Genomic DNA, 242,083 nt, shown 5'->3' with positions numbered 1-242,083 from the left:
TGCGTACGGTTCTGCCACAAATTCGTCTCCGCCCCAGAGCTGATGGAGCAGTCAATGCCGTAGTTTGGTATATGCACCAACCAGTTACAGTTGTCTTGCCGTAACGTGGCTCTGGACGACCGGCCTGAGACAAGTCATCAGTGCTGCCTTGCTGTAAATATATGGTAAACGTATAAGTTTTTATGAGCATTACTCGGCTAAAATATAATTATGTACCGACCACATTAAATGATTATTAGTATCATCCTCCTTGAAAATACCGCTAACAAATCACATTGTTCGCCGTGAAGGTAGACTACGTATGGTGAATCACGACCTTAAAGTCAAGAGATGACTTTATAAGTATGCATTGAAACTTGCATGATTCAAATTCATGATAACTATATTTATTTTGAAGTTCATATGAAAAACATTTACGTTTTTCTGTTATATATATCGCATTTATATGTAAATTGAATAAATAGTGTTTAAATAAATACATATAGTTAGAATGGAGTACGTTTTGGTTCTTATAACCATTTTACAGTTTGTCATTGGGGTCTATCTTCCTACCTACATTTTTCGATGTACAAAAGGTGACATTGTAACCAGGTTGTACTGTACACTTCAGTTATCAGTGACGTTGACATGCAGTTACACCACAATGGTGGCACTGTAACCAGGTTGTACTGTACACTTCACTTTATCACCGACGTTCACATGCAATTACACCAGAATGGTGGCACTGTAACCGGGTTGTACTATACACTTCAATTTATCACCGACGTTCACATGCTATTACACCAGCGGACATATTATCTCGTTGTGATTACACAACACTTGAGACGTGTTGCCAGCAGTGTTATACCCTTCATGTCATGGACAACCTGGTGGTATAGTATTGTATTCCATACACAGAGAAATTGATTCTTGGTTTGTTTAGTTGACAACCGCTGGGAGCAGGTATGTGCTATTGTGCGAATGCATGTTGTTTCTGCAGTTTTGAAATTAATATCAGAATTATGGTGAAACTGACGAGGTCGTTGAAGATGTTGACGTTGAGGCGAGATTTGTATCACAGGAAGGTGTCTGTACTGGAGGCGTGCTTTATGGGCCCGAGGAAAAATAGACAATGAACAGTAAGAGATTTCCTGTCATACATAATTCTACCACAGCGCAAACACGACAATGCCCTATTTTGGGAGTGACACCATATAAAGAATGACTTCCTGAAGGCGAATGTTGACACTCTGCATAATTACACCGTGTATGATGCGCATTATGACATTTTGACATTTATTTGTTTGTTTGCTGGTGATCGACTTAATCGACGAAATTAAAATTACAGCAGCCATTCACTTATTTATAACCATGGTAAACGTGTTTTTTTCAATTGTTTTTGCGTCTGTGTTAGTTTGTTTTTAAAGTCTTAAACAGCAATATGACCGCGACCTGTAAACAATCACTGATAGTATCAGACGTGGAATCTCACACTGAGGCATTGCGTGCCAGTCTTGATGGAAGGCTTGTTCCAGGCAGTAGCATATTGTTATTGGAGGATGTCTCTGGCGTAATCTGCGACCCATAATGTCCCAAACGTCTCTATGGAATTGAGATCTGGACTTCTGGGGGGCAAGGTAGTGTTGCTCGGGGTCTTGACATAAGAAATCACCAACGGCACGTGAACGATATGGTCTAGAATTATCGTCCGTGAAGACGAGCTTTAAGTTCTGAAAATGGTCATTGAAATGTGGAACAACAACCCTGTCTAGGATGTCAGTGTTGTTTCGTTGTCCATTGAGATTTATTTCTGTAGTCACAAGGGAAAGATTACAAGATTATAATAAACTAGATGAAACGATAAATCGATCCACTACGGACAAATGTTGGTGGAAATTAGTCAATGATTACGTGAAGAGAAATAAAAACAACTATATTTTTCCGCCGTTGATTTTCAATGATTTCGTAAGCGATGATTTACAAGATATAACTGATTCTCTAAATGATTATTTCACTCTGCAGTCGCGAGTAGAAAATCCGGATTCAACACCCACCAATACCAATATAAAGACAATCAATAGTCTATCAGAAATTAATCTTATTAACAGTGAAGTATATGATATCTTAATGAGTGTTAATGCTGTGAAAGCAACCAGCCCCGACGGCATTGGAAATAGAATTCTTAAATTAATCGCTGTCAGTATTTCACCCCCTTTTAACGGGACTTTTTAATCTATCACTTCAACAACGAGTATTCCCGGCAGTTTGGAAAGAAGCAAGCGTTATACCGATTCACAAAAAGGGAAGTGTAAATGATTGTACAAATTACAGACAAGTAGCCTTAACTAGTTGTGTATCTAAAATATTTGAGCGATGTATATTCAAACATGTTTTCAACTATCTTAGAGGCAATAACATCTTATCCAATTTACAGTCAGGTTTCATCCCAGGGGGACTCTTGCGTGAATCAGTTGACATATTTGTATTATTTCATAGCCAAGGCAATGGACGAAGGTAAGGAAATACGTGAAGTATTTTGCGATATCAGCAAAGCTTTTGATCGAGTATGGCACAAAGGTCTCGTGCAAAAGCTAAAATCATGTGGAATCGATGGTTCACTATTACAATGGTTTAAAAGTTATTTAGAATATCGATCCCAGCGTGTAGTCATAAATGGTTATAGTTCTAATATTAAACCGGTAAAAGCTGGCGTCCCGCAGGGTTCTGTTCTAGGACCACTTCTGTTTTTGGTCTACATAAATGATATTGCTGAAGGCAGTGACAGTAATATACGATTATTTGCAGATGATACTTCTATCTATGTAATAATAGATGACCCTTACGTAGAGGCGTTTAGTCTCAATAATGATCTACTAAAAATAGCAAACTGGGCAAAAACCTGGAAAATCGATTTCAACCCATCTAAAACTAAAACAGTCTTATTCAGTAGGAAATCAAATTCAAATCCTCACCCAAGCTTGTTTTTCAACGACGTTCGAATTGAAGAAACTTTGAGCCATAAACATTTAGGTATAACTCTTCAAAACGATTGTACATGGGATATACATATAAACGATATCGTTAAGAGAGTCAGCCCCATGATATATTGCTTAAGAAGCCTTAAATATCAACTAACGACAAACACCCAGAATCGTATGTATTCGTCGTTTATACTTCCGATCTTTGACTACTAAAGCCATATTTATGACAATTGCACTTAGACGCGTTACGTACGATATGTGGAGCTGTTCGCGGCACCAGTCACGATAAAATCTACGCTAAAACATCCTCTGTTTCTCTTCGCGAAAGAAGAAGAATAGCTAAACTAATCACATTTTTCAAAATGTATCGTAACAGATTACCCCACTATCTAAACGAACTCGTCCCTCCCTTCGTCTCTCAAGTCAGTAACTATCCCTTACGTAACGCATCGCATTTGCTCTATATGACAATTCATTTCTACCGGACGCTGTAAGTTTATGGAATGCTTTACCGCAAAATATTAAACCTCTTACAGACATCAATGATTTTAAATCTACTTTAAGTCATAGAGCTAAAGACATTCATTTCGATCCAAATATAGGTTCAAGAGTTTGTCAAATCCTCCACTGTACCTTAAGGTTAGGATGTAGCGATCTCAACGCTGACAAACACAACAGACATATATCAGAGAGAGCAGATTGTTTGTGTGGCCACCCTACTGAAGATGCACGTCATTATTTCTTTGTATGTCCAAGATTTGATGCTGAAAGAATAAATAAATTTTATTATACCAATGGCTTTTCATTAGAAACAATCTTATACGGAACGTCTTCCATGGACCCACAAATTCAATCACATATCTTAAAATCAGTCCATCTATTTATGATTGAAACTAGGCGCTTTAACTGAGCAAGTCATACACTAAAACCTATAATTCTCAAAGCTATACTACTATGGATCCCGACTGCAGATGCCATGAATGCATACAACCATCATGATTTTAAGTTTCCGACTACTTGTCATACCATCTACTTTCATTTTAGATAGCATCTTTTCTTGTCATGATACTGTTTCATATATCTATGTATATTGGAGCGGTCTTCATATAAGTTCTTTCGAGCTTGTTGACCAATCCAGATCATGAAAATTCTGTCTTTGCTTTTTCATGAAATAAATATTTTTAAACCACAAGATTACAGTGATTTGAGAGATACCACCACACCATCAATGAAACCTTGCCAACGCTACTTGCTCAAAGATAGTCAGTTGTGCATTTTCCTGTTTTAACATGGTACTTGAAATGAACAGATGAAGTCTGAGTCTTATTCTGAGAAGGGTTGTATCCTGTTTGGGAAGTGTCGACCTCAAGGCTGGCGGCCCTTAATGCCAATAGTGAGGTGATGTGTTGTGGCCTGCTGGCGCTTTCTGGTGTCAGGCAATAACCCTCAATGACATGCCAGTATTCCGCATACCATTAGTGTGCCATCTTTGATCAGTTGTCAGTTGAGGAGACCTCATCTTTGCTTGTCAAGCATGAAATCAATTTATTTTCAAAGTTATCAAACTGTAAGAACAGTTTACTGAAACTTGGTGTTTGCTTAATAACGGCCACACCTATTGAACGTGGCTATATGGGAGTTAAAAATCATAGGCGTTGCGATACTTCTTTCCATGTGTATATTTGTTAATAATTATTCTGTAAACATATGTAGCTCTCTACACTAGGGATAGTGTTTGCTAACATAAGTAGTCAGTTATAGGCATAGAATGACGAATTCTCCACGATACGCCATGACCTGAACTTGTCTTCATGCAGATCCAAATGGGACAAGAAAACTCATAACGTTATCGACATATCCCTGGACGGCCAAAATGTTTTCGGCCATCTTTGAATCGGATATAATAACTGAATGCTATCTCGACAAATTACTATTTTGTTTTACCAAATATTGTGCAACTACGGCTATTGATGTTCATCGCACCCACAATTCAACAGTCTGTTCATTAAGATACTGTCTTGGGCGTTAGCATGAGCTTACCTCCAGCACCCTATGTCGTGTCATACAGTTGGGACGCAGGTCAAGCGTCCAGAGGGAAGGGCGTTCTGACTCCGGTACTGTATTCATTACAGTCAGTCCTTCAGAACTCTCATTCCATCTTAATAAACTGCCTTAATTCCGAGGAGATGACGTCAACATTTATTCCATGAATTAAGCTTGAAAGTCTTGTGTGAAGAATAATCAGATAACATGTGATACCTTCGCTAAATGACTGACACATTTCTGATATTTTTACAAATGATGTCTATATTCTAGTCAATGTTCTCATAGAAAACTCTCTATACTAATACCGGTATCTGCCTACACATTTTCTGTTACTTTGACTTACGTCACTGCCTATGATGCAAAGAAGCCAGATTTTTGCATTTCGTTCTCAGTAATTTCCAGGCAGTGAAGTATAGGTTCGTGGCATTTTCGAAAACTAGATCCGGACTAGGTTGATGTACAAGGTCACAAAGAAGTGGTCATTTTAGCAGTTCTTCCAAAAGTCGGGATAGGAGTCTGGGAAGTTATTATGGGGATTTCTTCATTTCTACCAAAGTACAGATTTCTTGTGTCTGGTGTTCCTTCACATGAGCTCCCAAACCCTGGACTGTAGCTTCAGTAAAGAGGCCAATGAGGATGGTCCAGGGGAAAACCTGACCACACATGTTCCCGATTTGAGTCTATCTACTGTTTTGAACAGTAGCCTTGTTCAATATGTCATATCTTGAAGGGGACACCGCCCTCTTGGAGATATCCACCATGTGAATGACTGTTTCGTTTGGAATAAAGGTTTAACATCTGGAGTAACTGTTGCGGTCCCGAATAGAGATCCCATACATATCTCAAATCAAGGCCTGATATATACAATGCACTGTGTTGGCGTGAGTTCTGGCTTATCTAAGTGAATCAGAAATCACAGGTGTGTCATACCTCGTTAGGATGAGAAAGCCACTATAACTCGGTGCGCCTAGTGGCAGCAAGAGTTGTATACTCCCCAGGGAGTTGAGATTGCTAATACGATCTGCAGTTGATATTGACATCCAATGGTCGAGGGGAAAAAATACCAGCGCCTTGAGCATGCACTAGTGCGTGGATATGTGCGCTATATAAATATCCTATAATAATATAATAATACCTTGAGACAGGAGTGCTGGTCTCTAACTAGTAGATTCTTGATTGACAGAGAGAAGATATCGTGTGTTGATCGAAAAGAACATTTTGATTGGTTAATAGCATAGATATACAGGATGCCTGTCTCCCTGACGACAAGCTGAGCCAAGGTTTTTGACATATTCCATCTTAAACTTTGGTGGAGGTATTAGAAATCTACAAGTTGGAAAATGACACTTTTTATGGATGACAACTTCCAACCGGACCACCTCAACCTGCAACACCAAGCAGTACAGCTCACCATGGAAACAGAAAGCCACCGCCAATTACCCTTCCTCGATGTTCAACTCGACCATAGTTCATGACATCATCCACACTACCGTCTACCACAAACCCCCTCACACGGACCAGTACGTCCCTTACATGATAAACTACCATCATCAGGCCAAACAAGCCAGCATTGCCACCCTCACCCGAGGAGTCATGGCCATCTGCATTTCGGACAGTCTCAGCGATAATATTCAGTATCTCAACCCTTATCACCCTCAGTGGATATCTCAAAATCCCTCGCTAACCAGCAAAAGGTTCCCGTTTCCAAACCAGCCCAGACATCAATGCTCATCAGCATCCCACACCAAGGCCTCACCAGTCACCAGATCAGCAGACAGCTGTCCACAATAGCCAACATAGACGTCACTTTAACTTCCGATAGAACACTGGAAAACATGTTAAATGCCAACAGTAAAGGTCACACACTCCCCACCAAACCCCAGGATATGTGTGCATGAAATATCATGCAACTGTAACGACAATTACATTGGAGAGATTTAACCGACCACATCCACCAGAATAAAAGAAAACAATACCTGTGTTGAAACATGTCATGAAATCTGCCCTTTCGGAAATCTCAAAAAGATTCCGGATTTCCATGTTTCCTGGCCACAAAGAAAGATGAACAGAGACCAAGGCATCTACCTTCCATTGTGTCCTGTGTCACATCATCCTCCACTATGCGCCTGTTGAATGCTAGTGTCACAATAGCCAGCTCCTTGTCATCCCCTCACCTTCAGTAAATCAAACTCCTGTTAACACTCTTCATCATTATATTATTATCTTAAAGCATTATTCCTATCCCATTAGCTTCTTTGGCATTCTAGAAGTAGAGGAGATGAAGAAATGAGAATTTTTTATGGATATACAGCTTGTCTTGCTTGACAATGACATTAGAATCTTTGTCGAAACGTCGCATATGCAGAATAAAGAAGTTTGCTATCCAGAAAATTGTCCTCATTCTTCGTTCCCATTGGCTTTGTCGTTATATTGTTAGCTCTGTACATTAATCATATCCCGTTGGCTTAGAGTCGTTATAGTGTTAACTTTGTACATCAGTCACATCCCATTGGCTTTGTCGTTATAGTGTAAGTTTTGTACATTAATCTCACGTTGTTTCGTGTAAACATATCATGATATGAATATATATTCACACACTTAACATCCTACTGATGAAAAAAGAAGGTCTGAAACGTCATGATAAAGAATAAAAGATGTTGCTATCCCTGAAAAAGGTATCCTGTATTTATGATCAATCTCATTTCGGAAGAAATAATGGAGAACAAAACCTGTTTGCATCAACCCGAGAAGGTCGTAGACAGTAAAACATTGGTGAAACCCTGTTCGGCAGCGTTTTCTGTCTCCTCGAGCACCTGATCTATAACCTCAGCAATAGACCGATCCAGTCTGTCAATCAAAACTGGCGCATGCGTCAAATTTGGCCAATCAGCAGGCCAGGCGCGCTGTGTGGATTTGTCGGACTTATTTCCGGGGGTCAAACGGTGCCTCCGAAGCGATGTGCTTCGAATTATGCCATTTACACTCGCTATATTTATTACATATTGCTGCGATTTGATGTGTACCTTTAACAAACCATTACGGTCAAGACAACACAAATGGAGGCGGATCAAGAAACGCGATAGGCCTAACGATCAGTTAAATGTCTGCACCGTCGTTCAGGAAACCTACATCTGCCTGCTGATGAGAATTTGCACGAATTTCCACACTTTTGCACATGTGCAAAATCATTACCAACTGATGACAACAAATAGCAGTTTCAGAAGTTGCAAGTGTTATAAACACGGACAATTATCGTAACTACAATTTTGTTTTTGCTTAACGTGTTTAGTCACTACTAGGCATTGAGTTGGTACGCCATAAAGCTCAAATGAGACAGGCGAGAAAGCCGTGACACAATGTAAACAAATCTCCATTTCGGTTACGGTCAACCGAAATAGCAAAACTTGTAACATGAAAGAACAATGTGGCGGATATTGTCCCCTTCGTTCTTAGATATTCTTCAATTTGTCATACATTTTAGGATGTTTTAAATTTCATAAGCACAATCTGAAGGCCTACAGTATCTTGTTAACAGAGCAAAATATTCCAGGAGTAATATTTTTTATTCAAACGGAAATATTGTCAGTGTCAGCAGTTGCCTATCATGCAATATCCAAGTATCAAACTTAATTCATATGAGTGCCTATAAAACCATCAAACTTAATTCATATGAGTGCCTATAAAACCATGCTTTAAATATTTCAGCTTTTTTATAAAGAGTTGCATGGGACTTTGAATTGAATTACCTTCCTCCATGTTGATCGAATACGAAAACTTTGTGAGAAGAATAGTGATCGACTTTCTGGAGTATTGAACGGAGTGAAATAAAGTGTATATCTTAATTATGAGAACATTATTAGAAGTTTTGTTACCACATAAATGATTCACATATAATGGTACATTTTAGGAGTAATATTACAACTGTAATTTTGATTAATTCACTGGAAATGATAGCAAGGTATGTTTTAAGAATCTTGCTTTTTTTTGGCAAACGTGGAAGGGTAATACAATTAATAATAATCTTATCAATAATAAATAATTATTTAATTGATTGACATATCAGATTATTATGATTTTAAGGCAGAACTAGGCAAACAAACACCATACATATCATGGCAGGACAATCACTTGGTATTAACTTAGTTTCTTGGCTCCTGCTTTTAGATGTTTTTTTCAAATACTACATTTACTAATAAGATAATTCTGAAAGTGATTGCTAGTATCATAACTCATTAAAGTTATTTCAACATCCAGAGAATTTGAAAAAGCAAAGGCTACGTTTTGGTCAAACCCTGGTCATGCATTATCCAGTCCTGCAGGGCCTAGATTTTCGAAGCTCTCTTAACGCGTAGATAGTCGGAAGTGCCATGCATTAACATTAACTTACGACTATCTAAGCGCTATTGTATTGACTAAAAGCTTTGAACATAGGATATATTCTTTGCACCTTATTTACACTAGTAGTTGGCAGTTAAACGTCTCTGATGAAAAAACAATAGATCTACATTTGTATTTTGTGTAACATTCTATTTCAATGCTAGTTAATTGTTCGGATAACTGTGGATCCTCTGTTCCAAGATTTTGCATCACATGTTTCCTATTTCTTGAAGATGGCGTAGCTAGTGTACAGGTGCAGACTGTATCTTGGATCTTTTTTGTGTTCTGATGCTGTGACATACCTGTACATAAACGCTGGCAGTTCATTAAGTCCAGTATTGTGGAAGTTTGTATGTAAATTAGGATTCAACAACAAAGTACATATAGAAAAGTAAAATAGAAATGATTAAAAAAATGATTTCCTTATATTCAGTGTCAGTTTATCATGGTGTAAAGATTTTGAAGAGAGAAACTTTACTGAGAATTGCTGCAGATCAGCTGTTAAATATTTGCGTCTGGGTATGTCCAGATCTAGATACATCCATGGAAACATACTGTTTACAAGCCCAATTACGTTTACAGATTTCCAAATGTGATTGATTTGTTTACATTAATTATATACAGACAAATAAGATGCATGAAATAGTACACGGGAAATATTTTCTGCTTTTTATTTACCATTCTCTTAATTCATTAAAAGATAAAAACCCATGTTTTCAGATTATTGAACTAAATTTGAACAACGCCAACGGATAAGTAAAGCGCCACGCGCAGTGTTGATTATCTATTTATAGATATCAAAACGATCTGCAACATGAACATGTGGTTGTGTTCACGAGTTTTATAAAATTATAAACTCAAACAACAAAATTTCAGTTACCCTTCCCCTGCTAATATCTGTGACGGAGGTGAATTGCCAGATAGATTAATTGATTCGAAAGAAACTACGCTTCCTACAGTCTCAGCAGCTAGTCGAGACGATTTTTCATCGGGCATTTAACTCATTTTCACTCGCCGGCTGCAATCTGCCAGCTATAATATATTAAAAATCACATACGTATAACTTGCCTCTTTAAATAACATTCACAAACGACGGATACCAAAGTATCACAAGCAGAATTCATCAACAACGTTCGCAATCGCGTAACGTTTCGCCGGCGGTGACGCCATTGTGATTAGTCAGTGGTTGTACCCCATAACGTCAAAAACGAAGTGGGCGGGGCTTATCGGCCGGGACTGGATCGGTCTATTAGATCCAAGATGGACTTATTCATAGTTTCCTTGATGCGATCTGGTGGAACGTCACCATTGCTAAGTCTCATTCAAGTAATCAATGGAGGTTGTTGTGGCTGTATATGAAGCTGAACAAAAGGGATCGCTATTGAGTACGTCGAAGCCATGGTAGATCGTAAGGTGGTCGAAGAGCCCATGCGGGAATGGTATGGCTGTCGGTTTGAACCCTCATAGAAGAAGATAAGTGCGAGCAGTTTGATCGGTCCGTGTGGTGGCACTTGTCTCAACGGAGACCGTTTAGGACCACTACGGGTAGAAGGATGGTGTGGTGATTCTGCACTGCGGCTGCCAGAGTCGTATATGTTGATGTGGAATGTTCCTGACACTTCTAGATTGTTTGATTGAGTGGTTGACATTGCTAGGAAATCATGGAGACGGGCCAGTTGAAGATGAGTGAGTGAGTATGGTTTTACGCCATTTTTAGCAATATTCCAGCAATATCAAGGCACCAGAAATGGGCTTCACCAAGACACAATATACCCATGTCGGAAATCAAACCCGGATCTTCGAGCGTCAAGGTGAAGTTCATCTGTTCTCAATATTTTGTATGGCCCCATGAGAGTCCAGAATTTCAGATTAACCAAACAGATTACGAATTGTGGACCTGGGAATGTCACACAGTCTTCCTGTAGTGCTTGTGCCAACTGTTGGAGGTTCTGGTGGTGTTGCTGACTTAATCGCGGACGTTGATCAGGAGCATGACATTAATGTTTGATTGGGGTTGGATATGGAGGCACAGAAGGCCATGTCATTACTCAAAAGGGCTGTTGTCAGTCTTGCCGTGCGAGGTTGTCGGATTGAAAACGTTTGCTTGATGCATAATGGGATGGGTGTGGGGCCGAAGAATTTCAACTGTGTAACATTGTGCCGTTAAATTGCCATGGGCGTGTACCAAGTCTCTTGAACTACCAGTATGGGAGATGACGGTCTACATCATTACACTCGTGCCACCAAACCTGTCCACTTCCTGTATGCATTAACGTTCCCAACGACGACTGTAAACACAACGTTTACCGTCTGTACGGAGAAGCAGATGCGGGGTATCTTTTTGTCTCAAAGACGCAAAGCAACCTGATTAGAATGGACACTTTACCATTACAAATACCTAGTACAGACACCCGTGAAGGTGCGGGTTAGAATTGATCTTCAGTAACCCATGCTTGTCGTACGAGGCGACTAACGGGTTCGGGTGGTCAGGCTCGCTGGCGGGGATGACACATTTCATCGTATCCCAATTGCGTAGATCGATGTTCATGCTGTTGATCCCTGGATTGTCTGGTCCAGACCCGATTATTAACAGACCGCCGCCATATAGCTGGACTATTGCTGAGTGCGGCGTAAAGCTAAACTCGCTCACTCACCTAGTACAGAGACTGTGAGACCTTTCCAGTGCCGACTTTTTGTGTTTCACAGTATCAGCATTATACCTCCTACTTATGTTGAGGTAATCTGACATGCGACAGAGATACACCTGGAAAAAGGTTAAGAACCTCGGTAATTTTGCAAAGTTGTACGTTTTGACCAACATCAGTAGTGTGCACGCGCAGTACGTTGGTAAAGCTGCATGGGTTTCTGTAAGATCATGTCCTGACTACAAGGCAAGAAAGTCGGTTTACTTCAACGTTTTAAGAATGGACATAGCACAACACACAACTCATCTGGTTTAGCTCAAAATGATATCTGTTACAAGTATGGAGCCAGAGAGATGAGGCAAGATGACGTGTATGTGATCTGACAAAAAACGTTTATTTGTAACTGGAAACGGTGTACAATCAATATTTAGTGTAACCTCCATGTGCGTGTAGAGTAGCTGCCTGTACCCTATGTCGCAAACACAAGTCAGTCATCGTATCCGTTGCACAGGAAACTGTCAAAAAGCTGCTTCCAGCTCACGCAGATTTTGAACAGGTGATACACGTGCTTGTATCCCTCTAGATAATGTCCCGAATATGCTTCAGGACATTCAGGTCTGGACTCATGTCGGGCCACGGAAGGTGAGGCACTACATTATTCTAAATGAAAGGTGTCACTGCGCGAGAAAGATGGGATTAGCGTTGGCATCCATAAATACAGATCTTAGCAAGAGGAAAATTATCAAAATAAGGGACAATAACTGGATCCAGCACTTCCTAGATATACTGATCCTCCGTCAAATTCCCACGCATTGTCAGCGTCCAGAAGGGTCCATTAGTTACACGAAGAAGGAATCGTCTTTCATCAGGCCAATTGATTCTCCTCAAAGTCCTCAAGTTTTCATCAAACTAAACGTGCTTGCTGGTGACGATCGCTCTAAAGAGGACGTTTGATTACCATTCTAGAATTTGTACTCGACTCACCTTAGGTGATTCCGGACTGTTCTCGAAGAGACCCGGCAGAATGGTAACCAGTGGTGCTTCAGTTAGTGCTTGTGGCGAATGGTTGTCGAGTGAGCCTCAATAGAGCCTTGTCTTCACGATCTGGGTCGTCCAGAACGTGGGCTATCCTTCACCTCAGTGGTCTCTGTGAATTTTCTGCCCCAACGACTGACAACAGTTACTGTCTTGTGGACATTCATTAACGAACCAATTGCCTTAAAGGACATACCGGAGTTACGCATTCCAATAGTTTGCCATCTCTGGCCATCTGATAATCTTCCAGAAATTGAACACAGTTCTGTTTGCGGTCTGTTATGGGTGCTTAACGTTTCCCCCAGGTGTATAGACCCGTGAAGATCCGTTTAGAATTGATCTTCAGTAACCCATGCTTGACGTAAGAGGCGACTAATAACTGGGTCAGGCTCGCTGAATCGTATCCCAGTTGCGTAGATCGATTGCTCATGCTGTTGATCACTGGATTGTCTGGCCCAGACTCGATTATTTACAGACCGCCGCCATATAGCTGGAATATTGCTGCGTAAAACTAAACTCACTCACTCACCCCGTGTGTACACTTGCAATAACAAACTCATTGAAGCACATGGTACCATGCAGTTTTGTATAAGTTTGTTGGGGTAATAATAGGATCTCATTCATTGTTGGGGTAATAATAGGATCTCATTCATTGTTGGGGTTATAATAGGATCTCATTCATTGTTGGGGTAATAATAGGATCTCATTCATTGTTGGGGTAATAATAGGATCTCAATCATTGTTGGGGTAATAATAGGATCTCATTGTTAATAATAGGGGTTATAATAGGATCTCATCATTGTTGGGGTAATAATAGGATCTCATTCATTGTTGGGGTAATAATAGGATCTCATTCATTGTTGGGGTAATAATAGGATCTCATTCATTGTTGGGGTAATAATAGGATCTCATTCATTGTTGGGGTAATAATAGGATCTCATTCATTGTTGGGGTAATAATAGGATCTCATTCATTGTTGGGGTAATAATAGGATCTCATTCATTGTTGGGGTAATAATAGGATCTCATTCATTGTTGGGGTAATAATAGGATCTCATTCATTGTTGGGGTAATAATAGGATCTCATTCATTGGATCTCATTCATTGTTGGGGTAATAATAGGATCTCATTCATTGTTGGGGTAATAATAGGATCTCATTCATTGTTGGGGTAATAATAGGATCCCATTCATTGTTGGGGTAATAATAGGATCTCATTCATTGTTTTATAATAGGATCTCATTCATTGTTTGGGTAATAATAGGATCTCATTCATTGTTGGGGTAATAATAGGATCTCATTCATTGTTGGGGTAATAATAGGATCTGATTCATTTTTGGATAGGTAATAATAGGATCTCACTTGTGAAAGAGGCATTCATGTTCCACTACGGACTACCAGTTCCTTATGCATTAGCTTATGTACCTATGGTGTAACCGGTGATAACAATGTCATAATTATTTATATTGATGGATAAACAGTTTGAATAGGTTATATCAAATACTTGTCAAAAAAACATGCGATCATATTCACCTGTGTAGAATTCAAAGGTAGTTAGTTGTTCATTTAAGTCCATGTAAGTTTTGGTTTTCACTCCTCTCACCTTAGCTAAGCCATATTTTATATTGATGCAAGGTCATTCCAGTCTTTTGTTTATGAGGCAAAAACAGTGAATGGACATCTTGTTGTATAAAAGTAATTATATACTGAACAAAAAAAGAAACCATGTTACTTTATGTCCCTAACATACCCATATGGAACAAAGTGGGTTGCAAGTGGATAAATCTGGTTTAGGGACGTGATGAGTGAGTGAGTGAGTGAGTTTAGTTTCCAGCTATATGGCTGTAAATAATCGAAGCAATATTCCAGCAATATCACGGGAACCGGGACACCAGAAATGGACTTCTTATCACAAGATAGTCGCTTGTGCCCATGTGGGGAATCGAACCGGGTTTGGTTTAGGGACGGATGAGTGAGTGAGAGTGAGTGAAGCTAAGTTTAGTTTTACGCGCTTTAACCAATATTCCAGCTAGGCTACCCTACGGAGGGGACACCAGAAATAGACTTAACACTTTGTGCCCATGTGGGGAATCGAACCCGGGTTTGTGATGAGCTTAAACTGAAACAGGATTGAGCTTACACTGAAACAGGTGTGCTTGGTGCACCCTCCAGTCAACAGGAGCGAGATGGGATCACTTTTTTATTTCACATGGACTTGTCATCTGTATTGGAGCTTGTTCAGTGCCATGTCAATACCTGCATTTTGCAGAAAATTCCATGTCAAAACAGCCGTGTGTGGAGTCGCACCGCCATGTTGGAACTGGAAGCCTGGACTATGAGCAGCCATGAGCAGCACCTGCTCCGGGACAACAACCGGTCATGATACCCGCTGCATTGAGGTTCCCACGAATTACGAGACGACGTGAGTGCACATTCCTGCAGAAAGCTCCCGAAGCCATTACATTATGGCCACTTAAATCGATCAACTTCTTCTACGTAACGCTGGGCACTCTTCCATTGCCAAATCAGTGTAAAATGTAATTCATCGCTAAACACAACCCTCTTCCATTGTCCCTGGTGCAATTGTGCCCAGAGTGGAGGTCCATAACAGTTTGCTGGTGTCACAATCAGCCCCAAGTCGGGTGCAAAAATGGGCAGCAAGGAAGCAACCGGTTTGTAAACGGTTCCAAGACCCCTAAACTGTGCGATACTGGTTGACAATGAGGTTGTAAAACAATTATGCAAATCACGTAGCTGAATTTGGTTGTTCTCAGCATCTTACGTCACGCATTGAGATGCTGTACCCATTTGATGCACAATTGATGCTAAGGTTGTGAATTGTCAACTGCTCTTCACAGCCAGTAGCATGCCATTTGTAAGGCATGGCATGATAATTGTTTATCTCTCACGGATAGTTAACATGTTGTGTGTGTTCGCCGTCCCACCACGATACCGCTCGTGAAATGAGCAGATGCGTCACGTCACCCATATTAACTACCTTGTACCAGCCATTTTCAAAATAATTCAATTCTTCAAATGTGAAGTTTCTTTACTGTTCATGAGGCTGCTGAGCTATTGATAAACAATACAAGTCCCATCATCATCATTATTTCTTTATTGCTGCATATGGTGATATCAGCATATATCCTCAGCTTGTACTGTGTACTGTGTGATACATGATTCTAAACGTTAGTGTTGTACATAACCAGCATGGCGAATATATAGGTGCACCTCAACACCAGCTACCATGTGACAATCTAGACTCTCCAAGTGTACCCCACATGCTAGACTCATGTCACCCTATAGGTCACCTCAACACCAGCTACCATGTGACAATCTAGACTCTCCAAGTGTACCCCACATGCTAGACTCATGTCACCCTATAGGTCACCTCAACACCAGCTACCATGTGACAATCCAGACGTGCGTCTTCACACAGGTGCACCTCAAAACTACCTAACTTGTCACTAAACTGTCAAATGGTTTAAACAACAAATTCGTAACAAATTCATAATGCATAATCCAATTAACTTTAAAAACTTTAAAAAGACAATTGCTCTTAAAAGCTATGTACATGAACAAATTATTGCATTTTCTGTATGTTTCAATATAGAGATAATATCCTCTGTAGCAGCGTTGTGGACTCCCTGGTAGGTGACACTCGCCTTCCTCTACTGGAGGCAGACTGAACACTTTGAGACAGCATCCTGACTCCTCCACAACCTCATCTAATTATCACACCCATCTTTACATCTTCAGTAAGTAGTATGGGTGTACATGTGAACTTTAAAATACATGCACCATGACACACTTTCTGCAGATCTATGTTCTTATAAATAATCCAAACTTAACCATTTAAAAATGTAATAAATTAACTTCATGGAATCCTTCAAAAGTACAAAAATCAATAAACAGATACCAGTTTTTGCTTTGACTGGAATGTGTAACTAGTCCAAGTTCACACTTGTTCCACCCTAACAAGAGTTACACTGTCTGCAGCTACGCAACTACAAAATATAATAGTGATTACCAACTGAGAAACTGAACAGTCCATCAGATTTAAGAACATGTTATTCTCCAGGAAGAAGGACAAGCAGCTTTTGAAATCCACTGCAACATGTTGATGGAGATGTGGAAAACCCCTAATCCTACACAATGTAGTTTGAGATTCACATCTCATCTGTTTGTTCATTTGGTTTATTACAGTTTGAACATATGAAAGAAATAGCACAAACAAGTCATGTTTATTACCCTTATACAAGCCAACCCAGCTGTCACAAAATATGGAACCTGCTTTTTTACTCAATCTAAGATCCAAGTGTATCTATTCTTTCCACCAGGTGAGGGTACAAGGACTTTGGTAACACACACAATGAATTAGGTTGGTGGGTACACTTCATTTATTAGCTGTCACTAGTTCTTAATCATATCTACTTTGGCCTGTTTCTGTAACTCTCCAACAAAAGCTTAGTCATCCATGATGGAGCTCCACACATGATAACTGTCAACATCAAAACATGATCAGTGATTTGTAACAAATGTCTCTGACTTGAGACCAATACAATGATATACTTAATCCTGTCATTTTGGTCCCCAAAATAAACAACAACGATCACAACCAATCAGTAAAACTGATCGCGAGGACGTGGCCCGTCACAACCAATTGGTAAAACTGACCATGACAATTGGATGGACCTCCACAAGAAGACATATACCAAGTCATGCCAGTTTGGCTTAAGACAAGTTCCTTAGGCAGATATTACTTAAAACATATTGACAATAACAATTGCAGCCTCACAAATCCTCGATCAGAAACAAAGCATTTTCAACCAGATGTTCCTTTGCTTTCATAACCTCCAAGAAGAATTTGTCTTTGCCAGATGTACTCAGCTCATTCCCTACCAGGGAAGGACGAGAAGCTGACCTTGTTCTTAGAAGGTAACGGTCGTTCCACCATGTGACCAAAACATATTGGGTACATATGACATACAGCAGTTAATAACCGAGTACACTGTATATACAGCTACATGCATAATAAGTACTGTATTCCTTTATATTTTTACACCAAAAAATATATTCTTAGGTATGAAAATACATGCCCAGCATAAATGACAATTCACTGAAAGTAAAATAAATCTGATTAATATGTACAGCAAAAGGCAACATGGTTTGCATACTCCAATCTACTGTCAGACTTGTATGAAGTAAAATATAATATGCATTCATTTATGATTGACAAAGAATTCCTGTGTCTTCCATCTTCAGAGTATCATTCTAAACTAGAAGCCAAATTCTTAAATGCACAATTGAAAGCCCAGTGTGTATGTATTGTTTGTATTATGGATGGTACATATATATGTATGTAGGTGCTGAGGTACAGGCAGTAATCTACAATATATACACAAAGGATCCATCCACAGACACCATTTCTGTATTCTCAAAGCCAATTGTAGGCACAAGTATCGCAATATCCTGTTATGCTCCCATTTCAACCAATATACTCCAGTTACACAAACAAATGTGCCACCAGACATTCTCCACTTAGACAATCCACACAGTGTAGCCTACATACTGACTGATACATGGACCAATGTGCCACCAGACTTCTCCACTCAGACACACAATCCACACAGTGTAGCCTACATACTGACTGATACATGGACCAATGTGCCACCAGACTTCTCCACTCAGACACACAATCCACAGTGTAGCCTACATACTGATACATGGACCAATGTGCCACCAGACATTCTCCACTCAGACAATCCACACAGTGTAGCCTACATACTGATACATGGACCAATGTGCCACCAGACATTCTCCACTCAGACACACAATCCACTCAGTGTAGCCTACATACTGATACATGGACCAATGTGCCACCAGACATTCTCCACTCAGACACACAATCCACACAGTGTAGCCTACATACTGATACATGGACCAATGTGCCACCAGACATTCTCCACTCAGACACACAATCCACACAGTGTAGCCTACATACTGATACATGGACCAATGTGCCACCAGACTTCTCCACTCAGACACACAATCCACTCAGTGTAGCCTACATACTGATACATGGACCAATGTGCCACCAGACTTCTCCACTCAGACACACAATCCACTCAGTGTAGCCTACATACTGATACATGGACCAATGTGCCACCAGACTTATAGACTAGTGAAACAAAGAAAACAAAAACTGTAATGTGGAGGGCAATAAAATAAATCTAGAAACAATATTTCAAAGCAATTGTTGCAAAATCATAGTGATGACGTATCTTCTATGCATTCTGACTGTTATTGAAATACATGGATACTGTAAATAAACAAATCATGCTCTATCATTATAGCATGTAGAATATTGCAAAATATGTACATCCTATTTTTTATACATGGGCATGCCAACCAGCCAACTCTAACTTCTGTACCACTTGGTGCATTAAGTACACCTCTGTATCATCTGGTCATCAGGTACATTCCTGTATGATCTAGTCATCAGGTACACTCCTGTATCTTCTAGTCATCAGGTACACTCCTGTATCATCTAGTCATCAGGTACACTCCTGTATCATCTAGTCATCAGGTACACTCCTGTATCATCTGGTCATCAGGTACATTCCTGTATCATCTAGTCATCAGGTACACTCCTGTATCATCTAGTCATCAGGTACACTCCTGTATCATCTAGTCATCAGGTACACTCCTGTATCATCTAGTCATCAGGTACACTCCTGTACCACCTGGTGCATCAGGTACTCTCCTGTATCATCTAGTCATCAGGTACACTCCTGTACCATCTAGTCATCAGGTACACTCCTGTACCACCTGGTGCATCAGGTACGCTCCTGTATCATCTAGTCATCAGGTACACCCCAGTATCATCTAGTCATCAGGTACACTCCTGTACCACCTGGTGCATCAGGTACACTCCTGTATCATCTAGTCATCAGGTACACTCCTGTATCATCTAGTCATCAGGTACACTCCTGTATCATCTAGTCATCAGGTACACTCCTGTATCATCTAGTCATTAGGTACACTCCTGTATCATCTAGTCATCAGGTACACTCCTGTACCATCTAGTCATCAGGTACACTCCTGTACCACCTGGTGCATCAGGTACACTCTTGTATCATCTAGTCATCAGGTACACTCCTGTATCATCTAGTCATCAGGTACACTCCTGTATCATCTAGTCATCAGGTACACTCCTGTATCATCTAGTCATTAGGTACACTCCTGTATCATCTAGTCATCAGGTACACTCCTGTATCATCTGGTGCATCAGATTAACCATACCATGTTTCCATTCAGGTAACTGATTCATCAGGTACACCAATGCAATGTACAGTATTTACAATACTGGTTATGACCACTCAAGCTCCAATGTTATTCTACAAAGTTTATAACAGGAACTTAAGAAACAGCCATGTTATTCTTTTAGAGATTTATGAACAAAGAATTGCAGTTTTTTTCTCTCTAATCCATCCAGATTTACTGCAGTTAAATTTGTGGACTTCTATATGCAACAGAGAAACATTACAAGTGACTAACTCCACCCTTACACCCAGAGATAAGGAACAATCCATGATTACATCATATACTATACCCATATGATCTGGTAGCCGGAGAAAGCTAGGACAAAGTCAGACCAGCCAAGCATGCTGCACCATTGACGGCAAATACAGGGATACCTAGGTGTCTTCTGATGTTATCTGATTACATACAGAGTGTGTGGAACATTATGAGGACTATAATTGATTGTGTAGAACTCAGTGTCTAAATGGTGATGATTAACAGCTGCAGTATTGTAACCTTGGGAAGGATCATGACCCTTGGATGCAGGGACTCTCCATCGGGGCAACAGTCGTTCAGGTACATAGACAACTTCCCAGTGAAGACACAGTTTCTCTCTGGGAGTTATCAAGATAGTTGAGTCAAACTGCAACAGTTAAACTTTGCTGAATTTCAGGCCAGCTGCAATAAATCAAGGAAAACACATTACTAACATACTCCAATGTTTAGTACGGTCAGCAGTCTGAATGATCGTTAATTGTGTTTATTTTGTAACTTTTAACTGTTAAACAAGCACGCAACATCATTGTATTATTACTTAAATAGAAACGAAACGTAAAAGCATACAGAACTACATACTTACACATATATAAGAGAAAATACAAAACTTCACTGACATAACACAAACAAAAAAGGTATGTGGTATCAAACATGCATTAAAGAATAACAACTAAAGTGAACTTCCAATTACAGATCAATACAAAACGTTTAATAGAGTGACAGAGTAAGAATGTTGGAGCTACATGCCCTGCTCTGCTAGCCAGTACACATGCCACAGTCAGCCAGAAGGGTTAGATGCTATGGACATTGTTGGCACCACTCTGGACACTCAATTCGTCAAGGTTAAGAGAGTATGGAACAATGTAGGAAACTTCACATTGCTAAACTACTCTCCTTGCAGGAAGAACTGAGTAAATATATTAGAAGTTAGCGGTATGAACACTAAAATCTGGCTACACAGCTTGCTTAATCATCGATAATAGTGACATTACACACTTGGTTATTGTACAGTTGATTAATTCATTACTGATACTGGTCATTGTTAAATATTAGATACACACAAGCACACATCTGCAGAACTCATTTAGTTACAAGAGACAAGCTCTTTACTGAAAAAGTCTAATGAAACAGAAAATATGAACTAAACCAGAGCACTGCAGATAAAACTGAACAGATGGATACAGAAAAGTATTCTGTTATTTATCCACCATCTGGACTGGGATAGGGATGAAGTGCTGGAGTTAAAGAGGACAGAGGATTAGCGGAGTGACACACAGGTATGAATGGCTACAGAGGATGGCCACATGATTTACCCTGCACTGACTGTGGTAATGCTCACGGCTTGCACACCAGGCTAAAACTTGCCCATGTATGCAATACCTTCATCGTTGCTGTAGCAGTTGGGGCAATGCAGCTTGTTGACACGGACCCGAACATCAGCACCTTCACTGCCGTTCCCCAGCGGCGTGTGACACACGCAGCATTTAAAACACTGCACATGGTACGACAGACCCAGGGACTCGATGATCATTGCTGCACCGAATCCTAAGTCAGGGAAAAGATACAAGAGTTGAGTGTCATGCTAACTCAGTGACTATTCAAGTAGTCCATGCATCTAGACCGACAAAATGAAAAAGACCTTCCAAAATAATCTGACTAGAGGATGGTAAACTAGACAAGATGACTAGATACCTATACTCATAATTGACACCTTGCACCAACTAAACCATTGATACCTTGAACCCTCTAAATGATTGACACCTTGAACCAACTAAACCATTGAAACCTTGAACCCTCTCAATGATTGACACCTTGAACCAACTAAACCATTGATACCTTGAACCCTCTTAAAGATCACATATACCCTCCGGGGTACAAATACATAAATCACTAACTGGCATCGTTATATATGAAACTCCGTCATTAAAACTACTCATTTCGACCTTTAATTGACTTAAATCGACCTTTTTGACAACAGTGCACAATTCCCACCCGCGAACGAAATTTCAACCAATCAGAGCGGCGCGTCTCTGTGACGTCATATGAGGAATAGCTTTGAGGGCCGATGCAAATTCATCTACATTTTAAGGGGTAAATTATCTTGTTTACAGGCTTGTATAAACCTGAAATCGTGACAATTGTTGTGGAAAATGAAAGCTATATGTTCTCACAATCTACTGTCATTTAATTTTGTCTCCTGCTTTGCCTAGTTTCTGAGTTACAACTTGTTTTCATAGACGATTCTGTCAAAATCGATTGGTGTCGTTAGGCCCTATTTGTATAATGACTGATCCAATTTGATCCCATTTCTGCGTTTTTTTACCTCGATATTTAATCATGTCATGTAAAAATATGTTTGTATTCTCAAAACAGTGTCGGCCCATAAGTTTTCACAAGCAATACAGCAATTAACACTCCCTTGTTGTAACCCGTATTAGGTAGTATAAACCTACACATGTTATTTGTCATCATTCACTTGATGGTCAGTTAATGAATTTATAACAGGTATAATTAGTGGTAACACACTTAGATTACCCGACAAAGGTTCCCATTTGGCATTTTCTTGTGTCTGGAGTAAATATTCAACATTATAAACATCGATCAAAGGATTAACTGATAACACACTGATTGATTAATTACTTTTATCTTACACAGCGGAATTGTCAAAAGGTAGTGTTTATGTATGTAGATTTACTAATCTATACTGAATACACTCTGCCGTGTCGGTGTCTGCGTAAAAACAACGTCCTTCTTTCAAAGGATTAACCGGCAGTACATTGATTGATTGCCCATTATTGGCTAACTAAATTACTGTTTTTAAAGAAAGGCGGACATTATGCCATGTGTGCTATCTTGGGTGACCAATGAGACTATACACCAATACCTGAAAAGATTTATCACTTTTTCGTATATTAAACTGTTAAAAGACACATCATTTGGAACAGTTTTGTGGATATTGATGGATACATTCCTCAAACAAGGTAATGGCCTGATATTGTTCCTATAACTTTAATCTGTTTTAATTTTAATATTTGCATTTTGTTTTTATTCATTTGTCGAGCATTCAACAGAATCATTGTTTTCGCCGCGAAGTATAATGAGACAGACAACATACACTAGGTGTGTGTGCGAATTATGATTCACATTGGCAAACTATAAAATGTCTAGATATTACAGTTCTGTTATAAATTCACTATAAGTATCAGCAGATCGCCTGCTTTTTATTTAGTTTCAAAATGCATACAAGTATGATAAAAACTAATTAGGATTATAAGCCAAATATAAAGACGCATTACTGACTAGTATCTACATACTGGTGAGTGCACGCTAACCACGAATGTAGCAAGAAATTTATCGTGGCAGTTTTGTGACTTCGACCCCCCACCTCGCCTCCGTGGAAGAAATCGTTATGTTATAAGTTGTGTCATGCAAAATCCATTTGGTTATGATTCCAATACATATTTAACTACGAGTAGAAAGTAGTTTTGATTTTGTAACTTGATGAAAACAAACTATAATCTCATTAATTCTAACAGACTTTACGATTTTCAAAAATGGCGGCGCCCTGTCGGGAACATCTGCCAGTCTGAGGATAAATGCTATTTAGGTTTGTTTCACCGAGTTACAAAATCAAAACTACTTTCTACTGGTAGTAAAATATGTATTTTATTGATGGCCAATTGGATTTTGCATGACATAGCGTATAACATAACAATTTCTCCTGGCAGCGAGGTGGGTGTCAATATAATACTACTTACAATATTATTGTTACTTCGACCACAATCTCACTTCCGAGGAACAAATCGTTATGTTACAAGTTGTGTCATGGAAAATCTTAATGATTGACACCTTGAACCAACTAAACCAGTGATACCTTGAACCCTCTTAATGATTGACACCTTGAACCAACTAAACCATTGATACCTTGAACCCTCTCAATGATTGACACCTTGAACCAACTAAACCATTGATACCTTGAACCCTCTCAATGACTGACACTTTGAACCAACTAAACCATTGATACCTTGAACCCTCTCAATGATTGACACCTTGCACCAACTTAACCATTGATACCTTGAACCCTCTTAATGATTGAAACCTTGAACCAACTGAACCATTGATACCTTGAACCCTCTTAATGATTGAAACCTTGAACCAACTGAACCATTGATACCTTGAACCCTCTTAATGACTGACACCTTGAACCAACTAAACCATTGATACCTTGAACCCTCTCAATCATTGACACCTTGAACCAATTGAACCATTGATACCTTGAACCCTCTTAATGACTGACACCTTGAACCAACTAAACCATTGATACCTTGAACCCTCTTAATGATTGACACCTTGAACCAACTAAACCACTGACACCTTGAACCAACTTTATGATGATATCCTGACACACGTTGAGGCTTTACACCTTCAACAATTCAATGTTTTTTACCTTGAACCTGCTGCTGAACGCTATCATTGACATAAATGTTCAGCTTTCTGACCACATACGGTAAATATTGTTTCATATCTTAATGTGTAAATTTTCTTTTCAAAATCAAACTATTTACAAAAACATGAAGCACAAACAGATCATGACACTGGTTACTGGTGCAGTAGGTCAAGGCGAGAAAAGCATATTGATCATTCAAGAAAAACAGATGTACCTAATTCCTGGTTACAGTGAGAGCACTGTTGTCTGCCACTCAGAGCTGTAGAGGAATCGGACTTCTGCGGGGGAGGTGGAGCTCGGCTCGATGGTGGTATCTGCATTTCTTGACCTTGTTGGTCCCTGTAACGTGGGCTGTTGTAGCCATATGATGTTGGCATGGTGTGTGACAATGATGGGCCTTGGTTAGGGTATTGATTGTAAGACCCGCCCAGATCCTGTGAGTAGTTGCTTCCAGTAGAACCACGGGCACCTGCAGTTTTCTGCAGCAGAGTCTGGCGAATAGCAGCTGGCATGCTTCCTTCAGAAGGATGTGGTTCAAAAGAGGTGTTTAAAATTGGAGACTGTCTCCTTTCCATAGATGGTTCACCTCTCCACCGATTATCTGTTGTGGGCTTGATGGGACCACTAAACTGTGTTTGTGGGGGTTGCCTGGTTTGAGATTTAGGATCCTGGTTGGCTAGTCTCCTCCTCTCTGCTTCCTCAAATAACCAATGTTCTTGTGGGGTAGAATATTGCTTTCTCATGATATCAGAATGTCTTGATGATGGAAAACTTCGGGTATTATGTTGCATATTTTGTTCACTGCCAATCCAATCATGTGATGATCTGAATTTTGGTTTGGGCACAGCATTGAGAGAACGCAATTGCTCCCTGGATGGAGTGGGACGTTTGATTGGCCCTGAGCCTGTGGGACTGTTTGGAGGAGTTGTATTTGGACGAGTCTGTAAAGGCGTTGGCTTCCTGTTCATGGCTAGCATATCTTCTCGTGAGAAGGTCGACTTGCCACTGACATCAGTTGCCATCTTGACATGGCCTTGCTGCCAAGGTTTGGGCTCGACCACCACAGTGGTGGAGTACTGAGGCGCTGTCTGGTTACGCATCTTCTCTGGGCGTTTCTGTGTGATTGTAGACTGATAGGAAGGGGAGGCCTCCCTCACCTGTGACACTGGTGCTTCGAATCGGATGACATCAGCAGCATGCTGCTCTGCAGAAGCCCTCATCAGCTGCAACTGCTCCTGCTCGTGGTGAAATCTCTCCTGCTCCTGTCTTAGATACTCCTCCTTTTGACGAAGCTGTTCCTGTAACCAAAATATTTAAAACTTCAAACATCTGCATTTCACTGGATATACCCTTATAAATGACTCATACCATTTGCTTCACTCTCCCTTAAAACGAGATACCATGGAAACATCCTGTGTAATGTTCCCCTTGGTCTATGTGAATCTTCTTACCTTAGCTTTTTGAATACTAGAGAAACAACTTCTAACTTGAGTTCTCTGCAACAACTGTTTGTACATGGAGCTCATCATTGGTACTGATGGAACCGGAATTTGATCTTTAGAATCTTCCCACAATGACTAGAACCATGAAATATGGAGCGGAACTAGTGTAATCTGATATGAACTTCTTCCATCTGTGCAACATTCTTTCCTGGTCCCTGGTAAAACCATTGGAGCCTTATGAAGGATATATCTTCAGTGTCCGTTGACATAATAATCTCCTCTAAGGACACAAATGACTGGGACGATGACCTAAAGTTTCCGGTCTCATCTTGTGCATCTTGATTGACTGTACTGCAAACATGCTGCAGTGTCCAGGGACAGACGAACATAAAGGGTTTAGGTCCCAGTCTCATACAATAAGATTACATATAGACCAGTTTTTCAAGTAAACCATGGATCATAATTAAGATGAAAAATAAATTTATTTAAGTGCCAACTTGGAAAAATATTCAGAACACATGATGCATAACAGGCTTAAAGTGGTAATCCAAAGATAACTTTGTGCACAAACTTTCTCATATTTGCAGGATGGCTTGAATTAGAAAAGACAGAAAATTTTCCCCAACCATCCCATTTTGCTAAAATAGAGAGAGTGACAGTGGCTGGTCACGTGGGAAGCCGATGTCCAAGCACAGTAGTGGGGTGCACTCAGGGTGAGATGTTTTACTGTTATTGGAGAATATAACACAGCATGTTTCCACTGTATCTTGCGTTATGGGAGAGAGAAACAAATAGCATGAGTCAGGATGAGGAAGAATCTAATCCTTATATACATCAGTATTTCCACTCAGCAAATCTGTCATCATCAGCTGCCTGATGGTTCAGAATATGCTCACCTCCTGCTCTCTAAGTAATGCTTCTTTCTCTCTGAATCTTCTGTCTTCCTCTTCTTCTCTCATCCTTTCTTCTTCTCTTATTTTCCTCCTTTCTTCCTCTCGAATTGCATCCACATCGACCAATGCTGCATAAATCATCACAAATATCAGTTACATGCATGGATTACTTCCTACTTCTAATCCCCACACAGTGAGGACAACAAACCCACCCTAACTTCACACGGTATGTGCTTTGTTTGATGAAGTCCTCAACAAATGCTAAACACAATAATATTTACCTCAAAATATAAAAGTGGCACTTTCTGTTTCAAAGTATTGCCATGAATGTACGTGTAAAAGTTCATAATTCACCTAGTTTCTTAACCTTTTCCATTGTAATGAATTTCTGACCAGGAATGCATGGTGCTAGCAGGCAAAACAAGTGGTGTATCTTACGTGGCTCGTATAGGGCTGCCTGCTGGGTGGGGTGGACATACATGTCCCCCGACAACCCTGGCTGGTTCATGTTCACCTGGAAGCTGTAGGTGGGCTGGGACCTGGAACAGGGAATGTACAAACATACTGCTGATACTTTTACACAGCTACATAATCTTAGTCATCTTAAGGTTTGTATAAATAGTCATAGCCCATAAGTTCAGTTGGAGTAACAATGCCCACGGCATGATATCAGATGGTTTAGATGGTTTCATTAGTCCAATATTCCTCCAATACTGTTTTATCTTGGAAATACACAACCACAAGCAAAGCTGCAATGCACTATGGTGGCGTGTGGTCCTGTGCATAGAGCTCAGGTCACAAATCAGGTGAAGTTAAGCAACCTTGGACGCGGGGAGTCCTTGGATGGGTGACCATGTTTGGCAGCTTGACTTATGCAAGTTTCTAGGGCTTCAGTCCTGCCCCACAATGAAGCACATGCGAAAAAATGTGGTCTCACTTTAGACAAGTGAGTTTGTTCAAAATTGCCTCTGTACACCAAGCAGAATATGGATAGGTCATATGACTATAACCAGCTAGCGCCTAACAGGCAGCTTGGCTTATCCGTGGTTATAATGTGCTGTGCTATTCATTGTTAGCCCTATACCTTGTGTGGAGTTTGGCTCTATATAAATGGACACATTATTATTATTATTCCTTGCCATTACTGGTCCCATGATTTGGATAAGACACTCACTCTTCATCACCTCTGTTCCTAGGGTCAATCACTAAAACACCTGGATGACCTTGACCCTGGGATTGACCTTGACTTTGTATTTGGAATGACATGGTTGACCTAGTTTTTTCAGCAGGCACTGAGTCAGGAGTGTTGCTGTTCTGCTCATAGAGCTGCATGGTGTCCCCGGCATGTCGGGCTTCGTACTCTGGACCTGTCTCTGCTGCTGACTGCTGCAGGTGCTGTTGCCGTAGCCTGCGTTCCTGTCGCCGCTCCTCTGTCACTCGCATCCGCCGCATCTCTGGCTCTAACATCTGCTGCTCCTGGAACACAAACAAGAGGTTAACTCAGACTGGAATAAACGAGACAACAGAGTCCAAGGCCAACAAGTTGTCTGGTTTCACTAGAGACATGTCCACGTTGTTTAAAGTAAGTCATGCAGGATTTCCATTACATTAGAATGTGTCAAATAATTTGCAAGACAAACTGTAAGTGAAATATTTACAGGAGTGATAGTACCAGTTGGCATAGGTACCTGTTCTTCTCGTTGCTGAGCGATCTCCTGGGCTCGTCTGATGTCACTCTCATATTCCTGCCGCAGGAGAGTCTGAGAGGCAGTAAACATCTCCTGAAGGAAAGCACATCACCATGGCACCAGGAGGATAGTATCAATACATCTCTGCCCCTAAAATCCTTCCCTTCACAACCAGCAGTGGTCACATTTATTTTGAATAGTAACAAAATACTATTTCGGTATTAAGCCATTCTTCAGCATCATGCTATCAATTCCTGGCACATACAGTGTGGTCCCCTGGGCCCATCTCCTCACAGACAATTAACTCATTGTACTTGGGAACCCTTGCCTAACTGGGACCTTACACATAAGGGATTTATCAGTTCCATATCCAGAACATTAAAGATTGACCAGCATATATTCATAGTTTCATATTTATTAATGCTTGTATATATTTTGACTTTATGTGGTCAAATGTACAAGAGTTTACCTTTGGGACTTCCACCTCCCTCTGTTTGGAGTCAGGTTGCTGCAAAACAACAGGAGGTTAGTACAAACTCATTCCCGCAAGCCAGCCATTAGTAAAGACAACAGTCATCACAGTGCTACAACTGGCTAGTAACTCCAAACCTGGACCAACAGACTCAATGTTCTGTTGTATTTGTCAGTATTCATATTACACCAATAGGATCACAGTGCCACCCAGGTCAGAGTTCACAGCAGACAAATTAACAACAAGTTTGCATTGACCATTTAACCAGAACGAACGTCTTGTGTTCTGACTACTGTGAACAACTGCCTACAGTCAACATCCCGGTGGGCTACCAGCCAAGGGAAGTAACCCAACCTGCTACATGCACACATCAGGTCAGGTGTGGGGTTAGCTTGCAATGGTGACAAAGACTAAAATCAAGGCTACTGCAAACATGTGCATGCTTGAAACACAACAACATGGGGATGAGGGTAGGCGACTTTAGGGTCAATACACAAGTTCCAAGGAATACCTGTGGAACACTTTACTGGAAACAGCGACAATGACCACAAATGCTCTCACTAGTTGATTTGTATGCTTTCTGAGGGTATCGGGGTTTTTTGTTGGGTCAAGAAAGTGGGGAGAATAATGATATCAATGCCATAAGCTTTGGCACTTTGATGAGGCCAAATTTTGAACTTGCTATCTTTTGCCCAATCATCTACTGACATATTTATGTCAAGTTGACTATCATATTTTATAAATGATATTTTTTTTTAAAATGCAATGTGTAGTCCTCTCAAAATATGTTTGTCTGTACATATACAGTGTCTTGGCAGGAAACAAATATGAATAACTTTTGATATTTTTTTCCATTTTGAAGCATATAGGGTTGGCAAAATGGCTATCCAACAAGTAAAGAAATAATGGCCTGATTTTCAAACAATTAATGCAGGAATTCAACACATCATGCAAAGGAAGGATCAACCCAAGTGTCATGTATGTCCTACCTGTCTCAGGTCTTCCTGCATCTGACTCCACTCTTCTTGCTTTCTCTGGTCTTCAAATCGTCGCCGTGGTGATGGGACCGGTGGTTCTGGCTGTGAGGATGCAAAGTCCCTGGCTGTTCTCTCTAGAACCAGATCGTCCTTGGGTCTGGTATCATCTGCCGCCAACTTGCTGTCCATCCATGGCAGTGTTGAGCTGAGACGCTTGTCAGGTGACTTCTCTCTCTCAAAGGTATACTCTGACTGTGGTCTCTGTCTCTGCCACTTCCTCAAGATGGCTGGTGGACCAACATCATCTGTCCCAGAACCATCAGGTCCTGCCTGGCTTCGTCTCTCCACCTCGTACCCAGTATCAGCTGTCAAGGAAAAGCAACATCAGTACCTCATTCTTCTTGGCCAAATAGCACAAATACCACAACACTCCATTCTTGACAGAGCAATCCCTGAAATGAACCATACCTGATAGAATGCTAAACATAAAATGTTCTTTGAAAAAACCTGAAAAACTTTAACTGTCATATTCAAACACAAATAGCCCAGTTGTCAGTTACAAAGTCTTAGCCTTTGTCCATCAACATACTGTAAAACGTAACACTATATATTCATCGGGTTAAATGTAAGGAAAATTACAATTTTGTAATGTGGCATTTAATATGGCAAAAGGTAAAGTTATGCAATTATGGTGTTGCCATGGCTGTGGATTCAGTCCACATAAAAATATGTTATATGCTTATAGAAATCCAAGAATTAATAGTCACAATAAACATGTGTGGAAAGATGAGCTAAGTTGTTTCCCAGCTGTGAGTGCTTTTGCACCATGTATGGTTTACCCAACAACTGGTTAGAATTGCTGACAGCAAAGAGGACATCTGATGAATATCTAAAGGTACATTTACACTTCAAGTATACAAGTTCCATGAAATTCAGACCTCACAAGATCTCTGATCTACAGTTTGGTACTCCTTATATTACCTCTGGACTCATTATATTACCCACATGGTGTAAAATTAAAGGCAAGTTTGAAAAGCCAAAAGTTGTGAACATTGTCCAAGTTTCTGTTTGGCTAAAAAAAAACATCCAAAATGTAGCCATATTCAATTCTATGTTGATAAAGTGCCGCAAAGACAAAAGTTATATTTCAAAGTTCAATATAAGGTAAAAGAAATAATGTGAAACATTTTAAATGAAAAGTTACTTGTGTTGTGTGGCAAAAAGAAATTTTCCACCTTGACCACAAAATACCAATGAGAGGTTAACATGTAGACAAAGGGGCATAACTCTGCTTTGCTTCACTGTAAACAACTCCGTCATCTCTGCGGTGAGCGAGTACCATGACTCATGACAATACAATCTACTATATTCTTGTTCATGTGTACCAACCAGTGAAGGGTTAGAATGAACCTCCAGTAACCCATGCTTGTCATGAGAGGCGACTAACTGGATCGGGTGGTCAGGCTCGCTGGCTTGGTTGACACATGTCATCGTATCCCAATTGCGCAGATCGATGCTCATGCTGTTGATCACTGGATTGTCTGGTCCAGACTGGATTATTTACAGACAGCCGCCATACAGCTGGAATATTGCTGAGTGCGGCATAAAACTAAATTCAATCTCTCACTTACTTATGTGTACCAAAAATGTTCCCCAACAGTTATCCACACATAAAACTAGGCTTTCACATCCTTCCTTTCCCGGACACTGACTGAATGTCAATCAAAATATCTGAAATATACTTCAACTTTGGTAAATAGTAACGAAGAATGTTTCATAAAACACATCCTAATGTATAGAAAACGGTATAACAACTAACAACAATTCATATTTCTTGGCATTGAAATTTTGATTAAAAGAAGAAAATGTTCTTTTGACCCACCCTGATCCCATCACCCCTCCCCCGACTCCCCAAACAAAAGCAGATCACGACCCACCATACCTAAGTAAACAAAAGTAGATCACGATCGACACCAAACCACCCAAACAAAAGCATATCACAACCCACCCCAACCCACACCCAAACACAAGCAGATCACTTAACCACCCCGACCCACCAACACACACCTAAACAAACACAAAGCAGATCACGAACCACCCCCACCCGCCAACACACACCCAAACACAAGCAGATCACGAACCACCACACCCACCTACACACACAAAACACAAGCAGATCACGAAACCACCCCACCCACCAACACACATCCAAACACAAGCAGATCATGAACCAACCCGACCCACCAACACACACCCAAACACAAGCAGATCATGACCCACCCACGACCCACCAACACACACCCAAAACACAAGCAGATCATGAACCACCCCGACCCACCAACACACACCCAAACACAAGCAGATCATGACCCACACTCCACCTTACCCACCAACACACACCCAAACACAAGCAGATCATGAACCACCCCCAACCAATACCACAAAAACCAAACACAAGCAGATCATGAACCACCCCGACCCAACACACACCCAAACACAAGCAGATCATGACCCACCAACACACACCCAAACACAAGCAGATCACGATCAATATCGACCCACCAACACACACCCAAACACAAGCAGATCATGATCAATATCGACCCACCAACACACACCCAAACACAAGCAGATCATGAACCACCCCGACCCACCAACACACACCCAAACACAAGCAGATCACAATCAATATCGACCCACCAACACACACCCAAACACAAGCAGATCACGATCAATATCGACCCACCAACACACACCCAAACACAAGCAGATCATGACCCACCCCGACCCACCAACACACACCCAAACACAAGCAGATCACGATCAACATCGACCCACCAACACACACCCAAACACAAGCAGATCATGAACCACCCGACCCACCAACACACACCCAAACACAAGCAGATCACGATCAACATCGACCCACCAACACACACCCAAACACAAGCAGATCATGAACCACCCCGACCCACCAACACACACCCAAACACAAGCAGATCACGATCCACATCGACCCACCAATACCCATCTCAAATGGCGTAGGAATCTACAAAAAGTGACATCATGCAATAAAGAAGATGTTATGGATCCATAAAGTTGTGTGGTTCGTTAAACACTTAAAAGTTCAATAATGTGGCCTTATTTCAACATATGTCCATGTTTTGACTTGCTTACCTGCTGCTGCTGGCTTGGTGTCCGTCGCTGTGTTTCCACTCCCCTGCACCCCCCTCTCTCGTCTCATGGTGATGGTTGGTCGCGTCAGGACCTCCTTGTCTGTTCGGTGGCTGGTGTATGGCTCAGCGGCCAGCTGACTTGGGCTGGGGGACTCCTGATGGATGGGTTCAAAACTCTCAGACTCCTAAGAAACACAATACTCTATCTTGAAAATTTATACAGTATTATTCTGAAATGTCTTTGCTCAATGGCAGCAATCTGTGATCATTTCCACAAGCTTAGCTTCAAAGCAAAACTGACTGAAGCAAAACTGAACTATTGCTAGAAAATAATTTTGTCACATATGAAACATTTCACTGACATATGCTTACTGCATTTAAATTAAATCTCTCTGAATACTACAACAATAAAATATTTGTAAAGGGTCAAAGGGCATAGAAGTGGAAGTGACATGATGTAGAGATGACAGCATTATTTATCTGATGGGTTACCTCATCTTAATAGAACATGTCTAATGTATAGACATGTATAGTCTTTATCAATAAGCCTTGACAGATAGGGGGGTCAGATGTCACTGACCCCCCCTTTCTCCACCTTGAACAGGTGTCTGGCTCCTCAACCTCCCCCATGTTTGGATGTCTTGCCCCCCTATCTCCACCTTGAACAGGTGTCTGGCTCCTCAACCTCCCCCATGTTTAGATGTCTGGCCCCCCAATCTCCACCTTGAACAGGTGTCTGGCTCCGCAATCTCCCCATGTTGAGATATCTGTCTTCTTCATCTCCACCTTGAACAGGTGTCTGCCCCCTCTATCTCCCCCATGATTAGATATTAGTTCCCTCTGTCTACATCTTGTACATCTTGTACATCTGACCCCTATCTATCTCCACCTACAAGTATCTGCCTACCTTGTACACATGGTGTCTATCTGCTGGATCCTGCACCTCCTCCTGCTGTGAAGGCTGTCCATAGTCCAGCTGGTCCATGATCCACTGTCTCTCCTCATCCAGAGCACTGGCCACTGGGTTACTGTTCACTGCTGCACGGAAATCTTCCTGCAACATACAAATCAATCATGTTCAAGCTAATGAGACAAATCGGGGGTTCTGGGCATTTCTGAAAATGATGACAGATAGGCAAAAGGCTGACCTTGTAACCAAGTACATGCAATATGGGCATAGTGGTGACAAGAAGAATCTGGTGAGCGTTGATGATATTGAGTGAGGGAGTGAGTTGGGTTTTACGCTGCTTTTAGCAATACACCATCAATATCACAGCATAGGGTCACCACAAATGGGCTTCACTTGATAGTACCGGTTTACCTGAGATGTGGTGGAGTCTCTGCTGTCATAGGAAGTGTGTCCCTCAAGACTGGGGTCCTCTCTGTGGACTGCACGACTCGCTGATCGCTCCATTGACTCAAACTCATCATCACTAGATAAACATTCATCTTCATCATCTGAAACAGTAAAGGCAGTGATAAAAAACATTAGACATTTTTTGTATCGAGGGTTCATAAAACACATAATGAATCAAGACCAAGTATCTACCAGACGGTGTATTCTACCCAGCTACTTTGTCACGTTTTGCAACCATACAATGAAATTGAATACTTCTGGAGCACTTCTTTAACACTTCTATACTGAAAACAGATGCATTTGGTCATGGAACATGTGGACACCTTGCTGCATACATACCATTAATCCCCAGGAAGCGCTTGACCCTGAGCTCCAGCTGGCCTGACTTGACCGCATCTTGAATCAGCTTGGAAACCTCCTCATTGGTCCTGCTGGAAATATCACATTTGTTGATGGCCAGGATCTCATCTCTGGCCATAACCTCACAAACATCCGCAGCACTTCCTGTAAGGGAGACAATCCACACTGTTAGTACATTTCTGCACAGTGACTAGTTGTCTGCAGGTAGGTATACATAGCAAGGAACACATTTACGGAAAGATGGAGGTTATTAGAGACATTACAAGATCACATCACTTCTACCTGACAGATAAACATCCTCTACTGCACTAGCCCTTATGTGTTCTTCCTGTACAGTTCCAGGTTACAAGATAATTACAGCATACAGTCACACCCTGCTGTGTCCAAGCTGAAGGCACCTATATACATACTTCATGTTATCCAAGGTTCGATAATACCATAACATGACAAGTAAATATGCAATATGCAGGGACTAAGGTTTTACTTTAAGATAAGCATATGGTTGACACATCAAAGTTTGACAACAGTGTTTGACTGTACCTCCAACTACTGAAGAATGTAACTGTATCATGAGCCATGACTATAATGGTTGCTGTATAGAAGCAGGACAATTCAAACACACAACACATCATAGCACTATAGAGAACTTCACTGGCACAGCTAGACTAACAACTAGTCTCTGAAGTGAACATATTTTACTGAAAACAGTTCATAGTAAAAAAAAAATATATAATGAAAAGGAGCCCTGAGACTTTCTTCATTTTCAGAAGCTGAGTAAATCTAGACTTGCCACATTTTCTAGACTTGCGTGGCCTTTCTAGGATATATTTGCTTCAGGGTCTGTATGACAGACTATGGCACAGCAAACAAGGAGCAATGAACAATGCTGTGTTCCCTGACGGGGTGGGAAGGGGGCGTGGCGGAACTGTCATGTACTTTGTTGTAGTTGCTGCTGACAGTACATCTGATATACCAACATGTCAACATGTTTACATGGGAGAGTCACTTGCAGCCATTAATGTTGTTCTCATATATACATCAGGGAGAATTATAGACTATACCAAGTTGTTAAAATTATGAGTAAGAAAGTATCTTTTGTTACATATTTATACTGTAATAACGTCAATAGATTCTACCCTAGGAAGTAGAATTTAATGATGATCAACTGGCCGACGTGAGAGATTGTATTGACCTCTGAAGGTTAAGTATGTCAGTGTGAGAAACAAACATGTCCGTGTGCATCAGTATGAACATCTACAGTTAGTACTTGAGTCAAAGAACAAAGAAGTGCTGAAAACATTTCACTTTGTGATGGAAACATGTTAGAACTGTGCATATACCAGTCAGGATTCTACATTCAGATACCACAGGGCATTTCTGAAAACAGGTATTATTCATAAAGTGTTGCTAAACGGAATGAAAGTCGTGAGTGGAGTACCCTCTGCCAACATGCCTTGCTGATGGGTACAGAAGTGCTCATTCGTTTCTGTGGTTTCACGTGGTATTTTTGTATAGTAAGCAAGGAAGCAGAACTGAAGGTGACCATTCAGTTCATGTGATCTGATGAAGAGCAAATGTGTCCCTCAGCTCACAGACAGGTGACATGGTGTTAAATAGTACATGAATCTACGCTAAGTTTAATCAGATACTGTGAGCAAGTACACCTGAGCAAGTACACATGAGCAAGTACACCTGAGCAAGTGCACCTGAGCAAGTGCACCTGAGCAAGTACACCTGAACAAGCAAGTACACCTGAGCAAGTACACCTGAGCAAGTACACCTGAGCAAGTACACCTGAGCAAGTGCACCTGAGGAAGTGCACCTGAGCAAGTACACCTGAACAAGTGCACCTGAGGAAGTACACCTGAGCAAGTACACCTGAGCAAGTACACCTGAACAAGTGCACCTGAGGAAGTACACCTGAGCAAGTACACCTGAGCAAGTGCACCTGAGCAAGTGCACCTGAGCAAGTACACCTGAACAAGTGCACCTGAGCAAGTACACCTGAGCAAGTACACCTGAGCAAGTACACCTGAACAAGTGCACCTGAGCAAGTACACCTGAGCAAGTGCACCTGAACAAGTACACCTGAGCAAGTACACCTGAGCAAGTGCACCTGAACAAGTGCACCTGAGGAAGTACACCTGAACAAGTACACCTGAACAAGTACACCTGAGCAAGTACACCTGAGCAAGTACACCTGAGCAAGTACACCTGAGGAAGTACACCTGAGCAAGTACACCTGAACAAGTACACCTGAACAAGTACACCTGAGCAAGTGCACCTGAGGAAGTGCACCTGAGCAAGTACACCTGAGCAAGTGCACCTGACACCTGACAAGTAAGAACAAGTACACCTGAGCAAGTACACCTGTACACCTGAGCAAGTGCACCTGAGGAAGTACACCTGAACAAGTACACCTGAGGAAGTACACCTGAACAAGTACACCTGAACAAGTACACCTGAACAAGTACACCTGAGCAAGTGCACCTGAGGAAGTACACCTGAGCAAGTACACCTGAACAAGTACACCTGAGGAAGTACACCTCATCCAATCCCCTACCTGACATGAGTTGGATGTAACTTTCTGGTGGCAAGAGAAACTAAGAGACCACAAATTCAATCAATTTTCACAAAAGGACGGAGATAACCAAAATTATCATGTTTAATAAGGTTATCATAATAACTTTCAAATCATTTTGTTTAGTTGTATTTAAGTCAATCATTATTTCTACATTCCTTTCTTTGCCTGTCGTATGTTGTTGTTCTTGACAACTTATATTCTGAATAGTCTGCAACTGACTTCCAACCAACAGAGTCAGTGTCTTCGGGACAACTGAGGTTGAGTGAGTGAGTGAAGTTAGTTTTACGCCACTTTTAGCAATATTCCAGCAATATCATGGCGGGGGACACCAGAAATGTGCTTCACGTATTGTAGACATGTGGGGAATCGAACCTGGGTCTTCAGTGTGACGAGCGAATGCTTTAACCACTAGGCTACCCTACCGCCCCAGAACAGTTGAGAACTAAGGACACAAAGGTCCTCATGTGTGCTTCAGTATCATCTAATGCCCATGATGACCTTTGTTTAGTATGCCTGACATTTGTGTGCATGTTCATTGCAATACATCAGTAGACAGAGCATAGTATGCTGCTGGCTGGATGCTGCTCAAGTGCTTGGACTACATCACATTTCAAAACACAGTGAGTTTAATGCCTTGATGTCAACACCTATTTTCAGCTCAAAGATGACAGAATAATCTCAGAATGATTCTTCTATGTGGGAACAAATATTAAGGAAAACATCCTACCAATTTTGGTACAGCAGTGTCTGAGATGATATTCTAATTATGACCATCTACACAAAGTTTCTGCTTGAACACTGTAATATTGTTAAAGCTGTCATTTGCGTTCTGATTAGCCGATTTGGTAATATGTTACTGCTTTCATTTCCAAATGACTAAAAAATTAGTACATTTGAATCATGATAAAGTTATTAAGCCTGGTATTAATACTATTTTTCAGTATCAAACACGCCAACAAGACAATACCTCCATCTTCCACAATCACTGCACAAATGCCTTATTTCAATCAGATTTCAATTCAACTCACATTTTCACAACTGTATTTTCTAGCTTGCAAAAAGCAAATGTTGGAGTCTGGTGGTAGCATTTATCAATGTCATCATATTTGTCTTTATTTATTTTGATAATTGTTTTCTATAGATTATTGTTGACTACAAATTGTCAAATTTAACGATAAACCCTTTTTTGAAATGAAAGATATGGATGTATCAGGAAAATGGTTACTATTTTCTTTTGTTATCTGACTTGAAAAAAGTGAATATTCTTTTCAAAATCATAACTGTATTGAACTATCAGTCACTGGATACGTAACACCATTTGAACAAAATTCTGGTAATTTGCCTGGACATTTGACGTCTGAACTCCTGTCTGTGACTAGGACGCAATCTGGGACCCAATAATGTGTAATGTAGTGTTAGAAGAAGAATGCAAGTTGGAAAACTTCAGAAGGTTCATAGGTGAGCAACAGAAAATTGCAACTGCACACATTTTACTAATACGATATGATACACACCTGGGCCACTATCTGTGGAAATGAACAGAACACTAAATCCATTTACTGATTCGAGAGCTGTAGTCAGGCAACAAAGTAATGCATAAATATTTGATCTAACAAACTATGTGTCAATAGGGCTAAGTATGAGACCTCTATTGAACAGAATGGAATTTGATGTTCATCATCATCATCATCATCATCATCATCATCATCCATGAACATTTGTTGGCTAGATAGTCAATGGGTGTAGCAGACATGAGGCTGTGCATGCAGCAATGTAGCTGCATCTGCAATAGTGTAGCTGTATCTGCAATAGTGTAGCCGTATCTGCAATAGTGTACCAGTATCTACAATAGTGTACCAGTATCTGCAATAGTGTACCAGTATCTACAATAGTGAAGCTGTATCTGCAATAGTGTAGCTGTATCTGCAATAGTGTACCAGTATCTACAATAGTGTACCAGTATCTACAATAGTGTAGCTGTATCTGCAATAGTGTAGCTGTATCTGCAATAGTGTAGCTGTATCTGCAATAGTGTATCCGTATCTGCAATAGTGTAGCTGTATCTACAATAGTGTAGCTGTATCTGCAATAGTGTAGCTGTATCTGCAATAGTGTAGCTGTATCTGCAATAGTGTAGCTGTATCTGCAATAGTGTACCAGTATCTGCAATTGTGTAGCTGTATCTACAATAGTGTAGCTGTATCTACAATAGTGTAGCTGTATCTGCAATAGTGTAGCTGTATCTCAGTATCTACAATAGTGTAGCTGTATCTGCAATAGTGTACCAGTATATGCAATAGTGTACCAGTATCTGCAATAGTGTATCTGTGTCTGCAATAGTGTACCAGGATCTGCAATAGTGTAGCTGTATCTGCAATAGTGTATCTGTATCTGCAATAGTGTACCAGTATCTGCAATAGTGTATCTCTATCTGCAATAGTGTAGCTGTATCTGCAATAGTGTACCAGTATCTGCAATAGTGTACCAGTATCTGCAATAGTGTATCTGTATCTGCAATAGTGTACCACTATCTGCAATAGTGTAGCTGTATATGCAATAGTAGCTGTAGCTGCAATCTGTAGCTGTATCTGTGTAGCTGTATCTGCAATAGTGTATCTGTATCTGCAATAGTGTACCAGTATCTGCAATAGTGTATCTCTATCTGCAATAGTGTACCAGTATCTGCTATAGTGTATCTGTATCTGCAATAGTGTAGCTGTATCTGCAATAGTGTAGCTGTATCTGCAATAGTGTAGCTGTATCTGCAATAGTGTAGCTGTATCTGCAATAGTGTACCAGTATCTGCAATAGTGTATATGTATCTGCTATAGTGTAGCTGTATCTGCTATAGAGTATCTGTATCTGCAATCTGCAATACCAGTATCTCTGCAATAGTGTACCAGTATCTGCAATAGTGTATCTGTATCTGCAATAGTGTACCACTATCTGCAATAGTGTAGCTGTATCTGCAATAGTGTAGCTGTATCTGCAATAGTGTAGCAGTATCTGCAATAGTGTAGCTGTATCTGCAATAGTGTAGCTGTATCTGCAATAGTGTAGCTACCAGTATCTGCAATAGTGTAGCTGTATCTGCAATAGTGTAGCCATCTAGTGTATCTGCAATAGTGTAGCTGTATCTGCAATAGTGTATCCATCCGCAATAGTGTACCAGTATCTGCAATAGTGTACCTGTATCTGCAATAGTGTAGCAGTATTTGCAATAGTGTAGCCAGTATCTGCAATAGTGTAGCTAGCTGCATCTGCAATAGTGTACCAGTATCTGCAATAGTGTAGCTGTATCTGCAATAGTGTACCAGTATCTGCAATAGTGTAGCTGTAGTGTATCTGTATCTGCAATAGTGTAGCAGTATCTGCAATAATAGTGTAGTTGTATCTCCGCAATAGTGTACCAGTTTTTGCAATAGCGCACTAGCATTTGCAATAGTGTACCAGTTTCTACAATAGCCGCTGTATCTGACTGAGTGTAGCTGTATCTGCAATAGTGTAGCAGTATCCAGCAATAGTGTAGTGTAGCTGTATCAGTGAAATAGTGTAGCTGCTGTATCTGCAATAGTGTAGCTGTATCTGCAAATAGTGTAGCTGTATCTGCAATAGTGTGTACCGCAGTAGCGTTTTGCATCTGCAATAGCGTACCAGTTTTTGCAATAGTGTACCAGTATTTGCAATAGTGTACCAGTATCTACAATAGTGTAGCTGTATCTGAAATAGTGTAGCTGTATCTGCAATAGTGTAGCTGTATCTGCAATAGTGTAGCTGTATCTGCAATAGTGTAGCAGTATCTGCAATAGTGTAGTTGTATCTGCAATAGTGTACCAGTTTTTGCAATAGCGTACCAGTTTTGCAATAGCGTACCAGTATTTGCAATAGTGTACCAGTATCTTACAATAGTGTAGCTGTATCTGCAATAGTGTAGCTGTATCTGCAATAGTGTAGCTGTATCTGCAATAGTGTAGCTGTATCTGCAATAGTGTAGCTGTATCTACAATAGTGTAGCTGTATCTGCAATAGTGTAGCTGTATCTCAGTATCTCCAATAGTGTAGCTGTATCTGCAATAGGGTTGCTGTATCTGCAATAGTGTAGCAGTATCTGCAATAGTGTATCTGTATTTGCAATAGTGAACAGCTGTATCTGCAATAGTGTACCAGTATCTGCAATAGTGTAGCAGTATCTGCAATAGTGTACCAGTATTTGCAATAGTGAACCACTATCCGCAATAGTGTAGCTGTATCTGCAATAGTGTAGCAGTATCTGCAATAGTGTAGCAGTATCTGCAATAGTGTAGCAGTATCTGCAATAGTGTAACTGTATCTGCAATAGTGTAACTGTATCTGCAATAATGTAGCAGTATCTACAATAGTGTAGCTGTATCTACAATAATGTAGCTGTATCTACAATAGTGTAACTGTATCTGCAATAATGTAGCTGTATCTATCTATCATACCAAATTTCACAACAATACTTCCAGACGTGGCTGAAAACCTATTCAATAAGAAAGCACTGGGACCATAAATGAAATCCCAGCAAATACAGCAATTTCTGGATATACCACTGCATACATGATATGTGCGAGGTAGCACCTGAAGAAAATACCATCAAGTACAGCAATGTCTGGATATACAACTGCATACATGATATGTGCGAGGTAGCACCAGAAGAAAATACCATCAAGTACAGCCACAAGTGTCTGTTGCTTGCCTCACATTTTTCTGGAATATCATTTTAGATCTTGACAAAATGATGTCAAAAAGGCAGGAGCTCCTGTACAACAAATAACATCGCTGCATGTATACATGAAATTACATGTAGTCTGATGGATAACGGACCCATCAGAAAGACAAAATGTCACAAAGCATGCAACGATGTAAAGTGTCCTGAGGTATACCAGACAAAGCATCGCACTTTTTTCTTTTCTAAATACACATAAAAAACACTTAGTAATTGGAACAAGTGATATATTCAGTCATGAAGCTATGGCTGCCATGTTTGAAACTAAACCAGAATTCTATGAGCAAATCTATAAGATATCATCAGTGTGATAATAGTCACAAAATGTAAGCTTAATGACCAAATAACAGATTCCATAAATGTCACAAACGCTATAGAACTAGACAATATGAGTATGTAAAGGTCAAAGGGTGTAGCTTGTGTAGCGGCCATAAAATTTCCGAGTCCCATGCTGGGATTCCAACCACGGACCTTCTAATCCGACTGACTGACTGACTGACTGAGTTTGGTTTTACGCCGCTTTTAGCAATATTCCAGCAACATCACGGCAGGGGACAGCAGAAATGGGCTTCACACATTGTACCCATGTGGGGATTCGAACCCGGGACTTCGGCGTGACGAGCCAACGCTTTAACCATTAGGCTACCCCACCGCCCCCTTCTAATCCGGAGTTGGACGCCTTGTCCACATGACCAAAGAGGTTAACCCCGTCAGCAAGCTGACAAGGTAAGGATGTCATCTGTGGGATGACTCCACGCCCTGCTACATAGTCCCCCGTCAACAGAAGGCACGTCCCGAGCCGCATAGTTGGGTACTGAGACTTATTTTGCTCAAATTTGATATGAACGTGCTCAGCCCCACGTTGGGCGCCAATGAAGGGGCCATAAGTCCCGTCCTGGGATTCGAACCACGGACCTTCTGATCAGAAGTCGGATGCCTTTTCCACATGACTAAAGAGGTTAACCCAGTCAGGAAGCTGACAAGGTAAGGATGGCATCTGTGGGATGACTCCACACCCTGCTACACTTGGAAAATAACATTGAGGGGTTTCAGGCTGTGGCTTACAAAACATCTAAAAGATAAATGGTTTATGTTGGATGGTCAGACAAAGAATAACTGGCAAATCTCATACCATTAGCTCATTGCCCTTAACAGTTCAGGTAAGCTAAAATACACTCAAGGAATGCATTCAGACTATCTTTTGAGCATACCACACAATTACTGCATGTAATATTTCACAGTAATACAACTAAAACTTCTCCAGCAATAGGCACTGCTGGCATTTTTAATGAAAGTTGATGTGACATGAGTAATCTTTAAAGATATCATTGTTGGGACCATCTGTGGGGGGCAATGGTATAGGTCTTGAAGAAGAGTTGTGTAAACTGATCAAGAGCAAGTGCCAGTTCACAAGGTCACAAGGTACACACAAGGTCATCACCATCTTCAAGAGCACTACTGAGGAGCATCACAGCTATCCTCTGTCAAAGTGATCTGGGTGCCCATGACAACTTCCACATTTTGTGTGCGACAAAATAGCGGCACTGTCCATGTTGCTATTGCAGTCATATCTAAACTCAGATTGGATCCTCTTAAAAAACATTCAGGTGTCATCATTGGTGTCAAACAAGCATGTGAAGGTTCAGCCTCATTGGTCAAGTGGTTTCAGAGCCATGACATAAGCCTGCTTGACTTTAACTCATGTGAGCTGGAACACACACAGGTCGCCCTAACCTCATGGTACTTACCTAGCGTGATCTTCTGCACAGTAACTGGCTGTTGGGTATCTACTCCTCCACATATTGTAAATCCAAAACCTTTTTCACTATTTGGTTTCTGACTAATTTTGATATTTTTCTCTGTATAGTCCTGCAAAACAAAAAATGTCATGATAATTCACAATTTAATAATCAAAAGGCAACACAGAAGAATTTATGTCTTGAACACTGAATTACAAATCCAAGTCATTGATTTGAGTGAACGGGGGATTTAAAAGTGTTCCCATTATATTACAGCGTGCCATGTTAAAGGACAGGTTGAAGCCCACTGGGTAACAAGTTTGAGAATATGAAGATGACAATGACATTCTTCCCTGCGGACTGAGGTCGGATGTTATTCTCTACTTGCAGGAGAAAGCTCACACACTCACAAATTGCGATATAAGTGCAACAACTTTTAACGCCATGTTCAACCCCATTTGGTGTTGACACACGTGTTAGAATTGTAGAGACAAAACTCAGTTAAAGAGCAGTAAATCCACCTGAAGTCATCTGTCCTGCTGTGTTGTCTAAGGGACTTCAACTTTGCCCCTGTAATCTTGGCTTGTTTAGCATCAGCTTGTTAGCAATACCAATAACAAAGAAAATGAAAGAATGCGGTTTTCCTGTACTGCAGGGAACAACTGACCTTATCTCAATCCAAGTATTTGCTACAGCTATGAATTAATTGTCCCTGTAACTTCCCAAAACCACTCTTCCATAATACTCACCATTCGGTCAATACAAGGTCACAATCATACTCACCATTCAGACAATACAAGGTCACAAACATACTGACCACTCAGACAATACAAGGTCACAAACATACAATTCAAATCACAATCATACTCACCATTCACTCAATACAAGGTCACAATCATACTCACCATTCAGACAATACAAGGTCACAATCATACTCACTATATAGACAATACAAGGTCACAATCACACTGACCACTCAGACAATACAAAGTCACAATCATTATCACCATTCACACAATACAAGGTCACAATATCATACTCACCATTCACACAATACAAGGTCACAATATCATACTCACCATTCAGACTACACAAGGTCACAATCACACTGACCACTCAGACAATACAAGGTCACAATCATACTCACCATTCAGACAATACAAGGTCACAATATCATACTCACCATTCAGACTATACACGGTCACAATCACACGGACCACTCAGACTATACAAGGTCACAATCATACTCACCATTCACACAATACAAGGTCACAATCACACTGACCACTCAGACAATACAAGGTCACAATCATACTCACCATACAGACTTTATATGGACACAATATCATACTCACCATTCAGACAATACAAGGTCACAATATCATACTCACCATTCACACAATACAAGGTCACAATCATACAGATCGTTCAGACAATATCAAGTCAAGTCCACAGAACGTCTTATAAAATGCACACATGAAACTGTAACATTTTGTAGAAGTAGCCAAACATGTGATTATTATGGCATGCCGCACAATTATAACAATATTTTGTCCACCAAAATTAACTGGCCAAAAAAAGTTAAAACAATTTCGAACATTCTGATTCGTCCATTGGATTCTGTTGTTTTGCAGGTTTCCATCATGATACTGACGGGATCTACCAAGGCATAGAAACTTGTAGGTCTCGCTCTACAAAATCTTCAACTTGGTTCTTCTTTGTGTTTTGATGTCAGCCACCATCACTGTGTTGTCTGGGGACATATTGATCCACATTATGAGTGATAACAGGTCCTTCCAGAAATCATGTACACTGTAGATTGCAATCATGTTGAGGCAACTGACAGCCCCTCTGGTGGTTGCCAGAAATCTTGTGTTTTCTTATATTGTCCGTATGAGCTCCACAATCAAAGCATCATGGTAAACATTCAAATGTTGGAATTACCGGTGGATTGCACATCATGTCTTTCTCTCAGCATGTCCATCTAGAGAAATCATTGAATGGCATTGGAGTCAAAGGAGGGATGGTGTATCTCCAAACCTGAATCGTGAGCCTTGTAGCAGCATCTACCAATAGAGTGTTGCTGGACCATTTTGCCACATCTGCGATCCTGTGTAGCTGGAATCTGGTGTTGCTATAAAGATAGACTGAGCTGTATCCAATGTGAGCAGGTAAAGCGTGTGACATAAAGATAAACTGAGCTGTAACCCAAGTGAGCAGGTAAAGCGTGTGACATAAAGATAGACTGAGCTGTAACCCAAGTGAGCAGGTAAAGTGTGTGACATAAAGATAGACTGAGCTGTAACCCAAGTGAGCAGGTAAACCGCGAATGCTGTCATCGTCATACTTATTGTGCCTCAGGTCCGTAGGGCCATGCTAGGTGGCCGTATTCCGATGCCTTGGTATGGAGGCCAAGTGAAGTAGTTCTTAAACTCATATATAATGAGAACAAAAGGTTGAGATCCAGTTCAACTTTTATTCAGTATATACAAGGAAGTAATAACGCGAATGCGGAACCGTCCCTCATCTGCGTTGTTTGGCCGATGTAAGCTGCTGAGCCAGAACAAGAGGTCCGAACTGGTGTAGTCCGTGACAGAAAACTCTCGCAGGTAATGTGAAGAGAAGACTGTATCAGAATGCCAGAAGCAACCTTCCATGATAGCAGTCAAGGAGCAGTTGCTATGGAAGGCCATCGTCGAGGCTAGTGCACGAGTCTCATGAGGATTGGAGGCGGCAGGAGGAGGCAACCCTGCAATGGTGTAGGCTCGCAGGATCGTGGCACGCATCCAGAAGGCCAATGTGGTCCGGGAAACCTCAGTTCTTGAAGCGTTCGACAAGGGTATGAAGAGGCGCTTCCATACCAAGAATGGTGGACAACGGGGGAATGGTAAACATCCGGTCCGGTTGCCCTGGCTTCCATCAGGCCCAAGAATGGTGGACAACGGGGGAATGGTAAACATCCGGTCCGGTTGCCCTGGCAGTTGGTTTTTCGCAATGAAGTCCCAGCGGAGACCCTGGAAAGCCTTTTCACGCTTCTTCCACTCGAACCGCACCCGATTGACATCAAGCGCATGCAATTCAGATATATGAGCAGCGGTAGCCAAAGCCACCAAGAAGAATGTCTTGAATGTCACTTGTTCGAAGTCCTTGTCTTCTAAAGGTTCATAGTCTGTAGAAATCATATGACGAAGGACGATAGACAGATACCAGGCCGGAGGTCTGAACTTCAGAGAGTCTATAGGAGAGTAGTAGACTCTGCAACTCGGGAACAGTGGAAATCTTCGTGCCCGTGGTGGTAGCCAAAACCGAGTTAATAGCGGCTAAGTAGGTAGCTAACGAAGTACCCTTGATTTTCTTAGTAGTGCGGAGATGCTAGAGAAACTCAGCAACGACCTGAGCCGAGGTGGAAGTGGGAGATGCTATTCCCCTAAGCTTGCAATAGTCTTCAAACTTCTTCCACTTGTTGTTGTACAAGGAACAGGTCGAAGAACAATGCGCTGAATCGATAGCTGTGGGTACTCTGCGAGAGTAGCCCTTAGCTATGAGAGACCCTGAAGATGCGCCAAACGTGTGATTGAGGGTCTGAGGTGACCCATGGCGCAGTTCTGAGTGAGAGTGAAGAAGTAGGTCGTCCCGGTTGGGAAGAGGTACTGGGTTTGGCTCTGCCAGGCTTCTTAGGTTGACGAACCAACTTCTCGCTGGCCAGAAGGGTGCGACCAAAAGCAGTAGTATGTTGCTGGTGGCCAATAGTTTCTGTATTACTGTTGGTAGCAGAGCTGGAGGGGGGAACGCGTAGGCATTGAGACCCTCCAATGAATTGTCTGATTGGATCAACAGACTGGTTGATTGAAGCTCTGTTGCCCAATGTGAGATGGCTTGAATTACCGCCTTGAATTGCAGCTCATTTATATGAAGTACCCGTTCGTCGGATGACCACAGCCCGGCCACTTGGTGATCGAGGAAGTGAGCTCCCCAACCCATGAGGGATACATCGACGAATAGGTGATGAGTCGGTGCAAAGGGCATCATAGAGACTCTGGCGCACCATTGAAGAGCCACCATTGAAGGACTGGACGAAGCGGATCTGGAAGGCAAATTAGTTCCTTGGGGTTGACGGCCTGAAGGTACGGGCGTAGAAATCGCTGTATCGGCCGAAGTTGGAGCTGGCCTCTGTACGTTAAGACTTCAGCTGACGTCAGAAGGCCCAGTAGCTCCTGCCACTGTCATAAGGTTCTCGTCTGAGATAGTGCTGGAGGAATGCATTGGTGAATCTTTATCCACCTGTCGTGAGGTACGAACATCATTCCCTGACGAGTGTCGAACAGTGCTCCGATGAATTGGAGTTTCTGAGTCGGTATTTGTTCTGATTTCGCGATGTTCAACAGCCACCCTAACTGTCTGAGCAGCGTGGTGGTGAACTGTAGCTGGCGAAGCAATACGATCGGATCCTGTTGAGCCTGGATGCAATCGTCTATGTAGCTTTCGGAGGTGATCCCTTGAAAGTGGAGGAAGCTCGTTATGGGCTTGGTAATTCGTGTAAAAAGACACGGGGCCCTGGAAATTCCAAATGGTAGGACTTTCCATTGGTAGTGATTCTCGTTGAACACGAAGCGAAGGTACTTCCAGGTGTTCTGGATGTATTGGTACGTGAAGATAAGCATCCTGAAGATCTAGGCTGATGAGGAAGTCTCCCTTCTTCAGGATTGTGCGTAAAAGGTTGATCGACACCATCCTGAAGTGAGGCGGTGGAAGCAGGAATCGTGCATTGAACAACTTCATATTGAAGATGAGCCAGAGTTTGTTGGAATTTTTCTTTGGAACCAAGAAGATGGGGGAGTAGAATCCTGGAGTGACGGGCGATGGACCTAAGAGCTCTATCGCGAGTCTAATAGCGTACCTATTGTGGATTGCAGAGTCTGAAGCTGGTCCACAGGATATGAGCGATGAGCCGGATGCAACGTCAGAGGTGGACTGCCAATAAGGGGTACCTGATAGCCGTGAAGTGGCAGGTTGGTGACATACGGTGACGACGGATGGTCCAATTCAGGGTGAAGATCTGCAATCTCCCGCCTACCAGAGTGTTGTAAATCGGAACGACTGGGAGCGGGAGGTCCCAGTCATGCGATTGTCTCAGGCCGTCACTGCTTACCAGCGCTGGTCCCTGGGCAAGAGTTGGTCCTGGGGGGGGCAACGGGAGGAACCACCACGGCCAGATCTGTTTCCTCTGCCATAACTTTGAGTGGATGCACCACAAAAAAGATTGCGTAAATCGGATTGGTAGGGGTGAACTGTGCAGTTCGACGCTGTTTTAATGAGTCCTGGAGCTGTGACTTCTGTATCTTTAACAGTTCCATCAAGACTTGAAAGTGGGTTTCTTTATCAACTTTATTAGATACTTCTTGGATGCTACCATTGAAGAGGGAGTCAGTAAGCCATGGCTGGCAAAACAGTTCTGTTTTAATTCCTTCTACCTACGAATTAAGGACAGATTCTCTGCTCCCAGATATAATCCTTCTATCTCTCATGTCCATGGCCTAACAAAAATCTCTACGGCTCCAACAGTTGATGAGGATATTGGAACCCTGTGTGGCAAACGAGCTGCGTCGCCCTACCTTATTGAGGACCAAGAGTTGGCTCACATGGATTCACCCATAAGAGACTGTAGGCCTATTAGTGGTATCAGAGCAATGATCACCCTAACGCCGGTCAGAGGAACTGTATCGAGATCTCGACGTGGTAAGTACCGAAGTAGGTTGGTAAGCCGGTGATCTGGATTCCCTAGTATGGCTAGGTGATCCGGTATGATATGAAGAACTAGTCCGGGTCGCTGTCGTTCTAGTTGTTGATCTGGTTCTGATTGGAGCTCTGGTTCGACCATCTGAATAGGATCGGCCATGAGATGTGGATCTGTACTGTGATCCCGATTGGTCAATGGCTCTGTAAGGTGATCTAGATCGTATAGGTGACCTGGGTTGGTAAGATGTGGATCGTGAAGGTAATCTAGATCATAGTGGTGATCTAAAATGATGTGGCGATCTGGATCGGGGATTAGGTGACGAAACCTTAAGTGTTGATTCATGATGAACGTCCCCCATGGGGAGACAGTTGCCTGGTTGAACGCAGTTGGCCAGGCTCCACACAAACTGAGACAGTAGAGGGGATATGTACCGTTGATCTGGAAGATGATAGTGTCGATCTAAGGTCCCCTGGTAGTGTAGATGGGACAGGCAACGAAGAATTATCGATCACAACCAGCCGCAGGTGACGCTATGGAAGGAGGTGATTGATGCGTACGTAATAGGTGCCGAACGTCCTCAGATAAGTAAGAATCTGATGAAGCGTCCATAAAATCCTCTTGAACCACAGATCGCTCTCTTGCGTGAAGGTACGATTTTCTGTCGCTGTAACTTCATACGCTTGGCGGGAGTGGGATCAGATTCTGTTGATTTCCTGTCCCTATCGGCAATTCTCCGGGCCTTAAAATCCTCATCTTTTAGTGAATTACACTTGCCACATCGTTCGTTCCAGTTACATTGTCCAATACAGTCACTGCAAGACGAGTGAGGGTCGAGGGACGAATAATTCGTCTTGCATTGAGCACAAACTTTCCTGTTCCTTGACTGATTATCAGTTTTCCCCATGATGTTAGGGTGAAATAATGTCCCTAATATACAGCACGTCCACACAGTCGTGCGACAAGAAAGAGAATGATCATTCAAGGTAGTCACGTGGGCAATTAGTGGAGCATGCTGCAAGCTTTATTAGGAACTAGAAAGCTAATTAAGGAGAGCAGCATGGAGTGCACGGGCAAATGGACAAGGAGGCCTATGGAAAAAAGTTTACAGTCGTTCCACTAAAAGTCGAAGCAAGAGAGAGAGGTGCAAGTCGTGAGATAGGATAAGTTTAAAAATATGACTTGTATCTAATTTACGATAAAAAAGTGGAAGAAAATGTGTTTAGTTTATTTTGCTAACTCTCTTTACACACTGGCCACACTTTCAGACTAATCTCACCAGACTGGCCACACTTTCAGACTAATCTCACCAGACTGGCCACACATTCAGACTAATCTCACCAGACTGGTCACACATTCAGACTAATATCATCAGACTGGCCACACTTTCAGACTAATCTCACCAGACTGGCCACACTTTCAGACTAATCTCACCAGACTGGCCACACATTCAGACTAATCTCATCAGACTGGCCACACATTCAGACTAATCTCATCAGACTGGCCACACTTTCAGACTAATCTCATCAGACTGGCCACACATTCAGACTAATCTCACCAGACTGGCCACACTTTCAGACTAATCTCACCAGACTGGCCACACATTGACTAATCTCACCAGACTGGCCACACATTCAGACTAATCTCAAGACCTTTTACTCATACACATTCACCACATGTCGTTACTTCAACGTGACAATTCACTGATGTTAAATACCAGCAGCATCTGTTGACAATCGACAACAAGACACACGATGACTGGGTACGATAACACGCAAACAAACAAGTAACTGAGCCAACCAATTCAAACTCAATGTCGTTGTATCTGAAACATATGTCCTATGTTTAATGACGGGATTTGGACCACCATCATTCCACTTCTAAGTGAAGTCACACACTTTATTCACATGTCCATTGAACTAACTAATTTGCATCCGGTGCATTGACTGTAACAATAAAGTTATCAAACACAAATGTAAACTCACCCGGCCCGATTTCCGTAAGCTTCCATACACATTTTTGTAGTGGTGGTCGATGTATGTCCATAAATCCGTTTTGGGACTCCACTGCCGTTATCCATGGCAGCTCTTTCACCACCATTTTCATAACTCCGTGAAAATTTAGTCTCCATGGTAGAAGCACTTTCACTCACATTACTTTGCCCAAATCGAGAATCACCCCCAACATTGCCAACAGATCTCCTGTGAAAGCTGTTCTCACTGTCTGATATCCTTGAGGAGTGCACTGGTTCTGGATAATTATCTCTGTCTAAACTTTCAAATGATTCTAGACGAGATTTCACATCCACTTTGTATCAACTGTGGAAGATCGAGATTTTGGCTGTTGTTCGCTTTGTTCAAACCTGTGTCTGATATCATTGATTTTGTTGGATCTGGGTGTAGATTCCAGGTTATTGCGTGAATTCTGTTTTGAAACACTTTCCCTAACTTCCCAATCTCTGTTATCTGGTAAAAACTGGCTCTCCATGGACTGCCTGTTACTGGGACTTGGTTTACTTATGGGAGACGTTTCAGGCACATCAAAAGGATCCTCAAGCATTCCATTCTTATTGTCCACGGACTGATTGTTGTTATTGTCTTCACTGGCATCTTCATTGTCCTTTGCCCAGTCAGGCACTGTGGAACTATACTGCAATCCCTGGAAACAGAAAATATTGGCAAAAATATGAATCAACAAATCAAATCAAATCAAATATGCGAATTTTTACTCACAATTTGACTCCCTATTTCAGTATGCTAGTTTTGGTGCACTCACTATTGTAGCACTGTCACTGGTGGTGAAGGCAGAATCCTGTCGTGTGCTCACATCACTCTCATCTTCATTCTCTTCTACAGGGTAGAAACTTCTTACATTCGAACTCTTACGCCGCTCTCTGCAAAATCAAGTAGTATAAAATGAAACCTTTCATTTGTACTACTCAAACATCAATCATCTGGCATAATAATTGACAAAACAGACCTTGAATTACTGCTGCACCTGACAGAAAGCTTTAGTCAAGACTCCCAAATTTACACATTCTTCCAAAATAGCAACACACAAGTGATGTTGATGCATGACATTTCAAATATTTTTCAAAATTAGTGTTTGCTTCTTATAACTTTGTCATTAATGTGTACATGGAACGAATGCACAATGCAGAAACTTTAATGCACGTTTACGTTCGAAGGTGTCAACTTGCATGAAAATGTCATGGAGAAAAAGTGGTTCATGCCATAATATGCACTGCGCAGTTCTGAGGAATCATGGGCAGTGACATTGGCAATATTTGGCTGTTTTGCTTTTGGACAATCATTGGCATTTTGCAGCTAAATGAAAACATATAGTTATGCCGCGACTCACTGCTGTAAATCGGAACATTGCAATTGGATGTCTGGAGGCTGGGGAGTCTCAACCTGCCAGTGCACGTCACCTCAGTGTTCACCAGAGTAATATCAGTCATTTATGGGACCGATATCAACAAACCAATTCTACGCATGATCAGCCAGCGCAGGATAGGTACATTCAGGTACATTCAGGTAAATCATGTGCGGAGTCGAACTGTCACAGCAGCTGCAACTGCAAGTGCAGTGCCCGGTTTAAGGAGAGTGTCGGCGCAAACCATTATGAGAAGCTGGACTTGGACATACATCCTTCTTGTGACACCTGACAGGAAGGTTTGGTCTAGACACCCAACACACATCCTTCTTGTGACACCTGACAGGAAGGTTTGGTCTTGACACCCAACACACATCCTTCTAGTGACACCTGACAGGAAGGTTTGGTCTAGACACCCAACATACATCCTTCTTGTGACACCTGACAGGAAGGTTTGGTCTACACACCCAACACACATCCTTCTTGTGACGACTGACAGGAAGATTTGGTCTTGACACCCAACATACATCCTTCTTGTGACACCTGACAGGAAGGTTTGGTCTACACACCCAACACACATCCTTCTTGTGACGACTGACAGGAAGGTTTGGTCTGGACACCCAACATACATCCTTCTTGTGACACCTGACAGGAAGGTTTGGTCTAGACACCCAACATACATCCTTCTTGTGACACCTGACAGGAAGGTTAGGTCTAGACACCCAACACACATCCTTCTAGTGACACCTGACAGGAAGGTTTGGTCTAGACACCCAACATACATCCTTCTTGTGACACCTGACAGGAAGGTTTGGTCTAGACACCCAACACACATCCTTCTTGTGACACCTGACAGGAAGGTTTGGTCTAGACACCCAACATACATCCTTCTTGTGACACCTGACAGGAAGGTTTGGTCTAGACACCCAACACACATCCTTCTTGTGACACCTGACAGGAAGGTTTGGTCTAGACACCCAACACACATCCTTCTTGTGACACCTGACAGGAAGGTTTGGTCTAGACACCCAACATACATCCTTCTTGTGACACCTGACAGGAAGGTTTGGTTTGGTCTAGACACCCAACACACATCCCTTCTTGTGACACCTGACAGGAAGGTTTGGTCTAGACACCCAACATACATCCTTCTTGTGACACCTGACAGGAAGGTTTGGTCTAGACACCCAACAGACACCCAACATACATCCTTCTTGTGACACCTGACAGGAAGGTTTGGTCTAGACACCCACCAACATACATCCTTCTTGTGACACCTGACAGGAAGGTTTGGTCTAGACACCCAACATACAACATGACATCCTTCTTCTTGTGACACCTGACAGGAAGGTTTGGTCTAGACACCCAACATACATCCTTCTTGTGACACCTGACAGGAAGGTTTGGTCTAGACACCCAACATACATCCTTCTTGTGACACCTGACAGGAAGGTTTGGTCTAGACACCCAACATACATCCTTCTTGTGACACCTGACAGGAAGGTTTGGTCTAGACACCCAACATACATCCTTCTTGTGACACCTGACAGGAAGGTTTGGTCTAGACACCCAACATACATCCTTCTTGTGACACCTGACAGGAAGGGAAGGTTTGGTCTAGACACCCAACATACATCCTTCTTGTGTGACACCTGACAGGAAGATTTGGTCTAGACACCCAACATCATCCTTCTTGTGAGACACTAGACACCCAACATACATCCTTCTAGTGACACCTGACAGGAAGGTTTGGTCTAGACACCCAACATACATCCTTCTTGTGACACCTGACAGGAAGGTTTGGTCTAGACACCCAACACACATCCTTCTAGTGACACCTGACAGGAAGGTTTGGTCTTGACACCAACTGTGACTCACCTCTCTTGCTGAATCTGGCTGAAGGTCTTTGTCTGTAGAGTTGTCTTCACCTCCCCTTCCTTGTCCTTAGTGAGTTCCTCCAGGTCCTCCTTCATCTGATATGCCTGATGGGACTGGCTCTTCCTGCGGGTCTTCCAGCTGCTTAGGTTCTGTAATCATCAAAGTCATGGCTCTACATCACCAAGGCTAACAAATCAATCACAGGCACACTTTCAACAAATACTTTTAAAAACAATTTATGAAACACTGAGGCACCAAAACAAAAAATAGAAAACTGCTGTACAATCCTCAATCATAGTTATCAGAAAGTTATTTTAGCACTAATTTTTAGTATCATGCAACACTCATACTAAAACACATTCCTTTCTGTGAGTCACTCAAGTTACACTTACTGACTGCCAGTCATCTTCTTCCTTGTCAACAACCACAGGAATCTTGTACTCCTTCTGAGTGGCAGCGACCTTCATTTGCTCCTCTGCTTTCTTGGCCAAGTCTGTCGGTTTCTGCTTGACAAACTGCAGTGGATCAGCGGTGGAAGAGCTTGTCCGGCGGTGGGGCCTGGTGGGATAGTTCTCAGTGCTCCCTGATGACTGCCGTGAGTGGCTGCCATGGTAGGATCCATCTAGACTGTCATTGGATGAGGACCTTCTGTGGTATGACCCTTGTGACAGATCAGGGCTACTTCGGTACATGCTGTTTTGTCGGTCATCTGAATACATGCCTTCACCCGTCTTGTTGAGCGCAGACTGGCTTCCATAGCGCACTGGCATGTTGTCAAACACTTGTTCATCTAGGCTATCTTCAGAACCTTTTTCATAGGATTCATAAGAACTGTCTCTATGATGGCGGTTTTCTTGTTCTTGTCTATTCCCACGAGAATTTCCTTCATGAGACCCGTAGTACTGCAATATTCATTAGACTCCCATGAACAAGAAGAGTCCCGTCTGAAATGATCATCCAATATAATGTCCTTGGAGTGATGATGCACCAGAGGTGCAAAGGCAGTGAAGTCTAGATGTGGTCCTTGGAATGACTGGTTTACAACTTTGCCTAGCCAGTATACAGTGATAGCAACCTGCAAGATACATAGGAACACAGTTACTATTATTTCATCTTTATTCAACACTACAGAGTTGTACCTTCTGGAAGTAACATTACACATGTAACACAACTTGATCCTCAGCAAGTCAAGTGTTTATGGCTTTATCAACCCTGTGAATTTAAAGAGAAAGGATAGCAGCTATGTATGAATTAGATCAGAATTCTGAGACGAACACTACAGATTGGTACTTTCTTGCAAACTTTTAACTATATTTGTGGAAGTCATTGTGGTTTCTAACAAAGGAGTAAACATTTGCTACAAAGAAAAGAAACATAATTTTGCTTTCACTTTGAGGCAAGTGAATTCACTGTTCCTGACACATCAAGTGCATATATGATAAGTATCTTGTAGTTTTTACAGATAGCATCTGTAAGGGAAATACCACACCCTCTGGTACAACCATAGCCCAAACAGTGTACGCCAGACACGAGCCCATGCTCACTCACACCCACAAATTCCCTCATTAACTTGTCTGTTTGTGTGAGAGTATATCCAGGAATAAACCCATCTACTATCCCCTACGTCATCTGCCATCCACCCAATAGTCCAGCTCCCACCTGTAACAAGCATGGATACTGAGTGGCCACCTCGCCCTGGTGAAACACGTCCGGCATGTGACAGTGAGCCAACCCACACTCATCAGGTCCATGTATGATATGGGCGGAGAAGAAACAACAGCTAGTGACCCAGTCACATACAGAACAGTCGCATACCGGTACTTTCTGAAATCTGACATTGAGCACATACACCCGAGATAATGAAATACCAAGCATTGTAACGAGACTGTAAACTAATCAGAGCCCATCACAGTCCACAACAACAAGTTGTGTCCATGATGCTAAGCGTGAATACCCTTCAGACGCACCTCCTCATCACCACAAAAGCAAGGTACATGGATGTACGAATGAACACTCTCACCTGCTGCACACCACGGACAAGAAGCAATGTCTATACACGGCAGCCAGCCTTCACTTCCCTATTTACTCTGGGCATGGTTTCAGCAATGTGTGCCACATGTCCCGTCCTTCAACACTTGCAGTCACCCCATACACCAGCCCCCAACAAACTCTCACCGTCCTGCATACCTCCATAAGGATACTCTTCACATCGCAATATTGGACGTTCTCCGTGTACAACAACGTCAGTGTGAACACAAATATCTCCACTACCTTCCAGCAAAATACTTTAAAATGTTACAAAACTATATCAAAATATTCATCAAATAGTTATTAAACATGAATATTTTCAAATCTACACAATGAATATTATGTGGCTTATGAAATCAACAAAGAAAGATTTGTGTATTGGAAAATGTTGCCAACAGTACCCCAAAGAGGATCTCAATAGACACAATGGGATGTGACTCCACTGAGGGCAAACATCACACAGCATTGCAGCTTGCACATACAAACAACTTTAGCTTAAAATCTACAAAAATCTACAAAAATATCTAACATCAACCGAATATTTGTCGCTCCCCTAAAATACCAGTTTACCAGCTACCCCCATGTGTTTGCAAGTAGCTAGCAGCAGTGAAAACATGACAAACCATATTTTGCAGGGAGAGTGAATTTTGTCAATTATTGTTGTGGCCATTGTGATTCTAACCAGATGTACCAACATTGCACAGAGGCACACCGATCGCTGGCAAAACAGCCAGCAAACAAGGTTGTGCCAAGACAAGCTAGTCAAAAAACTTCCACATTTAAATGGTTCAAGTTTGCACCTTGCGAACTCCATATTTGAATTCCTGTTTGATCATCATTGCCAGTGTTTGACAGCTGTGACAACCTGACATTCCTGGCTGAAGAGGGTGGTTACAGTCATACAAGACTTACATCACTAAAAGCATTTCAAACACATCAGCCAATATACAAATTACAAATCTACATATTTCCTGATTAATGAAGTTTTCTTTTAAACACTTAGTAAGGTGAAGATGAGTTATTTAGCTTTTTCTTGTGCATGTGTTTTGTGTCCATTTAAAAGCTGGCATGGATGACTTTATCCATTTCAAGATAGTTCAGAATTATTATGACTGAAATAGTTAGGGCATGTGTCACATGCATATGGCTCTCTAAATTGTGAGCAACCTTGTAATCAACTCCAACTTTGACTGAATCAGCAATGGTACCTCTCAGAGTAGCTTGTCAGTCTGTCATCCTAGCAAGACCCATTATGGCTATTGAACAGAACAATTTGAGCCATGCAGCAATCATGTACCTGAGCTAGCAGCACTGAAGCAAATCACTGTCCACCTCCGATATCTGTCCTCAGCTGGCTGCTGGTAGGCTATCACTGCTGGTTACTAGGTCACTATGATCTGCAGGGACTGACCTCACTCATAGCGCTTATCACACTCAATAATACACAGGTATGCTAGAAATTTAATTTCTCTTTCTCCTTACCCGCCTTGTCCCTCACAGAAACCTCTGTTGGAAGTTTAAACAGGATGACTCACCCTCACCATATATTTCACGTACAAGGCTTGCACATCGCACAATCAAGAGACATTGCTAGGAGTGATCTCATGTTGACAATGCAGTGCCCACACCTCTTGCAGTATATCACCTGTGTGGGTTGTGTGTACCTAGTGTGAGCACATACTGCTTGTAAGAATCGACATAGTACATGGCTGCTACCCGAGAAAAGCCATGTAAATAAACTTAACATGGTAGTAAAAGTAGAACATGTACATATCATACTGTAATTACTTGTGTTAAGCATTTGGGTAGTCATCATGGTCAATGTAACTGGAATACCCAGTTGGTCTGCTCCGGCCTGAAATGTGGGTGTGGCCATAGATGATATTAATGAACACAGTGACTGTATACTGACTGACTGACTGAGTTTGGTTTTACGCCGCTTTTAGTAATATTCCAGCAACATCACGACGGGGGACACTAGAAATGGGCACAGTGACTGTATAAGTAAACACCACCTTTCATATACAGGCAAACAATATTACATGAAAAGGAAAAGGAATGACAATACCCCAAAACACAATGTTATATCTAATTGAATGTTTCCTGTTGAATATTTTGTGAAAAATAAGTGGGTGTTTAAACCCTCAATGTGCAAAGAAAAAACACTAAGAGTCACCGATGAGTGCCCCTGCCTTGGTGTCACCGACGTGCGCCCCTGTCTTGGTGTCACCGATGTGTCCCCCTGTCTTGGTGACACCGATGTGTCCCCCTGTCTTGATGTCACCCATGTGTCCCCTGCCTTGGTTTCACCCATGTGTCCCCTGTGTGTCACCCCTGCCTTGGTGTCACCCATGTGTCCCCCTGCCTTGGTGTCACCCATGTGTCCCCTGCCTTGGTGTCACCCATGTGTCCCCTGCCTTGGTGTCACCAACGGTGTCACCCATGTGTCCCCTGCCTTGGTGTCACCCATGTGTCCCCTGCCTTGGTGTCACACCAATGTGTCCCCCTGTCTTGGTGTCACCCATGTGTCCCCTGCCTTTGTGTCACCCGCGCAGTGTCCCCCTGCCTTGATGTCACCCATGTGTTCCCCTGCCTTGGTGGTGTCACCATTCGTATCAATGTGCCTTGTGTCAGACACTGTCAACCCCTGCCTTGGTGTCAATTGTGCCTTCGCCCACTGTCCCCATGGTCAATGTAACGCGGGTGTCCCCCTGTCACACATGTCACAGATGTGTTCCCCATGCCCTAAATTTTACCACTCAGTATCAACATGTCCAGACACTGTCAGGAATTGTACTGACCCTGCTTTCATTATCAATGTAACATGTCACACACTGTCAACATACAGGAATGTACTGACCCACTTTCGTATCAATGTAACATGTCACACACTGTCAACATACAGGAATTGTACTGACCCACTCGTATCAATGTAACATGTCACACACTGTCAACACACAGGAATTGTACTGACCCACTCGTATCAATGTAACATGTCACACACTGTCAACATACAGGAATTGTACTGACCCACTCGTATCAATGTAACATGTCACACACTGTCAACATACAGGAATTATACTGACCCACTCGTATCAATGTAACATGTCAGACACTGTCAACACACAGGAATTGTACTGACCCACTCGTATCAATGTAACATGTCACACACTGTCAACACACAGGAACTGTACTGACCCACTCGTATCAATGTAACATGTTACACACTGTCAACACACAGGAACTTTACTGACCCACTTGTATCAATGTAACATGTCAGACACTGTCAACACACAGGAATAGTACTGACCCACATGTATCAATGTAACATGTCACACACTGTCAACACACAGGAACTTTACTGACCCACATGTATCAATGTAACATGTCAGACACTGTCAACACACAGGAATTGTACTGACCCACTTGTATCAATGTAACATGTCAGACACTGTCAACATACAGGAATTGTACTGACCCACTCGTATCAATGTAACATGTCAGACACTGTCAACACACAGGAATTGTACTGACCCACTCGTATCAATGTAACATGTCACACACTGTCAACACACAGGAATTGTACTGACCCACTCATATCAATGTAACATGTCAGACACTGTCAACACACAGGAATTGTACTGACCCACTCATTATCAATGTAACATGTCACACACTGTCAACACACAGGAATTGTACTGACCCACTCGTATCAATTTACTAACAATGTAACATGTCACACACTGTCAATACAGGAATCGTACTGACCAATCACTCGTATCAATGTCATGTCACACACTGTCAACATACAGGAATTATACTGACCCACTCGTATCAATGTAACATGTCAGACACTGTCAACATACAGGAATTGTACTGACCCACTCGTATCAATGTAACATGTCACAAACTGTCAATACACAGGAATTGTACTGACCCACTCCTATCAATGTAACATGTCACACACTGTCAACATACAGGAATTGTACGGGCCCACTCGTATCAATGTAACATGTCAGACACTGTCAACACACAGGAATTGTACTGACCCACTTGTATCAATGTAACATGTCACACATTGTCAACACACAGGAACTGTACTGACCCACTTGTATCAATGTAACATGTCACACACTGTCAACACACAGGAACTGTACTGACCCACTCGTATCAATGTAACATGTTACACACTGTCAACACACAGGAACTTTACTGACCCACTTTCGGATCAATGTAACCTGTCAGACACTGTCAACACACAGGATTAGTACTGACCCACATGTATCAATGTAACATGTCACACACTGTCAACACACAGGAACTTTACTGACCCACATGTATCAATGTAACATGTCAGACACTGTCAACACACAGGAATTGTACTGACCCACTTGTATCAATGTAACATGTCAGACACTGTCAACATACAGGAATTGTACTGACCCACTCGTATCAATGTAACATGTCAGACACTGTCAACATACAGGAATTGTACTGACCCACTCGTATCAATGTAACATGTCACACACTGTCAACACACAGGAATTGTACTGACCCACTTTCATATCAATGTAACATGTCAGACACTGTCAACATACAGGAATCGTGTCAACACACAGGAACTGACTGACCCACTCGTATCAATGTAACATGTCAGACACTGTCAACACACAGGAATTGTACTGACCCACTTGTATCAATGTAACATGTCAGACACTGTCAACACACAGGAACTTTACTGACCCACATGTATCAATGTAACATGTCACACACTGTCAACACACAGGAATTGTACTGACCCACTTGTATCAATGTAACATGTCAGACACTGTCAACACACAGGAATTGTACTGACCCACTTGTATCAATGTAACATGTCATACACAGTACAACACACAGGAATTGTACTGACCCACTTGTATCAATGTAACATGTCAGACACTGTCAACACACAGGAACTGTACTGACCCACTTGTATCAATGTAACATGTCACACACTGTCAACACACAGGAATTGTACTGACCCACATGTATCAATGTAACATGTCACACACTGTCAACACACAGGAACTTTACTGACCCACATGTATCAATGTAACATGTCACACACTGTCAACACACAGGAATTGTAAAATTGACCTGTCACTTTGTATCAATGTCAATGTAACATGTCAGACACTGTCAACATACAGGAATTGTACTGACCCACTTGTATCAATGTAACCTGTCAGTCACTGTCAACACACAGGAATTGTACTGACCCACTCGTATCAATGTAACATGTCACACATTGTCAACACACAGGAATTGTACTGACCCACTTGCATCAATGTAACATGTCAGACACTGTCAACACACAGGAATTGTACTGACCCACTTGTATCAATGTAACATGTCACACACTGTCAACACACAGGAACTTTACTGACCCACATGTATCAATGTAACATGTCAGACACTGTCAACACACAGGAATTGTACTGACCCACTTGTATCAATGTAACATGTCACACACAGTACAACACACAGGAATTGTACTGGCCCACTTGTATCAATGTAACATGTCACACACTGTCAACACACAGGAATTGTACTGACCCACTTGTATCAATGTAACATGTCACACACTGTCAACACACAGGAACTTTACTGACCCACATGTATCAATGTAACATGTCAGACACTGTCAACATACAGGAATTGTACTGACCCACTTGTATCAATGTAACATGTCAGACACAGTACAACACACAGGAATTGTACTGACCCACTTGTATCAATTTAACATGTCAGACACTGTCAACACACAGGAATTGTGCTGACCCACATGTATCAATGTAACATGTCAGACACTGTCAACACACAGGAATTGTACTGACCCACTTGTATCAATGTAACATGTCAGACACTGTCAACACACAGGAATTGTACTGACCCACTTGTATCAATGTAACATGTCAGACACTGTCAACACACAGGAACTTTACTGACCCACTCATCATCTCCTCCATAATCTAACCACATACATGTTTCTTGTCTACAGTACTGGTTGATATATTGACAAGAGTGAATAGCCCTGTAGATCAATAAGCAGATAATCACCTATTTCCTAAACTGCTGGACTTCAGTTTACTATAAAGAGAAGCAAAGCAGAAATTATAGGGCCTTGGAAACCTGCTCAGCTGGACATGATGTTGAGGCTGGCTTAAGGAAAAGCTGGTGTTTCCTACAATCTCCATTACAGTCAATGAGAGGTTCGCATGCAGGGGCACCTGACACTCACTGTTAAGATGTTATCAGACTCACATTAGACTCTGTGATTGTATCACTGCCAACAGAACCTCACCTTTCATTCATGGATACTGATGAGGAAACATCAGCTTGAAATATATATGTTTGAAGGACAATACCACTCACTGTGAATCTCGGGACATTGTTTTGACTGGAACACACTTAATGTAGATGACAAAAAAACCAGTAAGTGTCTCACTGACAATAAGAAACATGCAGCATTTCAAAACTAAACGGTGCAGGATATTCTCCTCCTGTTCTTTATCACTCAAGTCTCCCTCCTTCAAAAGACCAAATATTGAAAACACATTTAGTGATTAATTTGAATAAATTTTAATGAAGAGCTCAAGAATGAACAACCATAAGTCAGTGAGTACTGGAACATACACTTCCAGAGAATTGATATATCATAACTAACACACCATGTCAATACTCTACAAGAAATGTAACATATTTTCACATTACTGTCATTTAAAATATGCCTGATTTATCAGAAATAAAACACAAAATCACAGTAATTAAATGCAAATTACTGTCTGTAAAGTGTTCCTTCTTGACTATCTATTTGCCCCAGTCATGAAAGAGAAGACATCTTCTATGATTGGGAAACAGATGAACTGAGATACCCTTTTCCATCTTCTGTATAAACACCCAAGACATTACAGATTGGTCATAACATATCAGCTTTGTGCACAGAGCAAAAGGCTTCCAAGATGACATTTCCAGTGAACTTTTATTGAAATATTCTTCTGTTTGATATTCTGGGGAAGATGGTCAGGATCTGGGGTTTTAAGGAAAAAGAATAGTCACCAAAAATGCTAAAAAATATATTTATGATTCAGACTGGTGAAAAGCTCCAACTAAAAAATATCTAATCACCATACAAAATCCCATACCTCTCCCCATCCCTCCACAGATATCAGTGACAGACAGTCCTTTAGGGAGTAAACAAATCTAAAGATTGTTATTCAATATGGAACGAGTGGGTGAACAGCATGTATACCGGCATCAACCATATCATGGCAGTGTAAGTGGAGAATCTGAAACAGGCAGCCTGGACCTGGCGAAGCAGGGAGTATTTCCTGCAACAGTCAATGTCATCGGTATGCAGTGGTGGTTCAAACACTTGTCTCTATGTTTCATGTGCTTTAAAATGGCTGGTTCAGATATTGGTGAAGTGGGAGGTTGGGTGACTCTCCATGTTTCATATATTTTTGTACCCGCTGGTTCAGATATTGGTGGAGTGGGAGGTTGGGTGACTCTCCATGTTTCATATATTTTTGTACCCGCTGGTTCAGATATTGGTGGAGTGGGAGGTTGGGTGACTCTCCATGTTTCATATATTTTTGTACCCGCTGGTTCAGATATTGGTGGAGTGGGAGGTTGGGTGACTCTCCATGTTTCATATATTTTTGTACCCGCTGGTTCAGATATTGGTGGAGTGGGAGGTTGGGTGACTCTCCATGTTTCATATATTTTTGTACCCGCTGGTTCAGATATTGGTGGAGTGGGAGGTTGGGTGACTCTCCATGTTTCAAATGTTTTTATACCCACTGGTTCAGATATTGGTGAAGTGGGAGGTTGCTTGACTCTCCATGTTTCAAATGTTTACATTTTTCACTGTAATGCAATTAGTATTTTGATATTAATTGCAGTATTAAAAAAATAGCAAGCTTGTGAAATCAATCCAACACACACCAATCAAAACCATTTCTTTTACTCTGTCTTTAAAGGATATTCATGAGAAATGTTCATTTTCCCATTAACATTAAGTATACAACTACTTTGATAGCATTTCTATCATGCGAGTGAAAAACTCCATCCGATTGAATGGTTTTTGAAGAATTGTCTCACCTTAAGATAAACGAGAATAGGAGCAGAGGCAGTACCTTGTAACAGGGCAATCTCTAGTCTGATGGGTTCCTCGTACTTCCACCAATGATGACACAATCACACCACTTTGTGTAATGACGACCAACACTGTGCCTCCCACACTGTTTCAATTAAGGTGTGGACACGCCATTACTCAAAGTCATGTCATTTAACTGCAGCACAACCGTGTAAGGTTGTTCGATAGCTTTTCTCTACCCTTTTGTTTCTGCTGGATGTTTAGACACAGAGCCCTATCTGGGTTAGCGCTACCTCCACTGCAACATACTGCAAGGATGACCTACTGGGGCACTGGTAATATACACCAACACTTGTACTACGAATTGGAACAGTTTGTACACATGAAGACGTCTTTGTCAACATTAATGCCAAGTTCCCAGGCACTAATGCATCACAACATCACAATTCATTGTAAAGACAATCTATTATTAGCTTATGCAATTTCTACAACACCAATTATAGATTTTTAAGTATTCTTATCATCTTTACCTTATAACCATGCCATATTTAACACAGTGTGAAGCCTTCATTAAACCTGCCATTTCATAGCTTTCATAAAATGCTGGAGAAGCCTGGTTTAGATGTGGACTTCTGTAAATGTTCTGACAAAAAATGGTGAAGTATTGACAACTTCTTCTTATTCATATATTTTTGTTGTCATACCTACCAATATTCAAACATGACATCAATGTCATCTATGTCATACATATTCAAACATGACATCAATGTTATCTATGTCATACCTGTCATGACATCAATGTTATCTATGTCATACCTAAATATTCAAACATGACATCAATGTTATCTATGTCATACCTACCAACATCAATGTTATCTATGGCATACCTACATGAAACATGACATCAATGTTATCTATGTCATACCTACCAATATTCAAACATGACATCAATGTTATCTATGTCATACCTACCAATATTCAAACATGACATCAATGTTATCTATGTCATACGTACCAATATTCAAACATGACATCAATGTTATCTATGTCATGCCTACCAATATTCAAACATGACACCAATGTCATCTGTGTCATACCTACCAATATTCAAACATGACATCAATGTTATCTATGTCATACCTACCAATATTCAAACATGACATCAATGTTATCTATAGTACTACCCTACATACTTCATATACCACCGGCAATAACTGGAATATTGCTGAGTGCAGCCACTTTCACTTTTTACATTTGATATTTAGAGATGTTTGTAGAATTCATAAAGCTTCCCTGTGTCATAGAAAACATCTAAATATATAGCAGTTAGCTTGCCCCTCCTAATCATTGTATGTATTGAGATCTGATCAGTCCAGCATATATTACATGCGGCCACAAGCACCTGTTATTCCTCCAGGCAGACAGGCTCAGTTACAAGAACCTGGACAGTTATGGCCACCCAACGACCCCAGGGATGAATGTAGAAATGTGCCAGGTGAGAAACATGAACACCACCTGCATTCAGTGATCAAAGCATAATGTTGAGAGACTGCGAAGTTTAAACATTCAGGAAAGTATGTTGTCAAAACATATATCTCAATGTGAAGTTTAAACATTCAGGAAAGTATGTCGTCAAAACATTATCTCAATGTGAAGTTTAAACATTCAGGAAAGTATGTCGTCAAAACATTATCTCAATGTGAAGTTTAAACATTCAGGAAAGTATGTTGTCAAAACATTATCTCAATGTGAAGTTTAAACATTCAGGAAAGTATGTCGTCAAAACATTATCACAATGTGAAGTTTAAACATTCAGGAAAGTATGTTGTCAAAACATTATCTCAATGTGAAGTTTAAACATTCAGGAAAGTATGTTGTCAAAACATTATCTCAATATAAAGTTTAAACATTCAGGAAAGTATGTTGTCCAAACATTATCTCAATGTGAAGTTTAAACATTCAGGAAAGTATGTTGTCAAAACATTATCTCAATGTGGAGTTTAAACATTCAGGAAAGTATGTTGTCCAAACATTATCTCAATGTGAAGTTTAAACATTCAGGAAGGTATGTCGTCAAAACATTATCTCAATGTGGAGTTTAAACATTCAGGAAAGTATGTCGTCAAAACATTATCTCAATGTGAAGTTTAAACATTCAGGAAAGTATGTTGTCAAAACATTATCTCAATGTGAAGTTTAAACATTCAGGAAAGTATGTTGTCAAAACATTATCTCAATGTGAAGTTTAAACATTCAGGAAAGTATGTTGTCAAAACATTATCTCAATGTGGAGTTTAAACATTCAGGAATGTATGTCGGCAGTCTGTAAACCTGACTGTGATCAACACAATCAATACCACCCCTCATCCAACTAAGTTGCCGCACTGACATACAGACACAACACAAAGTCCACCCCCACCCTACTCGATAGCCGTACTGACATACAGACACAACACAAAGTCCATCCCCACCCTACTCGATAGCCATACTGACATACAGACACAACACAAAGTCCATCCCCACCCTTCTCGATAGCCATACTGACATACAGACACAACACAAAGTCCATCCCCACCCTACTCGATAGCCATACTGACATACAGACACAACATAAAGTCCATCCCCACCCTACTCGATAAGCCATACTGACATACAGACACAACACAAAGTCCATCCCCACCCTACTTGATAGCCATACTGACACACACAACACAAAGTCCACCCCCACCCTACTCCAGATAGCCATACATACAGACACAACACAAAGTCCATCCCCACCCTACTCGATAGTCATACTGACATACAGGACACCACATTAAGTCCATCCCCACCCTACTCGATGACATACAGACAAATCCAACTCCACATACAGACACAACACAAAGTCCACCCCACCCTACTCAGTTGCTGATAGACATACATACATACAGACACAACACAGTCCATCCCCACCCTACTCGATAGCCATGTGCTGACATACAGACACCACATTAAGTCCATCCCCCTACTCGATACTCAGTACTGACATACAGACACAACACAAAGTCCATCCCCATCCTACTCGATAGCCATATTGACATACAGACACAACACAAAGTCCATCCCCACCCTACTCGATAGCCATACTTGACATACAGACACAACACAAAGTCCATCCCCACCCTACTCAATAGCCATACTGACATACAGACACAACACGAAGTCCATCCCCACCCTACTCAGTTGCTGACATACAGACACAACATAAAGTCCATCCCCACCCTACTCAATTGCTGACATACAGACAACAGTCCCCAGCCAGGTGTACGCTCATGACTCAAGAACCAGGCTGCCTACATACCAAACATTCCACTGTCAAAATCAATAACGCTGCTAACCTCAACAAATGTCACTACCTGAAACGGACAGTCTGTGCACATTGTCAAAACAATATTCCAGTTATCCGACATGAGGATGAACTACACAAGTACAATAATAAACACACTTACATTTCTCAGTCGACGATCGGCTACTTGTTTCAGCTGGTCAGAGCTGCAAAGAGACAACAGAATAAAACATTAATTAAACATAAAAGCAAACCTGCTTCATAGGTAAACAAGCTAGAAGGCATAAAACACTGGACTAAAAGTTTGGAGTTGACAGGAGTACATATTGTGAGACTTGAGTAAAGCTACCTGTGGAGAGCGTGTATGGGACAGTATTGCGTGCCCCTTATGACGACAAGGTATGCATATAGAAAACCATAAACACACAAGCCCCTCACTATAAGGCCCCACTCGGAACACAGACAGGGTCACCAGGTTCCTGACTACTGACAGAACACCTGGGGACAATCACAACAAATTCTACCTTTTCTTATGCCATTATTTCAGCTGCAGCGTATAAAACTGACAAAACTTCACTGTGTTAATTGTACCTTATGTGGGGAAGTTTTTGTGACAAGCAATGTATAAGGTGACCTAGTTTTGCTTGTTGGACCAAACAAGGAGGAGAAAATGTGAAATGGTGAGGGACAGCTGGTGGGGGGATGGGGGTAGGGGGAGTCTGGGGGCAGTTTGGGGGTGGAGCTGGGTAAAGTCTCACTATGGATGTAATCAAAATACAACATGATATCTGTGATCAGAGTCTAGAAATAAATAAGCAAATAAGCTCAACTGATGCAAACCCAACCTGTAGAACACATGCACAGTATGAAATGTGGCAAAGATTATAGATATGCACTGCAGTGACCTGCCTGGGTGTATTTACTGAGTTTATCACACCACTTAAGGGGCCATGTAGGAATATTGGGTCTGATGATGTGAGATACTTCAGCCTGTTGACAACACTTAATGATATCACAGCCAGGCCAATATGGCCACTACTGAGGCTGTACATGAACAATAAACAGGAAATTCTCACCTGTCCCCGGCATCTTTATATAAGTGGACAGGTAGCATATTTCTCACACACAATGCCACATCATAATGTTTACTTACACTGTAGTTAAACTGAAAGCCATATCGTTTTACTCACCAAAGTACTTGTGATAGTAATGAATTCATTACTTCAGTATGTAAGATGACCCTACCTATGGAGAGTGTTCAATGAAAGCGAGACAGGAGAATGGTGACAATTGGTTGTTCATATATTTACATTGGATAAAACATCCATTAATAACATAAAGAAAAATATATGTACAGATCCATATATAAACAATATTTCAACTGAAACACATATCCCCAATTTCTCAGATATTTTTTGCAATGTCTAATTAAAGTGGCAGGTACTCTAGCAGCCTGGGGGGCAGCTGAAGAAACCAATCCCCCAACATCACTCAGCAGCGTAACAATTGTCATTAAGGTGTAACAATCAACCTGGCCTCAAAATTGCAACTAATGATTCATTTATTAAATCTGTCACTTTTCACAATGACTAAAAACACTTACACTCGCGTAACATTGATTCGTGGATATAAGGGAAGTGCGTCAAAGTTCACAGTTTAAATGCATGATTTCAGTTTGTATACGCACTGATTGTTTTATTCTTGATTCAGCGAATTGAAAATGCCGAATATTCCACTTGTGAATGAAACGTTTGTTTACAGAAGTCATTTGCAATCATTACCGTTCCCATTCGTGTGCCCACAAAATGTGATGTCACCTTGTTTCGTGGATTACGTAGTCGGTTACTATATACTCTATAGCACTCTTGCTTGACAACGGTATAAGAATCCATACCGAAACATCGCATCATATGTAATAAAAGAAGTTGTTATCCACACACAATCTTACTTTCTTACTATATACCACTATGTATGACATCCCACTGCAGTAAGTATTGACACCAAGGAAAGCAGACACTGAGAAGTGAGAAGGTTGGAGCTAACTGTATCTTTTTTACTTGACATTTTGTAAAAATAAAATGGGGCTATTTATCTCAATGCTCGACAATTACATTTAGTGTACCTGTGTGTAATGCAGAGATTCGGAACGTTTTTGTCAGTGAGGCGTGGCATTGTATGTACAACAAAAGTACTGCTTCGTGACGTCAGTCGAGACTTAATTTTCGAGCTGGCGTGATAATTTCCGCGATCCACGAATCAAGGTTATCCACGAATTTAGGTTACGGCTCTGGGCCTCGTTCCTCAACACGATCGTAGCGCTAAGATGATCGTAACTCCCATCCTTTAACATAGACTTACGACTGTTGTAGCGCTACAATCGCTCTGAGGAACGGGGCCCTGTGCTACATTTCAAATGACCATATATTATCGACAGAATTAGAATTATAAACTATTTTTCGCAATGTTTTTTTTTTTAAATAAAAAGGATTCTTGGAGAAATGCTTCGGCAACAGGTCCACATCAAAGTTGTCAATGAGCAAAGAATTAAAACGATGACTTTTGCGGAAATAATTAAACAAATTGAATAAACTAATGAATAAAATCAACAACTGTACTCATAAAAGTTGTCAAAATGTACTAAAAATTACTATTTCCATCTCTTTTTGTGCGATCATGTAAGTACAGACAGTGACATCTCAGCTTTCAGCGCATCGGACTTCACGCTTAATGCTAAAATATTTGCATGAAGCATTATTGTCACAAGCCATAACCTAGCACGATACATCCTCTAAGTTCCATAATATATGCATAGGTGGTGATTGTTTGCTTAAAACGTTCAGAATAGCATGATTTTACCCCAAACTTTTGTCTAAATCTTAAGTTTTCGTTTACGAGGAATGGATACCATTGCTGTAATATGATTGGCTGCATTAGGTGCATGATTTTGACCAGTCATGATCCTTATAGCAGACTGTGGCGAAAAGGCGTCATTAGAAACCAATATTTATCTAATAAAATCGCTTCTTAAAACCACAGACAGGTTACGTGACTCTGTCGCCAGAGCACTGCAGTGACGTCATATGAGGAACGATTTTCAGTTAGTTGTATAGAAAGTGTGTAGCACGCTCATCATTTTGATGATTTCTCGACATCAACGACGACATGCCGAATCGTTGCTTTGTCGTCAATTGCTCCTAGGGGTCGGGTGATGGTGTCACCATGCACAGATTTCCACAGGACCCCGCAGTTCGTGCTAAATGGGTTATGTTTGTGAGTGCTAAGCGAGCATTGTGGAAGCCTGAAACGATATCTTACTTGTGTTCAGATCGCTTCACGGAAGTTAAAGAATCAAAACTACTTACTAGTTGTAGTAAAATATGTATATGATTGATGACCATAAAGATTTTCCATGACACAACTTGTGACATAGCGATTTCTTCCTCGAAGTGAGGTTGTGGTCAAGTAACAATAATATTGTAAGTAGTATTATATTGACACCCACCTAAGCTGCCAGGAGAGAAATTGTTTTGTTATACGCTATGTCATGCAAAATCCTATTGGCCATCAATAAAATACATATTTTACTACCAGTAGAAAGTAGTTTGATTTTGTAACTCGGTGAAACAAACCTAAATACCATTTATCCTCAGACTGGCAGATGTTCCCGACAGGGCCCGCCATTTTAATAATCAAAAATCTGTTAGAATTAATGAGATTATAGTTTGTTTTCATCAAGTTACAAAATCAAAACTACTTTCTACTCGTAGTTAAATATGTATTGGAATCATAACCAAACGGATTTTGCATGACACAACTTATAACATAACGATTTCTTCCACGGAAGCGAGGTGGGGGTCGAAGTCACAATACTGCGCGATAAATTTCTTGCTACATTCCCATGGTTAATGTCCACTCACCAGTATGTAGATACTAGTCAATGTGCGTCTTTATATTTGGTCTTATAATCCTAATTAGTTTATTATCATACTCGTATGCATTTTGACACTAAATAAAAAGCAGACGATCTGCTGATACTTATAGTGAATTTATAACAGAACTGTAATATCTAGACATTTTATAGTTTGCCAATGTGAATCATAATTCGCACACACACCCTAGTGCATGTTGTCTGTCTCATTATACTTCACGTCAAAAACAATGATTCTGTTGAATGTTACGACAAATGAATAAAAACAAAATGCAAATATTAAAATTAAAACAGATTAAAGTTATAGGAACAATATCAGGCCATTACCTTGTTTGAGGAATGTATCCATCAATATCCACAAAACTGTTCCAAATGATGTGTCTTTTAACAGTTTAATATACGAAAAAGTTATAAATCTTTTCAGGCATTGGTGTATAGTCTCATTGATCACCCAAGATAGCACACCTGGCAACTAATTGCATAATGTCCGCCTTACTTTAAAAACAGTAATTTAGTTAGCCAATAATGGGCAATCAATCAATGTATTGCCGGTTAATCCTTTGAAAGAAGGACGTTGTTTTACGCAGACACCGACCACGACAGAGTGTATTCAGTATAGATTAGTAAATCTACATACATAAACACTACCTTTTGACAATTCCGCTGTGTAAGATAAAAGTAATTAATCAATCAGCGTGTTATCGGTTAATCCTTTGATCGATGTTTATAATGTTGAATATTTACTCCAGACACAAGAAATGCCAAATGGGAACCTTTGTCGGGTAATCTAAGTGTGTTACCACTAATTATACCTGTTATAAATTCATTAACTGACCATCAAGTGAATGATGACAAATAACGTGTAGGTTTATACCACCTAACACGGATTACAACAAGGGAGTATTAATTGCTATATTGCATGTTAAAACTTATGGGCCGACACTGTTTTGAGAATACAAACATATTTTTACATGACATGATTAAATATCGAGGTAAAAAAACACAGAAATGAGATCAATTTGGATCAGTCATTATACAAATAGGGCCTAACGACACCAATCGATTTTGACAGAATCGTCTATGAAAACAAGTTGTAACTTGGAAACTAGGCAAAGCAGGAGACAAAATTAAATGACAGTAGATTGTGAGAACATATAGCTTTCATTTTCCACAACAATTGTCACGGTTTCAGGTTTATACAAACCTGTAAACAAGATAATTTAACCCCTAAAATGTAGATAATTCTGCATCGGCCCTCAAAGTTATTCCTCATATGACGTCACAGAGGCGCGCCGCTCTGATTGGTTGAAATTTGAGAATTGGGTGAGAATTGTGCACTGTTGTCAAAAAGGTCGATTTAAGTCAATTAAAGGTCGAAATGAGTAGTTTTAATGACGGGGTTTCATTTATAACGATGCCAGTTAGTGATTTATGTATTTGTACCCCCCTAGGGTTTATGTGACCTTTAAGGTGTAACAATCAATCAGCAGCACCAACGCACACAGGGCCCCATTAACAATCAACCAGCAGCACCAACGCACACAGGGCCTCATTAAGGTGTAACAATCAACCAGCAGCACCAACGCACACAGGGCCTCATTAAGGTGTAACAATCAATCAGCAGCACCAACCCACACAGGGCCTCATTAAGGTGTAACAATCAACCAGCAGCACCAACGCACACAGGGCCTCATTAAGGTGTAACAATCAACCAGCAGCACCAACACACACACAGGGCCTCATTAAGGTGTAACAATCAATCAGCAGCACCAACGCACACAGGGCCTCATTAAGGTGTAACAATCAACCAGCAGCACCAACGCACACAGGGCCTCATTAAGGTGTAACAATCAACCAGCAGCACCAACACACACAGGGCCTCATTAAGGTGTAACAATCAATCAGCAGCACCAACGCACACAGGGCCTCATTAAGGTGTAACAATCAATCAGCAGCACCAATGCACACAGGGCCTCATTAAGGTGTAACAATCAACCAGCAGCACCAACCCACACAGGGCCTCATTAAGGTGTAACAATCAACCAGCAGCACCAACCCACACAGGGCCTCATTAAGGTGTAACAATCAACCAGCAGCACCAACGCACACAGGGCCTCATTAAGGTGTAACAATCAATCCAAGTAATCCATAATTACACAAATTCACCTCATGGAATATTTATAGTGCAGGCAGTGTGGTGCAGACTGCAGACAGCAGTAGAGTCGAAGCACATTCCAGACATACCGATGTTCGTTTAGCCTTGTTATTGCTGTGTTCAATAGTATTGATTTCAAATAAAGCAAGGAAGGCACCTGACAGCCCAGCTAGACAGGACTATATGGTATTTACACAGTCAAACTGTCAAGCTGTACTCCTGTGTGCTGAGGCCTTAAACATAGGTGTGTGTGATTAGCCAGTGTAGCAGGCAATATGTACTGGCAGCATGGAAGGCACATCAATATTCATCAAAGGTGTGCTGCTCTTCCAGTGTCTACATGCAAAGAAAGATATATTACATTCTATCAATATCTTATTTGGACAGTTCAGTAAGTATAACAGACAACTCACAGAAAGTCAACTGATTTTGTTCACGATGAGTATATAGAAGCAAACAGACTTTGTATGAATTCTAGCGTTCCAATCAATAAAGCACTCATAAACTTTCAACAAATATTTCAAAAGACAAATGTCACCATTTATATAGAAAACAGTATTTCAATGGAACTTTCTGTTTCAAGTTAAGAAATCAAGGAACTTTATTCATTAAAAACCAGCAATATTAATCAAAGATATTTGTATGCCATTTGGCAAAACTGGAAACTGAAGAGAAAACCATGAGAATGTCAGCCCTGGATATCACCAGGAGCTTCTTATCATTGGTAACCCACACTCTCAGTATTTTAGCCATATTTTAGCCAGCGATACTAAAGGCCTAGATTTACAAGTAGTTAATAGGTACATGGTCTATAAAGCCCTGTGATAACAATGAATAATGTTCCATGAGACAACAAGTAATAGAGAGTATCCATCATTTAACAAATGTCTATGGTAAATCATTCAAACTTTGATGTCTGTCCTTTCTTGAGACACAGGGTGGCTAGTAGGGACAGCATTGTGTATCATGATGTTGAGGTATGGGTAATTTTCCCATGTCAATACTAGTCAGTATTATGTATATCGATACTAAATAGAACAGAAATGTTTACATTTACTGAGATTATGATTATTAAGATAGGAAGGCATAAAAAAGCCTAGTACATAGTCAGCATTGAGCTGCAGGTCTAGACGTCAATCAATATACAGCAGCAGGAATGTATCAGTACAACTATCAGCATATATAGATGCTTCAGAGTCAGCATTGAGCTGCAGGTCTAGACCTCTATCAATATACAGCAGCAGGAATGTATCAGTACATCTATCAGTATATATAGATGCTTCAGAGTCAGCATTGAGCTGCAGGTCTAGATGTCTATCAATATACAGCAGCAGTAATGTATCAGTACATCTACCAGTATATCTAGATGCTTCAGAGTCAGCACTGAGCTGCAGGTCTAGATGTCTATCAATATACAGCAGCAGTAATGTATCAGAATATCTACCAGTATATATAGATGCTTCAGAGTCAGCATTGAGCTGCAGGTCTAGATGTCTATCAATATACAGCAGCAGTAATGTATCAGTACATCTACCACTATATCTAGATGCTTCAGAGTCAGCACTGAGCTGCAGGTCTAGATGTCTATCAATATACAGCAGCAGTAATGTATCAGAATATCTATCAGTATATCTAGATGCTTCAGAGTCAGCATTGAGCTGCAGGTCTAGATGTCTATCAATATACAGCAGCAGTAATGTATCAGTATATCTATCAGTATATCTAGATGCTTCAGAGTCAGCATTGAGCTGCAGGTCTAGATGTCTATCAATATACAGCAGCAGTAATGTATCAGTATATCTATCAGTATATCTAGATGCTTCAGAGTCAGCATTGAGCTGCAGGTCTGGACATCTATCAATATACAGCAGCAGGAATGTATCAGAATATCTATCAGTATATCTAGATGCTTCAGAGTCAGCACTGAGCTGCAGGTCTAGATGTCTATCAATATACAGCAGCAGTAATGTATCAGAATATCTATCAGTATATCTAGCTATAGATGCTTCAGAGTCAGCACTGAGCTGCAGGTCTAGATGTCTATCAATATACAGCAGCAGTAATGTATCAGTATATCTATCAGTATATCTAGATGCTTCAGAGTCAGCACTGAGCTGCAGGTCTAGGTGTCTATCAATATACAGCAGCAGTAATGTATCAGAATATCTATCAGTATATCTAGCTATAGATGCTTCAGAGTCAGCATTGAGCTGCAGGTCTAGATGTCTATCAATATACAGCAGCAGTAATGTATCAGAATATCTATCAGTATATCTAGCTATAGATGCTTCAGAGTCAGCATTGAGCTGCAGGTCTAGATGTCTATCAATATACAGCAGCAGTAATGTATCAGAATATCTATCAGTATATCTAGCTATAGATGCTTCAGAGTCAGCATTGAGCTGCAGGTCTAGATGTCTATCAATATACAGCAGCAGTAATGTATCAGAATATCTATCAGTATATCTAGCTATAGATGCTTCAGAGTCAGCACTGAGCTGCAGGTCTAGATGTCTATCAATATACAGCAGCAGTAATGTATCAGAATATCTATCAGTATATCTAGCTATAGATGCTTCAGAGGCAGCACATCAAAACTATAATTATGAAGACAACCTAGTGGTAAATACACCGACATCTTAAAAAAAATACAGTCTGTACCAGTCAGCTGACTCTACCAGGGAACCAACAGTGTCCCCAGTCAGCTGACTCTACCAGGAAACCAACAGTGTCTCCAGTCTGCTGATTGAATCAGGGAACAAACAGTGTCTCCAGTCAGCTGACTCTACCAAGGAAACCAACAGTGTCTCCAGTCAGCTGACTACCAGGGAACGAACAGTGTCTCCAGTCAGCTGACTACCAGGGAACCAACAGTGTCTCAAGTCAGCTGATTCTACCTTTTGAAACAATGGCTAATACATGGTCATCATATATTTCTCAATAAGGAAATTGAAATAATTCAAAATAACTCATAATGTATGAAGTACTTACTGATATAAATATACCATAAAAGTATGAACTTGAAATACATAATTGTCTATCTTGAAATTTGGTTATTGGAGCAGGGTTGAGTGAAGCAGCCACAGTCCCAGCCCTTCCCCATCCTTGACAGTCTGCTGCCCCTGCCCCACCCCTTGTCCTGCCCATGTTTTATTAGTCTTGAAATACCTAGTCCCCTGCCACTGCCCAGTCTTGCCTTAGTCTTGAAATGCCTTATTCCACTGCTCCTGCCCCAGCCCTTGAATCAGTTCTGTTCCTTAGTCCCCTGTGCCATCCCTCAAGTCTCATCCCTTGCTCCTTGCCACAGATTTGAAATCCCTAGCCGACCTACCCGAAATGAAACCAGTCCCCCCCCCCCATCCCCACCCCTTCTCCCTGCTGGCCTACATGTGTAGACCTGGTGACTCATCTTGCAACCATTCAGGTGGAAGAAAACATGGGCAAATATGTCCTGGTCTTATCAGCTTGAATGACCGGATCATTACAAGGCAAGGCTATGTATCTGCCACCCTTATACCAATGCAAGCTTTATACAGGCTTCTGTCAACCGTACAGCAGGATTTGTACTCATCACTAAATAATGCTTAGATAGAAAGATATCAGTAAGCATCATGAAACTCTATAAGTGTTTCTGCTCTTATGAACACATAACATTTGTGTGCATGAAGCAAGAGTTACCGCAGAATAATGGACCAATCCGATGCAGATCTGCATGTGAACAGATATGCCCTGAATGGAGGCAGATACAGTACAGTTCCCCAATCAGTTCATTTTAATCTCCCCCACACTCACTGGCATCCACCACCTTCATGCCATTGTGGGGAAAACGTTCAATAATAACTCAGGAGATATCTCTCCCATATGTGAGTGAGTGAGTATGGTTTTAGGCTGCTTTTAGAAATATCGAGCAATATCACGGCGACGGACACCAGAAATTGGCTTCACACATTGTACACACATGGGGAATTGCAAACCCTGATGTTCAGCGTGACAAAGGGAATGTGTCTTACATCTGAGTGAGCATAAATACATGTATATCAAATAAATGCATAAAAATGATCTTAATTACATACAAACGTACAAAAGCATGAGAATGGAGAACATTAATGGTTATTCGAGAAAGAAATTGATAATGGTACAAAAGACATTTTATAACGCTTGTATTTGCACGTCGGTACATTCATTATACCAACGGCCAGAGGATAAAAGTTCATAACATTCATGTAAAACATGAGAGAGATCAGTCGTAATTTTATAGCTAAATCTAGAGCCCCTCCTCCATGAAGTTCACCTATTCTCTCAAAGATATGATTAGTAATTTCCTCGCCTTGTTTTATAATCTGGTTTAGTTTGTTTCATAATGACAGGATTATTTGCTGGTCTATTTCTTTGAAAGTCAATGATAAGTTTCTTTTGTTTTAGACACAATGTTCCAAAAGGTTTTCATTACACCACTTAACAAAAACATATATCTTCTTTGTGTGTGTACTTATTGTCAAAGAGTGGACTCTTGATTGCTTTTTCATCAGCAAACCTGAATCTAGAACAGTTAGGTTAGCACAAGAACTGAAAAGTATTGGAGACAATGCACATCCTTGTGGAGCACCGCTATTAACAGATACAGTCTGAGAATGAGTGCAGTTTGACATACTGACAACACATTAACCGCCAGGCTACTACACCACCACTCCTCTCCAATATGTTAACATATTTCCAGCTAGCGTTTGGTATGAGGGTTGCCAAAAAGTAATCCATTAAAGCTTTCTGTGTATTTTAAGTGATGATCAGATAAGACAAGGCATGAAAAGAACAATGAAAGAGTTTTAGATGGAAACTATCACTGGGGAAACCAGAGCAGCGAAAGACCTAAATGTTACTTAGATAAACTAGTGTTACCGAGTATGTTCCTGGAATTCTGAATCATCAACACATGACTTGATTGGTGTGACCGTGTATGGGTGACCACTGTAACACATGACTTACTTGGTAGGAACGGGTATGGGGAATCTTGGTGACTCATGACTTACTTGGTATGAAGGTGTATGGGTTATGTTCGTGACACATTACTTACTTGGTAGCAATGTGTATGGGTAATCTTGGTGACACATGACTTACTTGGTAGGAATGTGTATGGGTTATCTTGGTGACACATGACTTACTTATTTGTTATTACCTGGGTATACACAATTACAACCGTATTATGTCCTATACATGTTATTACCTGAATATACACTACACCTGCATTATGTCCTATACTTATTATTACCTGGGTATACACAATTACAACCGCATTATGTCCTATACTTGTTATTACCTGGGTATACACAACTACATCTGCATTATGTCCTATACTTATTGTTACCTGGGTATACACAACTACACCTGCATTATGTCCTATACTTGTTATTACCTGGGTATACAAAACTACATCTGCATAATGTCCTATACTTGTTATTTTCTCGGTATACACAACTACACCTGCATAAAGTCCTATACTTGTTATTACCTGGGTATACAAAACTACACCTGCATTATGTCCTATAATTATTATTACCTGGGTATACAAAACCACTACTGCATAATGTCCTATACTTGTTATTTTCTCGGCATACACAACTACAACTACACCTGCATAATGTACTATACTTATTATTTTCTCGCTATACACAACTACATCTGCATCATGTCCTATACTTCTTATTACCTGAGTATACAAAACTACACCTGCATTATGTGCTATACCTGTTATTTCCTGGGTATACACAACTACATCTGCATTATGTCCTATACTTGTTATTACCTGGGTATACACAACCACACCCGCATAATGTCCTATAGCTGTAAGTATGCAGGTATTCAAATGCACTCTGTCCTTCAAACTGGTGTATATCTATCGCCATGTTTGTACACATGAATGTGTCAGGTCCCTGGAATGCAGACTTTGACACATGTGTGTCACTGTAAATAAGCACTGCACACATGAATGGGTAATGAGGACTGTCCACTATTACCTGCTGGCTATCACTTCTTGTATGTAGTCTATACTTAGCATATATCTAAAGGAAACAACAGGCAACTGTTTCATAAAGATGTTCATTGACAGGTGAAATGACTAACAAAACACTGTGTAAGCACAAACTTGTATATAGAATGTTCCATATGCCGAAGTAAGTATTGATGATTGATATTAATAATCGTGAATCACCCAAGTTGTCTTGTTACTGTGATTCAATTGACTTAAGGCAAATATTGTGGAGAGTATAGTAAATACTAAAACAGTTTAGAAAGAATTTCACATCAGACATGTGAAACAGCAAAACAGGATGTGACCATGTTGTGTTCCGGCCACTCTCACTGAGGTACATATCGCTGGGGAAATGTCCCTGACTACTGTCCAAATATTTACCCACAAACAATAGATTATTGCAACAGACATGGCTTAGTTCACTGTCAACATATTCTTGGAGATCTGTCACTTTGACACAAAACACAACATCTACCGGCACACACCTGGTGTGGATTTCCATACAGACATCCCTTTACTACACATCTACCTGTATACACCTGCTGCAGATTTCCATACAGATATCCCTTCACTACACATCTACCTGTATACACCTGGTGCAGATTTCCATACAGACATCCCTTCACTACACATCTACCTGCATACACCTGGTGTAGATTTCCACACAGATACTTCCCTTCACTACACATCTACCTGTATACACCTGGTGTAGATTTCCATACAGATAATTCCTATCACTACACATCTACCTGCATACACCTGGTGTAGATTTCCATACAGATACTTCCCTTCACTACACATCTACCTGTATACACCTGGTGTAGATTTCCATACAGATACTTCCCATCACTACACATCTACCTGCATACACCTGGTGTAGATTTCCATACAGATAATTCCCTTCACTACACATCTACCTGCATACACCTGGTGTAGATTTCCATACAGATACTTCCCTTCACTACACATCTACCTGCATACACCTGGTGTAGATTTCCATACAGACATCCCTTCACTACACATCTACCTGCATACACCTGGTGTAGATTTCCATACAGATACTTCCCTTCACTACACATCTACCTGCATACACCTGTTGTAGATTTCCATACAGATATCCCTCCCATCACTACACATCTACCTACATGCACCTGGTGTAGATTTCCATACAGATAATTCCCATCACTAAACATCTACCTGCATGCACCTGGTGTAGATTTCCATACAGATACTTCCCATCACTACACATCTACCTGCATGCACCTGGTGTAGATTTCCATACAGATAATTCCCATCACTACACATCTACCTGTATACACCTGTTGCAGATTTCCATACAGATAATTCCCATCACTACACATCTACCTGCATACACCTGGTGTAGATTTCCATACAGATACTTCCCATCACTACACATCTACCTGCATACACCTGGTGTAGATTTCCATACAGATAATTCCCATCACTAAACATCTACCTGCAGGTAGATATGTAGTGAAAGGAAGTATCCTTACCTTATCCGTATGGAAATCTGCAACAGGTGTCAGTTGCTATGTTAACCTTCATTACACTTGCAGTTACCTTAATAACACATGGACAGACTGTTGCCAAGTTAACCTTCACAACACTTGCAGTTACCTGTTACCTTATCTGTATGGAAATCTGCAACAGCTGTATGCAGGTAGATGTGTAGTGATGGGAGGTCCCATCTTCATATTCATATCATGATGACAGAGTCACCAACCTTGTGTAACCTTCAGAATTCTGCCAACTGTCATGGTATCTTTCATGGCACTGACAGATGCCATGTTACCATAATAACACAGTGAGTTCATTAATAAGGTGTTTCGCCATTTGTAGTAATATTCCAACAATATCATGGCGGGGGGCACCAGAAATGGGCTTCACACATTGTACCCATGTGGGGAATCTAATGCAGATCTAAACACTCGGCTACCCAACCACCCCTAGACACACAGTTGCAATGTTAACCTTCACGACACTTGCAGTTACCTTAATAACACAGTGACAGACAGTTGCTATGTTAACCTTCATTACACTTGCAGTTACCTTAATAACACAGTGACAGACAGTTGCTATGTTAACCATTCACGACACTTGCAGTTACCTTAATAACACAGTGACAGACAGTTGCCATGTTAACCTTCACGACACTTGCACTTACCTTAATAACACAGTGACAGACAGTTGCCATGTTAACCTTCACGACACTTGCACTTACCTTAATAACACAGTGACAGACAGTTGCTATGTTAACCTTCATTACACTTGCAGTTACCTTAATAACACAGTGACAGACAATTGCCATGTTAACCTTTATTACATTTGCAGTTACCTTAATAACACAGTGACAGACAGTTGCTATGTTAACCTTCACGACACTTGCAGTTACCTTAATAACACAGTGACAGACAGTTGCTATGTTAACCTTCACGACACTTGCAGTTACCTTAATAACACAGTGACAGACAGTTGCTATGTTAACCTTCATTACACTTGCAGTTACCTTAATAACACAGTGACAGACAGTTGCTATGTTAACCTTCATTACACTTGCAGTTACCTTAATAACACAATGACAGACAGTTGCTATGTTAACCTTCACGACACTTGCAGTTACCTTAATAACACAGTGACAGACAATTTCCATGTTAACCTTCATTACACTTGCAGTTACCTTAATAACACTGTGCCAGACAGTTGCCATGTTAACCTTCATTACACTTGCAGTTACCTTAATAACACAGTGACAGACAGTTGCTATGTTAACCTTCATTACACTTGCAGTTACCTTAATAACACAGTGACAGACAATTGCCATGTTAACCTTCATTACACTTGCAGTTACCTTAATAACACAATGACAGACAGTTGCCATGTTAACCTTCACGACACTTGCAGTTACCTTAATAACACAGTGACAGACAGTTGCCATGTTAACCTTCATTACACTTGCAGTTACCTTAATAACACAGTGACAGACAGTTGCTATGTTAACCTTCATTACACTTGCAGTTACCTTAATAACACAGTGACAGACAGTTGCTATGTGATTCTTCATTACACTTGCAGTTACCTTAATAACACAGTGACAGACAGTTGCTATGTCAACCTTCATTACACTTGCAGTTACCTTAATAACACAGTGACAGACAATTGCCATGTTAACCTTCATTACACTTGCAGTTACCTTAATAACACAATGACAGACAGTTGCTATGTTAACCTTCACGACACTTGCACTTACCTTAATAACACAGTGACAGACAATTGCCATGTTAACCTTCATTACACTTGCAGTTACCTTAATAACACTGTGACAGACAGTTGCCATGTTAACCTTCATTACACTTGCAGTTACCTTAATAACACAGTGACAGACAATTGCCATGTTAACCTTCATTACACTTGCAGTTACCTTACCACCCCTAGACAAGTGCCAGACAGTTGCAATGTTAACCTTCACGACACTTGCAGTTACCTTAATAACACAGTGACAGACAGTTGCCATGTTAACCTTCACGGCACTTGCAGTTACCTTAATAACACAGTGCCAGACAGTTGCCATGACAAACTATAAAACACTAACAGTTGCGATTGTAACCCTTATTCTTTTGTGACAGATATCATAGATAGTTGCTGTGGTAACTCAAAGACAGAGCACACGTCAATCTACAGTTAGATTTTTCACCAGACCTGGAATACAATCATAAGCTTAACCTCCTTGATATAATGAATTATGATGAATCATGAATACCAACAGGAGATAGTGTTGCTCAGTAGCAACAGGTTCGAACTTGAAAAAGTATTCAATATGTGAAGGATTGTTTACATGGCTATCCAATAATTGATATGAAGGCTTGATTAATGAAGCAGAAAAAGCTGGGCACATACCATGAGCATGATCAATACTGTACTCACCAGTGTCACTGGGAGAACCTCATACTGTCAACTGTCATAGCAAACCATATAAAAATACTAAGACTAAAACACATCAACATGATTGAGGCTTTCCATATCTGACATGGTCTAGATCTCTTGTATTTCAGCTCTTGGTGACTCTACCAAGATAATGACACTGTTATATCTGACATGGTCTATGTCTCTTGTATATTACAGCTCTTGGTGACTCTACCAAGACAATGACACTGTTATATCTGACATGGTCTAGATCTCTTGTATTACAGCTCTTGGTGACTCTACCAAGATAATGACACTGTTATATCTGACATGGTCTAGATCTCTTGTATACTACAGCTCTTGGTGACTCTACCAAGACAATGACACTGTTATATCTGACATGGTCTAGATCTCTTGTATTACAGCTCTTGGTGACTCTACCAAGACAATGACACTGTTATATCTGACATGGTCTAGATCTCTTGTATTACTGCAGCTCTTGGTGACTCTACCAAGATAATGACACTGTCTATATCTGACACCAAGACAATGGTCTACATGGTCTATCTCTTGTATATTACAGCTCTTGGTGACTCTACCAAGACAATGACACTGTTATATCTGACATGGTCTAGATCTCTTGTATTACAGCTCTTGGTGACTCTACCAAGATAATGACACTGTTATATCTGACATGGTCTAGATCTCTTGTATTATTACAGCTCTTGGTGACTCTACCAAGATAATGACACTGTTATATCTGACATGGTCTAGATCTCTTGTATTACAAGCTCTTGGTGACTCTACCAAGATAATGACACTGTTATATCTGACATGGTCTAGATCTCTTGTATTACAGCTCTTGGTGACTCTACCAAGATAATGACACTGTTATATCTGACATGGTCTAGATCTTTGTATTTCAGCTCTTGGTGACTCTACCAAGATAATGACACTGTCATATCTGACAGGGTCTAGATCTTTTGTATTACAGCTCTTGGTGACTCTACCAAGATAATGACACTGTCATATCTGACATGGTCTAGATCTTTTGTATTACAGCTCTTGGTGACTCTACCAAGATAATGACACTGTTACTCCTGACAAGGTCAACGTGTCTTGTACTCACTCTGCTATTGCTCTCTGTGATAAGTCTTCAAGATCAGCAACATCAAATAAATGTGTGTCTTGGAGGCCAAAATGGTTCTTCAAAGAGGTCAAGAACACATTGAGGTTGTCCTGTAATGAAACAAAAGGAAATTGATAAATGATAAGAACAAACTATTGCCGTGACTTGATGGTCACAGCTCACTCTCCAATGTGGACTCCAAAGTTCATATGTCAAATGTAGTGCTTTCAGTTGAGTTTTTGAGCACCATAGCTCAGATAACCAACACATCCTCAGGTTGTCAAGGGTCAAGCTGATAGCGTGGCCTGGAAATCTTAAACTATTTTCTCAGTTACTGCATGGTTTGACAACAGTTAAACACGAAAACATTGGATTATTTATGACACAAATTGTAGTAAGGGGTATAGGGTGGACATGTCTATTTGTACCAGTAAAAAAAGCTCACCCACTAAGATGACACAATTTAACATGGACACCCCATTCAGAAACAGAAAACTGATTCAGGGCCAATCAGATCTTATTCTAACCTCTTAATGCCAAATACCAGGCTGGAAAACTACAAGTACCATCGTTACATCCTTTGTATGACATGATGACTGATATTATGTTCCTTGTGCAGACACTCTATCCCGGAGGCGATCTATACACTTCACATGTAGATACTACAACATTACTGTCTCACTGAATATGACGAAGTGTCTGTGATGCAGGATATGTTTTTCATATGAATGAATTTTTGTGGGGATAAACCCACACTCTTTGCATATTGAAGTCTCTTACCTGACTTGTCTTGGCCATTGAAACTCATAATAAATTGATCAAAAGAGCTGAAGTATTTGAAGGTGTCACATGTGCACTATACAACACTAAAGCTGTTTGACATTGCTGATGCATGGAGGTTTATACAACACTAAAGCTGTTTGACATTGCTGATGCATGGAGGTTAGAATGAATCAAACCTGAACTTATGTTCATAGCAGTATGTATGTGTGTATACATACACTCATGGAAACGAATAAGGGAACACATGAAAGTACAAGTGTTCCTTTCTTTATTTCCAGAATTTCACTCACAGTGCCATTTATTCCTTGTAAAGACACCTGGAAAAGAATAAAGGAACATTGTACGTTCATGTGTTCCCTTATTCGTTTCCATGAGTATATATAATTATACCAACAGGACCTAATGTCCTTAACATAAGGCATGACTTCCATTTTTCTCCTTGTTAACTCTACCTGCACCCAAGTGATGACACCTATTTCTGTACACCTGACTGGCTTGTTAACTCTCCCTGCACCAAGTGATGACACCTATTTCTATACACCTGACTGGCTTCTTAATTCTACCTGCACCAAGTGATGACACCTATTTCTATACACCTGACTGGCTTGTTAACTCTACCTGCACCAAGTGATGACACCTATTTCTATACACCTGACTGGCTTGTTAACTCTACCTGCACCAAGTGATGACACCTATTTCTATACACTAAACTGGCTTCTTAATTCTACCTGCACCCAAGTGATGACACCTATTTCTGTACACCTGACTGGCTTCTTAACTCTACCTGCATCCAAGTGATGACACCTATTTCTGTACACCTGACTGGCTTGTTAACTCTACCTGCACCAAGTGATGACCCCTATTTCTGTACACTTGACTGGCTTGTTAACTCTACCTGCAATCAAGTGATGACCCCTATTTCTGTACACCTGACTGGCTTGTTAACTCTACCTGCACCCAAGTGATGACACCTATTTCTGTACACCTGACTGGCTTGTTAACTCTACCTGCAACCAAGTGATGACACCTATTTCTGTACACTTGACTGGCTTGTTAACTCTACCTGCAATCAAGTGATGACCCCTATTTCTGTACACCTGACTGGCTTCTTAACTCTACCTGCACCCAAGTGATGACACCTATTTCTGTACACCTGACTGTCTTGTTACTTGAGTGAGATTTCCCATGAATGAACAGTCATGTACAACAAAGACACTAGAAACTTTGAAACCTGTTCACAAATGTCTGTCAAGTGATATTTGTTTAGTGTTTTACTAATCATTCACACTATTCTACTCTTTCTTTTCACCATGAGCATCCAACCTCTAAATGACGACAAACTGTTCAGATTGTTCTGGAGCAAGTGACATGTATTTGAAGATAATCTGTGACACATCACCCTCATGAGAATGTTGTCTACTACCGTTCACCTGAAGGTTGTCAGTAAGGTCAGGCTGTTGTCTAATGGAGGCCCACTTACATGACATTCTCTCAAATACTTAAAACTAAAACCACAGCATGGAAAGGTTCAGGTAATATATTCCCTTACATGACATTCTCACAAATACTTAAAACTAAAACCACAGCCTGGAAAGGTTCAGGTAATATATTCCAGCCTTAATGAATCTGTGAATCCAGTATGTGAATGAGTATGAAAAACATGCAGAAAATCTGCAACAGCAGTAACTGAATTAAACAATGTATGTCCCACACACCCCACCTATGGTACATTACGCTGCACTCGGACAGCAATGAGAGTATGTAAAATATCCTTATCAGTTGAAAAACAATGTCATTCAAAAACGAACTATTTCATTGTGAAACAAAAGCATTCTTTTCCACTCAATTCAAACGTGTAACATATGACAATATGATTGATGGCAGTACCCCATGGCAAACTATAGAATATACCCATGGTACATGACACAACACACACACGGTTCATTACACAACACCATGGTACATGACACAACACACACGGTACATGACACAACACACAAAGTACATTACACAACACACACGGTAAATTTCACAACACACACATGGTACATTACACAACACACAGTACATTACACAACACACACATGGTAAATTACACAACACACACACGGTACATTACACAACACACACATGGTACATTACACAACACACACATGGTACATTACACAACACCATGGTACATGACACAACACACACACGGTACATTACACAACACACAAAGTACATTACACAAACACACACGGTAAATTTCACAACACACATGGTACATTACACAACACACAGTACATTACACAACACACAGTACATTACACAACACACACATGGTACATTACACAACACACACGGTACATTACACAACACCATAGTACATGACACAACACACACACGGTACATCACACAACACACACATGGTACATTACACAACACACACATGGTACATTACACAACACACACATGGTACATTACACAACACACACATAGGTACATGACACAACACACACATCACACAACACAAGGTACATTACACAACACACACATGGTACATTACACACACACATGGTACATTACACAACACACACACGGTACATTACACATGGTACATTACACACACACATGGTACATTACACAACACACACATGGTACATTACACATTACACAACACACACACAAGGTACATTACACAACACACACAAGGTACATTACACAACACACACATGGTACATTACACAACACACACATGGTACATTACACAACACACATGGTACATCACACAACACACATGGTACATTACACAACACACACATGGTACATTACACAACACACACATGGTACATTACACAACACACACATGGTACATTACACAACACACACATGGTACATTACACAACACACACATGGTACATCACACAACACACACATGGTACATTACACAACACACATGGTACATGACACAACACACACATGGTACATTACAACAACACACACATGGTACATTACACAACACACATGGTACATTACACAACACACACACACATGGTACATTACACAACACACACAGGTACATTACACAACACACACACACACACATGGTACATTACACAACACACACACACGGTACATGACACAACACACACAGCACATTACACAACACACTGACATTACACAACACACACACGACGGTACATCACACAACACACACGGTACATGACAACACACACAGTACATTACTGAACACACACATGGTACATTACACAACACATGGTACATCACACAACACACATGGTACATTACACAACACACACAGTACATTACACAACACACATGGTACATCACACAACACACACATGGTACATTACACAACACACAGCACATTACTGAACACACACACACGGTACATTACTGAACACACACACACATGGTACATACATGGTACATCACACACACATACACACACACGGTACATTACAGAACAGATACACACATGGTACATATCACACACACACATACACGGTACAGTACAGAACAGATACACACATGGTACATGGTAATAGTAGGAGGTATAAAGTACAGGTTTTCTGCTTTTAGCCACATAAGCACATTCAGTCACCAAGACAATCTATGACTCTCCTAAACTCCACAGGGAATACATACATATTGCCATGTTGCTTGGGCACATCACCAGATACTGTCACAATGACTCCCTTCTGTATGTTACATCGAATAATGAACTTGGTTATCTCCCTTGGTCATGTATACATGTGGTGGCCAAAGCATATGAAACCACCAGCTGGGCCTATACAAGAAAAGTCAATATTTCCATGACACACCAGATGTAGCTGGAATGCATGGTATGTGCTTAGGTCAACATCCATGTCATAGAAACAAAACAAAGACACACGATGGATGATTAGAAGAGCTCTTACATATTATTTCTGTATCATTCCTCACCACACTATACATCCAGTGGACATGCGAGGTAGTGTATCATGGCAAGCTTGTTGCTTGTGTTCTCACTTCACTTTTATACCGTCTGTGGGCATCATGGGTAAGACTTGGCCTCCAGTATAACCAAATGAAAGGAGGATTGGATGCTCTGATTTGTGACTGATTGTATACCAATATTTCCAGATGGTTCGAATCAATTCTGTATCTTTAATCTATTCACCCTCTAATGCATCACAGCCTCAGTGTTCTGCTAATAATCATGCAGTGACACCAACGTGTTTGTTGTAGCAAAGCCCATGGACCTACATACAGTACTGAGTATACCTTTCAATACAACAACCTCAGGTACTCATCTCCATGGCTGTCACTAACAGTCATTAGTTACAGCTAAACATGCCAGAGTTGCTAATACCTCAATGTGTCCCACAATCTCTTGGGGCAAACTATGAATCTTTAAGCATTTAATCAATTCCTAAGGACAAAATCATGTATGTTTTGATCTCCTCTCAACACAAGCATAGACAGGGTGGGAGTCAAGGGTGCAATATCATCAGCCCTCTAACTTAGCTCCGAAGCGGACATGTTTCAGTTTCCTAGTGAAACAGTCATGATCAGCAATCTTTAATCATTTTGACTTGAAATTCTGTTTAAATCACTATAGTAATCTCAACTCACATAATCATATTGCAAAGGCATCTTAACGAATGCTGGCTCAAGACTGCCAGTGAAACACAGAGGAGTCAATGGAAAATACATATTTGTTGAATATTAATGAATCTAGTTTTACATATCTAGTTGTCCGTGACAACTACAGTCAATGACTACAGTGAAGATGCTGACATCAACTGTGGAATGTTTACGCCCTATTTGTTGTCCTAATACACAGCCTTTGCTTGCAAGTAAATCTCTATGCTATAATGTAGCTGGGAAATATGGTAGTCCTCACAACAAGCTTTATGTCAACTGTTGGAAAGAACAAGAGGCAACTGGGTCAGGAGAGGACATATCTGCCAGGTGTCAACACAAGATGAAACATACAATATATGGCTGGCATGCTGTGCTGGCCACTGTCCAGGGAGGGATCAGTCGGACAGCCACATTCCCACAGCTGTGGCAGAAGTGACGGAGGCACATACTTGTCTGTTAGCCATATCAGTAGGCAGACATGCTACAGCAGTGACGGAGGCACATACCTGTCTGTTAGCCATATCAGTAGGCAGACATGCTACAGCAGTGACGGAGGCACATACCTGTCTGTTAGCCATATAAGTAGGCAGACATGCTACAGCAGTGACGGAGGCACATACCTGTCTGTTAGCCATATCAGTAGGCAGACATGCTACAGCAGTGACGGAGGCACATACCTGTCTGTTAGCCATATCAGTAGGCAGACATGCTACAGCAGTGACGGAGACACATACCTGTCTGTTAGCCATATCAGTAGGCAGACATGCTACAGCAGTGACGGAGGCACATACCTGTCTGTTAGCCATATAAGTAGGCAGACATGCTACAGCAGTGACGGAGGCACATACCTGTCTGTTAGCCATATCAGTAGGCAGACATGCTACAGCAGTGACGGAGGCACATACCTGTCTGTTAGCCATATCAGTAGGCAGACATGCTACAGCAGTGACGGAGGCACATACCTGTCTGTTAGCCATATCAGTAGGCAGACATGCTACAGCAGTGACGGAGGCACATACCTGTCTGTTAGCCATATCAGTAGGCAGACATGCTACAGCAGTGACGGAGGCACATACCTGTCTGTTAGCCATATAAGTAGGCAGACATGCTACAGCAGTGACGGAGGCACATACCTGTCTGTTAGCCATATCAGTAGGCAGACATGCTACAGCAGTGACGGAGGCACATACCTGTCTGTTAGCCATCATAATAATAATAATAATAATAAATGCATATTTATAATGCGCCCTTCCACACCCTAAGGCATGCTCAAAGCGCTTACAGAATATTTACACTGGAGTGTTTACAGATGAAGTTATACATAATATACTGAGAAAAGGTGTGTTTTAAGTCTGGACTTAAAATGTCAATTGTGGCAGAGCTTTTAAGGGCACATGGGAGAGAGTTCCAGAGCACAGGCGTAAGAGAATGATCGGTGTCCGAAGGATTTCAGTTTGTAGGATGGGATAACCAGTCGGTTTTGTGTGTTTGAGCGCAAGTTGCGGCGGGGGACATACACGGATGTAGGAGTTCAGACAAGTAGGAGGAGCCAAACCATGGAGGCACTTGTAACGTCAGACAGAGGATCTTAAAGTCAATTCTGGCCCTAACTGGTAGCCAATGCAGTTCTTTCAACACTGGTGTTATATGGGAACGCTTTAGAAGTCTTGCTGATGATGCGGGCGAAGTATTTTGGATCTTCTGAAGCTTATCAAGGAGTTTAGAACTGAGGCCCGAAAGGATGCTGTTACAGTAATCAAGCCTAGATGTAACAAGAGCTCGAACAAGGGGCTTGAGTTGCAGCAGTTGTCAGGTATTGCCGAATGTTACCAATGGATCTTAGGTGAAAGTAGCAGGTCCTGCTCAGGACGGTTAACATGAGCATCCAGAGTCAAGGAAGAGTCGATGTGGACACCCAAGTCCTTAACCACATCAGAGAATCTGACGCCAGAGTCTGCGACTGTAAGGGTGTCGGTTTTGACCTTGCTGAGTTGTTGCTTTGTACCAATGAGAACTGCTTCTGTTTTGTGTCATTAAGTTTAAGCATGTTTCCTGTCATCCAGCACTTGATGTCCTGCGTATATTCAGCTTGCACTGAAGAGACGTAGATAGATCTGACAGATGAAATGCTTTCAGGAGCTGGGTGTCATCAGCGTAGGCAGACATGCTACAGCAGTGACGGAGGCACATACCTGTCTGTTAGCCATATCTGTAGGCAGACATGCTACAGCAGTGACGGAGGCACATACCTGTCTGTTAGCCATATCAGTAGGCAGACATGCTACAGCAGTGACGGAGACACATACCCGTCTGTTAGCCATATCAGTAGGCAGACATGCTACAGCAGTGACGGAGGCACATACCCGTCTGTTAGCCATATCAGTAGGCAGACATGCTACAGCAGTGACGGAGGCACATACCTGTCTGTTAGCCATATCAGTAGGCAGACATGCTACAGCAGTGACGGAGGCACATACCTGTCTGTTAGCCATATCAGTAGGCAGACATGCTACAGCAGTGACGGAGGCACATACCTGTCTGTTAGCCATATCAGTAGGCAGACATGCTACAGCAGTGACGGAGGCACATACCTGTCTGTTAGCCATATCAGTAGGCAGACATGCTACAGCAGTGACGGAGGCACATACTCTGTCTGTTAGCCATATCAGTAGGCAGACATGCTACAGCAGTGACGGAGGCACAAACCTGTCTGTTAGCCATATCAGTAGGCAGACATGCTACAGCAGTGACGGAGGCACATACCTGTCTGTTAGCCATATCAGTAGGCAGACATGCTACAGCAGTGACGGAGGCACATACCTGTCTGTTAGCCATATCAGTAGGCAGACATGCTACAGCAGTGACGGAGGCACAAACCTGTCTGTTAGCCATATCAGTAGGCAGACATGCTACAGCAGTGACGGAGGCACATACCTGTCTGTTAGCCATATCAGTAGGCAGACATGCTACAGCAGTGACGGAGGCACATACCTGTCTGTTAGCCATATAAGTAGGCAGACATGCTACAGCAGTGACGGAGGCACATACCTGTCTGTTAGCCATATCAGTAGGCAGACATGCTACAGCAGTGATGGAGGCACATACCTGTCTGTTAGCCATATCTGTAGGCAGACATGCTACAGCAGTGACGGAGACACATACCTGTCTGTTAGCCATATCTCTAGGCAGACATGCTACAGCAGTGACGGGAGGCACATACCTGTCTGTTAGCCATATCAGTAGGTAGACATGCTACAGCAGTGACAGAGACACATACCTGTCTGTTAGCCATATCAGTAGGCAGACATGCTACAGCAGTGACGGAGGCACATACCTGTCTGTTAGCCATATCAGTAGGCAGACATGCTACAGCAGTGACGGAGGCACATACCTGTCTGTTAGCCATATCAGTAGGTAGACATGCTACAGCAGTGACGGAGGCACATACCTGTCTGTTAGCCATATAAGTAGGCAGACATGCTACAGCAGTGACGGAGACACATACTTGTCTGTTAGCCATATCAGTAGGCAGACATGCTACAGCAGTGACGGAGACACATACTTGTCTGTGAGCCATATCAGTAGGCAGACATGCTACAGCAGTGACGGAGACACATACCTGTCTGTGAGCCATATCAGTAGGCAGACATGCTACAGCAGTGATGGAGACACATACCTGTCTGTGAGCCATATCAGTAGGCAGACATGCTACAGCAGTGATGGAGGCACATACCTGTCTGTGAGCCATATCAGTAGGCAGACATGCTACAGCAGTGACGGAGACACATACTTGTCTGTGAGCCATATCAGTAGGCAGACATGCTACAGCAGTGATGGAGACACATACCTGTCTGTGAGCCATATCAGTAGGCAGACATGCTACAGCAGTGACGGAGACACATACTTGTCTGTGAGCCATATCAGTAGGCAGACATGCTACAGCAGTGACGGAGACACATACTTGTCTGTGAGCCATATCTGTAGGCAGACATGCTACAGCAGTGACGGAGACACATACTTGTCTGTGAGCCATATCAGTAGGCAGACATGCTACAGCAGTGACGGAGACACATACCTGTCTGTTAGCCATATCAGTAGGCAGACATGCTACAGCAGTGACGGAGGCACATACCTGTCTGTTAGCCATATCAGTAGGCAGACATGCTACAGCAGTGACGGAGACACATACCTGTCTGTTAGCCATATCAGTAGGCAGACATGCTACAGCAGTGACGGAGACACATACCTGTCTGTTAGCCATATCAGTAGGCAGACATGCTACAGCAGTGACGGAGACACATACCTGTCTGTTAGCCATATCAGTAGGCAGACATGCTACAGCAGTGATGGAGGCACATACCTGTCTGTTAGCCATATCTGTAGGCAGACATGCTACAGCAGTGACGGAGGCACAAACCTGTCTGTTAGCCATATCAGTAGGCAGACAAGCTACAGCAGTGAAAGCATCCACTGTCCTCAACTGGAGGCAGGTGGAGGAAACCTCACACAATCAAAGGAAACCATCTATCGATAGGTGAAGTCCTACAAAAGCATGTCACTAACATAACAGTGTAATACACACTTGCCATCAATGGAAACAGTTTTTGGGGGGTAACGACAATCTTATTTCCAAGTACTACAGGGACAACTATCTCCTGTTGCTTAAACTGCCACTTACAACCTTTCAGCAGCCTAGTCAGCTTCCTAGTCAGCTTCCCATCACATTCTTCTGCCACATACAGTTACAGATAAGGGGTGGTGTTAGCCTCTCACCTGGTCACTATGGACATCTTAGGTCCATATCTGGACAGCATTAGTAAATCTCCCATAAGCATAATAGTAATTTCTTTCTGTACATGAGATCTCTTTTGCATTGGTGAGAACATCTGCAAAGAATTTCTTTAGAGAAAATTTAAAAAATTAAAAGTTTATAAAAATAATGAAATTACAGACAACATACATCTGATTATAGCAATATACTCATTATGCAAGTGCTTGTGTAATGTTTACATTAAGACAGCAGCTGACCCCCAGGGCAGGTTTTTGACCCCTGCCGTGGCTCACATTCAACAGGCCTTCCCCATTCCTCTGGTGGAAGAAAGGGCAGATTAAAGGAAGGTCTTTGCTAGGAACAGATGAGAGATTACAAAGCCAGTCAAGACATCAGTGTAAATGTTCAAGTATGTTTTACAAATGAATTTAACCATAATGTAACTATAATGTAGCCATATATCTATTTGCAATTCTACTTGTATTCTCTACACTTTCTAAATACAAAAAAAAAGGAATTTAACCAATTCTGAAAAAGGAAGCACTGGTAGATTTGTGCCACACAATGTACTTCTACACAACATGGTATTATATGATTTCCCCCAGTCTGCAGCGTATCACTGGATTAATTGTACACATTCTACAATGTCTCACTGGAATATTCTACAAAGTGGTATTAACGATTTCACTACTGCTATTTTGTATTACTGGGTTAATTTGACAAACAAGGTGGTACTAACGATTTCACTTATTCCATACTGTATGACTCAAGGTGTGATGTCATTGATGTACAGCAGATTAACAGCTTCAGGGACAGACAATCATAGACCAAGAATTACTTTGTCAAGATGACTGTTATCACAAGCCTTAATTGACACAGAATTACTAAGTTTAGATAGTTTGTCAATCAGCCTAGAGAATATAAAGTTAACAGCTTGAGCATAAAATGTCATGTAAAAATAATTAACAAGTAAAATAATGTAACAAGTAAAATAAAATAATGTAACAAGTAAAATAATGTAACTAGTAAAATAATGTAACTAGTAAATGTAACAAGTAAAATAATGTAACAAGTAAAATAATCTCCATACATCATGTTTGTATCCAGGGGAAGATATACAAACCTGTAATATTATGACAGAGTGTATCGATGTACACTTGAGGGATACAAGTCTATAAGTAACCAATAATCACAACTTCTGACAAGCGAAATGCCGAAGCATGAGCTATGGAAGCAGTAAACAGTGTGAGATACACCACACCCAGGGTGTTCACCTCGCTATTATTATATGTAGGATCATAATACCATGGTTGATTGTCAAACTGCTGTACCAAGATCTGATTTTGTTCAAGTCTTTGACATGATGGGTTCAAGGCTAGTAAAATACACCTGGGCTCACCTGTACATGGAAGATTGACACTGGTATGGGGAGGGTGAGCACAGTCTCACTGCTTCCTATCCTACACCTATTGATTGTCACACACTGACTGAGGCCTGATAGCTACAGAACCATGCTTACAACATACCTTGGTCTTTTTCCCCCTCACCATGTAACAGTCAGCACATATACATCAATATACAGCTCAGAATTTACAGCACACTGTCACAGTCAGGGCTGCACTACACTCTAGTGTACACTTTCATAGTCAGATCAACATTTAGACACTGAGGCACATTGTCACAGTCAGATCAACATTTAGACACTGGGGCACATTGTCACAGTCAGATCAACATTTAGACACTGGGGCACATTGTCACAGTCAGATCAACATTTAGACACTGGGGCACATTGTCACAGTCAGAGCAACATTTAGACACTGGGGCACATGGTCACAGTCAGATCAACATTTAGACACTGGGGCACATTGTCACAGTCAGAGAGCAACATTTAGACACTGGGGCACATGGTCACAGTCACAGAGAGCAACATTTAGACACTGGGGCACATTGTCACAGTCAGAGCAACATTTAGACACTGGGGCACATGGTCACAGTCAGATCAACATTTAGACACTGGGGCACATTGTCACAGTCAGAGCAACATTTAGACACTGGGGCACATGGTCACAGTCAGATCAACATTTAGACACTGGGGCACATTGTCACAGTCAGAGCAACATTTAGACACTGGAACACTGTCACAGTCTGTAACCACACATATCTGCTGTTCCCCTTATTTATATCATAATTCAAACTTAGGCATGTGTTTTCAATATTTTAGAGTGTTTCATTCCTAAACAGATATATATGTCACATCTATAGACAGATAGATGTGAGGCAGGAATATCTACATCAACACCGACATGTCACATCTACACACAGCAAGATGTGAGGCAGGAATATCTACATCAACACCGACATGTCACATCTACACACAGCAAGATGTGAGGCAGGAATATCTACATCAACACCGACATGTCACATCTACACACAGCAAGATGTGAGGAATATCTAGGACATGTCATATCTACATCAATATCTACATCAACACCGACATGTCACATCTACACACAGCAAGATGTGAGGCAGGAATATCTACATCAACACCGACATGTCACATCTACACACAGCAAGATGTGAGGCAGGAATATCTACATCAACACCGACATGTCACATCTACACACAGCAAGATGTGAGGCAGGAATATCTACATCAACACCGACATGTCACATCTACACACAGCAAGATGTGAGGCAGGAATATCTACATCAACACCAACATGTCACATCTACACACAGCAAGATGTGAGGCAGGTGTGATGTGAAAGCTAACATATATGCCAGTGCTCACTTCAAGTGGTATAACATCTGCAATGATGCGGGCAGGCCCCTACCTGTCACACAGAGACTGTCCAGCCAGCTGACAACAGCATCCATAACCTATAGTCAGACCCAGGCCCAGTGGTCAAGCCATGACAAATCACCACCACTATTTACAGTGATCAGGTGAACTGAAGTAGTGATGACAAAACAAAGAGCCTCACCTGTTGTCTTTGATCACTGCTAACGATACCTGTCCGCCAACCTGGCTATAGTCTATTCTACAATAGTTGGCACAGCCAGGTCAACTGTATTGATTAATGGAGATGGGTTAGACATAACAGACAGGCAGCTCATCGTTTGCACTTTTGGGATGCTCAACTCAGACAAATTCTTAAATGATTCATACAAAACCTTTTTAGCATTGTTATGATGATTCATATAACTTTTTTAGCAATGATTTAATGATTCATACAAAACCTTGTAGCATTGTTATGATGATTCATACAAAGTTTTGCACCAATATATTGATGATTCATACAAAACCTTTTAGCCTTGTTTTAATGATTCATACACACTATTTTAGCATTGCTCTGATGATCCATACAGACCTTTGTAGCAATGTTTAATGCTTCATACAAAACTTTTTCAGCATTGCATCGATGATTCATACAAAACTTTTGTATCAATGATTTGATATACCAAGCTTTTTAATAGTGCCGACATGATTCATTCCAACTTAAATTTAGCATTGTAATATTTCTGGACAGGCACCTTGGCATGTCATGTTCTAGGTACCAAACACTTAGTTTCATACTCTCTAATCAAACAATCATTGAATCCTTGCAGTGTACAATGAAAATTTAACAATCTTATGAGTCTTCTATAGGTTAGTAGTAAAAAATCTTAAAGAAGAACTTGAAATAAATAATCAGTCAAGAACTTATCATTACGTGATATGAATTGTTCTCACCTTCTACATGCTCTCATCGTGTTTATATCTGCATAAATTACTACACCCACAGATTCATGTACTTCCCCAGTAACCATGGCTCTATTGGTTGTGAGATTTATCAGGAACTATGTTAAAACGACAGTAAATAAAAATCCTGTGACAAACACATCACAAAATTCATGTACGATAAGACCCTTGGCCTCAATTGCTTTCAGAAATTCAATGGAATAGTCTTGCCTTTGCACTATAAACATTAATCCATAAACAGCTTTCATCCAAAAGTCATATGTATAAATTATGATGCATGTATTCTTGGAAAAATTCCAAAAGGAAACTGAGCTTCACTGAATTCAAAGGGTAATAATATGTAAAGCAAAATATTTGGATGAATCAGCATGTGGACTGCAGTCACTTTGTGCCCCAAGAGAGGAGTTCCAGAAGTCCCTAAAGAAACTTCTATCAATGGGGAAAACCCCTGAACTGTGTCATAAGATAAGATAAGATAATTCTTTATTGTCCCAAGGGAAATTTGTAATCATTGCAATTGGTAATCATGAAATAATCAGGACATAAATACATCAATTTAGTACACAAACATAGATATTGAATAGAATTTTGACAATTAAAAGACAAGTCATTCACAGAATTTGTTGTTAATGCATCTAATACTAGCTGGAACAAATGAGTGGAGAACCCTGTTTGTTCTAAAAGTCAGCATACGCAGCCTGCGTCCAGAAGGTAATGATGAATATTCAGAAAAGAGTATGTGAGTAGGATCACTTAAAATTTTGTTTGCCTTTTTTTAAATTTGCTGCTCATAACAACTGCCGATACTTTCGATAGGAAGCCCAATAATTTTAGATGCAGTGTTTACGAGTTTTGAAAGTTTGTTTTTATTCTGAACAGACAGGTTCCAGAACCAACTCAAGAAATTAAAGTTTATGACACTTTGAATAAAGGTTTTGTAAAATAACATCATGATAGTTTGGTCGATTTTAAAATGTTTCAACTTCCACAAAAAATGCAAGCGTTGCTGTCCTTTTTGATATATTTTCTCAGTGTTTTCGTTCCAGGAGAGTTTCGAATCTAAAACAGTACCCAAATATTTGTATTCAGTTACTCTTTCGATTTCATTATCTTCAATAGTTACAGTCATAGTTAGTCATGGTAAGGTCATAGTGATCATATGATTAACATCTAAATTCAATGGTATATACACAGTGATTAAGAAAGAGACTGTGAACCTTTTTTTACAAGTACATGTATAATGATTATGGCAGAGTATGGCAACATATCCTACTTGAATGAGAAATACAAAAAGTCATTACTGTAAATAATTCCCACTAATATGTGACTTTGATTTCATCACAGCTACGAATACTGCAATTTGGCTGCCATCAGACTTAAATCTTCCAGAATTCAACAGACATCCTCTTCATTGCCAGCTGTCCTCTGACATCTTGTTCCTCTCACCATTTCCATATGTCCAGTGTTTCTGTGCAGTCACATTTTGAAAGAGATCACTTCTTACCAATAAGCATTCACCAACATGCAGATAAAGTTGGTGTTTGGTGGAAGTACTCCTGAAATAATACAGGTAGTATTCACAGGATTATTTACAACAGTAACTAGTGTTTGATAATTCCTGTATAGTTGTTACCTCCATTACGTCAGAACCAGAAATCACCAGGGGGATCAGTGGGCAATGAGATATCGTAATTCAACGACAGCAGTGGAACATGACACATAGGAAAGATCAGGAAATTCATAATCCAAAAAGCTTTCCCTGAAAATACAATTCTGTTGGAATTTGTACAATATCAGTTCTAGTTCTGATTGTATGATCTCTGTATCTGTAGATGATCTCTTCCGGTTCCAGTGACTACACTTTCTGTGACTTGACGTAACTCTTGGATATGACTTTGTACTGCTTCACTTCCGTTGAACTGTAGATGATCACCAGACCTTCCAGTGTAGGTCCAGCCATTAACCTATGATGTGCACAGCCCCTGGCGAGCAATTGATCAAAAGGCAACAATTACCTTCAAAGATTGTTGTGGCTTGGGGTGGTAGGCTACTAACAGACCATCACCTGCTCAGCCTCTGAAGGCCCAAGAGAGACCTCCTGAATCTGGTCAGATATCATGCATGTACAAGGTTGTGGACATGTTGTGGGACTTCAAATGACTGCTGGAGGTCCATGTTTCTGCTCAAAGAAGATAGGCGACATGATCGCCTGAGGGAGAACAGATTTCTTGGCATTAGCTCTCATATATGAGTATGGGCTTATTGCTGTTGCTTCAGAGTTACCAGCATCTGGCTTGACATACATACTTGGACAGACAGAACATCCTCATTTTACAAGCCTGTAATTATCTCTGTTGACTTGTGGGTCGTGTATGTGGGATTCATGAATGAAACTTCTTGCATACATCTGCTTGCATAGTTGTCAGAGGGTGTCAGACATATTAAGCTTAAGTGTCAGTCCATTGCTTACATCTATCAGGAAGAAGTCCTCTTGTTGAGGGCTGCAGTGGACAGGCAAGTAATTTTATTGTTGATCTCTACAGTGGACAGGCTAGTAATTTTATTGTTGATCTCTACAGTGGACAGACTAGTAATTTTATTGTTGATCTCTACAGTGGACAGACTAGTAATTTTATTGTTGATCTCTACAGTGGACAGACTAGTAATTTTATTGTTGATCTCTACAGTGGACAGACTAGTAATTTTATTGTTGATCTCTACAGTGGACAGGCTAGTAATTTTATTGTTGATCTCTGCAGTGGACAGACTAGTAATTTTATTGTTGATCTCTGCAGTGAACAGACTAGTAATTTTATTGTTGATCTCTACAGTGGACAGGCTAGTAATTTTATTATTGATCTTTACAGTGGACAGACTAGTAATTTTATTGTTGATCTCTACAGTGGACAGACTAGTAATTTTATTGTTGATCTCTACAGTGAACAGACTAGTAATTTTATTGTTGATCTCTATAGTGGACAGACTAGTAATTTTATCGTTGATTTCTACAGGCTAGTGTCTGGCTGATAGTATATTGTTGATTCAATGTAAATATTTTCTTCTTATATTTCCAGAATAGTCCTGACTAATGTTTCAGGTGGCAGTTTCTTTTTGTACGCCACAAAAATTCATTAATTAGAATGTATATTATCAAGTGTCAGAACAACTGATTCAATGCAAATGTAAGGAAAAACTAGTCAAGAAAATAAATCACTGAATGAAATTGACTTACCAATGTACTACACATGCTAAATATACATCATATAGAACCTACATAACAGTATATTATAATAGTTATAATATAATATCCACAAATGACTTCTCACAAAAAATTATGTATGAATTAACATGGCTGAGTTTGTTTCCTTAGATACTTTGTGAGAAGACTGTGAGCTGATTGAATGACCAGATACATCATACGGAGTGATATGACAGTTAACGTTTCATGTAAACAGGGATATAAAACTGTCCTGTATGTCAGGCAATTTGACAAGGAGGACATCTTCACATACAAAGCTTCTCAAGCAGAACCAAGTAGAAAATAGTTATCTACTATTTCAGTAAAGAGATTTGTCAAGCAACTGGTGGAGCCGGTTTACGGCTACTACTTGTAGCAAAGTGCTCCAGTTGTGTGGGGAGCAGAACCCCACAACCTGGGAGTAACAGGCCTTCATGTCACCTATCTCCTTGTAGCAAAGTGCCCCAGTTGTGTGGGGAGCAGAACCCCACAACCTGGGAGTAACAGGCCTTCATCTCACCTATCTCCATATATACTTGTAGCAAAGTGCTCCAGTTGTGTGGGGAGCAGAACCCCACAACCTGGGAGTAACAGGCCTTCATCTCTCCTATCTCCATATATACTTGTAGCAAAGTGCTCCAGTTGTGTGGGGAGCAGAACCCCACAACCTGGGAGTAACAGGCCTTCATGTCACCTATCTCCATATATACTTGTAGCAAAGTGCTCCAGTTGTGTGGGGAGCAGAACCCCACAACCTGGGAGTAACAGGCCTTCATCTCTCCTATCTCCATATATACTTGTAGCAAAGTGCTCCAGTTGTGTGGGGAGCAGAACCCCACAACCTGGGAGTAACAGGCCTTCATCTCACCTATCTCCATATATACTTGTAGCAAAGTGCTCCAGTTGTGTGGGGAGCAGAACCCCACAACCTGGGAGTAACAGGCCTTCATGTCACTTATCTCCATATATACTTGCTTATATATGTCTCCCTACTTTGGGTATGTGTGCAATGTGCATGTGTATTATGTATACACAATAAACGTGATAACATCTTGTTGGCATTACCTACTGTTCAGCCTGGGGCTAGCACAGAATGTAAATATGCCAAGAGTTCACATTACATCAAACACAGAGGATATTATGATACCAAAATATATGAAAACTTGATAAATCATGGGTGTGAGTATTGTTACAGTGACAATAGTACCCCATATCAGGTTACACAGAAGCAATGGAGGTTTTGTACTGGTACATATTACTTTAAACCACCCAGGTCAACATGACCTTAAGCACAATGAAAGTTTCTTTGACCTTTCACCTTCCGCTGAGCTAAGCACAAATAAAGAAACCTGTTTTCCCAATGAAGTAAAATAGTTCATACATTCATGTTTTCTATGATTCAAATATGAGTAAAATTCACATGTTCTAGCCCTTTCTAATATTGCTTTTGTGAAAATCTGTTAAAGAGTGTATTCTGACATTGAATGTTGTAAGTGGCCAGTAAATATATGTACATGGAATAGCAGATAACCTAGGACACATCATCCATTCAATGAAGAGTCAACAGTACAGACATACACACATTACATGTCTATATGTTCAAAGTCATTGATACAAAGAGAGTACTTCAGGGTGTAATCTGTGTTTCTTGATGTAGGATGAACAAATAAATGCATACCGATGCGCACACAGAGGTCAGGCACACATATCATTTTAGTAGCCTTGAAAATCAAGCTTATAAGGTGCTATTAAGCTCATTTCTATATTTGCCAAATTAGATCAGGCTGTATGTACCATTATAAGAGCAGTCTGTATGTACAATCTCATATAAGAGCAGTCTGTATGTACAATCTTGTATAAGAGCAGTCTGTATGTACAATCTTGTATAAGATCTATGTATCTGTATGTCTCATGTCGTGACCTACCTACTGAGACATGTCTCATGTCATGACCTACCTACTGAGACATGTCTCATGTCATGACCTACCTACTGAGACATGTCTCTTGCCAGGACCAACCTACTGAGACATGTCTCTTGTCGGGACCAACCTACTGAGACATGTCTCTTGTCGGGACCTACCTATTGAGGCATGTCTCTTGTTGGGACCAACCAACTCAGACATGTCTCATGTCGTGACCAACCTACTGAGACATGTCTCATGTCATGACCTACCTACTGAGACATGTCTCTTGTCGGGACCAACCTACTGAGACATGTCTCTTGTCGGGACCAACCTACTGAGACATGTCTCTTGTCGTGACCAACCTACTGAGACATGTCTCATGTTGTGACCTACCTACAGAGACATGTCTCTTGTTGTGACCTACCTACAGAGACATGTCTCTTGTCGTGACCTACCTACTGAGACATGTCTCATGTCGTGACCTACCTACTGAGACATGTCTCATGTCGTGACCTACCTTCTGAGACATGTCTCATGTCGTGACCTACCTTCTGAGACATGTCTCATGTCGTGACCTACCTACTGAGACATGTCTCATGTCGTGAGACATGTCTACCTATGTGAGACATGTCTCATGTCGTGACCTACCTACTGAGACATGTCTCATGTCGGACCAACCTACTGAGACATGTCTCTTGTCGTGACCTACCTTCTGAGACATGTCTCATGTCGTGACCTACCTACAGAGACATGTCTCTTGTTGTGACCTACCTACTGAGAGACATGTCTCTTGTCGTGACCTACCTACAGAGACATGTCTCTTGTTGTGACCTACCTACTGAGACATGTCTCTTGTCGTGACCTACCTACTGAGACATGTCTCATGTCGTGACCTACCTACTGAGACATGTCTCATGTCGTGACCTACCTTCTGAGACATGTCTCATGTGTGACCTACCTTCTGATGTCTACCTACTGAGACATGTCTCATGTCGTGAGACATGTCTCATGTCGTGAGACATGTCTCATGTCGTGACCTACCTACTGAGACATGTCTCATGTCGTGACCTACCTACTGAGACATGTCTCTTGTCATGACCTACCTTCTGAGACATGTCTCATGTCGCGACCTACCTACTGAGACATGTCTCATGTCGTGACCTACCTACTGAGACATGTCTCATGTCGTGACCTACCTACTGAGACATGTCTCTTGTCGTGACCTACCTTCTGAGACATGTCTCATGTCGCGACCTACCTACAGAGACATGTCTCATGTCGTGAGACATGTCTCTTGTCGTGACCTACCTACTGAGACATGTCTCTTGTCGTGACCTTTAATGGTATGTACCCCAATGGGTATCAATGGCGTCATATGGTCATACCCCACATGATGTGAGAAATATTCGCATCAGTCTGCAGTCTCTCATCCATCACAATTAATAGTTGGAGCCATACTGCTGTGTGGATCAGTCACACAAGTCATTGGTGCATCTGTACCCACTGCGTGTTTCCAACAAGCAAATAACACTGAGGTGCTGCTGCCCATAATGCTGCGGTCATCGCTGCTAAAAACTGATGAAATCTGTTGAAAGAGAAAGAACTGGTGTCTTGTATCTCAGCTTAAGTAACACAATAAATCTGGCGAAAGGGAAGGTGCTTCAACAACACCCTGCCCCAACTCTTACCATGTATAGCTTAGTGAGGAGAGACACAGTCAAGCAGAGTCTCTGAGTGGTACTGTAGGAGTGGTGAAAGGGACGGTGCTTCAACAACACCCTGCCCCAACTCTTACCATGTATAGCTTAGTGAGGAGAGACAGTCAAGCAGAGTCTCTGAGTGGTACTGGAGGAGTGGTGAAAGGGAAGGTGCTTCAACAACACCCTGCCCCAACTCTTACCATGTATAGCTTAGTGAGGAGAGACAGTCAAGCAGAGTCTCTGAGTGGTACTGTAGGAGTGGTGAAAGGGAAGGTGCTTCAACAACACCCTGCCTTACCATGTATAGCTTAGTGAGGAGAGACAGTCAAGCAGAGTCTCTGAGTTGTACTGTAGGAGTGGTGAAAGGGAAGGTGCTTCAACAACACCCTGCCCCAACTCTTACCATGTATAGCTTAGTGAGGAGAGACAGTCAAGCAGAGTCTCTGAGTGGTACTGTAGGAGTGGTGAAAGGGAAGGTGCTTCAACAACACCCTGCCCCAACTCTTACCATGTATAGCTTAGTGAGGAGAGACACAGTCAAGCAGAGTCTCGGAGTGGTACCGTAGGAGTGGTGAAAGGGAAGGTGCTTCAACAACACCCTGCCCCAACTCTTACCATGTATAGCTTAGTGAGGAGAGACACAGTCAAGCAGAGTCTCTGAGTGGTACTGTAGGAGTGGTGAAAGGGAAGGTGCTTCAACAACACCCTGCCCCAACTCTTACCATGTATAGCTTAGTGAGGAGACACAGTCAAGCAGAGTCTCTGAGTGGTACTGTAGGAGTGGTGAAAGGGAAGGTGCTTCAACAACACCCTGCCCCAACTCTTACCATGTATAGCTTAGTGAGGAGAGACAGTCAAGCAGAGTCTCTGAGTGGTACTGTAGGAGTGGTGAAAGGAAGGTGCTTCAACAACACCCCTGCCCCAACTCTTACCATGTATAGCTTAGTGAGGAGAGACAGTCAAGCAGAGTCTCTGAGTGGTACTGTAGGAGTGGTGAAAGGGAAGGTGCTTCAACAACACCTTGCCCCAACTCTTACCATGTATAGCTTAGTGAGGAGAGACAGTCAAGCAGAGTCTCTGAGTGGTACTGTAGGAGTGGTGAAAGGAAGGTGCTTCAACAACACCTTGCCCCAACTCTTACCATGTATAGCTTAGTGAGGAGAGACAGTCAAGCAGAGTCTCTGAGTGGTACTGTAGGAGTGGTGAAAGGGAAGGTGCTTCAACAACACCCTGCCCCAACTCTTACCATGTATAGCTTAGTGAGGAGACACAGTCAAGCAGAGTCTCTGAGTGGTACTGTAGGAGTGGTGAAAGGGAAGGTGCTTCAACAACACCCTGCCCCAACTCTTACCATGTATAGCTTAGTGAGGAGAGACAGTCAAGCAGAGTCTCTGAGTGGTACTGTAGGAGTGGTGAAAGGGAAGGTGCTTCAACAACACCCTGCCCCAACTCTTACCATGTATAGCTTAGTGAGGAGAGACAGTCAAGCAGAGTCTCTGAGTGGTACTGTAGGAGTGGTGAAAGGGAAGGTGCTTCAACAACACCCTGCCCCAACTCTTACCATGTATAGCTTAGTGAGGAGAGACAGTCAAGCAGAGTCTCTGACCTTACAACCATAGGAGTGTCCTCATTCCATATATAGTGTGATACTTGATACTCAAAGCAATAACTTTAATAATCAACACAAATACACAGTGTAAAATTCTAAGAATACTGCTTCTGTTACATCATAGCCATTATTTATGTGTAATGACTGTTCTCACTCTACCCAAAACAATTATCAGACATTCCTTTTTTGCCAGAATATGTGATAGGACATGTCGAAGATATTGTCATCATCCAAGCAACTGTGCAATGGCAACTTTGGAAAAATAGTTTCTTTCCAATAACCGTGCACTGTTTGCGCAGCAGTGTTGACATGCATTGTTTGTGCAGCAGTGTTGACATGTATTGTTTGTGCAGCAGTGTTGACGTGCACTGTTTGTGCAGCAGTGTTGACATGTATTGTTTGTGCAGCAGTGTTGACATGCATTGTTTGTGCAGCAGTGTTGATGTGCATTGTTTGTGCAGCAGTGTTGATGTGCATTGTTTGTGCAGCAGGGTTGATGTGCAATGTTTGCGCAGCAGTGTTGACATGTATTGTTTGTGCAGCAGTGTTGATGTGCATTGTTTGTGCAGCAGTGTTGACATGTATTGTTTTGCGCAGCAGTGTTGACATGCATTGTTTGTGCAGCAGTGTTGACATGCATTGTTTGCACAGCAGTGTTGACATGTATTGTTTGTGCAGCAGTGTTGACATGTATTGTTTGGGCAGCAGTGTTGACATGTATTGTTTGTGCAGCAGTGTTGACATGCATTGTTTGTGCAGCAGTGTTGACATGCATTGTTTGCGCAGCAGTGTTGACATGCATTGTTTGCGCAGCAGTGTTGACATGTATTGTTTGTGTAGCAGTGTTGATGTGCATTGTTTGTGCAGCAGTGTTGACATGTATTGTTTGCGCAGCAGTGTTGACATGTATTGTTTGCGCAGCAGTGTTGACATGTATTGTTTGTGCAGCAGTGTTGATGTACATTGTTTGTGCAGCAGTGTTGACATGTATTGTTTTCCGCAGCAGTGTTGACATGCATTGTTTGTGCAGCAGTGTTGACATGCATTGTTTGCGCAGCAGTGTTGACATGTATTGTTTGTGCAGCAGTGTTGACATGTATTGTTTGTGCAGCAGTGTTGATGTGCATTGTTTGTGCAGCAGTGTTGACATGCATTGTTTGTGCAGCAGTGTTGACATGCATTGTTTGCGCAGCAGTGTTGACATGTATTGTTTGTGCAGCAGTCATGACATGTATTGTTTGTTCAGCAGTCATGACATGTATTGTTTTTGCAGCAGTGTTGACATGCATTGTTTGTGCAGCAGTGTTGACATGCATTGTTTGCGCAGCAGTGTTGACATGTATTGTTTGCGCAGCAGTGTTGACATTATGTATTGTTTGTGCAGCAGTGTTGATGTGCATTGTTTGTGCAGCAGTGTTGATGTGCATTGTTTGTGCAGCAGTGTTGACATGTATTGTTTGTGCAGCAGTGTTGACATGTATTGTTTGCGCAGCAGTGTTGATGTGCATTGTTTGTGCAGCAGTGTTGATGTGCATTGTTTGCGCAGCAGTGTTGATGTGCATTGTTTGTGCAGCAGTGTTGATGTGCATTGTTTGTGCAGCTGTGTTGACATGTATTGTTTGTGCAGCAGTGTTGACATGTATTGTTTGCGCAGCAGTGTTGACATGTATTGTTTGTGCAGCAGTGTTGACGTGCATTGTTTGTGCAGCAGTGTTGCCGTGCATTGTTTGTGCAGCAGTGTTGATGTGCATTGTTTGTGCGGCAGTGTTGAAGTGCATTGTTTGTGCAGCAGTGTTGATGTGCATTGTTTGCGCAGCAGTGTTGACATGTATTGTTTGTGCAGCAGTGTTGACATGTATTGTTTGTGCAGCAGTGTTGACATGCATTGTTTGTGCAGCAGTGTTGACATGCATTGTTTGCGCAGCAGTGTTGACATGTATTGTTTGTGCAGCAGTGTTGACATGGATTGTTTGTGCAGCAGTGTTGATGTGCATTGTTTGTGCAGCAGTGTTGACATGCATTGTTTGTGCAGCAGTGTTGACATGCATTGTTTGCGCAGCAGTGTTGACATGTATTGTTTGTGCAGCAGTGTTGACATGTATTGTTTGTGCAGCAGTGATGACATGTATTGTTTTTGCAGCAGTGTTGACATGCATTGTTTGTGCAGCAGTGTTGATGTGCATTGTTTGCGCAGCAGTGTTGACATGTATTGTTTGCGCAGCAGTGTTAACATGTATTGTTTGTGCAGCAGTGTTGATGTGTATTGTTTGCGCAGCAGTGTTGACATGTATTGTTTTATGCGTGCAGTGTTGACATGCATTGTTTGTGCAGCAGCAGTGTTGACATGCATTGTTTGCACAGCAGTGTTGACATGTATTGTTTGTGCAGCAGTGTTGACATGTATTGTTTGTGCAGCAGTGTTGACATGTTTGTTTGCGCAGCAGTGTTGATGTGCATTGTTTGTGCAGCAGTGTTGATAATGCATTGTTTGCCTTGCAGTGTTGACATGCATTGTTTGGCGCAGCAGTGTTGACATGTATTGTTTGTGCAGCAGTGTTGATGTGCATTGTTTGTGCAGCAGTGTTGACATGTATTGTTTGCGCAGCAGTGTTGACATGTATTGCTTGCGCAGCAGTGTTGACATGTATTGTTTGTGCAGCAGTGTTGATGTACATTGTTTGTGCAGCAGTGTTGACATGTATTGTTTTGCGCAGCAGTGTTGACATGCATTGTTTGTGCAGCAGTGTTGACATGCATTGTTTGCCCAGCAGTGTTGACATGTATTGTTTGCGCAGCAGTGTTGACATGTATTGTTTGTGCAGCAGTGTTGATGTGCATTGTTTGTGCAGCAGTGTTGACATGCATTGTTTGTGCAGCAGTGTTGACATGCATTGTTTGCGCAGCAGTGTTGACATGTATTGTTTGTGCAGCAGTGTTGACATGTATTGTTTGTGCAGCTGTGATGACATGTATTGTTTTTGCAGCAGTGTTGACATGCATTGTTTGTGCAGCAGTGTTGACATGCATTGTTTGCGCAGCAGTGTTGACATGCATTGTTTGCGCAGCAGTGTTGACATGTATTGTTTGTGCAGCAGTGTTGATGTGCATTGTTTGTGCAGCAGTGTTGATGTGCATTGTTTGTGCAGCAGTGTTGACATGTATTGTTTGTGCAGCAGTGTTGACATGTATTGTTTGCGCAGCAGTGTTGATGTGCATTGTTTGTGCAGCAGTGTTGATGTGCATTGTTTGCGCAGCAGTGTTGATGTGCATTGTTTTAGCGCCAGCAGTGTTGATGTGCATTGTTTGGTGCAGCAGTGTTGATGTGCATTGTTTGTGCAGCAGTGTTGATGTGCATTGTTTGTGCAGCTGTGTTGACATGTATTGTTTGTGCAGCAGTGTTGATACGTATTGTTTGCGAGCAGCGAAGTTGATTACGTATTGTTTGTGCAGCAGTGTTGACGTGCATTGTTTGTGCAGCACTGTTGCCGTGCATTGTTTGTGCAGCAGTGTTGATGTGCATTGTTTGTGCGGCAGTGTTGATGTGCATTGTTTGTGCAGCAGTGTTGATGTGCATTGTTTGCGCAGCAGTGTTGACATGTATTGTTTGTGCAGCAGTGTTGACATGTATTGTTTGTGCAGCCGTGTTGACATGCATTGTTTGTGCAGCAGTGTTGACATGTATTGTTTGTGCAGCAGTGTTGACATGTATTGTTTGCGCAGCAGTGTTGACATGTATTGTTTGTGCAGCAGTGTTGATGTGCATTGTTTGTGCAGCAGTGTTGACATGCATTGTTTGTGCAGCAGTGTTGACATGCATTGGTGCGCAGCAGTGTTGACATGAATTGTTTGTGCAGCAGTGTTGACATGTATTGTTTGTGCAGCAGTGATGACATGTATTGTTTTTGCAGCAGTGTTGACATGCATTGTTTGTGCAGCAGTGTTGACATGCATTGTTTGCGCAGCAGTGTTGACATGTATTGTTTTCGCAGCAGTGTTGACATGTATTGTTTGTGCAGCAGTGTTGATGTGCATTGTTTGTGCAGCAGTGTTGATGTGCATTGTTTGTGCAGCAGTGTTGACATGTATTGTTTGTGCAGCAGTGTTGACATGTATTGTTTGCGCAGCAGTGTTGACATGTATTGTTTGTGCAGCAGTGTTGATGTGCATTGTTTGTGCAGCAGTGTTGATGTGCATTGTTTGTGCAGCAGTGTTGATGTGCATTGTTTGTGCGCAGCAGCGTTGATGTGCATTGTTTGTGCAGCAGTGTTGATGTGCATTGTTTGTGCAGCTGTGTTGACATGTATTGTTTGTGCAGCAGTGTTGACATGTATTGTTTGCGCCCAGCAGTGTTGACATGTATTGTTTGTGCAGCAGTGTTGACGGCATTGTTTGTGCAGCAGTGTTGATGTGCATTGTTTTGCTGCAAGCAGTGTTGATGTGCATTGTTTGTGCAGCAGTGTTGATGTGCATTGTTTGTGCAGCAGTGTTGATGCATTGTTTATGCAGCTGTGTTGACATGTATTGTTTGTGCAGCAGTGTTGACATGTATTGTTTGTGCAGCAGTGTTGACATGCATTGTTTTAGCGCAGCAGTGTTGACATGTATTGTTTGTGCAGCAGTGTTGACGTGCATTGTTTGTGCAGCAGTGTTGCCGCGCATTGTTTGTCGCGCAGTGTTGATGTCGCATTGTTTGTGCGGCAGTGTTGATGTGCTGCATTGTTTGTGCAGCAGTGTTGATGTGCATTGTTTGTGCAGCAGTGTTGACATGCATTGTTTGTGCAGCAGTGTTGACATGCATTGTTTGTGCAGCAGTGTTGACGTGCATTGTTTGTGCAGCAGTGTTGATGTGCATTGTTTGTGCAGCTGTGTTGACATGTATTGTTTGTGCAGCAGTGTTGACATGTATTGTTTGCGCAGCAGTGTTGACATGTATTGTTTGTGCAGCAGTGTTGATGTGCATTGTTTGTGCAGCAGTGTTGATGTGCATTGTTTGCGCAGCAGTGTTGATGTGCATTGTTTGTGCAGCAGTGTTGATGTGCATTGTTTGTGCAGCAGTGTTGATGTGCATTGTTTGTGCAGCTGTGTTGACATGTATTGTTTGTGCAGCAGTGTTGACATGTATTGTTTGTGCAGCAGTGTTGACATGCATTGTTTGCGCAGCAGTGTTGACATGTATTGTTTGTGCAGCAGTGTTGACGTGCATTGTTTGTGCAGCAGTGTTGCCGTGCATTGTTTGTGCGGCAGTGTTGATGTGCATTGTTTGTGCGGCAGTGTTGATGTGCATTGTTTGTGCGGCAGTGTTGATGTGCATTGTTTGTGCAGCAGTGTTGATGTGCATTGTTTGTGCAGCAGTGTTGACATGCATTGTTTGTGCAGCAGTGTTGACATGCATTGTTTGTGCAGCAGTGTTGACGTGCATTGTTTGTGCAGCAGTGTTGATGTGCATTGTTTGTGCAGCAGTGTTGATGTGCATTGTTTGTGCAGCAGTGTTGACATGCATTGTTTGTGCAGCAGTGTTGATGTGCATTGTTTGTGCAGCAGTGTTGATGTGCATTGTTTGTGCAGCAGTGTTGACATGCATTGTTTGTGCAGCAGTGTTGACATGCATTGTTTGTGCAGCAGTGATGATGTGCATTGTTTGTGCAGCAGTGTTGACATGTATTGTTTGTGCAGCAGTGTTGATGTGCATTGTTTGTGCAGCAGTGTTGACGTGAATTGTTTGTGCAGCAGTGCTGACGTGAATTGTTTATGCAGCAGTGTTGACATGCATTGTTTGTGCAGCAGTGTTTGTGCAGCAGTGTTGACGTGAATTGTTTGTGCAGCAGTGCTGACGTGAATTGTTTGTGCAGCAGTGTTGACGTGCATTGTTTGTGCAGCAGTGTTGACATGCATTGTTTGTGCAGCAGTGTTGACGTGAATTGTTTGTGCAGCAGTGTTGACGTGCATTGTTTGTGCAGCAGTGTTGATGTGCATTGTTTGTGCATATCCTCCATCTATGAGGTGCTTCCTGCCAGGTGGATGTGCTTCAGGAGGTGTAAAGCATGCAGCCAGCTGTATTAGAGGGGTCTGTAAGAGACAGGATACATTACAGCAGGTAAAACATATCTTTCCATATGTACACATATTGGACAGCATATCCCTATCAAACTTGACTGATTTAACTAATACATCTAAAGTAGGTAAAGGCATACATACAAGACATCGAGAGACTGAGTTAGGTTTCTAACAAATGTTCCGATTGAATATAATTATAAACATTTTCTTTGTCACCATTTCAGATAAAAAAATGAAATACTACCTCACACTGACAAAACTCAGTGTGGATCAGTGACCAGCTGGAATGTGAACTATCCCTCTAAAAAAAGCCATGTATGACAGACAGTCTGCTTCTCCCACTGTTGTATGTTCCTGTCGACCTGTATATGAGTGTCACAGTTCAGATGGCTCCACATCAGTCAGCAGTATTGTCATGTCGGTGTGAACAGTATTGTCACGTCAATGTGAACAGTATTGTCACATCAATGTGAACAGTATTGTCACGTCAATGTGAACAGTATTGTCACGTCAATGTTAACAGTATTGTCACGTCAATGTGAACAGAATTGTCACATCAATGTGAACAGTATTGTCACGTCAATGTGAACAGTATTATCACGTCAATGTGAACAGTATTGTCACGTCAGTGTGAACAGTATTGTCATGTCAGTGTGAACTGTATTGTCATGTCAGTGTGAACAGTATTGTCACATCAGTGTGAAGATTATTGCCATGTCGATGTGAACAGTTTCGTCATGTCAGTGTGAACAGTGTTGTCATGTCAGTGTGAACAGTATTGTCATGTCAGTGTGAACAGGATATATAAGTGTGAACAGTGTTGGTGAGAGTTCTCATGTGAAGGCACCATACCGTCAGCCATCATTATTCATTCAGTATGTTGAATGTATGTAGATAAATCTATTTGCAACACAAAGTGAAGACACATTGTACTGTTTTCAAGACTCTGCAAATCTGAGACTTACAAAAGACACCAGTTCACCATTAGACCAATCCATGAGGTGAACCAAGTACAGAAGAGAAAGGAACCCTGTGCTGTTGTCTGTGTCTTGGAATTCCTGAATACTGGAGTCAAGGACAATTAACAACCTGAAGATTTTCAAATCCAACTGAAGACATACCTTTTTAAGAAAACATACAGTGTCTAACTTTTAATTCTTGAGTTGCTCGGAGAGCGCTACTGAGCAGTACTGTTGGACTGGAATTGGCGCTATATAAATGTTTTCATGATGATGATGATGAATATCCTCTTTCTTTAATAAAGCTTTGATACCTGCCTGCCTTTCCAGTGGAATCAAGCAACCCAAAAGTCAGGGTACAAGCCATGAAAGTGTGGCTTTGTACCCTTGGGAGGAAAGGTCTAGGTTCCAGTTACCAGATCCAGTTATTCACCCATTTTCGATGAAGGACAATAGACATTTGTTTAAACTCAACAAGGAGTCGGTATCATGGTATGGTAGCCAAAGATTGTAGTCTGTAGACATAGCCAACTCTAGAGGTTTCATGACCTCAGTATCATCTACAATCGCCTTTCAAGAAAGTTCGGGGTGATGAGTCTTTAAAGAAATCTTAGAATGAAGAACCAAGAGCCTTTACTGCAAGATTGATAGAGACCTAAATCTTTTAGATGTAACAGACACAGACTGTGCGCAGTGTGTAGATGGAATCCATACTGCACCTGCCAGATAAAAACTCTTGGAACACTCTATATTATGATTTATGAAATGGGCAGGCGCATAAAGAGAAATAGGCTTGCTGAAAATATATAAAATGTCTTAAGAAAAGTAAAAGGTTTAATGCAACATTTCTACTTATACATCTTAATTTCTCCCCCATCAGCTACATAACAAATTATTCTATAACTTAAGATAGAGGCATCTTGCTGATCAAGAATAGAGAGCTTGTGCATAGCTGGAGATACAGGGTCAGCCATAATGGCTGCTAACTTTGTCTTTGACACTTCTGTGACAGATTCTGTAAGTTTTGAGAAGGCCAAAGAATGAAAGAGAAGTACATACTCTGCATTTCGAACATGGAACTGAGAACGTAACATGTGTTATATTTGGGATTACACTTTCTTATATCTTTCAGTGTCTACATTTGACCACTTTCTAAAGGGCATTGTGTAATCATGGAACTGAGAATCCCAGGATATCATTAAGTGACACGTAACTGGAGGAGCAGACAAGACGATAGGGGAATTACTACAAATCACAAATTACCTAACTCCAGCCACTTTGGAGATAAAAACTACAAAACAATTTAGCAAAGACACCAGCTAGCTTTGCAAGATCAGTTACCATGTGTTTGGTTGGAAACCTCCTAAACTTGGATCATTTTCCCCGATTTAAAGGTCACATGCAACCAAAAAAACAAACATAATTAAAACACAATTATCACTTATTCAGGACATATAAAATACATTGCTGATGAAAAAACAAATAAACAAAATTATAAGCGTACAATCGCAAATCAAAAGTGCAATATTTGGTACTTGGGTTTACTGCCCAACGAAGCACCCGGGAGACCAAACCCAGTCAGAGCGGACGGGTGTGCACTCAAGTGTAACGAAGCCTTTCATTGGCTGGTTCATTTGCCGATATGCTGAGGGCTCATTGTGTGTGTGTATATAGAGATGTTGGGTTTTGTAAATACATGCTCATTTTTTCTGCATTTGGGTTCGTTCAATCCAATCAACAAATACTGAGATGGTGAACTACTGTGTGGCTGGAAACTGTCGTTCTTTCAAGTACAAAGCAGGACTTGAAACTGACAATCTGAGATTGCACCAGTTTCCGCCTGATCCAGTCATCCAAGAAAAATGGATGCTGTTTGTTTGCAACCCACAGACATAATAACATGTCATGTGTACAAGTATCACACCTGCCTATCTGTGTAATTACATAATGTGACAGAGACAGAACTCAGGTGCATGAGCCATAAATCAATGTATTTTGTTTATGGTGTATAGCCTGATAAGTTTCAAGTTCAAATTGCATGTGGTCAGTGATTGTGCATTGCATATTGTCATTAGCAGACAGGCAGGCAGACACATAGGTGTCAATAAAACAGACATTGAGTTTTGTCTGTGACAGAGACTGCTTATCACAATCAACATATTTTTCTATGTTTCCATAGACATGTATTAAAACATTTCAGTTTTCAAGCTGAGCAATTATTAACAAAGAAATTAGTATTTCTAATGCTACACTTTCTTGAAAACTTGGTTTGCAAATCTGCCAACCCCAAAAAGCAAGATGTGAAAACATGTAAGAAAAAGTATGGGACCAGTGTATTTTTATTACTGCAGACCAAAGATGCATGTAATCACAAGTAACATCTTTTGTTCTCCTACTTCAACAACGATAATCCTTGCACGCATCACTTGCTGTGTTTATACGTGTCGCCTTCCCGGTTCAAACAGCGCGAACATAATCACTGCGCACGCTATGTGTTGCGTTGCATGTGACCTTTAAAATAGGTGGATTTGGGCACACTTTTACAACACTTCAAGATAAATAAATTTCTTTTGGTTAAAAAAAATTCACATTTTCACAAAACATGATTCTCAGTAGGCATCCATAGTAGCAGACTTGTGTTGATACTTCTAGATCAACACCCAGCAAAATTTGTCAACTAACGGATCAAAACATCCTTCCATCAATAGGATTACCTTTGTCCTGAGACATCAGTATCATCCATAGCCTTCAGGTTAATGTCATTGAAAACATCAACACTGAGGCAAGCACAGGCCACTGATTAGGATTATACAGGTGCTTCAGATATGGAAAAACTCAGTCTTGATGTGATAAACCTATATCGACTACCCAGTATATATCAGATGAATACATCATCCACAGGTATATTTCTGTAGGATAAAAACACAGTTGATGCACCCATTACACCAAAGTGGTGGAAGTCTGAGAGCTGCCTGACTTCTTGCTCTCATCCCACGCTGACATACTTCAATACAACTGGTATACTGTTATCATTCAACCAGAACATGGGAGGGAGGACTCCCAACTAATATACAGCGGTCAATCTCGAGTGGACATGGAAAGAGGCAGGTCAGGGAGGAGGGAGGACTTCCAACTACCATAAAGATAGTTTACTTCAAAATTTAAATCAAGCATAATAACATCATATAACTCAGCTCCACTGTACTTTTCCTTCGATATTAGAAAATTTAACACATTACATATGCAACTGCGTCATGGAGCTAGTACATTAAGTTACGATCTGTACAGAGTAGGGCTAATCACTGATCCATCCTGCGCATGTGGCAACCCTTGTGAAAATGCTCATCACTATTTCTGAGAATGTTCTTTATACAATCAACTTAGAAACATCATGCTTAAAGCTCTTCAAGATGTATGTGCTAGTAATCTGTGATTACACTCTGTTATTTTAAACAGCATTGCAGATCTGACAAATCATAAAAATGAAAATATAATAAAAATGTACATCAGTATATAAGCAAATCTAAACGATTCCAGTGGTCTTCTCTCTATACACCTTTTGTATTATAACATTTCCCCTGGACTGTCAGTCTTCCTCCTGTGTCTGTTTCTAATAATTTCTTGTAATGTAATTAGTTATTGTAAATATCTTTGGAGAGGGGTTTTATAAGTTGTAAGAACTTGTCCCCGATCCTTTTGACATTATGAATAAAATATGTTTAAACTAACCACCATAAAGAGTTCCATCTCAGGTGGGGTGGAGGGAAGACTACCAACTACCATAAAGAGATCCATCTCAGGTGGGGTGGGGGAAGACTACCAACTACCATAAAGAGCTCCATCTCAGGTGGGGTGGAGGGAAGACTACCAACTACCATAAAGAGATCCATCTCAGGTGGGGTGGAGGGGAGGACTACCAACTACCATAAAGAGTTCCATCTCAGGTGGGGTGGAGGGAAGGACAACCACCTACCATAAAGAGCTCCATCTCAGGTGGGGTGGAGGGAAGACTACCAACTACCATAAAGAGCTCCATCTCAGGTGGGGTGGAGGGAAGACTACCAACTACCATAGAGTTCCATCTCAGGTGGGGTGGAGGGAAGACTACCAACCACCATAAAGAGTTCCATCTCAGGTGGGGTGGAGGGAAAGACTACCAACTACCATAAAGAGTTCCATCTCAGGTGGGGTGGAGGGATGACTACCAACTACCATAAAGAGTTCCATCTCAGGTGGGGTGGAGGGAAGGACTACCAACTACCATAAAGAGTTCCATCTCAGGTGGGGTGGAGGGAAGAAGGACTACCACCTACCATAAAGGTGGGTGGAGGGAAGACTCCAACTATCTCAGGTGGGGGTGGAGGGAAGACTACCAACTACCATAAAGAGTTCCATCTCAGGTGGGGTGGAGGGAAGACTACCAACTACCATAAAGAGCTCCATCTCAGGTGGGGTGGAGGGAAGACTACCAACTACCATAAAGAGTTCCATCTCAGGTGGGGTGGAGGGAAGACTACCAACTACCATCATAAAGAGAGCTCCATCTCAGGTGGGGTGGAGGGAAGGAGATCCATCTCCATAGGTGGGGTGGAGGGAAGGACTACCAACTACCATAAAGAGTTCCATCTCAGGTGGGGTGGAGGGAAGGACAACCAACCTACATATAAAGAGGTCCATTTCAGAGCTCCATCTCAGGTGGGGTGGAGGGAAGACTACCAACTACCATAAAGAGCTCCATCTCAGGTGGGGTGGAGGGAAGACTACCAACTACCATAGAGTTCCATCTCAGGTGGGGTGGAGGGAAGACTACCAACCACCATAAAGAGTTCCATCTCAGGTGGGGTGGAGGGAAAGACTACCAACTACCATAAAGAGTTCCATCTCAGGTGGGGTGGAGGGATGACTACCAACTACCATAAAGAGTTCCATCTCAGGTGGGGTGGAGGGAAGACTACCAACTACCATAAAGAGTTCCATCTCAGGTGGGGTGGAGGGAAGACTACCAACTACCATAAAGAGATCCATCTCAGGTGGGGTGGAGGGAAGACTACCAACTACCATAAAGAGCTCCATCTCAGGTGGGGTGGAGGGAAGACTACCAACTACCATAAAGAGTTCCATCTCAGGTGGGGTGGAGGGAAGACTACCAAACCCCATAAAGAGTTCCATCTCAGGTTAGGGTGGAGAGAAGGACTACCAACTACCATAAAGAGTTCTACTCAAGGACATGCAGGACTACTAGCTTTTACACAGCTCTACTCCAAAAGGGTATGGGAGAGGTAGAAGAGCTTTGAATGTATGCAAGCCTTGCCGTTTGGAAAATTATGTAGCAAGGCATTGAGTCATCCAATAGATGACATCCTTACCTTGCAAACCTGCTGCCTGGGTTTACGTTTTTGGTCAAGTAGACAAGGTTTTGAACTTTATGTAAGGAGGTTTGGCAAGTTTATGCCCACTACAAGTGGACTATATCCTGATTGCCTGAGATGAAACTGATCAGCAAAGTGCAAAAATAGGTAAGTGTGTCATCTGTGACACACTCCCTGTGACACACATGGAAATATTTACATCACTCTTGCACTGATTACCTGCCTAGAGAAAACATTTCTGCACTTAATGTCCACTTACCAATCCTGCTATGGGTGTGGCTTGTTTGTTGATCCTTTTGACTGAGCCAGGCCTCAAACAGTTAAGTAATCTAAACAAAGATTTTTCAGTGAGAATAACAACAATAGTGCTAGTAATGACATAGCTAATCACAAAGTCATGCTGAGAATATTAAAAACATTTTGATCAATATTTACAACATAATCTTAATCCTTAAAAGAAGAACTGCCGGGATTTTCCGGAAAGCCGTCCAGGGCTGTAAAACGGAAATTTGGGGAAAATTGGGGGACAAAAATGGACCATATAACCGCCCGGGCGATAATTCAGAAATAAAATAATTCAATAGTCGGGAACTAAAATCGACTCACTGTCGAGTTTCATCCTGATTAGATATCGTGTAGATGCACGCAAAATGTTGCCAAAATGAAATCTTCGCAATTCAACATGTAGTAGTCATAACATTATTTATTTATCTGAAAAATGTGTTGCCAATATACCCTGGGCTTATCTTGTGACAGTTAAAACATACCTAATAATTCAAGAAATCAAGGCAGTCATCTTGCCTCTTCGTAAACCGAAACTTGATCATCAGCCATTTTGTAAGCATGTGACTATCATCCAATCAGAAAGCTGCTGTCAAATTTGTCAGCCAATCAAATTTAACCTTACAATGTTACGGTACCAATATTGTAATGTAGAGGGTTATAGGTCATGCAGTTGTTTACATACGCTACAAGGCGGGACAGACAGAACATGTGACATACATTATGTACTTTTTAATGATAACAACATTTCCTTGAATAAAGATTTATTTATTTATTTTAAGATTTATTTAGACAGTTACAAATTGTGATTGTTTATCACAGAAGTTGCCGTTTGCTGGAGCCCTGATTTGTCTGATCAGTTCCTTAAATTAAATGTCAGTGTCTTCAAAACCTTCAAAGACGTCCAGCTCATCATCACTATCGAAGATGGCTTGGATTTCTTCATTGGTTGCCATGTCAAAATCTACCTCCGGAATTTCATTTTCGACCGCTTGGTCTTCTTCGTCTTCTACCGGTACTTCAAGGCCAGACAAGACATCACGTAGTCGAGTGTTCAGCCGGTCAAGGGCCACTGTCCGACCACGGGGCGCAATTCCACAACATTCAAAACTTCTGACTATTGTGTCCTTGTTCAGTGTGGCCACAGCACTGGCGACGAAATCCACTATTCGTTGGTAGGATGGTTTCCTGCGATAACCTTTGTTTGTATACTCCTTTTCGCCATTTGCAAACCAATCCGTCCATTGGACACGAAGTGCTTTCTTAAACGGTCCATTGACGGAGACATCCAGTGGCTGCAGGTAAGATGTTGTTTTAGGAGGGATCAGTTTCACAACAGTTTTTCGTCGCTTGAATGCATCAAGAAGTTCGGCCTTCTTGTGAGCTGAGCATTCATCCATGAACAGCACAGCAGGTTGGATATGAAACAACTGAGCAGATCGTTGTCCAAACACTGTGTTAATCCACAATTGCATCAGTTCATAATTAATTGATCCCTTAGTAGCTACTGTCAAATAAACATTCTTTGGTAAGTTCACCTTTGGCACATTTTTCAATCCTTTAAGGATAATCATTGTCTTCAATACCCGTCCAGCAGCATTCACACACAGCACGGCAGTAAAACGCGCTTTCGTAGCACCACAGTGACTTGCGTCAACATTTTTGTTTCCAACAAAATCTATAGTTGTTGAACTCAACATATCAACATACACGGGTGTTTCATCCATATTGTATATCTGGTCAGCGTCCATATCTGAAGTTACTGCAGGGATGCTGTCTAAATAATCGCTGGCAATTTGTGCCTTCTCTCCCGCAGATTTATTGTCTGCTTGACCAGCGTGTGTTATCTTCCTCACTGACAGTTTGTTACGCTTCATGAAGTTGTAGATCCACTTGTCAGAACACTTGAATTCCACAGTTTTGATGCCAAGTTCTTTAGCCATTGTTAATGCCTTCTCTCTTAAACGGCGATAATTAACGATCAGTTTGTTAGCACGTTGATCTACAACCCATTGATAAAGGTCAGTCTCCAAATCCCTGTGTTTCGGTCCTCGACCACCACCAACAAATCTGCGTCTCTTTTTATCTGGTGTGTTTGTTAGTTCAGATTCTTTTGAACACCATTCCCGTAAACGTTTCCTATCGATTGCCAACTCTCTTGAAGCAGCAGATAAATTACCAGAAAGTTCTTTCACTCGCTTAACGGCATCTAATTTGTCACTAATGGTGTATGACCGCTGGACACGTTTCGCTGAACCAGTATTCTTCTCTGTCGCCATTGTCAGGAATGAAAATGTGTAGGTTTTGCCCGACATATATTCCAAGTGTAAACTATGTGTTTATAACAATTAAGTACCGGTACGTTTGATCACTAATCAACTCTTCTCCAACTGTTTACATAACGTGTACACACCTGTGGGGGACGATAACAATAAATTCGTTTTTGAGACAGCAACTGCAATTAATTATACCGACACTGATGATTACCGGTACAGTGATAATTTATTTGTAAAAACAATTGGTAAAAACAAGAGACGCACGTGTGTGTTTGCTTTTCATTCAAGCAGTACTAGAAGTGGGTTGGACAATATGCCCTTATTTGGAATTACGCAATGCTTTTTGTGTCAGCTAATCTGATTGGCTTATTGAAAGCCACCATCTTTCTAGGTCATCAAAACATCACACCGGTAAGTTTTTATGTCGCTTTGAAACGGTGTGCCTCTAAACGCATGAACATAAATGACGTAACAATAACGTTAGGTAATGTAATGTAAATGAAGATTTTTCAATTAAATCAGGCAGTTTTAACCATTAGTGTAAAATCTGTGTGTCAAAACGGACACGATATCCTGCGCAATAGTGTTGTTAAATTTATTTTCCTACACGTTTATATTCATCTACAATGAACCTCTGACACATAAATAACGAAGTTTACTGTGAATTATATTTCTAAATAGCAGTAATGAAAAAATAAGTTTTAACCCCATATAATCGCCCACCTAAAATAAACGCCCATGGGCGAATTATTGAGTGGGCGGCTTTCCGGAAAATCCCGGTGTTAATGTTCATTGCCACATGTATGGCTGTCAGTCAAGAAGAACAAAGTCTTGATGAACTGGCTCCTTCCATGTCAAAACACCTTTCACCCCAATACCAGTAAACTTGACAGAAACAAGAATTACCTTCTGTGGTCATGGAACAGTCCACAGAAGATGACGCCAATTTAAATGAACTGGCCTGAACCTTGACTTACCATCAACTGCTGTTAGCAGCGTTATAGGTACAGAAACATTTCCACGGCATATTAACATAGAACAAGAAGACAAGGTCATCAATATCCCCCGCAGTGGAAAAATACTCTTCATGATTATGTCTACAAGTTATGATTATGTCAAATATTTAGGTGTGTATATAGAAAAGTGGAAGGAGAGTATTGAAAGGTTTTGAAAGTTCTGCTCCAGAAAAGAGCACTATCACCAATTTCAGTCTATGTATGTGCCAAGTTTGGTGAAGAAACATTCAACGGTTTTAGAGTTCTTCTCCGGAAAAGAGCACAACCACCAATTTCAGTCTAAGTCAAACTTGTTGCCATGGAAACGCCAAAAATATTTTATTCAGAATTCCAAAACTACCAAAAGGCACCAGTACACCACCAGATCTATCTATGTGCCAAGTTTGGTGAAGAAATAGTGAACAGTTTTAGAGTTCTGCTCCGGAAAAGAGCACTACCACCAATTTCAGGCTAAGTCAAACTTGTTGCCATGGAAACGCCAAAAATATTTTATTCAGAATTCCAAAACTACCAAAAGGCACCAGTACACCACCAGATCTATGTATGTGCCAAGTTTGGTGAAGAAACATTCGACGGTTTTAGAGTTCTGCTCCGGAAAAGACAAATGTGCACGGACGGACGGACGGACGGAGTCCATTTTAATACCCCCTGCAAAACGCGTTGTGGGGGATAATAAATACAGAACATCTACATGGAGCATGCATGCTGACAGTTTATGTGCAATTCAGAAAATTGAATTTCTGTGAAAAAAAACAGATGTAACTTCGAGTAAAAGTTCATCAAAATCTTCTTTTTACTCTTTCCAAATAGAATGTCATCTTTAAACAAGAACATGTATGGAAGGATGGATGATTTTGCCCCAATACGTATCACGCTAATTTTAACTAAGTTCAATAGATGGAGTGTTCCAAGTTTCCCATGCACCATGAAGTTTGGAGCACCTTTTGTACTGACATAGAAAATACATTTAATTTCCGTCCCTGTCATATGGCATACTTTGTTCTTGTTCTGTAAGTATTGGTAGGAATCAACTTTTTCCAAAACATCAGAACTAATTGTGAAATAATTTTTTGATCCTTCAAATATGAATGTTTTAGTTTTGCTAATAATAACTTTAAGCTTCAGATGTTTACAACTGCTATGATGATCTCTTGAAGATCATAATACATTTCTGCCAAATCATGGCCAGTGATCTTTTCCTGGTCTTACTCCAAGCTTGTTAGATTACCATATATATTCTGGTACATACTAAAAATAACATTAAAACACTTCCCAAAACAAATTATTTTGGAAGAGTTGTATGATGTTTGAAACATGTTTAAAAGTTGTGAAAAGTAGACAACAAAGCCTGGAGCTGTTAAAGTGAGTGAGTGAGTATGGTTTTACACCGCTTTTAGCAATATTCCAGCAATATCACGGTGGGGGACACCAGAAATAGGCTTCACACATTGTACCCATGTGGGGAATCGAACTCAGGTCTTTGATGTGATGAGGGAACGCTTTAACCACTAGGCTACCTTACTGCCCCTGGAGCTGCTAAAATACTGCATCATATTAAAGTGAACAGGGTGAAGTTGAAAATTCATTCCTCTTGTCTGTTGTCAATCTGAATCTAAAAGCAGTGACGTAAATAATATCCGCATAAGGCATTGTCAATGGCCTCCTTTAAATCTAGTTAAGTTGAGTGCTGGAAGTTGAGTGCTGGAAGTGAACTGGGAGTTTGATGTTATCAAACAATATCAGATCATCAATATTCTTAATTCAGCTTTCTGGCCCGATTACCTTGCACTGACTTTGCCAGTCTGAACAGACATTCTGGTTCATGTGCAGAAAAAACAGATAAGCAAAGAGGGGAGCACAACTGGTTCCCATGAGGACAACTAGTTCTTACCTGAATGTCTTCCTCCTAACATTTTGTAGATTTTATCAATGAGGAAGTCATACATTTCACATATTATTCAGATACTTCAGATGGTATTTGCTCTCATTCACACTAAAGATATACATAGATATACACACTACAGATAATGTGTAACAGCAGATATACACACTACAGATCATGTGTAACGGCAGATATACACACTACTGATCATGTGTAACAGCAGATATACACACTACAGATCATGTGTAACAGCAGATATACACACTACAGATCATGTGTAATGGCAGATATACACACTACAGATCATGTGTAACGGCAGATATACACACTACAGATCATGTGTAATGGCAGATATACACACTACTGATCATGTGTAACGGCAGATATACACACTACAGATCATGTGTAACGGCAGATATACACTACAGATCATGTGTAATGGCAGATATACACACTACAGATCATGTGTAATGGCAGATATACACACTACTGATCATGTGTAATGGCAGATATACACACTACAGATCATGTGTAATGGCAGATATACACACTACAGATCATGTGTAACGGCAGATATACACACTACAGATCATGTGTAACAGATATATACACTACAGATCATGTGTAATGGTAGATATACACACTACAGATCATGTGTAATGGCAGATATACACACTACAGATCATGTGTAATGGCAGATATACACACTACAGATCATGTGTAATGGCAGATATACACACTACAGATCATGTGTAACGGCAGATATACACACTACAGATCATGTGTAATGGCAGATATACACACTACAGATCATGTGTAATGGCAGATATACACACTACTGATCATGTGTAATGGCAGATATACACACTACAGATCATGTGTAACAGCAGATATACACACTACAGATAATGTGCAACAGCAGATATACACACTACAGATAATGTGTAATGGCAGATATACACACTACAGATCATGTGTAACAGCAGATATACACACTACAGATCATGTGTAATGGCAGATATACACACTACAGATCATGTGTAATGGCAGATATACACACTACAGATCATGTGTAACGGCAGATATACACACTACAGATCATGTGTAACGGCAGATATACACACTACAGATCATGTGTAACAGCAGATATACACACTACAGATAATGTGTAATGGCAGATATACACACTACAGACAGATAATGTGTAACGGCAGATATACACACTACAGATCATGTGTAACAGCAGATATACACACTACAGATCATGTGTAACAGCAGATATACACACTACAGATCATGTGTAATCACACTACAGATCATATGTAACGGCAGATATACACACTACAGATCATGTGTAATGGCAGATATACACACTACAGATCATGTGTAACGGCAGATATACACACTACAGATCATGTGTAACAGCAGATATACACACTACAGATCATGTGTAACAGCAGATATACACACTACAGATCATGTGTAACGGCAGATATACACACTACAGATAATGTGTAACAGCAGATATACACACTACAGATCATGTGTAACGGCAGATATACACACTACAGATCATGTGTAATGGCAGATATACACACTACAGATCATGTGTAACGGCAGATATATACACTACAGATCAAATGTTAAGGAGTACAGGCAACATACCACGACGACTTCAAGCTGCCTAAAATAAGACCTGAACTGCACCACTCCTGGTTTTATCTATATGCAGTATAGTCACCTAAATTTATTGTGTAATCATTCTAATTTAATCCATTACTGCAACCAACTTCTATTTCTCTCAGTTGACAGTAAAGTTCAACAGAGAAATCACTCCAATCCAGACACACTACGGTGACGCATGTGGCAGTGCTGGGGCCATACCAGTGTTTCAACCAGAACAACTTTAATGATGCATTATAAGTTTTATGGCATGTGTTAGCCAGAACAATGATGAGATCAAAGTCCCAGTTTGAAGAGCAAAAGGTCATGGCATTTTGGTTAGAAAGACCATCGGGGTGAGGAAGCATTGTGTTTGAAAGGTTGTCTCCTGCCTGTATCACAAGAGCTTCCTTATGCACAGCACAGATCTACACTGGGCAATTATGGCAACATGACAATGATCTTTATATAGATACACAGCCATCATTTCACATTTGAAGTTATTTGAATTAGGGTGTTTCAGCTAGTTAATGGTATCAAATGTTGCCAATGGTAATGTTTCATTGCTTTCTCTTTCAGCTAGTTAATGGTATCAAATGTTGCCAATGGCAATGTTTCATTCTCTTTCAGCTAGTTAATGGTATCAAATGTTGCCAATGGTAATGTTTCATTGCTTTCTCTTTCAGCTAGTTAATGGTATCAAATGTTGCCAATGACAATGTTTCATTGCTTTCTCTTTCAGCTAGTTAATGGTATCAAATGTTGCCAATGGCAATGTTTCATTGCTTTCTCTTTCAGCTAGTTAATGGTATCAAATGTTGCCAATGGCAATGTTTCATTGCTTTCCCTTTCACCTAGTTAATGGTATCAAATGTTGCCAATGGCAATGTTTCATTCATTAAAAAGATACAAATCAGGAATATTAAACATCATCATTTTCCTGAAAGTAGGATTTTGTCTCCCAAACAGTGAATTACCAACTGGAAGTATCATCACTGTGCATCATGCTATGTGCAACACGCTGTGCATCATGTTATGTGCAACTCACTGTACATCATGCTATGTGCAACACGCTGTGCATCATGTTATGTGCAACATTCTGTGCATCACGCTATGTGCATCACGCTGTGCATCACACTATGTGCATCACACTGTGTAGTAGAGAATCTTTGAGAAACCAAGAGTTAAAGGAGTGGGTAATGTTACATTGGTAAGATACTTGCCAACAGGTAACATGGGTTTGGTAAGGCTCGTGAAGAAAAATGTAAAGTTAAATCTTTTTGGGGAATTCACGAAAATTGTGTGTTTGGCATATATTTTTTTCATGTTCAAAAAATGTGCATCACACTGTGTATCACACTGTGTATCACACTATGTGTATCACACTGTGTATCACACTGTGCATCACACTATGTGCATCAGGCTTTGTGTATCACACTGTGTATCACACTATGTGCATCACACTGTGTATCACACTATGTGCATCACACTATGTGTGTCACACTATGTGCATCAGGCTATGTGTATCACTCTGTATCACGCTATGTGTATCACACTATGTGCATCACACTGTGTATCACACTATGTGCATCACACTGTGTATCACACTATGTGCATCACACTGTGCATCACACTATGTGCATCACACTGTGTATCACTCTGTATCACACTGTGCATCACACTATGTGCATCACACTGTGTATCACACTATGTGCATCACACTGTGCATCACACTATGTGCATCACACTGTGTATCACACTATGTGTATCACACTGTATCACACTGTGTATCACACTATGTGCATCACACTATGTGTATCACACTGTGTATCACACTATGTGCATCACACTATGTGTATCACACTATGTGCATCACACTATGTGTATCACACTGTGTATCACACTATGTGTATCACACTATGTGCATCAGGCTATGTGCAAGACGCTGAGCATCACACTATGTGCAACTAGCTGAGCATCACGCTATATATGTGCAACATGAAGTGTATCACACTATGTGCAACACGCAGTGCATCACAGTATGTATATCACACTATGTGCAACTTGCAGTGTATCACACTGTATATCACACTATGTGCATCATGCTATGTGCAACACGCTGAGCATCACACTATGTGCAACACACTGTGATTCACACTATGTGCAACACGCTGAGCATCATGCTATGTGCAACATGCAGTGCATCACACGATGTGTATCACACTATGTGCATCAGGCTATGTGCAAGACGCTCTGCATCATGCTATGTCCAGTCTTTCTTGGGGATCAGGAATACCAGTGAGAAAAACCTGGTCCATGATGTAAAGGATGAAACGTGATGACAGCCCTCTTGTCCAAGAGTTTGCCTATGGCTTGTCTATAACCGATACAACCTTGGGTTCTCAGAGCTGATACCGATGTCCTTCTGGATGTGTCATCAAAGGGGGCCTCTTGACGATATCCTTCCTAAATAACTTTGAGGATCCACTGACTGGTCATTATGACCTTCCAGTTTACTGCAAAATCTAATAAACGGCTGCCCACTGGACTCTGAAACACCTTTGTAGGAAACATGGGGGTCTTCTGCTCATGACCCTTGTCGATTAGCTACAGTCAAGGTCCATGCTACAAAAGTCTGGGAAGAAAGCAGTGAGTCAAGTCGATTTAGGCCTGGGCTTTCCATCCTTCATGGCCTGAAACCCTTTCCCATATCCCTTTTAATGAGACTTGGGCTTTCATCTGCTGTGCTGCCTTAGATCCAGTTCCCAGAACTTCTTCTGTGGACCCCCAAATCTTGAGTTGCTGATGAGAAAGCTGATGTTAGAGCCTTGTGGAACTTCTTATCTTCCCTCGATTTTAGGACATCTATAGGACAACTGTCAGCAAATGTGTGTCTGGCTGAATTGTGATCTGAATATTCCATTCTCAATGTCAGGGAACATAAAATTCGGATCCTGTGAAGCATATGTAAAATGTTCAATATAACTGTGAGAAGATTGTCTACTAATAGTCTGCAGTTTGTGTGGCCCAAGTTGCTTATGCAGTCCCTGTGGCCCTTGCACTAGACCAACTCTCTGTGCGTGTGCTGTTACCTCTGATCCCTTTCTCTGCTCTGATGATCAGCCGACTGCCTACAGACTGTGGACCATGCTGTCCGTGACTTCTACTTGATGAACACTTGTTGACCTATCAATGCATGGGCAGTCCATAAGATCAAAGTTGTGGTCCATGCTTTGCACCTCAGGGTATACCTCAGCTGAGTTGACAGTAGCAGCTGGTGCAGTCCATGACTTAAACTCCGACCTGACTCGTGAGGAGGAGGGAGATGAAAGTGACCCTCTTCATGAGATATCACTGAAGATCGATCTCCTAGATCATTTATCAAATCTCAAAAAGGTTTAAGAGCCCCAATAAGGCCTCCTCTGTGACAAACGTGGGTTTCACGGCCAAAGGGGTAGACGGAAGGATCAGATAGGACAGGAGGGAATCCTGGAGCACAGTTCCTTTGTCATCTATTATTCCTGACCTTTATTAACAACCAGAGCATACATTTCAAAACCTATGATGATAGCTGCACTGGGTAACAATGGCAAGCAATGGGTGAAGAAACAGCAAGGGGTGTCAACACTCTCCCAGCAATCTCCCTGCGGATGCTGAGGGGACATTAATTTCCAACATGCTGAGCAATTTTTTTGTACCCGAGGGGGGAGGGGGCAAAATATTTTTAGAGCCCTTAGATTTACCCATGATAACCAAATAAAAAGTCAAACCTTAGAAAAAAAATTTCAGAAAACAAGTAAATATGTTTGCATGTGTGCCTCAGCAAAAAAGTATGAAGTTTCCAGGGCCTTTCATTAGGGGAGATAACTCCTGCACTATGGGAAGAAAGACAACACAAAACCATAGACTTTAAAAGTTTTATACAAGGTAAACCTGTAAATTCAGAAACAAGCTTCAGGGAAAAGGCAATGAAATGTTATGGGGCTTATTCCTAAGACTTACTTCTTGCATAACATTCTTGCAATGTATTGTAAGATCAGCAACTTTTCTTCATAACACACTTACAAGATCTTAAAGTCTGGTGGCAATTGTCATGTATACAAGCTATCACATTCATATTACACATACTACAAGACCTTTAAGTCAATTGACTATAGTTGTCAAGACTACAATTTATAACATTCATACTACACTTACTCGCAGAGGAGGATTCCATTCTCCAGAGATTTCCGGGGGTCATCAGGATACACAAATGTCTTCCTGGTAACAGCCTGAAACAGAAAGTGATCAGTGCAGAAAACATTTTATAGATGACAGAATATGCAAACTTTCATAGCAAAGCCTTTTACAGTTTCCAAATAATGTTCCTGAAACAAAACATGATGATGATATGATATGATGATGATAGGATATTCATATAGCGCACATATCCACGCAACTAGTACATGCTCAAGGTGCTTGACTGTTCCTTTGATGAACAGATGTCTTTTTTTCTGGCATTCTTTTAACCCAACTGAACTCCCTGGGGAGTATTGAACTCATGCAGTTAGGTGCAGCGAGTTATCATGCAGCCTCATCCTCACGAGGTACACATTTGCAGCTGGGTGAACTGGGACACATACCCGGTAGTATTTTGTCCAATGATACTGCACATTACTATACCCGCAACTAGGTGTCTACACGTGCTCGTGTGTCCTACCGTCGAATGAGTGGGTTCTTTTAAGTGCACAGGGTTGTGTACTGCACACTAGGGGTAGTGAAAGCACTGAAAGAGCCTACAAGTAATGTTAGCTCCAAGGTTTTTTTTACACCCGGTCACAAGTGGGGATCGATCCAGGCACCTTTAGCTTTGTAGCGCGGCGCCTTAGACAGATCCCCCACATGACGGACAAATGGTCAGACAGACCTATTCCTATATCCATTTTCCACTTTTTGGAGGGGAGAAAAAGGTATTCATCATTAATGTTCATCAGAAGTTCATGGCAATATTTTACAACAATATTGACTCTTTCTGTATGAACTATGTCAGCACTATGCAAGTACCATTTTGTAAACTTACAGAATATTGGTTAGTGTCCTAGTTGTTGCTTTACTGGGCTTGTTGTTTGTTAGTTTTGAAGGATAGGAGATATACTGTTTTGTTTACATTTCCCTTACCAACAAGTTGCGTGTAAGTGACTCGGGGAGTATGGTTCTAAAACACTCACTGCAGTGATTCTGGAGGCGTTAGGCAGTTGGTCAAGTAGGCCAATAGCAAATGAAAAGATCAGTCCTGGTTTCAACTTTCAAGTCCCATGATCACCTTTTTTTAAAAAAAACAGCCATATTGACAGAGATTTGTCATCAAAACTGCCAGCCTGACAGTGTATATGTCCAACTCGTCAACAATGGGTTCAACTGAAGTCTGTTCACCTGTCAGGACAGTCCATCATCATTCACAACATTGGTGCCCATGCTGTGATGAAAAGGAAGAGTGAAATAGTGTGACTGCTAAAATTTGACACAATTCATATTGTTTGACTAGGTGTCAAAGTTTATTATATTTTGTTTTACTTTTAAACAGAGCCGCATCATAATGTTGAGAATTGTGTGCTGAAAGATGGCTGCTGGAAAACAGGTGACTAAAAGACAAAGCAATGGAGATGATGCTGTAACGGTCGACGGGGTGATTGGAGAGGTACTAAGACATTGTGGGTGTTTGGATCTCTCTCATCCAGCCACAGCAACACAACAGTTTTAACTAGTGAATAATTTCACAAGTTATAAAAGTTACCAACGATCAAATTTATTACATACAAGAGAATTTATGAGAGTAAATACAATACACCATCACGCTGCCAAAGTTGTATTTTACAACTTATAAATTAACAGTACAATTATAGTTAAAACAGTGGGAAAAAGCAAGATTTTATTAGCGCTTTGTTCAGAAGTATGCTTCAGGCATGCCGGGTGTCAACTTACATGTTATTCAAGTTTATCTTCTGATCGACAGAGATGCCACCATCCAATTGAATAAATAGTCTTTCTTCTTGAACCGTTCACCAAAGAATCCTTGATATCCGTTATTTTCTATTGTGATGTGATCTCTGTTATTTTCTTTTATGAAACCTAGATACAAAAACCCTAGATACGAAACCTTCACAACACCTAGTTATGACGTCACAACATGGCGGCACCCACGGCGAGACGTAACTTACCAGAAGAAGCACAAAGCAAGACCAAAGACACTAAATAAATTACGCCACATAAGGTAAACCGATGGAACAAGGTGAAGAGAAGGCTTTGATCTGTTTTGCATAATAATTCCAACAGTATGAGCTCTCGTAATCCTAAGATCACAGTAAATTATATGTTGCAGTACACTGGCACGGAACAACACCATACGGACAGTGTAACTGATACCGCGAGAATTAGTATACTGCCAAAATACGTCGTAATAGTAAACATATTTATATACGGTAATCATTATAGATTACCCTGTCCATTACAATGCCTTTTGTCACAGGTCTTTTAGGATACCGCAGAATTCTTTTGTTGACTATATCTCCTGCCAATATCAATCTGAATCAAAGTTTTGATTCCCTCAAAACAGCTGTTTGAAAACAGGGTTCGCAAGGAATTGTACTTTGTTGGTCAAGACTTCGTGACTTGGGTTTGTTGTTTTTCATTTGGGAACAGTTGACGTGGCACAAGAGATGGGCTCGTCAGTCAGCTCCCTCATCTTTGAGGCAGTTTGGACCAGCAACAAGTATATGAATGTGGAGGCTACACTCACACTGAGCCTATACACTACTGACTAGAACAAAGGGGGCTACGGCATGTAAGTCCAGATTTGCTCTTAAAGCTTACAGTACCTAGCGACAGTACTGTACTGATATGCACATCTTCGAGAGTTATCTCCCTTGTATTGTAAAGAGCCGTTCAATGAGTAAAACAACATGTCCAACCTGTACCCACGACGTCTCTGTGTGTATTCCAATTTCAAGATACACAGAACGTTACATGGTGTCAGAAGTGGTTAGAAAGTGGAAGTGGTCTACAAGAATCTTTTCTACAGACATACTGGAGTTTGCAGTACACTTGTACACTGACTTTTCAAAGAACTCTTGCTATGAAAAGTATCTATGAAGTGTACTCTACCTCGTTGGAACGAATTATGATAATTCTCTCTATAAACTGCAAAATCCATCACTGTTTCGTTTGACTTGAAAATCTAGACTTGCTGAGGCTTCACATTTTCTACGGAGATTGTTACTAATTCTTATCATGGCTGAAGGTGAAGAAAATGTCACAAAGGTGGTATATATGCTTTCTGCAATTCCTCTACCGCCAAAATTGGATCTGAATGGGAATTTAGCCTCAAACTGGAAAAGATTCAAACGTGGATGGGACAATTATGAAATTGCTCAGAGACTTGTTTCAGAAAAAATGAGATTGAGAACGGCAACACTTCTTTCAGCTGTTGGATCTGATGCTCTGGAAGTCTTTGATGGGTTTCAATTTGCAAATGAAGATGATAAGTCTAACATAAACATTGTTTTGGAAAAATTTGAGACATATTGTGTTGGTTCGACAAGTGAAACATATCAGCGTTACATTTTCAATAAACGTGAACAGGAAAGCGGTGAATCTATTGACACTTATGTAGCGGCTCTGCGATCTCTTGCCAAATCCTGCACTTACAGCACACTAACAGATTCATTGATCAAGGACAGAATTGTTGTAGGAATTCTTGACAATAGCACAAAAAAAGAAACTGTTACAAACTGCAGACTTGACACTAGAGAAGTGTCTCACTGTGTGCAGAGCATGTGAAACAACAGATCATCAACTCAAATCTATGAGAACTGATTAGGTGTCCTTTGTGAGTGGAAACAGAAATGGAAAGAAAAGTGGTCAAAGCAAAAGTGGAAGATCAGAGAGGGAACAAACTAAACCAAAATATGTGTCCTACATTGAAGAGTGCAGATTCTGTGGCAGATCTCATGCAAGAGATAGAGACCAGTGTCCAGCATTTGGAAAGAAATGTACATATTGTCATGGCATGAACCATTTTGATATCAAGTGTAAACGTATGAAAGTTACAAGTACAACAACTACAAAAATCACTCTTTCACGGTTGTCATTGATCAATATGTTGTTACCTTGCCCACCAAATACAGAGAGCACGACCCATGGATTTAACATAATGACAAACATGCATTTGCAAAATCTTGCTTCTTTTATATAGCATATCCAACTCAAAACCTCATTATCACAGTGATTATCACTACGTATGTACTGTAACATTACTAAAATTAGCCATGACATTCCACTGAAATAAATCATGCACTTTTTCAAATGCAACGAATTGTTTTTATGTAATTTGCATATGCAAACAACCGACCCTGGACGTGGTGTTTCTGCATTCCTGATAAACCTGTTTATTCACATCTGTCAAGTAACCACCATGCTTGGGGATTTTACGGGACGCTTTAATCATCCTGCTTTGTGTTCGCACCCAATCGAGTTGGTTCCACAGTGATTGAATTAATTAGTGTCAAGGTGATTGAATTAATTAGGGTCAAGCGCTTCAGTTAGTACCGTGGAGCACACACTTCTCGCGTACAAGAGGCGATAGACCGTCTCGCGTACACGTTATGTCTCTGACTGATGTATGTATAAATAATATTGTGTGCTATTTTTTTAACAGAGATTTGCAACAGATAGTTACACAACTTAAAACCACAGCTATTGAAACATTTAATAATTTAATATTTACAGCGATTCACAGGAAATGTGATGCCTTTTTCAGAAGTATTTCTACTAGACACATAGAATGTGAACACTCAAATTTACCTGTCCCAGTAATATTTTTTAACTGGATGAAATTCGTTAATCAACAGTGAAAAAACACTGAATATTCCAGTAATATCACAGTGGAAACCCCCAAGTTTCCCAGTCCATCACCATGTGTCGGGTTAAAGAAGGAGGAAAGCCCCAAGTAATGCAGGTGTCAGACAATTACCATGTTGATAACACCTACAAGCACAGATGTGGTTCTGACAAACCGAGGAATATAACCAGGTCAAGGGGGTATTCACCCCGATAATCACAGCAACAACAGTTACCTGTTAATCCTGACAGTACTCACTCAATTACATCACTGATCACATAACAGAAGTCCTTGTCAGCTACTACTATAGTTGTAAGTATAGGGGAGTTTGGTCATAGATGGCACCCCTGATGTTTATTCCAACTTGTACATTATGTACAAACCTGTTTATTCAGGATGACCCTGACTGGCAGCTGGAGACACAGGGAGAGCCCCTCCACTGAGGAAAGATTAACAGCAAACATTCAACTCCACAAGTCAAGCCTCTGACTGATCACTGACTGAAAAACTTCACATTTTTTAATAAACAGTGACACTTTAATGTTTGTCATTTCCTCCTGACCATAGCTATGTACAAGATTATCCTGTGTAATTGTGTTGTAAACTCAGCCAGAATTAAGTATAAATAACCCTCAGCTGTGAGCTGGCTTCCAGGTCACGCAGGGGGAACTGGGAGGCAACAGCTCTAAGCCAAACCACCCATTCCTAATTGTTTGATAATGGTCCAACGCTAGTACAAGTCATACTTGTCTGAGCTGACTTGCCTACTTGCCGACATCAGTCACGTTCCGGGCTCAGTGCTAGTGTTTTGTACAACATCTGCTCAGGTCGAATGGTTCCCAATGGTCATATGACTGGGATGTTTTACCTTTAGTTGACAGTGAAGATGACATCTATGGAAAATCTGATAATTTTGATTTGAGGTGATTGCTGCCAAAATACAGGATTTATAGCAATGATGTGACAGAGGTAGAGGACTTGTATGAATTATGGTGAAACATATGGTAGCTATGTTTGACATGTAAGATGGAACTGCATCTGATTACAACATGTAATCACATTCACATCATGCATGAACAGCATATGATGCAGACAGAAGAGAAAATCTGTGTGCCGATATGTTAATTGACAGTCATACTACAGTATCATAATTCCAGTAAAAAGTTACATTTAACTTGTTTACATAAATATGAAAAGAAAACATCTGTTTTAAATAATATAGAAATATACTTAAACACTTCTTACATGCCAAGTTGTTTATCACAATTTATTGTCATGTTGTACATTTTATGCATGACATTTACCATGAGATCTATGTGAGGTTGTTCCATCAGGATCTAGTGAGCGAGTGAGTGAGTGAGTGAGTGATTATAGTTTTATGCCGCTTTTAACAACATGCGCCAAATAGGGATCTGTGCCAGCTTTCTTTGACTTTATCATTATTCTCTTGGCCACTTTCACTGAGTTCTCAACTTTCCCGTTGGACTGTGGATAGCGCGGAGAGCTTGTACAATGTTCAAATTCAAAAGTTCTGGCAAACATTGCAAAAGCTTTGGAGCCAAATGGTGGTCCGTTGTCTGACATGACCTGAACTGGAATACCATGTCTGGCAAACTGCTGCTTCAGCTTCCTGATGACCGTTTTTGATGTCTTATCATGTAGTCTATCTACTTCAAAGAAGTCTGAGTAATAGTCGGTCGTTATGAGAAAGTCTTTCCCCTCAAAGTCGAACAAATCGACTCCTACTTTCTGCCAGGGACGGCTTGGCAGACTGTGACTTTTCAATGGTTCTTTCTGTTGCTCATGTCGCCCATACACACATCTGTCAAACTTCTCCATGGTTCCTTCTGTTGCACATGTCGCCCATACACATATCTGTCAAACTTCTCCATGCCAAACACAATGGCGAGTAGCTCCTTCTCTATCTGAGCATAATTTGTTTCAGTCTCAGTGAGTGCTCGCGATGCAAAAATGATTGGATGATCATTCTGCATAAGACAAGCCCCATAACCTTTTTCCGATGCATCACATTGCAACACGGTTTCAGCCTCTGGATTGAAATATTTCAGAACTGGTTTAGCAGACAAGATCTACTTCACTTCATCAAAGGCTTTGGTGTGAATATCATCATTCCAGCGAAATACAACACCTGATTTGAGCAAATCTCTGAAAGGTGCACAAAATTGGTAAGTCACAACAGACGTTGTATCCCTTGTTTATCAGTTGGCATTTTTCAAGATTGCCTCAACTTTGGAAGGATCAACTTTTAGACCTTCTGATGATATCACATGACCTAAATAGGTAACTTCAGTTCGTCTCAATTTCAGTTTCTGGAAATTCAGTTTGATGCCTTTCATCCTACATCTTAGGAGGAGAGCTTTGAGATTTGCATCATGATCTTGTGTTGCTTCATCCATGTTGCTGCCTGATCCATATATGATGATGTCATCATGAATAGCTTTAGCTCCATGAAGACCTTCCAACACATCATCGGTCGTCTCTGGAATTCCTCTGGGGCAGGTGAGATACCAAAGGGCATTCTTTTCCACCGAAATTTTCCCCATGGGGTATCAAATGTGGTTAAATAACTGCTGTTTCATCCAAGCACACATGCCAAAATCCGTTTTTGACATCAACCACTGTAAACAGTTTTGCATTTGACAGTTCAGGCAAGACATCATCAATTGTTGACATTGAGTAATCATTTCTCTTTAATGCTTTGTTGAGAGGTTGTGGATCTAAACAGACACGTAGACGTCCATTACTTTACATGACCACTACCATTGACGAAATCCACTCAGTTGGTACATCAACTTTCTGTATAACTCCGAGCTTTTCCAATCTGTTCAGTTCAGCCTTGAGCTTAGGCTTAATAGCTATTGGAGTTTCCTCAAAGGAGTCTTCACTGCAGAGACTTTTTGATCTATCTCAAGTTTGAGGGTCCCTTCTAACTTTCCTTCCCCATTGAAGACATCATAAAACTCTTCGATTAGAGTGTCTTTGGAAATCAACATTATGTTGTCGAAGTTGACTGTAATCAGGTTCATCTCTTGGACTGCCTGTGCGCAAGGACAGGTCTTACTTCATCCTGAACTATGATGAATTCAAGTATGTGGGATTCACAATTCTTTGGATTCACTACAGAAATGTGGGTTTTTCCAATAGTATTCATTTCTGTATTGTTGTAGAGTATCAGTGGAGTGTTGTAAGGATCAAACCTCTCTCCCTTTCCATGGAATATTGTCCTGAACAAAGAGACTGGCATAGCATTGACGGTTGTACCTCAATCAAGTTGAAACTTCACCTTCTGTTTGTTGACTTTCATCTGAGCAAACAGTTTCCTAGGAGGGTTATCATTCACAGACAGGATAGATTCTTCAAGACTCAAGGCAAAGTCTCCTAACTCAATCTCTGATTCAGAAGCGGAGAGATCTTCAACAGCACTGACTCGCTGTCGCCTGTTTCCATTCTGTCTGCTTTTCACTTTCTTACGTTTACACTTGATATCAAAATGGTTCATGCCATGACAATATGTACATTTCTTTCCAAATGCTGGACACTGGTCTCTATCTCTTGCATGAGATCTGCCACAGAATCTGCACTCTTCAATGTAGGACACATATTTTGGTTTAGTTTGTTCCCTCTCTGATCTTCCACTTTTGCTTTGACCACTTTTCTTTCCATTTCTGTTTCCACTCACAAAGGACACCTGGTCAGTTCTCATAGATTTGAGTTGATGATCTGTTGTTTCACATGGCAAGAGATCGCAGAGCCGCTACATAAGTGTCAATAGATTTACCGCTTTCCTGTTCACGTTTATTGAAAATGTAACACTGATATGTTTCACTTGTCGAACCAACACAAAATGTCTCAAATTTTTCCAAAACAATGTTTATGTTAGACTTATCATCTTCACTTGCAAATTGAAACCCATCAAAGACTTCCAGAGCATCAGATCCAACAGCTGTAAGAAGTGTTGCCGTTCTAAATCTCATTTTTTTCTGAAACAAGTCTCAGAGCAATTTCATAATTGTCCCATCCACGTTTGAATCTTTTCCAGTTTGAGGCTAATTCCCTTTTTTGCCGTTTATAGAGAGAATTATCATAATTCGTTCCAACGAGGTAGAGTACACTTCATAGATACTTTTCACAGCAAGAATTCTTGGAAAAGTCAGTGTACAAGCATTGACTTACATTCACATCCCTGCTCGAAAACTGTGGGACTTTTCAAATCAAGTGCGCGATCGATGAGGCGTAAATTCGTATTTTACCTCAGACCTGGTAATTTGTCGACTGCAAACTCCAGTATGTCTGTAGAAAAGATTCTTGTAGACTTTTCTAACCACTTCTGACACCATGTAACGTTCTGTGTATCTTGAGATCACACTTATTGGGCTGATTTGGAGTCGTCTTGATACTGAAGTCTGATGCTCTTTGATTCAGGTTTTGAGGGGTCTTGATGTTTCGCCAACATAAGACTGTCCACAATTGTTGTTGTTTCTGGCCTAGTGGTTGCTGGTGGTTATGTGTTGTTATTGTTAATTGGCTTCCCCATGCTTTTGCTGCCCCAATCCTCACTGAGCTGAACAAACATCACCTCACAGTTGTATATGTGCCTCTCTATCCTCATTCTATTCATCATTTGCTTGATAACGGTAATAGAACCTACATCAAAACCTCGCTCTCACTGTAATAAAGAAGAAGCACTTCATCCATATATTGCTATCCTTCCTTTGTGCTCTAACTTCTAAATGAATCTCAAACAAGTTACTGACATTGATAAGACAAATAGATACTAGAGCATAATAACACTGACAAATCTATCAGTTACATCGGGGTTGGTCTTCAGCAACCCATGCTTGTCGTATCAGGCAGTCAGTCACTGTATTGTCTGGTTCAGACTACTTACAGAACATCATCAGGGGAATATTTTGCTCTGAATCAGATTCAACATTCCCTAGAGAAGACAGTTATCTGCACAAAGTCCATCAAATCCTGGATGTCATCTATGATGCTCAAAATGAACGATGATAAGACAGAAGCTATGCTTGTTGCCAATAAACATCGTCTGAACAAAATCATGACTGAGAAAATCACAGTAGCTGATGCAGAAATTACTCTAGCTCCATCCGTGAAAGATCTTGGAGTGTTCATAGACCAGGACCTATCACTTGATGCTCAGATCAACCATCTTTCAAGAATCTGCTTCTTCCACCTGAGAGCTATCAGTAACATTCGTCATAATTTAACAACAGATGCAGCCCATACTCTCATCAGGTCCCTCGTTCTATCTAGACTGGACTATTCAAACAGCATTCTGTTTGGACTCAGCTCTGCACAATTGACAAAACTCCAGAAAATCCAAAACGTTGCAGCCCGCATTGTATCCCTAACTTCTAAAAGATCTCACATAACCCCTGTCCTAAAGTCTCTTCACTGGTTGCCCATCCAAGCCAGAATCGAATTCAAGATCTTGACCATTGTGTTCCAATGTCTACATGACCTAGCGCCTCAGTACCTCTCTGAACTCATCTCAGTGTACACACCACCACGACAGCTGAGATCCCACCAACAGTTCCTTCTAACAACACCCCCTGTCCATCTCAAGAACTATGGTCACAGATCATTCAGCTATGCTGCTCCTTCACTGTGGAACAGTCTTCCCATAACCATCAAAACAGCAAAATCTCTTGACTTATTCAGATCTTCATTGAAGACCCATCTTTTCAGGAAATATTACGAATGACTTGTACAATTGCTGGAGTTTTTTAGCTGTACACACAGGGCGCCATGAGCATACACTAGTGTGTGGAAACGGCGCCATACAAATGGACATTATTATTAGGTCTTCAGACGAAAGTCTGGAAGACCTACTGTTATTATCCGAATTATTATTATTCTTCCTTATTATTATTATTCGAACCATTTTTGTGACAGCTCTCCTGACCTAACCGCTTGGTCGATTTTCATGAAACTTTCAGGGATGATAGCCTGTATGCTGAAATTGATACATAGTCGAAAACCCAAAATGTCGAAATCTTTACACCTGATTAACTCAAAAACTATAAGAGATAAATTGACCAAATTTTAACTCAATGTAGACAACATCATGTCCCATCGATTCAACACATAGCGGATGTTTGCCGGCAGAATAAATTTTCCGCAAATTTGAAAAAACTGAAATTGTTGCCGATTCACATGTTTTGACGGTGCCTGTGTTTGAAAATCTTCTTCTCCAGAACGGCATATAGTACAATCGTGTTCGATACGCCGATGGAAAGCCGGTACTCTGGACTACTTAGTTTGCTCAAGGCATGTCGATATCTTGAATGGTTTTGGAGTTATCGCCCTTGGAAGTCTGTGAATGTTTTAAGACGCATTTTCGTAGGGTTAAGAAAAAGGTCACAACTCTGCGAAAAATCAATGGATTCCACTTTCCTAAGTACCAACCTGTAGGTAATTGAATGGGAAACATTTTTGTTTCTCATCATGGTTATGTAAAAATCAATAATTACGTCACCATTACGACACAAAGACAACCTTCGCGATTTTGCAGATTTCCGCACCTTTTGGACGGTGCCTGTGTTTAACAATCTTCTGCTCCTGAACGGCAAATAGTACAATAGTGTTCTATATATCGTTTTAAAGCCCACACTCCGGACTACTTAGTTTGCTCAAGGCATGTTGATATCTTGAATAGTGTCTGAGTTATTGCCCTTGGAAATTGGTCAATTTTTGGCAAAACGCATTTTTATAGGGTTCACAGCTCTGCAAAAACACAATGGATTTCCTTTTTGAAGATGCCAAACTGTAGATAATGAAATGTGGAACAAGTTTGCTTCACATTATTATTATGTAAAAGTCAATAGTTACGCCACAATTACGCCACAAACAAGGAGGGACATTAGGATTTCGCATTTTTTCAGTTGTGAGATAACTAACTGAAGGAAGCGCCAGTAAGATATAGCAACAATCGCCGCTTCCTGGTTTTCCAGTGCCCACAGAAATAGTTCCCTCCTTGGAAGAAAGGATTTTCGCATCTCTCCTTTAGAATATGTCTGTATATATTGCTCAATTTCTTTGGTTTGTTTGACTGTGCCTTCCTGTTTGTTTTTCTGCAGTTTGTGAATTTTCCGTTTGTGTCAGAAGCATTGACTCAATGCCAAATTCATCTCATAAACACTGTAATGGACGCTCCAGCAGTCGTCCAAAGAAACAGTACAAGTGAAGGTAGAAACGGGGGGTGTATGGGGGAAGTCTGAAGACCGCCAGTATTGCCCAGGAGGCAATCCTAGTTATTATTATTATTAATATTGCTAGGAGTGGCACGAAACAACAAACAAATGCATAAAATACATAGCTTAGCTTTAAAGACGATCTCATAGAGGGCACAGGTAACACCAAGCAAATGACTGCTGCTGACTGTCTGCTGAGTATTTTAAATAATGCCAGTCAGGTGTAATATGTATTTCAGAAGGCTGACTTAAACAAAGGCCCTAGATACTGGACTTACCCAATCTATCTATCATACTGTTCTAAAGAAAGAATGAAACTATTCTGCTGAAAGCAGTATATAGTGCTCCTGTAGAATACATCAACTGTACAGGTTTATTAAATATAATACAACACACTAAATATTTCACATATTATCTCATTACATCATCATATATCAACCACACAGACATTTTTCCATAAATTTGTAGAGAGACATTTGTTTTGCATTGGCCCGAAATACTTTCACTATTTCAGTTGGGTAACCATGTTAACAGTGTATATTTTTGTGGGCGTCTCGGGGGTTAAATAATAAATTAATATAATAGCTTCATAGCGGGTGGGGCAGGTTAGGTAGTTGGGTGGGCAGCTGACGTAGAACCTACCTTTGTAGTCCTATATGTAGAAGCTTAGGCCCATGCGGACCTCATGGCCGGGGAGACAGGACGATGTCACGCTCCTTGCATGTTCCGCCATCTTGAGGGGCAGAGATGCAAGGAGCGTGCGCATTGGCCGAATTCCGGATTTCCCCAGTCACGTGGTCCGATGTCGGCTATATAAGCCTACCCTAGGTAGGGAATTGTTAGTCGTCCGATACCCGCATCAGGTAAGTTTTCTGCGACCGCGAGTCTTGTATCAAGACCAGATTAAGTTTCCACTTATTGTTTATTGTTTTTAGGGAATGTCGTGTTGATTTAGTGATAGCTTGGGGAGGGGGAGAAATAGCATAAGAATAAGTAGGTTTTATCTTGTTATTTTTGGGAGTAGGCATAAGGGGTGGACATAATCAAAAGTTTGTTGTATGTTGAGTAGGATTTAGGTAGGTTGGGAGGGGGGAGGGGGAGAAATACGTAGGATTGTTTGTTCTGAATATTGGCCTTGATATAACTTTCTCATTCATTTATTTTTCCAATAAACAAGAATGGAAACATAATTCTCTTTTGTTGTGACTTTCATGGAGTTGAAGTTGGGATAACCTGTCAGGAATCACTCACACAGAACCCACAGACAAGATGTACTGACCACACCAAGAGACCAATTCTAAAAACACAACGCAAAGCATAACATCTCAGTAGCCAACCGACACTTGTCTCATATATGCAACGTTCTGCTGTCACTGGGCGTCTATTTTACACACTCACGCCCTAGGTGCCTATTACATTTTGTTAACATATAGTTAATTACTTTATCAAAATTGATTAAGCTTGAAACTTTGTCTGTTAAAACAAATGAGGACCATTAAATATGTTTCTCTTTTTTTCATCCTTTGAAGATTATACTCTGCATGAATTTGGCACATCTATGAATGGTTGAACAGTTGGTTGAGTTTTTTTAACATTTGCAACAGATTTTCAGGACTCAGTATGCATCCATCCTCCACGGTTAAATCTCCTGAATGTTTTGAAAGCTTGACACAGGTACTCAAGGGATGATCCAAAACAGAAGAGCAGTTTGGTCCAATTCAATTTCAGAAGCAATAACACAGTGAGTGACTTTATTGTCTGTTTCAATATACAGGACATATGAACATATGTGCATCGTTTATGTCCTAAACACAAAGAGAAGGCTACAGTGAAGACAACAAACACCTACCATGGTCAGTTGTGTGGACCTGAGGAATGTTTGATGTGACCAAGGTGGACCCGCTCATCACAAACAAGTCAGTTTGCTTGTTCCATTAGATTCTGCCATGGTGGCAGCTTCAAACAGTTTGCTGTTAGTGTCAGAATAAATGAATAAATGTGTACAAGTTTGTTGTTGAATCAGTGTGTATCATCAAGCCAAGCACATAGTCCTCCGTCTGAACGTGACCACCTCCCTGTTGAGGCTCTCATCTTCAGTTTTGTGGCTACCAACTGGGTATAGTCTGTTTGCAGTGAAAACATACCGATGAATTTCACTTTAAACAAAAAAGTAAATTAGATAAAGTGAAATTAAGATTGCGAATCCTCATAATTTTACCTTGCCAATTGAGCATTTAAATCTCAGAATTTTTTTCAAGGTTAGGATAAAAGTTGTTTAACAAACGATCATAGATTATTTCGCTACTATTGGTTTGTATTACAAGGGGGTATGCACATTAAATGAAACACCAAGAACAAGTAGGGTTGGTCTAAGTTAACGCTCATCACGTACCGCACATGCATTTGCTTCAGAGTTCTAACTACTGCGCTTACACCCTTGTAATACAAACCAATAGTATCGATTTGAATCTAGGATCGTTTGTCGAACAACTTTTATCCTAAGTTGAATAAACTTAGTACTATTTCTATCTACAGTTCATCATACTCTTTTTGTATAAGAACAATTCTTATGAATATCTATTGATCAGTAGATGCACAACTTGCAAGCAACTGATTTTACACCATCATGTGAAAAGACAGATTTATTCAGATTTTAATGTCCATTTTCCTTTTCACAACACAAGAACACTTCAACAAAAGGGTATACAATCCATGACTTATCTTTTCATTCCTATCATGGGGATATGTGGCGACCTTATTCTAGATAAGGGCAATGAAACAGTATGGCCTTGGCCTGGAAGGTCTGTGTCAGCCACTTCTTTACTTCACAGATGAGTAGTCATTTGACCCTATTTTTTCAAGCACCAATCAGTGACTGTTTAAGATGCACTCACAAGGCATGATGTGCTTTTCAACTGCAATCTATTAAGAGATCTACCTCTGTCACATGTATTACTGAACGAAACTGTCAATATATGAACTTCAGCTGATACACAACCATTTTATCTAACAGTTTTAAAATACACATTCGTTTCATTTAACCAGTCTGAATTCAACAACAAGAGAAAGAGTGTTCAAGATATGCCAGTTGATCAGGTCACACAGAGTTAGGTCACACAGGGTCAGGTCAAATGGGACTTCACTGATGTGTGACCATAGGTTTAAGGTGGTAACCATGGTGATGGATAAGGTGTGTTTGGGTCAGTGAGGTTCTATCATCTATAAAAAACAATGATGAAAGAGTGTGATAGGATAAGCTTCATCTTGTGATTCATCTGTCATCTTTTAATGTCTAGAGTTTCAGCAAGTCCACTGTAAACTAACAAACATCAGTTGTGATGTAAATAGATGTGTCTGCTTAAGGGCATATTTTTGTGTCTTAAAGTTAAATGCACAAACATGAGCATGAACACACCTGAGTAACCATGAGCATGAACACACCTGAGTAACGTGGGTTTCATGGACGTGAACACACCTGAGTAACGTGGGTTTCATGGACGTGGTACACAAACGTGAGCATGATCACACCTGAGTAACCATGAGCATGAACACACCTGAGTAACGTGGGTTTCATGGATGTGGTACACAAACATGAGCATGAACACACCTGAGTAACGTGGGTTTCATGGATGTGGTACACAAACATGAGCATGATCACACCTGAGTAGCGTGGGTTTCATGGATGTGGTACACAAACATGAGCATGAACACACCTGAGTAGCGTGGGTTTCATGGACGTGGTACACAAACATGAGCATGAACACACCTGAACACACCATGGACGTGACACAAATATGAGCATGAACACACCTGAGTAACGTGGGTTTCATGGGCGTGGTACACAAATATGAGCATGATCACACCTGAGTAACGTGGGTTTCATGGACGTGGTACACAAACATGAGCATGAACACACCTGAGTAACGTGGGTTTCATGGACGTGGTACACAAACATGAGCATGATCACACCTGAGTAACGTGGGTTTCATGGACGTGGTACACAAACATGAGCATGAACACACCTGAGTAACCATGAGCATGAACACACCTGAGTAACGTGGGTTTCATGGATGTGGTACACAAACATGAGCATGAACACACCTGAGTAACCATGAGCATGAACACACCTGAGTAACGTGGGTTTCATGGATGTGGTACACAAACATGAGCATGAACACACCTGAGTAACGTGGGTTTCATGGACGTGGTACACAAACATGAGCATGAACACACCTGAGTAACGTGGGTTTTCATGGACGTGGTACACAAATATGAGCATGATCACACCTGAGTAACGTGGGTTTCATGGATGTGGTACACAAACATGAGCATGATCACACCTGAGTAACGTGGGTTTCATGGATGTGGTACACAAACATGAGCATGAACACACCTGAGTAGCGTGGGTTTCATGGATGTGGTACACAAACATGAGCATGATCACACCTGAGTAACGTGGGTTTCATGGATGTGGTACACAAACATGAGCATGATCACACCTGAGTAACGTGGGTTTCATGGATGTGGTACACAAACATGAGCATGATCACACCTGAGTAACGTGGGTTTCATGGATGTGGTACACAAACGTGAGCATGATCACACCAGAGTAACCATGAGCATGATCACACCTGAGTAACGTGGGTTTCATGGACGTGGTACACAAACATGAGCGTGATCACACCTGAGTAACGTGGGTTTCATGGACGTGGTACACAAATGTGAGCATGATCACACCTGAGTAACCATGAGCATGAACACACCTGAGTAACGTGGGTTTCATGGATGTGGTACACAAACATGAGCATGAACACACCTGAGTAACCATGAGCATCAACACACCTGAGTAACGTGGGTTTCATGGATGTGGTACACAAACATGAGCATGATCACACCTGAGTAACGTGGGTTTCATGGATGTGGTACACAAACATGAGCATGAACACACCTGAGTAACGTGGGGTTTCATGGTTTGTGGTACACAAACATGAGCATGAACACACCTGAGTAACGTGGGTTTCATGGACGTGGTACACAAACATGAGCATGATCACACCTGAGTAACGTGGGTTTCATGGATGTGGTACACAAACATGAGCATGAACACACCTGAGTAACCATGAGCATGAACACACCTGAGTAACGTGGGTTTCATGGACGTGGTACACAAAACATGAGCATCAACACACCTGAGTAACCATGAGCATGAACACACCTGAGTAACGTGGGTTTCATGGATGTGGTACACAAACATGAGCATGAACACACCTGAGTAACGTGGGTTTCATGGACGTGGTACACAAACATGAGCATGATCACACCTGAGTAACGTGGGTTTCATGGATGTGGTACACAAACATGAGCATGAACACACCTGAGTAACGTGGGTTTCATGGACGTGGTACACAAACATGAGCATGAACACACCTGAGTAACATGGGTTTCATGGACGTGGTACACAAATATGAGCATGATCACACCTAGGTAACGTGGGTTTCATGGACGTGGTACACAAACATGAGCATGAACACACCTGAGTAACCATGAGCATGAACACACCTGAGTAACGTGGGTTTCATGGATGTGGTACACAAACATGAGCATGAACACACCTGAGTAACCATGAGCATGAACACACCTGAGTAACGTGGGTTTCATGGACGTGGTACACAAACATGAGCATGAACACACCTGAGTAACCATGAGCATGAAAACACCTGAGTAACGTGGGTTTCATGGACGTGGTACACAAACATGAGCATGATCACACCTGAGTAACGTGGGTTTCATGGATGTGGTACACAAACATGAGCATGATCACACCTGAGTAACGTGGGTTTCATGGATGTGGTACACAAACATGAGCATGAACACACCTGAGTAACCATGAGCATGAACACACCTGAGTAACGTGGGTTTCATGGACGTGGTAATACACAAACATGAGCGTGATCACACCTGAGTAACGTGGGTTTCATGGACGTGGTACACAAACGTGAGCATGATCACACCTGAGTAACCATGAGCATGAACACACCTGAGTAACGTGGGTTTCATGGATGTGGTACACAAACATGAGCATGAACACACCTGAGTAACCATGAGCATGAACACACCTGAGTAACGTGGGTTTCATGGACGTGGTACACAAACATGAGCATGAACACACCTGAGTAACGTGGGTTTCATGGATGTGGTACACAAACATGAGCATGATCACACCTGAGTAACGTGGGTTTCATGGACGTGGTACACAAACATGAGCATGAACACACCTGAGTAACGTGGGTTTCATGGACGTGGTACACAAAATATGAGCATGAACACACCTGAGTAACGTGGGTTTCATGGACGTGGTACACAAATATGAGCATGATCACACCTGAGTAACGTGGGTCTCATGGACGAACACACCTATGAGCATGAACACACCTGAGTAACGTGGTTTCATGGTTGTGGTACACAAACGTGAGAGCATGAACACACCTGAGTAACCATGAGCATGAACACACCTGAGTAACGTGGGTTTCATGGACGTGGTACACAAACATGAGCATGAACACACCTGAGTAACCATGAGCATGAACACACCTGAGTAACGTGGGTTTCATGGACGTGGTACACAAACATGAGCATGAACACACCTGAGTAACGTGGGTTTCATGGATGTGGTACACAAACATGAGCATGATCACACCTGAGTAACGTGGGTTTCATGGACGTGGTACACAAACATGAGCATGAACACACCTGAGTAACCATGAGCATGAACACACCTGAGTAACGTGGGTTTCATGGATGTGGTACACAAACATGAGCATGAACACACCTGAGTAACCATGAGCATGAACACACCTGAGTAACGTGGGTTTCATGGATGTGGTACACAAACATGAGCATGAACACACCTGAGTAACGTGGGTTTCATGGATGTGGTACACAAACATGAGCATGATCACACCTGAGTAACGTGGGTTTCATGGACGTGGTACACAAACATGAGCATGAACACACCTGAGTAACGTGGGTTTCATGGACGTGGTACACAAATATGAGCATGAACACACCTGAGTAACGTGGGTTTCATGGACGTGGTACACAAATATGAGCATGATCACACCTGAGTAACGTGGGTTTCATGGACGTGGTACACAAACATGAGCATGAACACACCTGAGTAACGTGGGTTTCATGGACGTGGTACACAAACATGAGCATGATCACACCTGAGTAACGTGGGTTTCATGGACGTGGTACACAAACATGAGCATGAACACACCTGAGTAACCATGAGCATGAACACACCTGAAGTAACGTGGGTTTCATGGATGTGGTACACAAACATGAGCATGAACACACCTGAGTAACCATGAGCATGAACACACCTGAGTAACGTGGGTTTCATGGACGTGGTACACAAACATGAGCATGAACACACCTGAGTAACGTGGGTTTCATGGACGTGGTACACAAACATGAGCATGAACACACCTGAGTAACGTGGGTTTCATGGACGTGGTACACAAATATGAGCATGATCACACCTGAGTAACGTGGGTTTCATGGATGTGGTACACAAACATGAGCATGATCACACCTGAGTAACGTGGGTTTCATGGATGTGGTACACAAACATGAGCATGAACACACCTGAGTAACGTGGGTTTCATGGATGTGGTACACAAACATGAGCATGATCACACCTGAGTAACGTGGGTTTCATGGATGTGGTACACAAACATGAGCATGATCACACCTGAGTAACGTGGGTTTCATGGATGTGGTACACAAACATGAGCATGATCACACCTGAGTAACGTGGGTTTCATGGATGTGGTACACAAACGTGAGCATGATCACACCTGAGTAACCATGAGCATGATCACACCTGAGTAACGTGGGTTTCATGGACGTGGTACACAAACATGAGCATGATCACACCTGAGTAACGTGGGTTTCATGGACGTGGTACACAAACGTGAGCATGATCACACCTGAGTAACCATGAACACACCTGAGTAACGTGGGTTTCATGGATGTGGTACACAAACATGAGCATGCACACACCTGAGTAACCATGAGCATCAACACACCTGAGTAACGTGGGTTTCATGGATGTGGTACACAAACATGAGCATGATCACACCTGAGTAACGTGGGTTTCATGGATGTGGTACACAAACATGAGCATGAACACACCTGAGTAACGTGGGTTTCATGGACGTGGTACACAAACATGAGCATGAACACACCTGAGTAACGTGGGTTTCATGGACGTGGTACACAAACATGAGCATGATCACACCTGAGTAACGTGGGTTTCATGGATGTGGTACACAAACATGAGCATGAACACACCTGAGTAACCATGAGCATGAACACACCTGAGTAACGTGGGTTTCATGGATGTGGTACACAAACATGAGCATGAACACACCTGAGTAACCATGAGCATGAACACACCTGAGTAACGTGGGTTTCATGGATGTGGTACACAAACATGAGCATGAACACACCTGAGTAACGTGGGTTTCATGGATGTGGTACACAAACATGAGCATGATCACACCTGAGTAACGTGGGTTTCATGGACGTGGTACACAAACATGAGCATGAACACACCTGAGTAACGTGGGTTTCATGGACGTGGTACACAAATATGAGCATGAACACACCTGAGTAACGTGGGTTTCATGGACGTGGTACACAAATATGAGCATGATCACACCTGGGTAACGTGGGTTTCATGGACGTGGTACACAAACATGAGCATGAACACACCTGAGTAACGTGGGTTTCATGGACGTGGTACACAAACATGAGCATGATCACACCTGAGTAACGTGGGTTTCATGGACGTGGTACACAAACATGAGCATGAACACACCTGAGTAACCATGAGCATGAACACACCTGAGTAACGTTGGTTTCATGGATGTGGTACACAAACATGAGCATGAACACACCTGAGTAACCATGAGCATGAACACACCTGAGTAACGTGGGTTTCATGGACGTGGTACACAAACATGAGCATGAACACACCTGAGTAACGTGGCTTTCATGGATGTGGTACATGAGCATGAAAACACCTGAGTAACGTGGGTTTCTCATGGATGTGGTACACAAACATGAGCATGATCACACCTGAGTAACGTGGGTTTCATGGATGTGGTACACAAACATGAGCATGATCACACCTGAGTAACGTGGGTTTCATGGACGTGGTACACAAATATGAGCATGAACACACCTGAGTAACGTGGGTTTCATGGACGTGGTACACAAATATGAGCATGATCACACCTGAGTAACGTGGGTTTCATGGACGTGGTACACAAACATGAGCATGAACACACCTGAGTAACGTGGGTTTCATGGACGTGGTACACAAACATGAGCATGATCACACCTGAGTAACGTGGGTTTAATGGACGTGGTACACAAACATGAGCATGAACACACCTGAGTAACCACGAGCATGAACACACCTGAGTAATGTGGGTTTCATGGATGTGGTACACAAACATGAGCCTGAACTCACCTGAGTAACCATGAGCATGAACACACCTGAGTAACGTGGGTTTCATGGACGTGGTACACAAACATGAGCATGAACACACCTGAGTAACGTGGGTTTCATGGACGAGGTACACAAACATGAGCATGAACACACCTGAGTAACGTGGGTTTCATGGACGTGGTACACAAACATGAGCATGATCACACCTGAGTAACGTGGGTTTCATGGATGTGGTACACAAACATGAGCATGATCACACCTGAGTAACGTGGGTTTCATGGATGTGGTACACAAACATGAGCATGAACACACCTGAGTAACGTGGGTTTCATGGACGTGGTACACAAACATGAGCATGATCACACCTGAGTAACGTGGGTTTCATGGATGTGGTACACAAACATGAGCATGATCACACCTGAGTAACGTGGGTTTCATGGATGTGGTACACAAACATGAGCATGATCACACCTGAGTAACGTGGGTTTCATGGATGTGGTACACAAACGTGAGCATGATCACACCTGAGTAACCATGAGCATGATCACACCTGAGTAACGTGGGTTTCATGGACGTGGTACACAAACATGAGCGTGATCACACCTGAGTAACGTGGGTTTCATGGACGTGGTACACAAACGTGAGCATGATCACACCTGAGTAACCATGAACACACCTGAGTAACGTGGGTTTCATGGATGTGGTACACAAACATGAGCATGCACACACCTGAGTAACCATGAGCATCAACACATCTGAGTAACGTGGGTTTCATGGATGTGGTACACAAACATGAGCATGATCACACCTGAGTAACGTGGGTTTCATGGATGTGGTACACAATCATGAGCATGAACACACCTGAGTAACGTGGGTTTCATGGTTGTGGTACACAAACATGAGCATGAACACACCTGAGTAACCATGAGCATGAACACACCTGAGTAACGTGGGTTTCATGGATGTGGTACACAAACATGAGCATGAACACACCTGAGTAACGTGGGTTTCATGGATGTGGTACACAAACATGAGCATGAACACACCTGAGTAACTTGGGTTTCATGGACGTGGTACACAAACATGAGCATGAACACACCTGAGTAACCATGAGCGTGAACACACCTGAGTAACGTGGGTTTCATGGACGTGGTACACAAACATCATTTCTGAATCATGTTTCCAAATCTTCTTGCTCTATGCATTATAGAAATATCAATTTTAATTATGCTACTGTTAATACATCCCACCATTTCTGTTCTTGTTTTCAGTATTTATAAATCTTATCACTTTTTGAAAAATAATCAGTGTTGTTTTTGAATAATAGAGAACTGCTCCCAAATCCAGCACTACCCCTTTCAGTCTAAGGAAAAATTGTAAAATTCATTTTGAAGAAAAATTAAGGTATCAAAAGGCACGGGTTCACCACTTCCCTTATCTATGAGCTGAGTTGGTAAAATATTTAACCGATTACAAGATCAGCTGCACTAACAAACACTTCATCACTTTTAGCTTACATCAAAATCAGTGCCATGCAAAACAAAAAAATACATTTTTAAAAAATCACAAACTATCAGAAGGCACCACTTCACCGCAAGGCTTACTGGTACCAATGTTCCAGGGTAACAAATTATTGTACTCATGCACAGGCAGAGTCCATTTAAAATGTAATTTTTTGAGTAAAATTGATATTTTATACTTATCCTGACTCATGCTCTTTTGCTTGTCTTCTTCTTCTTGCGAACATAGTGGAACACTTGTATCTCCTTAATTGAAGCTCCCTTCAATGTAAAATCACTAATTGGTACTCACCAAGAGTTGCCTCCCTTGCCCTTTTGGCGGGAACAGGTGTCGCCACCCTCTGGCCTCATGCTTCACTCTCTCCTGATTTTGCGAGCCCAACACTTGAATTTACAGGGAAATCCAAAGTGTTATGTGGGGAGGATGGGAGGGCTAACCTCATGAGTCAGGATAAGTATAAAATATCAATTTTACTCAAAAAATTACATATTTTTCCTTATCCTGACTCATGCTCTTTTGCTTGTAGAATCCTCTCTGGAAGCGGAGGTGGGCAAAACAGAATACTTTGGATTTATAGAATTAGTGATTTATATAGATATAACTGTAATAACCCCTCACGGGAACTTCATAAAGGCATAGACTTAGGATAATTCCTCTATTATAAGCCATAGGTTATAATGCCATACTGGGGTATTTACATTAATAATATACTGAGATATTATAAACAACAATATCAAAGCGACTCTGATAGAAGCTATACCACTGAACATATATACATAGTGCTAGAACTCCGTGGAGTTATAAGCTAGATAATGCATGTAACAATTATGCATATTAATCTCGTAAGACTACGTGTTAGCGTTCTGAGGGACTGTCAACTGCTGTCGCGAGGACCAAGGGACGAAATGGTGAATGCCTGAGGCGTCCTCGGTGGTGATATCTCTCAGGTAGTGATTAGCAAACACCATGTTAGATTTCCAAAAGCATCCTTCCATAATTGTATTCAATGAACAGTTACGTGTAGAGGCGAGTGTGGAAGCTAAAGCCCTGATCTCATGGGGATTTGATGCTGTTGGAGGGTCCAGTCCTGCTGCCTTGTAGGTATGAAGTATGACAGTTCTTATCCATATAGATATGGTGAGTGCGAGAGACTTCTGTCTGAGTTGTTGCCGACAAGGGAATGAATAATCGTTTGAGAAATCTTAGCCTTGTTTTGGAGCGTCGTAAATAGATTTTGAGAGCTCTGACTGGGCATAGAGATAAGTCCAGTGTATCTTGAGATCGAGAATGGAGGATAATGCAGGGATATGAAATAACCTGTCTGGTTGACCTGGTAGTTGATTTTTGGCGATGAAATCCCATCTTAGTCCCAGGTGTGCTGTGTTTTGATTGTCATCAAACTGTATCCTCTCATAATCTAGTCGTGAATTTCCGACATCCTGGCTGCTGTGGCTAGAGATAACAGGAAAAGCGTTTTCTGTGAGAGAAATTCAAAGTTTGTCGATTCCAACGGTTCATAAGCCTCACTTGTGAGGTGTTGTAACACTATATTCAGATCCCAAGCTGGAAGTGGAACTTCGCTTTTGGTCCTCAATCGGAAAGCAAGTAGTAAGGCCAGTAACTCTGGAGTTTTAGTCAATTTGACACCCGTTCTCATAGTAATCCACAGAACTAAAGCGGCAAGATATGTTGACAATGTCGAGCCTTTTAAATGTTTGTTTTGCCGTAAGTAACACAAATAATCTGCCACTTGTGGATGAGTAGCATCTCTTGCTGTAAATCCCTTATTTGCTGCGTAATTCTCAAAACTGTGCCACTTGTCGTCGTACAAGTTACGTGTAGAATTAAGTAAGGCAAAGCGTGACGCTTTTGCGCCCTGGTAGAATACCCTCTCTTGTTTAAACACATTTTAATACAGTCCATGCATTGAAGTTGGAATACTTCTGGGCTTCCGTGCACCTGTTTGGTGTGTGGATGTATTAATAGATTTGGCTTGGGTAGCTCTAGTGTTGGTTGACCGATTTCTTGAATTAGAATGGGAAACCACGTTCTGGCCCGACCAGTAGAGTAGCGACCAAAGTGAGTTGGAGGCTCTGTGTTTGTCTGATTTTCTGTAACACTTGAGGTATTATTGCTGGCGGCGGAAGCAGCGTGCGCGTTGAGGCCTTCCAGGATATGCTTAAATCCGTTGCCCATGCTTGTGGGTCTGGGACTGGTGACCACGAATGTCGGTAGCTGATTGTTGAAGCGTGTGGCGAATAGATCTACTAGCGGCTCCTATTTGCTTGATTATCTGTGCAAATATTTCTGTATTGAGCATCCATTCTGTCGGTGGCGGTTGATGTGGCGAGAGAGTCGTCTGCTAGTACATTCTTGGCTCGGGGAATGTGACATGCTCTGACATGTAGGTTTAGATCGTGGATTAGATCGAACAGTTGAAAGCTTAAAGTCAATAGGTTCAGTGATCTCGTTGAACCTTGTTTGTTCACATAGAAGCGCCACTGTCGAGTTGTCGGTATGAATCATTAAGTCGCATTCTGTAGAATGGTGCTCCAATGAAGTATGGCGTTGATTACAGCTTTCATCTCTAACATGTTTATATGGAGCTTGCTTTCTTGCTGATTCCATAACCCTGATGCCGTCGGTTGGCGAGATGAGCTCCCCAACCTTGGAAGCGGCGCGTCTACATATAGATGGGTTTTGAATTCCTGCTCTTCTAAACAAATACCTTCATGAACATTGACCTCCTGGTCCACCATAGTAGATGAGGTCTGAGGCGTTTGGTAGACTGAATGGTTGTAGGTCGTCGAGATGTGCATTGATGAAGACCTGTATTGGGCGTAACTGTAATCTGCCTGAGACTGTCATGTCTTGGGCTGATGTGAGAGACCAACAAGCTCTGCCATTGTCGTAGTGGTAGTAGAGAGAGTAGAGCTGGCGGAATGGTCTGTTGGATCTTGAGCCAGCGGTCTTCTGAATCTGACGATACGGTTGTGATTAAGTGATAAATCGAATGCCTAGGAACTGCAGATCTTGCGATGGTACTAGGTCCGACTTGAGTAAGTTTACTAACCATCCTAGCTGTGTTAGTAGCTTTATGATGTAGTTTAACTGTAGTTTGAGGCGCTGTGGATCTTGATCTACTTGTATCCCGTCGTCGAGGTAGAGCGCTCTCGTAGCCCTAGGCGATGTAGATAGGTGACAATAGGTTTCGTTATCCTCGTGAATAGCCAGGGGCTGATGATATGCGAATGGGAATTACTTTCCATTGGTAATGTAGCCCGTCTAGTGTAAATCTTAGATATTTCCTGGATTAGGGATGTATCGGGATATGTAGATATCGTCTTGCAGATCTATACTGGCCATGTAATCCATGGGGCGAATCAACTGCGTAACTGAGGAAGGTGTATCATCGCGAAACTTTGGTGGTTTTGCGTAGATAATTCCTGTTGAAAAAGCTCATGTTGTAAATGAGTCTGTATTTCTCCTTGGAGTTTTTCTTGGGTACTAGGAAAACTGGGGAGTAGAAGCCTGGTTCGATGTTTACTTGATCTAGTACTTCTATGGCCTGCTTGGTTATGAGTGATGTAACCGCCTCTCTTAACTTTGGTAGTTGTTGTGCCTGTAAGTCGAACTTGTAAGGGTTGACTGTCAGCGGGGCGTGGCCTGTAGTGGGATCTGAAATCCGTGTTGAAGAATGTTGGAGACATAAGGGTCTTGTAACATTCCCCAGTTCTCCCAGTGTAGTTGGAAGCGTCCACCCACTTGTGGCGGTTGTACTGGAGCGGCTGGGGTGGAAGACTCCAGTCGTTCGAACCTGTCTTTCAGCGTTTATAGTTGCGGGAACCTCTGGGTGTCCTGCCTCTTCCTGACCCTCCTCTATAGTTGCCATATGGGCGACGAAAGAATCTTTTCCCCTGGCTGGCTATCTTCCTATCCGTGCTTTCTGTAGTCGAGAACTTAGATCTCCTGAGTATCTTTGTGAAGTCTGCCTGATGGCTGGCTGGCTAAGCGTGTCCATCGACTTGATCATAAGGACTTCTCTGGAGTCCTTAGTGACTTCCTTGGAGACTTTGTCTATTCCTCCGTCAAAGATGTTTGGGGATGACCACGGGGCTGTATAGAGTGGAGCTGTAAAGTTCTCACCCCAGCTGCAGGAAGCGAGGAGGCCTTGGCGACGAGCTAAGGTCAGTGCTGCTGAGACAGATGTGAGATGATCTGTAAGGAACTGCTGGTCCTTCTTTTGCATCAGTAGGGCCGAGTAGATCATCCTATCATCTTCAGAGGTCGTATTCTACGAAATCTGGTGATAAGTGTCTCATTGATGGTTCTAGATCTATTTAGGCCAAAAACATCGTCTCGTCATGTTTTCTATCTGCACCAACTTGCGATCGTCAATCTTGTAGTTCTTGTTCTTAACATGGCTGATCAGCTTGTAGTTGTCATCGATGTCTTGTGCCTTCAGGAAGGGGTCCATGTTGTGCGTGGAGAACTTCTTAAGCGTGAAAGTTCGGCAGATGTGGTGTCTGCACTTTCGTAGCTTTAATGAAGGCTGTATCTAGATTATGTGGCACCGCGGCAATCCGGGTCGATCGGAGGTAAGGTGATGGCGTCTGCATCGTCTTCCTTCATCAGGTATGTCTGCGCTGAGTTGCCACTCTTGGGCGGATGAAGATAAATCTAGGTTGTTTACCATCCAATATCTTATCTCAGCGTCTGAGAAGATGATGCCTCCATCATCTTCTGTACCAACATCGGAGATGAGAGGTTGATGCTCTTCTGATGGTGACCTGTGGGCTGCTATCTCTATGTCGGGTGACACTTTCGGGGAGACCTGACTGTAGACCTGCGTGCCGACTTGTGTGGTGACCTGCGAGGTGATGTATGCGTGGAGATCGGCGTGGTGAGCGGCGTGGAGATCGTCTAGGTGATCTCGTCTATGGGAAGACCTAGATCTGCGAGGAGAATGTTGATGGCCGTGAAGCTCTTGAATAGTCCCTCGGCGTCCTTCTGGGCGATGGCGATCTGTGTGGCGACGCCGTGCAGCTTCCTCTGCGTCGGACCTGGGGGCGGCGCCTTGACTTCGTGGCGGTTTCCGTGGCGTCTGGTGGTCTGAGTCTGCATCTGAGGATGAGGCGAGGGCGGTGGCGATCTCTCCGTCTTAGCGAAGGCCTTCGCGAAGACTGTACATCTCGTCCTTCGTCGAGGTGGTCTGTGACTTCCTTCGAAGGCTGCTTCGTCGTGGCTGCTTCGCTGACTGGGGGTGCCTCTGGGGTGTCGTCTGCGTTGCTCAGGCCCTGGGCTGGCTGCTTCTCTCGTCTGTAGTGGCCCTCCATCATGGTCATGATCTGCGCAACAGCTTCGTCTGGGATGGTCTGCGGCGAAGTAGTCGGTGCCCTCTCTGCGATGACAGCTGCTGAGCCCTCAGGAAGTCGTCTGACATCAGTGTAGAGGCATCAGGCTGCATGGCGATCTCTGCTGATGTCACTGTAGCTGTCACGGGTCGCTTCTTGTGGCGTCGTCAGGGATGATGATCGGCTGATCATCGTAGAGAGCCCAGTTCGGCGGCTGGAGCGATCTCGGCTGAAAGTTCTTGGCGATTTAGTAGACTTCCCTTGGATGTCGGCGCTGCCCTGGGGAGTCGAAGTCTGCGTTGAGAAGGCGTCGTGGCCCTCTTGGACTTTAGCTGCGATGGCCGGGGGCGTCTGGGGAGGCAGGGCGCTTCTTAGAGGTGGCGGACTGCATCCCGCCCATCTTCCGGCGGAGTCTCTAAGCGAAACACCAGGCGGGAGGGGTCTATCGACAGCAGCTGACTGGAAGGGAATCCGATGTATCGGCCATGTCTAACCCTTGTTTGCGTGACCTATCTGCGATGCGTCTCCGCGGCGCAAAAGATATTTATGAAAAGCAGAATTGGATAGATTAATGCAGTAACTGCAGCGTGTATCAAGCGCACAAAGTAGCACAACTAGGGCATAATACATGCGGGTCAGCAACAGAAAAGCGTAAATTGCAAATAGTACAGATTTTCATCAGCGTAATACTAGCTGAACAATCCGCGAACTCCGTGAATAAACGGTAGAAATACGATTAATTATCAATGCAAATTAATGAAGGATACTAGCTATACCTCTATAGTAACCTATAAGGGGTAATAAACTAAGAAAACCAAAGGATATAGTGTGTAAGGAGACACAGGCTCTCACATCCTGCTCACTGGTGAAGAGGGAGAGTGAAGCATGAGGCCAGAGGGTGGCGACACCTGTTCCGCCAAAGGGCAAGGGAGGCAACTCTTGGTGAGTACCAATTAGTGATTTTACATTGAAGGGGCTTCAATTAAGGAGATACAAGTGTTCCACTATGTTAGCAAGAAGAAGACAAGCAAAAGAGCATGAGTCAGGATAAGGAAAATGGTTTTCCGTGGAAACCTGACATACAATTGAACTTGACTGTCTCATGTTGCACACAATGAAGTGGACGTAGATGAAGATTGCTATTTTTTAGCACATGGCCTATCTGTGGGTCATGATTAACTTGTGTATTAAGTTTGGTGAACCTAGCATGTATAGTTTTGATGATATGCCGTGGTCAGGTAACCATCAAACACATTTTGCATGTACCTAGCATGAACATAGCATGTAAACTTTAAGAGATATGCTCCGGACAAAACCATCAAACACATTTGGCACTAAGTCATGTTTCCATGGAAACAGCAAAAAAAACAAAATTCTGAAAAACCTTTGAAATAGCAAAAGGCACATCAATGGGTAATGATTAACATGTGTGTGAAGTTTGGTGAACATAGCATGTAAACTTTAAGAGATATGCTCCGGACAAAATAATCGAACACGTTTGGCACTAAGTCATGTTTCCATGGAAACAGCAAAAAATAAAATTCATATCTGGATCTAAACCCCAAAGGCACATCTAGGGATCATGCTTGATATGTGTACCAAGTTTGATGAAGCTAGCATGTATAGTTTGGAAGATCTGCTCCGGACAAGATGACATCCTCATAGTCACAGCCTAAGTCGTGTTTCCATGGAAACAGCAAAAAAACAAAATTTCTGAAAAAACTTAAAATAGCAAACGGCACATCAATGGGTAATGATTAACATGTGTGTGAAGTTTGGTGAACCTAGCATGTAAACTTTAAGAGATATGCTCCGGACAAAGTTTCGGGACGGACGGACAGAATGAACGCTATATACCCGTTACTTTTTAGCGGGGGTATAATAATAATGTGACAGCTTTATGTTAACTGTGCACAAACAAAATAGTGCAGTATATCAGAACAATATCATGACATGAAATAAATTAGAAAAGTATGGTTATGACTAACAGGACACATTCTACATGAAACGTTTAGGAAAAAAAAATTAGTTTTCTGCAATGACCTGAAAACAGGAAAAGGGGCTATCTTAACTGCAAACCATTTCAACCAAAATGTTCACACCCAGAAACCAATATTGACAGCCACGTTTCCCTTCTCAACCTGTCCTGGGACAGTGACTGACTGTCACCAATATTCCCAGCAAACATTAGTTTGGTCATAACACACCTGCATGTATTATCATTCTAAGTGCGAGTAAAATCTCTGGGGTGTCTGTTTCGGATTTATCTTCTATTTTTAATTCCTGTGTTCTTAACCTTGCTGAGAGAATTTTATCTGATTCCAGCCATGTTTTATTTTCTGAATATAATCTTTTACCTTCAGGCCACTGATACCAAATGCCCCGTTTTAAAACAAAAAGAGTTCAAAATTAATTTATTCCAGCAAGTATTCGCCTTTTAAATGACTTAACTTTGTCTGTCTATTGTGTTGTTTTGTATTTTCTTAACCTTTATGTCGTTTTAATATTAAATTATGTGACCACTTTCAAATGTAGAAAGAATTCCCCTTGGGGCAATAAAGTATTGTCATGGTCACCAGGTCAGTGTCATCATGTCCAAAAACTAGTGAAAATGTTCTATGGCCAGGTGTCTGTGGGTAAATCACTCAAACTAAATACTTTTAAAGTTTATCACATATCATGAAAAGGATGTACCAAGTAAATTGGTACCACATGGAATAGAACGATAATATACATTGAATATATATGATCAAAATAATCATAGTAGGCTTTCTCATTATGACAGTCATGTTTGGGGTGCTCCGAACTGGAATATTGTTGGTTGACGATGTTGAGGCAGGAATCTTATATACATACATGAACCATGTACGTTATCAAAATCAATCTAAAAATCAGTATGTTTCAACATGTTTTTATGCTTTCTATTCATGCCTTGACTGAATACTGTCATCTGTGTGCATGATTTTGAGGCAGTCATGGCATCACATTGAACAGTTTGTTTCCACAAATCTAACAGTTTGTTTATCTTATAACTAATTCCTCAATTCTTTTAACATTTAACTTTCCAGGTATATTTACATTTTTATGACTTATGCAACAAGAATCATCAGAAGATGACAAATTCCCCCGACCCCCACAAATTTGGAAGAACAAATCATCTGACAGTTACTTAACGTCCAATTTTTGGGGGACTAAATCAAAATTGTTTCCATGGAAATCATGAAAAATATAAATGTCAAGAATATGCAAATAGCCCAAAGGCACCACTTCAAGGTCTGCCAAGTTTTGTTGAAAGATATAGAACGGTTTTCGAGTTGTGCTCCGGAAACAAATCCCACCCCTCCCTTTTGAGACATATCCAAAATGTTTCCATGGAAACCAAGAAAAATATAAATGACAAAAATCTGCAAATAGCAACAGGCATCACATTAGGTTCTGTTTGATATATCTACCAATTTTTGTTGAAAAATATTGAAAGTTTTTTAGTTATGCCCCGGAAACAAAATGATTACGGACGGACGGACGAGGCATCGACTATATCCCCTGCATTACATGCCAGGGGATAACAAGGACGACTGTGGCCAACTGACGACTGTATCTCCTGAAATAATTGAACATTGGATGTTTGCTTGGATTACATTTTCCAATACTATTCATAGGTGACCACTTTGTTTTCACAAGTACTATTCGGGATGAAATCATTTGGGCCATCTGATCATGACACTACATACCTGAAACACAAGAATGATCAGCAGATGACACATACCCCAACCTAGTGAAAGTCAGAAACAGAATTGGCTGCTCTATGAGTGAAACAAAAAGAAAATGCTGTTGACTTTTTCACTATCCCAAAACATCAAAGCTTTCAAGATACCACTTGTGGGATCATTATAGCAAGTTGCATCAAGAAATATTTAACAACTTGTGGAGTTATCCTCCAGAAACCCCACTACCCTCATTGTGAGAAATGTCCAAGTTGTCATGAAAAAATAATATACATAATTTTAAAGCCTAAATCATAACAAGGCACCTGTTCACCACTAGACTGATCTGTGGTCCAAGTTACAACTGTTTAGATTTGAACAGTGGAAACAGCGGAGAGACTATATCCCCATTTTTCAGGGTACAATAAGGGCTGACTACTGCCAGCAAGACATAACAGAAACACTGCCTCGGTAAGGTACAATGACACATCTGAACAAAATGAAAGGGTAATGTAAGGACCTGCATCAAAAGGTTACATTGGCTATATATATACTCAGTGGTGTTTATTATGTGTAGCAAGTAGCTCAAACTTATTTGGATAATTTCCCCAATGTTTGTAGTCCAGGTATGTAGAGCACAGTTCAGCAGCTAGTCAGTATTAACGTACACAAAGGAGCCTTTGATCAACAGGGGCTTTTCACCAGAAACCCGGGATTATCCTTTTCAAGATCTGGATATATGAATGAAAATCCTTGCTGATGTTATTACCATCACATAAAGGAAATGTTATCTATTCAATCTACACAAATTGAAGCAATATTTTGAAAATGTGTCAGAAGTCAAGCCTGTCAATCAAATCCTTCTTGTGTGAGTTCCCTCTCATCTACTTGCCTGACCTTGCCTTTTACCATTATAGTAAAGAGAGTCTGGCAGAAATAGAAGTATATCAGTAAAGATTTCTGAAAGTAAAACACTCAAATACTGTTGGAAATAGAAAAAAACTGTTTTAGATCCACATTTAGATCCACAATTTATTAGTGCAGAAATGAGCAATGTGGTTGCAAGTCCAAGTCCAAGTCGACTTATTGGGAACAGACCTTGGCTTTATGCAAATTAGTGTACGATGATATTGTATTACAAAGGACACTTTTTGAATGCCCATTTTGAAATTAGACTTAGGTTCATTAGAAATGATAGCTGACATACAAAATAATATTTTTACTTGTGAAACTCTTAAGGGTGTAGCTACCATAGAGTCTCACTACCACTATAAATCAAACAGACATGGGGGGGGGATCGTCTCAAAACCAAAACCAGGTCGGGTGTCGCAGCCGATGGTTGGGGTCGGGCTGAGGGATAGAGATATCAGCTCAGATAAGATTATCCTTTAAAACCGACTAGAATATCACAGCATCAAGAATGTAATTTTCTGAATTAAATTGATATTTTATACTTATTCTGACTCATGCTTATTTGCTTGTCTTCTTCCTCTTGCGAACATAGTGGAACACTTGTATCTCCTTATTGAAGCTCCCTTCAATAAAACGTACGTAAAATCACTACTCACCAGAGTTATCTCTGTTTCCGGTTTTGGCGGGAAAAGTGGCGCCACTGTTTTCCCACGCTTCACTCTCTCCTGATAATGAGCCCGACACTTGAATTTGCAGGGAAATCCAAAGTGTCTAGTGGGGAGGTTGGGAGGGCTTACCTCATGAGTCAGGATAAGTATAAAATATCAATTTTATTCAGAAAATTACATATTTTTCCTTATCCTGACTCATGCTTATTTGCTTGTAGAATCCGACGGATTTGGAGGCGGGAAAAATACTTTAGGATTTAGTGTAGTGATTTACGTCAATATATACCCCCTATGGGAACCATTATTGGCACTGTGCTAATCTCTGCTGCTGTTTGTGACCCTGTCCTTTCAGCTGCCTTTTGATGGGGGGGGACCACAATTGTTAACATTTGGTCCTTTCTTCTGTTAACATTTATATGTGGATTTTGCGACTCCATTTCTTGATGCAAGCATCAAGTGGAGAAGCGACCCTTTCCTGTACGAGTATTCTTACAAGTACTGGGTCATATCACTTATGCTCGTCGTTAGACGTGCATTTAGACTTAAGCAGAACTCTGCTGAGTGTAGGCTTGGTGAGTCATGTGATAAAAGAGCGAGACTTCGTCTCAGCGTCTTTGAGGAACTGTCAACTGTTGTGCGACAACCAGTGGGACGAAATGGTGAATGCCTGAGACATCCTCGGTGGCGATATCTCTGAAGTAGTGGTTTGCAAACACCATGTCTGATTTCCAGAAGCAGCCCTCCATTATCGTCTGTAACGAGCAATTCCCATGAAGAGCGAGTGTTGACGCCAGAGCTCTAACTTCGCGTGGGTTGGAGGCTCTTGGAGGATCAAGTCCTGCTGCCTTGTAGGCCCGTAGTATGACAGTTCTGATCCAGATTGATATGGTAGTGCGGGAGACCTCCGTCTGTGTCGCTGTCAATATCGGGATGAAAACTCGCTTGAACTTGCGTCTCCTAGTTCTGGATCGTTGTAAATATATTTTCAATGCTCTCACTGGGCACAAAGATAAGTCATGCGTATCTTGTGGTCCGAGGACGGAGGATAATGCTGGGACGTCTGTCCGGTTGACCTGGCAGTTGATTCTTTGCGATGAAATCCCATCGTAGTCCCATATGCACTGTGTTTGTTTTTTTATCAAACCGTGTTCTCTCGTAGTCTAGAGCATGTATTTCTGACATCCTGGCTGCTGCTGCTAGGGATAGCAGGAACAGCGTCTTTGTGTCAAGAATTCGAAGGATGTTGTCTCTAATAGTTCGTAGACGTCACTGGGTGAGATGTCGTAGAACAGCTTTCAATCTCTGTTGTTGGTCCTCCAATTTATAAGAGCGTAACAAGGCCAGTAACTCTGGTACTTTCGTTAGCTTGCCACCTGTCCTCATAGTGATGACTGAGCTCAATGCCGCTAGGTATGTTCAAATTGTAGACCCTTTTAGCCGCTTTGTTTGCCTTAGGTGACAAATGTAGTCCGCCACTTGAGGGTGTGATGCTTTTCTAGCTGAAAAAACGTTTCTGGCAGCATATGTCTCTAAGCTTCGCCACTTGTCGTTGTACAAGTTGCGTGTAGACTTGCGTAAAGCTAGTGTCACTGCTTTGGCTGCTCTGGCGGAGTACCCTCTCTTGTTCAAGCACGCCTTGATACAGTCCACACGTGTAGTTGGAATGTCCCTGGGTTGCCGTGCGCCTGCTTTGTGTGAGGATGTACGAGTAGATTCGACCACTCTGGTAGTTGCAGCTGTGGTGGTCCTAGTTCTTGTATGAGAATGGGGAACCACATTCTCGCTGGCCAGTAGGGCGCGACCAAAATCAGTTGGAGGTTCCTGGTCTGGCTGATTTTCTGCAACACCCTCGGTAGTAGCTGGCGGTGGAAACGCGTAGCGCGTTTAGTCCTTCCCAGGATATGCTGAGAGCGTCCGTTGCCCACGCTCGTGGATCTGGTACTGGAGAGACGAATGTTGTCAGCTGATTGTTGAAACGTGTGGCGAAGAGGTCTATCAGCGGGGCTCCTATCTCCTTGATGATCTGTTTGAAGATCTCGGGATGTAGCATCCATTCCGTCGGAGATGGTTGAGTTGGACGGGAGAGTCGTCTGCTATGACATTCCTGGCTCCTGGAATGTGGCATGCTCTTATGTGGATGTTCAGATCGTCGATTAGGTCGAACAGTTGAAAGCAGAGGTCCAGCAGGTTCAATGATCGTGTTGATCCTTGCTTGTTTATGTAGAACGCCACTGTGGAGTTGTCCGTGTGTACCATGAGATGCGCATTCTGTAGAATGTTGCTCCAATGGAGTATGGCGTTGACGACTGCTTTCATTTCCAGCATGTTGATGTGCAGACTTTTCTCTTCCTTGGTCCATTTCCCGGCTGCCACATCGTTGTCGAGATGTGCTCCCCAACCTTGGAGTGACGCGTCCACATACAGATGAGTCTTGCACTCCGGCTCTGCTAGATAGATGCCTTCTCAGGTCATTACATCTCTGGGTCCACCATAGTAGATGAGGTCTGAGGTAGTCCGGGAGACCCGAAGGGGTCTGGAGTCGTCGAGATGAGCATTGATGAGGACCTGTAGCGACCATAGCGTAGCTGTAATCTCCCTCTGGCTGTCATGTCTTGTGCAGACGTGAGGGAGACCCAACAGACTCTGCCACTGTCGTAGTGGCCCGCGGAGAGAGTAGGGCTTGTGGGATTGTCTGTTGAATCTTGAGCCATCGGTCCTCTGGTACGACGATGCGGTTCTGCGTCGTGAGAAATCTGATGCCTAGGAACTGCAGGTCCTGCGTAGGTTCTAGGTCCGACTTGAGTAGATTCACTAACCACCCCAGCTGTGTAAGCAGTTTGATGGTAAAGTTCAACTGTAGTCTGAGATGCTTGGGATCTTGATGTACTTGAATCCCGTCGTCGAGGTAAAAGGCACTGACGTAGACCTCGATGATGTAGATATATGACTATGGGTTTCGTCACCCTTGTAAACAACCAAGGGGCCGATGATATTCCAAATGGCAGGACCTTCCATTGGTAATGTAGCCCGTCCAGTGTAAACCTGAGGTACTTCCTCGAGTCTGGATGTACAGGAATATGCAGGTAGGCGTCCTGTAGATCTATGCTGGCCATGTAGTCCATCGGACGGACGAGGTGGATTAGTTGAGGTAGATGTATCATGCGGAACTTGGGAGGTCTGCTCAGATAGTCTCTGTTGAATGTGCTCATATTGTAGATGAGTCGGAACTTTTCTTTGGAGTTTTTCTTGGGCACTAGGAAAACTGGGGAGTAGAAACCTGGCGTGATGTTGGTTTGATCTACGACCTCTATGGCTCGCTTTACTAGTAGAGATGAGACCGCCTCTCGTAACTTCTCTATCTGATGAGTCTTGAAGTCGAACTTGTGAGGGTCGACTGTAAGCGGTGGAGCGGCCTGTAGTTGTATGCGATATCCGTTTCTTAGGATGTTGGATACAAACGGATCTTGAAGTATTCCCCAGTTTTCCCAGTGTAGCTGAAGGCGTCCACCCACTTGTGAAGGTTGTACAGGAACGGCTGGTGGTGGAAGACTCCAGTCGTTCCGAACCCTTCTTTCATCGTCGATAATCCTTGGCCCCTCTGGGTGCCCTGCCTCGTCCGGACCTTGCTCTGTAGTTGCCGGCTGGGCGACGAAAGGAACTTTTTCCGCCTCTGGAGCTACCCACTTTCTTGTCCCGTGCTCTCTGTATCCCAGGAAACTTGGACTTGCCCGAGTAGCGCTGGGATGTTTGCCTGATGACGCTGGCCAGAGTATCTATGGACTTGATCATAAGGACCTCCCTTGAGTCTTTGGTAACTTCCTTGGCAACCTCGTCGATTCCTCCAGCGAAGATGGAAGGAGTTGACCATGGGGCTGTGTAGAGTGACTTGGTAAAGTGGTCACTCCAACTGCAGGAGGCGAGGAGACCTTGTCGACGTGCCAGTGTCAGCGCTGCGGAGATGGATGAGAGATGGTCTGTCATAAACTGTTGGTCCTTCTTCTGCATAAGGAGGGCCGAATATATCATCCTATCTTCTTCTGTAGTAGAGTCTCGGAATTTAGCGATGAGCGTTTCGTTGACTGCCCTTGATCTGTTGAGGCCGAAGTACATGCGCCTGGTAATAGTTTCAACTTGTGCCAACTTTTTGTCTTCAATGTTGTAAGACTTGGCCTTGGCATCACTGATGACTTTGAAGTTCTCATCGATGTCCTATGCCTTCAGGAATGGATCCATGTTGTGGAAAGAGAACTTTTTGGCGTTGAACTGTGGTAGATGCGGCGCCTGGGCTTTTGTGGCTGACTTGAAGGCTGCGTCCAGGTTCTCGGGGACCGCTGCGATGGGATCAATCGGAGGGAGAGTGATCGTGTCGACATCATCATTCTGCATGAGAAAGGTGTGAGCCGGATTATCATCCTTAGATGGTGATGCCAAGTCTAGACCCTTGGCCATCAAGTAGCGTATTTCAGCGTCCGAAAAGATGATCCCGCCGTCATCCTCAATGACGGAGTGTTGAGTAAGGGACGTTGATCCTCCTCCGATGGTGATCGTGGAGTCCTTCGCAACTGCGGTGACCTGTGTGGAGACCTGCGCGGAGACCTGCGCGGAGACTTGTGTGGCGACGTTCGTGGAGACCTGCGCGGAGACCTGCATGGAGATCTGCGTGGAGATCGCCGTGGCGAGTGGCCCGGCGAACTGCATCTGTAGGGTGACCTGTGCGGAGATGAGCGACTGTGGGTTCGCGAATGTCTCGGCGAATCCCTCGACGATCTGCGTGATGCGGAAGATATCTTGGATACTGTATCTGAAGTCCTTCGTGAATGCCTTCGCGAACGCTGATCATCTGATTCCGCATCTGGGGAATGGCGACTGGTCCTTCGTGAACGCTGGTCGTCCGATTCTGTATCCGGGGATGGGCGATTCCTCCTTCGCGAATGCTGATCGTCCGAATCCGTAGCAGGTGATGACCGTAGTCGCCCTTCGCGAATGCCTTCGCGGATGCTGATCGTCTGAGTCCGCCGCAGGGGATGGTTGAGTCGACCTTCGCGCAGGCTGGTCCTGCAGTGTAGATCTGCTGCCAGATGTCACGTTGATGGAGGCCCCTCAGAGACGACGTCTGCGTTGGAGCCTTCGCGAAGGCTCGGGACCTCTTTGTGGGCTGGCTGTGACTTCTTCTCCAGGCCGTAACACTGCTCCATCATCTCCATGATTTGTTGGGAGAACTGCTGCATAAAGTCCCCCGGGTTGAAGGTCTGCGGTGGTAGTAGCGCTGCCCTTTCTGCGGTGATAGCGACGTGGCCCACAGGACGCTCATCTGTTGTCAGCGTAGATACCTCGGGTTGCGTGGAGATCTGCGCTGAAGTCACCGTAGCTGAGACTGGTCTTTTCTTGGGATGAACCTCTGGGATGATGATCGGTTGATCATCGTAGAGTCCCTGTTCCGTCAACGGGACAATCTCGGCTGAGAAAGTCTGTGTTGTCTGGCGCTGCTTCCCTTCCCGTGGTGGTGATATAGTGCCATTATAGGTAGCTTACAGGCTCTCACTCTACCTGCCTCAAAGGGGCGTAGAGAGTGAAGCGTGGGAAAACAAGCAACTATGTGAAGAGTGGCAAGCCACTTTTCCCGCCAAAACCGAAACAGAGATAACTCTGGTGAGTAGTGATTTTATCGTATGTTTTATTGAAGGGAGCTTCAATAAGGAGATACAAGTGTTCCACTATGTTCGCAAGAGGAAGACAAGCAAATAAGCATGAATCAGGAAAAAGAATAATAATCAAACTAGCATCTCTCTCTCAAATTGGATTTTAAATTAGGACAATACAGTATAAAAATGGGCTATAGATCGCCAACAACTGAAGGTAGATCACCATACCAGGGACCATGGGGACTTACATTGCTTTTGCTACCTGCATGTATGGTCTGATCTATTGTTTTAAGTAGCTATTCGTATTTTTTCAAAGTTTTGCCCGATTTTACGAGTAAACATGCTTTTCTGGATATCCTATTACCCATCCCACTGAGCGTAAATTTCTGTAGGCCGATGTGGGTTTTTTTTAGACATATGCTATATGCAGGCTTGTTCCTATCCCTTCTATACCCTGCTCTTCAATTACACCCACACCCTTGTTCCTATCCCTTCTACACCCTGAGACCATTCAGCACCACACAGGAAATACACCCACACCCTTGCTCCTATCCCTTCTACATCCTTACACCCACACCCTTGCTCCTATCCCTTCTACATCCATACACCCACATCCTTGTTCCTATCCCTTCTACACCCTTACACCCACACCCTTGTTCCTATCCCTTCTACACCCTTACACCCACACCCTTGTTCCTATCCCTTCTACACCCTTACACCCACACCCTTGTTCCTATCCCTTTCCACCCTTACATCAACACACTTCATCCTACCCCTCTCCACCCTTAGATCAACACACTTCATCCTACCCCTTTCCACCCTTACATCAACACACTTCATCCTACCCCTCTCCACCCTTACATCGACACACTTCATCCTACCCCTCTCCACGCTTACACCGACACACTTCATCCTAACCCTCTCCACCCTTACACCGACACACTTCATCCTACCCCTCTCCACCCTTACATCAACACACTTCATCCTACCCCTCTCCACCCTTACACCGACACACACTTCATCCTACCCCTCTCCACCCCTTACATCAACACACTTCATCCTACCCCTCTCTCCACCCTTACATCAACACACTTCATCCTACCCCTCTCCACCCTTACACCGACACACTTCATCCTACCCCTCTCCACCCTTACATCAACACACTTCATCCTACCCCTCTCCACCCTTACACCAACACACTTCATCCTACCCCTCTCCACCCTTACACCGACACACTTCATCCTAACCCTCTCCACCCTTACATCAACACACTTCATCCTACCCCTCTCCAACCTTACATCAACACACTTCATCCTACCCTCTCTCCACCCCTTACACCGACACACTTCATCCTACCCCTCTCCACCCTTACACCACACACTTCATCCTACCCCTCTCCACCCTTACATCAACACACTTCATCCCTACCCCTCTCCACCCTTACACCCCACACACTTCATCCTACCCCTCTCCACCCTTACACCGACACACTTCATCCTACCCCTCTCCACCCTTACACCAACACACTTCATCCTACCCCTCTCCACCCTTACATCAACACACTTCATCCTACCCCTCTCCACCCTTACATCAACACACTTCATCCTACCCCTCTCCACCCTTACATCAACACACTTCATCCTACCCCTCTCCACCCTTACACCGACACACTTCATCCTACCCCTCTCCACCCTTACATCAACACACTTCATCCTACCCCTCTCCACCCTTACATCAACACACTTCATCCCACCCCTCTACACCCTTACATCAACACACTTCATCCCACCCCTCTACACCCTTACATCAACACACTTCATCCTACCCGACGCTGGCCCCATACTAGTTATCTACCGTCCACATATTTTAGATCAGTCATTATTTAACATAATCCTGTTTGTACATGACACAACATTCACTTTTGCAAATCATGAACACTGGTCAAATGAGATCAGTGCTCTAAATAGATGGTTCACATGAAAACTACTCCAATACAGATGGATTGCAACTTACAACCGTATCAAATATGCAGGCTTAAAAACTAAACTCTGTCATGGTAATTGTTGCTTTATCATGTCTTTTTATTCTAAAAAATGTTCATCAAAACATTGGTAAAATTCTGTTTACTGTATTAGGTATTACTTTCTACTACAACAGGAAATGTCACTTCATGTGGGCAACAAATGGATTTTCTCCCAATCCTGCATTGCCATTGGTTAATAAACCCACTTGAATTCTCAGTTAATTTACTTCACTGTTGGAATCAGAATCCAAAAATATAACATCAGATTTGTGAATGATAGAAGCACAATAGCACACCTGTATTTGTCAATTCTACAGATGGGTAGCACAGTACTTATTGGTTTAAAACTAATATTGTAGTCTATCATAGACATCTTGAAACAAGTATATACAACACAGCCCATGCAAGTCTATGATACAAGTTCATCTAGTTTCTGCAGTTTCTGAAAATGAAGAAAAACCTCTGGGACCCTATTCACTATAGTTCATCAACATGATAAGATCATCAAAGAACTGTTTTTCCATAAAATATGTTTATTTCAAAGACTAGTTGTTAGTCTACAAGTACTGGTACTCATTTTCATGATGACAAGAAAAGTACTTGTGTGGTTGAAGAATTACCAGAATCAGTATGGCATGACACTAGAGAGTACAGGGCATAAATACAAATCTACAAACACACTAGATAAGCATCTATGATATGACATTCACCATAGTTTATAATCTATTACAGCAGCATAGTTATTTTTAGAACAAATGCATTTCTCAATCAACCTCCAATACATCTTCCCACTGCAGCAAATCATGGCAATAACTGGAAAACTCAGTTGACCAGGTTGATGGACCACCAGGCATTTTATCTTGGAATTACGTCAAAAGGATAGAGAAATACGTTACAAAACTTCATTGACACACTATGGAACATTGGACTTTTCTTGGCCACAAGTAGTAAAATCCAGTTACTATGAATTACTTTATCAATTTGTTTTGATTTAAGAAACATTTTTTGATTCAATATAAACTGTGTGTACAGATGTTTGTTTTATTGTACAATATTATTGAATGTATGTGAAAGTTGAATATTATCAAAAAAAACCCATTTAGACAACACCATTAGTGCAAGAACATGCAGATGCAGCTCTTTTTCCAACATTTTCATGATTACTCTATGATACACGTAATTTGCGTGTGTGCTAATGCTTATTAAAAGTGATGACAAAATGTTGCAGCAAATATATAAATTTCTTATGGTAACGACAAAAATTGCAAAACAAGTGTGTTCTTCAAGAAATTGCAATTTGTTTAACAACTCGGTTATGATGTTAATCATTAGTGAGATGCAAATTTCCAAGTGAATGGCAAAAATGGTTCCATATTTAACATGTATAACTATCATTGATCATGCTGATGGAAATATTTAATATTTTAAACACTGACATATGATTAAGTGGAATTATTATCCAAACCTTACTTCTAATAAGCATACCAATGAATAATCTGTTGAAATCTGATTATATTCTGAAAAAGAAATCCTATGAAAATATGAAACTGGAAATGTCTGCATTGAAACACTTGTACGGTTGCAAAGGTAGATAATGTTACAAAGGTACAAGATAATGTTACTGATTCAAATTATTTTTAACTGTGTGTATATTATGGTTTGGTTGGTTTGTTGTTTAACGCTGCACTCAGCAATATTCCAGCTATATGGCGGCACTCTGTAAATAACTGGACCAGACAATCCAGTGATCAACAGCATCAGCATCGTTCTACACAATTGGGATATGATGAGTCAAGCCAGCAAGCCTGACCAGCCAAACCCGTTGTGAAAAATATTGTCAATGAAAACAAGTGTTCCAGAATTGTTTGTGTTGTTCGATTATGAAAAAAACATGATCGATTGCTTGGTCGTTTAGTCATTGTGACCAATCTTCGATTATTTCAATTAATCAGACCACCAATTGTGTGTATAATTAGGAGATAAACATCATGTGTTGGCCAATTTTTGGGTGTTATTGAGTATTTGAAGCACGGGAATTCATTTGGAACCGACGGCGTCAGCGGAGGTTTCAAATGGAATATTCCGTGCTTCAAATACTCAATAACACCCAAAATTTGGCCAACACATGATGTTTATCGACATTGTAAACACAAAAGTAAACCAAAAGGTCCACACACGTTTTTGTGTCTGCACTCATTGACATCGTGTATGGGTACCGCAGTGAAATGTCATCAACAGGCCGTTTCGGCTGTCTCTCATGGTAGCATCTAGAACTGCTCATTTGTGACGTCATTCGGACTTTACGTCACAATATGATTTGAATGACGTCATCACTGCTGACGACGTAACAATACAATGGTGTGAGCGATGTTTGTATGTAGTAATACGCAGCGAATTTCCGGGAATCGAATACCATTTGATCACGTTTTTCAACCAATCAGATTAAAGAACACAGTGACTTTTGGTTTACAATATGCATTAATGAATGAAGTTGGACTTACCATTGGAATACCATGGGATATGTGACACAGATTATGATGGAATACCATTGAAATATGTGATCAGGATTATGGTGGAATACCATTTAGATAGATGGCATGGATTATGGTTGAATACCATTGGAATATGTGACATGGATTATGGTTGAATACCATTGGAATATGTGACATGGATTATGGTGGAATACCATTGGAATATGTGATCAGGATTATGGTGGAATACCATTGGAATATGTGATCAGGATTATGGTGGAATACCATTGGGATATGTGACATGGATTATGGTGGAATACCATTGGAATATGTGATCAGGATTATGGTGGAATACCATTGGAATATGTGACATGGATTATGGTGGAATACCATTGGAATATGTGATCAGGATTATGGTGGAATACCATTGGAATATGTGACATGGATTATGGTGGAATACCATTGGAATATGTGATCAGGATTATGGTGGAATACCATTGGAATATGTGATCAGGATTATGGTGGAATACCATTGGGATATGTGACATGGATTATGGTGGAATACCATTGGGATATGTGACACAGATTATGGTGGAATACCATTGAGACATGTCATCGGGGTTATGGTGGAATACCATTGGAATATGTGATCGGAATTATGGTGGAATACCATTGGAATATGTGATCAGGATTATGGTGGAATACCATTGGAATATGTGACATGGATTATGGTGGAATACCATTGGAATATGTGATCAGGATTATGGTGGAATACCATTGGAATATGTGACATGGATTATGGTGGAATACCATTGGAATATGTGATCAGGATTATGGTGGAATACCATTGGGATATGTGACACAGATTATGGTGGAATACCATTGAGATATGTGACATTGATTATGGTGGAATACCATTGGGATATGTGACACAGATTATGGTGGAAGACCATTGAGACATGTCATCGGGGTTATGGTGGAATACCATTGGAATATGTGATCGGAATTATGGTGGAATACCATTGGAATATGTGATCAGGATTTGGGTGCAATACCATTGAGATATGTCATCGGGGTTATGGTGGAATACCATTGGGATATGTGCCACAGGTTACATTGGAATTGGGAGAGTGGTAGGATCCATCCAAGAGTTTGGTTGGGACCCCACTTTCTCACATCTGATGACATTACATATATATTTTTGTTAAAAGTTCAGTTTGTAGTGTTTTATATATTGTGTTATTCATCATATTCATATCCTTTATGAGGACTATTGGTTTGGATAGCAACAATGATTTAACGATATATAGACTCTAGTGTGTGGCCTTCTTCATATTGCTGACCGAGTCTACCTCTATATTTAACTAAGAAAAGTTCTGACCGCAACAGAGAACATATAGCAAATCATTAAATTTGCAAACAAAACTCTGCTTCTGAATGAATATATGTCAGAGGCCCAGATAAGCTGCGTATCCGGGTAAAATACGCATATAAAATTTCCAATTACGCATTGAAAAATAATTGTTGCGTACCAATTACACATTTAAAATGTTAGATATGCAAAAATTTTAAAACAAATGCACGTACGGAATATATTTATAAAAATCGCTTGCGTAATGAAAAAGACATCGATTGCTATCAAGTTGTACTGTTAGTATAAGTGCTGTACTGTCCATTTAGGATGAGTGTTTTTTTATGAACTCATTTCCATTATATTTAAGTTGGTTTTGATTAGGTATGACATAAGGCAGAACATACCTGCTTAGTAAACTTACTCAGTCACATAATACTTAGGTGAATAAAATGACTGAAATACGCACGTTTGAAAGCAGTGGGTAACGGAAAATGAAATACCCACTCAACATTAATAATACCCACTCCAAAAAAATACAGTGGGTACAGTACCCACATGAGGTAAATCTTATCTGGAGGTCTGTATGTTATGTTATGCTGACATTGGTGTCGTGCGATATATATTGAAAGTAAGATACCTGTATCCATCTCTCCGTTTCGTGAAGGGCCAATTCCGTAAAAAAATCCATCTCTTCGTCCTCGAGAAATTTTGCATCCCATGCATCGTTATCCGGTGTGTCCTCGGCCATTGTTTCGCCGCGCGTAAATCCGCTGGGTTGGGTCTGACAGTCAGAGGGCACAAGACGGCCAAGCCCAGGCCAATGGCTAGCCTTGATCAACACCAAAACACAGCCCGCAGGTGACAGAATTTTGGCGAAAATTCAACAAGTGCTGATTGACAACATGTATTACTCCTCCCAACGACGATATGGACACGGGGGCTGCCACATGGGTATATCCTCAATGAAACTGCACTTGTCACTACCACGTATCATCTACAAATAACTTTCCCATGTGCACATTTTGAAAACATCATTATGTACAGCACTCACTTCCCCCACACTCGGCCTGACACGGTCCAGTGCGAAAAGTCACGTGTCACGTGATCCACCTGAACCCGTCAAAAGTAGGGGCGTTCACATCATAAAGTCGGGGTTTGTTACATATGATGATGTTTATGACCCCTTAGCTCGACCAACGAGCGAAAGGACACCATAAACCAGGTGTTGTATGATATATAACCACCTCGTGAAATGACCATTGACGACGGTATGTCGGTCCTCTGACGACAGTCTATCACTGAAACAATACGATCCGAATGGAATCGAAAGTGGCATTTCTGCAGACCCATTGGACGGACTGTATGGATGTGTAAAGTTGGTATAGATCTGCCGATAGATAGCACGACCAATGCCTCCGGTTATATAGATCACTCTCCCTGGCCAAACAATACACCAGAAAGAATAGTGTGTGGGCAAGTCTTGATAGCCTCAGCTCTTGGCCTCAATTAGGACTTTTTGGATTGGGGCCAATTTTAGATATATATTTTTTATTAAGATGATTTCTGTGACTACATTTTAATCTACCCGTACTGAGTTTTCATTAGTTTTAGTGATTGTCCAGAATATTTAAAAAATAACATATCTTCACGCACGACATTCAGCCCTTCTCGTGTTCTCTGTTTGAACAAACCAAACTTCTACACCCTGTAATGTTATTAGTAAGATTAAAATAGTAGTCACTTTAAGATAACTTTGAAGTTCAATATTTACGTATCTGTCTTAATGAATTATATTCTAGTTGTATACAATTTTCAATTAATCTGTGCTTTTGTTTAAGGCTTTTTGACAACTGTAAGTACACAGAATGTACTCTGGACCAGACAATCTAGTGATCTTGACTGGTTTACAATGAAATACGTCAGCCAACCCTCCGACCACTCGATCCAGCCGCCTTCAAGACCGCTAGACCTTCGGGATTGGTGCAGACAAAGCCCCTATTGAGATCTAGTCATGCATTGAAATAAGAACTTTGATGTAATCTCTGGTTGCTGTTAGGCATCCTTGTGAAAAATTACAGTATAATTTCATGATTTGATGACGTGTAAACGGTGATGGTGATGCGCTGTTCATGTACAAAAGTTTATATATAATTTTATTCTGAACTATTAAACTTCAGTAGTAAAGCTTCATGTCTGTATTTGTTTTTCACATTATTTTAGGTCATTAGCCAAACACAGGATTACATATAAATGACAAGAGCAAGCATGTTCCTGTTTAGAGTAATTTGTCCTTATGTTATAATATAAGGATGAAGCAGCTTTAAACACGTTTTACAATTAGTTAACAGTTGAAAGTCTTGGTGTATATTTTGATTTAACCTTGCTCCAAGGCTCTACTGAATGCTGAGCCAATGGATGTATAGTAATTCTATCCTTCGAAGGGGCATGTCTAGATAAGCGGACTAAGGACCCAAGTGTGTTATTTGTTATTATTTTTAGAAATCATCATTTAAACTATGAATTTTGTACCTTAGAGACTTGTGCAAGTCTAACTCTAATACGACTGAGTGATATTATATTTCGTGCTAAATGTCAAGGGTAACTGAAAGTGTCTACAGGTCTGTTGTTTGTCTTGTTGGACTCTGGTACAGACATACGATCAGCGCTATCGCGGGGTGTCCATTTCCACATAGATGTACTCTGTTAACATCGGACAATAGCTATTGGACATCCGATACCACCATGGAAGCCTGGCAACCTTGTGAACATTGAACAACCTCGCCGTTATCCAGCGTAACATATGACATAATATGATTCTACCAGTTCAACATGCAACGTATATTCTATCTATAGCTGACTAAATATTAATCTGAAAACATCCCGCTTCGACCATAATGTGTGAATTATCACAGATGCGACCTAGATCTGCCTGAGGCGCATGCTCAAACTGACCCTCCACCAGGTCGAGCGAGCTGGGTGTAGCCTACGGGCTAATTACATTGGCATATTATGAGCATTTCTGTGTAATCACAGGATGTCTGCAGGCACGCTCACAGCATACCTGCTGAAGATTAGGGGAAATCAATTTATACACAGGCAAAAATGTTAAGTACGTGTATGACATTGGGGGTCATGTCAGTGATTGATATGATAATATATACATGCAGCCCTTAGGCGGTCAGTAAGCCGCTACTTGCCATACCCTTTCAAACAGTCGGTTTGGTATATTATGGTAAATCAGTCACTAATATAAACTCATGGGCAAAAGAAAGTATAGGTCATTTTGAAGGTCAGTAAAACAGAAACAACACAAGATTTGGATTATGTAATAGATGTAATTTGTAGCAAATTCATTTGCACTTTGCTGTGTGTACAAATCATCACCTGGTTGAAAGAACTGAAAGGTGACATTGACATTCAAACAGTCAGGGGGGAAATACCAAAGTTACAATGATATTCCTTTGACGAATTGCGCACACAAAAGACAGAAAGTTTGTTCCAGAACGATCACAACGTAAGTAGCGTGTGTGTCCGCCAGCAGCCTCAATGCACGCTCGTGCACGTCGTCGCATCGATGACGCCAAGCGTCGGATGACGTCATTTGGCAGTCGCTGCCATTCGTCCCTCAGTGCCACTTCCAACTCTTGTCTTGTCTGTGGAGGGTGATGACGACCACAAATTTGTCTTCCCAAATGATCCCACAAATGCTCGATCGGATTCATATCTGGTGATCGAGAAGGCCAGGGTAGAACATTAACGTTATTCTGATTGAGAAAGTTTCTCGTCGCTATTGCTGTATGGGGAGTTGCTGGTTGATTGTTCAAGAAAGGTAAGACAACAGGCTGCAAGACTTGATTTCGGTACTCGTTAACATTGAGATTCCCCTGAATAACGACCAAGGGTGTCGTTTGGTCGCCAATAATGCCACCCCATACCATCACACCACCTCCACCGTAGGCATGGACTTCTTGAATGCATGCTGCTGCAAAACGTTCACGCCATCGCCTGTAAACTCTCTGTCGGCCGTCATTTTTGTGCAGACAAAACCGACTTTCATCGGTGAAGAGGACCCTACGCCAGTCACGCACTTGCCAGCGGTATACTCGTCTTGCCCATTGCAGTCTTTCAAGTCGGGGGCGGTGGGGTAGCCTAATGGTTAAAGCGTTGGCTCGTCACGCCGAAGACCCGGGTTCGAATCCTTCACAATGTGTGAAGCCCATTTCGGGTGTCCCCCGCCGTGATGTTGCTGGAATATTGCTAAAAGCGGCGTAAAACCAAACTCAATCAGTCAGTCTTTAAAGTCGATGTTGTTGTGTTAGTCTCATTTCACGGAATGGTCCATAGCAACGTATTCCACCTGCTCTCAAACGTCTGAGGACAGTCCTTCGACTGATGCGACGTCCCAACGCTGTTTCGGCCGTTGACGTTGCCGTAACAAATCGATTTCGGAGGTGTATCAGGCGTATATGGTGATCTTCACGTGCGCTGGTTACACGCGGACGTCCATTCCTCGGCCTGTCCTGTGTTCGGCCTGTCTGTCTGAATCGTTGGAGGAGTCTTGCTATCGTCAGTGGCGTACAACCAAATCTTCTTGCAATTCTGACGTTCGTCGCTCCCATATTGGACATCCCTATGGCCCGCTCTCTGTGTTCTGGCGTCAGTCGTGGCATACTTTTCATGTGTTTTCAGCAGCTGTGATATTACGGGACTGATGCATCGCATTTATACCGAAACTTTGCACGTGCATTATGTGCTAGGGGCATGGAACATGCTTTCCACATTTGTGACGTCATCACTCTCACCGTTCGAACGTGTTGCGTTTTGGCGGTGTATTTCCCTTCCCAGTAGTGGGGCTAACATTGCCAGCATGTCTTATTCTCATAACCATGTCAATGACAGTGAAAAAATAATTTTTCCAGTCCCATACTTTCTTTGGCCCATGAATTTAGTTCAGCAGTGATACATGTCAAACCGATACATAAAACACAAACACGCGCGCGCACTGAGAAAGTCGTATATTTGTTTGGGGATGTTTGTTTTTTTTTGTGTTTTCAATAGGAATAATGTTTCGCAATAACGCTTCGTCTTGTCAACAGTTCCACAAGGAATGGAGGCGGACGGCGTTCGTCAACAATAACGTAGCAGGATTTGCCTGAAATGCACGTGCAGTTACCGTTGTCCATACCATCCGGGGTTACACGTACGGCCACTCGCAATAGAAAAGTCAAACAGTAGCAATATCATCAAACATAGCCTATGATGTTACAAGTGGTGTTATGATACTATGCATGCAACACTGACTTGCCGTCTCATCTGGTCAATGATGTTGTTGGAGAAGACTCAAGGCTGGTTACTCCAAACATCCTGCACCAGTGTGCGTGCATGTGCTACCCTTATTAAAACGCAATGTTATACCTTGTGCAAGAAAATCAACACTTGGTCCAACATAACAAAATTACGTTCATTTGGAATATTTATCCTGTACATGTGCACCTATCAAGAAAGCCCCTTGCGCACACCAGACAAATGGGTGAACATATATAGAGCCAATGTATCAGCTATCTTTTGACTTGCATTGGGTTCCCTCACAATGGAAAATCCCTCGAATTATTCCTATACTGCAGAGAAATATAAACAAACTGTCCTTGACTATCGCCACGTTGCACTCTCGTCAATTGCCATGGAGTGCCTATAGACTACTAGGGCGTATTATTCTAAAGTTTCTAAAGCAGTCAACGTCACATGTCTTGGATCCACTCCAGTTTGCTCAGTCTGGGTGCCGTTGTACAACCTCAGTGCTAAAGACTACCTTATGTCTATGTGAAGGTTACGGTCACCTTAGCGCTAAGATCGCTTTCTACAACTGCGCTCTGGTCGCGGTGAAGCAGACGCGACCGTATTACTTCTACACAATATAAACACACAATAGTAATATCATTCGTTGGATTGAGTCCTTCAGGAAGGACGTTCGTCCGAGTCACAGTAGGCTGTCATCAACTTTGAAAACCAATACAGGAACTCCCAAAGGTTGTGTTTCATCACCGGTATTGTTCACGTTATATAGAATCGAACCTGTCCGTGACTCCACTGGATCTTACACAGTTACATTTACAGATGACTAATAAGCATCTCAGAGGACTATTACCTTTCCTGCAATTCAAACACTCAAAAATTTATGCTAAATGCCGCAAAGTTTCTATCCTTATTTTACGACTGCTTTATTAAATGTGTTTTAACTGCTGTTCATGCATTGCATACAGGCCTGTCTGTGGTAAACAAAAACAAATTAAGCAAATCAGCCCTTTTAGCTAGCAAAATATGCAATGTTAATATTTGATAATCTAAGTGTGCTGTATGAGAAAAGAGTAAAAGAGGAAGCACAGAGAAATGCCTGTGGCCGCTCTCATTACAATAACAAACGTTTTAAGCAACCTTTTTATAAAGACTAATAGATCCCCGAACTCTCCCTTCTCAGATACAAACTGGTACATAACTCTCCCTTCTCAGATACAAACTGGTACAGAATTCTCCCTTCTCAGATACAAACTGGTACAGAATTCTCCCTTCTCAGATACAAACTGGTACAGAATTCTCCCTTCTCAGATACAAACTGGTACATAACTCCCCTTCTCAGATACAAACTGATACAAAACTCTCCCTTCTCAGATACAAACTGGTACATAACTCTCCTTCTCAGATACAAATTGGTGCAGAATTCTCCCTTCTCAGATACAAACTGGTACAGAATTCTCCCTTCTCAGATACAAACTGGTACAGAATTCTCCCTTCTCAGATACAAACTGGTACAGAACTCTCCCTTCTCAGATACAAACTGATACAAAACTCTCCCTTCTCAGAGGCAGACTGTCACATCATCAGAGCGACTCAAGCCAAAGGGGAGCTATAATTCTGATGCTCTCTCAACCCATATTTTCCAAGTTAGACGGTAAACTGACTCAATTTGCTGGTCATGCTACAGATAACCAGAATTCTGAAATTATTTATCATGAAACGTCAACTCTTTCTTGTGCTTTAAATATACAAAAAAGTCATCTGCTGGAGGCGGTGGTTAAAATGCATGTCTGGTGACATGGCCAACTCAGCTGAGCTGAACCCCGCCCTAACGTTGCAGGCTGGAATCTCCTGCAGTATCACCCTTGTTGACACTCGATGGCGGATGGGGAGCAGGAATGCCGAATCCTATAATTAGACCATGGATCACAATACATTATCTGGGATATCCAAAGTGCCTCTGACAAGTGTAACAGGTGTAAAATGTCATACCACTTCGTATAGGCTAGCATAGTGGTTCCCTCCCAGTGGAATGTGCACTGGGGCAACAGTCATCAGTCTTGTGAGCTCCCCTGCATTATAACAAATTTCCAGCTCATATCCATTCTAACGTCCATGATGATTGGTTTTAAAAACATAATCACGTACGCCTTTGCCCAAAATATTTAAGGTCAATATGGACTTTAATCAGTAAATGGGGAAAATTACAATGACAGGTTGTTCAAAACATGCGCTCAATATAGCAATATCGCTCTTGCATGGGGAGGCTCGCGACAGTTTAGTACAAGATCGGATAAATATACACATATGTACTGTCGTTGCCAGAATCACGTATAGAAACCATTTCAAATCCAGTTCTTGGAGTCGCAATTTTAATGTCTCGGAGAAACTGTCCACCAGAAGATACATCGAACTAATACAGGTAAATATCTATTATTGAAAATTAGGTGATCTTCAAATATGAATGTTAATGATTTAAATACAGCAATCAGCAATCCTTGGTGGCTTGGATTTGTTATATTTCCTTCTGCCTGCCTGTGATGTCTTCCCGTCTGGCTTCACACACTTTGTGTCCTGGCACACCCGTACATATTGAATATCAAGTAAGACATCACTGCCTTGGAATTTGTTTTCAATAAATGTCACTTCCTTATTCATAAAATATACAAGGATGAATGCCATAGTTACAGTGTTTGAAGTCGCACGCCGGTTTTGTATATTTGAACTCTTATCCAGGTTAACTCAGTTGATACAGTTGGTGTCCCATTCCGCCAACAGTCTACACATGCCAGGGTTCATGGTCCAGCAGCTGAGCAGCCACTTTGTTCTCTTGTATTGTACATAAACTATTGAATTTAATAACATTCATTAGTATTGTTGTTTGAGACACATATTGAAATAGTCTTGGGATATAGCCTTACATGTGTTTAGTTTTGCAGTTGAGATGGACTTAAAAGTTTAGTTTCAGCTTCAGACAACGCCAGAAACATTATGTTCTGGTGTGAATTTTGATTTTTTTTCATTTTCATACAACAACGAAGGCCTTCTAAATGGTTGTTGATTACTCCAGCTCTCAGCAAGAAGCACGCGTTTTATCTAGCCCATTACTTGTTGCATCCTCGAGAGGATCTGTTGGTGTTCTCGTGTTAATCGCGATCGAGGACCATACATCCATTAATGGAATACAAACACATGTGGCCACAAGCTTGGACATATAGGGAGTACCATCCAAACATACGGTTACTGAGTCCGTGAGAATCCCGCACATCAGGTGGAGGTCAGCGTCTACCTCAGATGATGGTGTAGTTGATATTAGCAAAGGAACAAACAAGGGCAACATTCAGGACAGAAATTTAAAAATCTAATTGCAAGTCACATGACAGTGTTTCTTTACTCTGGTGCAGTCAATGTTGTTAAAGCCACTGTTGTTAAGTTTCAATGTTCCATGTCCCGCTGACATCTTTGACCATGCATGTGTTCCTCTCTGGAAGCGATGAATGTTTCACTTCCGCCCGGCAATATGGAGAAACGTCTACAGATGTAGACTGCAGACTTTCCTCAAAACCGAGCAAAAGAATACCCCTCTCTGGTCCCGAACCAAAACTTTATGACATCAATAACTGGTATGCAAACGTACAAGATCCGAAAATCCCTAGAAACATCCTAGATCCATTTCGATTGCCGATACTTTCAGGAAAACCAAGCATCTGGAAGTCTGGAATTCCAAGACCAGGAAATTAGGCACCAGTCATTGAAACATATAGGCGGTGATATAGACATTAACAAAGAACAATGCTACTCTGACAGTCTGTGGCTTCAAATTCAAGAGAAGAATAGACCGGCACCTTGACGAAGACATTTTCCCACAAAAGCTGAAAATATGAGTTGCAGACAGAGAAACAATGACTGCAGATACAGTACCTTACTTTGTTGGACTATAAAATGGGGAAATGCTATGTACGTATGAATGTGAATATTTATAGGAGACAACGAGGATCTATAAATATACATGTATATATAATGACTACACAGCGGAATCCGAGTGATCTAACGTATTTAGCATTTATAGAGCCGAAAATGCTTACCAACTTTGTTTTGTTAAATGTATTTTAAAGGTATGCTGAACGACGCAAGGGCTGTATGCCGCCCTTGCCTAATGCACTTGACATATGTTCCCATGGCCTTTCGCACGTACACCTCGCTCGTTGTCGACTCGGGTTATGAAATGTATGTCCCGGGGTTAGTACAAGTCATTTTGAACTAACTCGAGCACATTTATCAATCACCAAATTATGTATGAGCCGTATTATTTCGTTGAACGATAAGCTACACAATAAAAACGTAAGTACAATGCACATGCCAAATAAAGCACATATTTTGCTGTTCGTAAACAGATAAAACATTAGTCTAGATTTTAGTAAATATATAATTGCTTTCATGAAATTGTTCGATCAGGTAAATGATAGAATAGAAGAAGAATCACTATCATTGCCATTAGCTGACAATTCAGTTAGTTAAGACAGACAAAGGAACCACGGATTAACAGAAGACAATGTAGGTTAACGCAGGGATAATCTACAGCGTCTTCTAGTCTCCTTGGTTAACGTTAATGTGTAAAACGTCTATAAATTGCAAACTGTGAATATTATTTTATGCAATAAGGAACTGTCATTTTCTTATAGATAGGCAGATGGTGGTGATATTTCTTAAGTTAACTGCTTTGTTGGTGTTTCCAATTAACCCTTAACCAAGACTATAATTTCCATGGTACCTTAAAACAAAAGGTAGGGGCAAGGTGCATGATTCCCGAAAACACATGACAAGCATATCTGACGGGACAAGGGAGGTAAGTCATCACAAACTCTTTTCATTCGTTACTCATGTTATTCATATAGCTGGAAATTGCTGAGTGTGACCAACCAACCAACCAACCGACCAACCAAACAACCAACCAACATACTAGTGTTCTATTCCGATTCTTTGAGGTTACGGAAAGTGGCGAGTGCTCACTTGCGCTCCGCACACCAACAAGCTCCATCCCAGCGCGTGCAACCTTTCGTCTCCATGGAAGCGATAATGGCGTCTCTTCCGTATTGCGCTTGTTGTGGTCAGATTTTTTCAGTAATGAAGCGATGCGTTCAGTGTCAGGAAGTTTTCTACTGGTAAGTGTGAAGGAAGTAATTCTCGCTTGCTTCTTCGATATATTTCTGAAATTGGAGTATTTTCTATTTCTGCGTATTTCAACCTGAATGTTGCGCCAAAGGAAAGATCCAATTTTATGATACTGATACTGTCAGTTTATTCATCATTGCACAGAAATGATAGGGGCATACCACTGCTGCTCACCATGAGAATGAACTAATATACGTTTTTGCAGACATAGTGAAAATATTAGAATGTACCCCGTAACAATATAAGTGCACAAGGTGATTGGGCTAATCATGAAAGTCAAGCAACTGAAATCTGTTTCCAATTTGCTACTTTCACTTTGTCGTAATTGCAAACGCAAATGATTAAAGGCATGTGACATTCGATTTTCATCAGATACGTTAACTGAACCTAGTTAATTAAACACCAACCATTGCATTAATCGTATGGTTTAGGGCCTCATGGTGGACAGTATCAAATACTTATCAAGAATATTCATATACTTGCCTCAATCATCCCCAGTATATAAAACATGACCTGGGGTCTACGTTAGTGGTCAGCAGATACGTTTTCATCAGATACCTTAACCACAAACAAGGGTCACTTTATTTTCATTCGGATTACATCGGCATATGCATGATAATCTTAACTTTAGCCTTAGACTGAACCCTCTCTGTGACAAATGCTAACAAAAATGTTTAACGTATCTTACTGTATGCAGTGTATGAAATAAGGCCCGTCTGACCGCCCGAGACGGGCTAGATTTCTAAATTTACAGCAAGCCAGCCTGATGGTCTGGTAAAAAAATTAGTAAATTTGAGTAAATTCACCATATCTTGATGTCTGGTCTGGTTAAATCCATTTTGGGCTGGTAACAATTTGAAGTTACCAGCCCTGATGTCTGGTTGGGTTTTTGGCTTATCTCATACACTGCTGTATGTTAACGTATTTGATGTAATTTGGTATTATTCATTTGTTTGTTAGATCATGTTTATAAAACATTTACATTTATCAATGAGTGTTATTGTGGTCATGCTCTAATCTCCTTTCCATAAATTAAACGGTGATTAATGTAACTCTTGAAAGTTAGTGTTAGTGAAACTCTAATCCATGTATCTGATAATACTGTTAACATATCTGAGGATGATTTCGTTGTCTTATGTTTTGGTAAAATAATGGTTATATATGGTTACATTGTCCAGTCGCATTACAATGTTAATGGTTGTTTGAGTTAATATTGTGTTAAGGTACTATCCGACAATGAATTGTTGAGTTGATTTTGTTGTTTTAAAGATCACATATACTCTAGGGGGGTACAAATACATAAATCACTAACTGGCATCGCTATAAATGAAACCCCGTCATTAAAACTACTCACTTCGATCTTTAATCAACTTAAATCGACCTTTTTGACAACAGTGCACAATTCACACCCGCGAACGAAATTTCATCCAATCAGAGCGGGGCGTCTCTGTGACGTCATATGAGGAATAGATATGAGGGCCGATGCAGAATTCATCTACATTTCAGGGGGTAAATTATCTTGTTTACAGGTTTGTATAAACCTGAAATCGTGACAACTGTTGTGGAAAATGAAAGCTATATGTTCTCACAATCTTCTGTCATATAATTTTGTCTCCTGCTTTGCCTAGTTTCCGAGTGACAACTTGTTTTCATAGACGATTCTGTCAAAATCGCTTGGTGTCGTTAGGCCTTATTTGTATAATGACTGATCCAAATTGATCCCATTTCTGAGTTTTTTTACCTCGATATTTAATCATGTCATGGCAATGAGAGTTACAAGTACATCTATGACGTTGATTACGTATGATATTAAAAATTGACATTTGATTTATTTGCATCGGTAAACTAAACAACCCTATTTTGCCATTGCTAGAAGAATCTGAAATTTTACTTAGGTAAATAGGTACATACAGTTTTAGCACACAGCAAATGCTTATATGTATTTCTTATGCAACAACAAGTTCTGTTTTTATTCTCAAAACAGTGTCGGCCCATAAGTTTTCACATGCAGTTAAAATTGCATGCAATACAGCAATTAATACTCCCTCGTTGTACCCCCGTGTTAGGTGGTATAAACCTAGACATGTTATTTGTCATCATTCACTTGATGGTCAGTTAATGAATTTATAACAGGTATAATTAGTGGTTACACCACTTAGATTACCCGACAAAGGTTCCCATTTGGCATTTCTTGTGTCTGGAGTAAATATTCAACATTATAAACATCGATCAAAGGATTAACCGATAACACGCTGATTGATTAATTACTTTTATCTTACACAACGGATTTGTCAAAAGGTAGTGTTTATGTATGTAGATTTACTAATCTATACTGAATACACTCTGTCGTGTCTGTGTCTGCGTAACAACGTCCTTTCTTCAAAGGATTAACCGCCAATACAGTGATTGATTGCTCATTATTGGCTAACTAAATTACCGTTTTTAAAGAATGGTGGACATTATACAATCAGTTGCCAGGTTTGCTATCTTGGGTGACCAATGAGACTATACACCAATGTGACATACCTGAAACGATCTATCACTTTTTCGTATACTAGACTGTTAAAAGACACATTACTTGGAACAGCTGCAGATTAATCATGTTAATGGCATATCACTCGTTTTTTGGGATATTGATGGATACATTCCTCGAACAAGGTAATAGCCTTACATTGTTCCTATAAATTTAATCTGTTTTAATTTTAATATTTGCATTTTGTTTTTATTCATTTGTCGTAGCATTCAACAGAAATCGTTGTTTTCGCCGTGAAGTGTAATGAGACATACACTAGGGCGTGTGTGCGAATTATCATTCACATTGGCAATCTATAAAATGTCTAGATATTACAGTCCTGTTATAAATGCACTAAACGTATCAGCAGATCGTCTGCTTTTTATTTAGTTTCAAAATGCATTCAAGTATGATAATAAACTAATTAGGATTATAAGACCAAATATAAAGACGTACATTGACTAGTATCTACATACTGGTGAGTGGACGTTAACCACGTGAATGTAGCAAGAAATTTTTATCGCACAGTATTGTCACTTCGACCCCCCACCTCGCTGCCGTGGAAGAAATCGTTATGTTATAAGTTGTGTCGTGCAAAGTGCTTTTGGTTATGATTCAAATACATATTTAACTACGAGTAGAAAGTAGTTTTGATTTTCTAACTTGATGAAAACAAACCATAATCTCATTAATATTCTAACAGACTTTAGCCCGTGACTTCGCGATTTTCAAAAATGGCGGCGCGCCCTGTCGTGAACATCCGCCAGTCTGAGTATAAATGCTATTTAGGTTTGTTTTCACCGAGTTACAAAATCAAAACTACTTTCTACTGGTAGTAAAATATGTATTTGATTGATGGCCAATAGGATTTTGCATGACATAGCTTATAACATAAGAATTTCTCTCATGGAAGCGAGGTGGGTGTCAATATAATACTACTTACAGTATTATTGTTACTTCAACCACAACCTCGCTTCCGAGGAAGAAATCGTTGTTACAAGTTGTGCCATTGAAAATATTTATGGTCATCAATCATATACATATTTTACTACAACTAGTAAGTAGTTTTGATCCGTGAAGCGATCTGAACACAAGTAAGATATCGTTTCAGTCTTCCACAACGCTCGCTTCGCACTCACAAACATAACCCATTTTGCACGAACTGCGGGGTCCTGTGGAAATCTGTGCATGGCGACACCATCGCTCGACCTCTAGGAGCAATTGACGACAAAGCAACGATTCGGCATGTCTTCGTTGATGTCGAAATCATCAAAATGACGAGCTTGCTACACACTTTCTATACAACTAACTGAAAATCCTTCCTCATGCGGCGTCACTGCAGTGCTCTGGCGACAGAGTTACGTAACCTGTCTGTGGTAACGCGTTGGCGAGAGTGAAGCAGGGCGACTTTTTGGCAACTTTTAATCGCTCTCTGTACTAATTAACCACAAGTTTTAAAGAATGAATTTGGTGTTCCGCATAAGACTGACCACAAATCTTTCATATGTAATAGTTAAAAGAGTAAGAAAAAACAAAGTTAATTTGTTCTTTAAAGTGATATCCAACAATAAGATATGTCCATCAGATGCATTAAACAGGCATCTTCTGTCTCACTGTTGCAGGTGTAAAGGATATCTATTCTCATAATATGTATTTTGTTCCAAATAGTTGTGTTACCTCATGGAAACATGTCTGAAGGCATTTTGAATGATACAATAATACAATACAATGACAATGAAAAGTACATCAGATACGTTTTCATGTTCCTGAAATCCGCTCCTTAGAAACAGTGATTTTACTTAGTCCACCATTAAGAGAATACCTTCACTTTTCTTTGCATCAATATCGCTTTTTACATCCGAAGGCCAGTCAAGTTGTGATATTAAACGACAAATACCTATAAAATTCTTAAATGGTCTGAAATTTCATGTCTTCTTCATATTTACCGTACATCAGGAACTCTTTCAATCCTAGACGTGATGTGTGATGAAATATGATTAACAACACATTCACAAACTCAACACCAATGCTTAAAAGAACATATTGTTTACGTTTCGAATAATATTCGAAACATTTTTTTTTAAATGTTACAAACCCAAAATCGTCCCACTTAGTGGAGAATGGGTGAGAAGCAGACAAAGTCAGTTGATCGCAAGATTGCATATGTATCATTTTCAGTTTCCTGCACGATTTGAGTGCATCAGTGAGTGAATGAGTTAAGTTTTACACCACACTAAGCAATATTCCAGCTATATAGCGGCGGTGTGTAAATAATCGAGTGTGGACCAGACAATCCAGTGATCAACAGCATGAGTATCAATCTACACTATTTGGATACGATGACATGTGTCAACCAAACCAGCGAGCCTGTTTGATTGGCATTTTAGAAGTTGATGAATAATAAGAAAGGTATGACACTTGATGGATGACAACTTCTTTATTATGTTATGATGCGACGTTTTGGTGTAGATTCTTCTACTGTTGTCAAGCAGGAGGTATGAGAATCTATACCAAAATGTTGCCTTACAATATGATAAACAAGTTGCCATCCATAAAGTATCATACTTTCTCACGATGTTAGCGCCACTGAGCATCTCTAACTTAGTCTGAGGTGGATATTAGGCGCTTTACAAATGTATTATTTATTATTATGCAGGGTTCGAAATACCCCCTATTTTAGCATGCAATGGCACGGTAAATATTGAAATGGCACGGGATAAAAAATGTCCTCGGAGCCCTTATGGCATGCCTAATTTTTTAGAGACATAACTCACCTTTAGTCATTTAATCCCCAAAACAAAACACTTACGCAAATAACAAACAAGCAAAAACATTTATTGACTTTATCGCCCAGGAAATCACTGGAATTCTGAAAGATGATGTAAAGAAATCTGGTTGCTTTTCCATTTAAAGTAATGAGTACTGATAGTTCAGTTATTGAACAGGACATTGTGTTTGTTAGATATATTGAACAAGTAAACCTGTCACTTAGCTATTAAAGATGTTGGGAAAGCAGAACAAATGAAGCTTAAGAAAGACATCTTAAACAGAAGACATATCAGTGATAACAGAAAACAGGTTACATTTGTTGTTTACTAACAATAAATTTCAAATGATCATCATCATTGCTACAGTCATTTATTCTAAAAACAGGTGGGCACACTTGATTTCTGATAGGCACATTTAAAATATTTGCCTGGTGCCCTAAGGCACACCTCGGAAAAAAAGTATTTCTATCCCTGTTATGTTAATGTGGAATTGACTTGTTTTTATTCTTTTACCAGTGCTCTCTACTCTGGCATTTAAGTACAATCAACTGTTTCTCATAGGTTGGATATGATTTATTGACTGTTAGAGGCAAGCATGGTGCAACAGTTGTGAGGGGGATCCACACTTACTGGCTAATCTCTATTCTTGTGAACAATCATGTTAGTACAGTTTGAGATCCAAATCCTCCTACTGAAAAACAAGATTGTACTCCTCTCTCGTCTTCCTTGACTGTCGGTGACTAAGCTTTGGAGGGATAAGTGAGGGTCACTGTATGGGATGTTTGGAGAACGCTAAACAGAGAAGTAACTGAGATGTCCTGTCTTACATTCACTCGGTGACCTTAAACAAATCAGAATGTGCATTTATTTTCTATAAATTGTAATACCAGTGAATACCAGTGCTCTATATTGTCAGTGTTGACAGTGTTAAATAACTTGACTTGTATAACTTCTATGACTGTGTATTGGCATTTTTGTATGGGTAGAGTGCGATGTGTTGTAATATATTGGGAGCTCCAGTGTTTGACAGTGAGTAACACTAATTGCTTATACAGATCCATTTTTCTGCATATGAAGGCCCTAAAGATAAATGTTATGGATCTGATAACAGCAATCTCAAAATAAGGTTGGATAGTTAGTGATTCCATGTTCTTCTTTATACAATTTGTGTAAAGTATGCTGTTTTGTCAATGAATTTCAAAGGGAAACATGTGTTGTGAATGTTAGTCTTTGAAGATTTTAGTTTATACTAGGGCTCTTCATAAAACTTCATGGTTTTTTTTGAAAATCGTATTTCGGTAATACCTTATAGACCTAATTATCTCTGCTGAATCATTACTTTGATATATTCAATAAAGTAAAATACAGTTTCATCTGCAATGTTGTAAACAGTATGTTACCAACATTTTACTGTCTTGTTCCCAAATATTCATGACAGAAAATCAACATAGTCCAGTTAACAGTCTATGTAAGCTTAGACTCAGTATTATTCGTTACACTGCTATACTGAGTCTAACAAACTCTAGTAGAAGGTCGCGTCAGCTAACCTTTTGAATTGACCAATCAGCACATAGCTTACCAAATCACGAAAATTAACATTTGCACATACTGTTTGAACTTTTACCTCGAAAACCCGAACGATTCTGAATGCTATTTTCCGCACAGTCTCTTCCGAGTGATACACATGGAAGACACCATTATTCACAGTCGCTGAAAATAGCGTTTTTTGTCAATATTCCAGGATGGCATGTTGCTTAAATATAAGCTAACAGTAATCATGTCAGCAGAAACCCCTAAGCATATATACTGCAGGTCAAACATCTGTGTTTTATGTGGATTTTCGTTTGTTGATAGTCAGTGAGTGACCGGGGAAGAGAAAATCCCAAAACCATTTTGTATGTCCCGCAGAACCCAAAATAGTACCCATTGTCTGATTGGTTAAATCTGTTCGGCCATCTCGCGTTTGATTGGACGGTCATAGGTCAATAAAGGTTAGCTGACGTGACCGTCTACTAGGGTTTGTTAGACTCAGTATATCAGTGTAACGAATAATACTGAGCCTAAAAGTTTACTTAGACTGGTCCAATTAATTAATTATCAATTTATATCCGACTTCCATTTTGTGGAAGCTGCAGTGGCTGGGTGAGCTAGATGGATGACTTAGTGTGCTGGTGCCTGACTCTGAGGTTGTGGCTTCAAATCTGGAATGGGACTCAACCTAACAAATTTATTAGAATCTGTCTTTACTGAGAAGGTGTTCTCCAAAATATAACATACATTACATTTGAGCACTTTCTAAATGGCATTGTGTATTCACAATTTATGTTCAGTCTACATTTGAATCCATGTGATCACTGTATAATGGACGCTGAAATTGTCCATAAAGATTGTCCATTTAGCAGCTGAGACAAGATAACTCTAAATAGAAAGAAATGCTAAATTTTATAATTGCCATGGCTAGTATAATGTTCACATTGTATTCACTTTGTATACACTTATTTGTGCTTTCCATTTGATGCAAAATTCCCTTTTCATGTACACATATATACTTTTGATTTTTAAGACAAATTATTATTATTATTATTTTTGTGCATGCAAATATCATGTAATGTATTACTGATTAATCATGTCAAGAGATACATATTACATGTGTTTGACATACCTGCACCTGTAGAGGGAGAAATAGATACACCATCTTCATGAAGTCTTCATAAAGTTTGACATGCTACAGTAATTTCACAAAGCGTAAGGGAAATAACTCCTATGTTAATGCAAAGCTTGATGCTCGAACGTGCTGACATTTTGACATAACATACTTCACTTGTAGGTAACGTTAATCGTTGTCAGATTTATTGATTCTAATGGGGATTCTATGTCCACATGACAGGCACCAAGCTATTTACGTAACTCTGAAAAAAGGTATAATGTTTCCCAGCGTTGTGTCAAAGTGAGTTACTAGGAGAGCCATGTTCACTTCACAACTCTGGTATACATTGTGCTGGAACCGCCCCATAATGTAAATACCTATACAGATGCTTTTCCCTTTAATATCAAATTCGATATCCTTTAAATATTAAATTTATGACGTCATATAAAAAGGCATTTTGTTGATAAAATTAAGAACAACCTGTTTTCAAAACAGGATTTTGAGATTGGATTCGCTTCATCCTATGTTCAATGTAATTTCAGGAACACTTTATATTCAATCTATTTTCAACCAATCAAATTTCGGGGTGTGAACTTCAATATAACCTGTTTTTAACCAATCACATAACTGATTTGAATTTGATTCTTCTTTTTAAACCCAACCAACTTTGCCATATCAAATAAGATATATTCATTGTGGGTTCTGTGAAATCTTCCCAGTACGCTTCGATTCCAGCTCATGTTAAAATATATTTCATATTTGATGGCTAACAATCATATCTAGTTCCATACAGAGATCTTCCATATCAGGAAAACTAATAATATCTATCCTTTGTTTCAGACAACAATAGATGTTTTTTTCCTGCAGCATATCCTGATCTTTAAACGTCTGTGTTGACTCATGTCAGCAAGCAGAATATCTCCAGCAATATGTACTCACTGAGAAGGGTATGGGGACTTCCGTTATATTTAGAAAATATGCTTTATTATATGTGCAACAGAAACGCTTTGTTTGAATATAAGAGTTACACTGGTTCATCACTTCTTTGAACAACATCAGGATGTTAACATAATGTAGAAGGATAAATAGCTGTGTGATCAATTCAGGTCAATAATATAATACATCAGTGTCCTCCTTACTGACGGAAGACACACATGAACATCTGGGTTAGAATCGGTCTTCAGCAACCCATGATTGTGGTAAAAGGCAATTAACGGGTTCAGGTGATCAGGCTCGCTGACTTGGTTGAAATATGTCATCGTATCCCAATTGTGCAAATTTTTACTGTAGATTGATGGCATGTAGTGACTAATTGAATCTAACGAATTAATGAATAGAGCCTTAAGTCAGTATTTTGATGTCCATCAGATGTAACGTCAACTAACTGCAGGGCCGGTGGGGTAGCCCAATGGTTAAAGTGTCAGCTCGTCACGCTCAAGACCTGTGTTCGATTGCCCACATGTATACAATGTGTGAAGCCGCTATTTATCACTGAACCAGACTCACAGGCCAGTTTCTCACAGTCCATGCCTGTACCGCGGTGTTCCATCGCAGACGTCGCCCACGCACACGTCAGCACATGAAGAAATACCAGATGTGGGGTTGTGTCACACTTCGCAAGGACAATTCCAAATTGTTTGGTTCAATACCTTTCTCAAACCAAGTCCTTATCAAACCTCAGTAGAAGTAGAATGTTGATGACAGATAAAATACCCAGATTGTAGCGATCGTGTGCCTAGGTTTTGACTTCATTTAGAAGGCTTTTAGAGTGTGCACACCTTATAGGCGAGTCTCACTACAGATGGCATACTGTAATCCATGTCAGGGTGCGATTTCACTATTTACACTGGTGCATGTTAACAATGGCTGGTGCAGGTAACAATAAATCCTCCATCTTATTGCTGTCATCGTGTGTTTTAATTGGGAAGCAAGTGACTGGAAGTAATACGTTTCTCTCCATGTGACTTGTTACAGCATGAACATTTGTGTACTCATAAATCAGTTACATAGCTGTAATCATACAATTGAGATTTATAAATAAAGGTCATGCAAAATTGAATCATTCATCATTTATCATCATGGAGTCAGGTTCTGTTGAATGTATCTGATACTGTGTACTTGTTATGAAAATTGAGAAACAAGTAAGTATCTGTGTGTCTGCAATGAATAGCATCTAGTTCTGCAGTAAATCTAAGTCTATGAAATTCTTTAAGTGCAGCCAAAAGGTCTGTGTAGTACTTAGTCTAAGACAGTCCAGGCTAGACATGGTTATGTGTGAGACAGAAAGCAGAAATCCAATCAGTTGGAACACTGACAGGTGTAATAATGTTCTTTTAAGGTAGTCTGTGTAGCAATGGGAATCATGCAACAAGACAGTTGTACTGGGTGGCACTGTTTTCAATCTCCAAATGAAGGAGTCCTTCCAGTTTTGCCTTCACCGTCAAACACATCACTGTATGCGGTTATTAAATATAGAGTATGTGAGCACATATATGCTGTCAGTATTGACAGTAATCCTGCACATATTTTGAACAAGTGTAGGTGCAGAAATTGGTTTACTTCTTCATCCATTGATATCAATCAGAAATGTACTGGCAGGTTTCTCTGTCTTATCAAACACTCCACCAGGACACGAGTACAAAATATCAGGTTTTTCTCCACTCTGGGCAGTTTCTATCAAAATGTCTCTTGCAAAAGGTGTTTAAACATTGCGCTGTGCCATATTTCATGTGATTTTGATAGTAGCATAGCATGCTAAACTGAGGAAAAATTGATGTTTTTGTTGGAATAGTTAATTTATTTTTTATTTTTAGAAATATATTGTTGTGGTCCACATAACTGTGTATGTGTATGTTTACCGTTCATGTGAACATTTGACTATTCAAGTAGTCACGTTCAAAAACTCTATAAGACTACAGTTTGTGAGGTTAGTTGACATTTGAGGTCTATTTCGCTCAAACTATTCTATTAATCTTTGAGTTTCTATTTCATTCCATTTCAGCACACAGTGTCACATGATTTTACATCCAAACAGTGCATAAGTAATACTTTCTTCACACTCTTCATAGTCTTATTTGATGAAATATTTCTTTCCAGTTCTCGGGGCTGCCAAGTTAAAGACTGGGGAGCTCACAAGTCTATGTGCTTGAGGAGGATTGATTCCAGTGGCCATGACCAAAAAAGTATCTTTACAAGTGAAAGTGGCAAAACCAATAGTAGTGCCTCTGACTCAACTGATGGATCACCGCACCTGGCAGATGGAAAGACAGTACGTGTTGACTTCCACTCAGCTGTTGACAGACTGATGGCATCCCGAGGGCAGTCTTCCCCCAGCAGCAACAACAGCGGTTTGTCTTACCTCCACAACAATCAACATCATCATGACACACCAGTGTTTCATGAAGAAAAAGCTTACTGTGACGTTTATGTAAAATCAAACAAACAGAAGCACAAGTTAAAGATTCTGGACGATTGGACAGGACAAGAAATACTCAAACTATTTGGGTGTCATGTATGTATTCCTTTAGAAAAAATGAAAGTGGTTCACAAGGGTAGATTAATGACAGGAGAGTTAATCAGAGAGTGTGTAAAACCAAAGGCAGTGTTTCAGGTTTTTGGTGAGAAATCCGCAGATGAAACAGGACTTGACAGGAGAGATATTTCCATCATGATGGCTCAAATGAACATTGACAGAAATAGTGCAGTGCAAGCCCTACAGAAGAAAAATGACCTGATTGATGCAATCTTTGAGGTTTCTAACAAGATTTGAAAAGTTAAAAACAATTTATGGACAGTTATGGGACAATGTTATGAAGACATTCACCGCAGACATCCAGCGTATTTGTTTTTGTTGTTTTATTTCATGTTTGAGTTTTGTGGAAACAAATATTGATCAACCTCAAAGTATGTTTCTAATTTTATGCTAAACAAAATAATAATTATTAAATTAATTAAATATGACTAATATGAATATAAAAGCCATTGTTGTATTTATGATTTGATGTGGAAAATAACTATTTGGATATGTTGATATAATCTAAATGTTCTAATCTTCGCAGTGAATGAGCGGAACAGTAGACAATGGTAGAGTTCTATCTTGTACTGATACAGATGAACTTGAATGTAGCATCTAGAATAGCAGCTAGAATAGTGAATCTGGCAGTAGTCTGTGCCTCAACACTTATCATGTATGAACATGGAACAAGTTGTCATGTATGTCAAGAACCCTGCGGGTAGAAGAACAAAGATTTGTCAAAATGGAACTTTTTGAAAAGTGACTTAATTGGGTCCGAGGCTTTGTTGCTATTCATAAAGCTGCTAAGTCTTAAAATGAGTTTCGTCTGCAAAGGAAAATGATGTTATTTTACTGGTACCCTTGTTATCACATGGGGCGTCAAACTGATGTTTAAACTTCTTGTAGAACCCTTCCACAAGAGCGGTACAAGTGTGGGACACATTCGTTGGAAGACAAAAAACACCATCATCATTACTATATCACTCATATTGTAATCAAAATGGCAGATAATTGAAGAAAGGGAGACCAAATATTCCTGAAAGGAGGAATGTCTTTGTTGCCCAAACTGGTGGACACAGTGAAAGGTGTGTTATGTCAAGGGAGCCTTCAACTCTGGCATATGGAAATGGCAGGGTAATCTAAAGCATGGCACTAGTGGCACTAAGCATGGCACAGAAACAGCAATATTTATGTATTATCAGTGATCGAAATAGTGCAGAATTTGTGTTCAGTGACATGGTAAATATTGAAATGGCATGGATGAAACATTTTCTCCGTGCCCTGGTGGCACACTTAACTTATGCAACTATTACTTTCCATGATTATTTTAAGCAAAAATGTGATTCAAAATCCAAAATAAAAAGATGTGCACATGTTATTCCTCATAGTTTGTCTCCCAAGAAATATGATTTGTGGCTCGAATGTGACTGAAGCAAAACTATAGTCTGCAAAGTTTGTAGAAAATTAAGTTGTGCAGTCAACAGGGGTGGTAAACTAAATCACTTTGTTACTGGATTACCGGTAAGCAGTTTTCGAGCTAGAAACACGGAAACACATGTGGAAAGTGATGAACAGTCGGTGGCTCTTAGTGCTTATAATTTTTGTGATGTTTTAAGTTTAATTGCTTCATTGAAAAGTATGGACACGCATATTTTCACAAAGGCATATCTAAATGATCTGTCTGGTGACCTTCGAAAAAATTGCATTTCTCTGCCTGATTATGAAGACTTAGATCTCCATCTTGAATGTATAAATAGACAAACTAGTTTGCCTTCATGCCAATCACTTGAAATATACACTTTGACATGTGTCCATTTGGGTTTATTCTGGATAAAGATGCAAAGTTATCTTGTTATAGTACAGGGAAGTGTTGTGTTCTGTGGAATGGTTGGCTTCATGAAAGTCTTTCATCTGAAAGCACAACGATCTTTATCATCATGCAAGTCATGTAAGGTGACTCCTAATAATGAATGCTCTCAAGATCAGCTCTTGTTGTGTTGCTAGACCCCTCCAGGGCCCAGGGCAGGAAGACACTCCACTCTGTTGGTTTGTCTTAATGCTGATGTGGAGTCGCTAACACATAGACTGCAACAAGGGAAGAAGGCAAGCTACTAAGTCTTGTTTCGATCTGTTTGAATATAAGAGGCGATGAGTCCAAGAATATGCATCACAAATTACAGAATCAGTCCAACAACAACCATGATCAATATTACAGCCTCACAACTTACTGTCACCAAGAGGATTACATCCACTAGTCTGCATGTTACTGGCATCAGTGAGGGTGTTACTTATTATTCTCAAGTGTCAACAGAGAGACATGTCTCCCCTTTCAAGGGAGGTTTAGGAGTAAGAGTCGCATAAAGTGTATCCTGCAGTACATGCTGCCAGAGTTTCTTCATCTTGCACTCTTGTTGAATGAGCTGATGGGTTTAGACGTACGTGTGTGTGTGTGTGTGTGAGAGAGAGAGAGAGAGTGAGACGTCTTTGGTTTAGAGTTCACAACTTGAGAGATAATGTTAAATCTTGCATGGCTCAAACTGCCAGCAGGATACTGTCAGGCACTTGTTCTCAAGCTGACCTCCATTCTTATGATAGCTTGGATAACAATCAAGCTATAAACATTTCATTTTATTCTTGTGATTCTTTACAAAAGCATTAATACAATGCAAATAACTGGTATTACAGTGTTGTCTATAGAGAATATTACTTTTGGTCTTATCAGTTTACCTGGAACATTTATCAAAAATATTACAATATTACATGAAGAATATAATATCGTAGTTGACAAAAACTATGCATTTATGGCATATATTTATTTATTTAAAATAAATTGGTGCATTTTCATCAAACCTGGGGCAATTTGACCAAAACTCCGGGGCATTTTGTAGCTAGGGCGATTTGACTGCCACCCCAATTTTGACCGGAGGCATCAGCACGGCGGCAGTTCGGTTTCAGGTCTTCATTCAAATGGCAGACAAATTATATGTTATGAATAAATTTTCCCAAAATATTTAGTGAAGACAGGAAGGTTTAAAAAATATTGATTATACTAGTTTCAATTAATTCCTGGTTTTGCACCTACACCCTGTTATACACTATATACGATTACATGTTTTACATATATGGGATTGATTTAGAACAGCACCACAACTTCTCGTGAGGACGATCTCTGCCGTAGGTCACGTGTCATTAAGACAAGCAACCAGTTTGTGAGAACCCGTCGGACGCGAACCCGCGACCTTCGGATTGTTAGCTCGACAGCTAACCGACTGAGCTACGTCCACACTGTTGCACAATGTGCAAAATCGAGTCATTCCTGTGACGTCACGGAAATGAACGGAAGAGTCGAATAGGTCACGGACAATTACGAATGCTACGGGTAGAGTGATTTTATTCTCGGACAATTGCCGAATGGATCCGATGCCATTTGGCACACTCGTCCCATTCCGTAATCTACAAATTAACGTGTGGCGTGGAATGAGCCGATATGCCTCAAACTGAAAAGGGTTGTTGACGTCAGGCGTCAGACGTAGATTTCACGGTGCATGCATGAATGACGCGCTTTTATATAAATCGGTGATTTCGTGACAGAAAAGTGATGTAGGGAACACTGTAAGGATAATGTGGATCGCACTAAGGAACGAGGGAGACATGAGCATGTGTAGTGACGGCACGAGGGTGAGTTAGCCTTCGAATCATTACTTTACAAAATTTATGTTGCGTGTGAAGAGGCAGTGCAAATTCCAGACCAATTTCCATTAGCCCAAAATGTCTACATTAACCCATTTCATAATGTACTTTCGACGTTTTTGGTTTCCCGTTTTTGTGTGAAATAAAAGTATTAAAATGCAAAAAGGAAAAACAACAAATGGTACTCACGTATTACACCGGTCATGTACCTGCTATATTGGATTAGGTCCCTAACCCTAACCCTAACCCTAACCCTAAACCCTAAACCCTCAGCCCTAACCCTAACCCTAACCACTTGAAATAATCCTAATAAATAGAATGCATTGACCGAACCACCGGACATGTACCTACTATATATTGCATTAGGTCCCCAACCCCAACCCTAACCCTAAACCCTAAACCCTAACCCTAACCCTAGTCCTAGTCCTAGTCCTAGCCCTAGCCCTAGCCCTAGCCCTAACCCCAATCCCTTGAATTAATCCTAATAAATAGAATGCATTGACCGAACCGGCGCAAACACGACTGACGTGTCTAGTGTAATGCATTATTACCGCTTCGAAAAATAAAATACTAATAAAACACTTTTCTATGTAATGGTGCAAATTACTGAATGACAAATATATATATGTAAATTTAAAAAATTAAAAAATACAAAATACACAAAACATAACACCTCAGCAGCCCGTAATACAAATAAATATGAGCGTATTAGTGAAAAAAGAAAAATATTTCAAACTGGTGCTTGCAAAATATTGCGCATCCGCCGGTATACAACTACTGGAAACTCTCAACATCGTTGGGCTTTAATGCAATGACATAGCTCGTAGAGGATGAAACACCAGTGAGCGGGCTTATACGCACTCGCTGGAGCCAGACAACCGTGTTGCCATGCAGGCGTCATAAGGCATTGTTTCGAGAACGTGCTTTCGAACAAAATCACATTACATTACGTAAAAGGGTATTATGACGTATTTTTTAAAGTTTGTGGTGCTGTATTCTAAAGGTAAAACAGACTTGTCATCACACTAAATGAGCGTAGTAGTTAAATCAAAATACATTGTTATCAAGCTACATTATTGTAACGAAGTGCTCGCAGGCATCTCTCATGATAACGGGGAACCTCTGGCAAGTTAATGCACGAATTAAAGATTTCACAAAAAGCTTAATAATTAATTATATCTTATCGGGAATGTTGAGGTAATGTAGACAAAATATGATATGTTGCAAATAATTTTTAAAACAAATCGCAGAAAATGCATGCTCTTTGTATTCTATTACTCCGATAGACCTTTCAGAACACTGTTACACACAGAGAAGATTTGATTTAGAAACTATGCCACATCAACACGGACAGATTAATTAAGAAGAAAAAGGATGTGCTAGCTGAGACAGCATACCGCATGTACATACTGTTTCTCCCTCCCATTACTATGAAAATATGATACTGAAACTTTTAGGTGATGATATATTTTGTTCGGTAATAACCGTTTGTTCAGTAATACCCGACACTGTTAACTAAAAAACTAACAATTTTTCATAAAGATAACGTATTAAAAAAACACATAGATCTATACCAATAATACTGAAAAAAAGTACTGAATTTATTGTCACATTCAGTTGTTGGCAGAATTTTAAAAGCATGAGTTTCCATAAAGTTACACATAAACTGTTACATGTGCCCCGACATTTTACAAAACCAATACCAATACCAAACACGCCATGGTTGGAATAAAATGAAAACACATCCAAACACACACGCGCGCACATTTAGTAGATTGACAGAAACTTGTGGCCGATTTGATGACGTCATTATTCGATTCATTTTTGACGTCATACGCTAACGGCACGACATGACGTCATGCCATATTATTGACGACAATATGGATACGCTTTGATGGAACCACATTCAAAAGGAAGTCCGGGATCCTGCTGAAGTGGCCAACCAACATAAATATGATGATGATGTGACCACAAGTATTCGCTAAACATGTCTCTCCCGTCACCACAAACGAAAGAGAAGCGCAATTCTCTTCCCGGAGCCCCAAAATCGAAATGGTCAACTGCTATTACTGGGGTAAGTACTAAGTAAATAGCACAGATAACATTTGATATAAGGATTTGGGGCCTCATTCTCAACAATTGGTTTTAGAATTAGCGTGACATATATTCATCACCTTACGTCAATCAAATCTTAGAGGTACAATATACTATGATGGTCCCTATTTATCCTCTGCCTCTGGATCTGCCATCCTCTTCAAAATTGGGTACATCGTAAATGTTGCCATTTCTGACACATTATGAAATTGCGATTCATAGCGTTATTTGGTGTATGTTTCAAATGTAAAATCAGATAATTATTCGGAGGACTGAATTTCCAAAACAGCATATTAATGATCACTGATATATGTTTTTCATCTAATCCCTAAAGGTAATTCTGAAACGGCACCGATAAACTAAGAATTGGTTGGGATGTTTTGGAACATTCACGAACGCTAAGGCCATAAATATTGGATACTGTGTTTACAAAATCACGCATTTTACACACTCAGCTGCGTCAAACACATAGCTGAATTCCTAATACATTTTATATCAAATAACAAATGGTCTTTGTCACTGAAACCGAATGTCTAGATAAATCAAGCGAAACTAACATGCACCTGTTTGAAATGTAAACAAAGAAAAAACCAAGATGCTGGGTACAGCATTTTCTCATATTTTCAGACATCCATTCGCCTCATCGTAGCATGCATAGGCTCAATACTTTTAGAATATGCATTTAAAGAGTACATTAGCAAGAAAATTAAAAATAGATACAATACAATGATTTGATAATTCATACGTTATTGTCAAAAGTTCCTTTCAGCGTGACGACTCGACTAACGCAAAATCACGCAGAACGACAACCGTAATATCGACCTTTCTGACCCCTCCTCTTGGTTACAATGAAAACATTAAAAACAAAATAACAATACGGAGATAGCAGAATGTTTCTGAGTACACATATTTATGTACAAAAGTTCCCTGAATCAAGGAAAGTTCCCTCGCAAAATCCTGCGCACCGATGTCACCGAACCGGCCATTTTGTATAAACAAAATCGGTCACCGGTTGTGAGGTCACACGTCAACTTTGTTGCACATATTTCGTAACTGTTGGTAAGACTACAGAATACCGGATACCTTCCGCCACCTTTGAAAGCACGCGAATTTACTTAGGGTTAGGGTTAGGGTAAGGTTTGGGGTTAGGGTTAGGGTGACGTGACACTAAACAATATGGCTGGTATGTATCCGGTATTCTCCATCATATCCCGTTGCATCGTTCACAAAATAATTCTGCCCTTTGCCAGCTTCCCCGCAAGGTTGTCACTGTTATGTTCATCTACTTTGAAAAACGCTTGGACACAGTCCAGTCCCAAACGATGAAAACAAAGTTCCAAGGAATCACAAGTTAGTCGCATGTACACTAAGCAGCAGCACTCATCGCTGCACTGTCACTCTTTTGTCGCATGCCGGGGGTGGAGGCAGTACGTGAAATCATGATCGGCCGGTCATAAAAATCAACAGTCTTTGATGAGTTACAGGTCGTAGGTTGATCAGGAAAGGATCTATTCTTCGATTCTGCAGGGTTCAGATTCAACAGTCAGTCAAGTATTGTCCACTGTCACTTCAAATTTCAACCTTTCGCAAAATGTAAACACTGGCTCGTCCGCCATTTCAAACTGTTGCGTAACTGTCTACTTCGAAGAAAATGAGTAGGTCAGACGATTCCATTATAGTGTGGCCAGGGGGGTACAGTTTCACGGCACACAAAACAAAAGGCTGGTTTTAGTTGTGTGGAGTTGGGATGAAAAAACCAAGATCTCGGGTATTACATAATTGCATTGAATAAACAGTAGTTTGATTTCTTTGGACAGAATATTGTTATGTTGTAATGTTAAAAAAATACCAACGGCACCTACCGCTCCCTTCACAGACGAGTTCAATTCGCCTCTCGTCCCATGCCGGATTACGCAGTGTCTTCCGCAGAGCGAGGAAGTTCGATTTTTAAATGGGTCATGGTAGAATGGAGATAACCCTAGTGTGTTTGAAAATCAGAGACATGCTTTACTGAATTGATGGCGACTAAATATTTCAATTGAAACCTCACGCTACGCGTTCGGTTCCAATTGAAATTTAGTCGCCATCAATTCAGTAAAGCATGTCTCTGATTTTCAAACACACTAGGTTTATCTCCTAATTCTGTAGGTGTACCATCGAGTCTGGCCCAGACAATCCAGGGATCAACAACACGAGCATCGATCTACGCAATTGGGATACGATGACATGTGTCAACCAAGTCAGCGAGCCTGACCACACGATCCTGTTAGTCGCCTCTAACGACAAGCATGGGTTACTGAAGGTTCATTCTAAACCGGACCCTCACGGGTCTCAATAATATGATGTATATGTTGCCTATCTTATAGCTATTTCTTTTACCAGACTAATAACTTCATTATTTACATTTTGCCTTGTACAATATCATATACATGTACGTAGATGATGGCTGTAAGTTATTGTTATTCTTTAAAAGTTATTGGGTTTTAACAATATGTACATAAGAAAAAGACACATTTAGCGAAGAACACCATGTTTTTATCCTTTAAACAGTTGTTAGACGACGTCTGCCTGCACGTAGTCCTTGCCATGTGTCTATTCAATCTTGTAATTTCATATAAACAGTTTTGTGAACGGCGATTTCGTTTAATCTTATACGCAAATCTGACTATTTCAGTTTAAGAAAGTGATTTAATATGTTGGTATTAAATGTATATTTATTAGGAATTTTCTTGGTCCTTTTTTATACAGCTTTATGGACTGTAAAATTATGCCTGATGTTTCGTCAGGTGCGCGTTTGGTTTACCTTGAACAAAATCTCACGAAAATATAGTGTCCTTATCCACACAGCATATTCTCTCCCAGCGACCTGAGTTACAAAGACATAGTGTAAAGCACAGCGGAATTATGCTCCCTCAACTTTATAAATGCGTGTGTGACCTCTCTATCGCCGTTCGACTTCGTAGAGGAAAATCAATTTTCACCATTTATGGCAAGACATAATAATATTGTATACGTATATTGAATATACAACGTTATACATATCCACACGACTCCATTTCTTGTGTCGCCCATATATATACACTTTCAGTAAAGATGCCAAATTAAAAAATCGTCGCACAGTGACGATAAGTTTATTAGTGTATGATAAAAAGCGGAGAAATGTACTGGTTTTCAACAAATAACGCAAATTTCGGACACGGCAGTGTCTACTTTTCAAACCGCCAAACCAAACTTCATCTCTGTATCGCTGGGCATTCAGACTTCCCCGTATGATAACCTGTCTTGTTCTCTGGTCACGAGTGTTACCCATACCATGACGCCTCCTCTATCGAACGGAGGAACCTCTTGAACGCAGTTTGGCTCCAGTCGTTTTCCTACACTTCGAAAATCCCGAACTCTGCCATCGTTTCTAAACAGACTGAACAGACTTTTATCTGAAAAGAGCACCCTCTCCCAGTCAAGTAGCTGCCACCGACGTATTGTTCGTGCCCATTGCAGCCTGCGTTGACGGTGTAGACGGGTCAAGGCCATTCCACTGAAGGGGCGTAAGCTTGTACACCCAAATACTGTTCGCCTGCTGATGGCGTGTCCTATTGCTGTCGCCGTCACGAATCTCTTCCAGAGGTTGATCTGCCGGATGTAGCGGTCTCCAGCCGGTGTCGTGACTCTTGGCATTCCCGATCGTAGGCGGTCTTGGGTCTGGCCTGTTTGCTGGTAGCAGTTTATCAATTTGCTGATGTGGTGGTGGCCTGGCTGCCGTTGAAGGTTCTTGCCAGGTGACGTTGTGAAGCTACTGAAATGGCCATACCAATCACCCTGTCTCGTTGCGCTGGCGTAAGTCTTGGCATATTCGTTGTGGTTCTTTGGTTTCTGCATGTTTGCGCTGTTCAGCATCAGTATTTATGTCAAGATCATGCACGTGAACTTGGACCAGTGTCCCACAATTACTTTTTTCACTTTTAAAAGAATGCACGATTCGTACGAAGCTTTCGAACAGCTGCGTTGTTATCGGGACCATGTTGCGTTTTGGCGAGTGTTTTCTGCTTGGGTTCAAACCTGTACCCTTTTTTTTTTTTTTATGCAATTACTTTAAAAGTACTAACTTTTTTGCCCGGTAGTTTAGATATGAACTTTGACACGTCCTGCTTTAATAATACCTAACACCATTACTCAGATAGTTCCATACAAAGGAGCTTTTACTGTATCTTTTAATGTATGAAGTGAAATAGCCACATATTAATTAATGAACAAGGACAAGTCCAAAACTGAAAACATTTTCGTTTGTTTTGAAATGCTCATTTTGATTTAGATTTATACGAAAAATGGTGCACGGTTTGTCCAAAATACGATACATTTAAATGCAATAAAGCTAACTGTATATCTATTAAAAACATTATTTACATGGTAAAACCTGTAATGTTCTGTTCTATCGAATGAGCGTGAAATCCCGACTCACAAACCGATTTTTTTTAAACTATGAACTGAACGTCGCCATTGACACACAGGCCATGACATCAAATAGAATCAGGTCAGTTTTAGTAATTTCAACACATTAGAAACTAAGGCCAGTGATAAGTTTATAACATTGTAACAATTGTCAGAATACATGTACACAAGCAGGAGAATATTGAAGAGCTAATTGACACATTTCGCTTTACTTTCTTTCTCATGCATGTTCTGTATGTTTTTACCAGGATGTTGGTAATAGTAAGATATTTATGCAAGAATTTAAGCTTCGTTTGTCAGATAATCTAAAACAGTCATGACATACCTCTGTTGAAAGTCTCTCCGATTCCTATACCTATAAACATTATACATTATTGCTAACTTTAGAAACTTACTGAACATTACCTATCTCACCATACTTTAAATCTCTGTAAGCTAAATGTAGATGAAGTAACTTTGGATTAGCTATCGAAACTGGAAGATACCAATGCATTTTCTGTAGAAGTAATAAGATAGCACCTATTGAAGATGAAAATCACATTTTGTTTGTCTGTAAATTGTATGATGAGAGAAGAAATAAGTTTTTTTTCCTTTTGTCAAATGTTTTCATATATTTTATAACCAACAAAATTTTGTTAATATTGTTTACAACAGAAACATAATAAATATGATAGCATCATTCTGTGACGTCTTGAAATGTGTCATAAAAACCAGAAATTCCTATATAGTCATTGATTACATATGTTATGTGCGCTTTAATTATTCTATGACAAATGATTGTATATTTTGGTCCAGTGGCCTTTATATTGTCTGCCTGCCATGCATGAAGTGTGATTTCATCATTTCTTGTAAGTTGTGATTCTGCCAAACCGTATCAGGGTGCCGTTCCACTAACCGATCTTAGTCCTACGCCAATCGTAAACCCCTAAAATCTCAATCTTAGCTTAATGTTATAATTTAGATCTTTGTATTGAAATAGTTTATACATAATCATACAAACCCGTTTGATATGTATCTAAATCGTTCTGATGTTAGGCAGCGTTTCTTCGCTCACAGTTTCGATAAAACGCGTTAGATACAGATCTCAGTACATTCATCGGTGTGCAATAAAGTGGAGAAATTTGCTGTTTTTGTACGCAAACCTCGGACCAAACTGGACACTTTTTGTTTCAAACGGGTGTAATATTTGCAGTTTTATTTACACCATCGGCTAGAAAATTCAACAGTTTGAGTTGGATCCAACGTCATGTAGTATTAACGGACAGTGTTCACTCTTCAGAACTAATCAAATTGTGAAGAAATCAGAATTAAAAATACATCGGCATCCAGAGGGTTAACACTTAGCAATTCTTTAAAAGAATCAAGTATTTAATATATACTGTACACCATCAAATAGGAAATTCAATACTGTCTGTCTTTGGGTAAGTTTTCCAAAGATCATCAAATAATTTATCTATTTACACTTACAAAACAATTCCTGTTTCCAGATCCTGAACACGTTATATCACATAATGTTGATCCACAGAGGGCAAAATGTGTTGAGGGTCTCATTGTGCGATAGATAAGAGCCCTATAGTACCCTTGACATTCATTGTCAAAGCAGTTTAAATGTGTTTAAACACTTTCTATGTGTTTAGCCTCTTGACCTGTGGCTACCAACACTGATATGGGGACTGTAGTCGACACAAAAGTCAATCTTCCAGAAAATTTTAATATATATTTCACATCTTATTCAAATTTGTCTATATCTAAACATTGTAAAAGTATGTTGATAATATACAATGCCATTCACTTGCCTACCACAAGAGAACATGTTAAGATATATATATGCTTTGAATGTGTTGTCAGTCTGAACACATTAGGTAAGGACCTTGAACTTTGTAGTGGACACTTGTATGGAACTATGGGAACCCCGTTTGATACCGCTTTTTTAGCCTACGGCTGCTTACTTAAACTTGTATTTCTTCAGTGCTGCCGCCATATAGCTGGAATATTGTTGAGTGTGGCGTAAAACTAAACTCACTCACTCACTCACTCACTCACTCACTTCATTGCTCGTGTATGTACTACACCCGTGAAGATCCGGGTTAGAATTGATCTTCAGCAACCCATGCTTGTCGTAAAAGGCGACTAACGGGATCGGGTGGTCAGGCTCGCTGACTTGGTTGACACATGTCATCGTATCCCAATTGCGTAGATCGATGCTCGTGTTGTTGATCACTGGATTGTCTGGTCCAGACTCGAATATTTACGCACCGCCGCTATATAGCTGAGTGCGGCGTTAAACAACAAACCAACCAACCAACTGTATGTAATCGCATTTCATATGGATCACTAATACAGATACTGGCTGTCAGTGCCTTTAGAATGTCCGGATATCTCAAATTTGAACACATCCCGCTCAGTTTCATATACTGGGTGTGATTGTATTTGCGAGAATGAATAACTTGTAAAAGTAAAATGTTACAAAACGTAATGCAGCCTTCATTTATGTCCCTAGGTGAGGCGCATGTCTGAACGTCGCCAGAGCACATTTAAAAATGTTCTTGTGGAGATCGACCCGTTCATGGAACGTTTCACCATGGCTGGTCGTATGCCCGGAGAAGAAAAGACAAGCCCGTGGCATGTACCATCATCTTCACAAAAAAGTGAGGCCTAATCACAGGATCATTTGGATGTTTTTCCCCCTTAAAAACATATGATTATTGGAGTTTATCATCTTATCATCAAGGCATCATAAAAAAAATTGAAATTCACTCATTCATACTTTTTCATGTGCATTGAACATAAAGACATTGCTAAACAAGAAAATGCATGAAACTTGCAAGTTTAATAGAAAAAAGGCGTGTATGCCGCGACACTCGAATCAGCAACGTGAGGGTGCCATTGGTACACAATAAGACAAAACCTGTTACAGCACCTCTTGCAATACTATCCCCAGCACCACGTTCAAGTTCTTTAATGACCCTCCCAATCACCAGATCGGAACCCAAATGAACATTTGTGGGACGAACTGGATCGACGGCTGAGACAGCGTGATCCTCAGCCGCAGACCTCAGGTGCTCTGTTCCTGGCTTTGCGGGAAGAATATCAGGACATTCCTAGACAGTTCCGGAATCTGATCCAATCTATGGGACGCCGATACCAGGCCATCATTGATGCTAATGATGCAAACAAGATATTGACTGCTCTGCGACTTTTTGCACGTCATTTGTTACGTCCCACCTCTACGTCCATTGGACAATACATGTTCAATAGTGTTTTCTTTATCACTGTTCTGCATCACTCAAAATGACCATTTTTGCTGTGCGTTTCTTTTTTTGAGTAGTGTATTAATGCTTTAGTAAAATTGTCTTCCTTGTTACAGTATATTGAATAGATTATGGCCTGGCTATATATAACTAACACATTTTGAACATGCTGAATGATGATGTTTTAATTAAGCGTTTGCTCGTCACGCTGAAGACCCGGGTTCGATTCCCCACATGAGCACAATGTGTGAAGGCCATTTCTGGTGTCCCCGCAGTGATATTGCTGGTATACTGCTAAAAGGCGTTAAAATAAATTCACTCACTTTGGGCCTCGAAGTCAGAACATGTTTTTCTAGTATTTTAATATTTTCTTGATGAAAAGTTTCTATTCTGTCGCATATTTATCCAGATGTCAGAAATGAAAATAAGATTATGATATCTCGGATGGACAACGTACGATCGCCACAAGGCGGCTGCTAGTGGCAGACGTACTAGACCTGTGAAGATCCGGGTTAGAATTGATCTTCAGCAACCCATGCTTGTTGCGAAAGGCGACTAACGGAATCAGGTGGTATGTCATCGGTTCCTAATTGCGCAGATCGATGCTCATGTTGTTGATAACTGGAGTGTCTGGTCAAGACTCGATTATTTACAGATCGCCGCCATATAGCTGGAATGCTCCTGAGTGCGGCGTAAAACTAACTCACTCACTGCATGGAATTCTGGGTAGGAGAGTGGACGATTCCTAACAGTCCTGCTTGCCCTTGTCGACAGTTCTGGACTGTCGGTAATGAAAGATATAAATGTGTTGCAATTTGTGCGTAGGGTTCAGACATATCTGTTTTGTTATGTAAATCATCGGATGTCCTTTTTCCATAGGACATAAGCATCTGAAACAATATGATGGTCTTAAATGGGTTGTGAACTGTCTTGAAAATTCGGCACTGGCATGTTGTTGAAAATCATAAATTCTCCCCCAAATGCTTCAGACTCTTGATAAAAGACCATCAAAATACACAGTAACAATGTGATTTCTTTTTTAAAAAATCAACAATTTCGTTCGCGATTCTTATTTAATATATCTGTGGGGATTTTTCAAAATCGTTTTCGCTTTTCTTCTTTTACTTTTAACTTTTAACATCCGATGTCACCACTCACTCCTACTCCTCTTCAGGTTTTGGTCGGAGTTGGTGATCGACCCCTCCAGCAGCTTCTACTACTACTGGTCCATGTTCCTGACAGTGGCTGTATACTACAACATCATCGTCATCATTCTGCGGGCAGTCTTCACCGAACTGAGGGAGAGCACATACATGCCATATTGGTTTGCATTCGACTACTTTTTTGACCTTACCTACATCCTGGACAGTGCCGTCAAGAGCAGACTAGGTTCGTACTGTGTAGTGATGAATCTGCAGTTACTACAGGTAGCAAGGTGGATGTAAAAAAGCGCCCTTTAATTTTAAGTGTGTTTGCCTACAACGCCCAAAATAATATATTTTAAGAAATTAACAATAATTGTTAATAATTAGTATAACTTATTTAATCACCAACACAAAGAACCTGTAGACCGACGCCAATACGAAATCAGTTACATCCTTCAGTACAGTCAGGCATCAAAAGTAACCCATATTCTCTGGTGTAGGGTGTTGGGGTAGCCTAGTGGTTAAAGCGTTGACTCGTCACGCCGAAGACCCGGGTTCGATTCCCCACATGGGTACAATGTGTGAAGCCCATTTCTGGTGTCCCCAGCCGTGATATTGCTGGAATATTGCTGTAAGCGACGTAAAATTAAACTCACTCACTCTGGTGTAATGAAATTCTAAATAATCACCCTCTTAACAGTTGCTTGTTGCATCTGAATACATTGCGCACAGGGACAAGTGATGTAAAGTCACATGACAAATTTCTGGGTTCTATATTTCAAATTGATAAACCAAAATGCCTTTGAGAACATCTTTTTCATACAAATACATTCACACAAGAAACATATTTTTAAGTCCGTTGTTTATTTGTAGGTTTCCTGGAACAAGGTATTCTCGTGACAGACGTGAAGAGATTGACGCGGTGCTATGTAAAATCATGGAAGCTTCTCGTGGACTTGCTATCGATAACACCTCTCGACTTATTTTACTTTCTGGTTGGATTTAATCCGCTTCTCAGGTTGAATCGTATTCTTAAAGTTTGGCGCGTAAACGAATTCTATTCTGATTCAGAAACGAAGACTAGTTCACCAATTGGCTTCCGTCTCTTCTTTCTTATTGTAAATATCATGGCCGTTATACACTGGAATGCGTGTATATACTTCGCTATCAGCAAGTCCCTTGGATTCAGCACGGATGGCTGGGTGTATGATGACACCACAGAATATAAAAAACAATTGACTATAAAGTATTTGTACAGCTTTTACTGGTCAATGTTAACTCTGACTGCAATAGGCGACACGCCTCCTCCCGAAAAAATAGAGTCAGTATTGTATTGTATTTGTGACACTCTTATAGGTGTCCTCATCTTTGCTACAATCTTTGGTAACATTGGATCAATGATCAACCAGATGAATGCTTCTAGAACTGAGTTTCAGCATGATGTTGATGCTGTCAAAAGGTACATGGAAATCCGCAAAGTTGGGTCTGACATTCAGGACCGCGTTGTACAGTGGTTTGCTTACACATGGAACAATAAGCAATCTATTGATGATAGACAGGCTCTGTCCATCCTGCCAGAAAAGTTGAGGGCAGAGATTGCAATTCATGTCCACCTTCATACCCTAAAACGAGTTGCAATCTTTCAAGACTGTGAGCCAGGCCTTCTAGTCGAGCTTGTCCTCAAGCTCAGGTTGCAAGTGTTCAGTCCTGGAGACTACATCTGTAAAAAAGGTGATATAGGCAAAGAGATGTACATTATCAAGAGGGGCAAACTGGAAGTTGTTTCTGAAGATGGTAAGAAGGTGTTTGTAACTTTGTCTGATGGAGCTGTGTTTGGGGAGGTGAGTATTCTTAATATCTCAGGCAACAAAACCGGGAATCGTAGAACAGCCAGTGTTAGAAGTGTTGGCTATTCAGATTTGTTCTGTCTGTCAAAGGATGACTTGTGGGACGCACTGAAAGAGTATCCTGAAGCCAAAAAGATATTGATGGAAAGAGGTCAGCAAATTTTGAGAAAGGATAACCTGCTAGACGAGGATGCTGCGCGAAGAGAGGAACTGCGGTCAATGTCTATGGACAATCGAATATCACTGATAACTGTAGAGATTGATAAGATAAGCAAGGACATCGGAACTCTAACAGGACAGTTATGCGAGCTTCAAAAGACGTTAACCTCTGAATGTAAAGAGTCAGCTCATACGGAGGTTGATTCCTCAGCCACAGATAATGTGGTGAAAATTGACCCAGTGAAGACCGAAATCAGTCAAAAGGAAGAAGCAGTTATTTCAAAACAGTCGACCACCAAGACCACACGCGATGCCAGTGCTGTGTCAGTAAAAACATCACAGGCTACTGTGGAGCAAACACAGGACAAAGTGAATATACCCGGAACGCCTGATAAACCCCACAACGAAGCCGATTAGATCTTATGCCAGTTGTGACAATGGGTATGAGACGTGTGACGGTAATCAACCGGTACATGTGCTTGGAAAGGAATTCAAATGATATGTGCAAAATGCTACATGTGATCACGATAGTAAACTTTCAAGACTTGATATCCTACAATTGTGAAGTCTGTTGCAGACTGAAATTTATTTTAAACAGTGCACTTCACGTTTCGAATAAGCACAACAGAATCCAAATAACCAGGGCCTAGATTTTCGAAGCTCTCTTAGCACTAAGATAGTCGTAAGTTAATGTTAATGTATGGCACTTACGACTATCTTAGCGCTAAGAGAGCTTCGAAAATCTAGGCCCTGGACTTGTTTTGGTCCAGAGGGTGTTTAGACAGCAAACCGTTGTTTAGTTAGTTGTAGTAATAGCTTCAGGTCGCCGAGGTTTGGGATAACAGAGGCTGGCCAAGTCATGTTTTACTATCTATATACTCGTATTTTGCTCGCGTCTGTGTATGTGTAAGAATAGGCATAGGTAGTTTAAAAATCGTTACTGTTTCCACAAAACAGTCAGGTTGCAGACATTTATCCTTGTTTGATATATTTGATGCATTGCATTGATGATAAAACTGAAACTGTCACGCATAATCAGTTGTGTGGTCCGACTCTGTGCCACCGATTTCTCACGAATGCAACCAGGCTGAGTGTACAGCGTTTCTCTGTGTGTTGAGACGCTCTCTGGCACAGTCGAAGCATGCCCATATATGGGGATGCTCCGCTTGCAGGATCTCTGAAGGTGTATCCCTGATGCGTAGACTCTCTTTATATTTAGATATATTTATGTCTGTAACGACGCCGTTTGAATGTGAGTACAACGGACATATTAGAGTATTAAATACTTTTATGTAGAAAAACAATATTCGTTGTTATTCAAACCATTCGTATGAGGATTATCATTTCATAGTCATTGTGGATAGGGGCACAGTTGCGTGTGCCACTGTCACTGGATAAAACGAACAGTATGTTCCAGATTACCAGATGACAGCTCAATTTTCACTGCCGAAGCAAGGAGCTGTTAAATAGATTATTAAACAATATTTCAGACTCTCTTTCGTAACTTCAGCCTATCAAAAATTTATCTTTCAAACATACTCATTTTGACGACTTCGGTAATAAACAGAATATCATATTCGTGCCCAAACTATACTATGTTTACGACACTCGTGCCTAAATATCGGTATTTGCCGAGCGAGAGCGTCAACTTGAGAAAAACAAACCCAAATCTACTTTCAAACACAGGATAGGATAGGATAATTGAAAGTTTGATAGGTGTTCGGGCAACAGGGCCCATTTACACCTTGCCCATCATAAAGGTTTGCTACGTTGATACATGTTTACAAAGTAGTAAAGCTGCCACAAGCTTTAATGTAAGCAAGAATGACATTCTGAACATCATTGCGAGTGATATTACTTGTACACAACAATCCAGTCAAGGAGAGGTCAATATTAAGCGCTGTCAAAGATCCCACCATCGCCGTACGATGAGTTACATATTTTTGACAATGCAGTAAAAAATGAGCAACATCATCTAGCTGATTACACACTGTGCAATTTGCAGGAATATCAGTGTTAATAATGTTTAGATATGCACCAAGACCACAATGCCCAAGACGAAGTCTGGTTAAAAGAACCTCTTCCCTACGATTGTTTCTAGATAATTTTGCTTTAGCTATATACGCTCAATGCCATAAAGATGGCGTCCTTTTAAGGATGAGGTCCATCTCTGTTGCCATTTCGCTTGCGCATGGGTCTTACTGACTGTGCATAATTCTGCAGGAGAGGGCAATATTGTCTCATCCTGGTCTGAGACATCAAAAGCTAATGCAGCTTTTGCCAAATGATCAGCTTTTTCATTTCCAAAGATTCCAACATGAGCTGGTATCCATGAAAACTCAACATATAACAGGTCTTTACTTAATTCATTAAAAAGATCAAGGATAATATTGATCAAGTCTTGTCTGGCTGAGGAGGCACCTGTCTGGATTGCTTGCAAAGAACTGACAGAATCACTGAAAATGACCGCTGATACAGGTCTCAAAAAATGAATCCACCGCAAAGCTTCAATGATTGCTGCAAGTTCAGCAGAGAATACAGATAAGTGATCAGCTGATCGTAGAGATATTTCTCTTTTATCAGTGGCTATGAAGATACCTGCACCAACACGACCGGACACTGAGCACTTAGATCCATCAGTGTGAATATGCATTGCATTGATCCACTGTAAACTTCGGATATGTTCCTCGGCAAGAGCTTTAACAAGAGGCGCCGGATCAGATTTATTTGCTTGTTCCAGAACGTCAAGATAAACTGATGGAAGGTCAAGCAACCATGGTGGCTTCTTTGGCAGAACACTAACATCAGCTATGGCAACATCACGTACATTATGATGGAAAGCAGTTCTCTGAGAACGCATCCCATAAGGCCCCATGCCGTCTTTCCAAGGATCTAGGAAATACTCAACACAATCTCCCAATACAGCTGAAGTAGGGTTTTTCATTCCAAAAGATTTCAATTGAAGCATGTACCGAACTTCTAACAGTTCACGTCTGAGATCTAAAGGTAGTTCACCAGATTCAACATGGAGAGCCTCAACAGGGGTAGTTCTAAATGCTCCAAGGCATATTCGTAGGGCTTTTGACTGAACAACATCTTTTATCCAGTCAAGCATGCGGCCACTAACTCCAAGCTTATACAGTTTTATTACTAAACCGTTCGTCCATAACATGTCATAGGCTTTCTCAATGTCCATGAAAACAGCCAGTAGAAATTCAGTGCTTCCCAGTGCCTTTTTAATTTCGGTTTCAAGTCGCACTAAATGATCAGCACAAGATCTGTTTTTTCGAAAGCCTGACTAGACACCTGAAAAGAGATTGTTCTTCTCCATGAAGTAAACCAGACGGTTATTTACCATTCTCTCCATTCTTACCATATATCCAATATGGCGGCCGTGGTAAGACGTGTTTAACTCGGGCTCTCGCTAAACCGGTGGAAAGTTAGTCAAACGCAAGTCAGACCGTCTACTAAAGTCCACATTTGTGCTAGATAGTATTACCCTAGAGGTCCTTGGTATAATTTGACACATATTTTGTGTTTATTCTCACCAAATGGGAAGAAACAAGGGCAAGGACAAGTCGACAGCCAAAGGCCCGGCGAGATCCGACAGTGAAAATAGGAAACCATCATCATCTCCTGCTGACAGTATGCCTCCTAAATCTACCAAACAGGATTTAGTGCAAAAGACTTTGGATTTTAAAACCATGGCCGACAACTTTTGTGCGAGCTTCACCTATGACAACAAAGTGACAAGTACGCCAACACAACAGCAAACGGACACGGAGAAAACAACAGCTACAGACAATGTAAGTGGAACACCCTCTTATCTTGACCAGTCTGTGTTCAACTTCATAAACAATGCAGCTACTGATGCTCTAACATCGAAACTTTCCACAGCCTTAATGTTACCCCAACTTCAAGAAAAGTTTCAGACAGCATTCATGGAGGTTGCCACGGCCCTTATCGCTGAGCACGTTCAAAATGTTGTAAAACCCCTAAAAGAGAGCTTTGAACAACTAAAAGGTGACATTAACCCCATAAAAGAAGATATCAAAGAGCTCAAGAAGCTAAAAGATATTATAGAACCGCTAAAAGGAGAAGTCAAATCTCTCAAACAGCGGGTCGAGGAGAAAATTGAGGATATCGACGGGTGCCAGGAGGAAATAGGAAAACTGAGGGAGGAAGTGGAAAGTAAGACTGAACAAATCACGAAACAGAAGAATGAAATAAGAAATATGAAAAGACATGTTGAAGAAAGAACTGACGAACTTGAACAATACAGTCGACGGAACTCCATCCGTATCACTGGCGTATCAGAGTCTCAATACGAGGAAATTGACAAAGTTGTGATGGATGTGTTAAACACCATTGATGATAGTTTGCCCATGTCAGCTATAGACAGATGCCACAGAGTTGGAGAAAAAAAAACAGGGAATGCAAGACAGATTATAGTGAAATTCATGAACCACTACAGCAAGTACTACATGATCAAACACAGACGACGCCTATCACAAAAATACAAGAACGTTAATATCAATGAGGATTTAACCAAGACTAGAAGTGTACTGTTCAAGAAGTCGAGAGATATGTGGAAGAACAAGCGTTTCTCTGGTACATGGACAAGAGATGGTAGAATTTTTGTGGAAGAACAACCAGAGGGTGCGATCCGTGAGATCAAAAGTGATTATGACTTGGATAGATATCGTAGATAAGTTTGTGATATTTGTTGGATTATCAAACGGATTGTTTTGGATTATCGTGCAGTGCCTAAATGAGTAAGTGATCTTGACTTCTTGACTTGACTTTAACGTAATTCTCACTATGTCAATAGTAGCTAAGATGTATCAGTATCTAGTAGACTAAGTTGTAACAACCACCAGTTTGTTTTGATGTAATAACTACAATTGTTCTGTGGAACCACGTCTCCAGCTGCATAACGATTTTGATTGAGCGTATCCCACTTGCATTGTACATATTCCTGTTGCATTGTATATATATTGTACATTAACTACATTGTATCATACCTTGTCACGGTTCGTCTCCTTTCGTTGCTTTCCCAGTTGTGTATATCCATCATCTATATTGTTTGCTATAAGCGGGTTTCCATTTTTCTCATGTGATTACATATTACTATCATATTTGTCCTATATCTACCGCTTTAATAACCTATTATACCACATTTATTATTGTTATACCATTAGTATTTCGAAGATCTGCATTGCCTGAACACCCCTATCTTTCAGCTATAGCAAAGTCAGTACATAGATATCGTATACACTTTCATTAGAATGGGTAATGACATAATCCAACATAGAATTGTTATCGGACTTTTTCATGGAACCACACATCGAGCAAGCTCAAACTTTAAAACATCACGTATAAATCTACTAAATTATTTTACAAGCCTTTTCGGCTCATCATTGTGCATCTTCAGCCTAGAGTGTAAGGCGTGGATTGTATTATGTGCCCTGTGCTTTGTGACAGCATCGTTAGGTAACACCAACGCGCTGATCTTATTTCTATTGTTACTTTTGCTTTCTGGTGACATTGAGTTGAACCCTGGCCCTGTGCATGATGTAACTCAATCATTAGACAAGTCTTTACAAATATTTCACCTCAATACGAGAAGCGTGAGGCACAAGCTAGCTCACCTGAACGAATGCTTATCTGAAAACCAAATTATTTGTTTCACTGAGACGCACTTTGATAACTCTATCAGTAACACAAATATAGCATGGGATAGTTTTCACGAACCATTGCGTAAAGATAGAAATGCTTTTGGTGGAGGTGTCATGATCTACGTTAAAAATTATTTGAGTTTTAAAAGACGCTTTGATTTGGAAAACAATAGTGATGAAACAATTTGGTTAGAAATATATTTACCTCAGAAATCGATCATGCTTTGTGCAGCTTATAGACCCCCGGGCATGGACGTGACTTTTTGGGAGAGATTAGAAAATTCAATAGAGAATTCATTTGACTTTACATCAAAATTTGTACTTGTCGGTGATCTGAATGAAGACCTTTTATCAGATAAAATTTCACGTTTAAGAGAGATCATGAACCGAAAAGCATTGTATAATGTTATTAAGGACCCTGCACGAGTTAGTAGAACATGCAGAACTTTATTAGATCCCATATTAGTCAGTAACGATATTGACGTGTTTGACAGTGGCGTTATTGATTTCAGTAGTGACATAAGTGATCACAGGGGCACACTGGTTGCCATTAACACAGCTATCTCCATGTCTTTATGTTATACCAGAGATGTATGGTGTTATGATAAAGGCGACTATGAGTTATTGAATAGACATATAAGCAATACTGATTGGAATTGTGTGATAACAAACACAACTGATATCGATGAAGCAACAGATGTATTTTATGATCATCTAGGAAGGTATATTAAGGAATGTATTCCATCTAAAAAGGTAACGATTAGACCAAATGACAAACCTTGGTACAATTCGGAAATACGACGTGAATCAAGAAAACGTAATAGGTTGAGAAAAAAGGCAAAAAGAACTAATAGATGTGAGGATAACGTGGCATATCGTAAACAACGAAATAAAGTTAATAACATGAAGTGTTATGCAAAGGAACAGTATTTTTCGAACCTTGATGAATTTATATCTGAAATGAGCAGAGATAACAAAACCTCATTTTGGAAAATACTCAGAAGGCTAATCAAAGAATCAGGAACTATGAACCCTATTCCGCCATTACGATCTAATGAATCTGACGAGAGTCCAAATATATTTTCAGACTTTGATAAAGCGGAAGCATTAAACTCATACTTTGCGTCTATTTGTAAATTAGATGATAAAGACAAACCTCTACCCTTATTTGAAATGCGTACATCTAGTAGGCTCAATCACATTGTAGTAAATGAACGTGAAATTGCTGATATTATTAAATGCTTACATGTTAACAAAGCGAGTGGACCTGACCGTATAAGTCATAAACTATTGAAATGTATTGCAGCATCTGTCAGTAAACCATTGTGTTTTTTATTCAATAAATCGTTATCTTCAGGTACCTATCCTAATAGATGGAAAGAAGCTCATGTCATGCCGCTTTATAAAAAAGGAGATAAATCTAGTTGCAGTAATTACCGACCCATTTCTTTAATTAGTTGTTTAGGAAAAATCTTTGAAAGAGTTGTCATGAAGCATATGTCTAATTATTTTCTGGACAATAGATTGTTATACAAATATCAGTCCGGATTTCAAGTGGGCCATTCTACGACTCATCAGTTAATAGAACTTCATAACAATATTTGCTCAGCTCTAGATAGGCGTGAAGACTATTGCATGGTGTTTAGTGATGTTTCAAAGGCCTTTGACAGAGTGTGGCACCGAGGATTACGGCATAAATTAATAAGCTACGGTATAGGTGAAGAATTACTTAAATGGATACAATGTTACATCAGTGGCAGGACTCAAAAGGTGTTTTTAAATGGTTCATTATCAAATCCCAAATCTCTTGCAGCCGGGGTACCCCAGGGATCAGTCCTGGGCCCCTTTCTGTTTATAGTATATGTTAATGATATTGCCGATGAACTAGATTGTGCTGCACGCTTGTTCGCGGATGATACATCAATGGGATTTCCATCTATCAATCACAGGCTTATGCAAGAGACACTCAATAAGAACCTACAATATTTATCGTGCTGGGCAAAACGTTGGCTTGTGATATACAATCCCAACAAAACAGAAGCTATACATTTCAGTCTTAAGAATAATAATACAATTCTAAATTTAGAATTTGAAACTCAGTGTGTACGTTTGGAAAAGTCTCATAAACATCTTGGAGTAACATTTTCTTCTGATTGTAAATGGAACACACATATTGATAACATTGTAAAAACAACGTCCTTGATGGTTTCATCAATGAGAAAATTAAAGTTTATGTTAAACAGAGACACTCTTAATAAGATTTATATTGTATTCATAAGACCACATCTTGAATATGCTTGTGAATTGTGGGATGGTTGTTCGGTAGATTTAACCGATAAAATTGAAAAAAGTTCAGTTTGAGGCTGCCAGGATAGTTACTGGTTTACCAAAATATGCCACTAGAGATACTCTGATATATGAAACAGGTTGGCAAATGTTAAAAGAAAGAAGAGGATGTCGTAAATTGTCTTTATTCTATAATATATACAACAAAAATGCTCCATCCTACCTTTGTGATCTTATGCCGCAAACTGTTGAATCTAGGACAAATTATAATCTTAGAAACATTCGTGATCTTTCCCTGTACTATTCCCGCACAAATCTCTACAGTCAATCATTTTTCCCATCATCTGCAATACTTTGGAATAATCTCCCTTTATATGTTGGAGAATCAGTTTCCTTAAAAGTTTTAAATCGCATATAAGCTCGCGTAAGTCAAAAGCACCAGGATATTTCTCATTTGGTAATAGAAAACTCAATGTAATTCATACCCAGCTAAGATATTCAAATAGTAGATTAAATGGTGATCTATATAGGATCGGTCTCATAGAGAACCCCGAATGTAATTGTAAATTTACCTGTGAAAATTCTCAACATTATTTTATGGAATGTTCTTTGTATTCTGTTATCAGACAGGAAATGTTTCAAAATATTAGCAGAATTTGTAACATTAAATCACCAACAAACCTAGACGTACTATTAAATTGCAGTGCAGAACTTCCGTATAGTGACAATATTCACATTTTTGTGAAGAAGTTCAAAAATATATATCAAATTCCAAAAGGTTCAGTGATCAGATATAATGTGTATGATCTAAATAATTCATGTATTCATTGTATTGTATATATCATTTTGTATATATCTTTCTATCCCTGTACATATAGTTTGTTTCACTTTTGCATGTAAGCACTGTAAATAGGAGAGGGTTTCACTAAGTTGGCATAACTTGTACCCAATCCATTCTCTTGAATAAATATGTTTAAATCAAATCTCTCCATTATTTTGCACATGTTGGAGATAAGAGCAATAGGCCTGTAGGATGTGGCTTGAGTAGGATCTTTACCAGGCTTTGGAATAGGAACTACAATTGCCTTTTTCCAAGAAATGGGAAGTTTGCTTTCAAACCAAATGTGATTAAAAAGTAAAAGCATAGTGTCAAGGCTGATAATTGGCAGATGTTTGCACATATCATAACACAATAAATCGTCACCTGGAGAGGTATTTTTTCGTCCAGAGATGGCATTCCTTAATTCCTGCAAACTAAATAAAGAGTTGTAGTCTGCGATATGATGTGTGGGACAGTGTAAGATATCAGAATACTCTGACTTTTTAATGAGCCGGAAGTCTGAATGAAAGTTATCTGTACTAGATACTTTTTGAAAGGACTTTGCCAGTGCTATACTCTTGTAAATATTTGTTGTTGCTGGTGTGTCTTTACCAATAGATGGAATAGCACGGTTAGAACAGGAACTACCAGAAAGAATTTTCACTTTCCTCCATACCTGAGAAAGAGGTGTATTTTTGTTTATCATCCAAAACTGTGTTCCACAGGAGATATCGCTTGTGTGAGATCAAACGATATCTCCTAGGAGATATCGTTTTGACAGTAGATTGTGTACAATGCCCTGACAATGCTATGACGTCATGTACTTGATGACGTCACAATGCTATGACATCGCTGCACTGCAAGTCTAATGGCAGTAAAAAGTTCAGAGATGTACATTTTTCATTGAAAATTAATGAAGAGGGATTTTGGATGATAAATAGAATCTCACCCTCGTGTCTTCTGATATCAAATATATCAACACTCGTTGATAAAGTAAAAATATCCTCGGCAAGCCTCGGATATTTGTAACTTTATCAACTCGTGATGATATAATTGATATCAGAAGACACTTGGGTGAGATTCTCTATTTATCATCCAAAACTGTGTTCCACAGGAGATATCGCTTGTGTGAGATCAAACGATATCTCCTAGGAGATATCGTTTCGACAGTAGATTTTGTACAATGCCCTGACAATGCTATGACGTCATCAACTTGATGGCGTCACAATGCTATGACATCGCTGCACTGCAAGTCTAATGGTAGTACAGTGTTGAGAGATGTACAGTTTTCATTGAAAACTAATGAAGAATGATTTTTGATGATAAATAGAATCTCACCCTCGTGTCTACTGATATCAATTATATCAACACTCGTTGATAAAGGTAAAAATATCCTCGGCAAGCCTCGGATATTTGTAACTTTATCAACTCGTGTTGATATAATTGATATCAGTAGACACTTGGGTGAGATTCTCTATTTATTGAACTTGTGTACTTAGACCAAGACCAACGTTTAGCTTCAGTAACAGTTCGTTTGAGGAAAGCGGAAGCACGCCGAAACTCCATCAAATCAGATGGTAAAGCTGATTTTTCAACCAGTTTTTTTGCCCTCTTCCTATCATCATGTGCTGATTGACACGCATCCGTCCACCAACAGACTGGCGGTTTGAGAGGACGTTTACCTGAACTTCTGCCTATGGTTCTAGTAGCAGCATTAATAATGTAAGAAACAAAGCAGGTATGAAACTGTTTAAGGTCAAGCGAATTTATAGCTGGCGTGACAGTGTCAGAGCACAAAGCAGTAAATGCAGACCAGTCAGCTTTAGAGAAAGTCCATCGCTTAGGTGTTACTCTTAATTCCATTATCGGGTCAAGTTGAAAGCTGGTAAACACAGGATAATGATCACTGCCAAAAGAATCCCAAAAATACACTTCCCAACCACAGTGTGGAGCTAGTTGTGGCAATGGTCAAATCCAGGGCTGAAAATGAAGCAGAAGCCAAGTTATACCGGGTCATAGAGCCATCATTCAAAGGAAAAGATTCTGTTCATCAAGGAGTGTCTCAATGGCCTTACCTCCAACATCCAACTTAACAGCTCCCCACAACGGATGATGACTATTAAAATCACCACATAATACTTTAAGATTATCTGACACATTCAAAAGAGAAATGTAATCATCGCTGGAAGCATGAGCTTTATTGTAGATATTAAAAATCGAGACCGATCTCATATCCTTCAAATGGATAGTAACTGCATTCGCTTCTGTTTCGGACTGTGGCAACCTAAGTTCACTAAATGATAACGAATCCTTTATGAGTATAGCCCAACCACCTCTTGACCCGATCGGACGGTCTTTACGTAGACAGACATATCCTTCCCAACGGAATCGCTGATTAGGATTCAAAAACGTCTCCTGAAGACATATAACATCTGGCATGGGATCAAGATTGTTGACAAAAACTTTAAACCCTGGACCATTAGCATTAATAGACCCAGCATTCCACTGAAGGATTAAGAGAGCCATAATAAGGATTATGACTTCCATTGTTGACCCTTAACCATGCTCGTCAGATCCTCAGAGGACAATTTTAACCCCAGCAGAGAATGTGCAGCTGATGCTATCGTCTGTAGACCATCAGACTTGAAGGCACGATTCGTTCCAAGGTTGGCAACCAGGCAAATAACAAAATTGAGAAAATCAACTGGAGAGACATTGTTGAACAGAGGTGTACAAGAAGGTTCATGCATAAGATCAGTAAGAGAGTCAGTCTGACATTCAACCTCTTGGGTGTCAGTCTCGTGCATTCTGCTGTCACCATGACAGGACCGAGATACCACAGCAGGAATGGGAACAACCGGAGACTGTGGTTGAGCAACGGAAGGTGGTTTTGAACCATTGGAACCTTAACAACATCTGATTCTCCGCACCTTCGAACAGCCTGAGAATAAGAAAGTTTCCCCTCAACTCTAACTTTCTGGATTTGGACCGCTTCTTGATATTTAAGACAACCTCTGTATGCAGCAGAGTGAGCTCCACCACAGTTTTACATTTAAGAGAACTCTCATTGCATTCCTCATATTTGTGCTTCCCTACACATTTAAGCGCCAAACATGATGAGTGTTCCTACACTTAGCAGAGACGTGGCCAAAGGACTGACATTTAAAGCAGCGCAGTGCAGGGGGAACATAGATCCGGATTGGAAATCTCTGAAAGAAAAGGACAACATGATCTGGTAAAGACTGACCAACAAACGTGAGCAAAACAGATTTAGTAGGGATTTTATCAGGTCCACGAGTCAGACGCACCGCAGAGTATAGTAGAGGCAAAACAGGTTTTATTTCTGCCTCAATTTCACTCATCTCAACATCAAGGTCGACACCATAAATAACTCCTCGAGATCTCATTAGTGACTCAGGCTCATACGGTGTAACATAATGTTCAGCAGTAGTATATACAATGGGGGGTTCTGGACCAGTTTCAACCAAAGCCTCTGCAAAGCCTTATTTCACAAGTAAGGCTTTGGTCGGACCCTTAGCTCTTGCTGCCATTACCCCTACTACAAAAGTTGGGGGATACGAACGCACCTCCTAGCCGCGCTACCGGGGGCATGGGGGAAGTAACGGGACACCGTTATGCTGGAGGTAACACTGTACCGTACGGTACGATCAATAATTCCGCTCTTACAAACCCCCTACCTGGCCCATCCCTCAAGTAGTATAAGTTAGGCTCGTCTGCTTTGATGTCCACTTTATCTATGTTGTAAGTTTTGACTGACCATATAGGATCGGTGGCTCGCCTACGGCTATCACCCTCGTGTTCCCCCCGGCTGGTATAGATACCTCACTAGGGCCCTATCTGGTATCTGTTTCTCCTTCCCACGCAATGGAGCAGCCGGCTCTGCAACTATTGATTTTAGTTTGATAGCGTCTGCCGGTTTCTTATCAGTGAGCCGGGTGACTTCATGGTTGATTGCCGACACCACCTTAGGTAACCTCGTGACCCATTCAGTCGATCGTTTTCCTGGGGTGGCCATCTCCCTCGCATACTGATGGCCGAATAAACGCTCAGCTAAAGTCCTATTAAATCTCTCAACTATGGCTTGGCTGCGATGGGCTCCGGCCGTGCCACGCCTGACCTTTGTATCGTGTTTGGCTAGCAGTTGTGACACGGCACCCATGAACTCCCGCCGGGGGTCAACTTGCAGCTCTGTTGGCCGTCAGCGGACTGCGTTTGTATATGCGTTGAATCCTCTGGCTACCTGGGCGAATCTTTCAGCGGTCAAGGGTTCGGCTTCCTTGTAGCAACTGGCTACGTCTACTATGGTTAAGGCATACTTGTACCTCTTGTGGTAGGGTAGGAACAGTAGGTCTGCCTGGTGAACGCTATTAGGTATGTTAATGCGAACCTCCTTCTAGGCACGTAGCGTGGTGCGGCAAATAGATCTGCCACAGGGCTTGTTTTTCAAGCCACGCTTTGGCCTCCTCCGAGGTACTTTCGCGCCATTTTAGCTAGCTTATCTACAGCGCTAGCTCCTTTCCAGTACCCACGGGGGCTGTAGTAAATAGCCTCAAACTTTCTTTGGTTCCGTGACATGTAGTCCGATATTTATATCTATGTTCTTGGTTCAATTTTCTCATGCCCGTATGCGTACGTGTTTATCCCATCAATAGCTATCCAACGTTTAGTGTCCATAGGCAACAGGGACGTCTTGTTTATAGTCAGCCCGTATATCTTATGTCCATCACTTCTAAGTGTGTTCATTTTATGCCTAAAGGTACGGGTCTTGAACAGGGCTTCCTTGAATCTGGCGTGTTTGATGTGTTGTTTCACCACATACTTCTTAACACCCTTAGCCTTCCGGATTTCACCATTGTCGGCCTTCAGTATGGAGTACATCTTAGGCCTCAACCCTATGTACTTTCGGCTATGGGCGTGCCAGCACACTCATCCTTCATCTTACCTAGGACCTTTTATTTACCGTGCTGTGTATGGCATGGTCCTTAGGGTAGTCGCTGGTGTCGTTACAAAATCGAGGTGTTTTTCATGTCAACGATACCGTCCTCGGTTCGAATCTCCATCAGCAGGGAATCCGTGTCAGTGTACAGAACTTCACACCTGTCGCCGTACTGTTTCTTAAGTTCGTTGTAGTAAAGTCGTACATCAGGTGTTTGGATAAATCGAGAATGCTCATCCCCGCGTAAACAGGCGGTTGAATTTTATGTGGCTTTTCTTCATGTGTAGGGCAACTAGGTCATCGGTGAATATCTTGCTACGGTTGAATGCGGACTGGCTATCAGTCTCCTGAGCTTGTCTTCCTCATTCGACCGAACCAGCTTCACGGTCACGTTTCCTCAGGTTCTCCATAGTCTTACCAAACACCGAGTTGTTCATGAGTTTGTAGAGGTTTTCTCAAAGTCACTGGTGGCAAGCTTTCGAGGTCTGTGTTCATTCTGATGTAAGGCTCCATCCAGGGGCTCTGGTTGAACACGAGCACCCTGTGTATTTTTGGTCAGCCTCATACCCAACGACAGGTACAGCTGTAGGTTGCGATAGTGAACGATGTACTTGGTCTTATTCATTAAGTTGGGCACGAGTTTTTCAACGTCTGTCACCCGCCCACCTAACAAGTTATGTTGGTACTCAGACATCCAGTCTGGGTTAACCCTCATACGTTCGAGGGGCCAGGGGTAACTGTTGTGTGATGTGTGTAATGCCTTGGGGTATTCCAAGTCAACCTCGAGGATATAACCTTTATTCGAATCTGGTGCGATGCTCATAACATCGACCTCCTTTGACGCATTCGAACCCCCTGTGGGTAGATACTGGCTCATAGCCCAGCCGTACAGGTTGTTGGCGTCGAGGTAGAGAATGTGATTCTTTGGCTTTAGCTAGGGTCGTAACCCTCCACGTATTGATTATTTGCTTTCGTATCGTTTGGTTGCCATGGAGATCCCACCTGTAAGCCTTTCTCAATGAATAGGTGCATGTCATAATCTGTAAGCAATTCCAACTTAACTCCGGTCTTTTAAGCAAGGCATCCCACCTACAGACCTGGGCTGGTGTAATACCATCTTGGTCGAGTTTATACTGCTTGAAACATGTCCGCCTAAACGTCTCAAACACGTCGGCTAACAGCAGTACATCTGTCCTTAAGTACAGGTCGTGGTAGTCACCCAGGTTCTTACAACCCAGTTTATTCCATACATTAATAGCGTGTGAGTAATCGTCTTGGGATATTTCCGAGTCGGTCAGATTGCTGTAAATTCTCTGATGGGGGTAGTCTGGTCTCGGCGAACTTGACCCAACTATCCATGTACTCATAGGGGTACACACCCTTCCTCATAAGCAGGGGTCTAGTCTCGGTATCTGTGTATCGGTCGGTGATAGGGAAGGTATCGTTGACCTTGACCAGACTGTCTAATGAAGACAATAGAAATTGTACTGAATCTATGAACCTAAGGCCGTTTAAGCTGAAGGAGATGTATCTCTCCATGTTGTTGGGGATGCACGTTATATTGCCATTGATTTTCGCGATGGCCTGCATGATTAAGTGAGAGTCGTACCCTCTCAAGTTGTGAAAGACCACGGGGATGTTTATTGTCTTAGGGTTGATTCTAAGCTTGAGGTTACACGCGCTGTGAGCCGCGCCTCTATACTTACCGTTACGTTGGCAGTGATCTCTCACCCGAATCACCATTCAGTGGTGAGTCACACACGTGACAGTTAGTGCTACAGGCGTGAGCTAGCCTGTCGGCTTGGGTCATACGCATTGGAGCGACTCTATACAGTGCATTCCTAATAATTTTTTCTTCCTCCTGCAAACACTTTAGAAACCTTTCAGCCGCGTCAGGGCCCCTATACACTACGGGAGCTTTCGTTTCCCCATCACAACGGACGACAATGTATCCAAACCCACAGGCTTCATGCTCTTGTGTTTTGAGTGTGGTTGGGGTACCCCCAACAGCCTCAACAGGTTTGACCAAGGCTTCAAAGTCGGGGTATATGATATAAGGCACAGACATTTGGTTCTTGTGGTTACCGAATTTTAGGATATTGTCACCTTCTTTAGGCATGTCGATCCGTATAGCCGTCTGCCCCACACCTTGGCAATCCTCCCGGTGGGATTCTAATAAATCAGCTCGTGTGAAGCCATGTAGGCACCGTTCGCAGAAGTGGGTCTTTTCTCTGTGTGCCGATTGGTCATACAACAGCCTACTAAAGTGTTTTATCCATGTGTAGTGATACTTGTCACCTCGCTGGATCATGAATATATTGATAACACGAGGGGGGGTTTGGGGTCCCCCCAACGGGCTGACTCTGTGTACTATTGTTGTGTTACCTTCGTGTCCAAAGACATTTATAGCTAGATTATTCTGTTTTTCTACTTTAGTGATCTGGGATATTGGGGTTGGTTCATCTATACCATCCCAGTTGAGCCCATCATCTTGGGGATAGCTAGAAAGCCTGTCCGAATGAGTGTCAGCTGGAAACAAGGCTGATCTGATAGCTAATCTCAGGCAATCATCTCCTCTATTCTTGACGTTTACTATGGCATGTTTTTTCTTATAGTAGGGAGGCAAGTCTAGGTATGACCCGCCTCTGAACGGCACGTAGTTAGCTATGTCTAGATAGACATTATCGATTTTATCTACAGCCCACCCGGACCCCAAGTGTGTGTAGCGTTCTAGGTATTCCCGTATCTGCTGAAAACTGGTATCGATCGATGCGTCTATGGTCTCTGTATGTGTGACAACCTCTTGTTTACCCCGGAAGTAAGGCTGAACGTACTCAGTGACACCTCCCCCTACTTGCTTATCGAGCGACATTTTAACCGTGATCTGGAACTTGATACTTCCTAGACTGGCTAGTTCCTGGTTGACCTTATCAGCTATCAGAGGCTTGAGGTCTGTAATGTCTATGTTCCTATCAACATGCATGCGCCAACCTCTCAAATAGTTGCCTACAGCACGCTCAGTGGGTACGAACTGTAGGTCGACAGCTCTATTCTGCCGTAATAGTTCTACAAGCTGTGGTTTCCTCATACGGGAATATCCCCCTAACCCCAAATCACGTGCCTCGGTTTTCAATTGTTTTACAGTGGGAGGTTTTGCTACGGGGGCATGTGATAACAATGCGATTAACCCGGCTCTCCCCAGGTTTGAATAACCCGTGAATCCAAGCTGTTTTGCTTGAGCTTTTAATTCTTTTACCGTAGGAGGGGCTTCTAAACCTAGTAATCTCAACAATGCTGGTTTTCGCATGCGAGAATACCCGATCACACCCGACGGCTTCTGGCTTTATATTCTTAAGCTCGCATATAGTATTCATAATTGCGTACACACCTAGGGGAATTAATGTCTAATTGGACCACAGTAAAGGGAGGTAACTCATAAAAAATATAGTGAGGCTGTTTCAATCCAGTACTCACACTGTTGGATATAATATTCCTTGAAGTTTTGTAGGTATTCCTGTATACTTGTAAAACAATTTATTTGGTATTGAGTCGTGATGTCCCCCTCACATGTGAAGGGACGAGTATACTTAACACCCTCTTTAATCCATACCACTTCCAATATTACCTGAAATCTGAAACGTCCCCATAAGTTCAGTTTCTCTTTGAGTATGTTCTTAACCAGAGATTCGAGCTCAATTTCCACAAACATAGCTATACGTAGGTGTGTATAATCTCTAATTGGGCCACTACACTGCTATCTTGAGAAGCCGTCTACGTTCTTTTATGTAGGGCTTTTTATTCTCGTAGATGAGGTGATGTCTGACTACGTTCACTCCGTGAGCTTTACATAGACAGTAGTGCCCTTTGACCCCGATACCACACACAGAACACGTGTAGTTAGGGCTTCCCATGTGGAAACAACAGTACCCCGCATTCCTACATTTCTTACCGCAGGGTTCGGTCTTCCCCATAAGAATGTATTCGCATCGGTATGGAGCAGGTCTCATGTTTAGCATACTTATATGAGTACTTAGTCTAATTGTTTCGCAACCAAAGCAGTCGCCGCTATACCCAGCGCTATGAAGCCCAGTTCACGGTCCATTTGCCCCTTGGATGGCGTGTAGTACTGGCGAGTGTGGGTTTATTGAGTGGCTTCAATCGTTTACCAGTTAATAAGTAGTATTGTCTCGGCCAAGTCCATCGACATCGTGGAATGTTTGAACGGCATGGTTTCACGCCTGAGTTGTTCAGTTAATGTAATCGATCCTCTGGAGCGTTTTTTAGCGTACTCAGCCTGTGCTGTTTGTAAGTTCTCAATAGCGAGATTATGCCGCTTCCTCTCTTCCTGTATTTCAGCCGCGTGTGACTCTCGTAGTTTCGAGAAGAGGAAATTACTCCCGGAAAATGCTAGGGCATTCACTAACGCCCCACCGACCATCATAGCTATCGTGGCCATCTTTACTTCATAATATTTTCAGGTAGTATCCCTTGTTTTACTAGGATGTCTTTTGTAGCCATCGCCATACCAAGGTTCATTATGAGCATACCCATATCCTGCAGGTTGAAATCTAGCTTGATGGTTGGTTGTTTAAGCACCATTTTGGTCAACCGAGCGTATCCTACGGCTAGACTGGCGACCACTGTGGCGTGGTATGCGTCGTTGACGAACGTTTTCCCCTCAGACATTATGTATATGATATAGAAATATTAAATTATAACATGATGTGCGGGTCGACCTCTAATTGGGGGACCGGATCACCGGAATCCTTGGGATTGTGAGGATTTCCCTCACTGTGAGGGCCTCCCTCCCTGTGTCGTTTATATAGCCACGAGATAGCCACGGCTGCAGTTACGCCTACAACCAACAAGAGACGCTCCGGGTGAGTCACCCTGATAATTTTATGTTGGTTACACCACCGTTTTTTACCGGCAGCTACTCTCTTAGGATTCTTCTGCCTGGTTACTGTGGGTTCCCCCAACTTTGGGGTCTCCACCGTCACCTGTGAAGGGGTCTCCTCCCTGGAGGTTTCCTCCAGTTGTTGGGGTTTCCCCAGTTGTTGGGGTGGGGTTTCCTCCTGTGCATCCATCTATACTATTATTATTATTTTTCCTCTCAAATTGACAATGCTTTGCCGTGATAATCGCCGCCGTCACCGGAGCTAACAACATACCATATTTGTGGTACAGCTCGCAGCTAATAGAGCTCAAGGCGTGTTCGATAAAAGGGTCTTTATCAAGGTCTTCCCACAGGTAAAGCCGACGCTCTGGGGGAATGGGAAGGAAGTATGACGCAATACCAGTGTATATCTGGGTCATAGCCGATCCTATTGTCTTTGTCATTTCTGCTCCGAGCGGGACTGCAGTATCTAAGCGTTACAGCTTATCGATTTCATCGGGCTGACATTTTGTGAATTTTATCTGGAGTGTACTCCCCAAAGTAATGTTTGGCTTTGCCGCCAACAGCCAACGCCACCAGTTTCTCTCGCTTGCCATCGTCCACTTGGGGTACCAACAATTGTTCGAGCAATTCCTCACACTCCATCTTATAATATAATAAGTAAGATTTAGTTTTAACTATATAATACCCGATGCAGGCAAAACACAGGGAAATGAAGGTTAAGTTGCACACGACGAACACTTCAAATACCATAGCTATAACTAAATGCTAAGCATTATACTAAGCATTGCTAAGCTTTGCTAAGCATTTGCTAAGCTTTGCTAAGCATTTGCTAAGCTAAAACACCCTATATGCTACTGGTTGGTCGGTCTTGAGCACGAGCTTAGCATGTTTAGTTTCAGCGAGCTGTTTCTTCACCCGTTCCGCTTCTAATTTGCTCATCACATCGTTCTCTCAAACCTCCCTCGAGCGAATCCCTGTCCTTGCAATGAAATAAGGCCACCCATCAGCGTCTGCTCCTGAGGTCTTTCAACACCGAGTTGAACTTCTGCGTTAGTACCCAGACGCTGTGATTTGCATGCCGGCCGGAGAAGGCCAGGTACGATAGCATGTCTCTCTTTTTTGTTATCTCACGATTAGCGCCTGCAGTCATCCAGTATGAACAGCGCCGGTTCCCTTTTAATTTCTCGTGAAGAGCTTTCAACCAGTCCTGCAGGCGTGTTCCCGGTCGACTTTGTGTACGTCCGGGTCAGTCATGACCTGAAGGTCTTTCCGTGTACGTTTTATTCATGCTCAGAGTAGGGCACATGATAATCTTTATAACGATGTTATCAAACACATCCTTGTAGTACCCTCCAACATATCCAACACGAAAACGGTCTTCCCACAGCCAGTCTGCCCACACACTATGGCACAGTGTGGGTCGCGGGGTAGCAATAGCTTGCTGGCAGGCAGTGGCCTAGTAGATGGCTTGCCGCCATCAGTAGATGGCTTGCACGAATCTCCCATTGTCTATATTAAGTTGCGCGTCCATAATAACGTACAGATATAATTTCAACTTACCAGCGGGTTGAGCCTTCTTGGTAATCTGGATAGTAATCCCCTCACTGCCATTGTCTATGCGACGACCACTACCGTGCAGTTTATCGTCATCTGTGGATCGCATGTCCAACCATAGGGCATACTTGGTGGTCAGGTATTCACCGATCTTCACGGAGGATAGGTCCAGGTCCTTGGTTATGTAATGTTGTTTGCTCGGTAGCTTTTTTATCTCATCCCACTGCTGGTATGGCCTCATGCCATGACTGAACAGCTGGTTGGGCACGCCCTCTATGGTCACTTCCACCTTTTCGATCTCGGGGTTGAAAAACTTCTCGCTGTCCCTCCGGAACGGTTGGTAAAGGATGCCTTTCATCGATCGCGCCGGCACGTTCAGGTTGATATTCCACACAGTGTCGCTCTTATCTCGAACGACTGATCTATGCCTCAGTATGCGGTCGTACAGGATGGCCATCTTCCCAGAGTACTGGCTTCGAACCTGCCTGGCCAGCTCCGGGCTAGTGACCATGTCGAACTCCAGAGAGATGTTGTCTATGGCATAACTGGCCTCATCACCGTTCGGCGTACGCACTACTTTGCTATAGTCGTTAAATGTGAGCTCGTATTCCAGCCTATCACCCAGCGCGGCCTGGTAAAACGGCGCCTGTCCCGTGAGCAACTCGAAGTCGAAGCCCGTACGAGAACCGGTTCCGTATGCTTGGCGATGGCCTTTTCACCGTCCGATGGCTTGTCTAGCTGGTCTTGCGTGAAGCCATAACCTCTATCGGCGCCGACCGGTCGATTTGCTTGATACCCTGGTACACGTCGATTGACACGTTCTCCTCGCTTCCAGAGGTCCCGTAGCAGTGAAACACGTCGCTGTCGTCGATGCTCAACACCTCGTTACCACTGATCTTGATGGTGGTTTTCTTGATGATGGCCCGACCTACGTTCCGCACTAGCTCGCGTTTGTCGTTGGTGGAGGTCAGCGTGAGGTTGAACGCCAGTCGAACCGTGCCTGGTACAATGAGGTCATTCTCGCCAAGGTTTGGGAATCTAACCAGCAGCGTTTGATTCTGGTCTATCTTGCTGGGATTGTTGGTGATGGTCACCGATTGGCGCACGGCTCTGGCGCCTAGAGGCTCTCTTGATCTTCTGAAAGGATCTAGTTTTCTACCGTACCTTGTTATATAAATGAAATATATTTTAATACTAAATAATGGCAGAGTACATACCTATGGATGATATGGTGTGGGATGATAGTGCCCAGGCATTCGAGGATGACACTACCCCCTTAAGTACTGAACTTATACAGCCGGCTGTCGACGATTATTACAACGCAGTTGAAAATAGAGACGACATCAAGCCGTTGGGGAGGGACTATTCCAAGTTTACCGTTGATAAGAAGGGCACGCTGCGATTGAAGGCTCACCCGGAGATCGATCTCATGAATAAGCGCACGAGAGAACCGCTTGCTTTGTCAACACTCACCACTCGCCATGGGGTTCAGCTGATCCATGATGAACTAGGCCTCATAGATTACAGAGGCGCACGGCCAAAGCTTCCCCCGAAGGCCGTCCAAGATCTGCAAGCAGCCAGGGCCAATACTGGGGATGCTAAAGAAACGTCAGACAGTATCGAAAAAATATTGGCTACGTACCATAACAAACCCTTGCCGGGTCTCGAATTTCCCCTGAGGGAACTGCGAGGCCTAGACGAAGCCTTGAAACATGTACGCGGAGAACTAGTGAACAACATGGGGAAACTTAATGAAATCGATGAGCACATCGCTCGCGAGAAAATAAAACTCACCGAAGCGGATGGTGATATGAAACGGCGTATTGAGGAGAGAATAAAAAACTTGGAAGACGAGAGACGGACTCGGTTGGAATCCGCTTCCTCTAACCGGGAAGCCCTCCAATCCCAGATCAGTCGCCTACGGGAAACCATCGATCGAGTCCTAAATGAAGACACCACGCTAGCTAACAGGATTCGGATCCTGTTCCAGGAGCAAGGCATCACCATCGCCAGCATTCTGACCGCATTGGGCTTCATCATATCAACCCTGGTGGTGTCACTGACAGGGGGTACCCCCACGCCTGCCGGCGGCAGTGGCACACCACCAAGTGGTGGGGATATTAAAGACTGGATTAAAAAACACCTGAAATCCCTAGGGGAGGCACTGGCTAAACTGGCTGGTAAGGCCACCGAAGCCCTGCCCGGCATCCTGGGTAGCATCGTCTCGTGGTTGTTAGGCGCTCTGGCTAAAACTGCCACGTGGCTTAGTCAAAACCTGTGGGCAGCCATCGTCGCCATGGTGGGTTTGGTGTACGTGGCAGCTAAGGAATTTTTAACCAAATAAGGCCCAACCCGACAGCAACCCCACCAACCACCAGGGCTGTTTTACTATCGATGTGCTGCTCCAGAGCGTGTGGGGCCACCCCACAGGGGTGTTGGTTGAACCCTAGGCTCCGGGGTGGTGCCACTATACCCGTTTCACCGGTGGGTGGTGGGATGTGGGGATGTTGACATCGAGGTTGACGCCTTAACTTTTGGTCCGCCGTGGCTATAACTATTTCGTTGTTGTAGCCCACTACTTTTTACTCTCAGTTGCATATCGCCGGAGCCATGTACAGTCCCACATCGAAGACGTAGTCGACTTCGACCTGGCATATTCCCAACACGTCTTGGTAGCGTTTGATGGCACTCAGGAGATCAACTGGAGCATTGATAGCATCCTCAACGTTGACAACGAACTGTTTCTGAGCGTCGTAAGCAGTTCCTTTACCGATAATACTGGAACGCGTTATGCGTCTGGCGCAAACAGCGCCCACACGTACGTTCCGAATCGAGTCGTTTAACCTGATTACCCGCACGGAGTAAACCCTTTCGATGTGTCCAGCATGAACTTTTTCCAGTCCTCCGCTGCCCTCCCTGATCAAACCTCCAGACTCGGTAATCCTTGCTGTCATTGAAAGCCATGTAACGGTCATCCCACTCGTTGGTTGTTAGATGATGATACGACTTGTATCCCCATTCTTTCAACTTCGCTGGCTTCCACGAGGGCATTTGGTGAACGATGGGGATACCCAACCCGTGGTTCGGCCCGGCAAGCGCCAATCCGTCTTCGGTCTAGTTCGGTCGTTGCAAATACGTTAGTAGGCCCGTCTATCGTTATTCTTGTTGTTTATCATGCGTTCCACGCCTTTGTCCTGTGGGGCGGGGGGCGCTGATTTCTTTAAGGATACGTCTGACCTGGTAGTACCGTGGAACTTGAACACAGACTGACTCAGCGGTCCACGCCCGTGTGTCGGTCAATGTCACACCACACCCCGTTGTAGCGCGCACCACAGCGGCGGTTGAGTTGATTCTGCCAGAACTGCATCGGGTGTTGAACCAAGCATGAACTACCTTAGCGTTAGTCACCGAAAAATTTATACAGGCTGAACACATCTAAAAGCTGGGAGTTTCGAAATCGCCCCATTAGCTTATAACGATACGATCTTCATGGGTGAGAAATCTACGTCCAGTTTAGGGTAAAATACTCCAGGGGAGTAAGACACTCCTTGAGAGGATACTCCTTGGGAGTACATTTTAAAACTATTATATAATGAGCATATATACTCTAACATGTACATAACACTTCCAGGAATAACGAGCGGTGAGGCCGTTCAGCTGACGCCACGCGATCGATGTACGTCCGGTCAACTCGAAGTCGCACTCTGTGATATCACCTACCTACCACAATGGACTAACATCAACGCTAGCAACAATAAGCTGTCCGTTAGTGGCACCCGCAATCAGATAACTGAAGGCTACTACAGCGTGTGCTCTCTAAGCGACGAGGTCTTCAAACCATTGGGAGCTGAACTCAAGATGAACGACTCAAACGGTATAGTGGTGTTAATCAACAACGGAATAAACCCCTTAAAACTCAGCCGGCCATTGGCGAGGACACTCGGTATATCACCTGATGAGATAAAACCAACAACAACCGTCACAGGTACGAAGTTACCCGACCTAGTACCGTACCGAGAGCTGTGCATTCATCTCAGTCAGGTTAGCACAACGGACAACATTCAAGGGGGTCACCCTTCCACTATACTGAGAGCCGTACCGGTGAAAACGGAGAAATACAACGACGGTAGAACCGAGTCGTTTTCACCGCGGCAGTATAAGAGGTTAACCCAGGGCAACATCCCTGAGCTGATAATATCGGTGTTAGATATAAATCATAATCTCGTGAATATAGGATACCTCAGCGTAACGCTGCACATAAAATGACCAGCGCACAAGGGCCCGGGGTGAAAAAATCGCATCAATCTGGGGATCTCCGACCTCGGGACACACGCGGTTCGACAGCCCGGAGTAGATGGTAAATTGTACGCCTTGCAACTGAAAAACAACATTTACAAGCGCGTTGAAGTCCTCTCGGTGGAGCCCTAAGTGATATAGTAGATACCGCCAAGAGCGGTTGTCAACACTAAGTACACCCTTGTCAACACCGGTGATGATAACTGGATAATATACCCATCGTTCGGGGCAAACTGTTCGACTTAGGCGATGTTGAGAGCACTACCGTCGCCCGAAACCGCCCATATACACTCGTCTTCACCGAAGATGACAAGTGGAGTGTTGTTACCTGATAAAGACGACTGGTTTCTCAATATTAGGCTCGGCTCCCCTCGTGTTCACTGATAACAAAGACAACCACCTAAACAAAGTCGTTAACAACGGAACCCTGCTGCTCGTGCTTACGTCCCGACTCAGAGACGTAGCGTAGCCATCAGCCCAGTCGCCAGTATGGCGGCCCATATGCTATCGAGTAAACCGAACATGCAAAACGTTACATTGCAGTTGGTGTCTGAATTCGAAGGCGTGGTCAGGATACTGGAGAGTCTACCAGCAAACTCAACACTGATCATCAAAGTCTACCTAGGGGAACCATCGCGGGGTGATGTCGAGATTGTGAAAGGGATCAAACTCAGGTGGGTGAAACGACACCAGTATCAAGTTTGCAACGTTTACGTGCGGGTGGGTGTCGGCTCCAACACCAGTCTGCAGGGAGTCAACGTGATCGTGGAAAACACGATATCACTAACCAAGATCTTCCTACCTGACAACATACACTTCATGGGGATGAAGTTCACCCCTGAACTATTATCAGAAAACCAGTTGGAAATTATCTCGTAATAGTATTATAGCAATGACCAGTCATCGCCCCAACACCACGCTTAACGACCTAGGGGACACGGAGGGATTCGATCAGCCTGGTGAGGAAGACACCTCGTACGTCCTACACTTGAAAGACAATGTGTATAGGCGGGCAGCAATAACCGATCATCTACCCAAACTCACACTCAAGGACCTAGAGGGATTCGATCAGCCTGAGGAAGACACCTTTTACATCCTACACTTCAAAGACAAAGTGTATAGGCAGATACCGTTATCAGATTTTAAAGAACCCGAATGGCTAATCAACTTAACCCTCACCTCACCTTATATCACATACAAGGAATATAATGATATCTCTGAAGTTAAGAATAGCGGTACCCAGCCCGGGTGTTTCATTCCGGCCCCTAATACAACGATTTCACTAAGCGTGAACCCCAATAAGTTATATTCATCCCTCGGGGGTGAGTTAAGGTATGACTGCTACGGGTACGCAGGGATTACATCTATAGCACCAGGCTCCACACTCATCATGGACGTCTTCATAGAGAATGCTCCTGCAGAACAACAACTTTTACCCGGGGTGACTGTGCGCTGGAGTTCCCAGGCCAAGTGGAACCGTTACCGTATCATCATACAACCGGACCCCTCAACGGGTCATATAATCTCCTTAATAATCCCCTACTATGGGTGGATAATAAGCCGCCACTTTGAGGAGTTTCATGTGAAAACAACGTCACCTATTGCACTCTCAAATATTTTCCTACATGAGAATTTATACCTTATAAGCCTCAAGTACGTTGATCGAAGATTAAATGAAACCCAATTAAAATATCTTTTGAAATATATATTATAGGATGGGGCTATACCCAGTC

The 242,083-nt window shown here is 41.4% G+C and overlaps 3 protein-coding genes across 4 annotated transcripts; 2 read left to right on the top strand and 1 right to left on the bottom strand.

The window, feature by feature from the left end:
• Window positions 1–16,161: 16,161 nt before the first annotated feature.
• On the bottom strand, window positions 16,162–178,363 carry LOC124285514 (LIM and calponin homology domains-containing protein 1-like). The gene is given in 27 exon segments (XM_046721755.1): window positions 16,162–21,044; window positions 22,023–22,187; window positions 25,304–26,387; window positions 27,428–27,552; window positions 27,863–27,963; window positions 28,599–28,900; window positions 29,113–29,205; window positions 29,582–29,620; window positions 30,574–30,929; window positions 31,850–31,852; window positions 33,739–33,922; window positions 34,645–34,791; window positions 35,059–35,195; window positions 35,434–35,598; window positions 44,534–44,654; window positions 52,244–52,324; window positions 52,411–52,459; window positions 52,561–52,916; window positions 53,034–53,151; window positions 55,512–55,660; window positions 55,904–56,419; window positions 56,422–56,586; window positions 69,168–69,210; window positions 86,163–86,272; window positions 121,182–121,251; window positions 132,238–132,311; window positions 177,960–178,363. Coding segments are annotated over 27 exon segments (4,890 nt in total). The 5' UTR covers window positions 178,071–178,363; the 3' UTR covers window positions 16,162–21,018.
• A 9,156-nt stretch (window positions 178,364–187,519) lies between these two features.
• Window positions 187,520–199,684, top strand: LOC124285524. The gene is made up of 2 exons (XM_046721763.1): window positions 187,520–187,776; window positions 198,810–199,684. Exons 1-2 carry the CDS (start codon window positions 187,679–187,681, stop codon window positions 199,480–199,482), a joined length of 771 nt encoding a protein of 256 aa, XP_046577719.1. The 5' UTR covers window positions 187,520–187,678; the 3' UTR covers window positions 199,483–199,684.
• A 5,082-nt stretch (window positions 199,685–204,766) lies between these two features.
• On the top strand, window positions 204,767–217,139 carry LOC124285529 (cyclic nucleotide-gated cation channel alpha-3-like). 2 transcript variants are annotated; one of them, XM_046721770.1, is made up of 4 exons: window positions 204,767–204,991; window positions 211,958–212,105; window positions 213,883–214,097; window positions 214,727–217,139. In XM_046721770.1, exons 3-4 carry the CDS (start codon window positions 213,938–213,940, stop codon window positions 216,274–216,276), a joined length of 1,710 nt encoding a protein of 569 aa, XP_046577726.1. In that variant the 5' UTR covers window positions 204,767–204,991; window positions 211,958–212,105; window positions 213,883–213,937; the 3' UTR covers window positions 216,277–217,139. The 2 variants fall into 2 exon arrangements, with proteins under 2 accessions (XP_046577726.1, XP_046577727.1); XM_046721771.1 differs by lacking the exon at window positions 211,958–212,105.
• The last annotated feature ends 24,944 nt before the right edge of the window (window positions 217,140–242,083 follow it).

Source organism: Haliotis rubra, unplaced genomic scaffold, assembly GCF_003918875.1.
Source record: "Haliotis rubra isolate DU_JTF1 unplaced genomic scaffold, ASM391887v1 Scf361, whole genome shotgun sequence".
Lineage (NCBI taxonomy): Eukaryota > Metazoa > Mollusca > Gastropoda > Lepetellida > Haliotidae > Haliotis > Haliotis rubra.
This window is presented reverse-complemented; position numbering and strand designations above follow the sequence as displayed.

What these genes read in the sequence shown, in the direction of transcription:
- LOC124285524 (XM_046721763.1), top strand. Translation starts at nt 187,679, where the DNA reads ATGGAAGCGATAATGGCGTCTCTTCCGTATTGCGCTTGTTGTGGTCAG. An exon ending in TGTCAGGAAGTTTTCTACTG is followed by an intron (nt 187,777 to 198,809) that starts GTAAGTGTGAAG and finishes ATTTCTTTCCAG; the next exon opens with TTCTCGGGGCTGCCAAGTTA.
- LOC124285529 (XM_046721771.1), top strand. Translation starts at nt 213,938, where the DNA reads ATGTTCCTGACAGTGGCTGTATACTACAACATCATCGTCATCATTCTG. An exon ending in TGCCGTCAAGAGCAGACTAG is followed by an intron (nt 214,098 to 214,726) that starts GTTCGTACTGTG and finishes GTTTATTTGTAG; the next exon opens with GTTTCCTGGAACAAGGTATT.